This window comes from Cynocephalus volans, chromosome 6, assembly GCF_027409185.1.
Source record: "Cynocephalus volans isolate mCynVol1 chromosome 6, mCynVol1.pri, whole genome shotgun sequence".
Classification (NCBI taxonomy): domain Eukaryota; kingdom Metazoa; phylum Chordata; class Mammalia; order Dermoptera; family Cynocephalidae; genus Cynocephalus; species Cynocephalus volans.
This window is the reverse complement of record NC_084465.1, coordinates 127242223-127530580: the sequence shown is the minus strand read 5'-3', so window position 1 is coordinate 127530580 and position 288358 is coordinate 127242223. Positions and strand designations below refer to the sequence as shown.

The 288358-nt window shown below is 41.4% G+C and overlaps 1 protein-coding gene, 3 long non-coding RNA genes and 1 pseudogene across 9 annotated transcripts; 2 read left to right on the top strand and 3 right to left on the bottom strand.

Annotated features, from left to right (window-relative positions):
- Positions 1–45579: 45579 nt before the first annotated feature.
- Positions 45580–49391, bottom strand: LOC134379704 (uncharacterized). Its single transcript, XR_010023819.1, has 3 exons — positions 49316–49391; positions 47734–47793; positions 45580–45678 (listed from the first exon to the last, which is right to left on the bottom strand). It is a non-coding gene; the product is annotated as an uncharacterized LOC134379704 (long non-coding RNA).
- A 34079-nt stretch (positions 49392–83470) lies between these two features.
- Positions 83471–87405, bottom strand: LOC134380808 (uncharacterized). Of its 2 annotated transcripts, none has more exons than XR_010023913.1 (2): positions 87189–87405; positions 83471–85091 (listed from the first exon to the last, which is right to left on the bottom strand). It is a non-coding gene; the product is annotated as an uncharacterized LOC134380808 (long non-coding RNA). The 2 variants fall into 2 exon arrangements; XR_010023914.1 differs by having other exon boundaries at positions 83471–84648.
- On the top strand, positions 87389–211027 carry PRKCQ (protein kinase C theta). 5 transcript variants are annotated; one of them, XM_063100965.1, is made up of 18 exons: positions 87389–87412; positions 136641–136758; positions 139801–140000; positions 143299–143359; positions 150754–150916; positions 152474–152505; positions 152600–152685; positions 156157–156286; positions 161029–161138; positions 161869–161986; positions 162814–162974; positions 166758–166931; positions 183132–183223; positions 184874–184936; positions 192109–192247; positions 200309–200497; positions 207782–207910; positions 209926–211027. In XM_063100965.1, exons 2-18 carry the CDS (start codon positions 136650–136652, stop codon positions 210079–210081), a joined length of 2112 nt encoding a protein of 703 aa, XP_062957035.1. In that variant the 5' UTR covers positions 87389–87412; positions 136641–136649; the 3' UTR covers positions 210082–211027. The 5 variants fall into 5 exon arrangements, with proteins under 5 accessions (XP_062957035.1, XP_062957032.1, XP_062957033.1 ...); XM_063100962.1 differs by lacking the exon at positions 87389–87412 and adding an exon at positions 87613–87679; XM_063100963.1 differs by lacking the exon at positions 87389–87412 and adding an exon at positions 127709–127856.
- A 1537-nt stretch (positions 211028–212564) lies between these two features.
- On the bottom strand, positions 212565–225768 carry LOC134379571 (uncharacterized). Its single transcript, XR_010023804.1, has 3 exons — positions 225577–225768; positions 224990–225104; positions 212565–212633 (listed from the first exon to the last, which is right to left on the bottom strand). It is a non-coding gene; the product is annotated as an uncharacterized LOC134379571 (long non-coding RNA).
- Positions 225769–241851: 16083 nt separating this feature from the next.
- Positions 241852–243721, top strand: LOC134381051 (T-complex protein 1 subunit zeta-like; annotated as a pseudogene).
- Positions 243722–288358: the final 44637 nt, after the last annotated feature.

Genomic DNA, 288358 nt, shown 5'->3' with positions numbered 1-288358 from the left:
AATAGCAAGAGCGCTTTTCTGGCGTGCTCACTTGCTCTCCCTACAAAGCCACCAGAACCACTCCCTGATAACCTATTAAACCATTAACCTATTAATCCATGAATGAATTAATCCATTAATGAAGGCACAGTCATCATGATCCAATCACCTCTTAAAGGCCCCACCTTTCAGATACTGTATTAGAGATTATGTTCCATCATGAGCTTGGGCGAAAATTGAAACCACAGCGATATTAATGTTCCTTTTCAGCTCTAATATTTCCTGGTTCTAAGGAATAGCAAAGTATAGATCTATCTATAAGGAAATTTAAGATAAAAGTTCCTAGACCCAAATAGAGTCTTTTTTGCTACAATATGTTTCTGTAATTCAATTTATCTTATCCATGACTGATGATTTGGGGAATATCCAAATGGCAGAAAAGACATGTTAATGCAGTTTTCCCCAGCATGTTATGTTTTGTACATCCAAGTAAACAGCAACTTCATGCCACCCACCTAGCCAAACACAGACAACCGTGGAGGAGTCAATACAACACCGCATATTCTGGCTACTCAAGTGCTCTCTGAAGACCAATAGCAGGGCCATCTCCTGGAGCTTGTCAGGAGTGCAGAATTCCAGGTCCCTTCCTAGACCTACTGAATCAGAATCTGCATTTGAACAACATCCCTGTATTATCCATGCGCACATTACAGTTTGGGAAGCCTTCGTGTCCTCAACCTCCATTCACGTCTCTTTTTGCCACTCAACTCAGTTTTACCATCTGTTCTTTCTTAGACCTGCTTATTAAGTGGTTCTCCCTCTTCTGTTAAGCTAACTACAGTTTTTCTTTTGTTTTGTTTTGTTTTTAAAGGATTTATTTATTTATTTATTTATTTTCTAGAGCTACATTATTTGACTTGGAACATTTTTATTATTTATGTTGCAAGTTACAGAAAGGTTTATGTAGTAAGTCCCCCCCTTTTTTTTTTTTCCTGTCAAGGATTATTTTCTTTTTTTATTTTATTTTATTTTGTTTTATTTTATTTTTTATTTTTATTTTTTTTTATTTTGTCGATATACATTGTGGCTGATTATTGCTCCCCATCACCAAAACCTCCCTCCCTTCTCCCTCCCCTCCTTCCCCCCAACAATGTCCTTTCTGTTTGCTTGTCGTATGAACTTCAAATAATTGTGGTTGTTATATCTTCTTCCCCCCCCCCCCGGTTTTTGTGTGTGTGTGTGTGTGTGTGTGTGTGTGTGTGAATTTATATATTAATTTTTAGCTCCCACCAATAAGTGAGAACATGTGGTATTTCTCTTTCTGTGCCTGACTTGTTTCACTTAATATAATTCTCTCAAGGTCCATCCATGTTGTTGCAAATGGCAGTATTTCATTCGTTTTTATAGCTGAGTAGTATTCCATTGTGTAGATGTACCACATTTTCCGTATCCACTCATCTGATGATGGGCATTTGGGCTGGTTCCAACTCTTGGCTATTGTAAAGAGTGCTGCGATGAACATTGGGGAACAGGTATACCTTCGACTTGATGATTTCCATTCCTCTGGGTATATTCCCAACAGTGGGATAGCTGGGTCGTATGGTAGATCTATCTGCAATTGTTTGAGGAACCTCCATACCATTTTCCATAGAGGCGGCACCATTTTGCAGTCCCACCAACAATGTATGAGAGTTCCTTTTTCTCCATAACCTCGCCAGCATTTATCGTTCAGAGTCTTTTGGATTTTAGCCATCCTAACTGGGGTTAGATGGTATCTCAATGTGGTTTTGATTTGCATTTCCCGGATGCTGAGTGATGTTGAGCATTTTTTCATATGTCTGTTGGCCATTTGGATATCTTCCTTAGAGAAATGCCTACTTAGCTCTTTTGCCCATTTTTTAATTGGGTTGCTTGTTTTCTTCTTGTAAAGTTGTTTGAGTTCCTTATATATTCTGGATATTAATCCTTTGTCAGATGTATATTTTGCAAATATTTTCTCCCACTCTGTTGGTTGTCTTTTAACTCTTTTAATTGTTTCTTTTGCTGTGCAGAAGCTTTTTAGTTTGATATAATCCCATTTGTTTATTTTTCCTTTGGTTGCCCGTGCTTTTGGGGTCGTATTCATGAAGTCTGTGCCCAGTCCTATTTCCTGAAGTGTTTCTCCTATGTTTTCTTCAAGAAGTTTTATTGTTTCAGGGTGTATATTTAAATCCTTAATCCATTTTGAGTTGATTTTAGTATACGGTGAGAGGTATGGATCTAGTTTCATTCTCCTGCATATGGATATCCAGTTATCCCAGCACCATTTGCTGAAGAGGCAGTCCCTTCCCCAGTGAATAGGCTTGGTGCCTTTGTCAAAGATCAGCTGGCAGTAAGTGTGTGGGTTGATTTCTGGATTCTCTATTCTAATCCATTGATCAGTGTGTCTGTTTTTATGCCAGTACCATACTGTTTTGGTTATTATAGCTTTGTAGTATAGCTTAAAGTCAGGTAGTGTTATGCCTCCAGCTTTATTTTTTTTGCTCAGCATTGCTTTGGCTATGCGTGGTCTTTTATTGTTCCATATAAATGTCTGAATAGTTTTTTCCATTTCTGAGAAAAATGTCTTTGGAATTTTGATGGGGATTGCATTGAATTTGTATATCACTTTGGGTAGTATGGACATTTTCACTATGTTGATTCTTCCAATCCAAGAGCATGGGATATCTTTCCATCTTCTTGTATCCTCTCTAATTTCTCTCAGCAGTGGTTTGTAGTTCTCATTATAGAGATTTTTCACCTCCTTGATTAACTCGATTCCGAAGTATTTTATTTTTTCAGTGGCTATTGTAAATGGGCAGGCTTTCTTGATTTCTCGTTCTGCATGTTCAGTATTGGAGAAAAGAAATGCTACTGATTTTTGTGTGTTGATTTTGTATCCTGCTACTGTGCTGAAATCATTTATCAATTCCAACAGTTTTTTTGTAGAGGTTTTAGGCTGTTCGATATACAGGATCATGTCATCTGCAAACAGGGACAGTTTGACTTCATCTTTTCCAATCTGGATGCCCTTTATTTCCTTCTCTTCTCTGATTGCTCTGGTTAGTACTTCCAACACTATGTTGAATAGGAGTCGTGAGAGTGGCATCCTTGTCTAGTTCCTGTTCTTAAAGGAAAAGCTTTCAGCTTTTGCCCATTCAGGATGATATTGGCACTGGGTTTGGCATATATGGCTTTAATTATGTTGAGATACTTTCCCTCTATACCTAACTTATAGAGGGTCTTTTTCATGAATGAGTGCTGAACTGTATCAAATGCTTTTTCAGCATCTATAGAGATGATCATATGGTCCTTGTGTTTGAGTTTATTAATATGGTGTATCACATTTATTGATTTGCGTATGTTGAACCAACCTTGCATCCCTGGGATGAATCCCACTTGATCATGATGGATAATTTTACGTATGTGTTGCTGTATTCTGTTTGCTAGTATTTTAGTGAGGATTTTTGCATCTATATTCATCAAGGATATTGGCCTGTAGTTTTCTTTTTTGGTTATATCTTTACCTGGTTTTGGTATCAGGATGATCTTTGCTTCATAGAATGAGTTTGGGAGATTTGCGTCCATTTCAATCTTTTGGAATAGTTTGTAAAGAATCGGTGTCAATTCCTGTTTGAATGTTTGGTAAAATTCTGCTGTGAATCCATCTGGTCCTGGGCTTTTCTTTGTTGGGAGCCTTCTGATAACAGCTTCAATCTCCTTTATTGTTATTGGTCTGTTCAAATTTTCTACGTCTTCACAGTTCAGTTTTGGGAGCTTGTGTGTGTCCAGAAATTTATCCATTTCCTCCAGATTTTCAAATTTGTTGGCGTATAGTTGTTTATAGAAGTCTCGAATGATTCCTTGTATTTCAGATGAATCAGTTGTAATATCGCCTTTTTCATTTCTAATTTTTGTTATTTGAGTCTTCTCTCTTCTTTTTTTTGTTAGCCATGCTAATGGTTTGTCAATTTTATTTATCTTTTCAAAAAACCAACTTTTTGATTCGTTGATCTTTTGAATTGTTTTTTGGTTTTCAATTTTATTCAGTTCTGCTCTGATCTTAATGATATCTTTCCATCTGCTAACTTTAGGTTTGGATTGTTCTTGTTTTTCTAGTTCTTTAAGGTGAAGTGTTAGGTTGTTCACTTGCCATCTTTCTATTCTTCTGAAGTGAGCATTTAACGCAATAAATTTTCCCCTCAATACTGTTTTTGCAGTATCCCACAGGTTTTGGTATGATGTATCATTATTTTCATTAGTTTCAAGAAATTTTTTGATTTCCTGCTTGATTTCTTCTTGGACCCATACGTCCTTAAGTAGAATGCTGTTTAATTTCCATGTGTTTGTATAGTTTCCAGAGTTTCGTTTGTTATTAATTTCTAGTGTTAATCCATTGTGGTCTGAGAAGATACATGGGATAATTCCAATTTTTTTGAATTTATTGAGACTTGATTTGTGACCTAATATGTGATCTATCCTGGAGAATGATCCATGTGCTGATGAGAAGAATGAATATTCTGAGGTTGTTGGGTGGAATATTCTGTAGATATCTGCCAATTCCAATTGGTCTAGAGTCTTGTTTAGATCTTGTGTTTCTCTACTGATTCTTTGCCTAGGTGATCTGTCTAATATTGACAGTGGGGTGTTCAGGTCCCCTGCTATTATGGTATTAGTGTCTATTTCCTTCTTTAGGTCTAATAGAGTTTGTTTTATAAATCTGGCTGCTCCAACATTGGGTGCGTACATATTTATGATTGTTATGTCTTCTTGATGGATCAGTCCTTTTATCATTAAGTAGTGTCCCTCATTGTCTCTTTTTATGGTTTTTAGTTTAATGTCTATTTTGTCAGATATAAGAATAGCTACTCCAGCTCGTTTTTCTTTTCTGTTTGCATGGTAAATCTTTTTCCATCCTTTCACTCTTAGGCTGTGTGAATCTTTATGGGTGAGGTGGGTCTCTTGTAGGCAGCATATAGTTGGGTCCTGCTTTTTGATCCAGTCAGCCAGTCTGTGTCTTTTAATTGGGGAATTTAAGCCTTTTACATTAAGAGTTGTTATTGAAAGGTGTTGATTTATTCCTAGCATTTTATTGGTTGTTTGGTTGTCTTAGGTGTCTTTGGTTCCTTGCTTTCTGATTTACTGTTTGGTTTCTTTGTTTGTTGGTTCCTTAGGTTATAGATAGCGTTTTTGTTTGCTTCTTTTCTCTTCATGAATGCCATTTTTATTATACTAGTGGGTATTGATTTTTCTTGGGTTTTTATGGCAGTGGTAGTTATTTTTCAGGAACCAAACCCAGTACTCCCTTGAGGATTTCTTGTAAGGGTGGTTGTGTGGTAGTGAACTCCCACAGTTTTTGTTTGTCTGAGAAATATACTATTTGCCCCTCATTTCGGAAGGATAGCCTTGCAGGGTAGAGTATTCTTGGCTGGCAATCTTTGTCTTTTAGTATTTTGAAAATATCATCCCATTCCTTTCTAGCTTTTAGGGTTTGTGATGAGAAGTCTGATTTTAGCCTGATTGGGGCTCCCTTATAGGTGATTTGACGCTTCTCTCTTGCAGCTTTTAAGATTCTCTCTTTGTCTCTGAGTTTTGCTAATTTGACTATGACATGTCTTGGAGAAGGTCTTTTTGGGTTGAATACATTTGGAGATCGTTGAGCTTCCTGGATCTGAAGATCTGTGACTTTTCCTATACCTGGGAAGTTTTCTGCCACTATTTTGTTGAATATGTTTTCAATGCAATCTCCATTTTCCTCCCCTTCTGGAATAAACATGACTCGGATATTTGAGCGCTTAAGGTTGTCTGATATCTCTCTCAGATTTTCTTCAATGTCCTTGATTCTTTTTTCTTTCTTTTTGTCTGCTTGTGTTATTTCAAACAGCCCATCTTCAAGTTCTGAGGTTTTCTCTTCAACTTCGACAAGCCTGCTGGTTAAATTCTCTGTTGTGTTTTTTATTTCGCTGAATAACTTCTACAGTTCAGCAAGTTCTGCTACATTTTTTTTCAGGACATTGATTTCCTTGTACATTTCCTCTTTCAGATCCTGTATAGTTTTCCTCATTTCATCATGATGTCTAGCTGAGTTTTCTTGTATCTCATTCAGTTTCCTTAGAATTATCACTCGAAATTTCTTGTCAGTCATTTCAAGGGCTTCTTGTTCTATAGGATCTAGAGTTTGAGATTTATTAACTTTTGGTGGTGAACTTTCTTGATTTTTTGTATTTCTGGTATCTTTTTTTATGGTGTTTATTCATTGTGGCAGGGGGTTTCACAGTCCACCGGTTTGAGACTAATGACTAACTAGGATGTTGCTGTGGTTGCCAATTTCGTATGGCTCCCTCCGTGACTGCTCAGTTGGCCTCTAGTGCCTTGTGTGTGTGGTTGCCTCGGGTCTTGGGCTTCTCCGGGGATCCACGTTTCTGGTCAGCTTGGACTCTGCTGGGCTGGTGGATCACATACCACAGGGTGTGTGATCTCTGCTGAGCTTTCACTTCCTGTGCAGGACTTCTCCCTGTTCCGTGTGCTCTGGCCCAGGCTGTTAGATTGTGCAGTGGCGACCCCACCGGGTGTGTGGTTTCTGTCGAGTCACCGCCTCCCTGGCCGCACGTCTCCCCACTCTGTGCGCACTGTGCTGGGCTGGGGCGTGTCTTCTGCACCCCTCGTCTATCAGCTGGGCCTTCAAGACCCTGTTCAGCACCGCCTTGCCCAGGAAGTCTACCCAGGTTTCTGCTAGGCACAGATGACTGGTCTCTCTGGGTGCCTTTGTAGCACTATGTAGATCTTTCTCGGGTCTTGTTCACCTTTGTATCCCCCCGGTATAAACCGAGTCTAGTGCCCGCCTGCAGCCTCCTCTCCGGCAGGTTCAAGCGGACCTGGGAACTCTCCTACCACACTATTCCTAACCAGAAATTCGTTAGGCTTTTTTCCAAACTGGTGGCCACAGAGATGGTATCTGCCTCCCAGTAACAGGAAGTTTACCAGGGGCCGGAGTCCAGGGTGTGGTGGAGTGACAGTCGGCCCGCCCGTACTTTCTTGCCCTCCTGACACTGGCCGGGAACGCCCCCCGCCACCAGCCCCGCCAGAGAACCGCGGAGGGAGTGGGAGGGGAGGCCAGCCCGCAGGCTCTGGAAAGCCCCGTGCGGGGCCTAGCAAGTGGGAAGGCTCAGTGATGGCTGAGCTGGGCGGGGTTGCCCGGACCTGGGAAAATGGAGGCAGCCCCGGGGCGGTGAGTGGCCTGGTGGTGCAGGCGGGAGCCGGGTGGGCATCCACCCCCCGAACACAGCTGGACCAGGGTGTCACTCACAGGGTTGTGCCAGGTCGGGTGCTCGCTCTCTGTCTCTGGTTTGCGCTTTCCCCGTTCTCGGTCGCTGCCGCCTCGGGCTGTTCAGTCACGGCGCAGCTTGGGCACTCCCAGGAATCTTCTTTAATGCCAGCCTGAAACCTCGAATCCTGAATAGGGCAGCTGGCCGCCTTCAGCGCGGCCCCGGCCTCTGGGATCCTGTCTGCATCCACAGCAGCCCTGGCGCCGTGTTCCCTGTTTCAAGATTCGCTTTTGCAGCTAAGAAACAGTTCTTTTCCTGCTCCACACTTCAAAGCTGTTGCCTGTAAGTGAGGCAGCCTCTCCTGCCGGGGGCAAAGTGGCGGTCACCCCCCACGACCGGCCAGCAGCAGCGGTCCTCCCTTAAGAGATGGCAAGAGGAAGGTCCACAAGTTTCCCGGCTGCCTGAGGCCCAGTGGCCGCCTTTTCCACCTCAGCTACACCGCGCCAACCGCCGCAGCCACCGCCATCTTGCTGTCAAGCCTTTTTTAAAGGATTTAGACTGTTATTTTAACTGTGCTAGTATTCTTACTAGGATTGCTAATGTTTTTGTCAGTACTCAGGCTAAAAATTTGCACAGGTCTTAAGTCATCCACCTGCCTCAACAGTATTTTCATAAGCCTGGTTACATTTTAGTACATGATTCTGCAGAATGCAAGGTTTTTCATGAACTTATATGTCATGTTAAGAAATGCCAATATACTGCTTCAGTTCTACATTTAGTAAGTTATTGAAAACTAAATTTGTCCCTTTTTTTTAAGTGAGTTTGGACTACTCAGTAAAAGAAAAAAAAATGAAAAGTGATTTTCTCTTCTCCTTCAGCAGCACAACCCCAGGAGGCTGGCTTTCCCTTCCCCTCGTCCCCAAACCCACGCACCCCTCAGGAACTGATGTCTGTGGGCAGAGGAGAGTCCTCTGCTCTTGATACGGGATCTTCAGATGAAAATACTTTGGTCTAATATGAAAAATCCATTGCTTTCTCATCCTCGTAAACCTCTTGTAGGCTGAAAAAAGCACATTCTCTTACCTGGGGGTTTTCTCTTTAAGTTGTTTAGGGAAGTAGAAATGTGGGTGTAGTTCTCACCTCTACCGCTAGGGGCCCCTCTGCTATCCGCAAAGAGCTTGGGTATCCCTTACACCTGGACCCATGTGTTCCCTCCCAGGGCCTGGAGCTCAACCACTAGAGAGCCCCCGGGAAGGGGATACACTTCACTTTGGTGTTCAGAGAGTGCAGATGAGCCACATCGCTGCCTACAGAGCCGGGAGACTGGAGCTGACCCAGTCTCCCACCAGGCCAGTCCAGCCTGCACGTCGGTGAGGCCAGTGAGCAAGACGGTGCCGAGCCAGCTGGGCTCCAGTTCTGGCTCGCTGAGACCTCCGTGTTAGCTTCTTCCAAACCATCCTCTCTCGGAGCAGCTCCCCAGCCCACTGTTTACATCTGAGTTAACTAAAATTGAGACTTCCTATTTGAAAAGTTTTCATCTTGAAAGGAAGAGGGGGGAAAAAGGAAGGAAGGAAGGAAGGGCCCAAGGAAGGAGCTTGATTTTGTCTTTATTTATTTGATTGTACTGTTTGTCTTTTACTCCCTCATCTCTCTTTTCATTCCCCTCCATCTTCAGGCATTTTATTATTCCAGGGCTAGGACTGGCCACACCATTAAAAAGATGACAGTGAAGTCTGTAAGTGCACAACCAGGATGGCTGCCTCCTATGGTGGCAGGTAGATGCTCATGCACGTCAGCCCTGGTCTTTCTCCAGATACTCGCCGGCAGCTTTGCAGGGCTCTAGGGTTTTCTGACCTGGGGCACACTCACCCTGCCCCAAGTGCTGACCTCTGAATATTAGCTGTACCTCCGTGAGGAACTGGGGAGGCTGCGAAGCTACAGCTACTCACAGCATTCTCGTTGTAGGGGTGTGTGTGTGTGTGTGTGTGTGTGTGTGTGTGTGTGTGTGTGTGTGTGTGTGTGTGTGTGTACATGTGTCATGTGCACACTTGCTTGCAATTTACCATTAAAGTAACTTAAGCCAAATCTGAGTCATTATTCCTACCAACACTGTGTGCAGACCATCCACCTGCAGTCTGTCCTGTGCTTCTCTCATATCCTCACCACGTACATAACATTAGGCTATACATCTTTCCATCTTGCATTACATGATGTACAAATGAGTATTACGTTTTTAAAACATATATAGATATGTATAGAATTATTTCATTTTACCACTGTAAGGTATTCCATATTTTGCATATACCTTACTTTTATTCACTCCTTACCTTATGATAGCTATTTGAGTTTATTGTAACTATTTCCTATTACAGGCAATTCTATGGCAAGCATCCCTGTTTGTCTCTGGGTTACTCATTGTGATGGTTAATTTTATGTGTCAACTTGGCTAGGCTGTAGTGCCCAGATATTTGGTCAAACATCAGTCTACATGTTGCTGTGAAGATATCTTTGAGGCGTGATTAACATTTAAATCAGTAGACTTTGAGTTGAATAGATTATCCTCCATAGTGTGGGTGAGCCTCATCCAATCAGCTGAAGATCTTAAGGGCTTGAGTCTTAATCCTTTAGACTTGCTTGAATGCTAGAGTAAAACCTCAAATCCAGACTCAAGCCAAGACTCATGGTACAAAGCATGAGACACAGATCTAGTGTTGGATGGTGTGAAACAGAATGATGAAGTTACCAGAAGCTTTAAGACTGGAGAAGTACAGTTGGGTTGGAGTATTTGAGAAAAAAAATTACATATGCAGTATCAGAAATCAGAAAGTTTTGAGACTTCTCAACACCAGTAGATGCTGAATGTAATGGAGAGATGTCTTCAACAACAGAGAAACACAATTGCGTGCTTCAAAAATATACCATGCCAATTCAGAATAGAACATAAGCTTTTCGCAAGGATAGATGAACCACCTTCTCAAATTGGTCACATAATAGGTCTCAAGAAAATCTTTAAGCATCTCAAGGAACTGATATCATACCTTCATTTACTCACACCAGAACGTAATAATAATAATAATAATATAAAGAGAAAAAGAGAGAGAGAGTAACCAATGGCAAACAGGATAACTAAAAAAAAGTCCCATGAACTTCCATTTCTGGCCATGAAGGAAAAACAGAGAACTGATCAGGAAGTTGATTAAAAAGTTCAATTAACATAAGATAAAACAGCAGAAAAACAAAACAAAGCAATAAATCTTGAAAAAGAATTCATCCTAAGGGAAGAGACAGGGAAGAAACAGGTCTGGTTCAAAGACAATGATCCAGGCCTGAGGGGCTACCAGGGGTGGGGGTGGCAGTGGTCATTTCTGAACCAGCCTCTGTCCATTCTCAACTTGGAGATAGGTCGTGGTTTGGGCTGTAATAAAAATCAAAATCAAGAGTGTGGGGTGTTTGCATTTTGCCTGTGATTTCAGGAGCTGTCAGTCACCTTGCATGGATGGGCGTCAGCATCAAAAGTTGCCTCTGGGTGGCATCGGCACAACGGAAACATTAGTAATTGACATTCATTCATTCACTCATTCATTTGCTCAGCAGACACTCACTGGGCGCCTGAGATGGACCCAGCGCAAGGTTAGGTTTGTACAAACACAAAATTAAATAGAACACAGTTTTTGACTTCGAGGAACTCATAACCTAGAGGAAGGTTCCCACAGCCAGACAGAAAAAATAAAAAGAGGAAAAAGATAAATATCATTTGGTGGCAAGAAATGTAGCTCGCAGAGCACATGTGACATATCTCCTGGAAAGCACCAGAACAATTTGGGGGAATCTGAGCTGAGGTGGAATATTTGTAAAGAAAAGTTCAAGACTCATACCTTGTGGAGTTGTCTGAAAATACAGGGTTCATGTATTTTGTAAATTATTACATATGTCTGTTTCCTTTATATTAATATGTGCCCCTCACAAGAAGAGCCCTGGTTTACGTTTGTGCTTATTTCCCCGTTCATAGTTTAAAATGTACAGTAACACTTAGGAAATACTTATGAGCTTTAATTCATTCAACAAATATTCAACAAATACTTATTGAGCACCTACTATGTGCATTATCCTAGGCCCTGGAAGCCACAGTGGTGAATTAGACAAAAGGCTCCTGCTTTTCTATAGTGTAGATACTGGTGGAGTGTGACAGGTTAAAAATAATGCACATAAATATGAAAAATAATTCCAGCTGGTGATAAGTACTGTGAAGAAGATAAAAGAGAAAGTCATAATCGAGAGGGATTTGGGTTACTGAGCTGAGATCTCCACGTCAGCAGCTACAGGATCTGGGGCCAGAGCATCCAGGCAAAGTGGACAGCAGGTGCAAAGGCCCTGGGCAGGCCAGCATGGTGTGGTGGGAGGTGAGAGAATTAGAAGTAGGCGTCAGATCATTGGAGCTCTCTCAGTCATGGTAAGGGAAGACATTAGTTGGTTTTAACAGGGAAGTAACATGATCAGATTCATACTTTGGATGGCAGTTCTGGCTATTGCGTGAAGAAAGTTCTGTTGAGAAGGACAAGTGGGTACAAGGAGAACAGGTAAATGACTATTTCTGCAGGCCGGGAAAAAGAGGGTAATGGCTTAGACTATAGTGGTAATAACAGAACACAGAGAAGTGAATTGATTAAGGATATGTTTTGGATGTGGGTGGGCAGGATTAGCTGATAGACTTGATGTGGGGAATGGAGCAAGGACAGGTAATTCAAGACCAAATACTGTCACTTTCCCTATTACTCTCTAGTCATAATTAATCGTGGTCGAGAATGCCATACATTGCATTTAAATGTCTGTCTGTAAGTTGTTCCAGGTGGTTTAGCAACAGATGGAGGAAAGGCCAACACTAAACAAAATCAGGCAGATTCTAAAAATACATGCTAAGCACAATTTTTCTTCAGGAAAAGTTAATTGATAATATATAAAAAACCTGAAATTCCTCATGACTACCTTATTTCAAACTGGAAATGATCCCTACAAAATGAAAAAATAATAGCAACTGAGACGCCCACTTAGGTGAGGCCAAACTCTCACCCACAGGAGCCCTGACAATAAATCTAGAGATAAGAGTTCTCACTGTCCCGATCTCTGAGCCCCGGCGGAGCTAACTCTCCCTGCCTTGGTAAACATCAGTTCAACTCCTTAAAAGAGAAAGAAAGAAAAGAAAAGAAAAGAAAAGAAAAGAAAGAAAGAAAGAAAGAAAGAAAGAAAGAAAGAAAGAAAGAAAGAAAGAAAGAAAGAAAGAAAGAAAGAAAGAAAGAAAGAAAGAAAGAAAGAAAGAAAGGAAGGAAGGAAGGAAGGAAGGAAGGGGAGGAATAAAAGGAAGGAAAGGAGAAAAGAAAGAAAAGAAATGACACTAGGTGGCAGTGGCTTCATGACTTAAAAGATATCAAATTGCAAAGACTGACAGCTTCATTACTAAGAAGATCTAAACTGAAATGAAGAACTATGAATCTCAGAGAGATGTTTCCCCACATCTGCCTCCAACACTGCTGTGCATACGAACATTGGATTCACGTCCCCCGACTTTGGAACTATTAGATTTCACAGTTCCTCTATATATCACCTCTTTAACAACAGCTATATCCTTCCAAGACTATTGTTAAGTCTCTGAGATTAATAGATACCATTAAAAGTGGTTTTATACAGGACACATTAGTCTTTTCATCAACCACTAAAGCTCAGAGCCTTGGAGACCCTAGGAGGTTGTTCTCAGCCCTGGGCGCACATTGGAATCACCTGAAAAGTTTGTAAAAGGTACTGATGCTTCAGCAGCATCAAAAACAATTATATCAGAATTCCTCTGTGTAGACCACGCATAGGGATTTTTTTGAAGCTCCCCAAGTGACTCTGATATGCAGCCAGAGTTGAAACACACTGTCCTGAAGGACCAGAAATGGGCTCCCCACCGACTTTTTATCCCTCACCTACTGTGCTGCAGGTATCCTTCTGAGGAACCCGTGGTAAATTGGATAACACAGATTTATCACTCAGAAGGGCTCTCTGGAGGGGCTGGAGGTCCTTTTAGCTCACTTTCTAGGAGTCTGACATTTGAGCCCCCACCAGCGTTGGCCACAATACCAGCAGTGTGGCAGAATGGCCCAGACCAGAGGCCAAGGCCAGAAGGATGACAGCCTGACTTATCAGCAGTGACACTGGACAGTGAGCCTTGGTTTTCTTCTCTGTAAAGCGGGAGTTATGGTCAGTATGTCACAGTGTCATTTGTAATATTAATCTAATATGTGTGAAACATCTACCGCCATAGCTGTCACAATAAATTACAGTTACTGATAACAAAGAGCTCAGCAGTGGAGAGTCAGAAGGTGCTCCTGAGATCCAGTGATTTGGAATGGAATGATGATAAACTGCAATTTTGTTGCAAGTAAAAAGCAAACAAATAAGACTTGAGTAGAAAGCACTGGTGCTTACTTTCTATCATAGCCGAGGCAGCAGCCCTCAGACTTGTGTCCCGTCATTTTTTATGTGCTTGTCATCATCCTTTCCTACCATCCCCACAACTGCTGCATTTCGAACCAGCATGAGGATGATGGTGATATTCTCCAGTCCTGCCTACCACAGCATTACTGCTAATGATGAAGACCTAGAATAACAGGTATCATCGATGACAAGGGAGAGGTGAACAAGTCATGCCTTTGCCTTTCAGTGGAATAGCGTACACCCATTAGAGTGGGAGTTTTTGAAGAATTTCAAAAGAATTACAAGGTGTTCAGAATATAATATTAGATAACCAAAAACACAAGATTAAACTAATTATGTAGGTCAATTCTAATCATGCATGTGGGTTATACGTATAGAAAAATAATCACTGTTACTGGGCACCTCCAATTAGAAGCATATATCTTGGACTACACCTCATGTGCTCACCTGAAACCAGCCAAGTATTCCTGGAGACCACTTTGTCTTAAATAATCAATTACCCTTTCAGTATATCTAATAAATCATGTCTACCTAGTCACCTTGAGTTCTTTAGGAATTAGGGGCAAGGGTTTAATTGATAGAAATAAATAACATAGATAAATAAATGGGTTTTTTTCCCCTAAAGATGTTAACACTCAGATTTTCCTGGCTTCTCTCAAGATTCCTCCAAGGTTAAATTTTGTCTACTTTCTGTGTCCTGGATTAGGGCTTTCCACTATTGGGAACACATGTAGTAGTTGATATTCACAGATTGGACACATCACTGTGGATATTATCTGACTTATGCACAATTACCCTAAGTGATAGTTTTAACACTAGCCATTTCTCTCCCTACAGGAAAATATCTCAAAATACTGGGATAGTAATGTTGTTATTAGAATGATCATAAATTCACCTTAATCTTTTAAATAAAAATAACACTAAACCATTACCAAATACCAAGAATTTAATTATCAATCACAAATTACTCGCAACGCACCACACAGCCAATCCTGAAACACCAGGAAGAACCAAGACTACACTTTAGTCCTATCTTCAGGGTCAAGGGAGGGCTTCAGGAAGTTCTCAGCGTCAAACCCCAGCCGTAGTCTGGAAGTTTGCGTGGTGTGTCACAGCACCCAAAAGCAGGAGGAGGTCTGAACCAGCTAACAGTCAACATGCAGAGAATGGACAGAGCTCCCTGCGTACTTCAGAAGATGCTGCAGCAGTAATTTATCCAGAATTTGCACCAGAAGCGTCAGTGTTGGGTCAGTTGGACAACAGAGAACAGGAACCAGCCATGCAGACCAGGATTCAAAAGTCTCCAATCATTAGGAGAATTGGCTAATATAGAGTGGAGCATTAATCTTAAAAGACATGCATCACCAAGTGAAGTTCTCCAGAGAGACAGAGCCAGTAGGGGAGAGGGGGAGAGACTCATTATGGAAATTGGCTCACATGATAATGGAGGCCAAGGAGTCCCACGAGCTGCTGTCTGTATTCTAAGCTGAAGGCCCAGCTCAAGCAGAGAGTGAATTTGCCCCTCCTCTGCCTATTTGTTCTATCCAGGACCTCAGCAGATGAGATGATGCCCACTCACATCAGCCTACTGATTCAAATGCCAATCTCTTCTGCAAACACCATCACAGACACACCCAGAGAGAATATTTTACCAGCTCTCTCGAGCATCTCTTAGCCCAGTCAAGTTGGCACATAAAACTAACCATTGCAAGTGCCATGCCTGGACTCATGTCTGGGGAGCATGAAAGAGACCCAGTTACTGACAGACATACAACATGGGGATTATTCACAAATAACTAGGCCAGATTTGTAGAATCAAAGAGTAAGATCAACTGGCGACCAAGAATTGCAGCTGAATCTCTGAGCCAGGGGCTCATCAAATTCCCCCTGACCTTAGCCAGACTAACTCCAAAGTCTAAGGCAAAGATTATTCCATGAGTGATGATTAAATGGATCTAGGCTGGGAAGAGAGGGGGAAAGGAGAGTGCCCAACAAGACCAACACAGTGACATCAGTTAGGACATTTACCAGGGACTCTCCCTCAGGTCAAATAGATTGGCCCATTTATATAGGTCAAATAGATATAATACTTGCTCCTCCCAGAGAATAGTTACAGCACAATAAAAATAAATATTTGCAAGCTTTGATATATTCTGAAAAATAAAGTGTTGTTATTATCATTTTGGGTGCAAACATAAGCATATAGCTATAATAATGACTTACCTAAGAGGGTTGATATGAGAAATAAATTCAACAGCTATAAAAACATTCCCAGGTATACGCTTATGTCTTAACATTACTACATAAATTAATCAGTTATTTCACTGAAATCTCAAAAATACATATTTTTTATATATATATTATTGCAATCCATTATTTATTCATTCATTAACTGACTTAGTCCGTTCAGGCTGCTATAACAAAATATAGACTGTGTGGCTTAGAAAAAATAGACATTTATTTCTCACAGTTCTGGAGGCTGGGAAGTCCAAGATTAAGGTGCCAGAAGATCAAGGCACTGGCAGCAGGTGCACTATGAATTCTGTGTAATTTCACGAGTCTGCTTACTTCTTGAGCCCCCCTCCCCCTTTGTGTAGGTATGTGGGTAATCATTTATTTATTGAGTTAGCTATTTAGTTATTGTTGTTATTATTTTAGTATTGGATTGGGCGAAGGCCCACTTCCTCATGGACAGCAGTCTTCTCACTCTAAACTCATATGGTGGAAGGAGTGAGGGTGCTCTCTGGGGCCTCTTTTATAAGGACATTAATTCCATTTGCAAGAGTCCACTCTCATGCCCTAATCACCTCCCAAAGGCCTCACCTTCAAATGCCACCACCTTGGGTGTCAGAATTTCAACACATGACTTGGGGGGGGGGGATATACATTCAGACCATTATAGCACTATGCATCCAGCATCCTTTCTCCCTTAGGTTGTGAAAAGATTTTCAAGTTGAGTTCCTTTGAAATAAGAGGACCATTTTTCCATTCTGTTACATCACCATAGAACAATAAGTGCAAATGTCACCGCTCTGACGCATCATAGGCAGTGAGCTCCAGCTGCCCGGGCATCAGATCCTATAACCGTGGAATGAATGCCTTTTTCCTCTGCTGCCCAGACAGCCAATGAGAAGAGCCCCTCGCCTCCACACACCTTCCCTTCCCCTGATTGTATTCAAGGAAATATAAGGGCAACGTGTTCTCTGGTTGTCAGGGTTGACCCAAACCACGGTGTGATTTGTTTCAGGGACTCATCATCAAGAAAAGATAAGGTCCTAAGACCTCAACAAGCAGGATCTGGAGGTTGACCTTCTACACAAAAATGCTAAGAAAAAAGGAGGAGTCCTTTAAGGATGGAGACCATGAGAAGAAGACATCTGTCACAGGCACGGGCTGCGTGTCACGGAAAACACATTTCCAAACAGCGCTGCTTCATACTTATCTTCTCCCTGTTTATATTTCTAAAGGTCTCTAGATGGAAAACTGTTCTCAGGCAGTTTTAGAAGAGCTTGTTAAGCTTAATTACTAGTCCTCGCTGTTTAGTGTGATCCATGTCTGAAGATTGACCTTCCAGCCAAGGTAGCTATTGTATACTGAATTATGTTCCTCCAAAATTCATTTGAAGCCCTAACCCCCAATGTCGCTGTATTTGAAGTAAGAAGTAGCTAAGTTTAAATGAGATCATAAGAGTTGGGCCCTGATCCAATAGGATTAATGCCTTTATAAGAAGAGACACCAGAGAGCTCACGCTTTCATTTCTCTACCATGTGAGGGTGCAGTGAGAAGGCAGCTGTCTGCAAACCAGGAAGAGAAACCTCACCAGAATCCAAACCCTGCCAGAAATTTGATCTTGGATGTCCAGCCTCTAGAACTGTGAGCAAATAAGTTTCTATTGTTTAAGCCATCTAGTCAATGGTATTTTGTTACAGTAGTCCACAAGTTGACTAAGTCAGTGGCCACACCTTGCCTAGGTACTAGCTCATTTCTGAGTCCAAACACATCTATTAACCCACCCTCCCCCACAGTAAGCATGGAAGTTAGCAGTGGGGATATGTTCAGTTAACTGGGATCACTTATTAGCTGCTTGGGCTCTCCGAGCAGCCACCTTCCTTTCCTTCAGGCTTCTCTAGAGTGTGGTTCAAGTCCAATCTTTTTAGTGACTCTAGGGTGGATTTTTCTCTCTTGACAGAGGAGGGTGGGATTTGAGGTTGAAGGATCACACAACTCGTAAGTCAGCAGGAGAGACATCGCCTCACGCTATGGCTTCTGTGTGCAAAGCTCTCCACACTCTGGGCATTTCTGGACCCTCCTTCGTGACCCCTCCCCCCCATTAGAAGTAAGAAGGCCACTAGGAACTCTTCCAAGATTTACTATTTGTAACACTTCTTTGGCATTGGTCCTTTTCTTTCTCTGAACCTTTGCTACTCCATGTGTGGTACGAAGATATAGAGAACATCAGCATCAGCATCACCTGGGAGCTAGTCAGAGACCTAGAGTCCCAGTCCCCACCCCAGACTTACTAATCAGAATCTGCATTTTAACAGATCCCAGGTGTATTGTTCCATTTCTGTTGCCTGAAACTGGGTGATTTATAAAGAAAAATGAAATTTATTGCTTACAGTTTCTGATGCTGGGAAGTCCAAAATCCATTTCCTGGTGATGACAGTGACCCAGGGGTCTCACATTGCAAGATGGTAGAAGCAGAGAAAGCAGAGAGAGAGAGAGAAAACAGACTCTCCTATTCTCTTAAAGCCCTCAGAAACATGCCTCTGACCACCATTATTAATCCATTCACTATGGCATGGTCCTATAATCCAATCACCTCTTCAAGGCTCCACCTTTCAATTATCATAATAGGATTTCCCACCCTCTTAACAGTCATAGTGGAGGCTTAGTTTCTAGTACATAAAACTTGGGAATACAATTCAAGCTACAATGAGTTTGGGGGGGTATATGATTTAATCCACTACACCAGGTAATTCATATGCACATGAAAGTTTGAGAAGCACTACTCAGAATGAATGAGAGACAATATGTTATGATAAGAAGAACACTGCATTGGGAGACAATTCCACATCACAGTAGCTTCTTGGTATCTTGGGGTGGAGGGTTGGTTTAAGGATCCCTCTCCTCTCCCCACATACCAAACATGCATAGATACTTGGATACTCAAGCCCCACAGTTGGCCCTGAGGAACCTGTATATGAAAAGACGGCCCTCAGGATATGCAGGTCCCGCATCCTTTGAACACTGTATTTTTGATCCGCAGTTAATTGAAAAAAATCCACATACAAGAGGACCTGTGCAGTTCAAACCTGTGTTGTTCGAGTCATCTGTAATAGGATGTGTGGCTTGGGAAAATCACTTTTTCTCTGAGCTTGAATTTTTCCACATCTTCAAATTGGGAGATTGACCCAGAAGGGATCCAATGTGCTGTCCAGCCTGACACTTTCGTATATTATTCCATAAATAAGGTCCTCAAAGACACAATCCTGTCTTTTACCTTAACACTAGAATCTGGCGGAAAGCCCAAAACAATACTTTCTCAATAATTATTTGTTAATTGATTGACTTACCATTAGCTTACACTATGTTCCCTTTGTGACTGAGATATAGCTAATCTAGTCTGAGGGACAGAAGGTCACTGATGTGTCCAATAGTCTCTAGGCTTGAGCAGTGATCCAGAAAAGCCTGTATACAATTTACAGAAGAAGCCTTAGGTGGGCGTTGGGGGCGAAAGAGTTTGACCACTTTGGCTCCTGTGGGAATTGCCTTAACAGCTATTTAGAGGCCCCTCATACATCCTGAGCCAAACTGCTTGAAAGGTCTGGCAGCCTCCATTGTCTAGAAACAGCTGCAGCAGATGGTGAATGTTAACTGAGATGATGGGTTCACGAGTTAGAACCTGAATGTGGTGGTGTGTAAGAGTGACCCAGTAACACTGGCTCATGTATGATGGACTGTGGTCTGAGTGTTTGAAATCTAATCCCAAGCTGACAGTAGGAGGAGGTGGGGCTCTGGGGAGGTGGTTAGGTCCTGAGGGCAGGGCTTTATGAATGGGATTAGTGCCCTTAAGGGGCTAAAAAGACCAGAGTTCTTCCCTTTCAACACTTGAGGACACAGCGAGAAGTCACTATGTATGAACCAAGAAGTGGGTGGGCCTCACCAGACACAGAATCTGCCACGCCTTGATCTTGGACTTCCAGCTTCCACACCTGTGAGAAACCCAGGTCTGTTTAGAAGCCATCCAGTCTATGGTACTTTGTTACAGAAGCTCCAATGGACTCAAAACATACACGTTTATTTCTCTTTCTTGCAAAATTCTGGCTAGTATAGTGGTTCTGCTCGTGGAGGCCCGCAAATCCCTGACCCTCCCCACCACATTGCTCCATCGTCCTGGTCCTCCCCACCCCCACCTCTAACCTCCAGAGCTGCATTGAAGTCCCCAGGGAAGAAGAGAGGAGAAAGTAGTGGGAAGCATGGACTTCCCTCATGAACACAGACATTCCATGGATCACTTCCACTGGCCAGAGCTTGATGCCTTGGCCACACTAGCGGAAAGGAAGGCTGGAAAATACAGATTATGCTGGGAGCCTTGTGCCCATCTAAATGTCCTAATGTCAAGAAAGATGAGGAAAAGGCCACTGAAGTGCATCTAGCAGGCTCTCCCACCTTGAGCATACATTTAAAAAAAACCCAAGGGCTCTCAGGAAGAGCTTTTGGGAAATTTGAAGGTGCATTCATATTCAGAAAAGATTGTTTTGTGACCCTTGTTTCTCACCCAGACTAAATCTGATTTACAGGTAGTTCAAAACAAGTACAAAGTGGGCTAGTGGTATTGCTAGGTTGGCTTATTTTCTGGAAATATAAGATCTTTCCAGAACTTCTTTATTAACTGATATGAGTAAAATTTTCCCCCTTTCCTGTCCATCAGACAGAAACAGTCACACCTCAGAATGACTAAGTGTTTTTGTAGTAAACCTCAGAAAATGATAGCTTCAAGGAAATAACTGGGGCCCTTCTGGCTGCACCACAAATGTCTTAAGTGGATTTGGATGCTTTAAATATCAGGTTCGGTGTTTATTTTCAGTCGCTGTAAGTTTCTCAGAGGTAAAAAAAAAAAAAAGCAATAATCAAATTGTCAATCAGTTGGAAGTTTGGAAATGGAATTTGTACTGAGCATTCTACTAGTCTGTTCTCCAAAACACCCATCATCAGATTGTGAAGCTAACTGCCAAAGAGTCACCTGGAAAGGTTAATAGCATAGATTCCTGGCCCACTTTCTCAAAGAGTCAGACACTGTGAGTCTGCGCTAGGCTCCAAGAAACTGTATTTTTCAAAAGCTTTACAATGATTTTAATACATGTAAGATTTGAAGTCCACAAGCTCGTCAGGAAGATGTTATCCCATGTCGTAAATAATTATATTGATAAATCAACATATATAGGCTGACCACTATGAATTAAAAACTACAATATTTGGAAATATTTTTTATCAATGTTATTAAAAGCATTTTGCTACATGTACAATAAATGTTAGTAACCCTTAATACTTCATTTATTAAATTACTAATACGTTGCTCTTATTATTCATAAAAATGAATCTATGGAGTTGCATTTCATTTTATGTAAGAACGAAAAGAAAACCTTGCATTTTTTTTATTGGTCACTCTCCCACTATTGAGAATCATGATTATAGATCATTGATACTATTTGTGTTATAGACAATCAGAGAATAAGGCAGTTTGGAAAAGATTGCCTCTGATAGCATTTAACCAGGAAAAATAAAAACTCTTCAAGCATTTGCAACAAAGGGAATTCATTGCAGGGAAGTGGTTATGTGGCTGGTAGAGGTGCTGAGAAGCTACATCGAGGCAGCAGATAACCCAGGGACTAGCAACTGCAGGAAACCACTGCTGCCCTAGGCTGGGGGCAGAAAAAAGAAGCGATGCCACCTGCCACCTGGGACCAGCTCCACCTCATGGAAACTGGAACCATCTCAGTGTGTCTGGTAGGAGGCAGAGTCACAAGGAGGCACAGCTGCATCCAGACATGCCACCTAAGACTGTGAGGGGACAAAGCAGTATCCCGCCGTCTGCCTTCCAAACCCTCCAATCTCTCCTCTATCAGCTGAACCCTGTAGAAAGCTGATGGAGTTTGGGTGTGTTGTCCCCTCCAAAACTCGTGTGGAAATTTGATCCCCAATGTAGCAGTGTTGGAAACTGATTGAGTCATGGGGGCGGATCCCTCATGAATGGATTAATGCTCTCCCTCGGGGGTGGGGGGAGTAATGAGTGAGTTCTTGTTCTATTAGTTCCTGCGAGAGCTTATTGTTTAAAGGACCCTGGCAACCTCCTTTCTCTCTCTCTCTTGCTTCCTCTTGTCATGTGATCTGCTTATACCCACTGGCTGTCTGCCACTTTCCACCATGAGTAGAAGCAGCCTGAGGCGTATGCCAGACGCAGATGTCCCAGAATCATAAGCCAAATAAAACTCTCTTCTTTATAAATGACCCAGTGTCAGGTAATTCTGTTATAGCAACACAAAGTGGACTAATACAGAAAATTGGTACCAAGGAGTGGGGCGTTGCTATACAGATACCTGAAAATGTGGATGCATCTTGGGAGCTGGGTAATGGGCAAAGGTTGGAGGACTTTGGAGGACTTAGAAGAAGACAGAAAGATGAGAGAAAGTTTGAAATATCTTAGAGACTTATGTGGTGGTGAGCAGAATGCTGATAGAAATGTGGACAGTAAAGGCCATGCGGATAATAAGGTCTCAGATAGGAATGAGGAACTTATCGGGAATTGGACAAAAGATCACTCTTGCTACACCATAGCAAGGAATTTGGCTGCATTGTGTCCATGCCCTTGGACTTTGTGGAAGGTGGAACTTAAGAGTTGTGAACCAGAGCACTTGGCCAAAGAAATTTCTAAGCAGCAAAGCATTAAGAAAGTTGCATGGTTGCTTTTAAAGGCCTACTCTGAGTTATGGTGGCAAAATCATGATGTAAAGCCAGAAATTAAAAGGGATGCAGAGAGTAAAGTTTTGGAATATCTGCAGCCCGGCCATGCAGTAGAGAAGCAGAGAACAGGAGAAAAACACAAGGGTGAAGCAGATAAACTGGTTGTTAAAGACATTATCTTGGCGGTGAGACAGCCTGATGCTAAGAACCAGGACAGTAGAAAAAATGCCCTAAAGGCCTTTGAGAAGTCTGGAAAGGTGCTCAACCCATCACAGGTCCTGAGGCCTAGAAGGACTGCGTTATCCTAGAGGACAGACCTGGGGTGCGGCTGCCCTCAGGATCCTGCTCCCTGCATCCCAGCTGCTCCAGCTGGAGCAGCCCCAAGTGTGGTTCGTGCAGCATTCCTTGAGAGTAGAGGCCTGAAACCTCGGTGGCATCCATGTTGTGTTAAGTCTGCAGGCCAGCAGGACGTGAGAGCAGTGGAAGTGTGGCAGCCTCCACCGAAATTCCGGATGATGTATGAAAAAGCTTGGGGGCCCAGGCAGAGACCTGCCGCTGGGGCGGAGCCACCACTGAGGCCATCTACTAGAGCAATGCTGAGCAGGAAAGTGGGGTTGGAGCCCCCAAAGGGAGCCCCCACCAGGGAAATGTCTAGTAGAGCCAACGCAGCAGGACCACCATGGAGATCCCAGACTTATGGAGCTACCAGAGTTGAACACCAGCCTGGAAAAGCCACAGGCATCAGCACAGCCCAATGGGCTGTGCCTGGCAGAGATGTGGGAGCAAGGCTGCCTGAGGCTCTGGGGGCCCAGATGCCCAATTTTGCCCAGGATGCAGGACTTGTAGTCAAAGAACATTATTTTAGAGCTTTAAGACATAATGTCTGCCCTGCTGGGTTTCAGACTTGTTTGGGGCCTGTTTCTTCTTTTTTCTGGTCTATCCCTCCCTTTTGGAATGGGAACGTGTACCCAACATCTGTTCCACCATTGTATCTTGACAGTAGAAAAATTTGGTTTTGTTTTTCAGGTTCACAGCTGGAAGGACTTTTGCTTTTGGTCTCAGATGAGACTTTGGACTTTTAAGTTGGTGCTGGAGCCAGCTAAGACTTTGGGGACTGTTGGGATAGAATGATCGTATTTTGTATGTGAGAGTGACGTAAGTTTTGGGGGACCAGGGGTGGAATGACGGAGTTTGGATGTGCTGTCCCTTCCAAAACTCATGTGGAAATTTGATCTCCAATGTGACAGTGTTGGAAACTGATTGAGTCATGGGGGTGGATCCCTCATGAATGGATTAATGCTCTCCCTGGGGAAGGGGGGATTAATGAGTGACTTTTCCCTCTATTAGTTCCCATGAGAGCTCATTGCTTAAAAAGACCCTAGCACCTCTCTCTCTCTCTCTTGCTTCCTCTCTCTTGCTTCCTCTAGCCATGTGATCTGCTTTTACCCACCAGCTGCCTGCCACTTTTCTGCCATGAATAGAAACAGCCTGAGGCCCTTGCCAGATGCAGCTGTCCAAGAATCATAAGCCAAATAAATCTCTTTCCTTTATAAATTACCCAGTCTCAGGTATTTCTGTTATAGCAACACAAAATGGACTAAAACAGAGACTGACACAGAGCAGAGCAGGGGCGGGATGAGGAATGGATCTGTGGGCAACAGACAGAGAAGGGACCAGCACAGAGACTTAGAGATGCCACAAAGACAAGCACAATGGGGATTAGGAGTATAAAGCAAGAGGAAAGGTGATCAAAAACAAGAAGGTTGCCAAAGTTTAATTACAGGTCAAAAAAGAATGCTTGATTATGAAGTTCAAAATGGAATAACAGATAGAGATCAGGCTTTCTGCATCTGCTATAAATTAGACTCCCAAGTTAAAAAAAAAATACTAGAAAAATACAATACACTATAAAAGCATATAGCATTATGTCAAAAGTCATGATATCATCTTTATTGAAAACGCTTCATGATGGTAAGTTTTCAGAAATATGAATTAATCTAAAGTATATTATATGAGGGTACTTCAAAAAGTTTATGGAAAAATTTGTATCATCTTTCCATTCTATTTATGCATGAACCTTTTTTTTTTATTTTTGGCTTTTATTTTTTTCACAAGCTTTTTATTTTTTATTTATTTATTTATTTTTTAATTTTATTTTGTCGATATACATTGCGATTGATTATTGTTGCCCCTTACCAAAACCTTCCTCCCTCCTCTCTCTCCTCCCTCCCCCCCAACAATGTCCTTTCTGTTTGCTTGTCATATCAACTTCAAGTAATTGTGGTTGTTATATCTTCTTCCCCCCCCCCGGTTTTTTTTTTGTGTGTGTGTGTGTGTGTGTGTGTGTGTGAATTTATATATTAATTTTTAGCTCCCACCAATAAGTGAGAACATGTGGTATTTCTCCTTCTGTGCCTGATTCGTTTCACTTAATATAATTCTCTCAAGGTCCATCCATGTTGTTGCAAATGGCAGTATTTCATTCATTTTTATAGCTGAGTAGTATTCCATTGTGTAGATGTACCACATTTTCCGTATCCACTCATTTGATGATGGACATTTGGGCTGGTTCCAACTCTTGGCTATTGTAAAGAGTGCTGCGATGAACATTGGGGAACAGGTATACCTTCGACTTGATGATTTCCATTCCTCTGGGTATATTCCCAACAGTGGGATAGCTGGGTCGTATGGTAGACCTATCTGCAATTGTTTGAGGAACCTCCATACAATTTTCCATAGAGGCTGCACCATTTTGCAGTCCCACCAACAATGTATGAGAGTTCCTTTTTCTCCGCAATCTCGCCAGCATTTATCGTTCAGAGTCTTTTGGATTTTAGCCATCCTAACTGGGGTTAGATGGTATCTCAGTGTGGTTTTGATTTGCATTTCCCGGATGCTGAGTGATGTTGAGCATTTTTTCATATGTCTGTTGGCCATTTGTATATCTTCCTTAGAGTAATGCCTACTTAGCTCTTTTGCCCATTTTTTAATTGGGTTGCTTGTTTTTTTCTTGTAAAGTTGTTTGAGTTCCTTATATATTCTAGATATTAATCCTTTGTCAGATATATTTTTTGCAAATATTTTCTTCCACTCTGTTGGTTGTCTTTTAACTCTGTTAATTGTTTCTTTTGCTGTGCAGAAGCTTTTTAGTTTGATATAATCCCATTTGTTTATTTTTCCTTTGGTTGCCCGTGCTTTTGGGGTCGTATTCATGAAGTCTGTGTCCAGTCCTATTTCCTGAAGTGTTTCTCCTATGTTTTCTTTAAGAAGTTTTATTGTTTCAGAGTGTATATTTAAATCCTTAATCCATTTTGAGTTGATTTTAGTATATGGTGAAAGGTATGGGTCTAGTTTCATTCTCCTGCATATGGATATCCAGTTATCGCAGCACCATTTACTGAAGAGGCAGTCCCTTCCCCAGTGAATAGGCTTAGTGCCTTTGTCAAAGATCAGATGGCAGTAAGTGTGTGGGTTGATTTCTGGATTTTCTCTCTATTCTATTCCATTGATCAGTGTGTCTGTTTTTATGCCAGTCCATTGATCAGTGTGTCTGTTTTTATGCCAGTACCATACTGTTTTGGTCATTATAGCTTTGTAGTATAGCTTAAAGTCAGGTAGTTTTATGCCTCCAGCTTTATTTTTTTTGTTGCTCAGCATTGCTTTGGCTATGCGTGGTCATCTATGATTCCATATAAATGTCTGGATAGTTCTTTCCATTTCTGAGAAAAATGACTTTGGAATTTTGATGGGGATTGCATTGAATTTGTATATCACTTTGGGTAGTATGGACATTTTCACTATGTTGATTCTTCCAATCCAAGAGCATGGGCTATCTTTCCATCTTCTTGTATCCTCTCTAATTTCTCTCAGCAGTGGTTTGTAGTTCTCATTATAGAGATTTTTCACCTCCTTGGTTAACTCAATTCCTAAGTATTTTATTTTTTTGGTGGCTATTGTAAATGGGCAGGCTTTCTTGATTTCTCCTTCTGCATGTTCACTATTGGAGAAAAGAAATGCTACTGATTTTTGTGTGTTGATTTTGTATCCTGCTACTGTGCTGAAATCATTTATCAATTCCAACAGTTTTTTTGTAGAGGTTTTAGGCTGTTCGATATATAGGATCATGTCATCTGCAAACAGGGACAGTTTGACTTCATCTTTTCCAATCTGGATGCCCTTTATTTCCTTCTCTTCTCTGATTGCTCTGGCTAGTACTTCCAACACTATGTTGAATAGGAGTGGTGAGAGTGGGCATCCTTGTCTAGCTCCTGTTCTTAAAGGAAAAGCTTTCAGCTTTTCCCCATTCAGGATGATATTGGCACTGGATTTGGCATATATGGCTTTAATTATGTTGAGATACTTTCCCTCTATACCTAACTTATAGAGGGTCTTTGTCATCAAAGAGTGCTGAATTTTATCAAATGCTTTTTCAGCATCTATAGAGATGATCATATGGTCCTTGTGTTTGACTTTATTAATATGGTGTATCACATTTATTGATTTGCGTATGTTGAACCAACCTTGCATTCCTGGGATGAATCCCACTTGATCGTGGTGAATAATTTTACATATGTGTTGCTGTATTCTGTTTGCTAGTATTTTAGTGAGGATTTTTGCATCTATATTCATCAAGGATATTGGCCTGTAGTTTTCTTTTTTGGTTATATCTTTACCTGGTTTTGGTATCAGGATGATCTTTGCTTCATAGAATGAGTTTGGGAGATTTGCGTCCGTTTCAATCTTTTGGAATAGTTTGTAAAGAATCGGTGTCAATTCCTGTTTGAATGTTTGGTAAAATTCTGCTGTGAATCCATCTGGTCCTGGGCTTTTCTTTGTTGGGAGCCTTCTGATAACAGCTTCAATCTCCTTTATTGTTATTGGTCTGTTCAAATTTTCTATGTCTTCCTGGTTCAGTTATGGGAGCTTGTGTGTGTCCAGAAATTTATCCATTTCCTCCAGATTTTCAAATTTGTTGGCGTATAGTTGTTTATAGTAGTCTCGAATGATTCCTTGTATTTCGGATGAATCAGTTGTAATATCGTCTTTTTCATTTCTAATTTTTGTTATTTGAATCTTCTCTCTTCTTTTTTTTTGTTAGCCATGCTAATGGTTTGTCAATTTTATTTATCTTTTCAAAAAACCAACTTTTTGATTCATTGATCTTTTGTATTGTTTTTTGGGTCTCAATTTCATTCAGTTCTGCTCTGATCTTAATGATTTCTTTCCATCTTCTAACTTTAGGTTTGGATTGTTCTTGTTTTCCTAGTTCTTTAAGGTGAAGTGTTAGGTTGTTCACTTGCCATCTTTCCACTCTTCTGAGGTGAGCATTTAATGCAATAAATTTCCCCCTTAATACTGCTTTTGCAGTATCCCACCGGTTTTGGTATGATGTATCATTGTTTTCATTAGTTTCAATAAATTTTTTGATTTCCTGCTTGATTTCTTCTTGGACCCATACGTCCTTAAGTAGAATGCTGTTTAATTTCCATGTGTTTGTATAGTTTCCAGAGTTTTGTTTGTTATTAATTTCTAGTGTTAATCCATTGTGGTCTGAGAAGATACATGGGATAATTGCAATTTTTTTGAATTTATTGAGACCTGATTTGTGACCTAATATGTGATCTATCCTGGAGAATGATCCACGTGCTGATGAGAAGAATGAATATTCTGAGGTTGTTGGATGGAATTTTCTGTAGATATCTGCCAATTCCAATTGGTCTAGAGTATTGTTTAGATCTTGTGTTTCTCTACTGATTCTTTGCCTAGATGATCTGTCTAATATTGACAGTGGGGTGTTCAGGTCCCCTGCTATTATGGTATTAGTGTCTATTTCCTTCTTTAGGTCTAATAGAGTTTGTTTTATAAATCTGGCTGCTCCAACATTGGGTGCTTACATATTTATGATTGTTATGTCTTCTTGATGCATCAGTCCTTTTATCATTAAGTAGTGTCCCTCATTGTCTCTTTTTATGGTTTTTAGTTTAAACTCTATTTTGTCAGATATAAGAATAGCTACTTCAGCTCGTTTTTCTTTTCTGTTTGCATGGTAAATCTTTTCCCATCCTTTCACTCTTAGTCTATGTGAATCTTTATGGGTGAGGTGGGTCTCTTGTAGGCAGCATATAGTTGGGTCCTCATTTTTAATCCAGTCAGCCAGTCTGTGTCTTTTGATTGGGGAATTTAAGCCTTTTACATTAAGAGTTGTTATTGAAAGGTGTTGATTTATTCCTAGCATTTTATTGGTTGTTTGGTTGTCTTAGGTGTCTTTTGTTCCTTGCTTTCTGATTTACTGTTTGGTTTCTTTGTTTGTTGGTTCCTTAGGTTGTAGATAGCATTTTTGTTTGTTTGTTTTCTCTTCATGAATGCCATTTTTATTATACTAGTGGGTTTTGATTTTTCTTGGGTTTTTATGGCAGTGGTAGCTATTTTTCAGGAACCAAACCCAGTACTCCCTTGAGAATTTCATGTAAGGGTGGTCGTGTGGTAGTGAACTCCCGCAGTTTTTGTTTGTCTGAGAAATATACTATTTGCCCTTCATTTCGGAAGGATAGCCTTGCAGGGTAGAGTATTCTTGGCTGGCAATCTTTGTCTTTTAGTATTTTGAAAATATCATCCCATTCATTTCTAGCTTTTAGGGTTTGTGATGAAAAGTCTGATGTTAGCCTGATTGGGGCTCCCTTATAGGTGATTTGATGCTTCTCTCTTGCAGCTTTTAAGATTCTCTCTTTGTCTCTGAGTTTTGCCAATTTGACTATAACATGTCTTGAAGAAGGCCTTTTTGGGCTGAATACGTTTGGAGATCATTGAGCTTCCTGGACCTGAAGATCTGTGATTTTTCCTATACCTGGGAAGTTTTCTGCCACTATTTTGTTGAATATGTTTTCAATGCAATTTCCGTTTTCCTCCCCTTCTGGAATACCCATGACTCAGATATTTGAGCGCTTAAGGTTGTCTGATATCTCTCTCAGATTTTCTTCAATGTCTTTGATTCTTTTTTCTTTCTTTTTGTCTGCTTGTGTTATTTCAAACAGCCCATCTTCAAGTTCAGAGGTTCTCTCTTCAGCTCCGACAAGCCTGCTGGTTAAACTCTCCGTTGTGTTTTTTATTTTGCTGAATAACTTCTTCAGTTCGGCAAGTTCTGCTACATTTTTTTTCAGGACATTGATTTCCTTGTACATTTCCTCTTTCAGATCCTGTATACTTTTCCTCATTTCGTCATGATGTCTAGCTGAGTTTTCTTGTATCTCACTCAGTTTCCTTAGAAACTGTTGGATCACGCAGTGGCGACCCCACTGGGTGTGTGGTTTCTGTCAAGTCTCTGCCTCCCTAGCTGGATGTCTCCCCACTCTGTGCACACTGGTCTGGGCTGGGACGTGTCTTCTGCAGCCCTCGTCTATCAGCTGGGCCTTCAAGACCCTGCTCGGCACCGCCTCGCCCAGGAAGTCTACAAGGTTTCTGCGAGGCGCAGACGACCGGTCGCTCTGGGTGCCTTTGTAGCACTGTGTCGATCTTTCTCGGGACTTATCACCTTCCTCCTGGTATTGCAGTTATTTGTGTACTTGTCTTATCTCCCACACCAGAGCGTGAGCTCCTCGGGGGAGGAGCCTGCAGCACATGGTTCACCTTTGGATCCCCCCATTGCAGACCGAGTCTGGTGCCCACCTGCAGTCAGCTCTCCAGCAGGTTCAGGCGAACTCGGGAACTCTCCGACCACACTATTCCTAACCAGAAATCGGTTAGGCGTTTTTCTGAACTGGTGGCCGCAGAGATGGTATCTGCTTCCCGGTAACAGGAAGTTTACCGGGGGCCAGAGCCCAGGGTGCGGTGGAGTGACAGTCGGCCCAGCCCATACTTCCTTGCCCTCCCGACGCTGGCCGGGGACGCCCTATGCCACCAGCCCCACCAGAGAACCACGGAGCGCTTCTGGTGGAGCTGGGAGTGGGAGGGGAGGCCAGCGCGCAGGCCCCAGGAAGCCCTTCACTGGGGCAAGCAAGTGGGAAGGCTCAGTGAGGAGCTGAGATGGGCAAGGAGGACAGGCTTGGCCGAGCCGGGCCGGAGCCACCACCACCTGAGAAAATGGAGGCAGCCCCGGGGCCGGTGAGTGTCCCGGTGGGGCAGGCGGAAGCCAGGTGGGTGTCCGCCCCCTGAGCAGGGCCGGGCTGGGGTCACTCACAGGGCTGTGCCGGGCCGGGCGGTTCCCTCTCTGCCTCTGCTTAGTCGCCATCCCCGTTCTTGGCCGCCACCGCCTCGGGCTGCTCACTCGGTCCCGCGGCGCGGCTAGGGCACTCTCAGGAATCTTCTTTTATGCCGGCCTGAAACCTTGAATCCTGAATAGGGCAGCTGGCCACCTTCAGCGCGGCCCCGGCCTCCAGGATCCTGGCAGCATCAACAGCAGCCCTGGCACCGCGTTCCCTGTTTAGAGACTCGCTTTTGCAGCTAAGAAACAGTTCTTTTCCTGCTCCACACTTCAAAACTGTTGCCTGTAAATGAGGCAGCCTCTCCTGCCAAGGGCAAAGTGGCGGTCACCCCCCATGACCGGCCACCCACAGTGGTCCTCCCTTAAGAGATGGCAAGAGGAAGGTCCACAAGTTTCCCAGCTGCCTAAGGCCCAGTGGCCGCCTTTTCCACCTCAGCTACTCCGCGCCAACCGCCGCAGCCACCGCCATCTTAGGATCCGCTGAGCCTGCTCCAAACTTGTCTTTTAGATCTAAATTCTCCATGCTGAACCTTCTTTGACCTTAACATATGCATTCTGCTTCTGTACAAGTCACTTGCTAAAAATAAATGGGGGAATAAACAGAGTAGCATGGCCAATGCCATTTTAGGAGGCTCTGCCATTTTAGCCTGAAAAGTCCTTATCTCATGAACCTTTTGAAGTACCTTTATACATACCAGAGAAAAGGAAGATGAAAGAAGACATGTGAAATTTTTATAATCACTTATGAATGAGAACTCAGTTGAGTGCGAATAATTTTTCTTATACATGGCAAACTTTTCTGTTGTTGATATCAGTATTTTTAATATCTTATCAAGGTGAGTCTAAATGGACAATACCTCTGATTTATAACCAGTTTTATTTTTGTACTTTTTGAGTTTTTTTAATATCCAAAACATTACTTTAATAAATTTTGTATGTTATGAAACTCAATCTGGAGTTAGTATGTATTAGCTTTAATACCCAAGCTTTATTTAAAGATTCAGTCCTAGAACTTTCATTTTTATTCTAGTTTCAAGATCAATACCTATGGTATATTAGAAATGCTAGGTTCTGGATGGTCTGTAGATAAGAAAAAGAAAGGAAGAAAAAAGGGAAGGGAAGGAAGGAGAGAAGGAGGGGAGGGGGAAGGAAAAAGAGAAAAACTGTCAATGCAAGGTTCTGAATAATTTCACAATCCACTGAGTGAAATGCTTGTAAATAATAGCTACACTAAAAATAAAATTATAACCAATTCAAAGAAAGTACTTTTACTTCATTGGCTTACCCTTTCCATGTCAATGTAGTTTTTACCTTATAAAGTATACTTTACATAAGATAGATGAATTCTATTTTTTCCCTAATCTCCCTACTTGCAGTAATATCTTAGTACTATATCATTCTGTTCATAGATTTACTTCGAAATCTTTTTCCCCTACAAACATCTTTGAATATGTTTTTTAAAAAAACATTTCAATATTAGTTACTGTGATGCTGTCAATTTGGTAAAAAACATAATCTTACGGATTCTAAAAGCTCAGTGATCTCTAGCAGAATAAAAACAAAACAAATTTGGCTCTAAGCATATCACAGGCATACTGCTAAAAACCAAAGACAAAGAGAAAATCTTAAAAGCAGACAAAGAGAAATGATACACTACATAAGAGGTCAAGAATTATGCCTAACTTAGAGGTCAAAAGATGATAGAATGTCATATTTAAAGTGCTGGAAGAAAAAAATAGCTGTCAAACCAGAATGTTATATCCAGAAATAGTATCTTTCAAAATAAAGGTAAAATAGACATTTTCAGATAAAAGAAATCTGAGAGCATTTGTCACTGGCACACCTGAACTACAGCAAACGGTAAATAAAGTTAGTCAGGCTGAAGGGAGCTGGCACCAGGTAGAATCACAGATCTATAAGAAGGAAATAAGGACACCATAAACGTTAAATATGTGAGTAATGTAAATAACTTTTTTTAAAAGACATGTGACCATTCAAAGGAAAATGGTAACTGTATATTGTGCAATTTGTAACACGTGTGCATGTAATATATCAGGTAACAACAGCACAAAGTCTAAGTGAAACTATCCTGAAGAAAGTCTCTTACACTTCACAAGAGATGCTACAACATAACTTCTAAGTATACCGTGATAAATGAAGGATACATATTATAATCCCTAGAGTAACTAAGAATATGATGCAAAAAGGTTTAGCTGAAAAGGAATAAAAAAATTAAAGTAGAATAAATAAAAATTTTCGTTTAACCCCCGAAATTGAAAAGAGGATCAAGAAAATTTTTAAAAGATAGGGAAAAAATAGAAACAAATAGCAAAATGGTAGATGGAAATCTAATGATGCCAATAAGTATATTAAATATAAAAGGACTTTATTTTACACTTCAATTAAAAGGCAAAAAATGTCAGACTTGATTTAAAAAAAAAAATCATAACTTAACTACATGTGCCTAAAGGTATAATCTTAAAAAATAAAGAGGGAGAAAAGATACATTCATTTAGTAGATGCAAAAATAATGCATTTGACAAAACTCAACACCCATTAATGATAAAACCCTAAACAAACTAGGAACTGAGGGTAACTTCCCCAACATAAAATATTTCTATGAAAATTCTATAGCTATTTGTATTTGGTAATGAGTTATTGAACACCTCCCTCCTAAAATCAGAAAAAGCAAGGATGTCAACTTCCACCACTTTTATTCAGCAAGGCACAGGCATTCCTAGGCCATGCCAGAAGGAGAGCAAAAGAAGCAAAAGCCATAAAGATCGAAATGATATAACTTTATTTATAAACAAAGTTATTGTTTGGGTTGAAAATCCTAAGGAACCTTCAAAGCAACTACAAGAACTAATAAGTGAGTTTAGCAAGGTTATGGAACACAGGTCAATAAATAAAACTTAGTTGTGTTTCTTTATACCATCAGAAATAAAATTTTAAAAACAATTCTTAAATTAGTGTCAAGAATATAAAATATTTAGAAATAAATTTAACAAAAGATGTGTAAGTACTGTGTAAAAAGTGTGTAGTATAGTAAAATCTACGAAGCATTGCTGAGAAAAGTTAAAGAAAGCCTAAATAAAGGGAGAAATAAATAGTTTCATGGATTGAAAGACTTAATGTTATTAAGGTGTTAATTTTCCCCTACTGATTTATAGATTCCATGCAATTACTATCAAAATTGCAGCATTTTTTGTAGACATTGACAGATTCTAAGATGTACGTGGAAATTGAAAGGACTTATAATAGCCAAAACAATCTTGAAAAAGAACAAGAACATTAAAGAACTTATGTACCTTACTTTAATATTTTCTGTGAAGCCACAACAGAAAAGATAGCATAGTATTGGCATAAATATAGACAAATAAATCAGTGGAACAGAACAGAGTCCAGAGTAGACCTAAACGTATTTGGTCAATTGATTTTCAATTGAGATATAAAAGCAATTCAATGGGAAAATGTAAGTCTTTTAGTAAATGGCAGTGAAACATTGGATATTCATATGAAATAAAATGTATCTTAATGCGTATCTCACACTGCAAGTAAATATTAATTGAGGTGGATTGTAGGCTTATCTGTAATAATTCAAACTATAGAACTTCTAGAAAAAGGATAGGAGAATATCTTCATGACCTAGTGGACGAATATTTATTAGATGGGACCCCAAAATTACTAACTATAAAAGAAAATATTGGTTAATTATACTTTATTAAAATAAAAAACTTCTCCAAAAAAACCACTGTTAAGAAAATGAAGCAGTAAGCCACAGACCGAGCAAAACCATTTGCAACACCTACATCTAAAAAAAAGCCTATATGCAGAATATGTAAAGAATCTCTCCAATTAAATAATAAAAAGACTACGCATTAAAAACATGGGCAAAACACTCAAACACCTCACAAGAAATTTTTATTAAGTCAATAAGCACATGAAAGATACCCAATATATTGTCATCAGAGAAATGCAAATTAAAATCAGGAAGAGAAATCACTATGTACCTACGAAAATGGCTAAAATTTAAAATACCAAACAATTGGAAATTACATGCATTGCTAGTAGGAGTGTAAAATGCTACATCCACTTTGGAAAATGTTTAACAGTTTCTTATAAATTTTTTCCCTATTACCAGCAATTCCACTCCTAAGTATTTACTAAGAGAAATGAAAACAGATGCACACATCAAGCCTTGTAATCAAGTGTCTATAGAAGTTTTATTCACTAGCTCAAAACTGGAAACAAACCAAATGTCCATCAGCTGATGAATGAATAAACCTCAGAAAGATTAAAAAGTCAGCGCATTCAGTTATACAAAGGACCCTTTTAAAAAAGTAAAGACATGCTTCAATCAAACCATAGGGCTTCTAGAAAGCTTTAGGGTGTCCTTCAGCCATCTCAGCATGAGCCAAAAATAGTAAAATGATTATCTTAAAAAGATTTGTGGGTATGACTTTTATCAAACGGAGTGACATCCAATGAAATTCACTAGAGACCCACAAACTTTTTAAGAAAATTGTTTCAGCAGAAACCTGCCAGTTTGGACTGAAAAGGACACAGTAGGAAATGAAAAGAGGCTGTTGGACTCCCAAAATTCTCTGACAGGAAGGGATAAAACTACTCATCTGCAAACAAAAGCTACCTTCCATGAAAAGGAAGGATGACCCAGAAGATGGAATCTAGAGCCCAGGGGGTGGACCCGAGAGCTGGGGAGAACTATCCTCCAGTCTTAAAATCTAATCAAGAAATTCCATTGGCTCAACTGCATTTCATAATTGCCTTTAACAGATTGGTCTTACCTTCCATTTCTCTATTGTTTGAACACAATGTCTGCAACTGTTATTCTACACCTGTCCCAACATTAGGTCTTGGAAGCCAATAGTTTGTGTTTTTGGTTTCACATATTCACAGATGAAGACAAGTTGTGCCCCAGCAGCTGTATTCAAGGGGTTATGTCTAGCAGCCTCATTCCTACCTGGCGCTGAGTTAAATTTTGGGTTTGAGCCGATAAAATATAGATGAGATTTTGGATTTTGAATTGACGCTGCAGTGGGATGAGACTCTCAGGAACTTTTGGAGAACTCGATGTATTTTGCATTTAAGAGCCAGAGGGTGGACTGTGGAAGGAAGAATTCTAACATGGTCCCCAAGATTCCCAACCTTTGGGGTCCACACCTTGTACAATCTCCTTCCCCGGAGCGTGGGTATAGATTGTGAATACTAGCAGATACACTGCCATGACTGGTTTGCAAATCAGTTGACTTCGAGTTCATCATAAGGTAGGTCATCCTGGGTGGGTCTGATCTAATTGAGTAGAGAAAAGACCCAACAGTAAACATGTTTCTGCTGGTCTGGAAGGAAAAACACAAACATGATAGTGTGAACTATCTGTGAGGCCACCTGACGAGGTGAGACCTCCAGGAGCTGAGACCAGTCCCTGCTAACTGCTGACAGGAAAATGGGATTTCATTTATACAACTGCAAGGAAATGAAGTTTTCCAACAACCCATGAGCTTGGAAGAGAACCATGTACCTCAGATGAGTGTAGCAGCCCTGGCCAACACCTAATTTCAGCCAGGTGAGACCCTAAGCAGAGACCCCAGTCGAGCCAGGCACTGTCTCCTGACCCACGGACACTGTTTTAAGCTGATACATTTGTAGTAATTTGTTATGCAGCATAGGAAACTAATGTATTTTACTTAAAGAGATGATCTTGTGAAAATAAAATATGGATCTGTTTCCTTCCTCTTCTTCAAAATCATGCAAAATGTGCAACTGAGACAGGGATGAATGAAGTTATTCCCCCAGCATCTACTCATCACTGAGAACGGTGAACATGCAGAGGTGGTACACATGGTAACCTTTTAATTAATTTTGAAAGTCTAATATTTTCAGGTAGATGGATGGATGAATGGACAGATGAGGGAGACATTTAAAAACAATTACTGGAAACTACTAGCAGAGAATTTGACTCAAAACAACCGAGGTCTTTAGTTTCATTTTAGCTATACTCCAGAAAGCTACATAGGTGTGTGTGTGTGTGTGTGTGTGTGTGTGTGTGTGTGTGTGTGTGTGTGTGTGTGTGTGTGTGTGTGTGTGTGTGTGTGTGTGTGTGTGTGTGTGTGTGTGTGTGTGTGTGTGTGTGTGTGTGTGTGTTCTTCAATATGTCTCTATATAAATATTCTGAATAAAAAAGGAAACTGCAAGTTGAGCTGACCTGATAATACAGCTTTGAATATTTTTGTATTAGTTAAGTTGTGTCTAATAGGGTGGCTTTCTGGTGCATCTGGACACAAAGACCCAGCTCAGGGATGGTGTCAGTCAAAATATTCCATTGCCCTAGAGTGAAAACCTTAGCATAAGACTTAATATCGCTTTATGACTCAAAATATGATCATTAAAAAGACAAATGAACCCAAGGAGATAACTTGTATTTCAATACGATCTTTAAAAGTAACAATTAAAATCTTTGTCAATTTCATTGTGTTCTTTGAATTATAGCACGATTAAAGTCAAGTTTTGGTGAATGGCAGTAGGAAGGTAATATATTTTCAGGACCCAGAGTGAAGTTATAAATCTACTCTTTGTGGCGATATAGAGGGAAAGAAGTGTGTGTAGAGTTTTACTATACCAAAATCCTGTTAGCCATTCATTAACCTTCAAGGAACTACCGTTTGTTACATTCAAAGACAAAGAAAATCAAAACATAATCCATCTCAGGGGTGGCCAAGGTAATGAAGACGGGTCAATAATATTTTCCTGATTCCAAACATGAAATTTTAGCTCTTTGATAGAGGTAGAGTAAATGCAGCACAGAGTACACTTTGTATCTTAGTCATAACTCTTCCCTGGCTTTCTGGCTTGCACTCAGATGAGACCTTTTTGAATAAGTAACTGACAAGTCTGTTTAATTTAGAAAGAGTCATGACCAGAAATTTTCAGAGCAAATTTCAAAACTCATGCTGGGAAACTAGCCCTAAGCTTGTAAGATGTTTATCAGCAAGTTTTTTTTTTTTTTCATTTCATCCAAATCTGCAAGCACCTACCAAGCACCAGTTATAGTAATAATAATATCTGCCAATTTGACTATTAATTCTGCACTAAGAATTGTGCTTAACGTACATGATTTTGTGTAATTTTCAACCCACCCCAACAAGACAATAATACATTTTCTATTATAATACAAAAATACATATTGTGTATAATGATACATTTTGTATACAAAATAAGTGGTAAAAGAGTTGGCTTATAACAAGGCTTAAAGTACATACACATGCTGTGCAATAGCTGTATTATCTTCACATTGAAAACAATTCGATTTGAATGAAACACATTTTACTCTGTTGTGTTACATTAACACTGCTAATGTTATGTTTTATACTTTTGCTTACTTTTAATTTCTAAGTGTTATGGTTAAAAACTGTAAACATACCCCATTTATATTTACATAGGTTTAAATAATACAAACTAATTTAAATCAACAACAAAGCTCATTTACATGGTACATTGTGTTGCCTTTCAAGGGATCTGCATTTTAACCAAGTTCGTGAAGCACTGGAGTACATGTTTGCTGTGGTTTGAATGTGTATCCCCTCAAAAACTCATGTTGACATTTCACTGCCATTGGAAAACATGGGAGCTTTCAGAGGTAATCAGGCCTCGAGAGCTCCACCCTCATGGGTGGGTTGATGTCCTTATCAAAGGGCTAGTCCAGCCCCCTCTTGCTCTCACGAGTGCATGCTCTCTCTCTCTTTCCTTGCCCTCTCACCCTCTTTCCTTCTACCATGTGATGATGAACAAGAAGCCCCTCTCCAGAAGACAGCACCTTGGTCTTGAACTTCCCAGCCTCCAGAACTGTGAGCTGGCAAGCTTCTGTTCATTATAAATTACCCAGTCCATGGAATTCTGTGATAGCAGCACAAAATGAACTCAGACAATGTTGACAGCTATAAGAAGATAAAAGTAAGAACTGAATTGACCCAAATGCTACAATTACAATTAATGGGTGGAAGCCACACACACACACACACACACACACACACACACACACACATGCACGCACGCACACACGCACACACCACACATCAGAATTGTGGCAACATGGACTGAGCTGCCTCAGATGGAGATGGATTTCCTTTCACTGGAGGCATTTTGACATGGAATTCCATGGCCAGTTTGGATCTTGGGTGTAGACAGGAAGGGTGGACCAGAAGACCATTAAGGTCTCTTCCCATGCTGAGAGTCTCTGACCCTTAAGGGAAGAGTATTGAAGTCAAAAAGACAGAACGTGAACTCCACCTACATCACTATTTCATGAAGATGAGGTCTTTATGTGTTGATACCTTAAAAATAGTATCTTGAAGACACAGAGGCCCCAACCGGCAGAAAGAAAGCAAGTAGTTATCGTCCCAAGAAAGTTTCTCAACAATTGAGATAAGGGAGGGGAAGAAAAGAATTAAGCTGATGACCTGTCAAGGAACAACAACAGCTTCTCCTCTGGACTGGAGGAAGATGGTCCCCAGTCACCTCATTTCTTTGTTATACGCTCTGATTGAGAATCTAGCTCCCAGACTTCCCTTCCGTGACCTTCCACACTCAAACCTAAATAATAAAATCGACTCATTCCTCACCCCAGAGAAGGCCTGATAGGGGAAAAAGAAATGTTATTGGCAAGATGGAGCCACCAGATAGATAAGAGATGAACTGAAAGGAAACAGCACTCCAATATTTTAAGAGAACTGGCAGCAGATGCAAAAATAAGCATCTCTGAGAAGTGGAAGAGCCCAGGGCACTAAAGCTGATAGAGACCTGGACAGGTTTGGTGACGGTGGAAATGTTCGCATTCATTCATAGTGACTGAAAAAAACAAGTCAGCTGAAGTGACAGTAAATAAATATGGACCAATTGCATCTCTTTCTCCTTTTCTGCAGTACAAAAACACAGTAACCACAGTTTCAAAACTTTGTAAAATGTTGATAAATGAGAAAACATACTCAAAATTATTTTCCATTTCCATAAAGAATGTAGGTAATATTTCCATAAAGCTAATAGACATAATCTAAACTTGACTTCTAGTATGAAATAAGTAAAACAATGCAGACCTTGTTTTTCACTGGTTCATAAATCATCAAAACAAATGGATAAAATATTCCCAAATTATTCCCGAATGGGCATATAGTTCCTTCATCCTATAGTTCCATATACTTTTATCATAGCTTACCCTTTCTGCCACCCAATTTGATGCAGGCATACCACTCGGAAATATTGCAGATTCCATTCCAGACCACAGCAATAAAATGAATATTGCAATAAAGAGTCACATGAGATTTTTGGTTTCCTAGTGCACATAAAAGTTATGTTTATACTATCCTTTAGTTTATTAAGTGTGCAGTAGCATTGCATCTGAAAAAACAATGTACCTACCTTAATTTAAAATTACTTTCCTGCTAAAAATGCTAATGATCATTTGAGCCTTCAGCAAGTCGTTATCTGTTTGCTGGTGGAGGGTCTTGCCTCAATGTTGGTGGCTGCTGAAGGGTGGGCCGGCTGTGGCAATTTCTTAAAATAAGACAATGATAAAGTTTACTGCATCAATTGAATCTTCCTTTCATGAAAGATTTCTCTGTAGCATGAGATGCTCTTTGACAGCATTTTACCCACAGTAGAACTTCTTTCAATATTGGAATCAATTCTCTCAAACCCTGCTGCAGCTTTATCAACTAAGTTGATGAAATATTTTAAATCCTTTGTTGTCATTTCAGCAATGTTCATAGCATCTTCAGCAGGAGTAGATTCTGTCTCAAGAAGCCACTTTCTTTGCTCATCCATAAGAAGCAACTCCCCATGTGTTCAAGTGTTATCATGAGATGGCAGCAATTCAGTCCCATCTTCAGGCTCTGCCTCTAATTCTAGTCCTCTTGCTGTTTCCACCACATCTGCAGTCACTTCCTCCACTGAAGTCTTGAACCCCTCAAAGGCTTTCATGAGGGTTGAAATTAAGTTTTTTCAAACTCTTGTCAATGTTGATATTTTGATCTCCTCCAGTGAATTACAAATGTTCATAACAGCATCTAGAATGGCTAGTCCTTTCCAGAAGGTTTTCAGTTTGCTTTTCCCAGATCCATTAGAGGAGTAATTATCTATGGTAGCCATAGTCTTACAAAATGTATTTCTTAAATAATGAGATTTGAAAGTCAAAATTACCCTTTGATCCATGGGCTACAAAATGAATCTTGTGTTAGCAGGCATACAAACAATGTTAATCTTGAACATCTCCATCAGAGCTCTTGGGTTACAAGTGAATTGTCAATGAACAGTAATATATTGAAAAGAATCTTTTTTTTTTCTGAGCAGTGGGTTTAAAATATTCAGTAAACCATGCTGTAAACAGATGTGCTGTCATCCAGGCCTTGTTGTCCCATGTATAGAGCACGAGCAGAGTAGATTTAGCAAAATTCTTATGAGCCCTAGGGTTTTCAGAATGGCAAATGAGCACTGGCTAGAACTAAAAGTCATGAGATGCATTAGCCCCTAACAAGAGAGTCAGCCTGTCCTTTGAAGCTTTGAAGCCAGGCACTGACTTCTCCTCTCTAGCTATGAAAGTCCTAGATGGCATTTTCTTCCAATAGAAGGTTGTTCATCTATATTGAAAATCTGCTGTTTAGTGTCACCACCATCATCAGTTTTCTCACCTAGATCTCCCTGGGTAACCTGCTGTAGCTTCTACATCAGGACTTGCAACCTCACGGTGCACTTGTATGTCATGGCGACGCTTCTCTCCTTAAACCTCACGAACCAACCTCTGCTGTCTTCAGACTTTTCTCCTGCATCTTCCTCACCTCCCTCAGCCTCCACAGAAGTGAACAGAGTCAGGGCCTTGCTCTGGGTCAGGCTTTGGCTTAAGGGAATGTTGTGGCTGGTTTGATCTTCTATCCAGACCACTAGCACTCTCTCTATATCAACATATCAGCATGTTTTGCCTTATCACTTGTGTGTTCCCTGGGATAGCACTTTCAATTTCCTTCAAGAACTTTTCCTTTGCAGTTACAACTTGGCAAACTGCTTGGTGCAAGAGGCCCAGCTTTCAGCCTATCTTGACTTTCAACATGCCTTCCTCACTAAGCTTAACCATTCCTAGCTTCTGGTGTAAAGTGAGAAATGTGCGACTCTTCCTTTTCCTTGAGCACTAAGTGGCCATTGTGGGATTATTAAATAGCACATTTTCAATATTGTTCTGTCTCGGAGAATAGGGAGGCCTGAGGACAGGGATAGAGAAAGGGAATAGCTAGTCAGTGGAGCAGTCAGAACACACAATATTTATCTATTAAAGTTTGCCGTCTCATATCAGCATGGTCTGTGGCACCCCAAAGCAATTACAATAATAACAACAAAGATCACTGATCACAGACCACCAGAACAGATGTAACGGTAAAGTTTGAAATACTGCAAGAATTACCGAAGTGTGACACAGAGACACCAAGTGAGCACATGCTGTTGGAAAAATGGCACCAATAGACCTGCTTGATGCAGTTGCCACAAACCTTCCATCTGTAGGCAACGTGGTATCTGCGAAGCTCAGGAAACCGAGGTGTGCCTGCACGGCAGCACACCACTCCCTCTTACGGGTCTCATCCCTCTGGTTCTGTCTACATTTTCTTTTTTCTATAATTTCCTCCAAACACAATTGATAATTTGCTCCTTTATTTTGTTTATTACTTATTGTTTGTCTCTTTCTGCTGGAATGAGAACTCCATGAGGGCAGAAAATCTCCAGCTGTGTTTTAATTAATATATTTCAAGTCCAAAACAGAGCCTGACCCATAGAGGCGCTCAGTCCATGTTTGCAGACTGAATAAATGCATTTGTCTGTTTCTCATCTGTGTTTCCACTAAATTGTGTATTCCTTAAAGACAGAAACCATTTCTGAAGTGTGAAAGTATCCCAGCACACAGAGAGCACTGAACGATGTCCAATAAACCAGGAAAGGGGAAAAGGGCCACTTCTGACACTCAGAACTCGCAGCCAGACCATGTTGTTCTCTTTCTAGACATAAACCATCATTCAGAATACCAACCTCGACGAAGGCCACTCTGAGACCTTTGTCAGATGAGATGAAGCCAGCCCACTTCATAATGGTTCCTAAGCACAGACAAAAGTAAGGTCATTTTGCCACCCACAGATGTCAAACACCCACACTCTCTACCAAAATCAGTGACTGCTACTTCTTTAGAAATTGTACGTTCATCCTCGTTTTAGTCTCTGCTTCCTATAGGTAGGATTTATGGAGATTATAGACATCATCCAATCTAGAGGAGACCTCTGCTTTCTTAGACCCTCTCCCAGCTCACCCAATCAAAGCCCGAATCCTATAATTGGTTCTTTTTAACATCCTCTCACTGGGCCACCCCATTTTCCCTCATGGTGTGTGCTCTTCCTTACTGCAATAAGTAATAAACCCAATTTACTTAACTATAAGGGTGTTTTGGTGGCTTTTAGCTGAAGGTCATTGCCAGAATAAATGAATTTCTTAATTGATGCAAGTGTTTCATGAATTATCAGCCTAGGGATTCTCTGTTTTGGAGAGTTACAACTCTCCAAAGCCATTATAAGGAAAAGTTTCACCTTTCCACTTCTCCAGCAGAAGAAACAGCTCCTCTCATCTCCAGGAAGACCCTAGGAGACTTTTCTTAATCGGATTTAGTCATATAAAAGTAAACGCATAATCAGGGAGGAGGGATGTAAAAGTCTTATGGATAATTTCTAAATTATAAGATCAGCTACCATACACGTATGTGTGTGTGTTTACTCCCAGTTGCAGGTATCACTTATAAAAACAAGATTCAATTACACTTCTGATCCACAGCCAGATACTTTTTCAAGGTATTGATATATAGTAGATTTCAGCAGTTCTTCTAGGCACAAAGAAATAAGTATTATTTTAGAATCTGTGTTATACAAACCCAGACAAGGGACAATAAAGGGAGGGCAGGGATGGAGTAGGGATTTGGAAGTCATTCTTAAAGAACATGCTGCTGTTGGGGCCTTGAAAGCGATACCCCAAAATGAAGGGCCCAGAAGCAAAGTTTCCCTCTGACTTTCTCCTGCCCTGCTGTCTCTCAGCCTCATTCTCCCATGAGGCAAGCCACAGAAACTAGAATCCTTCTTCCCAAGGTGTATCATAGATATACGCTAATCTTAACCCCTGCCTCTCTGTCTTGGAAAAGAAATTCTCTGACCTACCTTGTCTGATGGCAGGTCATAAGACCCCCATTCCAGAAAGGGTCCTGCCCCATACCCTGGAGGAATGAATGCTACACAGAGAGGCCAAGAAGAACCTGAGCAGACCTTGCTGGGTTTCCCCCACTCAGTCTGTTAGCATTAGAGCATGCTTTCTTGTCCAATCACATCTCTACACACCTGTGCCCACTTCATAGAACCTAAGCATAAATATGGACAATTTTCCCTATATCTTTGGGTCTTCATTCCAAAGGCTCCCATCTTACTATAATATAATAGAATTTGTGATGCCTTTTCTTCTTATTAATCTGTGTTTATCAGATGATTTTTTTTTTTTAGAGACGATGCAGGGAGTTGAAAGGAATGTCTTCCCTTGGCCCCTGCCCTGTCAAAGGTAAACTATGCCAGACACTGGTTAAAGGCAATGAAAACAGCTTTTATTCAGTCTATTGAAATAAGGAAGAGGTGACCGGACATTTTAAAGGGAGAATAGGGAGTAGGAAGGGATAGAGCAGGGGCTCAGTAGAGTTAGGAAACCGGAAATTTATAAAAAGCAGGAAGAGGTGCTGGTCAATGTGACTTGGCCATCAGGATTTGCTAACTGGGGCTTATTCACCCCACAGAGGCTCCTACCATCCCTCAGGGACTGGGAGACAGGGGCCCTGTGTTCAGGTGCTGGCTGGAACAGATGGCAAATTCTTCTGGCAGCTTTGAGCTTTCCCAGGCAGGAACTTTTGGGGGCTGGAGGACATGGACTTGAGATGTTAGAAACAGTGCTAGTATGTGTTCAAGTCTCTTAGTGTGAGCGTGGGCAGATGAAATCGGCTGTACTGAGAGTCTGCAGTCCTTGCAGGCAAGGTAGAGGCCTAGCCAGGAAGACAGCTCAGAGTTTGGTCCAGAAGAGAGTCTTTGTCAAAAGTAAGGTTGACCGAGCAGCTCTGGAGCTAGTTAGTGTCCATACACCTATCTCATGTGGCTTCTAGGTGGCTAGGTTACTGGTGTGGACTAAGGTAGACATCAAAGTTGTCCCTGCAGCTTCTACTCTGCGCTCCCTCTACGTGTAGCGTCCAGACAGTTTGAGCAGGTCGGAGAAGGGCAGAGTGGAGAGAAACAGCTGAGACGGAACCAGGGCTCTGATCGAACCGTTAAGCCCGCTCTGCCTCTAGCCGCTGAATCTCCCTTTTTGTTGAAGACAGTCTGAGTTTGCTTTTCTGTTACTTGCAACTGAAAGTGTCTAAACTGAAATGTAAATTTTAATACAGTTTTTTTTGGGGGGAAAGCAGTACAAACAGAATCAGAAGACAAATTCGTCATTTATTTTCAAGGGAAAGGCAGCTAGAAATGAAAAATACAGAACTGTTTTGCAATTCAATGGTTTGGTGTTTCACACATAAGAAGGGATAAATTTCCAAACCTATGACTCCAGATGGAGAGATGGTGGGTAAGTGGGGGCTCAGGAGGGATCAGACATCATCCTTTGAACTCAATGTGTTTGTTCATCTGGGCACCTTTTATTGTCCCTCGCAGTAATTGGTTGCTCCTAAGTGTATGTTAAAATAAAATTAGTTAGTGAATAATGACCCTTTTTAAGTTTATGTATCATAATGATGTCCATTTATTTGAATAGTTGGCTTAAAAAGCCATTGTACTGAACTAGGCATAAGCACGTTGACATCCAAGTGCCTTTTATAACCTGCACCCTCTACACCTCATCCATTATCTCCTAATGAAACAACAAAGGTTGCTTGGAAATGCGCCAGTTAGACATCACTGCCTAGCATCTTGCCATCATTTGCTAGATTAATGTGACTGATTACACAACCTGCAGCAATGAGTCAAGACCTTGGTAAAACAGTAGAAATGAGGTGTACAAATTCCTTTGTAAATTGGTTTAAATCAAAGCAAGTTCATCTCTATTGATAGACTGGATTACTTTGAGTGTTATGTCTCTCTTTCCCACTTGTCCTTGCATGCAATAAAAGGATAAATAGATGACCAGTAACTCTTGGGAATTAAATCTTTGATATAGTATTAGATTCATTTTCAGATTTGAAGCAGCAAGCATTTGAGCTGGGGCAGGACACTAGATATTATAGTCGGTCTTCTCCTGTTATAATTAGAGGAGGGGATAAGAAGAAAAGTCTGCAAAAGGTACTGTACCTGGTTGAAAACTATTCATGTCTAAAAGGATTGGAAGGAAGATTAACTCAGTGTCAAAAGGTGGACTCTGAGGATAAATCACCAGGGTTCAGATCCTAGCCCTTTCCCTTCCTACTTGTGCAAACTTACAGAAATTATTTGATCTTTTGAAGCCTCATTTTCCCATTCTTTAAAATGGGAATAATAATAGTACCTCTCACATAATGTCTGGAGAACTCAGTGCTGATACAGTACTCAACCCCAACACTAACTAATGCTTAAGAAATGATACCATGTGGTTTTGCAAAGAAGATAATGACAATCTGTGGTATATAAAAAAAGAACACTAATGTGAATAAGTTTACACTTCCTTTTATTCTCACTGCAGTCTTAGTAGAGTCAAAGACAAAATTACAACAAGTGTAGTTAAAGATATAATTGGTTTTAATTTGCTGTTCATGAATCAGGGCAGCCTCCATTCTATAAAACAGATTGACAGCTGCCACTGGGCAGTGGCAGAACAGTGGGTTTGTAAAGTGGAAACAAAGAAATAGAACAATAGAAAAAAAAGTGGACTGGTCACTATCAGGTTACTTCAGAGGGGACTTCCTTGTGACACTCACTCAGGTAGACTGGAACCTCCTGTTTTCAGGAAAAACTGATCTGTTTGGGGATCTACCTGGTTCCTTAAAGTTTCAGTTTGATTATACAGCATCTAGCTTGAGTGACTCCATTCTGGTTTGGTCTGGTCTGTTGGGGCCGAGTGCAGGGACTCAGTTAAAAACAATGGCCTCCATCATTTTTAACAGTGGTGTCTCAGAGATGGGACTTGAGATACTTCTAAAATTTTAAAGTCTAATTTAAAGTAGGTCTTTCAATGTAGGGGCTTGACTAGGATTGGATAAAGAACAAGATAGAATAGTTTAGGATTGGTGGATGAGGCAATTCAAAGATTTCCAGGCAATGGGTTCAAAGAATCTTAGGACATAAACTGTTTGATGTCTTTTAATGAAGAATCAATGTGTCTTTCAAAAAGTTCTTGAAATGAGCAATGAGGTTATTTGCAGGTTTATTTTCCTGGGCAAGAGTTTCCTGTCATAGCAAAATTATGTCGATAAACACAGCAGAAAAATAAAGTCATATTAATGTGGACAATAAGCTGTGTAAATCTCCATTTTTCAAGGTAAAACAGTGGTTAATATGAAATACATTTCTATGGAAAAGTTTCTGTGATTAATTTTTGCAATAAATGTCTATTTTGAATTTTATTTTGCAAAATGTGCTGCTAAATATCTTTGTATTTATTTAGTACTTCCCACCTATGCACAGAAGAAAAGGAACCATGAAGAAAAAAACGTTGGCCTTAGACTAAAATTTCTCTTCAGAGAAGCCATATTTGCAAAATCAAAAAGCAAGTTACCATAGTGAATAATAAAGTATTTCATCAACCACTTACCTGGCAATGCCATCTGCTGATGCACCCTGCTTATCAGCCAGGAGTCCTGCCCTCCCACACCTGACCATGGAAAACACTAGGTTATTTTTGATAGGTAACAGTAGTACGGAAAAACTTGAAATGGCTGAAGATTAGTAACTCCCTCACAAAGCTGCCACCTGATTTTAATAAAATCAAATCACAGACCAAACATCATCACACAAATAGACATTTTGTATGTAATCATTTAGTAGCAAGCAGGTGACGAAGGCTCTTTATGTCCAGTGGAGTCTTGGCTCTCCAACCTTCTAGAGATGTGTCCACATCTTTCATGAGACCATCTGGAGGCTGACACAAACAGGATTCTGTTACCCTAACACTTGTTGTCAGGCAACCCAGAAACCTCTGACCCATGTCTGGACACAGGCCCATTTAAGAATGTACTTTGCTCCTGTAAGCGTAAGTAAAGTCTCCAAAATATTTAAGGCCCCCCTTGTATCTTGAATACCACTGATTTCCCCTCTAAAAGCTCATTTTCAACAATTATGTTAATGAATGAAGCTCTAATTTCACAAATAAAAATGCATTCTTAACATTGATTATGTTAATTAGAAAAAAAGTCTGGTGTGGATCAGGGATGAGAGCAACTAAATTTCTTGTGGTAAATGCCTGTGGAGGGTGGACTTTCTGACACCCTGGAAGGCTGAATTTCTAAGACAGCAATTGAAAGCTCCCAAAAGCAGACTTTCTCAATCTTTTTAATCTGGAGCCACTCTTTAAATGATTTTCAGGATACAAAAGGCTAAAGATGTATAATATATGTGGCATATGGTGAATGCAAGTGGGAATTTTTTTCCCTTGTTTAAAGCTAATAATGACTTTTTAAGCAATCTTTCCTGGATAAAAGGAAAAATAGATAGTTAAGCTTAGTACACCTTTCTCAAGTTAAGCTCTTCCTTAACTTTTCAAAAATTTTAAAAACTCATAAGGCAAAAATAACGAATTTCTGTTAAATAACTGGCTTAAGCCAAAATGGAATTTAATTTTTCTAAGTTTGGCTCAACTTATTTAATTCAAAGAAAGAGTGTAAAATCACTCTAACATTATTTACAGCATGAAAATTTATTGACAAATAACAAATAGCAAAAGTTCTAAAATCCTGAGCAATATGCATAAAAATATAGCTTAAGAGATGATTTTATATTACACTTGGGAAAAAAAGACTTTCTTACTAAGGAATGTAACCAGGCTCAAATACAAAATAAATAAAAATAAAATAAAAACAGGCCCAGCAATGACAAAATTATATATAATGATTTCTTCATCTCTTTGATAGACCTATGTATGCATTTAAAAAGTGTTATTTTTGAAACTGAAAATAAAGAATAAAATTTACCTCTTTAATGTGAAACCTGTGTTTGGTGTTGCCTAAAAATTTAATTCTGAGTCCAACTTGAGGTCAGCACACACGGATTTCATTTGCAACTGAAATGAAACGATTCGGTCTAATGATATAACAGAAAGCTTGGTCATACATGTGAGAAGCTGAAACTGCAAGAAGATGGTCATCGCTTGCCCGTGGCTGGCAGAACACTCTCCTTACCAGAAACCCAGAACTCCACAGAAATCGCGAGTCCCTTCTAGAAAGCAAGATCGGGCTGCAGCTCCAGAGTTCTTCCTCTTCCCTCTAAACTGTCTTCTCCGGCTGAGTCACAGATTCAGAAAGGCTCCCTCTCCTGGCCATGCACTTGTGTACAGAGAGGGAAAATGAGGTTCAATTTTATTCTACTATTCTTCCAGGTGCTTTTCCATAAGAATAGACTGACTGTTAGCCTCAGGTCCAAGCAGCAATGGAAACATCTCAAGGTTTTCTTTTGCAACATGATTTTTCCAGAAATTCGGTTTCCTTTTAAATCCTCCAAATCTTGACATTTGGAGTGAAAATATTTTCTCCAGAGGCTTATTAAACCGATTCCTGTCATGAAAAACACCTGCCAACATGGCTAGTTTCGGAAACAATCCTTCGTCTTCAAAGCACTCTGAAAAATCTGGTCTTGTACATTCTTGAAAGTACCCCTCCAGCATGGTAGTGACATTTCTGTTTAAAGGGGAACATTACGTCTCTCTATTTAAGGTTTTACACAACTTTTTTGTTTTTAATTCTCAGCTGGGCTGATCTCTGTTTAATAAAGTTAACCATATTTGCAGTATCATTCAAAACTCTCTTAATTTCCTCTCCAATGGTTTTTGGCCCCAGTCTCTGGTTATGAACAAATCAGTGTGTTATCACGACGTCAGGATTTCCTTGTTCTACAAAAGAGGTGAAGCGCCTTATGGAGCCAGCCACGGATGACGTGTTATCGGTAAAGATACCAACATAATTCCTCCCAAACAAATGCTTTGTTTCCAGATACAGTGACAAAGTATAGCATACATCAAGGTCTTTGTTTTAAGCAGCTTTTTGTAGCTAAAAATATTTCTTGAATTTTATCATTATTTACCAACCTTACAAATGAAACAATCGGTGTCGAGCTAGATAAGGAAGCTGCTTCTATCAGTTTACTGTATAAAACATTTTCAGCATCAAGTGGCTTGCCACCAATATGCCAACTTATGACACTGTTTGAGAGTGGAAGCTTTTCAATTTCTTACAGTGAAATTTGCCTCATGTTTTGCTCAGTATAATTTTACATACTGGGGATTATTAAATTCTCACTAATGGTGTGACTTTTCCGTTTTTGGGCAATAAGTTCTGCTACGAAATAAATTACTTCCTAAGCCATTTCTCTGAAAGTGACTCTTTTTTTTTTTTTTTTTTTATTTTGTCGATATACATTGTGGTTGATTATTGTTGCCCCTTACCAAAACCTCCCTCCCTCTCCCCTCTCCTCCCTCCCCCCCATGAAAGTGACTCTTTTTAAAAAATACTTTTCACGGTTTGTTTTGAGATTCCAGTGGCTATGTCAAATAATCAGCACCTTTACTTGTCAGATTTGAAGTAAAGCATCTTTTCCATTTTGCTGGAGCCTTGACTGTGTTCATAAGTTGTTTGCTGTGGAGGACACAAAATGGGGTGAGACCCCCCGGGTAACCCTAAAATCCACTGATAAGCAGTTTCCACTGTAAAATGAACGCACATTTTCTATACGCCCTTTTTTGCATGAGTACGATGAAATGACTCAGAAGATGGTGATACTTTATTGCTTCATCAGAATTGTGTGTAGGTCTTGACCCAGAACCTCCGCTTTCTTCTAACATCTCATTCTCCAAAATCACCACACGGGCCCTCAGACGTATCTGAAAATATACATGCTGATCAATCACATAATGAAAGAACATAATGAATAACTAAACAAGAAATATGAAAATGTCACAATAAAATTCTCTTCTAATCTATATAAACATTGTTTCACAATGTTTCCTGCCGCAAAATAGCAGCTGGGGGAAGCTGAGACGCAACATGTAAAAATTCCTTCTTTAGAATGAACATGTCCCTTCAAATCTCTACTGCATTGGGTACAACTTGTGTGCTGCCTTATGTCCTCCAGGAGCATGGGAAGGGTAGTTGGTAACTCCAGGCAGGAGAGGGTGTTCTTTTCAACCTAAAGTCCTCCCCGGCCTGCAATACTGCACTCACCAGCTGTGAATAGCCTTCCCGAGCTGCACAGAAAACCGAGACTGGACTCGTGCATGAGCATAGTCCTACTGCTCACTGCCACACAATGGGGCTAAAGGATCACGAACAACATTCCTGCAGGGCTGCCAGGTCTTCAGCAGCACCAGCATCGTGTGGTTTGCAAAGCTCAAAACATGGTATTCCCTTTTTCACGATCTCTGGCAGTCACTAGCAACAATCATAGACCCCTTTTGAGAAACCCTCTCCTAGAGCGTAGCTTAAATGAACTTGCACTTTTATATCTTATTGTTTACGTCAAAGAGTTTGTAAAGTAATGAATAGATATCAGCCTGTTCATCACCCAACTTTTCTTTGTCTGCCATATCCAGACAAAGGATAGGAAAATCTGAGTGTTTCTGAAGAAATTCACATGACCAGGCTGTGGCAGGGACTCGTCTGATGATGTATAACTTTGAGTAAACCCTAAGGTAAGGCAAGAAATAAAACATGGGAGAACTTGGTTAGGAAACTGGGGTCCAGAAAGGAATTGTGCACTCAGAACCCAGATGCCATGTCCCAGTGACATGGGCTGCCTTCACTTTGCCCCAGCCCCCACCCCCACCCAAGCCCCCAAAAAGGAAAGAGACTTTTCTTACCTGGAAGAGTCTTTATAATAAAGTATCCTGAGGGCTGGGCAGTTAGCTCAGGTGGTTAGAGCGTGGTGTTGGTAACACTATGGTCAAGGGTTTGGATCCTCCTGTACTGGCCAGCTGCCAGGAAAAAAAAAAAAAAAAAAAAAAAAGGATGCTGAAACCTAAGTACCACTGAATCTTGGATTCAGCTTTATGAGAAATGGGTAAGGGATCAGAGAGCCATGATCACTTGCTCCATTACAAAATGTTTACTTTTAAAAAATCTTTTCTCTACTTTTTTGCTGAGGAAATAATAAAACCTAGTGACAGTGACTTTAAGCAAGTTCAAGTCATCATTTTTGCCAACTTTTTGAACAAGACCATCACTTGAGGCTGGCCTAGTTTGCAGATGTTTCTCACTTTGAGCTCTGAATCATCATCCCCAATAAACGCTCATCGTGGTCTGGGAACTCTGAGAGGCTTCTCTGGCAAGTTTGCTGCACCAGCCTCTCCACGGGAGTTCCCCACTTTTCCTCTGTCCTCCAGCCCAGCGCTGAGCACCCTGCATGCCTTCTCCCTGACTCTGTCACTTCAGATGACTTCCTCCATTCCCCATTCTGGAGAATGCCCTCATATCACAATCTGTAAGCCTGTCATGGTTATGCTCAGCTCTCCTTTTCTCCCGTCTGTTGTGACAGGGGCATCCTGCTCTTGCCAATGGCAGGCTCTTTGCTGGTGGTCTGTATCCCATCAAGTCTTATCCTCCTAGAGATGTTGATCTTTGCGGTATCCCATCTCTCTGGCATCACAAATCTTTCTCTCAACCAAGTCATTTCCATCTCCATGAAAACATACTCTAGTATCTTTTATATTAAAAACAAAATGAAAAATAAACTTTCCACCTTATACTTCCTTCCAAACAGTGCCCCATTTCTTTGACCCCTTCCACAGCAAGACCACTTGAACTAGGTTCCTCCACAAACGATGCCACTTCTTCACTCTTCAGTCCTTCATCAAACCTGCTGTTGTCAAAGTGATCAGTGTCTTCCATGTCACCAAATATGGTGAGTAGCTTCTATCCTAATTCTACGCCACCTCTTAGCAGTGTTTTGTACATTTCACCATCCCATCTTTTATTCATGTTTTGCTACAATAATATTTATTTATTTATTTATTGTAACAGCTTTATGGAGATATGTTATATACCATGCAACTAATTTATTTAAAACGCACAATTCAATGGTTTTTAAGATATTTGCAGAGTTGTGTAATTATCACCATAACCGGTTTTAGAACATTCTAATCACCCCTGAAAGAAACCTTGCACCCGTTAACTATCACACCCTTATCTCCCCAGCCCTCCTTCCAGCCCGAGGCAACCGATAATCTATTTAGTCTTTACATATTTATCTATTCTAGAATATTTCATATAAATGGAATTTTACAATATGTGATCTTTTGTGACTGGCTTCTTTCACATAGCCTCTTCTCAAAGTTCATCCAGGTTGTGGAATGTATCGATATTTCATCCTTTTTATTGACAAACAATATTCCATTGTAAGGATCTATCACATCTTATTTATCCATTCATCAGTTGATGGACATTTGGGTTTTTCCATTTTTCAGCTATTATGAATAATGCTGCTATGGACATTCATATACAACCTTTTGTCCAGACTCATGTTCTTATTTCTCTTGGGAGTACACTGAAGAGTGGAAATGCTAGGTCATATGTTAACTCTGTGTTTAAACTTTTGGGGAACTGCCAGACTGTTTTCCAAAGAAGTTACACCATTTTACCTTCCCATCAACAATGAATAAAGGCTCCGATTTCTCCACATCCTCACCAGCAGTTGTTATGTCTGATTTTGTTATTATAGCTGTCTTAGTGGGTGTGAAATAGTTTGTAGTTTTGATGATCATTTTCCCGATGAATAACAAGTTTCAGCATCTTTTCATGTGCTTATAGGTAATTTTTATTATCTACTTTGGAGAAATGTCTGTTTAGATCTTTCTCCCATTTTTAAATGATTTACTTATCTTTCCATTACTGAGTTTTTTATTTATATATTCTAGACACAAGTCCCTTATCAAATATATGATTTGCAAATATTTTTTCCAATTCTGTATGTTGGTTTTTTACTTTCTTGATGGTGTACTTTAAAGCACAAAAGTTTTTGATTTTGATAAAGCTCAATTTATTTTTTCTTTTGTTGCTTGTGCTTGTGGTGTCATGTTTAAGAAACCATGCCTAATCCAAAGTCACAAAGATTTACCTCTAGGTTTTCTTCCAATAGTTTTATACTTTTAGCTCTTGCATGCAGATCTTTAATCCATTCTGAGTTCATTATTGTATATGGTGTGAGGTAGGGTTCCAACTCCATTCTTTTGCATGTAGGTATCCAGTTATCACAGCACCATTTGTTGAAAAAAACTATTCTTTCTTATTGAGTTATTTTGGCAAGCTAGTTAAAAAACAATTGGCCATAAAGGTAAGGGTTAATTTATGAGTTTTAAATTCTATTCTACTGTGATCTATATGTCCATTTTTATGTAAGTACCACACCTCTTCTTCTTGAAACACTTTCTACTCTTGGCATCTAGACCATAAAATACTTCTGATTTTTGTCCAGTCTTTCTGTCTTATAAGTAGGTTCATCTGCTTCAACCAGCCATACCTCTGAGATCTAAATTTGTCTGTCCTACTGCTTATGTGACATATCCACTTAGACGTCTGTTAGCCATTTCACACTTTACATGTCAAAAGCTGAACTTTTGCTTTTTGCCCATACCAAAGTTTTCTTATCCAAGTTTTTCCATCAAAATAAATGGAATTTTCATCCTCCCAAGTTAAGCTAGAAATCTGAAAATTATTCTAGCCTCCTTTCACTAACTTCATCTGTATCTATTAAGGCCTAGTCAAAAGACAAAAATCACACTGGTTATTTAAACAGAAAGAATGTAATATAAAGGATTTTAAACAAATGTTAGAGAATGTGAAAAGGCAAAAGGGAAGCACTGAGATATCACAAAGGTAATAAGTGCAGGAAACAGCTACAAGCTAGGGGAATGCAGAGATAAGGTTGGAATTAACAGCTTGGGATTATAAAATGATTGGAAGAAATAGCCCATGGAGCAGGGACTCAGATCTCTAAGGAGGGGTCATTGGCCAGCTGTTGCTGGTGTCTCAGGGTGGAAGAAGGGTAGAAATAAAGGTAAATCTGAGACTATTAGGAAAACTGCAAACTAAAATCTACTGTCACAGCCAAGATATAGAATCTTAGATGAAACATTGTTGACAGGAACAAGAAGCAAAAAGGAAGGAGTGGGTCCCTTCTTATGCCCCCACCCTTCCAGGATCCCTTTAGAATCTCCTTTTGACAGAGCCTAACAGGTTGGGAGCTAACAATGCAGAAGTGTAGTTTCGTAGAGTCTCTGTCTCAGCATCAGAAAAATGAGTGTAGAAGGGTGAAGCTGAGAAACAATAGTTTAATAGCTATTGCAGTCTATTCTTTTGATTAATCAGCACCCACACATCCTGTTGTTTCTACCTATATACTCTGGACCCCACCTGCCTCTCTAATGTCAATCCTTAATTCACAATTATTTTCCTGTTCTAAATTCTTTCAGATCCTCAAATCCCCCAAATTATTTCTTTCCTTAGGATCACTACACTTCACCTGGCTACGTGTTTGCTCCCTACAACACCCCTATGCCAGTTCTTCATCTGGCTAGTTTCTCTTTGTCTTTAAGTCTCAGCTAAATTATGTTTTCTGCAGAGCAGGCTTCCTTAACCATGCAGTCAAGGAAGCAACAGACTCTGTTGGTAACACTTTGTCCTTTTCCATCATTGCACTTATTGTATATTTTCATTATATGTTTGCTCATGTGACTATTTGTCTTATGTCTCTCTCCATTGATAGAATGTAAGCTCCTTACCTACTCTGTTCATCACTTCATAGATAACACTGGGCATAGCTTCTGACATTTAATAATGCTGAATAAATATGTGTTGAATATATGCTCTATGGAACCAACTCATGGTGTTGGCAGGGGTACCATCTTCATTCACAAAAGAGATCCATTTGGGGTTCGGTAAGTGTTGGGTCAGTAAATAGGAGTGAAGTTGTGATGAGCCTCTTAGGAAGGATAATTTTTTTTGCCCTAGTGGCAACCAAGATCCTGGTTGCATAAGGAAAAGATTTAATAAAATAAATAAATAAATAAAAATTTAAAAAACAGGATCATAATCACCTGGAAAAAAAAAAACAGAAAATGAATATTTGGAAAAACTGGAAAATAGGTAAAGTAGGTTCAGATTATGGACACTTTGAAAGCCAATCACAGGATACATCACTGTCTGATTTCCCTGAGAACAAGGCAAAAAGAATGAGCTTCTGCTGCAGTAGCAGTCATCTAGTTTCACTATTAGGAAGAAATTCTGATAAAAGCTATGTGTCACTGGAATGGATTAACAAGACAGGGGTAACATATGTACTCAGTAGTGGGAAGGGGAAGTTTGGAACAGAAAATGGAAGAGAGGAATAAGGAAAGGGTCTTCCAAATTGAGTTAGTTTGCTCTTTTTCTTTGTGTTTTTCACTGAGAATTCCCAGGTGCTGCTGAACAAATCTTTTTTCACTGCAAGCACTAGTCTCCACCAACACCTTTCCCCAGATTACATGGAAGATTTCTAACTTATAGTTGGGGCCAGCTTCATGGGTGTTCAACTCACGGGCAACACACTTGTTCTGATGTTCTGCTGTTGTTATCTTAAAATTCACAGTGATTTATAATCAGGGAGCCTGCGTTTTTATTTTGCACTAGTCCCTGCAAATGAGGAAGACAGTCTCAGTCATAGTATAAGTTATGGGCCATATTATGCTAAAAGAATATCCACATACATGTCCTTCTCAATCCTGGGTTTTATTTTTAAAATTTATTTCATTAATATGAATTTAGAAGACACTATGTCTAATCACCTGTTGTAATTCTTGAAATTTCTAACCCTGCTGTCAACTACCTGCATCATTTCTGCTACATAATAAGCATGGTGGGAATTCATTACAGCTCGAATTCCCCAAGATAAAGCTCACAAACTAAAAGACCCTTTAAAGATGATCCTGTGCATAAGTAAATGAGGGCAGGGGTAGCCTCTCCTTTGGGGACATTAAAAAGTATATCCTTTCAATGTAAACTGCTTCTATCCTTTCTCCACTACCTCAGATACCTGGCCTCACACCAGCTAGAAATACAGTGGGAATTATTGGTGCATTATTACTGATTCTAGTTTTCTTCTTAAAAGTTTATATTATAAAAACAACACTTTTTAAATGTAAGGCATTTTCTAGTTCTCCAAGTGTTTCCACATACTTTCTATCATTTGATCCTTACAACAACTATGCAGTAGGTAAGAATGATCGTATAATCTCCTGTGGCAACAGTGTAAAGACAGATAATAGGAGGCAGGCAAATCGAGGTCGCATCTTGTCTAGACCACTTTCTTGGCTATAAAATGGAGTTTACAGAGATCATAATGTGACTATATGTGTAAAACTCCAAGTACAACTACCAGCATGTAGTAGGTATTCAATACATAGGAGCTTTTGTTGCAGTGGGCATGCTATCCCAGGGAAATTGAGGATAAGCACAGTCCTGATTAGAATCCCATTGCTATGGGTTAAATGTGTCCCCCTAAAGTTTCATGTATTGGAAACTCGACCTTCATTGCAGCAGTGTTAGGAGGATGAGAAATCTCAATATGGTAAGTGAAAGATGGGGTCTTTAAGAGATGAATAGATTGTGAGGACTTTGCCCTTTGAATGGACTAGTCCATCTATGGAGTAATGGGTGTGTTTCTGATGGCTTTATAAGAAGACTAAATGAGGAGGTGAGCTCTCTTGCTCAACCAATTCACCACATGATACCCAACATCGCTGTAGAATGACCACCAAGAACAAGGCCCATACTAAGTACATTCCCTGGACTGTGGACTTTCTAGCCTCCTCACTGTAAGAAGTTCTATTTCTTTATAAGCCACCCAGTTTTAGGCATTCTGTTATAAGCAACAGAAATGGACTAATACACCCATCCATTCACCATCACTCCAAGACACCTGTCTCCAGCATTTCCCAGAACACATCATGCTCTCTCATGGTCCTTTGACTTTCCACCTGTGCTGTTCTTCCAAAATTGCTGCTGCCCATTTTCCATCTGGTTAACTCCCACTTATCCTTTAAGATTTGTCTCATGTGGCCCTTTTTCTGAAACTATCCCAAATGACCCTTCTCTCATTCTGTTAGGTGATGCTGTTTTGGGCTCCCATCTCCTCTCTCCTTATCACTGTGGTTGCACAATGTTGTGCTCCTGCTGTCTGTTACCTGTTTTGTCCCCTGTGCTGTCTACACTTACTATTAGGGTAGGACATGTGTCATTTGTCTCTGTTTCTGCTGTCCCCATGTAGACGCTCAATAAATATTTGCTCCTTAAATGAATGAATACACAAATGAATCAAAGAAGGTAAGAGGGAATTAATTAACTTGCTTTTTTGTGTGTGTGCTCCTGGTAACAGAATTGAGATGCAAATCAGCTTTTCTAATATCCTGGAGATAAGCCAGCACTCTTGTTTGAAGCTGAAAGCAGCAGGACATTATTTCTCTAAAGAAAAGGGTTTCTTGAGTTTCTAAGCATCTGGCCTGTGGATAGGTACAGAAATGATAGACTGCTGAATCTGGGTTGGGGGAAGGAGTGTCACTTGGTCACAAAGATCATTTTTCTTGGCAGTAGTCAAAGAAGAGGACAGAGACATCTGCATGTCCCAATGACCTCACTTGGCCCTGCCTTGCACAGTAGTGGAAAAAAACTGTCAGGGAAAATTTCCATTTGGTCCAAGGCCAAGGTTTTCAAACCCTCTGCCCACTCTTACCAGTCCCAGCACCAAAACTGGCTCTCAAAGCATTGAATAAAACTGCCTGCAAAGAGCCAAACTCTTAATCAGATTTGCAGCTGTAAATTCAAGATATCATCGTCACATCCCCCTCGTTCCTTTGTGCTTTCACTCCCCACCCCCAACTTCCACCCAAGGCAGCCACTCCCTCAATTTGAGGGTTAACATCCCTATGCATGAAACTATATATACACATATATTCTCTAAACTGTATAACATTGTTTCACATAGTGTAAACTGTCCATGTGTCTTCTCAACATTATATTGTGAAATTTATCCACACGGGTGTTTGTAGCTCTGCTTCATTCGTGGTGCTTAGCATCATTCCCTTGGATGAGTATCGAGTCCCTTGGGTGAGTACCAAATCTCTTGGGTGGGTATCAAATATAACAGGTGCTGATTGGAGATATGTTCCATGTGTCATGGGTGACTGGTAGGAGGGGAAACAGGGGCACGTTACACACAGCTCTTAGCCTCTTCTCATCTTGGGGTAAATGTGTATCCGGGGAGCATCTGTGGTCTGTTTTATCACATGGAGACTAGGTTGATCTCATTTCCTGAGCCTTGTTCACCTCTTGAGTGAGTATATAATCAGACTATAGAGTCAGCAAAAGAACACTAGGCTGGATGTCAGAAACCCAGATTCTTGTCCCAGTTCTGTAATCAGAACTCGTGTCACCTCTGGTAAGTTATTTCATCTTGACAAGCCTCAGTTTCCACACAGTGTAACTTGGTTTCCATAAGCCATGCAGGTCTCAGAGGAAACCGTGAGACACATTTCTGGGGTGGCCTGGGGCAAAGTTGTCATACTTTGTACAGAAGGACCTACTGATGCTCTCTGTGTCCCCATGTCGCACCTGAGGATAATCAGGCAGATTACTTAATTTTCCTAAACCTCACTTACCTTTTCCCCACAAATTGAGAAAACAATGATCAAATTATAAAATGTATGTAAAGTACTTAGCACGAGGCTGGCACATAAAAAGAGATCAATTTTAGTTAACAGTATTAACATTTCTCTGGTGGTAACTTTTTCCCATTCTTTTGCATAATCTCCATCCTCCTAAAAATCTCCTTTGTACCTATCTTATAAGTCTTTACAGGGTGTTTTGTCTTCTCTTGGGACTGCTAAGAAACAAGTCCAGCAGAAATTTGCCTCCCACCTCCCAACAACAAAGTATCTTCAGGTCATATTTAACACCTTACTCTCATCTCTTCAGATGAGCTCTTGCCCAGGAAGCTTCTAGGCTCCGCGGAAACTCCCAGTAGCCACACCCACCTTAGCCAGGACCAGGAAGAGCTATCTCCATCCACTTCCACTCAGGAAACCTGCGGGCCCTTGTCAGCAGTGTCCCCCCCTGTAGCCCCAGCCTAAACTGACTTGCCCTTTCAGCACTTCTTGAAGACCCTCTCCTTCCCCTCATTAACAGATTTCTCCCAGGAAACATAATTAGAGGCTGTGGTAGACAGCATAATTGCCCCCCCAGAGATGCCCTCATCATAATCCCTGGAACCTGTGAATACTTACTTTACATGGCAAAAGGGACTTTGCAGTGCAATTAAGTTAGAGATCATGAAATGAGGAGATTACCCTGGATCGCTGGGGTGGGCCCAATATAAACAGGAGGATCAGGGTTAGAGATGCGATGATATGAGCAGAGGTGGGAGAGAGAAGAGCACGTCTGACGATATTTTGCTGCTGGCTTTGAAGATGAAGGGAGGGGTCACAAGCCCAAGAATGCAGGTGGCCTCAAGAAGATGGAAAAGGAAACAGATTCTCCCCCAGAGCACCCAGAAGGAAGGGAGTCCTGCCAACATCTTGATTTGAGGACTTCTGACCTCCAGAACCATAGCATAGTATATCTGTGTTGCTTTAAGCCAGTACATATGTGGTGATTTGTTACAGCAGCAAAAGGAACCTAATATGATGGCCAGGGCAAGTGAGCAGGTTGGAAATGATAAATCCATGCCAGCATTTCTACCTCCTAATGTCTGTCAATCGCTTCTTCTGCCTTAAGTCAAGGTGCTTCCTGTATCTCAAAGTCCATTTGTGTAAACTGCTCCCTCCAGAGTCCATGTTCTAGTCCGCCCTCTGAGCAGATGTGCAGAACCATTCTCTGTAATTCCAGCAGCACACTGAATCCAGAGTCTCTGGTACGTGCCCATATTTTGATAAAATCAGCGTAATCTAAAACTATTCCTTGCTTCCTGATCTACGACCTTCAGAGTCTATCCCCCCATCCTTCCATCCTTGCCACGGGTATTCATTAGCAAAATCTTGTAATTCATTGAGCATGTAGGACTTCCCCTCCCAGGTAAGACTTTATGTTTATCCCAGGATCCTTGCTGGACTATGACTCTGGAGTTATCAGGAGTAGAGAAATCAGGAATCTGGGGGCAGTGAGAGAACGGTCCTATGAGGAGAACTATCATCCCTGCTTGTAGTCACTCCAGGTGCGATCTCTACATTGAGCCACAGAGAGGAAGTCCTGTTTCCACTGGAGAGGAAGCTTCATTGGAGTTTAAATCTGCCTAGACATCCTCCTCCTTTCAATCCTCTCTATTCCAGAATTATCTTCTTTTCACACACACAAAAAAAGAGTGTGAGGCTGGAAATGCACAATCTACGCTGTATCAGCAACCCAGGAGGGCGGATCACATCTTTTAGTTGCATCAGCCCATTGGCTACAAGACACATGATGTATTTTAGGGCATCCACAGAAGTGCCTTGGTACTGTTTCTTAAAAACAAAATGTAAACCCTTTACTTAACATATTTTTTTCATTAAGTTTTCTGGCACAGTTAAAAACGGGTAACCCATATTCTGAAGGTAGGTTATCCTTATTGCTTTCAAACCCGATAAGAAAAGATTACTGAATTAGTTCATTTATGTTATATATTCTGTTGCTTATAACAGAATACCTGAAACTGGGTAATTTAGACTGGGAAGTCCAAGGTCCAGGGAACCCATCTGGCGAGATCCTTTTTCTTGGTGGTGACTCTCTACAGCAACGAAGGATATCACATGGTGAGAATGGGCTGAACAAGAGAGAGCTAACCTTCTCACTCACTCTGCTTATAAAGCCATCAGAACCATGCCCATTACTCTATGAATAGATCTATTCATTCATAAGTCCTCACAATCTAATCACCTCTCAAAGGCCGCATCTTTCAGATACCGTAACTGAATTTCCAACCCTCTTAACACTCTTACTACAGGGGTCAAGTTTCAACACAAAATTTTGGGGGATCACATTTAATCCATAGCAGTTGCCATCCACACTCCTCATTTTCTTGAATACTCATACTAATTACTTTTAGGGTAAAAGTTCAATTGCAGAGAACAGACTCCATTCTAGCTAGCGTAAGTAAGAAAAGATTCTTATCAGAGGCTATTAAACACTTTCAGGAATCATTGGGAAGGCTACAGAAACAAACTCTGGGCTGTGCTTCTAAGAACAACCTGCAAGTTACGCCGCTGTACCTGGCAGCCAGGAGAGCCATTGCTCCTGCCACAATCAGACATCAGGAAGCCACTGACCAAGAGCAGCCTCTACACTTGCTGTTTCCAGAACCACACTGGCTCTACTAGGATCCATTTGAACAGAAAGGGGGCTCATTACCCACCTCGAATTCATATCTCAAGCAAATGTTTCTGCTCAGCAGAACTTAAATCATATCCAAAACCCTAACTGCAAGGAAGTTTAGGAGATGTCATTTTTAGCATTCTAGCTTCTGTTCTAGGAAGGCGAGTGAAGGAACCGATCCACAGTGCTGGCTCACCTCCCTTGATTTCTAAATGAAGTACCATCAAGGAACCAGCTGGAAAACCATGCAGCTAGAACCATCAGAGCCAAACAGCTGCATGGGTGAGCTCGGGACATGCCAGAGAACTCCTCTTGGCAAATGAGCTAGGAGTCAGAGCACTGAGAAGAATGTAGGGCCAGTTGCCTTGCAAGTGAGGGAAGCTATTCAGCCTCAGTGTAGATATTATTTGGATCAGAAATTTGAACTCCAAATTGTGTTCCATTGTTATCTTGTTGTGTTTGGGATTTCTCTCCCCAGTTACTTTTATCTTATTGTTAAAAGTTCTCCAATTTTATTTCAGAAAGACGGGGAAAAAGATTTTCATACTGTATTCAAGATACTTAGGGGAAACACTTTTAGAGAGGAATGGCTCCTACCACAGAGGAATTCCCTCTAATGAGCGTTTTGATTTCAGAATTCTCAGCTTATGTTGAATTTGGCCAATGGCAGCCATATATGCATTGTTTTTATTTTGGAATTTGGATCTACACAATTAACTAAGTGAAAGCTAGCATGCTATATGAATGCTAAATAATTGCTCCTCATTTAAATAACAACAATTAAGACATTGTTCAAGCTGTATGGGTTTGCATATGCAAATTGTGTTTGTCTCAGCTATTCAAAAGTCGCTGATCACAGCTGCATGGAAAATGTCTGGCTTATGAAATTTTCATCAATCTTCACATGATAATGCTTAGTACTACAAAGTTAATTAGCATTTGCAAGGTGAGAGATCTGACTTTCATTTAAGTCTACCTTTAACTCCTAGAGTTGTACAATTAATCCCTATGAGAACTTGTGAGGAATCATCATTTAGTATTAAATCAATAGATAAAACGTTAGAACTGGGATGCACACATGTGCATGAGTTTGGGAATGAGTGTGCTCTGACAGATCGAGCACACACAGAGCCTGGTGATTTACACAAGAGCAATGATCTCTGAGATCACCAAGCGGTTCTTGTTGGCACAGCTCTCCAATGACTGAGACTCTTCTTGTTTTCTCTACACATTTTCCCGCTTTCCAATAGCATTTTTAAACTGTGTACTCTTTTTCTACACTGAAAGTATCAAATCATCAGAATTTAAAAATAAAGCAGGGAAAGGCCATTCTTTAATCATAACAGTAACAGGATGCATAAACTGTTCTAACATCTGCTACACCCCATGCACCCAGAAACCATTGGTTCCCTCTGTACGTGCACAAGTTTTTTTCTCAACTCACATCAAAAATGATTGATTTGGGCTCATTTATGTGGATGTATATTGGAGTTTTGAATGCCTTAAAAGAGAAGCTATCTCCAAGCCCCTAAACTCAAACTATAGTTAAAAAAAACAATCACCCCCTTTTTCAAATTACTTGGTCTGGAAGCCAAATATGCTGTAGAAGTAAAGCTAGGCATTGGTACAAATCCAATGTGAATAATTCCTTAAAATATATATATATCGAATTTTTATCTTAATTATGCAGATCTGGCCACAAGTCACATCACTCCTCTTTGTCTTAAACATTGGGTAATTTCCACGAGACTCTTCCTCGAGTTATAAGATCAGCACATGTGGCTAAGGATGTCACTCTGTCTCCAATTCCTTTTTCCGTGCTGTGCTACAAGGATACTTCAAAAAGATCGCGGTAAAACAGAATTAAAACATAATACAAATCTTTCCTTGAACTTTTTGATGTACCCTAGTATTGATTAATTTGTAATCTCCAAGCACATGTTCCTATGTTTCTTACCAAAAAACACAGTTCTAGAGAACAATTCGTTGTCCTCTCATCAATGATCATTTAAAGTAGAATCGCGCATCTTAACTTTTTTTGAAAACATGTCATTCTGGATAATCAATTTTGTTATTCACTGGCTTCTCTTTTAATATCTCCCACAGATAATTTTTATCAATTGGATAATTTCTCTGAATCATCATGGAATTAGTAGCCTATGCTTGTGGTGTAAATTAACTGAGAAAAAAATTTCCCAAGAATTTCAAGGAGAGTTGATATAAATTGTACCTGACTAGGTAAACAAAATATTAAATATTTTATCAGTTCTCACTAACTATTCAAACTCATTCAGATGTTTTACATTCTCAGGTGGTTACCATTCAATGCCTGCTTGAAAATGTAGCAGGCAGCTCCCAAGGCACGAGCAGCTTCAGCAGCAATTGGCATCCATCCTGCTAGCAAGAACACCTTCCTTGTCCTGGCTTTATTACCTGGTCCTATAAAGAGAGCAATGTTTCTCTACATTCCCAGAATAAGTGCTGACTCCCATGAGAACCCAAATAGGAAATCCACAAGTTTTTAGGTGTCAGATGATTCAACCTTATTTGGTAACTTTCTAAAGGCACAAGCAAGAACTTGCTCTAACACTGTTTTTAACAATCTCCTCTGGAAATGGCAAAGTGGTTTATTTCGTATACCAAAACTAGTCATAGCTTTCCAGAACACTGCATTGGGAAGGGTTCTGAGGTCATATTTGAGCTTAATGGGAAAGAACATTGTGTCAGACATTACCTCTGCAGTGTTTCTCATCTTTTGCTCTGGCAATTACCACAGCCACCACCTGTGCACAGGTGAGACTGAGAGTGACTCACTTGAGCTGCATAGTGTATCTTTTGCCCTCTGTGCAGGGGCATCTTTGTCCCTGTTGTGAGGCGTGTCTGCAGGAGCCAGCTCAGCCATCCTGCCAGCAGGCAAATTGCTGGGGCAACCCTTGACCAATGGCCGGCAGCAATGGACAAATACTCCATTTCTGTACCTGACACAAGCAACTGTGAGGAACACTCTAGCTACTCATCAGGATGATCTTCACTGGGATTGAGCCTCAGTTATCCACAGTGGTAACCACCTCAGTGATGCATCTGTGCACTGGCTTCCCCGCCTACTCTCCTCTCCTCCCCATACCTGCTCTCTGAGGATACTTCTCAAAGTAATTCCATAAGAGTTCCTATCTCAAGCTCTGCTTGTGGGGGGAAACCTAAGCCAAGGAGAATGCCATGCTAAATTGTTGGGGTTAGCCATAAGTGAAGGCTTCATGGGGAGTGATACCTCTTGAACCACGTGGTTGCCACTCCTAGTCTCTTCTGTCTCCTACAATGATTGTATTAGTCCATTTCTGTTACCTGGAACTGGCTCTTTACACTGTCACAGTGGAGACTAAGTTTTGGGAGACATCAATCCACAGCAATGATTTAAACCTCAATCAGTAATAGAGCAACAGATTTCAGATTTCACTGAGATGGTTTGCTTAGCTGAAAGCTGTTATCATTAGGTCAAGTTTAGAATCTACAATGTGTTTGTTTTAACTCCAAGTTCAATCTTTGGTTCATGATCCTTAAAAATTAAGCCAAATTTCTCATCTTGATCAAGATCAAGAAATGAAATTTATTTCTTACGGTTTTGGAAACTTTGGATGTCCATAGTCCAGGCGTTACATCTATTTAGGGCCTTCTTCTGGGTGGGAGTCTCAACAGGGTCCTGTGACAACCAGAGTGTCACATGGTGAGAATGGGCTGAGCAAGAGAGAGTTGACCTTCCCACTTGCTTTCCGTATAAAGCCATCAGAGCTACACCCATCATTCCATGAATGGGTCACTCCATTGATGAGGGCACAGTCCTCACAATCTAATCACCTTTGAAGGCCCCACCTTTCAAATATCATAATTGAATCTCCCACCCTCTTAACACTAGTGCAGTGGGGGTCAAGTTTCCAGTACATGAATTTTGGGGGACACATTTGACCCACAGCAGGGAGGATGGATTCAGATAGCTGCCTCATCAGTCTTTTATATTTTAAATTTTAATTCTCTATAAAAAAAATCATTCACTCAGCAAATATTCTTTGAATTCTGTGTGTCATGAGAAGGTTATGAGAAGCACAGGCTTGAAATCAAAGCTGAGTTCAAATCCACATGTGCCATTTACTGGCATGTGGTTTTGGCAAATTGTGTATATGTCCTTTCTGGCTCTCAATTTCCTTTCCTGTAAAATGAGAGAAATAATACCCACCTTATAGTCTATTGTAAGAATCATGCCTATAAAATTCCTATTAGAAGCAACCGATTAATGGAAGCTTAAAAATTAAAAAATTTCATACTATTGAAAAATATTAAAAGATTAATTACTATATGATAGGGCATTAGCTAATTCCCTAGCAATGATTTCAGCAATTGTGATAGGCTCTGCCTATAGAAATAATTTTGGTTATAATTTAAATGTCTTCATTAAATCCTTAAATTTGTATGGGAAACATAGATTCTGACTTATTTGTCATTGAGAAATAGCCTATCTAATTTCCATGGATTTGATTTTGCTGCTTCCTCTCTGACTTAAAAAGAAAATGGCAAATGGATATTTGTTTCATATGATTTCTACTGAAATCACTGGGGATATTTGCTTTCCTGCTTCTCAGTCATTTAAAAATTCTCTCCAGCAATCTTTTACCTTGATTTTCCTGTTTGCTTGAAGTTTAATTCTTCAAGATTCAGTGATTTAAGATTTTAGTAAATGATTGTTGTGATTTGATTACATCACCAACTCCAGAATCATGGTACTGAGAGGGGAAAAAAATAATAAACTCACAAGGCTATAAATGTTCTACAACTAATCATTGAAAAAAAGCATTTTAATATTAAATTAGATTTCACTGGGCAGAGATAATACAAATGATTTTTAAAATTCAGAAATTAGGAAAATCTCTAATACTCATTAATAAGCTTGTTGTTTTTTATAGTATTATGGTGATGTTTCTATTGAATAAAAAGTTTTGTGTGATTTGGAAAAATACTTATGAGTGACATTATCTGAGGTCTTTTTTATGTCTAGAAAAATAACAAAAACCACATCAGAAACATTAATAGCCTTAGTTTTCAAGAGCTGTTTTGGGGTGAAGATGGAAGAAAATCTACCATATGTATCCATAGCTGACATGTCTCCATTGGTTATTAAGGAGGGCAAAGGTATGTGGTGAAAGGCTATTACAATCAGAAGCTTGAGGTATCCAGTGAAAATATTTTGACCTTACAGTGTCTCCTTCAAAGGATGCTGTGCAAGCAAGTATTTTCTTCACAAGAGGCAAAACCAGCCACTGTTTAAAACCAACATGGCTAAGTTGAAAAACTCAGCAACATCTGTGAGTTTCTCTGCAAACCCATCAGCAGGAACAGGAGGTAATTTAACAACCAAATAAGCAAAGTAAATGACTCTACAGAGAACTTCTTTGTATAGGATAGGCTATGGGGGTTGATGCAATTAAATTATTCAGGCTATCCCACTGAGTTTGCAGTTTTCTTCTCCAAGCATGATGCCAACCATGTGGCTGCACTGTACCCACCTAGGACTCCTACCACCCACTTGCTGCTGCACTCAGAGAGGAGGTCTCCACGTTTTCCAAACATGTTATGAGCTTTCGCAGATCCCTACCTTTGCTCATGCTGTTACCTCTTCCTGGGATAACTTGTGCCTATTTCTTCTCTTGCAGAAAGCTGCTTGTTCTCCCAGATGCTGTTTGCAACATTATCTCCCTTCTGAAGGCTCCCCCCTGTCTCCCAGGCACTTAATAGAACGATTGGTTGTTTTCCTTTCATTATGGGCTGAATTCACATGTTGAAATCCTAACATCCAGTACCTCAGAATGTGATTGTATTTGGAGTCAGGTCTTTACGTAGATAATCAGGGTTCCATTAGGTTATTGGGAAGATCCTGATCCAAAATGGCTATTATCTTTATAAGAGATTGAGACACAGACATGTGCAGAGGGAAGACCATGTGAAGATACAGGGAAAAGACGGCCACTACGAGCCACAGAGAAAGATGCTCAGAAGAAACCATCCCTGACAACATTTCGATCTTGGATGTCTAACCTCCAGAATGGTGAGAAAATTAATTCCTGCTGTTTAAGCCACTCAATCTGTGGTACCTAGTTATGACAGCCCTAGCAAACAAATACACTATTCTAGCTCCCCCACTGGAACATGAGCTCCCCAAGATTAGGGACCATGCGTCATGACACATACTCACTCTCTGCTTATTGAATGAATGAAGCTGAAGTTGAAGGGAGAACAGGGAAATGGATTAAAGAAAGTAGTGAAAGGGAAGTTTAGAAATGGTCACCTTACTTTTTGTTTTTGCCAATCTGATTTTTAAAATGCAAGTATTTCAGAACGAGAAGAGAGATAGCTACTGAACATGGTTGTTCTTTTTCTGCTGCCCAATATTCAGCACAGAACCAAGGAAGAGACCCACAAATACCCAAATAACTGATCTCAGCAAGCAGACTTGTCAACCTGAAAGGAGAATTATAGTTAACATTGTATGTATCTGTACACATTCCTATCTCACGCTCTAAAAATATCAGCCCTCTAGTTGGATTAGGAAAACTCTGAAATAAATGCCTAGCTCCTCTACAGTAGAACCTGTGCTCTTTATTCTCTAGGGGGATTCTTCTGGCCTCATGAAATCTTGACTTACGTGCAAAATTTATTTGCCAATTACTGACAACTGATTATGACCATGGCAGAAAACTAGGTGTCATAGGGTCCAGCGAGAGACCATGTTCTCCAGGACAGATCCACTTGAAATGTTAAAGTACAATACAAACAACATAAGAGATGTCTCGATCCAGTAAGTGATTATATGCCAGTTGAAATAAAATAAGATTTGTATAACGACCTCTATTAATCCCCCAATGAGTGCAGCGACAACTGAGATATATTAGAAAGAGCACTGAATTTGGGGCATGCTGATCTGCAGTCAAGCCCGGTGATACCTGCTTGTGAGTTGAGCAACCTTAGGCAAGTCATGTCACCTCTCTAAGATTCAATATCTTCAGGGTGACATTACATGGTCCTCTTAATACTTAGATTACAGCTTGGCTATAAGGACCAAACAAGGTAATATTTGTGAAGGCAGCTCATATAATACAAGGTATTTTTATCACTAATTTTACCAGTGACTAAACCCTTTGATACGCCAGACTGATAACTGTGCTCCAAACTCACTGGAGGCTCCTACTAGAGATGAATCATGTCCTTTCTTGCATTTCGTATGTGGTATGCCAAGGCTTTGAGTTATGAAGGGTAACTCTAAATATCATGCCATTCAAGATTCAGAAGGGACGAAATCTACCTTCTTCATTTTCCCCAAGATTCTCCCTTTCATCTGAGTTAATACCAATTTTTAAAAAAATTCCCCACCCCCCAAGTGGTAAACTCACTGCACTGTTACCAACAATGCAGGTTTCTTATCCAAATAGAAATCAATCTTGATAAATATCATTATAGAATCATCAAAAACGTGAGATGTAAAATGTTCACTTGTATAATGATTTCCACTTACTCTCACATATTTGTAATTTATTTGATTGAGCACATTATAAAACAGCAAAATTAACCAAAATAGAAGTGTTAAATACACTTGAGCTAATCATTGTAAAACTCTTGTAATGGTCAGGATAAATTCAGTAAAGATGCAGTGACAATCCCCAAATCTTAGTGGTTTCGAGCAGCCAAAGGTTTGTGTCCCACTTGACTCACATGTCCAGCCAGGTCAGCAGGTCCTCATCACTGTCACTCAGGGAACTAGAGCTACTGCTGCCACCGCCATCGTGAGCATGGCCTCCGTTGTTCTGCCAAAGGGACACAAGTCACTTTTCTTAATTCACTGGCCAGAGCTAGTCACATGGCCCCACCCAACCACAAGGGCCTGAAGTGCAATCCTCCAAGTACCTATAAGGAGAAATAGCCAGAAATATTTGGGGAAAAGCACTAATGACTACCTCAGCACTCAGAACACAACCGGCATGTGGTGAAAACTTTTACGTAACACTTAAATGAAATGGTTTGGGTAAATGAAATGATTTTGTCTTTATATAACAGGTGCATATTTTTTGGACTATTAAACCAGCATATTTGTTTGCCAAGTCTGTGGTGGTCCCATGGCTTCCCCATCCCCCGATGAATAACTCAGTACCTCAGGAGGAGAGCAGATACTGCCTGGACTGGGAGGTAATTGGTCATCTTTGAGCCTTAAGCCGATTCCTTCATGTAGGTAGTAAGGGAGTCATTTTGAAAGCTGGCTTTGTTGAAAGAGGCTTTTCTACACTCTAAAAGCCAGCAATGGTGGGTCTGGATCACAGTCTTCCACTATCATGTAGAGGTGATAACACAAGATTTCTTATGTAACAGGAAAGACAGGGATGTAAATAATAAAACTTGTCATACTGTAGCAATAGCTTAAGTAAAAATTGCTGCAGAATGCAGAAGAAAGAGCAACCAATTCTGTCTCAAGGAGGATGGTAGGCTCATTTGGATAAAGTTTCATAGAGAAGATAACATTTGAGCCAGGTTTAAAAGATACTATTTTTACTCTCTAGAATGTTCCTTCCCTGCCTGGACATTGAAGGATGAAGGGTGCTGTGGAAGAGCAGATGGAAAGGACTTGTCAGAAACAGCATTCCAGACTGAAGAAAAAGTACAAACCAAGCTAAGTCATATCAATGCAGGTGACATTTTGTTAAGTATTGGTAACTTTAGTCAAGAGTGCGTTATAGAGGGAAGTGACAGGTGACATAGCTGGAAGGGAAGTCAGGGGTGCATTGTGAAGGAATTAACTGCTGAAGGACTCACAAGAGGCTTTATATGAGATGCAATCAGATTTTTATTTCAGGCCAATAAGTCACTTAAGTACAAAGGTAAGTGTGGAGACAAACAGTAAGGAGGCTTTTGCAATCACATGACGGCAAAAAATGAAGAGGCCTTGAACTGGAGTCTATAACAGGAGTGGAAAAGAAGAAGGGTGTTTGAAAGACATAGAACTTTCCCCATTGGACAGGAGAGAAGAGAAGGAAAAGGAACTAAAAAGTACCCTGAGGTTTCCATCCTGGCAGCCTGGGCAGGTGGTGACCTGAATAGTTAAGGCAGATGCATGGGAGAAGAATTGGTTGGAAGACGCCGACTTCTGTGCAGGTGTGTTCCACTGAAGGTGACTACAGGTGCTCAGATGGATCCGTCTAGTAAGAGGCAGACACATAGAAGCCAGTCAAGTGCTTTTCCAAACTCCGTAGCATCTAGGATGCTATGTATATGACCAAGAAGCTATTGATCAGACACTCCTGCAAGATACTTAAGAGTTTCAAAAAAGTAAAAAGAAGAAAGCTCATAGATTCTGCTCTGACACCAGCAGTGGCACCAGCTCCGTGACACATGTAACTGTGGGGGAGCACTTACTTCCACCCCTCAGGTTTCCTTCCTAATGTGATTGACATCACACTTCTGGCTCCTCTCTGCCCTTTCCCACCTCCACCCCAGGTAGGCAGAATGTCTGCCCTGACTAAGGTGTTTGTGAAGGATCAAGTAGGCACCATGGCTGAGTTCCTCACTTCCTCTTAAGAGTGAGTCTGCCCTCGGACACTGTGAGTTCTCTAGACATCTCCTCGGGCAGGCTCTGCTGTCACAGGGGGAGGCCTACCCTGCACACTGACATGGTTACCAGGTGGGGAAATCTCTCTAACTCTGGGGATTAATTTGCAAGCTCATTTGGCTTTTATGCTAAGCTTAGCATCCCAAGTTAGCTGTTATCAGGTATAAAGATATTTGTTTTCTAATTGCCGTTTCTTTGTCTTACCTGTTCAGAATTCAGATGAGAAAAAAAGATAATATTTATGGGGCCCCTTGAGACTCCATCAGCAGAATCCTGTGCACAGAGTGAGCTGTGGGCTTTTGTACCAGCAGCAGAAGTGTGTCTAGTTCTGAGGGATGATGTATGTATTGATGCATAATTCCACAGCCTTCCTGGAAATTCTGTGAGCTCAAAGATAGTCTTCCATAAATGTCTCCTGCTTAAATTGGCCATAATTAGTTTTATAATTAAGATCCTCACCAATACACTCTGACTTAGATGATATGATAATATAGAGTTCCAAAAATACAGTCACTGTAGATAGAAGAGATGAATGATGAGTTGTGTTGGTTCTAGAAAAAGACATGGAGGATTTTAGGGGCAGAAGACAGAGCTAAAGAGTAATGAAGTGTTGTCTTAGGGAGAGAGCCTTTGGTCTCAAGAAAAGTCTTGCTCTTTCCAAGATTATTTATAAACTCCCCACTCCACGGTTGGTCTTATTTTGTCCACCGAGTCAATCATCGAGAATTCCCCTCCCTGTTCCACCCCTTCCTAGATCTCTTCTGAGCACCCGCCTCCCAGGCAGCTCCCAGGCAGAGGCTGTGTCCTCTCTAGGCCTCTCGTACCACGGGGTCTGGAGGCTGGGGCGATGCTCTTCTTACACTCATTGCAGCTTCCAAACCATCCTCTGTAAAACTCCCTAGGTTTGGATATGTCATCAGATAACAGCCTGCCCTACCCTCTCCTACTCACTGCAGTGGTTCATTATCCCCTGGACACTGCCCTCAATTCCGTGGACTTTCAGCTCCTCTCTTACTGTCCCTTTCTGTAATGCTATTCCTGTCATAATTCAACATACACAGAAATGATCCTTCCAATATGTCCTCAGTTCCTTCATCTTCTTCTCCTACAATTCCCTTGTCCTTTACCCTAACTCACTCCCATGGTCCTTGGAATGCAAGAGAAAGAGGAGAATCTAGAGTGATTCCAAGATCGAAGGCTGAGGATTGGAAGAATGGAGTTGGAAGTTTCGATAATGGGGAAATCTGGGAGAAAAGAACACATGAGCGAGAGAACCAGAAACCCAGTTTTGAACAGATACATTTGGGGTAAGTATTTGACATCTCCGTGGACATGTAGACTATTTGATTATTTACCTCTGAAGTTTTCAGGTAGAGAACTTAGATGAAGAAATGAATTTGGGACTCCTCAGCACCTGGATGGTATTAAAAACCAAAAGTCCAGCTGAAATCACTCAGAATGAATAGAATAGGAAAGAGAAGGGAATGGATAGAGAAGGAGAGTGTCCAAAGGGATCTCAGGAGCAAGTCTTGGGCACCGCCCCATTCGAGAGCTGCTGGAGTCAGCAGAAGAGACTGAAAAGCAGCAGCCAGATGAAAGGACAGGAAATCCAGCATGTTTGTTTTCCTGACAGCCAAGTGACAAGGTATTTCAAAAATAAGAGAGTACTGATGATCCAAACTCTCGTTAGGTTATTCCACGATAACAAGCAATTCCCAAATCTCAGTGGCTCACATCAACAGAAGCTGATTTCTCTTGCATGTGACTTATTGTAGGTCAGCTGTAGCTCCGTTCTACTTGCTGTGTTGGCTTAATTCCAGGATCCAGGATAAAGGAACAGCCCCCATCTGCACCATGCCATTCTCATGCCCAAGGGCAAAATAACCCACATGCTGTGCTCAGACTCGTGCTTTGAACTGAATTCCTTGTGCTGCTCCCTTCTGTGCACTTGGTCAGGTGGCTGAACCTAACCTGAAAGGAGCTTGGGAAAGGTAGTCGAGCCAAATTCCTAGAGGAGAGGAAGATTTTGATTAATAACCGTCACCTCTCCTATCTACCTTATCAGTTATTTTTAATGATAACTTTATAGCTACAACTTTTTTCTTGCTGTTATATTAAATCCATTCATTTTTGTATGTTCATTTTGTGAATAAGTTTCCTAAACTCTCAACTTTACAATTTATTCATAGATTCTTTTTAGTCTTCTACATTCACAATTATTTCGTTTATAAATATAGATATTTTTCTATCCAGTCCATATACATTTATTTCTTTCCTTGTCTCACTCCACTGGCTAGGACTTCAGTATAACGTTGAAATCTAAAAGCAAGTATTTTTGTCTTGTTACTGATATCAAGGGAAAAGTTTTCAATGTCTCACCATTAAGAATGATGTCGCCTCTTGGTTCCTTTTTAGCTACTCTTTATCAGATTAAAGTACTCTTCTATAATTAAGCTAAGAGTTTATCAGAAACAGATGTCAACTTATATTGATGTTTTTTGCATCTCTTGAAATGAAGGTAATTTGTCTCTTCTAATCGGTTATTGTGGTGACTTACATTGATCAATTTTCTAATGTTAAACTAATTTTGCAACTGAATAGGTTATGATGTATTATAGTTTTAAAATATTACTGGAATTGTTTTGCTCATAATATTCATCTATACTTATGAGTGGGCTTGGACTGCAATTTTCTGTATGTCCTCTTCAAATTGGACAGATGATTAGATCGAAAATTTGTGGTATATGCATGCAATGGAATATTATCCAGCCTTGAGAAAGAAAAATACTGGCATGTGCCACAACATGGATGAACCTGAAGAACCTAACACTAAGAGAAATGAGCCAGTCATGGAAAGACAAATCCTGAATGATTCCACTTATATGAGGTATCTAAAATAGTCAAACGCATAGAAACAGAGTAAAATGCTGGGAAAATTGGGGAGATGCCGGTGAAAGGATACAAAATTTCAGTTAGACAGGAGGAATTCTGTGACTTTAGGTAATAATAGTGTATTGTATACTTGAAAATTGCTGAGACAGAAGATTTCAAGTGTCCTCACCCCAAATAAATGATATGTGAAGTAAAGTAACATGTATGTTAATTAGTTTGATTTAGCCAACGCACAATGTGCACATATTTCAAAACATCACATTGTACAGCATAAATAATACAATTTTTACTTGTCAATTAAAATAAATAAATAATATTTTTAAAACATATAGGAACTAGTGTGTATGTGTGTGCAGAGGATGCTTAGAGGTTGCGATTTTAAATAGAGCGATCAGGAAAATCATCTCCGAGAACGTGGTGCTCAGGCTGAGACCTGAGGGAGGTCTTGTGCAAATGTCCTGAGCCGAAGCTTGACAGACAGGCCACGAGCAGGAAGGAGGCCAGTGTGGCTGGAGCTGAGTGAGGACGACTCTATGAGGCCATCTGGGGAGGTGGAGCTGGCAGGTCGTGCTTCAACAGGATCCTTTTGGCTGCTGTGCTGAGGATGGGCTGTAGTGGAACAGGGACAGAGGGAGGGGCACAAGTGAGCAGTCCTCCCAGGGGCCATCCTGTATTGATACAAATGTGTGTTTTACCATACACCTCTGTGTTTGTGCCTAACACATCCACACTGATAAGATCTTGCTCGCTGGCAGATAAGAGCTTGAGAGAGAGAACAGCTCACTCCAGCTTTCTTGCTGTCTTTGCTTCTTTTCTTCTAAAACTCAACCCACATGTGAAAATCACTTGCATCTGCTCCTCTTCATACACTATAAAGAGTCTTACTCACTGTATTCTTATTTGATTGCCATCAGTAAGGCAACTGGAAGAAAAACAACATTGAGCTGCTGTGTATTTATCACTCCACGGACACATTCGTCTCTCACAGATTGAGAATCTGGCTTCTTGAATCAAGGCGTGAGATTTAACCAAGACTTTCTCCCCAACTACTAGGTCATCCAACTATCGAGAAGAGTATTTCCAAAGTTAGAATAACAGTATCTTGTGAAAATAGAAGTTACATAAATCTTTCACCTTATCTCTAGTAGTTTTGGATGGTTACATTTTAGAAAATTGAAAGGATTTTTTCGTTTGTGTTTTTCAACACAAATTTTCAGAATCAGTTCCTTCTGTTTCTGAAATTCAGACGTGTGCTCACCTCATAAACTTGGTGCTCTTTAAATATTTATCGAGGAATTCATTCATTTCAGGTATAAACTCAGCTGATCACGGTGGAAGGCAGAACCAGTTTTTGAAAATAGCTATGGAGATAACATGCTACAGCGAAGGGTTATTTTAAACAGGCCAATTTGCTACAAAAGACAGGATCTGATAAGGTATATTTAGAGTTACTGGGACATGGGAAGCGTCACCTGCAAAGACACTTTCCTTAGGTTTCCCAGAATTTGAATTAGAAATAAAAAGAGAGGCTGCTTGAAGACATGGTGGAGGATTGAGAATATCCACGGCACAGAAGTCTTCACGGTTGTTTAACCACAGTGCTGTTCTAGCTGTGGCAACATATGCTGTTGGGCCCCATTTTCCAACAACTTTTGAAAATTGCAACAGTGTCGTTCTCAAAAGAAAACTCTTCTAACATGGGTTTTCACATTCACAGCAGAAAGGAACTCCCCACAAACACTCTTTCTGGCTACACTTTTTTCTATTTTCTAGTGGAAATTATAACCACAGGTTACCATGTTTTCTTTCCTGTGTTTGAAAACCACATGTGTTTTAGTGAAAACATTTAGGTGAATAATGAAATGAAAGACTTTAAAATATGAGGTACCTGTCACTGGAAATGGAAATGTCTTACTGCTGCTTCTACGGCCATAAATTCTAGTAAGTTGAAGATATCATTTTTAGTCGATCTTAGATGAATACCAATCATGAGTTATTTATTATCCAGAGTAAAAAAGAAAAGTACAAATATTTGTCATTGTTAGGTTATTTTGTACCTTGTGGATTTTTCAAGTGGAAAGAAACATTATCTAGTTCACTTCATTTTACCGCTGAGGAAACTGAGGCCTGGAGAGATGATATGACGCTCCTAGTCCACACAGCTTGTCAGTGGTAGAGCCCAGACATGACAGTGATCGTCAGTTTGGAATTCTCAGACTCTGAAGTTCACCGCACGACTCCCCCTCTGTTCTCCATGCAGCAGGTAACACCAGAAAGTTGTGTGTGGTGGGGAGGGGTTCTACCGAGTGTGTACTTAGACACTTCTACAGGTTTTATTTAAACTAATTCTCACCTGGGAGGTAGGCATGTCGAAGTAGAGGAGTGTTGTACAAGGTCATGAGAACCTACTACATGAGCAGGCACTTTAAATGTCAGTGAGAGACATTTATTATAAGGATTTGTTGCTGTTGACGGTGAGGAAGAAGGTGATGGTGTTTCTTTAAGGTTGAGACTGAAAAACTGAATAAGTTAACATTTACACTTTTCTTAAAGCATAGCTTGAAAATTCCCTTCATTTCTCTGATTTTCTCAGCAACAGCTGACATATCCCCAGGACCATAACGTAAGCAGAGGGCTGACACATTGTCACACTCACAGATGTCCGCTAGTGAGAGGCTGGAGGTGCGGCAAGGTGGAGAAATCAGTAGGAGCTGGAAGCCCACGCCCACTTAGCCAGGTGAGCCTTCCTCCATCCAGCTCACGGCCCCACACTGTGTCCTGCTCTGCACCCAGCACGGCTGGCTGTTGGGGGCTGAGCCCCTCAGGTGGCTCCCCCTTGAAAGATTCCTGTTCTAGCTCCTGACCCTGGATTTGGCAGTTTCAAAACTCACTTTAGTCTGGGTAATCAGTGCATGATGAAAACCATGTGAGAGACTAGTCTGTTTTCCATTACAGGGGGTCTGCCTGGCAAGTTGACTAGTCATATTCCAGTCACCCGGGAGACCAGAACACAGATTGAAATGGTCTTTGAGGAGCAAATAAAAAATGTGCAAAACAGTAATAAAGCAAAGTGGGTGTTTTCAAAAGGACATTCATATCCAGCTAATAGAGGCTTATCCTTCTGCAGTTAAGCAACATTTTCAGCTCATCAAGAAATACCATTAAGTACAATTGAACTATTCAGAAGACAAGCTGACAAATTCTTGTCCCTCAACCCTCCTTTTAAATATTCTGGATCAATCCCCAGATTGACCCAGAGTATTTAAATATTCTTTGATCAATCATCAAAACCTTATCTTTAATTACCACAAATTAAAATTTTCCAGATGATTCTTTCCTTTATTTATATTTTATGGCAGTTGCTTGGTGACAGTTTAGTCCCATATGCATGCTACCCCCAAACAGCCACATTGCTGGAGCGCCACTACTCCCACTAGTTTCTTGCATGTTTTTGTTATTGGATTCCATTTAGAAATGGGCATGAACTGCCTTGTGCCCAAGTTCAGATAAGTTCTGTTATTAAAATCTTTGTGGCATTTACCCACTGACTGTAATGTGAAACTCAAACTTTTTTTAACTGAACTTTTGCGTTTATAGAACACATTTATTATTATTATTATTATTATTATTATTTGCCCTGTACAAGACATGATGCTAGAAAATTAGGGGAGACACAGAAGCAGACAGAGAAGAATAACACAAGCACAAATTTGAGGGACAGAGAGAAAGAGATTACCATGAACACAAGATGTCAGGGAAACCTCACAGACGATATGGAGCCTAGAATCATAGTAGTAAGGGTCAGAAAAGACTGGAGACACCATTTTATCTACCTTCTTCACTCATAAATAAGAAAAAAATTCAGAAGGTATCAATGATTTGTTTGAGGTCACAGTGTCATTAAGCTGAACTTGTTGCAGGGCCGAGCCTGTGGCACACTCGGGAGAGTACGGCGCTGGGAGAGCGGCGACAATCCCGCCGCGGGTTCGGATCTTATATAGGAATGGCCGGTGCACTCACTGGCTGAGTGCCGGTCATGAAAAAGACAAAAAAAAAAGCTGAACTTGTTGGCATACTGAATAGCAGAAAGAGAATTAACACACTTGACATATAACCTCCAATCACTGACCTCCATTACTTGGGAAACCAACCCTGTTTCTGGTTACACAGAAAGGGCTTTATAAAGATAATACTGTATTCCATTTTCAGATAATCTTTTTACCAGAGTTGACACAAACAGAGAAGTTCACAAATCACACACCTGGGAAGCTAGATGGACTTTTACAAGGTTGACACGGATAAACACCCCTACATCAGATGATAACACATCACCATGAGCCAGCCTCCACCTCCCCAAATGCCATAACTGCTATCCTGACTCCTCATAGCATGAGTTCATCTTACCTGTTTTGGAACTTTGTGTGAATGAAATCACACAGCATGTCCTGCTTTGGACCTGGCTTCTCTCAATCATTATGTTTGTAAGCTTTGCTCATGCTATGGCATGTGGCAGCAGTTCATTCATGTTCATTGCTACATTGTTCCCACTGATTCAGGTGTTGCAAATTAATTATGCAGTCTACAGTGGATGGGCACTTGGGTTGTTTGGGATGGCTATGATCCATGCTGCACTGGATGTGTTGTGTCTTTTGGTGCATATGCAAACAGTTCTGTGGTTTATGTACCCATAGCAAGCCTGGGTCATTGGTTATGTGTGTGTTCATCTTTAGTATATACTGCCAATCAGTTTTCCAAAGTTGTACTAATTTGCATGAGAATTCCACTTTCTCCATATCCTCCCCACAATGTACATAATGGACTCACTGTGTCCAGCAAGTTACAAAGTAGAACATGGAATTTTTGGAATTTTCCTTTATAGCTAAAAAATAAAAGGAAGAATTTAAGTTTAGAAACATGGATGAGGTCTTCACTCTATCCAACTGCAATTCCAAGGAAAAGAGAAAGTGTATCTGTGAAAATTAAGTAAATGAGGAGAGGTTGGGGAAAACACATACTTGTACAAGAGTTTTTGGAAAAATTCTTTGTAGTGCTTTGACACATTATGGAGTCTGCAATAACCATAACCTTAAGAATCTAGTTTTAAAGACTTTCAGTTCATTTATTGTTTGGTTTTTTTAGTTCAGCTTCTTCCTGTGTTGCCAGGAGAAGTGGAAGCTTGGTAGCAAAGCTGCAATAGCTACAATGTGCTGCACCTTGCTGAGTTTTACCCAGGAGCCTTTTTAAGTTCTTAAATTTCTAAGTCTTTTTAAGTTCCCTTGGCAGGTCAAGTGACATGATAGAGAGGTTTTAAAGGAACAACTTTCATGTCTTTTGCTTGGAAAGAAACTTTCTTAGTGTGATTAAAATTTAATCCACATTTCTGCAGCCCTTCCAAATTTATGTAACACCCAAACTTACTTAATCTGGCAGTTCAGTATCAATTCCTTTAGTCTTGACCAAAAGCCTTTTCCTCCAGTTAAAAACACATGATTCAATTACTAAGCAAGGAGTTGGTGGTTTTATTTCACTGTACAGTGGAAACTGCTTAAAACAAATTACATTTGAAGAAAAGAAAATTTAAGCCTTTCAGCAGAGTTATAAACATAAATTTAAACAGTATCATTGTTTATCCTTTGAGGTGTTTTTGTGTATGGGGAAGTAAATTTTGCTCTTAAGTAAAAAGCAAAGTAGCTAGTCCTATTCAGAGCAACTAGAGTATTATAATCATCTGCCTAAAGATCATGTGTATAATTCTCCCCAAAATAAAACATCAGTAAATCAAGAAAAAAGCAAATTTTTTAAATGGTGCTTTGAACTAAACTGTAAACTGATTGATGTAGATAATTTCAGTTTCAGTCTCAAGATATGTGCTCTCAGCCATGACCAGGATAAAATGCCACTATCTTTATATTTTGAGATTGTTTGGTGATTTTAAATTTCTTTTATATACATTTTTATATTTTTCACAATAGCTATGATGAATATTCATTGCTTTATAATCAGGCAACAAGTTAAATTTGTTTTTTAAATAAAATAATTCCAAAAATTATACACAGATAAATTAATATAAGGAAATATACCAAAATTCTAACTATCTTTGGGTTGCAGAATTATGGCTAATCTTTTTTCTCTTTTTACTTTTGTCTAATTTTGTGTGTATGTGTGAATACATAACTTACCACAGGAAAAATAATAACAATTATTTTTCAAAATCTGCATGTGGAATATGACCCCTATTTTTAGCCTCTCATTGGCGGCTATAATTCTCTAGACACAGTTCAGCATAGGTTGCTTTGTGATCTTGGGTAAGTTACTTACCCTCTCTGAGCCTCAATGTTCTCATCTGTAAGTGGGAATAGGGTTGCTACAAGGGTTAAATAGTATCATATATCATCTGATACAAAGGCTCGATAAAAGGTAGTTATTAATTCAAAGTACAACATTCTCTTCTTGAGGTTTATAGAGATCAAAGTACTTTAAAGGTTTTATCTACTCAATCTTCCCTATGAAATTGCCAAGACATAATACAAATATCCCCCACTTTTATTAATTTTAAAACGAACACTTGGAGGAAAGGGTTTGTGAAATAATGCATAACATTTGTAACTTATTGAGAAAAACAAACCTATCTTCTGATTTCAGATACCACGTATTTTTGATCTTCCAGCATTGTATCTCCATCAGGATCTTATATGAGGTGTTTGGGTTTTGTTATTTTTAATGTTGCATAGATATACAAATAAAAGCTATTGATATGATTACTTAAATATTACATATTATTTTGAATCATCACAGTACACTTTATTTGAGTACTGGGCAATGCAGGTGTTTTGTTTTGCTTTTTAATGAGTAAAATGGAGGTGAAACATGTTCTGCCTGAATGATATGCTGCTGAATCCCAAATATGTATCTTTCCCTCTTTTGTTTCCTGCCTCTGCCTAGACAAAGACGGGGGGTTGGGGGAAGGAAAGAAAGGAGGGGGAAAATGTTAGCTTGGATCTACTTATAACATATGAGCCAATACAAGTTGAAAGAAATAGCCAGTCTTGAAGTTTGCCATTTGGGGCCAAAAATAAACATCTTGAGGGTGAGACACTTGAGTTGGGAATAAACTGTGATGATAAAACATAGCACATCTAATTTACTCACACAACAGTTAAATATGGTCAATTTAGCCTCCTCAGGCCACTCTTCTAGCCACTGAGAAAAAAAAATCCTTACATTTTTGTTCCACAAAATTTATTTTCTAAAGGGAATGGTTGAAGCCATGGTATAGTCAAGAAAGCTGCACTTTACAAAGAAGGGAGTAATGACTGCCAGTGTTTTCCTGGTGCTATCAGCATATAACTTCTGTATTAAATGAGTGGTGAGTACCACTAGAAGCAAATTACAGTATATTCCCCACCACCAGCAATTAGTACTTTCTCTAATTTGACATTTATTCTCAGAATTTTATAGCTGGAAGAAACCTGATAGAATATCCTATGTAGTCCATAGGATACTTTTTGTAAAATGAAAAAACTTCTTCCCCCAGTTGTTGTGTGTGTGCATGTGTGTGTGTGTGTCAGGATAAAAATATACACAGTATGTATTTGAGGGGTATGGCCAGAAAAGAAGGGAGTGATAAGAGGCAGGTATGGTATTTGCCTTTTGAAAAAAGAGGTAGAGAGATAGATAAAGTGATTTACTCCAAAGTAACATGCCTTCACTGAGAGATTTCCAAATCCCAGGGCAACTCCAGTATGCCAAATTATAAAATTGCAGTAATCAAGTTGATAAATATGATAGGAGGTTTCATCTCAATGTCTTCCTCCTAGATTCACAGATTAATACTCAGACTTATTAATCCTTCTTGGGGAGGATTGCTTATCAAAATGTATGGTCTTTCAGGCTTTTAGGTCGCTATTGTTTTTCCCCTGGTGGAAGAGAATCAGTGAAAAGTGGTCTCTGTAGATTAGCTAATCAATATATCTTTAATTTCAAACAAAATTTTATAAACATGTGGGTCATGCTCATTATGCTAACAACCCTGGGCTTCCCAAGTCCAGGAGAACTATATCTGTGGATCCTTGGAAATACTGGACTATCTGCTTTCATGCTGATTCTATCCCTAGGATTTAGAAACACACCAGAAATTTATTATGTTTACTTGTATCTGTGTTAAAGCAAAATTGAACATGTAATTATTCATTGTAAGATTCAGATACTTACATTATAATTAGAGTCTTTTTATTGGCAGTGATAACAACAACAAAAAAATTCAGCGCCTATGGGATTTCTGAACTACAACTAAAACAGGATGGCAATGTTGTGTTTTTATTAACTCTGCCTTAAAAAAAGAAAAAAAGAAAAACTTTCATGCTCAATTTCATTCTTTCATAATGTAGTAATAATTGATGCTCAGGAAAATATCATGTACTCTCAATGTACCAAATCATTAGAGACATAAGGACTAAATTCTATTTTATTTCTTTGGTTTTATTATTAAGTGAGCATTTGGATACAGTTTAATCTATACATTGGCCATCTATCAATGTGTTAACTATCATTAATTAGAAGATGCATAAACATACACAACTTTTTTCCTACTTCAAGAGTCAGGCTATAATTTCAGTTGTCTTTTTTCTGTGAGTATGATGGCAAAAATCATGGATTTAGTTGTTAATCATACCTGTGTCAAGACATACATCATCACTTATTGGCTACATGAGCTTCGGAAGTGATTTGTTCAATTCTAAGGTTCAACTTTCACCTGTGAAATGAAGAGGCTATTATTATCTATCTCAAGGGATTTGTTGTAAGAATCCAATGAAGTAATTGAAATAAAATGTGCAATCCCATGTCCTGACACATGTAGCACATACACAATAAATATCAGCTATTACATTCACGCATTATCTCTTTCTTAAATGACGAGTTAATACCCACCCCCCCACCTTGTCTAAGATTTTAGAAGTAGCTTAATTCTTGTTTGTATAGTGGTGAATAGGAGAAAAAAATCAAAGCAGCTCAACTTTACTAACCATGTCTAATAAATATTTCAAATAATGCGACTTTCAAAAATATATCATGAACAGGTTTGCTTTTGCTCCTCAGGGTAAGGTGTACATTCACCCTTCCCTGCCCACCCTCACCACTTGGGAGGATTGATATCAGTATTCTTATCCACAGCAGCTGAGGTTTATTTACTCCTCAAGGGGAGGGCCAGTTTCTGCTTCAGCATTTACAGCTCTTTTCTGGCAATAACAATTTCTAACTCCTAATTATCCTTTTTCCCACGTGAAACTCTAAAGTTGGATTGAACAGGAAAAAACAACAACATCTCCCTTCCCCTTGTCTAAGCTGTGAACTTAAAATACCTGTTTTTTTGTTTGCGTCTCTGTCACACTGACCTATAGCTCCTAGAATAATCTGGACATTTTCTGAATACATTTATGCTAGACTTCACATGTCACTCGAGTCTTTGGTTAGGGTAGATCATTGTCCTCTAATTCCGTGCTGATTCTCCTGAGGATTTAGACGGGCCACTTTAACCACCATCTCTGCCAGGCCTTTGGGAAAGTGGACAGCTGGGTGGCCAGACTCCTCACAGAATAGTCAGAACTGGTTTCCTTCGAGCGGTGACTTTCTGTGGAGATAGAAATGTCCTTGTTAAATAACACCGTACTCAAATTGTCTGTGCTCGTCATATCTTACTTCTACCCAATATCATCGTTCTCCAGCTCAAGGCTCAAAAGAACATTTTCTTTTCAATTTCTGTCCTAAATCCCCTTGCAGAAGGTCAATGCCACAGAAGAACACAAAAGGTGGTCTCCGCAGGTGACAGCGCATCATCGCCAAGAAGGTCCAAAAAGAAAGCACACTGATGGCTCAGGCTCACTTTTCCAAATCCCAATGGTAGGAAGATGGTTCAGTAGGGAGGGGACGCAGGGGAATCGCTCATTCCTTGGCTCTCCGTGAGCCACTGGGCCCAAAGCAGGAATCAGGTCTCTCCCAGCCGAAGGGAACTGAACGAAGCAGCTGCCGCACGTGCCGTACTCAGCACAATTCCAGGAAAGTTTAGGGCAGAAACTGAGGCAGAAAAGAAGTACACAACTGAATCTGGGCTGTGTTTAACGTAACGAGTGGAACCTCAGCACCCACACGTCATCCCCTGCAGGAAATGCCGTTTCCTCTTCCAGGAAACAAAGATGTGGAGAAGTTCTGAGCAGCAGCATGTTTATAAGACAATGAGAGAGGGTCTGGTAGAAAACAGAAAACTCTGTAGGTTGGGGAAGGAGAAGGCTGATCCTACAGGTTACCAGGGTCAAAAAAAAGAAAAAATCTAGAAATGCATATACTAAGAACAGATTTGGATTTTTTGCTTTAGATAAAATTTTAAAGCCAACCCTCTCCCCCTTTTCTTTAGACATATGATGAATATATTGTTTTAAAAGATCCAGTCTTCAATTAATAGGTTTCCAGTTGTAGGACTATGTGGTTATAGAATATTCGAATAACATGAGTCTTCAGAGGCCAGTTGTCCAAAAGGGAGAGAGGCAGGGCATGATTGTAAGAATGGGACATTATTCAGCAGCACTTGAGAGAGTGCTTCAGACGGGCCTGACTTTAAATCCTGGTTCTGGCACTTGGTTAATTGTGGGATCTTGGGCAAGATACATAATATTTCTAAATTTCATTATTCTCATGTGTTAGAGATGTTAATGATGGTATTAACTATAGTATCTACCTCACAAGATTGATATGAAGAGTCAATGAGGAGTTCTTCAGAAGTGCTCATCATAGGGCCTGGGTGTGGGGACTCAGTACGTGGTCATCACCATCATCACCATTTGAAACTTTCCTTAAAGCCACTGGCTACTGATTAAATTAAGAGGTTGTAGGAACTTCTCTTGAGCCCCTATGTGTATTTAACCTCCTTCTCAAATTGTCAATGCAAAAACCCAGAAATGGAAAATGAGGGGTTTACTCTCTCCTAGGCCCAGCAGTCATGGTCAGCTTGCCATTTTCCTCACAATGTGATAGGCTCTGTTGAAAGTTGGTTGAAAAAAGTGCCAGGTAGAAGGCATTTTGAACTAGAGAGTTTTTTCTCTTTTGCAGTCTGCAGACAGAAGCTGCGGTGAGGATCAGTGCTCCAGCTCTCCCACCTTGTCCCCAGCCATAGGTACAACTTCCTGCCACATTTCAATAGCAAATATATAATGGGCATCTCCTATGTACCAGGCTCTGGTGATGTCACGGTGAGCACTCCTGAGGGACTCTCCACCCTCACACTTCCTGGCCAGAATCTCCCAAGAGGTTCAGCCTCTGTGTTGTATGATCCATTTGTTAGATATCAGCAAATGGGGGTGGGGGCTAATTTCAAAGAAGTACATTTTTATCCATAAAAAATATGGATATTTGGGGTTCATATAGATTAGGGGGAGGAATCACCACATCTGGCTTCCCATTGCAGGCCTGAGTGATTTAATCAAGTCATCAAACACTCCCAAGCCTCAGATTTTCGTCTGTACATGAAAAGTTTGGAGCCGGCCATACTCTGAGGTCTTTTTCAGCTGACATGCTATACTTCCATGATCGGAAGCCTGTTAATCCACGGTTTGGCTCTTTTATGCCTTTTTAATTCTCTCTCTCAAAAAGAAAATGAAAAGGAAAAAGAATTACTGTTTTATTTCTCTGACCAATCTGGTCTTAGCATGATAGAGCAACAGAAGTCTTATCCAAGTACATTTTAGTTATTTAGTTTTATCATTGAAAGGAAACCATTCTTTAATTGTATATGTAACAAAACACATAATTTTCTAACCCGAACGAAAAATTGGTTCTGTGGAAAATAGGACAAACCACCCCAGGGATATTCAGCATGACCATCATTAGTAGGACCAAGGAGGCATAAAAAGTCCTAAAATGATAATTGCACTGTAATGAAATAACGTTGCAGCTTCAAGAACTGTAAAGATTAAAGTAGTTCAACTTTGGAAAATGTATATAAAAGGACAGCGCGCAGACACCGAAAATCAAAATCACAGGTAAGAAGCAACCTAGAAATGATCATCCCCGGGACAAAATTGCGCCCAAACCTCCTCCAGTAGGTAATTTTTAAAAGAACGTTGTTTACAAGTCCTTTGCCGTGTAAAAACAGATAAAAGCAGGTACAGTTCTTTCTACCCAGTGACTTGAACCGTCCCCCCGGAGCGTCATTTTCGGCTTTCGGTTTGGTGAACCGGCGAGCGCGTGTGGTCTGTCGCCCCTTTTCCTGGCACTCAGAATGTGGCTGCGGCGGAGGCGCCCCTGCTCAGCGCTGCCGGCAGCATCACCACCGGCGGGGGGTGGTCCCACCCTCGTCCACCGCAGCCTCCCGGTCCAGGTCGCAGCGGAGCGGCAAGTGACCAGTAAGGAGTGAGGATGGAGCGGGTGGACGGGGCGACCGCGGGGAGGACGGCAGGCGCGGGGCGGGCGCGGCGGGTGCACAGCTGAGCGCGCGTGCCCGGGCGGGGGTCGCGGGTCCCCTCGGGCGGCCAGGCCGCGGCGGGGAGGGTGCGAGCGCCCCCTGGCCGGCGCCGCCCGCGGGGCGCACCCGCTGCGCGCCGGGCCCGCGCCAGTCCCCGCGCCACCGGAGCAGCAGCGGCGCCGCGCTCGGCCCGCGGCCGCAGCACCAGGTAGGGCCCCCGCGCCACCGGCCCGGGAGCGGGGTCGCTGCGAGGCGCCGGGACCCGGCGCGGAGAGGGACCCCCGGGCTCCCTTGGCTGTTCCAGGAAGGGCTGAGGGCTGCTGCGGGAAGCAGGGGCGAGACCGAAATCGAAAAGGGCGCGATCGGGAGCGAACTTTGGGGGACATTTCCCCGCCTTGGTTCCTGAGTGCCGGTCGCGCAGGACGCTGGCGACCTTGGCCGGGGGTCGCCACCTCCTTGCTTCTCCTTGTCTCCTCTCACCTGAACTCATGGGGCGGGGGTGGGAGGGGAGAAAGTGGAAAAGGTTTGTGTTCTTGGCAAAAATGTCTAAGGAGAGGTGTTTTCTGCAGACGGCAACCTGTCCACAGAGGAGAATACCCCGTTTTCGGGAATTTGCTAGAGTGGCAGACGGTGCTGCCGACACACACTTGTAAACAACGCAACGACTTCTGCCCCTGGGCCTGGGGTAGGGCCAGGCGGGTCTTTGATAGATTCCAAAAAAAAAAAAAAAAAAAACACAAAAGTCTGAGTGCTCGATCCTGTAGCTGTAGTGAGGTCGTTTTCCAGCCTTGGGGTCACATGGTAACGAAACATAGTTTGTTAAATAAAATCTTAATTTTATTAGATTTTTAAGAGCCACAATGATAAGTGTGAGAGTGATCGATGGGAAAGGCTTGGGCATTCCCTATGGGCGTGAGGGAAGGCCCACAGGCGGCTCAGCAGGGAGGTTCTGGTCATTTCTGCAAGGAGAGTGCCACAGAGCCCCTTGTCCCCTGGGCTGTCCTGCCACTCCACAGGCGGGATGCTGGACGTGGTGCTAGTAAAAGGTTATTCAGCGATGGCACAAGCTGGCAAGGGGCGGTGGAGGTGGAGGGAAGAACTAGACTCGCTGCTCTCTCCCCGTCGGCGGGAACTTGGGCCGTCTGTGGCTGGTGTGCAGGCCTTCAAGTCCCAGGTATCCTCTCAGGGCACACACGAAGCCTGCTGAATTGTTTCTTAAACTGCCTACAGGATCTGAGGAGTCTGCCCGTGTGCTCTGTCAGCTCCTCTTTCTCTGTCCCTTTCTTTCGGCAAAGAGAATTCTACAGCATTGGGGTTCGGGAGGATCCTTGAAAGAAACAAGAAGCCCAGAGGCTCCACTCAGGTGTTCATTTCCCCAGCATTCCTACCTAGAAGTCATGGCCACCAGCTGGTCCTTTCCTGGCTGGGGATATTTAATCGACAGCCTCTAAAGTTCTGGACCCCAACACCTCCCTGACCTTGTGAATCACCATCTTTATTTTTCCACTCACTTATCTTTGGTAACTGTTATAAAATGGCAGGCTTACTGCGGATGCTTCGTCTCTTTTAAAAATGCTGTGTCTAGTGGGAAGAAGGGTGACATTTGCTAATTTGGTTGCACATTACTTTTGAAGTTTATGCACAGCTGTTTAAAATCCCTCAGAGATCGGTGCCATTGTTTGATGCAGGTGTCTACTCCAGAAAGATCTTTGTTAGTCTCTTCTGCTGATTGAATGTACATATATTTAAAGACGCAGTGTAGGAAGATCTAAAACCTGCAAAGCCTCAGCTGCAAAACTCCTCCCAGTTAGCGACTCAAGCTAAATTAGTTTTTGTTTTTTGTTTTCTCTCATAAACTTTTATTTCTGATTTCAAGAGTAACCTGTTTGGCATCAGCAGCTTTTGTTTCGGTGTCCTGTGATCGTCTTCTATGCTTTTACAATGTAAACTTCCAGAGAAGACTCTGGTTGCCATCCGCTTTGACATGTTCATTTCCAACACAGTTGTGTGCCATGGTGGCTTATGATGGGAAGTAACTCTTGGGCAAGCTGCTACCTCTGTTCAACCAGCTCCAAGTCCTACAACAGACTCCCTCACTGAGTCTGTGCCTAGCATATGCAGTGCACCTGCTGGAACTTTGATATCTTCTGCTGACTTGCTTCTCTTTTGAGTATTACAGGGACATTGCTCAATTATTCACACTTAGGCTCTTCTTAAAGATCCTTTCAACACTAATATTCTATTTCTCTTGTTCACACCAGGCATTGGAGAGCCCTGAAATAGTCTGTCTTTGATCATTTCTATAAAGTTTCCTCATTTCACTATAACACATTCTCTCTTTTCTGTGGAAAAGATTAAATTCTTCTCTATAATGAGTTAAACACTTTATCTAAAATTTCCTGTACTCTGAATCCAGGATTTTCTTTTGAGAGTGTGAGCTTAGGGTATAAGTCTGTTACTTCAGGGGTTCAGGAGTAAACCTCCACAGACAAATCTTCTTATAATGCAGCATTTTATTATAGTATGTTTGCCTTTCTTTAAATTAGGAATTAGAATTAATACTTCCTGTTTTTAATGTAATTAATGTTTTAGAATTACTGATTATGTTGTTTGCCCCTGAAAATGTTGCTGATATATTACTCTAATATGACAGTTCGTTAACAAGAGTATATTTGATTTCAGGTGATTTCTGTTTTTGTAGGGTTCAATCTTTAATTTCTTTTTTTAAGTCATTTGCCCCAAATCATTAAAAATGCTAATATGTTATATGGTGAAAAATCCCTTATGTGTGTGTGTGTGTGTGTGTGTGTGTGTGTGTGTATTTACCCAAGTCAAACCTGCAATTAAAATTAGGGAAATTCATCCTGTAGTGACAAACATAGCATTATACTCATTCTTTCTCTCTCTCCATTATTTTAAAACTTTAAACATCTCATTTCTAAGCAGCAATGCATCTAGTTTAGCTTTTCCATACCCATTTTAGCTGCTAAGGCAGAAATCATGTGAAACTCATAAAAAAAAAACATGGTGTTGAGCCAGAGATGTGAACTAAAATGTATTTCCCTGCCATGATGGAAACATCTTTCATTATTTTAACCTGCCAAGCATTTACACTCTGTCAAATTTCTATTGCTCTGTGATTGTAACATATTCTTGGGGCAAGATGAGAATCAGAGATTTCAGAAGTTAGGATTAGATCACCCAAGCCCAGAATCATAGATTTCTAGCCTGGGTTTAAATGAGCAGATATTTAAAGCACTTCACTTTAGCAGCACATCCTTCTACAGGTTGTAGTGGGTCTATGTTAGCTTTTGAATTAAGCTAATCATATTAATGATAATAATAACCAGAGCTAATAAAAGCAATAAAGAATGGTTTTACTGAGTCATTATTATTTACAATTTATATGCTGAATATTATACTCAGAATTTTATTTATATTTGACAAACATTACTACCTCACTTAATTCTCACAAAGTCTTTATAAATTAGATGTTATTATTATTCTCATTTTTCAGATAAGGAAACTGAGACACAGGAGGATTAAGTCACTTGCTTAGATCTTGTAACTCGGAAGTGCCAGAGTCAGGTTCTCCTGACCATCACATATGTCTGACCATCAAGCACTTGCTATAAACTGCGGTGCCAGATGACCTACCAATTAACTTTTTTTATTGTGATAAAATATGCATGACATAAAATGTACCATCTTAACCATTTTGAGTGTACAATTCAGTGGCATAAAGTACGTTCACGTTATTGTGCAGCCATCACCACTATCCATCCACAGAACTCCTTTTATCTTGTAAAACTGAAACTCTGTACCCATTAAGCATTGGCTCCACTTGACACCCCTTCCCCCGCTGCGGGCAACCCCCATTCTGTCTAAATCTGACTACACTAGCTGCCTCATGTAAGTGGAGTCATCCAGTATCTGTCCTTTTGTGACTGGCTTATTTCACTTAGCAGAATGTCCTCAAGCTTCAACCATGTTGTAGCAGGTGACAGGATTTCCTCGTTTTTAAAGCTGAGTAGTATTTTGTTGTGTGTATGCGTCACATGTTGCATACTCATCCATCTGCCAGTGGTCACAGGGGCTGCTTCCATCATTTGACTACTGGAGACAGTGCCGCTATGAAGAGGGGTGTGCAGATATCTCTTCAAAACCCTGCTTTCAGTTCTTTTAGATATACACCCAGAAATGGGAATGCTGGGTTATATGATAGTTCTGTGTTTATTTATTTTGCTTTTTTGAGGAACCTCCTTAGTGTTTTCCACAGTGGCCACACCACTTTACAGTTCTCACCATCAGTGCACGAGGGTTCCAGTTACCCAACGTTCTCACCAATACTTGTTACTTCCTGTCTGTTTGATAGTAGTCATCCTAGTAGGTGTGAGGTGTTAATCAATTAACTTCTTATAGATCGTCTGATGCCCCATGTCAGGGATCTATGGGCTGATGCTACTCCTGAATTCATTGTTTTCATTCCTGTCTCACCTTATGCTTATACAGTCATCATCCTTTGATGTCTGTGGGGATTTGTTCCAAAAACCCCCTCAGTTATCAGACTCCAAGGACACTCAATTCCCTTATATAAAATGATGTGGTATTTGCATATATCCCATGCACATCCTCCCATATACTTTAAATTATCTCTGAATTACTCATTAATACCTAAAACCATGTAAATGCTATGTAAACAGTTGTTACACTGTATTGTTTTTGTTAATTGTATTGTTTTTATTGTTGTATCATTATTTTTTCTTTTTAAAATATTTTCAGTCTGCCATTGGTTGATGTAGAACCCGTGGATACAGAGGGCCAACTCTGTAACTTTTTCTAATAACAAAATTATTGGAGGAACTACTACTTACACAGCCCCTGAATGACTAAGAAAACCATGCCCAGGAGAGTCCCGATAGGTAGAGTTGTTCCTACCTCCACGGAGTACGCTATGATGCAGAAACGAAGAGTTTCTGAGAATAGAGTGAACATGGCATTGGTGTTAGTCACTTTAAATGAGTGAGACAGATGCTTCACAGAGATTAGTTGCAGGTTTATCTTTTGCAGGTGATCAGAATAGGACAGATTCCCAGGACAATGGAGAGAATGAAGGGTGGCTGCTATTGAATTCACCTGGCTTTGGTTGTGAGCCTCAGACCCAGACACTGTGCTATACAGCCCACGGGGAGATGCCGCCAAGTAAACAGGAGATTGTAACGAAGTGTGAGGCTTTCACGGGGCATTTATATTATTATGTATCAATTTATAGTGTTATGCAACTCTATGATATATTTGTTTCCTTCCTGTCTCTTTCCTCCCCTGGTGTTCAAACTCCATGAGGGCTGGCATTGCATTCCTAGCCATGTCCCCATCTGCTACAACAGGGCTGGGCACATACCAGCTCTAAATGAATATGTGCAGAGTGATTGTGTAAATGTTTCAAAAGGTGGCATACATGGTGCCATGGGAACATTGGACTTAGAGTATCTGAGAAGATGTCTCAGAGCCAGCAGGGAGGGCTCAGCTGTGACCTGAAGCATCTCAGGATGTTTTCCAGGAGGTGGGAACAGAATTTGTAGAACAGTCTGATGGTACCTGAACATGACCTCCTAGAACAGTGTGGTCTGAGCCCAGCAGGTGAGTGGAAGTGAGCAGTGTAAACCTAGAAGCTTCAGTTTAAATCTCTGCTCTGCTCACTAACTTGCCACATGATCTAATTAATCAATTAACTTCTCAAAGCCTCATTCTCCCCATTTGTAAAATGAAGAAAATAATGGTCTTCAATAGCAGTGATGTTGCGAGAAACGGTGCATGTTTCAGTGTGGGTGTGTTATTTGGGGGTAAGGCTGGAAGCCAGATCACTGGGGCCTGATAAGCAGGTTAATCATACAGTTTACCCTTCAGATTGGGACATTTTGAGAGTAGAAGGGGACATTCTTAATAACTGGGATAACAGGTATAAACTCAGATTGTCCTGGGCAAACTGCTCTGTAGGGTCACCTTACTTTTAAGTCATATAAGGGAGTTTGATTCTTTTCCGAGAACAGGAGAAACTCTTCGATAGTTTCTGTACCAATGGAACAAGCTCTATTCAAGCATCTCCAGCATGTTAGAGAGTCTTGGCATTCTGTACACTCTTTGCAGCTGATGATAGAAAAGAAAGTTACTTTTCACATTTCTAAGAAGGATGCTGTAATTCTGACTATAGAATATCTCAGTGCAAGGAACATAATTTTACATACACGGACATTTTTAATGTGCCCATACAACTAGTAACTGTTTTCCACTGATTTCCTTTCACTTCATGTCACCAAGGTGTGCTGGCACCAGATCAAGCAAGTGGGTTTAGCCTAAGAGGGCAGAATCCACATTCTCTCTTATTCTTCATTGCATTTCTGGCATCTAGCACTGTACCTGACACACAGGGCGTGCTCGATAAGTATTAGTGGAGTAAATAAATATGCCATAAATTGTAGAACATGTGAGACCTAAGGGACTGTGTGCTGAGTCTTAGAAGGAAAGAATCCCAGTCTATTGATTTAAATGTCTACAAAAGCAGAATCGTTATCATCCTGGAAGCTTTTGCCTGTGGGCCTCTGGAATTATCTAGATAAATTCTACTAAAAATCAGACCTGGAGGAGATGGGAAATATTTAAAAATTCTGAAAGGCAATTTTCAAGAAGAAGACTCCATACCCCCAATCTGTGATGTGATTTTCTTTCTCTGTCACCCCATGGCATCTCACTTTCCTGACCATTATAATGTCAACAATAAAAAGGGAAAAAAAAAAAAGATTGAGCTAAGAATGATCATAAAATAAAAGGTAATATAATATTCTACAATACCCTATATAAGCAAAAGGAGGAATCCATAGGTAAACATAAAATGTAGATATACTGCCAACCCAGAAGTTATTTTAATAAAGAGAAAATATTAAAGGGTAAAAGAGGTAATTTTTTTTTTTTTTTTTTTTTTTTTTTTTTTTTTGCAGCTGGCTGGAATGGGGACCTGAACCCTTGACCTTGTTGTTACAAGGCTATGCTCCAACCAACTGATCTAACTGGCCAGTCCCCAAAGATTTAATTTAATTTAATTTAGTTTTTAAATTAAATTTTAAGACATCTTAAGGATTCTTCAGAGAAAAATCATAGTTATTTTAAAATTCATTAAAGCAGGTGAGAGTAATAGAGATAAAAAGTAAAAGACCAAATTCAAGAATTAGGATCATAGAAGCAGACCAATGATAAGATAAGTAAAAGCATTCACACAAAAAAGTTTTCTTTTTAAGTAAAGAGTAGAAAACTAGTTAGGGGACTCACTTAAAGGTAGAATAACCAAAAAGAGAGAGAGAGAGAATGAAACCAAAGGAAGAAAGTAATCTTTTAAAGAAGATTTAAAATAAATCCCAGCAATAATAAAATGGACACTAGTATAAGTTCCTAACAACAATTAACCCACAGCTAAAATAATGTCAAAACCAGTGTTTAGGTTTCTGGCTTGTACCACAAAAGGCCATGGTCTCCTCTATGAGATATCAGAGTTTTCAGCTGGAAAACGCACTGGGACTCCTTTATGACGTTTCCCTCCTGGGTCACATAAGGGCAAGCAAAAGATTCCTACTCGTTTTTGCCTACAGAATAAGGGGGACCCTTCTTACTGTGTAAGACTCAGTGTCTTCTGCATCCCAGCCCTAATGGCATAAAGTGAATGAATCAAATTAGGGGGTCTTTAGAATTCCTGATCCTAAATTTTGCAGCTGTTTGGGGGGGGATCCTTTTGGTAGCTAAGCATTCCATCCAGAACAGGGTTTCACCTGGGCAGAGAAATGGGTAAATTTCAAGGACCCTGGGCTGTAGTTAATCTGTCCCATCATATTCATTGGTGAGTAGCCTGTATAGATTAGAGAACGTAACCCTTAGTGGTACATGTCACCCTTACCCAATAAACTGAAGTACAGTCACCCAAACACGAAAATCATTCAACTACAATTAGTGTTGATTTTGGAAATTAAAATTTAATACCACCACCGTCCCAACAACAGAATATTGTTCCTTCTACTGTTGGTAGTGATGGTAACACGAGGAATGTTATAATAACCAAGTTTCTTCAGAAAAGGCAACCTGATTTCCTCAATGGGCTTTGCTTCTGGAAGATAAGTTAATGGTAAATAATAGACAAATGAGATCTTCTTTCCTCTAAGAATGTGAACTGCTTTAATTCTTCAGCATTAGTCATTCAAAAAGAAAAATAAAAGGCATACATTTATTTAGGACATATTCAGGCTGTACAGAGAGGTAATATTAACAGTAGCCATAAATAAACTCTTTCATAAGAAGAACTTGAGTTATTCTACCCCTTAAATACAACGGAGCCGCTCCTAGATAATTTTATGAAAAAACCTTTTAATGTTGATGAAAATAATTCAGTGATAAATAACTTGCATAATTCCAAGTTCTGAAGCAGAGACAGCTTAAGTATTTGCCACAGGCACAGCAAAAGGTCCTTTAGCCTTTCTCCCTTAATTTCAATAAAAAGAAGGATTTTACCACTGGGATTTTTTCCTAGTTCCTGGGCGTTGAGATTTGTTAATATTTATAGTACACTTGAGATCTGTGACTAAAAGCCCTTTAGGAGAGTAAAGCATCTGAGCAGGAGGAAAAGGCTTTTTGTTACTTATTAAAATAAATGCAACTCATTTCACGAAAAAAAGCTAATATTGCTAAGCATAAATTAGCACATCATCTTAGAAGTTAACGAACATCCATTAGCAATTTCCCATAGTTGGAGCTGGCAGAGAGAAATGTCAACATATAAAATTATATTTGAATTTTATTATTTCAACAGAAAGGAAAGGAGGAAAGCAAACCCCTCTTCTTTATAGAACAGACTTGAAGTGTTCAAAACAGCAAGAATATACGTTTACTGAAATATATAAAACCAATTTTCTCCTGGAAAAATATTGTAGATAATTTGCTCATGGAAAACTATGAGTAGTCTAGACCTCTGGGTCTAAACATCTTGACCTAGAGAGAGATCACGCTACTTATTCAAGTACTGGTTAATCTCAAGACACTCAGCAGTCCAGCTAAGAAGGCAGATTATAAAGAATCATCATTCTGCAGGTTCAAAAAGTGAAACACACATTTGTTTGGATGTTTGTCTTAAAACTACCCATAGGAAAATTCAAACTGAATTCCAGGGAATTTTAATCCATGCGCCACATTTTCTTAGTCTTTTGCAAGATAGAATCAGAGGATTACATTTTCTAAGAACCCCTTTTTAAAAAGCTTAAGCCTTAATCAGTTAAGTGTGACATGGGCCTGAAATGGGATTTGGTAACAAGTGATTAAGGGAAGTTCAAGTTGATATATATTGGCAGTGGACCGATGTCATTGCCCTGAAATTGTCAGGGGTGCGTTTTATTGTTTGACAAGTATTTATTTGATGCAGGGTATTGCTTTGGGTATCAATCTCTGTGAAGCAAAATGCCTCCAAACTCAGTGGCTCAAAAAAACCTCTTTTAGTTTGTGCATGATTCTGTGGGTCAGGAATTTGGGCTATTTCTTGTTTGGTGGTTCTGTTCCTTATAGTGTTCCCTGGGTCTCTCATGAGGTTGCAGCCAGATCTGATATGGCCCATTGGTGGGCAGGGCTAGAGGATTGGGACCGCCCCAGCGCTCCCTCTTTTTCTCTCCATGGAGCTACCTTGGACTTCTTTTCATGGTGGTTCTATCCTACGGGTGAGGCTTAGGAACACACAAAAGCAAAAGCTCAAATCTCTACAGCTTCGCTTGTCCCACAGGCCAGGCAAGATCAAAGAGAGGTGCAGCAGAGGGTATCCCTAGACTGGGCGTGGCCGAGTGGCTTTGCAGAAGTGTGGGTCGGAAGGGATGGGCTAGTGCATTCATCTTTGGAAACACTATCTAGCACGAATATTGAGGCTATTGGTAAGATCACATTTTAGAAAGATGACCTCATTTATTTTCTGATATCAAGCCTCTGGTCTCACACTTCATGCAGTTGACAGAAGGATTGTAATAAAACAAAAGTCTGATCACCACTTTCCACTTTAAAACTCTTTGGTTACTGTGCACCACCTACAAAATAGAATCCAGGTGCTTTACAAGGCTTGCTGAATCCTTTCCAATCTGTCCCCTGACTGCCGGACTCATACATCCCAAGCCCCCTGGTTCTTGAGCACCTGATACTTCCCCAAATGCCCCTTGTGTTAGCACAGCTCCACAGCAGATCACAGAGTAGGAATGAAATTCTTCCCATTTGGACTGTCACTTTGCTAACCCCTGAGACGTCGCCTCCTCTGTGAAGGCTTCCTCCAGGCTGTCAGGCTTCCCTCCTCTGTGTGCCATGGCTCCCTGTACACGTAGACATCTCAGCTACAATAACTCCCCTGTGCTCCCTCCTGACTACACCGTGGGCTCCCTGAGCGCAGGCTCTGCATCTGTCTCTCCAGTGTAGACCTGGCCTTTAGCAGAGAGTCCCACGCACAAGTGCTCAGTAAACATTTATTGAATGTCAGTTTAGTGTAAGCAAATGACAGAGTGATGGAGTGCCTGGGGGAAAGACCAGGAAACCCCAAACAGGAAGAAAGAGGGTGCAATGACCTGAGTCATAGCTGTGGAGAGTCAGCACTCGGGCGGAGCTGCAGCAGTGGGCCCCAGGCTGCAGAAGTGGAGAGTGCAAATGCTCTAGATAAATGAAAGATGTGAAACCGGGATGCAGAGTAAAACAGAAAATCCCATTCAGTGTAGAAGAAACCAAGGCATGTGTCACGGTTAAGGGTTTAGAGAGAAGCACCGAGTAGATAGGATACCTAACATCAGAACGGCCACAGAGACGTCAGGCAGCACCCTAGCAACAGGGCCTCCTGACCTGGAATCCAAAGGATCCAAATGAGCGAAGCTCACACCTTCTCCAGACACCAGGTGGTGCTCTGCAGGTGACCTCACTGTCACCTGGAGAGGAGAGAAGTTGGACAAAGCAAAGTCACTGCTTCTGGGAAGAACTGTGGGGCTCTCACTCCGAGATCTGAGGTGTCACTGATTCCACCTGACTGGATATCTTTACTCTTGAGCCAAACTGATTGCATAACTACTTTTTTTATTTTTTAATTAAATTTTATTTTATTTTATTTATTTTTTTGAACTGTAGTTGATTATACATATTTGTGGGGTACAGTACATTGTACAATACCTGTGTACAATGTGTGCTGATCAAATCAGGATAATTAGCATATTCATCATTACCAAAATAATCATTCCTTTGTGTTGAGAACATTCGATCTCCTCTCTTCTAGCCATTTGATAACATGCAGTAAATTGTTATTGATGATGAGATAACTTTAAAGTGAAGCTATATGTGTGCATGTGCTTGACCCTAGCTGGCAGGATACCTGGGGATATTGTGTTACTGGAGAACCAGAAAGCAGGAAGTAAGGTGGCTTCCAGCCAACCAAGGAAGACCCACCTTGAAAAAATGCATATCCTTCTTTTGACAGGAAGTAATCATTATGAGAAAATATTTTTCTGCTAAATATTGGAAGGAAACATGATTGTTGTCCTTTTGACACTGAGTATGTAATGCTTATAACTAACATATATTAAGCTTTTTCTGTCTGCGGTACTGTCCTAATCATTTTAGATCCATTAACCCATTTAATCTTTATAGCAACCTGTGAGATAGGTCCTATTATTATCCTCATTTTCCAGACGAGAAAACTGAGGTTAAATAGGTTGTTCAAAGTCACAGAGCTGCTACATGTCAGAGCTGGAATTTGAGCACAGGCAGTCTGACGTCCTGCCTATGTTCTTACACTCTACTTCACTAAACCTGAATTCAGCAATATGCTGTATCCACTGACTCATTTGCAAAACTACCTGACATTCTTATTAATTCTGAGAAGTGAATTTTGAGACTTCCTTCTCTCTTTATATCTCAATCACTATTTGGGGCGTATTTCCTTGTTTTGCTGCCCAATCTTTTACTCATTTTGGAAACAAAAACTCTCGCTCTGGTTCAGCTTCCTCATCAGGCTCTGCTTAGATCAAGGCTGGTTTTCTGGATCCTTCTCCAGGCATTCTCCTCTGCATCCTGGAGGGCTGGTTTCTTTGCTCAAGCATCTGAAAATCCCTGCAGGTGGGTAGATGTACTTAGAATAGGCTGAAAAACTGTACAGAACTCCCCAAGTGTTTGCATTTTCAGGGAAGACTTGTGAGGGAGAGAGAAGGCTCCCATGGTGGTTTGGTTTGGGTCCCACTAGTCACAGGATCATTTACAATGTTCTCCAGCAGCGCAGTCGCACGGGTGAGGCCCACAGACAAGGTTCCTTCTTTCTTTCTTTCTTTTTTTTTTTTTTTTTTTGTCCTTTTTTGTGACCGCGCTCAGCCAGTGAGCGAACTGGCCATCCCTATATAGGATCCGAACCTGCGGCGGGAGCGCTGCTGCGCTCCCAGCGCCGCACTCTCCCGAGTGCGCCACGGGCTCGGCCCCCTTCTTTCTTTTTTAACCTTGAGTATCCGCCTGGATCCCTACTACTTTCCTGCCCTGCTTTTTTCCTTTCCAATATATGCAGATACCAGATTCATTGCTGTATGTATCCTCTTTCCACCAGCTATATTTTAAACCTAGAATACTGTAGGTAAAAATATGTATTTTAAGTAAACCTAGAAAATATATTATAGAATTCCAATCCATTCTTCTGGACTTTTATTCATCTCAATTCTTAAACTCTCCTTAACCCTTCCTTGAACTTTCTCTTTTTCTTTCTTCTTCTTTCCTCATCTCTTTCATGTCTTTAATGCTGTATTTAATAATGCACTGAACAGATTAAAAGCGGCAGATTCTGTCATATCCGCACACACATGCGTGTATACTGACTGCTGTAACTTGCAAAGAGCTGTTAAGAAGAAAGTTCGCTTAATTAAAAATGAGTGAGAAATGTGGCCAGATTAACATTCTTAAGTAATAACTTTGACGTTGGAACTTCATCTATATGGGGCTGTTCCGGAAATTTAAAAAATAATACATTCTTCTATACTGTGAGATATACTTAAATTATTTTTCAGCATATGCCTGATATAACTTTTTAATCTGCTTTTTAGCCAGTGTGTCTTCATATATCTATGAATCAATAATAAATTCACATCAAGCGTCCCATCCTTTCTATACCTATTGTTTATTATTATTTGACAGGTTTCTGAGGCACAGATTCCAAAAAGTTCAGAAAAATACCCTTGTTCCAGAAGACATTTCTTTTTGTCATTAATTTCAAAAGAATGGTTTTTAAAAGCTCAAGAAATTTGTACTCTACTGTTTTTTGGTTGCTTTCCAAAGTAAAATTAAGAATACAATGGATTCTTCATATTTGGGCTAATAGACAATGTACAAAAGCTGAGCAATTCAGTGAATATAAAGATTAGCCCTGAAAATGAATAAATAGAAAAATTAGAATAACCAGCAAGGTACAGGATGCCTGTGATACCCTGTCTCAGAGGCAGAAACACGGTATTCACACTTTGTATGGCTTCCACATTAACCTCATTCCATAATGTGCAGCCTCTCTGCTGCCAACGTTTTTTACAGGGTTAATAGATTCAGTCATAGAGGAAGAAAAAACACTGTGGAAAACCAGAACACGACAGAGGAATTTTTTTCTTGGAGTAGACCTCCCAACAAACAAATCAGGGGTGTCTTTAGAATGCCACTGTCCACCTGATCTCAAAATATGCCACGAAGTTCTCACTTTATTCTAGTACCTGACATTCTGCCAGCTAGGAATTTAAGGAACACAGATCCTCTTAAAAGTGCAAGTACTGTTGAGATTTCCTTCACATGTTAGAGTGGCTTAATCAGTAACAAAGAGAAAATGGGAATGTTTATGGAGGGGGGAAGGCTGGGTTTTATTTGGTCAGCAAGTGTTTATTGATCCAGTGCCTATAATATGGCAGGCATTGTTCTCGGTGTTGGGAACACAGAAGAGGGACAAGATACCGGCCACATAAAGCTGGTATCTTTTGAAGGAGAAAGACAGTAACAGAGTAAACAGTAGACAACGAACATAACATTAGGTAATGGCAAGTGCTAGGAAGTAAAAAAAAAAAAAAAAACAGGGTGAAGAACTAAAGAAAATTTCTGGAATTTGGCCCGCTTTTCGATTACTAAACCCTCTCTTTTTATGGAGAGTGAGGGAGAGAAAAATATCTTGTTATGGGGTGAGTGGGCACTCAGCTCCTGACAGAGGCTTGCCAGATCTTGTTACCAAACTCAAGTCTGGCTGCCTGCCCCCTTTCAAAAGCAAGCCACTCAAAAGTCGAATTGTTGGTGAAATGGAAGTCAGCTTTTATTCAGGAATACTGGTGACCTCAGGAGAGATGTTGGGCTAGCCCATCTCTCTCGTAAATCTGCAGGAGAATGGCCAGGCTAAAGCCACCTCAGAGATTGGGGTGAGGGAGTGGAATGTGGGAAATGAAAAGCAGGAGGGAGGGGGATGTGAGCTGTGGGGCCTCCGTGCAAGGCGCCAGGTGCAAGTTCTCACCAAGGCTCTGTCTGGTTTCTGCTCCCGTCCTTGCTGTTATCTCAGGGTCCTGCTGGAGTGCTGGAATCAGCACAGCTTTACTGATGTCTTCCTTGGTTTTTCAGCATCTGGATAGGACGTGTCTTGTGGCAAGTTTGAAGCTTCGGGTTGGCTGGAAAACAACTTTATGTTTATGTAAATAATGTCACCTTGCCCTGTAACCAAGGTTCAAAGAATAAAAAAAAAAAAAACTGGGTCCTTTTAAAATCTTTTAGAGCCCATGTGGTTTTAAGTCCCAACATGTCTTTAGTCTTGCTCATTCCAACAATATGATATGTGCTCATTGCCAAAAAATCATGGTTAAAAAAATAAAGTAAGGGGAGGTTGCAGACGAGCAGTCAGGTGATACAGAAAAGGCCTGTTCTTCTTTGACTGGACCCAAACGATGTATAACTCTTGTTTTCTTCATGGGGCATTTTCTACCACTGTGCTCCTTTGCGAGTACATGGCTGGCACTTATGTAGTTAATGGATATTTGTTCCTAAGTGAATATATATATAAGGAATCTGACTGTTATAATTCTTATTCACAATGAGAATCTATAGCTTTCATTTGTAATCTTCAACTTTGTATTGCCTGTTATTGCTGAAATGTTAGCAGGGAGGCAGATGAGTAGAAGGAAGCCAAGATCAGATGAATTCATTCCCGCTCATGTGATTCGGGCCAAAAATCCATTGCTTCCTGTCCTCCTTTTAACCACTACACATGTCACCTCGGTAGGGACGTGCCTCCCTGTGCATGAGTGTGCAGTTGGTACTTTCTAAATGGCTCACTGGAAGAGGAATAGCCTTAGATAATTTGTAAATGATTTTTTATTCCCTTTCTCTTACACACTAATAATAAAAATCGTCTCCGAGAATTTCTCCCCAATCTTCATAACACAGAGATTGAAAACAGTAAGATATGGAATTAGACCTCTCAACATCAACCTTAAAATTTTGTTTCTCTTCCTGCATCAAGGTGACCACATCATCACGAGTTGCAAGGGGTATAGTTCAATAGATGACAATATTCCAGCAAGTGGTGATTCCCCTAAAAACCTGATGCCCCAAGAGCTCTATGTAGTAACTCTGCCAGCTTCTACAACCAAAGCGATTCCTCAGATCATCGTATGACACCCATGATGTTTGCTTGCTAAACTGTCAGCTTAAGTTATTTACCCTGTATCTTTGATCTCAGTTTTCTGGTTGTATTTTATCTAAGTCATCTTTACTTTAGTTGAGCTAAAGCTGTGGTTTTGCGAATTAAATCTGTTGTGGGTTTCTGCATATATCTCCTCCGTGTATTTGCTAAGCTTTTTTTTTTTTTAGTTAGTATCGTGAGTCTGTTTTCATCTTTACTTTTGTGTGACAGAGGATATGTTTTGCTTAAAGTTCTTTTAAACAAACTGATGGCTATTTAGAAGAACAAGCTTTAAGAAACCAAAACATTTTTTTTAAATGCCTTGTTTAATACTTGTCTTTGGCTACCCTTGAATCCCCTTAATGTTTTGACATTTGCACCTAATGAAGAGATCATGTGGCTCACAAATCTGGATTTTGTCCTCGAAGCAAAGAGAATCTGCCTCATGTTTTTAAACAAGGAAGAGGTTTTTAGAAAGAGCTTATATGGCTAATGTGGAGGGGGAATAGGCAGCAGGAAAAAGCGAGGGGTGGATACCTATTAAAAATCTATTGCAATAGTCTGCAATGATCTAGAGAAAATATCTGAAGTTCTCAAACTAAGAGACTGACAAGTAGTGATCAAAGACAACAGAAATAGCCAGATAAAACCCATGGGACTTGTAGCACAGATGGATGAAGGCAATGAAAACAAAGGAAGACTCACAGTTGATTCCAATATTCCTAGCTTGGAGGACTCGGTAGATGATCATTGCATTGATCAAGACAGGAGAGAGAAGAGAGATAGGTATCAAGGAGAAGGTAGAACTCCTGTTCACTCTGATGAGTTTGAGGCGCTGATGGAACACCACCTGGAGAGGTTCAATACATCACTGAAAATATGAGACTGAAGGAAGTGTGTATATAGTTCAAGAAAAATGTACTTTTGGGGGTGACCACAAACAAATCATTGAAGCCATCAAAATGGATGAGATTGGCCAGAAAGGTGGTGGGAAAGAAGAGTAACATCAAAACCTAGATGTATTTTTTAATATTTAGATAAAGAAAGTGGAACCAACAGAGTAAATTGCAGAGTGGCCAAAGAGATGGAAGGACAGCAGGAGAGGAGAAGGGAGTCGGCAGTGCTGTGTGTAATATCCAGGAGGAAGACCAAGAGTGAGCTGGCAGGTCTGGAAATGAGTGAGTCACCATGCCCTTTAGAGAGCAAGCTCAGCAGGGTGGCGGGCCATGGAGCCCAGTGCAGGGGACCAAGGAGTGAGTGGAGGTGAGGAAGTGAAGGCACTCGGGGAGCTTGCTAGGGAAGCAAAAGAGGGAGGCTGTGTCTGCAGGAGACGCAACGTCAGGACCTGTGGAGGGCTGGAAAGCAGGAATGTGTTTGGCGGTAGACATGGGAGAGAGGCTGGGACCACAAGACTGACTCAGGGTGAAAGAAAAGATTAGCCCCAGGAGTATTGGCGGAGGTAGTATCATATGCAAGGGATGTTTGGGGAAGAATGGATGGAGACTGAGATCAGCTGAACCCGAGAGAAGGATGTGGAGCAAATTCATGTCTTGTGGCTTCCATGTGCTCTTTAAAAACAACAAGTTCATCTTCCTAGGCTGGATAAGCAGAGCGATGGTTTTGGAGACTTAAGGAGAACACATGTGGAACAGCCTGCTTAGGGAACAGGAATGAGCTGAAAAATAAAATTAAGATTGTTGGCAAACTCAGTAATAAGTCAGATGCTTATGTTATTTTTTGCTTTATTTATTGTGTTAAAAACATACATAACAAAAAGTTTACCGTTTTAACCATTTTTGAGTGTACAAGTCAGTGTCATTAATTAGATCCACGATGTTGTGCAATCACCACCACTATTTCCAGAACTCTCTCATCACCCCGAACAGAAGCTCTATACCCATTAAGCAGTACCTCCCTGTTCCCTCCTCCCCTGGCCCCTGGTAATCCTATCCTACTTTCTGTGTCTATGAATGTGCCTCTTCTAGGTAGCTCATGTTATTTGTTGCTTTTAAAGTATAATTCGTAAAATAAGAAAAGGAAAGGATAACCGGAAGGTAATTATTCTTACTGTAATATTCTATAGATGAAGAAGTCATTCTTAAATCGTATCCTCTTTTTTTAATCCCCCATATGGTACTGATTTATGAAACATTGCTACAATGTTATAAAATTGGTATGATGCATTACCTTAAAGTTATTCATATTAGCTGCAGCTTTTGAACCCCCCTATATTCTACTTTGAGTTTAGTATTTTATTTGTCATATACATACACAAGAATGACTGTCTTTTTTCCCTGTCCAGATGATAGCACAGAATTGTAGTTTTGTAAACATTTTTCTGTTTAACTAAATTGTAGTTTAGGTAAAGGCTTGCTTCATTCATCTGAATGTATGTTGCCCGAAATACAAGTTCCTAAAAAATAGCTTGTGTATGCATCATTTAGAAAGACGGAGGGTTTTACTATTAATATGCAAACAAACAACTACTCTGCTTTATGTCAGTTATCGGTGACATGAACCGATCCTTACTTCTGAAGAGTAGATTCAAATGAGTCACTATAGCAATAGGCTCAGTTATTTTTAATGGAAATGTTTTTTACTTTCTAATGAAAGTAAATTTCTAATAAGAGGCTAATTGGAAGAAATGTCTGATATTGGGATCATCTACCTAACATAATTTCCATTTTCATTTTCTGTGGAACCCCAGCAAGAGGTGACAAAATTCCTGCAGTGGGGTGAATGAGACATGACTCCTCCTATGGCAGTGTATAGTGGATGTAGATTGCCAGATGCCTTCGGAAGTCAGAGCTGTAGATAGAAATGTCAAAGCCACAGCATTTACCCACACCCTGAAGCTAGCCACCACCCTCTAAATATTGCTGAACAAAGTTATTTTAAAAAGGAACTATTTTCATATTGTCTCACTTCCCCAAATGTATCTCCTCTCATGTTATTCCTACTGCCCTTGAGTTTCCACCTTTGGCCACATTTCTCTCCTGAAACTACTGCCATGGAGTTCTTGGTCTTTGGAATGACAGTTCCTTCAGTGACCTGTGCAGACTTTGGTACCAACGCACCTCTGTTGCTTTGTGTGAGTCATGTATCCTTAGGAAACTACAATCTTCTTGAAGATAGTATGTTTTAATTCATAGAATCATGAAACAGTACCATTTAACAGATAAGGCAATTGGACCCAGAGAGGTAAAATAACTTGCCTAAGGTCACACAGCTGAATTCAGCAAATAGTTGAATGAGTCTCTCTTCCCTAGCATTATTACTTGAATGGGCTCTTGAAGAGTTTGTCTCCATGGCTTTCTGCTTTTTGCTATTTTCATTGCTAACTAGCAACTTTTTGTTCCAGAGGCCTTTCTCCATACCAGATAAAATTCCTTATGGGTTAGTGATATTTTAAATTTTAAAATTATAATCACATTTCAGGTCCTGCTTCCTAGAGATAAATTTGATTGAAGTTTTAGGTGCTTGGAAACAATTTAGTGAGACATTTACAGATTTTAAATTTTAGAGAGCAATTTGGCAGTAACTACTACAGTCTTTGACATTGGCTCGTATTAGACATTCTGCCCTTCCAGAATATTATCTACACCTGCCCAAATTTTACCCAAAGGAAGTCTGATGAATCCTGTTGTAAGACACTGTAAGATGCCCAGCCACGTGCTGCTTTCTCCAAGATACAGTCAAGACCCAACCTGGGCTACCTGGATTCCCCCTTCTTTGAGGACCAAGTCTGCTTATTTTGTGTACGACCTATTGTCCATTACTCATATAGTAATGCCTCAGAGGTATTTGATCATGCCCTTAGAACTTAAGCCACTGGAAGGCAGGGCCATAATAGTATCTGTTGCTTATACATGACTGTTTCAGAGCTTTGCGTGCAGCTGGCTCACAGTAAGATGGATGGGTCTGCACATCTTTCAGGGGCAGCTGAGCTGAATGCATTAAGAACTAGGTATAAGGTCTTCCCTGCACCACTCCCATGTCCAGCATCTCCTGTGCTGTGCTCACCCTCCTTGCACCATGCTCGAGCTTCGCTCCTCCAGCAGCCTCATCTCCCTGTCTCCCAGGGTCACTTCTACCCCAAGCCAGGATGGAGTGTGGGGTGAGGCGGTCCTTACTCCCTCCCCTGCTCCCACTGCCACCCATTTCACTGCCTTTGTTGTCTACTATTAACTGATACACAAAAAAGCCAGCAGGCAACAGAAATGAAAAGCATCAGCGCCCGTACAGCATCATGAGCAGCACCTGGCAATTGACGTGAGACACCTCTGAGCTCAGTTCCTCCCACTTCACTTACTGGCCCTGAGTCATCACACGATGTACTTTAACCATTTCTGTTGTTATGGTGAAGCATACATCACATAAAACTTACCGTGTAAACCATTTGTAAGTGTACGGTTCAGTGGCATCAAGGACCTTCATGTTGTCGTGCAGCCATCGTCACCATCCACCTCCAGCACTTTTTCACCTTCCCAAACAGAAGCTATGTGTTTTACTCCCCCATCCCCCCGTCCCCAGGTACCTGGTAACCAACATTCTGCTCTCTGTCCCTATCAATCTGACTACTCTAGGGACCTCATTTAAGCGCAGTCATACCATATTTGTCCCTTTGTGCCTGGCTTATTTCACTTAACAGAATGTCCTCAGAGTTCATCCATGTTGTAACATGAGTCAGAATTTCCTTCCTTTCTAGGCCTGAATAATATTCTGCTTTAACTGTGTCAAGCCTCAGGTGCCTTCTCTGTAAATGGGATCAGTAGCCCATTTTTCAGGGGCTGCTGTGAGGATTTAATGTTGCCAGCACAGCACTTTGAGCTGGGAGGAATGTGAATTTAGTTTCCATCTCTTCCCTTTCCAAATTACAGATTTCATGAGGACCAGTGGCAAGCAATGTGCCTTTCTCATTTCCGCAGTTCCTGAGGTCACACATTAGTGAGTGCTCAGTAATTGTTATTACATCTTACTGCCCTGGAGAATCTCCTTATTTAGGAAACTAGAGATCAGCTCCAGAGTTTCAGCATTAGAAGAGTGACCATCTGTTTCACGCTTCCCCACTGCCCCTTCCCCTATAGATCAATAACAGAAGGGAGACAACAGCAGGCCCCCGTTGCTCAGGAAAAGTTGACACAATACATTGTGGGGCCAGCTCTCGAACAGCTTAGGTGAGAGTGCAGGTCAGTCACCGGATAAATTCAGTAACAAGGGAGGCCTAATGCACCAAACCAGTAAGTGCAGACCTAGTTTTCAGTTACCTTAATTTGTTACCATCCTTGGCCTAAGTCAATTAGAGTTCATCGCTGTGCTGCTAATTATAGCATTGCTTTTTGCTGTTAACAAAATGTTCTATGGTCATAGTATTATTAGAATGGGCACATTTGCGCTTCAGTTCACAGTGTCACTGGGTCATTAAAAAGGCAAGTCTGTCTGATGAAGAATCTCAAGTGATGTTGACTTTGGTGGAAATGTGGAGCCATCTGTGAACTCTCTAGGTTGAACGTCAAGTGACAGGAATTAAACTCAAAACAGTGACTCTGTGACAAATAGTTTGACTTCTTTCAGGTTGATTTTCCCCGTGGATAAAATTCCCATGAAAAAATTTACTTCTCATAATCTTTTGATTCTTCAAACATTGTTTTTCCCAAACCCCTCGCCAGAGAGCAACCCAGAAGATGGCAATTTTACCGTAGTTAGATCAGTGATGTAATCAATTCTACATCACCTCAGGGAAATGGCAGCAGCAACCTGCTTTGAAGCTGAATGTAAACGATCTGAAAAGGTACGACCATCGTAGCATTATGGGGTAGAGAACACTTCTCTCCTGCCCAGGACAGTGAGGGTTGGCTCAGTCTGCTGTTTTGAGTCCGGTCGGTTTCCTGCGCAGAGTGTATGTAAACCAAGGCCCCTGCCATCTCAACCAGGAGAGATGCCCTTTAAGAATGAGTGACAGCACATTGTGGAAAGAGTGCAGCGGAGTCCCAGATTTCCTCAGTTTTCCGTTCCTATGCTGGCGTCCCCTCCAGCCCAGTCAGATCAGCCATGCTCAGTGCATTTCTCTGGAGAAACAGCTCCCCAACTTTGCAAACTGGCCCTGTTAGGAGGGAGTGTATTTGATCATCGATGACAGTGTTTTTAGTGTCTGGAGGTGTGTGTTTGCTTTTCTTATGTAACCACAAAATAGCGGTTAGTTTCTCTCTAATAGATAAGAGTGACAGAAGTTGGTGTTGGCTCAAAAATGATGTTTGAACTCTGATTCTGAGAATGAACTTGGTGAATTTAGTCATGACAGACATATTTCTGACTTCTTCCTCTCTCATCTTTTTGCCACCACCTCCTTTCCCCATTCGGTTGTTTTGGGTTTTGTTTTTTTCCTGTGTTTGGAGATGCAAAGGGACCAGATCAGGCTCAGCAGAAAGTGACAGGAAGCACGTGCCATGCTGCCAGGGCTGGGTATTTGCAGATGCCTGGGCTCCACCTGTGTGACTTTTTCTTCTTTTCTTTTTAAAAGTAAACACAGCAGGATGTGCGCTCACCAATTACTGAGCACACAGAAATACAGGAACTGCTGGGCTAACGTACCTGACTTCAAAGGACAGTGGAGAGAAGCCACTGCCTCCTGCTACACACTAAGGGCCCTGCTCTCCCTGGGAGGCCAGCGATGGTGAGGCTGGCGAGGCTGGCGAGGCTCTCCCAAAATAGTGACTCCCAGCCCATGACTTTTCTTCAAGCCCCACAGAAGGAGTTCTGCATAGGGAGAGAACACACGGACGAAGGGGTTTCCTCTAGCTTTGAGGGGCCTTATGAACCCAAGCAGAAAAGAAACCATATTATTTTATATTACATTACATTACATTACATTATATTATATTATATTATATTATATTATATCTTATCATATCATTTTATATTATGTCAAGTTTACATGACAGAAATAATGAGAAAAGTGTGACCATGACTTTCCAACTTCTTACACCTCATGGACTATATGTTTTCCCAGCATATTCCTGGGACTACCTAAGCTATGATGTAGGTGGCCTTTATTGCCGCCATTGTTTTTAGATAAGGAATTTGAAGCACAAAGCAGACAAGTGACTTTGTGACATCAAATTCAAGGCTAAGAAGGTCTTCTGAAGTCCTAGCTTGTGTCCCTGTGTGCTGGCATCTCACATCTCAAAATGCTTGGTGACAAGCACCAGGAAGTCCAGCCTCTGAATGACACTCAAATTCTGCTCTTGTCTCAGAGTGAGAACTGTTAGCTCTAAAATTATAGATGCTATATTTCAGGTATTCAAATCTCCATGGTTTCTATCAGTGCTGTTTGTTGTATTCATGCTTTATTACTTCCATGAAAATGCAAGTATTTTGAGGAAGAAATTCACATTCCCTCCCAGCCCTTGCCTGTAATCCGTGCTCAATGAGTATTCATTGTATGAATGTTATTATTAAACGGATCACTTATACATTGTTCCTGTAACAGCAGGATTTGAGGACATTTCTCCACGATGGCAGGTTTCTGTCTGCAAATGCATTAGCCTCAGCACAAGGCTGAGCCCAGCTACCAGCCTGGCAAGTCACCACACATCACACACTTAATGTTGGGACTAAAATAGATGAGAGAAATTAATCTCTACTCCTTCATTTTCTAGGCAAAGCAGCTGAGACCCACACAGGTTAAGTCACTTCCCCAAGTTTACCCAGTTCCTCATTATTTTGGTGTGGAAAAAACACAGAGCGTAGTGATTTTCCCTGTGTGCTCTTACTCAATGAAAATCATCACAGAAGACTGACTTCTGACTTCTGTGACAAAATGCGTGGGGATTTCTCTCCCCTGCAGTTCTCCAGAGGACGTCAGCTGGGTGTCCTCCAATTCAATTCCAACACTGTCTACCCAGAGATAGTGTCAGATCCCACAGGTGGAGGGGGCAGTCTTGGGGAAGCCCAGCTCCAGGAACTTTTGACCGACCAGCTACAAATCAGGATTCCCACAACTCTCTCCTTGGGTTTGATTACTTTGAGCAGTTAACAGAACTCAGGGAAGCATGCACTTATGTTTACCGATTTATTACAAAGGATATTTGAAAGTATACAAAGAAACAACCAGATGAAGAGATACATAGGACAAGGTCTGGAAGGGTCCCGAGTGCAGGCGCTTCTGTTCCGGTGGAGCTGGGGTTGCACCGCCCTCCTGGCATGCGGACGAGTTCAGCTGTCCAGAAGCTCCCAAACCCAGGCCTCTTGGGGTTTTACGGAGGCTTCATTACATAGGTATGATTGATTAAATCATTGGACACTGGTGATCAACTTAACCTTCATCCCCTCTCCTCTCCCTGGATGTTGGTCTTTCCTGTGACTAGCCCCATCCTGAAGCTACCGAGGGGCCACCAGCCACACCCATGAGGGTGGTGATTACCAAGAAAATGGAAAATAAGTGTTGGTGAGGTTGTGGAGAAATTGGAACCCTCATCACTGCGGAAAACAGTACGGTGGCTCCTCAAAAAGATAAACATAGAATTATCATTTTATCCAGCAATTCCACTCCTGGGTAAATACCCACATGAATTGAAAACAAGGACTCAGATATGTGTACAACAATGTTCATGATACGTGTACAACAAGGTTCATGACAGCATTATTCACAACAGCCAGAAAGGAGAAACAGCCCACATCAGCAACAGATGAACAAAGAAAATGTGGCATATCCATCCAATGGACTATTACTCATCCTTAAAAAAGATTGGAATTTTGATACGTGCTACAATGTGGACCAACTCTGAAGACACTGTGCTAAATGTCCAGACACAAAAAGACAAACATTGCATGATTGCATTTGCATGAGGTATCTAGAGTAGTCAAATTCGTTGAATAGTAGTAGAATAGCAGTCACCAGGGGCTGGGGGAAGGAGGGAATGAGGAGTGTTTAATGGGCATAGAGTTTTAGTTTGTGGAGATGAAAAAGTTCTGGAGATGGATGATGGTGACAGCCGCACCACAATGTGAGTGTTCTTACGTCACAGAGCGGTGCACCTAAGAAAGATCACAGTGATACATTTTACGTTATCTGTACTTTACAATAATAAAATGTTATTTAATATGGATTAATTCTCCTGGCAACAACAACTGTTACAAAAAGCATTTTGACCCTGTGTGTGTCCATGAAAGGTGATCAAGACCAGGGATCTAGGAACTCTGACAAAGAAAACTAAAGGAACTGCGGGTATTTACTGTCGAGAACAGCAGGCCAAGAGCAGGCCCACATCCTCAGCCAGCTGGAAGGGTCTCCCTGCAGAGGGACTGCACTGATTCAACTTCCTCAGAGAAACCTCTGGGCTAGGACCAATGGGAGAAGTGACATCTGGGGAGGTAAATTTTAATACAGAAAAGAACCTTTAACCAAACATAACCATATTAAAAAAAAAAAAAAAGAGGAGGGGAATGCCATAGCTAAATGTGCAACTGGGAATTCACAGTACTCTCAAGAGAGAACCTTTCTTTATGCAATCTGTGACACACAATGCTGCACTGAAGGGTTATTCAGAGGGTCAGTATTTGTAAATTTAGAAAAATCAACATCCCCAGAGGTGTAGAAAAATCAGCATCCCCAGATGTGTAGGAAACAATCAATATCCTCAGAGTTTTACAATGTATTACTCTCCAATTACATTTTGTAATGTTGAATACGCTAATTATCCTGATTTGAGCATCACGTATTGCACACAGGTATTGATATTCAACTCTGTACCCCATAGATATGTACCATCACCTATGTTAGAATAAATAAATTAAATATGTAAATAAAATAAAATAAATAAATAAATATAATTTCAGAACTGATGTGTCCTGAAATTATAGTGAAACAAAATGTTAGGATCAACAGAAAGGTAAGTAGAGTGATTAAATTCACTAACAATTCTTCCCTCCTACTAGAGAACCATCCCTCAATAATTATGACACTTTCAGTATTAAAAATAAACTGAAAATACTTCCCTTCTAGGTAGTTTGGAAGTAGGTAAAAGTCGACAGCCTAGACTCTGAATTAGGAGGTTTGATATTATTCCAACTCTGACTTTCCACCGAGTACATGACTAGATGGCCAGAGTGTTCGGTCAGCCCTGCATCACCTTGGTGACATTGACATGTCATCACAGTTAAGCAAGAAGGTCACCATTGTTTTAGTGCTGACCAGACGTTCTGAAGGAAGAAGGCAGCCTGGCAGGTGTCTTTCTCTTAGAGAGCTGTTCCCCATGCCCTTCAAACCTACTCATGCCTGTGATAGATTTGAAACACAGATTTCGGCTTAACATTCCTCAGTGGAACAGCTGCTATAAAAGTCTCGTATCTTTCTGCTAAAAGGTCATTCCTGTTTAGGATGCCTCCAATCCAAAACCAGCCTGGCTTCCTTAGTTTACCGGAGGCTCCACAAGGAAATAGCTGGAATTGGGAATAGACAGGTCTCGTGTCCATTTCCTTCAGATGATGCTGCCACCAAAATCCTCCACCTCCCAGCCCTAGTCCTGGCGACCCCAGTGGCTAGACAACCAGAACACAGCACAGAGCACAGCTCTGCACCCTAGAGTCACTGTCCCACTCCTGAGCCCAAGCAGCCAGGCAGGATGAGGGGAGATTCAGCAGGTGGATTCTTGGGGAGCCTCAGTCCCATTCTCACCGCTCCTGGAGGCAGAGAATGAATTCTTCCCTTCATGCACATCCCTTCCCTTCCTCTTTTCCTTCCTGTTCAGCCTGAAGGCCAGATGTTCTATTTTTGTCACTTGCCTCTTATCCCCACTACTGGGGAGAAGATCTGAACTGCAGCAGCCTTGGAGGAGGAAGTGCAAGGAAGTGTGGCTGGTGGAAGAGGAACCAGAAAGAGCAGTATTCATCCTGCCCTCCCTAGACCTGAGTTTGCAAATATCAAAAGACAAGAGGTGTGGCTTCCTTACTGGGAGCAACTGAGGTGAAAATGTCTTTTGAGAGCCCTGTAGAGCATGAGATGAATAATAACTTTTAATCATCGTGTCTCTGCTGTAAGGACCAGCTGCAGAGAGCTCAGTGGGAAACCAAAGGTCTCTTGACAAAGACCTCAACATAACTCACTCAGTCAGATGTAATTAAAAATAATTACTTACAGAGCAGCACCCCGCACACAAGAGATCAAAGACCTGTGCGTGCTTTCAGAATAGACCCTGAGAAAGGAGGAGAAATTTGCAGCACGACACCCTCAGGGTAGCTCCTATGGCACTTGGATTCCAGTTTCCACTGGGTGGTGACTAGCTGTGCTGCCCTGGGCAAATGTCCTCACCTCTCTGAGCCTGTCTCCCCATCTGTAAAACAGGGACAAGAATATCAACTTGGATATGTCACAAGATTGTGGCATTAAAATGGAGAAATGCATGTGAAAGCAGTTTGAATAAAAGTCCGATTTTGTGAGTCCTCATTCTCATTTGTTTTGCTAGAGGATAAACCTAGGTACAGATGAACAAATTCACTTACTGGCTTCAATTCTTTTAAGATGAAATTTTATTTTTAAAAACAAAAGTAAGGAAGAAAAAGGATCTCCAACCTCCCTACAGGCATTCAACAAATAACCAAGGAGAAGTGTGGAGGAGTAGTCAAAGCCTCTCTTTTCCACGTCTCCTGCCAGTCACCACCCAATGCCGCCTGAACTTCAGCCACCTGCGCACCTTTCTGTCCCTGACACAGGCCCACCCTGTTCCAGGCCATCTTGATCAGAGCTCACTCCACAGAGTCCATGGGTTGGGAGACTTTGAGAATGGGGCCGGGGAAGAGTTTTTCTAAGACATTGTAGGTTTGGCTTTGTTTCCAGTAGGAAAAGGTGGTACCTCCAGGGTTTAGCCTTTTTCTTTTGCAGCCCGAGGGCACGCACAGAGAGAGGAAATGCTCTATGCGTTTCCTTCTGCCTTCTCTCCCAGGAGAAAACAAATTTGTATTTCACATTTTTAAACCTCAGGAAAACATTTGTGCCCAAAAGGTGGTTTAGGCTTGTTTGTTACCCCATTTGGTTACCACTATTTATTTTTCCCCCTGTCCTCTCCACCCCGGGAAAAGAAATGGGAGGCTTGGTAGAGGAGCAGGAGGAGTGGGAGGAGGAGGGGAGGAGCGGGAGGGGAAGGGGAAGGAGGGAGAAGAGGACTTTTTAGAGCATAACAGTGAAATCGTATTTTGCTATTAGGATAATTCTGTATCTTCCACAAATCTCTTTCAGTCTTATCTGTTTCTTACCTAAGTCTTACGAGGTGTGGTATTCATTAGTCTATAGTTTTGGCTGCTGTCACAGGGCTCCAAAGTAATAGTGGCCTAAACAAGATAGCCGACTTCCCTTCCATGTCAGAGTCCAGGCTCAAGCAGTTGAGGGTACCACCAAGGTCATCATCAAGGCCGTTGTCAAGGACATAGCCAAGGCAATTCAACACCACCACTTCTACCTTCCAGCCAGTGGTAAGGAGCTGGGCCCAGCCCGAAGGCGGCACCCCTCAGCAGGGCTGGCATTCACTGGCCACCTGCAGCTGCAGGGAATTTGAACCAGATCTGGGGATGGCTCAGTGCAGCGCAGGTGGGAGCTTGGGCCCTCAGCTGCCCAGACCTTCAGACACCTTTGTTGTGACCCACCCGTTGCCCATACTACTTCTCTTTATCTTCCTTGTGCCCACCTTCCTGGCCTCACTCCCTCACACCTGGTCCTTATTCCCACCCCTACCTGGACAGCCTGTGTTCACTGTCCATCATCGTCCCCTGCTTATCCTCTGCTGTCCACATTCCAAGTGGGCAAGAGGAGGCAGGCAGGAAGGCAGGGTCTGCAGGCTCATCTTCCTGCATGTGCTCAGCTCCCCAACTCTTACCTGCTTCCCCAGGGGCTTGCCCCCTTCATTTTCATTACCCTTGGGCTATGGGAGCCCCAACAGGTGACCGACAGCCCCACTACTCAGGAGGATGGAAGAGGGAGCTTTCATCAGCTGCCACAGCTGCCCTCGGGCCATGTTCCTAACACCCCAAAGGGGAGATTGGGAGGCATTTCCTAGTAAATCTACTGTCAATCCATTGTAGTTCGTTTCATAGTATCAGTTAGTACTTCGAGTAATGTACATATGTGTATTCAACATGATGGGTAACATTTCTATGACAAAATGTATCCCCTGATCTAAACAGACTACTTATTCAAGAAGTTGTGAGGTGTTGCTAAATTTGGAATCCCCCGTTATGAGGATTGGAGCAGTCTTAGAATCAGGAACTATGGTTTAGATGTTTAAGTACTGCCCACAGTACTTTCCACACACAAAACTCCTGATAAATTGGTAAGATAAATGGAAGATTGACTTGTTAAATTACCAAATATTATCAAAGCTGAGAATCTGAGTGGGTGCCAGGCAATACCTAAGACCAGGTATACAGAGGTCTTCCAGGGAAAAGGGACTAGATTCAAAATCAGAGGACTAGGGCCATGTCATTTACACATTCTGTAGCCTTGAAGAAGTCTCTCCTTCTGCAGGCATCCATTTCTCCCTCTGTTATCATGGGAACAATCCATCCTACTTCACCAAATCCTTAGGACTGAAAAATGAGTCAATATATGAAAAGTAGTGTTCCCTTTTTGTTATAATGAATTACTTTTTAAAAAATTGGAATAGTACATCACTCCCAAATAACCACTTAAAATCACCTAAAATCCAATCCACCCAGAGATAATATCTTGATCTTTTTCCCACTAAAATTTTTTCATGTAAATTGGTATCTTTTTAAATGAGCACCTATTATATATATGAGAGAACTTCAAAAAGTTTGTAAAGAAGCATAGAATTAAGAGAAAAATAAAAATATAAACTTTGTTTCTCAACATAAGCTCCATCAAGTTCAAGACACTTTTGTTAAGTGGTGATACCAACCATTTAGTTCATCCCTAAAGAACTGAGGTTCCTTGGAATTTAACTATGTCAATGTAGTCTTTCTTTACATTATGAACTGAAGAAAAATGGGTGCCCTTTGAAGATTTCTAAGATTAGAAGACAAAAAGAAGTCAGAAGGAGCCAAATCAGGACTTTAAGGTGGATGCCTAATGATTTTCCAGTGAAACTCTCATGAAACTGCCCTTGTTTGATGAGAGAAATGAGCAGGAGCATTGTTGTGGTGGAGAAGGACTCTCTGGTGAAGCTTTCCTGGGTATTTTTCTGCTGTAGCTTTGGTGAACTTTTTCAAAACACTCTCTCATTAAGCATATGTTATTATACTTTGAACCTCCAGAAAGTTAACAAGCAAAATGCCCTGAGCATCCCAAAGTACTGTTGCCATGACCTTTGCTCTTGACTAGTCCAATTTTGTTTTGACTGGACCACTTCCACCTCTTGGTAGCCATGGATTTGATTGTGTTTTGTCTTCAGGACCATACTGGTAAAGCCATACTTCATCTCCTGTTACAATTCTTTGAAGAAATGATTCAGGATCTTGATCTCACTTGTTTGAAATTTCCATGTAAATCTCTGATCTTGTCTGCAGCTGATCTGGACACAACCATTTTGGTTATCCATCGAGCAGAAAGTTTGATCAACTGTAATTTTTCAATCAGAATTATGTAAACTGAACCAACTGAGATGTCTATGATGTTGACTGTTGTTTCTGCTGTTAATTGTTGGTCCTCTCCAATTAGGGCATGGACAAGATTAATTTTTTTCCTCACAAATTGATGTGGATGGTCTGCTGCTGCAGGCTTCATCATCAACATCATCACGTCCCTTCTTAAAACAAGTTATCCATTTGTAAACTGCTGATTTCTTTGTGACATTGTCCCTATAAACTTTTCATAAAGCATCAGTGATTTCACCATTCTTCCACCCAAGCTTCACCATAAATTTGATGTTTGTTCTTGCTTCAATTTTAGCAGAATTCATGTCACTCTGATGGGGGCTTTTTTCACACTGATGTGTTATCCTTCTTGGTGCCTTAACCAAGATCCTGTTCAAATATGTTTTAACAAGTTAGTACGAGTTCATTTTGAAGCAAAAAAAAAAAAAACCAAAACTTTGAAATCCATGCAGTTTTTCCATAACACACATTTTCCCTGAAATTTTTGAAGACCCCTTGTACTACAGTTAGTACTCATATGTCTCTATTGACAACTATATTCTATAAATATCTATTTCAGTAAATATAATCTGCTGGATACAAAGTATTTCATTGTAGTTATAGGCCATAATATACTTTAACAAATTCTTATTTGGGGACATTGAGACTGTTTCCAGTTTTACTATTATTAAACAATGTTGCAGTGGACATCCTGGTATGTATATCTTCATACACTTGTCTTATTATTTTAAAGTCATTTAATATATACATCCTTCCATAAAAATTGTACAGGTCTCTAATCCAACTTCTTATGGCCAGATCTGTTTTACAATTCATAGTTTATAAAAGTAATGAAGTTATAATACTGTATATTATAAAATATTCCCAATAAGTTATGTCTTGGGGAAGATTATTAATAGATATATTGTGTGGAATAAACAGACTATAAATAGCCTCACATCAGATTTTGCTACAAAGTTAGTCTGCAACACCAAATACATTCTTCCCCCTGTTTTTAGAGCTTTTGGGGGTTTGGAATTGCAGAGAAGGGATTATGGACCTGGCTAATTTACATATCTTTTATTCTAGTGAAATTGACCTTTTTTCATGTTTTATTGGCCTTTTATAATTTTTCTTTTGTAAATTGCCAGCTTTTAGCCTTTGCCCATTTTTCAATGAGGGTATTTGTTCTTTTATTGATGTTCATGAGCTTTTCACATATTTTTCAAATATTTTGCCACATATTTTATAAATATATCTCCCAGGGTTTTTTTTTATATAATTTGTTAACATTTAATACACCCAAGTTTTTATGTAAAATAGTATAGAAATGTTTTCCTTTATGGGGTTTGTCTGTGGGATCATATTTGAGAAGTCCTTCCTAATTCCAAAAGGATATAATCATTAATCTACATTATCTAGTACTTTTAGTGGCTTAGTGGTTGTATTTCTGCATTACTGTCTTCAATCCGTTTGAATTTTATTTTGATGTTCACTTGAATGAATATTTTAGCCAGTGGGCATAGTCCCATCTATTAAGCAACCTGTCCCCTTCCCATTCACTTTAAATGTCATGTTTATTATGCACAAAACTTTGATGCCTATTTGGATCTGTTTCAGGACATTCTGTTTTGTTCTGGTGGTGTGTCCATCTCTTCTGTTGCAGGCAGCACACTACTTCCATTATGACATCTTTATTTTAATACCTATTAGGGCTGGGTGGGAGGGAGAGATGAATAGACACAGCATTTCTAGGGCAGTGAAACTACTCTGTATGATACTGTAAGGATAGATACATGTCATTATGCATTTGTTCAAACCCACAGAATGTCCAGTATCAAGAGTGCACCCTAATGTCAACTAGGGACTTGGCGTGATCATGATGTGTCAGTGTAGGTTCATTGACTGTAACAAATGTCCCACTGTGGTGGGGGATGTTGACCGTGGGGAGACTGTGCATGTGGGGGCGCAGCGGGTATACAGGAACTCTCAGTACTTTCTGCTCAATTTTGCTCTGAACCTAAAACTGCTCTAAAAAATCAAAAGAACAAAACAAAAACTAGACATTGCTTCTGAAATCATAGAGCTGACATGCAAGGAGGGGGGTATAAAAAGGTAAATAGAAAATTAGAATACATTGCAATTTAGCAAGTATTGTGACACAAAGACTATAGGGTACAAGAAAACAGTGCTTTGCAAATTTGTGCTACTTGTGCTTCCTAATAAGAAGGGAATATGGGAAAGATAAAGAAACAGACTCCCCCAATCCTTTGTATTCCCTTCTCATGGGACTAGAATTCATTAAATTTGAAGAAGTGACAAGAGATCGTGAGGAAGGTATTGAGGAGACATTCTTGGGATTCACAACCTCAGCACTACTGGCGTGTTTGTTGTGGGGTGCTGGCCTGCGTCTTGTAGGTTGTTTAGCAGTATTTCCGGCCTCAACTTACTAGGACCAGTAGCACCTCCTGCCCCCATTTGTGACAACCAAAAATGTCTCTAGACATTGCCAAATATCCCTGGGGGCATCTCTCCCTGGCTGAGACCAACCAATTTAGAGCCACCTGAGCGCCAGGCGCTGTGCCAGATGCTGAGCAAAGGCAGGTGAGGATGACACAGGCCTAGCCTTGGACAGTTTACGCTGGGGGAGCTTCTCGAACTCAGTGCAAGTCAGAGGTACTTGGAGCCTTGTCCCAGAGCATGGGCCTGGAGGTCAGCATTTCCAGATAGTTCTTAGTGATGCCATAGTGCTGATCCCCCAGGACCACACTTTGGGATCTGCTGAGCTAGCAGATTCCATCCTGCGGAGAGGAGGGGTACAGAAGTTCTCTTCTCACAGAGGAAAACTCATTCATAGTATTTACATTCAGAAATTCAGCCCTAAACAAGCTACTCAACCCACAGTAAATCTGAAATGCCACAGAAGGAAAAGCAAGTAGACAACCTCAAAAGCTTGGACAGTGACAACAGGTGGTCAGTTTTATCAATTAACTTTGGCTTCCTTCTGAATTAGCAGACCAATGGTTAGTGAATGGGCTAGCATAGGAACCTAATGATTTTTACAGTTTCCATGGATTCTAAGCTCCAAACATTTGCAAACAAGCTTCTGCAACCTACTCATTTGTAAGTTGGGGACATTTTCTTTGTGAAACAACACAATGTGGGCAATTCACATAGACCTAAATGCACAACTCTGCCCAGACTGATCCCTGATCAATTTCTTTCCGTTCTCCTGGTCCCCTACCCTGCCCCTTTATTTTCAGCATCTTTCATGTGGTGGCAGTAACTCAGACCTCCACTGCCTGTCGTAGCTAGCAGAGGGAGGATTCTGCATGCTGTATTATTCGGCACAAAACTGCTAGCTTGTCTAGGCACTGAACACTGCTATTTCCGCTGGGATGGTGATACTACCAAATACTGTATTTTCTTTGAAAAGCATCACACACCCTCAGGAGGAAGTGGGGGGTGGTGTTAGAGCAGCCTGTGAGGACATGCTTCTGCTACTGGAGTGACAGCTTACTCTGCCATTTCTTGTTCTGTCTCTGACACAAAGTCCACATTCACTGGCCACGTCACTCTGTTCACAGGATTAAAGAGCTGGAAAGTGGAGCCCAGGCTCTCAAAGCCTCCTTTCTTGATCCCCATCCTGAGGTCCCACGGCTTATTTAGAAAAGAGACCTCGTCCCATCCACCTATCCTGCACGGTGCTTTCCATCATGGTAGGCAGATCTAGCAAATGCTTTTTGAGTAATGGCAAAAAATAAATATGTGTGTCACTTCACACAGTCGTTTGGGGGTATGGTGGCCATGTCAGATGATCCATGGAGCAAGTAACCTTTATATTTTCATTAGGGAGAATTTCCAAGGGTATTTTAGAAAAGTCCTATGTGCTCATAATAGCTACCTTTTCCACTAGACACTGTTACAAGCATTTTTCATGGATTAATTCATTTAGTTCTCACAACATAGACATAGCCCCAGTCCTCCATAGACCCCTGTGAAGGAGTTCTATTCTATTCTTCATTTTGGAGATATGGAAATGTAGTCTCAGAGAGATGAAGTCACTGTCTGAGACTACCCAGGTGGTAAGTGATAGAGCTGGCTTTTAAACCGTGGCAGTCTCATTTACAAACCTGTGAGCTCCTCTGTGTGTTGGCTCATTCCTGGGTCTCTCTGCCTCTTCGTATGCTGCCATGCGAGGGTTAGGGGATACAGAGCCCAGTGCCAGGAGCTTCAGATCCTCCTCCTCAGCAAGGAGCCCTTTGACTAGAGTGCCCTGGGCCCAACTTCAGGAGGTGCTTTTCCTCACTGGGCACCTAACTAGCAGAAGGACAGCTACCCTCGTGCTTCAGGGAAATTACAAAGCACCCAGCATCTCAGGTAGAGCTACTGGGTTGATAAGATGGTAGAGTGAGAAGATGGTCTTTATAGAGTAAATTTCGACACAAGAAACAGAACCATAAATTAAATTTGCTTTTTATATGAAGCAGTACCTTTATGCCCAGTAATTTCCCTAATTATGGTCAGAAAATGATGCCAAGCAGGCTGAGATCCTCCCAACTTTGCATGGCAAAGTTAGCTTTGTTCTAGTCTTTGGCCATAGAAATCTTTGCTATGTCCCAATTGGCCATCTCTGGAGGATGAATGGAGAGAGCTCGGAGCTGGAATAGCCTCCACTGATGAGAAACTCAGAAAATTACCCAGATAAGCAGTGGGAGCCTCACATCCAAATGAGAACTTACGTTATTCCAAGAAACTTCAACTTCGTTGCTATTACTCACTTTTTATCCCTTCAAATTAGAGCCATGGCGTAGAAGGATAGATCAGGAAACCACATATACTGACAAAAAGGAACATCACATTAGTACTTAAGATAATCAAGCAGAGGCTGTGCAAAAGCCTGTGCCTACAGTTATAATGTGTCCTTTGTTCGTAAGGACAGGTAGAGCGGACAGAAGCAGTCTAGAGGGAAATCTCCATGATTTTAGTTCCTCCCTGACCTAACCTTCCTAACAAGAAAGAATTGATTAGTTTGGGTGGAGACACTCAGCAACCAAGACTGGAATCCAGGTTCTGTCACTTACTGGCTGTGTAAAGCTCTTTGCAAAGTTTTGTGAATTGCAGGGGATGCAGTAAATAACGCCTCTGGCCTGTGCTTGTGCTTGGAACAAATGGAGAGATAGATCGGGAGTCAGGGAGATGGAGAGAAAATGTCATCTTGGTTAGTAATAGAGGCTGGGGCGGTGGACATGGCTGAAGTGTTGAAGCAAATTAGCTGGTCATCTCTGGTCACAGTGTCATTGGTGAAGCTCAGCAATGGTGGGTTCCTGGGATCAGAGAGGCTCTGCCCCCACTATGGCATGGCAGGGAAGAGTGGAGAAATGGTTCTGAAAGCCGGCAGCTCCCCCAAAAGAGGCGAGGGAGCTGGTATGGGCAGGAACGTTTTATTCACCTAAAACTCACCCATCAGATCAATCACTCCTCTTCCCATCAGGGGAGTGAGCATGGGTCGGAGAGAGAAGCCAGGACCCAGGGAAGTTCCTCTATTTGAAAACACAAGGGGGGGGAAATAGGAGCTTCCCACGAATATCCATCATCAGTAACTGCTCAGTAAGTGATGGATATTGTCATCATCGTCGTCATCATTTGGATTTTTATCTCTTTTCTACCAGTCCCTTTCTAGATATGGAAGTTATACATCCCAGACTTCTCAAGTGTCTCATCCCATGATTCCCCAAAACTTCCCAAATGTCCAAGAAACTTCAGTGCTCAGCTGCTAAAAATACAACTTTTACATCCATAAGGCACAAAAATAAGGAATTCTTAGCCCATGTGTTCTACGTCTTGATTCAGGAAAGACATCACCTCCATTCTCCCTGTCTCAGAGTTAACATGTCCAAAATCAGGCTTCCTCTTTTCCTTCTCTTCTACCCTAGACCTGCTCTCCCCACAGGCCTTCTCATCTCAGTCAATGGGATGGTCTCCGTCCGTGGGCTCGGGCCCCAAATCTTGCAGCCACCCGCTGCCCTCTAGCTCCCTTCACGTTCAGTCCATCAGCACATCCTGTTGGCTTGACCATCAGAATACGTCCAGAACCCCACCACTATGCCAGGTTTCCACAGCTTGTGCCTTGGTCCCACCATCATCTGCTGTCCCCCAGAACAGTGAAGTAGCCCCAGATCGCCTCCTCATAATCTTTTCTCAGCACGGTGGCCAGAATGATCCCCTGGAAACGTAAATAACACCATGCTCAAAGTTCTCCACCCCGTGAGCAAGCTGACGTCAGCCTTCTCTCTACCCATTGTTCACTCCACCAGTCCCGCTGCTCTTCCTAGAACATGCCAGGCAAGCTCCAACCTCCACCTTTGCTTTTGCTGTTTCCTCAACCTGGAGTTCTCACCCTTCAGATGTCTGCGTGGCTCACTCCTCTCCTCCTGCAGATCTTTGTTCAACACCAATTCAGAGACCCTTCTGGACCAGTGAGACACTCCCCGCCCTCCCCTGCCCAGCATTCCTGTCTCCCGCCTCTGCTTTGCTTTTCTTCCCGCAACTTAGCATATGGCCGTTTAGCCTATCTTTGCTTTCTTGTCTGTATCCTGCACTAAGACCCTGCCTGAGGGGTGGGTGTTTGTCTTTTGGCTTACTGCAGTGTCCTCAGAACCTAGATGACACCTGGTGCCTAAACCCCTAATAAGTGTTTGTTGAATGAATGAATGAATGAATGAATGCATAGTTACTATAAGAGTAATTGTCGTGACGTAAGCACAGAAAATTAGGTTGTACACATTACTTGAAGTTGATACGACAAGCAAACAGAAAGGACATTGTTGGGGGGGAGGGGGGAGGGAGAAGGGAGGGAGGTTTTGGTGATGGGGAGCAATAATCAGCCACAATGTATATCGACAAAATAAAATTTAAAAAAAAAAAAACAAATACAAAACAAAACAATAAAATTTTTAAAAATCCTAAAAAAAAAAAAAAAAAAAGAAAAGAAAATTAGGTTGTAGATAAATTCCAAGCAGCCTGAGGAGGAAGGAGAAAGGGTGTCTGCAATGAAGATAACCATTTTTTCAATTGTGGAACATTGTTTATGAGTTCAAATAATCAAAATAAACACTGACAGAATGCGTGCTATGTGCTAGGCATTGTTCTAAATGTTTTATGTATATTAAGTCATTTAATCTGTGTAATACACCTAGGAGGAGTTTTTAAAACCATTTTAACTATAGAGAAAGTAATAGTGCTGAGTTTGTGTACTAGTATTTGTTTTCATTTTCAAAATATGTTTTTAAGGTTAAGACTTGGTTAATTAGAACTTTGGCATAAAGAAGCAGAAGTGACTCATGCTGAGGCCAAGCCAAGTAGTTCTGCAGGATTGGAAAGACAGGTAGTGTCTGGGTGGCTGTCTCATGAGCCACCTGCCATCAGAAGGTGATATGGTTGCTTTAACATAAACCAGAAAAAGAGTCAAAGTGCATATTCTTCATGGAGCTCCTATCAAAATTGGAAGAGAGCTCGGAGACCTTGTCACCCAACTCCTTTCTTTCTGTCAACATAGGGCCCCAGACCTAGACCCAGAGCCGTAACAGAAACGAAACGATCCCAGCCCAGTGCCTGTTTCATGCAGCAGATCCTGCCTCTACTGATGTTTCTGAATCCATAGCTTCATTGGCCCAATAAAATGACAGCTCAGCTGTGACGCCAATGTAACTGTTTCTTCATTTCTCTGTTTTCCTACCTATTTCTCAATTTTTTTCCTTTAATCCCTATTAAAAATACAGAAAAATTCTCTTAACCCCTGTGCATTTTTCATGATCGTTAGAAAAATCACTATTAAGTTACATCCAGAAACAGTTCAGTGTTATGGTCTGTTGCTAATTTAGTTGCTTTATAGTTACGTTTATTTCTTGAATCAGGCATTAATTTTCCTATATTTATTCTACAATCATTAGCAAGTTAGCATTAGTAACTAGATTTTTCACTTCATTGTTAAATGACCCTGTAATCGAAACTGTAAGAAATTTGTGTGTGTGTGTCTTAAAACTAAAAACAAAAAAAAAGCAGTTATTCTTTCTTACGTTTTCAAGTCTAGGAAGTCACTCACATGAATCAAGAAATAATACTTAAAAAATGGGAAGGTTTTAAAAAGAACTGCCTGGGGCAAGATATATTTTCTTATCTAAAATTTTAATGTAGTTTCTTTGTTTCAAGTTTTTAAAGAATGATCATAGCTTTTCTGGGGAAAAGAAATAACTTCAAGATGCCAATTTTGGATTCAGATCTGCTGTGTTCTTGACTCTCATTGTAATTAGGGAATTTGCCACCCTGTCCCTTCGTCGGAATGGGAATGCCTTATAACTTCAACTGTCTATACAATTGCTTAGAACCACAATTCCATGGACTGTAGAAATCCCAACCTTCCCTGAGACTTCTCAGAATTCGAAGGGTGTTTTTATTCCCTTAAGAACCCTCTCTGAACCTCCCACTTACACCAGGACTCCAACACTGAATGAGCCTAGATGTGAAACTCAACTGGCCTCCGTTTCCACAATAAAAACCCACTCATTCAGTTGATTTACCTAAATAAGTCTAAAATAACTCTTTTAATAAGTATAAAATAAAAATTCTAACTGCTGGGAAAGTATTGGGTTACAGTTTTATTGACAGGATTTTATTTTCTTTTTCTGTAAAATAATAATGTATCTTAAAGTCAGAGGAGACTTAGTTCAGAAAAACTGTCCTGAAAAAGTGAGAAGGAGAGCTTACTAATAATTGTGGAAACATTTACAATATATTGTGCAGATTTTTCTAGTTTACAGAGTTTTCTCATACCATACCTCATTTAGTTCTCAAAATGCCAGTAGGTAAACATTATTATCCTCATATTACAGGTTGGTACATTTAAGATCAGTGATCTCAAGTGACATGCCCAAAGTGTTAGGAAGCAGATTTGTGGGTAGTTTCAAAATTCACAAGGATTCTTCCCAGGGCAGCTGCTTGTGGGAGAGCTGAGGTGTTGAGGGGAGGAGTTAGGAGCAGGAGAAGGGCCACGACTATCCCCCCAGCATTTGGTTTATGGAGCCGTGGGAGCAGAGTTTCTCCAAAATGACACTTCACACCATCCGGTTACAGCTCCCTCAAGGAAACCAAACTGAGAAATGATCTTCTGCCTGGAAATCGAGGAGAAAAAAAGACAATGAACCTTTTTTCCTGATCATGACCTTATGCAAGAGTAGGACATCTGGGTTATACTTTTTCCATTTTTACTTTTATCAAATGATCAAGACACCTCCCTGCTGGGTGATTTGTTTAGAAATGGAAATGTAGTTGCCTTGACCACTAGGAGTGTAATTACCTCAAACCCCACAGAGAGCACCAGGGCAACATAAAATATACATGGGAGAACAGTTATGTTTGACTAGAATTTTTAATATAATAATTATTATTGTTACTATTTTTACCACAATTGGCCATCATTTCCTACCCTCTCTCTCTCAAAAAAAAAAAAAAAAACCAAAAAACCCCCACAGCCATCTCAAAAGTTAAAGAATCATTTTAAAGTCAACAGTTGGGACTCTAGAAATATAAAATATTGTTATAAGTGATGGGTTTCCGAGGCAGGCAACAATCATCTGGCACATGCATGGTAGTTCAGCTATAACATGGGTTAAAGGTTAACAGAAGGCTTCACCCCCTTTTAACACCATTTCTATAAATATACACACTCTGTGATGTACAATGAGACTGTGTCGTGTACGCATTGGGAGCCTGCCCGCTGTGCAGAGGAGGCGGCAACAGGGACCAGAAATGCAGACTGAGGAAAGGACAGGAGGGTAGGTGAGATCCGAGGTCACAAAGGGTCTGGTCTCTCGCTGAGGCTCCTCCACCTTGAAAACCCCTCCTCCTGCCCCTCACCCACTTTTCCTCCTCCTTCATGGCAGGTGCAGTGGTAGTATCCCAAGGTAAAGAAGAAAAAGATAATAACCCAAGATCAGAGGACATTGTATTCGTGTATCGCTTTGGTGAGAGTTCTGCACCGTAAGAGATGACCCTTCACAGGTAGAGGAGGTACACCTGTACCTGCCCTCAGGTGAGCTAATTGCCACTATGAATTGCAGAAGGAGACAAGTCAAAGTGAAAAGTAGCTAAGAACAAAGCACAGCAGACACGCACTTAGAATAAATACTCTTAAGGGTCCTAAATCCAAACAGCAGACAGCAGGATGCAATGGAAAATGATTTGGAATCTGAAGACCCATGTCTGAATTCTGGCATTCCAAAAGCTTTGTGACCAGAGACAAGTCACTTGAACTTGCTAAGCCCCATCTATAAAATGATGAATTGGAGATAATGATCACAGTTGTCCTGTCCACATGACAATTACTGGGAGGGTCTAAAGAGATAATGTATGTCAGTGTCTACAGGGTTAATTAAAATGATTAATGTTAATGATTACTTTTAATATTATTAGGCAAGTATCCAGAAATACTTTCCTTCCTCATAGAATATATTTTTAAGAATAGCATGAAATAAAGTACAATTGTGTCCTTTGTAACAATAACTGTACATACCTTGCAATAATGGTGTCAATTTTCATTGCTGCTCTGGGATATGTATAAATCAGAGTTTCACCAAGTAGGTCCCAAGGACCATCTGCAGCAGAGTCAACTGGGTGGCCTAAAATGCAGACCCCTGAGTCTCACCTCCCTACCTACTGAATCGGTCTCCCTGGAAGAGGAGCCCTGGAATCTGCTTTTTAACAAGTTCCCTAAGTGAATCTCATGCACACTGAAGTTTGAGAACCAGTAGTCTAGAAATATCACTCTTGAATATAACACTAAATTTTGATTTTTTTTCCCTGAAAAGATGTCCAGTTGACTCTTCGAAGTTCAATAAATACTTCTTAATCATCTATTATAACCAATACTCAGTACTAAGTATTTTGGAGGATAGGCATGTTGGTATATCGAAAATGGCCACAAATTCTCTACAAATCTTCTAATGAATAGAGTTTATCTCCCCACCTCTTGAATCAGAGCTGGACTTGATATCTGCTTTGACCAAAAGAATGTGGCAGAAATGTGTTGACCAAGTTCCCCCCACCCCCTGGCCTTCAAAAGGCCTTGCAGTTTGCCTTGTACCCTCTTGGGATGGAGCTGCCATGAGAACCAGCCCAGGATACTTCCTTGAGGATGAGAGACCCCCTGCAGAGAGAGGCTTAGCTGTCCTGGCAGTCCCTGCTGGGGTCTCAGACCCAAGCAATCCCAGCTGACACCCTGTGTAACACAGAGCAGCCATATAACTGAACACAGCTCAGATTGTTGGCACAGAATTGTGAATGAATAAGTGATTGGTGTTTAAATTTGGGGGTCGTTTGTTATACTGCAAAAGATAACCAACACAGAACAAAGACGAGTCAGACAGTTATTCTCTTCATAGAACCCAGAGTAGGAATGTAAGTTCACAGATCCCTGTTTGGCTAAATGTGACATTTTATAAGAAAGGAACCAATAATACCTTTTGAAAATTTTTTACTATGGGAAAGAGCAGGGGGAGTGATTAAATCCAGTTGGGGCGCAGAAAACAATTTCTGAATTAGGCAATACATAAGTGGGGTCCTTGAAGGATTGGAGGTTTGAAAGATGTCTGTTGTGCATGGATGAAGATGGATGGAGCATTCGAAACCAAAAGAATAGCGTAAGCAGAGCCGTAGAGATGGATAGTCAGGGTGTATTCAGCGAGCAGAGAGAAGTCCAGATAGGCTGGGACTCCTTCTAGAGTTGTGCTGTGTGGCGAGGGCAAGTTGAAACCAATACACGTCGGCTTTTAAACAACCAGGTGAAGAACGGTGAGTTTTCTGGAGTGTTCATGTAATGTGTTTAGAGCAATGTTTTACATAGGACTGCCTAGTCGTGTCGTGCATTAAAATTAGTATCAGAATATGGATAATGTCATCTCAGGTGCCTTATTTTCTATATTTCAAGATTTGTTTTGCTTCAGCACCGTTGTGTTTATTTTGGGGGGAGGGAGTCATTAATGTTTGCAGGTGGGAGGGCATTACCAGCTCTGTCAACAAATTCCCATTTGTTACTACTTCTAACAGATGGTTGAAGGTTAGCCTGGGTTTCTTTAGTCATTGTGTATTATAGGTATTACTTTAAAACATTATCTGCAGTTCATGCTTATTATTTTTTAATTCACTATTGAGACCATGTTTGTGGGTGAGAGGCTTTTATTATACTAATTTATAGCAGTCTTAGCAACAGGATAAAACACTATGGGATTTTTCACTACTTACCATCTTCTGTGCACATGGAGAGGAAAGTTATTTTTCATTATGTTACTTTTGACAGCAGTAGGTCATTTTACACAGCAGTCACTTTTACCTAAGAAATGTTTCTATGTCATAAAGAAATGTAAAAGCTATAGGTGTAGCTTAATTTGCCAAAATTTTTCTGAACCAATGTTTATCAAATTTGGCTGAGCAGATACCATTGGAAAACATTGAATGCTTTTTTTCCCCATTCCCCTATTTACTATTGATGAATTTGTGTTCTCTCTTCTAAACATCAGAGATCTTGATTAAAAAGTGATGATGATTGTTACTTTATTTCTCTGAGACTCTCCCTTGTCCCCGAGACATCTCCAACTAAATTATAGCAACACAAATGCTGTCCAATTTTTTTTAAATAAAGAAGTATGTTAATTCTTATTTGCTGCTAAGGAAGAGAATTCTTGATATTTTTTCAGCTGAAGAGAGTTTATAGCTCTCCTATTGCTTTCTGTTTCTATGGAATTTGTCCCCATCAGGTTCGGTTATGTGAGTATCCTTAAAATCACAGGAAAGTGTCTGTGGGGACTGAACTGTGGAGGGTGAGTCATCCTGGGTAAGTAGGTGGCCAGTGAGTCAGGAGACCAGAATTCTTGCTTCAGTACTTAATGGCGTGTGACCTAAAGCACAGAGCTGAGCAATTATATCTGATCATGTACCTGTGTCAAAGCTACATGCCAAAGACAAATGAGATCACACTTCAAAGAGTAAAGATTATTTATAGATTGAAAGTATGTATTATGGTGATAGTTTGCCACTGGGACAGCAGAAACAGGGAAGATTGGGTGGACAGGCCCGTTATCCATCATGATAAGTGCCGGCATCGAGATGGCTCTATTAGAGGGCAGGAAGCACTGCACCTAGATGTATGTAGGGCTTTATGGGAGCTTGGCGGCAGAGCGCAGAGGCAGGTCACTTATTTCAGCCCTGATATGCTCCTAAAACACTATTCCTATTCTCCTCTTGCCCTTTTTGGCACATACCAATAAAGTCAAGAAAGCCCATTAGAAAATACATCAGAGGTGTAATAATCATAACATCTGACATTTATTGAGTTTATTGTGTGCCAGCTCTGTTCTAAGCACCTTATGTGTATTTACCCATTTTATCCTCATAGCCCTTTGAGACAAGCAGTAGCATTACCAGCATTCTCCAAATGAGGAAACAGACTTAGAGAGATTAAATAACTCCAGCAGCTGAGCTCGTGAGGTTATTGATCTTCTGCCTGTAACAAGAGCTGGGACGTTTCCTTTGCTGTTGACTTCATCTGTGTCTGCTTAATTTGACCACTGTATACCCTTGCAGGTAAAACAAATGCACGAGATTAAGAGATTATGTAAAATTAACTCCCTTAGCAGAAATGCTTGAGCATCTACAACCCGTCAGCCGGGGGATGAGCTCTGGAGGCACACAGATGATTCACATGTGGTGCCTACTCTCAGAATCCAGTTTTGGCAGGGAAGACAAACATGAACCAATAAACCTAATAAAGCATTCTAGGGAACTCCTTGATTGTGGCAAGGGACTGGGGAAGAAAGGGACCCGCATGCACTCACTCGGAGGGGTTTTTACTAAACACGTTGTAGATGAGACCAGAGAGACTTCTGTAGTTGGAGTCGAACCCCTCTTCCGAGTATATGGGACATCTTAAGGATTCAGTAGGAGACATCCTTGTGGGGTCCTACTGAGTCCCCCACATTTGAGGGCTGAGAGCGGGAGTCACAGGATCTACCCCACTCAGCCTTTAGAAACGGCAGCGGCGAGGCAGATACACGGGACAGGTGCTGTCTAGCAGTGAAGGCAGGAGCCCTGGGAGCCCAAAGGGCCGAGGGAAGCCCACCGAGATGTGGGAGGGAGGGCGATGGGGGAGGAAGGAAGAACAGCTTCAAAGAGGAGCTAGGGATGAGCAGGAACTTGAAAGACGAGGAAGTGAGGGAGGGGACGGAGGGGAGATGGAGGACATAGGAAGGCTTTCCAGGGACAGGGTGAGGTTTTCCTAACAGCCCCGAGCTGTGAATCAGCGAGACAAGGTGGAGAAACAGCGGCAGTTCTGTGAGATCCTGAGACAGATCATTCGGCTGCAGCGTGGAGATGTGACGGGGAGCGAGAGGTGACCAGGACTGGATGGAGGGGACAGGGTAGGCGGCTGCAGAGCGTCACCATGAGAGACAATGCAGAACTGAGCTCAGGCACACGTGCAGGAGGCAGGAGGTGGGGCAGGAGGTAGAGCAGGTTGGCGCAGGGTTTGGGGGGGCTTGAGGGGAGGGTGAAGTTGGAACCGGAGAGTCACAGCGCCAGCCACTGAGCTGCCAAAATACCTGCAAACGAGAGCACAGGTTTGAAAGGGAAGACGGTGAGTTTGTGCAGGGCCTGGTGAGCGGAGGGTCCCCTGGAGATGTCCAGGAGAGAGTTGGATGTGTGATTTTGTGGCTCAGACAAGAGGTCTATGGAGGGCCCAGGGCCCTGCCCTGTGAGGGACAGGCTGGCTGGTCAGTCTTCTAGTGCACACGCTGTGTGTTATAACGCGTGAGACTACCATGCATGGGGCGTGAAAATGAGATGGATGGAAGGCACAGTGCAGAGAGGACAGAGTCGCAGGCTTAGTCCTGACTTGTGCTATTCCAGCACAAGTATGTCTGTATCCAAGGAACTCTCCTATTTTAACACCCGGGGAAATCCCCTCTCTCCTTACCAACAGCTCTGCTGAGCATGAAAAAGGTGGCTCATAAAAATCTTTTCTGTTGAATTCATCCTCGTGTACTCATTACCCATCTTTTTGGCTCTTCATATATCTGTCTTTAGATAGATGCATACATATACACATACACACATACATATATATATACACACATATACTTACATATATACTCATATATACACACATATCTGTGTGTGTTCAAACGGATAGTGGTAATTTACACTCCCAACAGCATTGTATAGAAGTATATGACTTGGATTGTTCTTGCCAGCATTAGGTAAGAGCATTTCAAAAATATTTGCTAATTGCACAGGTAAAAACACATTATTGTATTTTATTTTATATTTTAAATATTTTAACTGTTTACATTATTATAGTTTAAATTAGGGGCTGAGTATTAATTCTCAAAGAAAATGCATTATTAATTTCTAGTGTTATCTTTTTCTCAGCTGTCTTTGCCTAAATGCAAATACACGAAAAACTTAAATACTACAGAATAAAAGCTGGTATTTTTTTAAAGCTGAGATCTGACTATTTCCCTTTAGTAATTTGAGGCTAATCTTAATTACTTAAAATTTTTAATTTAGTATTTTATTATTTGAATGTCCAATTTTCAAATACATATTCTTTGTATTTTATCTCTATAACCTCGGTATTTATAAGCCATGCCTTGAAATGCCAATTGCATATATTTTTTTTTATTTTGGTTTTTAAATTGTCACACAGTACAATTGATTTTTGTTTTTGGTATACGTTTCTGTGAATTTGATTCTAGACTTCTGTCACCGCTACAACAATCAAGTTATAGAAGGGTCTATTTTACCCCAAAACTTGCTTGTGCTATCCCTCCCTCCCTACCCAGCTCTTGGTAACCACTGATTTTTTTTGCTGTATGTAGTTTTGTCTTTTAAAGAATGTCTTGTAAATGCAATTATGTAATATCTTGTTTTATTTTGCATTTCCTAAGTTGCTCAGAGAGCTGAACATTTTTCTACATAACTAGTTGCAACTATGTTTTTCGTAACATGTATAGTTTGTGCCTTTGCAACTTATTTACTTGGGTCATAAATAGTGTTTTTGTTACAAATTTGCATATGCTCATAACATGAGAATGACGTTAACTTACTGTCTGTTGCACTGACGGTAGATATTTTCCCTGTTAAGTCTTCACCTTTAAGTTTGATTACTTTCTTTAAGTGTGTAAGACCTTACAAATAGTAATATCACTTGATCTGAAAATATTGTAGTACTCTGCTGATCTAATCTAATGAAGTATCCCTAAATATAAAAATATTGTAAAAAAATGCTTTTACAGCATTATTTCTCATATGGAAAAATTGGAAACAATCTAAATGTGTAACTATAGGTTTAGTAAAACAGACCCTGAAGGTGCCCCTCAATAGAATATCATGCAAGGAGTAAAGGAATGCTTACGAAGATGACATAGTAACTTGGAAAATTTTTATGGTAAAATTGTAAATTAAAAAACCAAGTATAATCCCATACCTACAGTATGATCACAGCAGGTAAAAAAAAAAACATAAGATGTGCTAATTTAAAAAGACTGGAGAAAATACATCAAAATAGTAACCAATTTTCTTTTATTGGTGGAACTGTGAGGAGACTTTTCATTAATTTTGTGTGTTTTCTTCATTCTCGTAGTGGTCACCTATTCCTGTTACAAAAGGGAAAAAAATTCTGGGTCGTTCAGGAGTAAAACCTTCTGCCTTTAAAATCTACCCCTGAGCGTGAATCTCTATTGAATCATGTGTGCAGTTAACCACACAAATGCCAGTTGCTCTCAAGAAGTCAGAATAGATGTCAGATCATGTCACTGCGACCTGACCTTTAGAAACGGGGACGCTGACCTGGCTGTCATGCAGGTCCATGCATTGGGTAAATTATCAAAATACCGTGAGTGAGAGAACAGTGCACAGGGACCTGGTAAGATGGCAAGTGACTCTGCATTGCTTGTGAAACAGGAAATCACGATGTCCAAGCAAGGCCTTCAGGAGGGGAGAACCTTTCACTACATCTCGCTTCTGTACAGTATAGAAACCCTTGTACCCTAGAGTTTCCATCTGTTCCTGAAGCAGAATTTCCCAGAGCCCACCCTGGAGATAGCAGAGCAACAAATCACAAAAGGTCATAATGGTTGTAACTCAGACTTTATCCTTCAGACTCAAAACAGAGTTAATTACTTACCTTTACTTCTATTAAGGAAATCTTCAAAAAAGTCCACACATGGCAAATACTGTCATACATGAGCGGAGTTCTCGGTGATCTTTCCTGATTAGTGGAGAAATAAAGATTTGTCTGAAAGACCCACATGGCCCAGGAAAGAAGGGCCTCTTGAAGAAGTTCTCTCTGCTGAACTTTGAGCTGACAGCCCAGCTCCTGCCTGAGAAGACTAAACTCAGAAGGTAAAAGGGGGTCCCCTAAAAATAAATCTGGAAGTCATCTAGCTACCAATTCAACAATGTGACATATCATAATGTGTTTCGGAAACAGAGAACATCCGACAAATCATGATGTTTACACAACCACCTCCTTTAGGTAAACCTTCCAAACTCTGCGGGAAATTAGGGCTTTATTAATATCCATGAAATTAATAGCACCTGTCAGGAGCCCCTAATCTGTCTCTCTATAGATTCAAAAAATACCCACAGAATATTGGCGTTCCGGAGTCGTGGAGATCTCATATGGTTTTGCTAGATTAGGTATTACAGGTTCAAAATTTCCAGTTATGTTACTGATTCTCACTTCCAGGTTCCTATTATTCCAAATAGTTTTCTTCCTTTATACAAAGTCAGAAAAGGGAGCCAGTGCTTTTTTCATGTTATCTTTGGCTTACTTGAGGAAGTTTGGGAAAATTCATGAGGATAAAATAGTTCAAGAAAAGAGAGAAAGCAAAGAAATAACTTATTCACTGAATACCACATGATAGTTTCAGTTTAATGGAACCTCATGAAAAAGTAGATAAAAAAAGAAAAGGGTGTTTAATTAAGGTAAGTGGCCGGAGCAGAGAAAGATGGAACCACAGGTGAAGGATCAGACTAGAGGTAGCCAACATTATGAGAATTTTCATGTAAATTTCTAGGAAAACATAATTATTAGGTCTTGTTAGGCATTTAGGAAGTACTTTGTCTGTCCTTAGACCATAAAACACTATTTTACAATGGTCAATGATTTAGGGGTTTTTGTGGTTCGTATTGTTTGAAGGCTTATTTTGTGTGTGTGTGTGTGTGTGTGTGTGTGTGTGTGTGTGTGTGTGTGTGTGTGTGTGTGTGTGTCTACCTATGACTGTGAAGAAAGCAGACCTTTTGAAAATGTCTGAAGTAAATAAGATCAGCTGCTAAATGCCTAGAGGTAATTCCATTACATGCAGAAATAGACCACGTAAGAATTCTGCGGTGTCATATTTAACTAGTGTGACAAAAATAGACTCACTCTTTATAAACTCATTTCTGATTACAGTGTGTTGTTTCCTGGTCACCTACTTGAATCACAGAAGAAATAAAATGTTGAAAAACGTTTGCCTCACTCTGCCACAATTATATATAACTCCATAAGGTTGAGTGGAATTAATTCTTTAGTTAGTTCTCATTAACGGGGTTCAATGCAGGCTTCCAGAAGGACTCTTCTCTCCGCAAGTCAGTCTGTGGTTTGGGGTGAGTCCAGCAATGTGCTTGGCAGAGAGGAAATAAAAGCATTTGTTCCAATGGATAGTTGACCCATTTGAGGCTCTGGCCTTTGGCGATAAAGCACGAGTTACGTGGAGATGGGACACCAAAAATAATATATTATGGAGCCCCCAAACAGTGTTTGTCTTTTGTCATTTTCCAGGGAGCAACCATGTCACCCTTTCTCCGGATTGGATTGTCCAACTTTGACTGTGGGTCCTGCCAGGGGGAGGCCGTTAACCCTTACTGTGCTGTGCTTGTCAAAGAGTATGTTGAATCAGGTAAGCTTGAGTGGGCATTCCAGGTGGGGGAGGAGGAGGAGGATATTGCTATGAACTAGGTATGAAGGAAGGCCTTCCAGGATCTTCAAGGTCATCTGGTCCAACCGAATTTTACGATTCAGGACACTGATGCCTGGAGAAGCCAAGTACTTCTTCAAGGACACACACTTAGTGATGGCCTCTGAGCCACATGCCTGTGACCCACTGATGCTCTATTTCACTGTTCCACTTTTCCCATATAAACAAAGGAAAGGAGAAAATTGGATTGAAGAAATTATGTGTAAAATTAATGGGAAAGAAATCCAGTGAGATAAAACAGAATATGGACCTATATTGATGAGCCTGGTTGCCTTAAATGATTATGGATGGATTAAGTCTTAGGATCCACTCTACAGACAGCTTGCAGTTTCTTGGACTGAGCCTAGATGAAGATTACAAAGAATCTATAATTAGCCATTAGAATCCAATTCAGAAAACTTACTTTTGCACTTACTACGACCGTAGGTGAATAAAAGAATAGGCATGTTTTGTCAAGTTTAAATATTTATAGGCAGTTCATGATGAGAGGAAGAGTGTGACAGCCACCCAAGATTTCTTTGGTGGGTTTAGAACATTCTATTAAAACAATCCTATCATGGAGGGGATCTCTCCACATTGCTCTGACCGGCTCCCACTCTACTTGACCCCTACCTCTGCATTTTACGATTCTTATGGACTCTCCAAAGAAAAGGTAGGAGGAAGTTTATATCCCAAGACTTTCCCAATCTCAGTACCTTTTTCTGTTCCCATACATACATTTCGTATTTTAACAGACGCTTTGTAGAAAAGCCTACAATGAGGCCGCTGGGGCTAGAACAGAGAGGAAAATAAACAAAAAACAGAAAAAGTGCCTTCTCTTTAGAGCTTCTATTCTCGCAGAGGAAGAAAGGCAGTAAGCAAAAATATTCTATGGTAAGTAATGAGTGCTGTAAGGAAAATCAAAGCAGGGTGAGAGGAGAAAGAAGGATTAGGGATGTCTGTAAGGGGGTGACATTAGCAGGTACACGGAGAAACTCACTCAGATGTTACAAACTTCCAGGTTTCTGGGGTTCCAAGCCCTACTATGTTGCACCTTCTTGCCCCTAACAAAAGACTTTTGGCTTCATGGTTGACTTCCTTTTTCCAGCTGCTCTGAATACTTCAAAGCCTGGGAGACTGAATCATCTTAATTTCCCTTCTGTCCAGAGTTCTCCCCTGTTTAGTAAAAAGAGAGAATGCCACTTGCTCCCGACCTAAAACCTTTCAAATGTCACAGGCATCTTTAAAGTATAAAATGTCTGAGTTTTTCAAAGCTGCTTTTGACTTATGGGGTCTCCCAGATCCGGTTCTCTTTGCAACCTCAGGACTGCCTGACATTTGCCTGCTGGGAGCCTGCTATTTTCTCCTTCTTCTTTTGGCCTTGCCTTTGAACGTGATCTAATTAGCCATGTCAAGAGAAGTTGGCAGAAAAGAGGAAAACTGTTTTTCCAAAAGATTGGCTTGTGGATTTGGGGGGCGTTTAGAGGCTTTTGTTTTTGATTTTGTTTTGGTTTTGTTCTAGAGAGAAATCGCTCTGAACGTTGTCACACAAGTGTTACTGCTATATAATTTAAATATGTTTTGGTCTTTGGGGTGTGAGGCTGCCTCTTCCATGAGGAGTTGACAGCACTGGTGGTGCGCCAGTCATTGAAAATGGTGACACTCACTGCAGATAGATGCTCTGGTCCTCTTTTTAGTTGATGACAAGCATCATGAATGCATGGGGAATGGCGGCTACAGTTGTAAGGAATTATTCTGTGGAAGTAAAATGTTATAGTGATCACAAATATTCACATTGGTTTCTAAAAAGCCCAATCTCCAGTTAATTTTTTTTAATCAAACCGTAAGAATTGTACCCTTCCTATTCCACCCTTAACAGTGTCAAAGTTGATACCTCCACTAGCCAAGTTTGCCTAAAATTTGGAGTTTCAGCTTATGTGATTCCTGTATGCCACCAAAATAAATATTCAGTGCTCAACGCCTGTTCTCTTTAGCCTGTGCGTTGGGAAGAAGGGGCCATCGCGAGTTAGAACTGCTTTATTTCCCAGCTTTAAGCGGATTTTTCCCTTTTGCTTTAATTAACATCTCGGCTGAGTCTGCCACTTAATGTGCTGACGACAAGAAACAAACACTCAAATTCAGCTGCAGTTTCTGATTCTGAAATGATTAAAGAATAAATACCAGGGAAAATTTGATATGGATGGCTTGTGACAAAACCACTTAATCCATTATCGAACTCTTTCCCAATCACCTGTGGCTTCTGGTTTCCTTTAAACCAATCGTCCTGTCTGTGTTTCTTGCTGCTAACAGTCTCCAGGCTCCTCCGTGCCCGCTCTTCCTTGCTTGCAGCTCTGTAGTCCGCTTTCCTGGCTCTGTGGGGTATGGCCACCCTCTCCCTGGGTGTGTGGTGTATGTATCTTCATTCAAAAATTAGAGAAAGAAATGATGGCTATGGCCTCAGTGTCTTTATGTCAAATGGAAAACGGTGAGATATCTTTTTAAAGGAACACTTATTATAAGCTTAGATTTTGCCACCACGCCTTTCAGGTGAGCACACAGTAGTTTTGTATTGACGTGTATTTTGCATTTTGTATTGACGAGTATTTTGCATTTTGTATTGACATGATCAACTCTTTATAGGTTAACAAGGGAGAATACCAAACTGCACAAACATGCTTTAAAAAGTTTATTCACTCGGGTGTTCACACCCAAAGTGAAGCAACGAACCGTTGAGTAGGAAAGCAATATTTCCAGTCTAAGACATTATCAGATGGCTGTCTAAATTTTCTACACCTTGCATGTAGACCTTGGAACTGTCTCATTCTGTCCTATACTGTGTCTGATCGTTAAGGTGTTACTTTTGTCTTCCCAACAGAATTGCATATCCCAGAGAGCAGAGGGACTGAGTGCCACTGTTAAGTTGAATTGAATTATTTTCCAGAACTGGCCGGAGGAGTAATGAGAACGTTCTCTCTCTGTTCCTAGAGAACGGGCAGATGTATATCCAGAAAAAGCCAACCATGTACCCGCCCTGGGACAGCACATTTGACGCCCACATCAACAAGGGGAGAGTGATGCAGATCATTGTGAAGGGCAAGAACGTGGACCTCATATCTGAGACTACCGTGGAGCTCTACTCCCTGGCCGAGAGGTGCAGAAAGAACAACGGGAAGACGGAAATATGGGTAAGTGTCCGCACCGTGCACTTTATTTAAAGTGTATGCACCGTTAAGTGATGAGCACGAGGTTAGTGGTGACCAGCTCAAAATTTCCACAACGCCCTAAAGGTCTGATTACACTGGCTGTGGGTGAACAACAGATCCCCACTACTAATTCATGGGTGATTTGATGGTGACAATGATTATTCATGGTGCACTATAGAACACACTAACGTGTTCAAATCTGTTTGATTCCTATGTGAGATGGAGAAGGTCTCTTAGGCTAAGGGAAACTGTTATTGATTTATAACTGTTAAGAGTAAGCTTGGAAATATCACAAGGTCCCCTTAATTTGGGAACCTAATGGTTGCCTATTTATCAAGGTGTCAGAATGGGAAAGCATAGAACAGAGACCCATTTAATATTTGGTCCTCTTTCTCTCCATGCTTTGCCATGTCCTATAAATGTTTTTCAGCCGTATGAAGTCACTTAACTTACTTTGTACTAAGAAGTACTTTATATACAATTCATGGTAGCACAGCAAGTTTATGAAAACCTAGATTATAACCGTTTGCATAGCAAATGTTTATAAGTGTTAATGAGAAGAGTACGATATGAAAGCATAAAAATTCCAATGCAAATCTCTAGGGTACAAAATGAACGAAAATGTACTAGTAAAAACCACTTTTACATGATCTAAAATGCAGAAAATGTTTTCAAATGTTTGTATCACTTACACCAAAGGAAAGAATCTTGCCCTTCTGCTCCTTACTTTCTGTAACTCAGATTTTAAGAAATCCACCCAAGAGATTTTCAACTCACAGGTTTCATATGGGAACATTATAAACCTAAAAACTAGTTTTTTGTGTGTTTTATATTTTTGACCTGAAGAAAAACAAAACCCTGTACCTTACGAAACTGTATAAATTCTTGCTTGTGTCACTAAAGTAATATTTAAAGATGAATGTATGTCAAGATCTTTTAAAAAGTTCCCCATGCGAGCCGAGCCCGTGGCACACTTGGGAGAGTGCGGCGCTGGGAGCGCGGCGACGTGGCGACGCTCTGCCGCTCGTTCGGATCCTATATGGTAATGGCCGGTGCACTCACTGGCTGAGTGCCGGTCACGAAAAAGACAAAAAAAAAAGTTCCCCATGCTCAGATATGTCTAGGTAATTTAGGTCAGCGGTATCTATTGAGCATTTCTGTGTTCAGTTTGAGGAAAGGGATCATGAAGACAAAACTCCTCTAGAGTAGCTGCTCAGGCAAGTAGGAAAAGGTGAAACGACTGGATAATGTACAGATGTTTAACTTAGTGTTAAAGAGTTTACACAGAACAGGTAAGCGAGCGGGAGGCCCTAGCAGGGCCGGAAGCACGGGAGCATTTGGCTCAGTGAAGAGAACGAGCAGATAAACTAGAGAGTCTTCTCCAGCTCTCCACCCATCCCCATTTATTTTCTGCTTCTGCCTAATTTTTTAAAAAAGAGAAAAATCATCAGCTCTCTAATTTTTAAAATGGCATTCTATTCATATTTCCTTCTCAAATTAATGAAAGGATAACTTGGGTTTTTTTATCCTTTTGTTAAATAGGCTTCACTGATATGTAGGTTGCTTTTCTATTTATATCTCTTAAAGTGGTGTTTGATTTCTTGCTTAGACTTTTGCTGATTTTATTCTTATCAGACTCTTCACTTTCTCTGCAGTCCTGGATCATGGAGAGACCCAGGCACATGGTGGCATTTAGACCCTTGCTTAACCACACTTTTTACATCTTTAAGATTTTTTTTTCCTAAGTTTATTTCTTAGTTTACGTTTATTTTATTTTAAGGGCCAACAGGTTGTTTTGGACTTCTATTTCCCCTGCTTCTGTTGAAATCTGCTTTCTTAAAATGAGTTTCTTTTTAAAAAAATGATTTTTTCAAATTCACCTTTTACCTCCATAGACACCGTCCTGTTTCTAAACAGCCCAGTGAGACTTGCTTTCTGCTTTGCCAAGATTTTAACTGTCAGCATGGTTGTCTCCCATTATCTCCCCAAAACATGCAACTCCCGAAAACATGGTGGAATAAGACTTCCTATGAGTATTGCTTTCCTGGTAGCTAGCTGGTTTAATTTCCCCCATCACTATTAATTCCTGAATATTGATAACACTGTGCTCATCTGGTCCCATTTTCTCCACTTCCTTTGGGAATAAACCCCATTTCCCTTGCTTTTCTTGTTCCACTTGTGCCTCTGTCTTTACTACTTATTCTATGAACCAAAAAACAACATTGTACATACTTGATGTCAAAAGCACTTCTCTTGACATTAATCTGTTGTATGAGAATTTATAGTTGTCCACACAGTGCAAGCTTATTTTATGATAAAGTTCTATCAGTAGTGATGCTGGGACGTAGGTATTTCTATTATGTCAGCTTTCTGGAGATTTTCCAAAGCTTGGTGACTTACGCAAAGTCATACAGCCAGGAAATTATTTAACTACAATTCAAATTCAATCCCGGGTTCAACAGGATATTCCTATTTCTCACTTATTCTAGTTAACCCGTGGATGGAACGGTCAATAATGACCTTCAATTCATCATCTTTCTTATTCTTCGTAGTCTCTTAATGGTATAGTGCGATGATTTAATAGATTAGTGATAGTTCTCAGGTTGTCTTGGGTTTGTCCTTTTCTCTCCTGAGGTCACATTACGTGAGATCATGCATCAACCCTTAAATGGCACTTTCTTCTGGTCCCTTCTACAGAATCATACCAAAATATATAGATTTTTCTATCCCTTCCCAGACCAATCTTTGGTAGATCACCCAGCACTTTCCCAAAGAGACAGGCTCTCCTTTGAAAGAAGGCCACTCCCCTTGAACACCCCAATTAACCTAGACGCACGTCCCACCTGGAAGGGAAGAGAGCGGGCTCTGTAGGGACCCTCAAAACAGCATTTACTTTCCTTCCATAAGACCTACTTTTTGCCCAAGGGAGCTAGTCCCAGTATCTGTTGATTCTCTGTCATGATTAAGATCTGGATCTGCCTTATCCCAGCTCTTCAGATAAACAATATCGCAGGGCAAGAAAACCAAACAGAACGTTTTAGAATTTTGTGTCTTCCTTATGTAAGTTTTGATCTCCAAGTACAATTAATGACTTGCTGGGGGTGTATTAATAGAAGAAAGGCGACCATCACGGATGCTGCATATTCCGATGATGACAAGTAGAAGCGAACAATGACTGTGTTCTGGACTGGAAATCTCCTGCCGTCACCAAAGTTATTATGTCATGATCTCGGAGCTTGTCTCACATTCCGACTGACATTTCTCTTCTTCTCCCAACCAGTTAGAGCTGAAACCTCAAGGCCGAATGCTGATGAATGCAAGATACTTTCTGGAAATGAGTGGCAAGTGACATTTCTTCTTCCTGTTTGGGGGTGAGGGGGGCATGGAGTTCTCTTCAGGTGCACTTTCTTTTATTTTTGCAATTATCGTAGCAAAGAACTGGGGGGGAAGTGGAAGCACAAGAAATTTTCTTAAAATTCCCAGTGGTGCTCAGGCATGAATTGAAAATACACTGTCTAGGCCAGATAATCATAGAAACATAAAACATTTACAGCATTCATGTTTAAATGGTGTGAATTCATATGCCCAGTGCTTGTATAGGCTGCCTTTATTTTAATCTGGGAATTCAATGTGAATACAAAAGACTCTGTTTATATGTCACCGTGTGTGTGCAGATTGTCTGTGTATAAATGATGTGCTATATAACAAGCTATCACACTATTGTAGAATATGAAACAAATAAAAAACAATAAATATTTTTCATAAAACTGGCAAAATGCTAATGCTTACAGTTCATCTCCTCAAATCCTTTTAGGAGTAAGGAAGGGTAAGAAAACGCATGGCTAAAGAGTTTCAGTTCCATGTGACAGGCAGATTTTGGTCACAGAAGTTAATTTACAAGCACGTTGTGCTCGGTGCCTGCAACAGCCTGTCAGTGCTGCTTAAATGAAACAAATTCTACTGCTCAGAAAATCCTAAGCCTCAGAATGGACATGTGAACTTACCAATGGTAAACTATTCCTTTTTTTTTTTTAAGTGAGTTTTAGTTTAGAGATTTACGGTGCTATCTGGGTTTTTGCTTAACACATATGATTCCTTTGGGTCCAGATTCAAGCAAATACATTGGAGAAAACAATATTATGAGATAACCAGGGAAAACTTGAACACTCGCCAGATATTTGATAATATTGAGGCACAGTTATTTATTTTTTAGGTGTGATGATATTGTGGTTATGCTTTTTAAAAAGGGGTCCTAATCTTTTATAGCTATATGCTGAAATATTTATAGATGAAATAATATGGTACCATGAATTTGCTTCAGAATAATCCATTGGCACAGGATTGGGGAGTGGACGGAGGCATATTAGAAGAGAGTGGCCATGAATTGATAATTGTCAAAGCTGGATAATTGGCACTTGGAAATTGATTACAGTATTTGCTCAACTTCTGGTGTACATTCAAAACTTTTTATAATAAAATTTTTTTAAAAGACAAAAAAGAACTGAGAAGGGAGAAATGTACTCTGAACTTTTTTTTTTTGTCTTGGAGGCTGTAGATACATACATGTAATTATACCATTTTAGAGTTGTCTAAATAAGGGAGTGATTGTAGGATATCTAAATAACCAGATTTGCATGAAAAGTAAAAGTACTGGCCTAAATTATATTACCAATAATGTTTAACTCCTTGAATAAGAGAGTGTACTCTTCCCATTAGTTTAGAATATGACCCAGTGTAAAGTGAAAAAGGTCCTCCATCAGAGTGCAAGTATTTTTGGTAAATAGTTTGAAGACCCCTGCTTTGCAAACAATTCCATAGATATTTCTCCCATTACTACAGAACTTAAATTTTCCATAAGAATGAGAGAGCAAATTCAGGTGGGGCAAAAGCAGTGATACTTCACAAACAATAATTATACAATCCCAGGAATTTTTTTAAAGAATAAAACTTTGCAATATTTAAAACTTTTTATATCTAGACTCAAATTGAGACTCCACCTCTAAATTTTTGTATATCAAAAAATTTTAATTTTTAACAACCAATATTATGAAGGAACCTAACTAGAAAATTCCTTGTTGGTAACAAGGAGAGAGGTACAGGGTATCATTTAATTTTAGGAATGTTTATTTTTCTGTATAAGTACTAGACTTCTGAAGGATTCAGAAAAGCAAAACATGGACTTTTACATTCAGGAAACAAAAACCCAGATTGGAGAGGTGGTACAAATTAGACACTTAGAGAAGAGTTATATCCTAAGCCACGTAAATACTGATTAACCAAGAGATCAGCGTGGGTTGCTTTCATCCTAGAAGATTTCATAGTGTGGGCACTGAAGGATAACTGGAGTTGAGGTTTGCAAAGAAGAGGAATAGCATTGTAGGAGGAAAAATCAGGCTTGAGCAAAAATATCACATGGATGGGCACTTTGAGGAAACCAGCCTAGGTAGACTCGTAAGCCTAGCTAATATCAGAATGAGAGCTTGGAGCCAGCTTTGGGTCAGGCTTTGAGCTGATGGGAAGAGTATACTTTCTCTTATTCTAGTAATGAAACATTATTGGCCTATGAAATTTTATTTAGGCTATGGAGAGGTGACGAGAATCTGGTCTAGGGGTGTGGTTGGAGGAATAACGTAATAAGCAGAGCCTGAGAGAAAATAAGGTAGCAGCAAGATCTCATGGCATTGCAGATGAAAGGGTATGCCTATTATAAATACATAGGTGCAGTGCTTTATAATTTTTTAAAAATGAAAGTTGAATGAAGGGTGAAATGTTGCAGATATCCCATAAAATAGCTAGACTGGGCTAGACTGGGAAAATGATGATAGGAGTAGCAGAGATGGGGGATATGGAAGAGAAGGCAAATGAGGGGAGATAAGGAATTCAAGCTTGGATAACATGTAAGATGACATTATGCCTCCTGCTTCCCTTTTCAGTGGACTCTTCTCTGTCCCGCTGGGAAGTAAATGGCTTCACTCTCCATAGACAGATCCCTTTGCTCTTTGTCTTTGAAAACCTTCATTCACTGATTTCTGTGCTGGAATCACTTTTTCTCTTCTTCCTCTGTTCTCCTAACATCACTCTTGTGGCTGCATAATTCACCTTTGCCATTGCATACCCCACCCTGCTGTTTCACACCTTCCTGTACTTTATCTCTAGCAACTCGGTAACCAACCTTCACCCACATGTCAGCACTGGGAATCCTGCACCTGCCGGGACTCAGACCCAGACCTGGCTCTCTCAGAGCTCCTCCCCTCCTCTGTCAATTCCGCCCTCCTCTCACTCATAGGTGAGAGACTTTACCCTAATCTAGTTTCTCTTTCACCCCACTTATTAACCCACTTCTGGTACTAACTCCTTACCTAGCCTGGCCCCGTGATAAGGCCCTGCCAGCACCCTGCTCACATTAGTTCCCTCCTCGCCATAGATACTCTGATCTCCAAATCATGCATTCTCCCCTCTCACTCTCCTGCCCTGCTAGGAAAAGTCATTTGCTGAGTCCATTACACATAGATGCTTCCAGATGATGCTCCTGTTTCAGACAATAGTTAACCTCTTGGTAGGCCTCTCCAGCTAGGTTCACTATCATTACTTTTATTTTTATTTATTTATTTATTTATTTATTTATTTTGTCTTTTTCGTGACCGGCACTCAGCCAGTGAGTGCACCAGCCATTCCTACATAGGATCCGAACCCGCGCCGGGAGCGTCGCTGCGCCCCCAGCGCCGCTGCGCCATGGGCTCGACCCTCATTACTTTTAATTCTATGGAATTTAAATTACAAAATTTCAAGTGTCCAAATTAAATTGTGTCCAAAATTACGCTTACCATTTTCACCAGCAGTCTATTCCTTTTGTACTCAGTAACACAGTTAATTGTTACTCTCGGCAAAACCTGGAAGTAATTTTTATAGCTTCCTTTGCCTTCACCTCCTGCATCAATCAGTCAGTCGTGTCTGTCCATGTTGCCTGGTCAGTATTTTTCAGTGTTATCCCCTGCTTACATCTTTGTTACCTCCTGCTGTATCCCACTCATTCTCCTATGCGGCTGCTAGCGTGGACCACGTCAAGCTCCAGTCTGACCAAGCCATGCCTCTGCTTCTCCCCATGCCCCTGCTACAGACTTCCAGTGTTTGCAGATTATCTACAGGACAATGTTCAAACTGATCTGATACCTACACATCTTCTGGATGTGACCACAGATCTTTTCTGCTTTACTCTCTCTACTCTGTCAATACCCAACTACTCCAGAACCAAGTCTCTTCCACCTAGAGAGACTTGGAAATATGTATACCCATAGATGTCTATCACCTAGAGAGAACACCTTCTGTTTTTCCCCTCCATACCTTTACCCACGCATAAGTAGGAGTTATTTATCCTTCAGAGCTCTGTTCAGAAATCATCTCTGCCGGAACCTTTCTTGTCCAACCTTCCTCTCTTTCTCACCTCCACCTACCTGTACCTGCCTCAGCTTGTAAAGTTTTCTCACCTCTGTCATCCCATAGCATCCTGTGAATACTTCTGTTCAGACATTTACCACATTGATTATCTGATTTCTGGACTCTCGACTCCTTGCAGGACAGCAACAATCAAACCGCATCACTTATCTCCTTATTCCAGGGCCAGGTTGCAGGTTAGGCAGGTAGGAAGTACCCGGTGAATGTTGAACTGTTCAGTTGGACTCGCTTGACGTTGAGAAATGCCTTTCATTTCCTTTTGATTCCCATGCAATGGCTATTGCTAATATGTCATCCTCCTTGGTTTCTGAGGGTGTCTTCTCCTCTCCCTCTTGGAGGCTGACCTTGCCTCCCAGAGTAGCTGGTAGAGACTCCACTTTCTGTCTGTCTCTGCACGTCAGAACGCGGCTGCTTCCTCATGCCTTGGCTTCCTGCTCCTGCGCCTCAGAGAGCCCCTGCCTTTCTTGGTCTCACACCTGTCATCTCCAGCAGCCCTGGTCATTGATACCTTCCTCTCTAACAACTTCAACTTCTCCTTCTCTTTGTGGTTTTCTCCTCATTGCCAAGATCTATTGTATTAAGCTATCCCACCCAATCTTGAAAAAACTCTTTCTTTTAACCATTTTACCTCCATGAGTTTTTCTTTTCTTTCCTTCCCTGACACATTTCTTGAAAAAGTAGTTTCTATCTATTAGCTCCTGTTTTTTCACTACTCCCTCAATTCTTAAACCCTAAGAGCCTGGCTTATATTTCAGCCATTCTGCAGAAATGGGTTTCTCCAAGATTACGAATCCTCAAAACACATTCTTATTTCTTAGCCTTTAATTTCCTTGACATCTATCAGTCAATGTTGAAAATCCCATTCTTTTCTGTTTTGCCTAATGGGATATTGTCCAGGATTTCCTCTTAATTTTTCAGTTTCCTCTTTTTGGTCTTTTTTGTGATCTATTTTCTTACCTTCTAAAAAAATATGGGTATACGTCTCTCCAAGTCTATTCCACACCATCATGTACTGCCTCTTAACAGTTAGCTGTTCTCGTGTGTGTACCATGTCCCCATGACTTAACTGTTTACCGCTCAAGGGTTAGGAATTCCATCTCATATTTCTTTAGAACACTCAGCATAGCAATTTACTTACAGCTGCTCAGGAAATGTTTGTGATTTGGTTGACTACAAACAAGCAATAGATTAGACTAAATAAATGTATTAGGAGCCATTAGTATAAAAGAAAAAAGCAAACATGTAAAAACCCATGAGTTTAATCAAGCCAATAAATAAATAGAGGAGCAAATTGCTTCAGAAATAAATATAGTCAGTACCAAAAGAATTAAAGAAGTTCTGTGTTCTTACATTTACTCTCTTATAATGACTGAAATGGGTAGAGGATAAAGGAAATCACAGGAAGGAAACTCATTTCCAACACTTCCTGATTTTTTAAAAATTTACAGTATTATAGTTTATGCACACACTATACACACACATACATTTTTACAGTAATACCATTAAGATTCCCAGAATAATTAAATTTTATTCCATGAATTTAAAAGCTTTTTTTTTTTTTTTACTTTATTTTATTTCATTTACTAGCATCTGGACCAAAATAGACATGAGTCAAATGTTACTAGCAAATGACCTAATACCAGTCACAAGTTGTAAACAGATCTCAACACTTCTACCAGAACTTGTGGAAGAAGATATCAACCCAATGGCCCTTAATTTAACCCCTAGTTCACCAAGCCTAATTTATTTCCAGCCTAGTCCCAAGTAAAAAGACCTAAATTACCTAGCCTTCAAGTATTAGGCAAAGTAGTGTGCCCGTCTATGGAACTGTTTGTTTATGTTTATTATTATTATTTGTTTATGTTTATTATGGAACCGGCTATTGGGAAAGGTCTTAATCTGGGAGCTTGGGGTTAAGCGGATCTGTGGACCACTACACAGAAGACTTGAGTCCTAAAATATGTCATGGGACTTGGCTGGATTCCTGGGGAGCGATCTCCACCTGCACAGCCCCTCCTTTGTCTCCTGGCGTGTTTCTAGCCTAGCCTCTGGTAGGGGCTGGAAGATCAGGTACCTTGGCAGGGGCCTCTGTTTCAGGGTAATGCCACTGCTTAGCTAGAATTGAAGTAATTTAGTTTAAGTATTGTTAGCTCTTTAATATTTGTGAAATCGAATGAGTCCTTTACTCTTGCCTAAACTTCAATGTTTTGTATTTGTAAAAACAAAAGAATATGTAACCCAAGAATCTTCAAGCTATTACAAAATTACAATTCTAGGAGTTATAATCATTAAATTTTTATTCTCATTTTTGTGATGATTATTATTTTTTATGTTTTTTGTTTACTATTTACCATGTTATTCTGTCTCACCTGCTGGGGTGTTCATCGTGCAGTTTAGCCATGACTGCCTTACCATTTCATGGTTTTTGAGGACCTGGGTTACAGCCAGGACATCTCGAGCATTCTCAGAATTCTACCATCTTACAGTCCTTCAGCATTTGGGGAAGAAATCCTCTGAGAATAGGGAACTGTGAACAATGACTACCCAAAACACCCACATCAACAACCAAGAGCCCAGGGTGAACTGAAGAGCTGTGCATTTGATGGTTTGATGCAGAGGACTAGGCAATGCACAGGCTTACCTAGTCATTCAGAAATTGCATTGATCTATCAACTTTTTGGCCTTTTCCACATTGACCAGTATAGTCCATAGCTGGAGTATACTATCCCTGCGAACTTCAGGAACTGGAACGTAAACAACTTCCCAAAGTTCTGCCCACACACAAAAGTTTGACCAGCTCCTTTCAGGCCACTGTAGCCTGTCTGCAAACAACCAGATATAAAGCATCCTGGCACCTCAGAAATGACGTTCCCAAGCTGCTGTCAGTAACCACATTATTCTCTAGAATTACACACAGAAGAGCATTTGCCACTTCCTGCCTATTCTGGCTGATTCATCACTGGCAGTGAAGAGGGAGGTTGATAAATACTCTAAAATTTCTGATGTCTGGTTTTAAAGACTAAAAGAGGATAGCTTGGCCCAGGCCAAGAGGAATGGAGGAACGTCATTGTGTCGGTCCTCTAGGAGCACACCCTGGGAGAGTCTGCATTACAGAATTAATTACGAAGCTTGGTGCTGTAGCTGCCTTAGTGAGCACCTGGAATTGCACAGGCTGAGGCGTTGATGCCCGCCCACCTCTGTTCCTTGCCCATCTCCCTCCCTCCCCACCTAGCCACCATGGTCATAGGCAGAGCTTCACTTGTCCCCTGTCCTCTTCCTACAGACACGAAGGACATGAATGAATTCGAGACCGAAGGCTTCTTTGCTTTGCATCACCGCCGAGGAGCCATCAAACAGGCCAAAGTCCACCATGTCAAGTGCCACGAGTTCAGCGCCACCTTTTTCCCACAACCCACCTTTTGCTCTGTCTGCCACGAGTTTGTCTGGTATGGTGACGCACATTCCTCTCCGGGACTCAGGGTGTGCAACCTGTTCTGCTCCCCACGGCCTGCCTGCATCCAGGGCTATGCAGAGTGTGATCAATGAAAGGTTTTCATATGTGGCTCCTCTAGAGCAAGGAAGTCCGTCCAGGCAAAAACAGACCCAAGGGACTCTAGTTTCTGGTGAAACAGGAGGCTGCTTGGGCAGGAGCAGGGAAGAGAAGCAGGGGTGTCTTTATAACAAGCCCAGTTTTCCATTTGTCCACAAAACATGCACAGCCTCAGCAGCCCAGCTGCATTGGTTCTGCTGTCTGCAACAGCCAGCACCTTCCCATCATAATGGGTGGTTCAGATGTTTACCAGGCTCTTGGGTTCCTTAACAGCCCTCAAGCAGAGATCAGTTTAAGCCTCGGGAACCACAGAGCAAAGGCTGTGACGCTGGAGACACAAAATGCCTCTTAGTTCTGGTTCTCAGCACCCTCGCCTAGCAAGGGATGCCCCTTGCTTTGGGCTGCTGCGGAATCCATGAATGCACAGGTCTTGCCTACCCAGGGTGTCCAGCGGTCACACAGACTTCTGCTGGATTTTCATCAACCTCTTTTCATCTAGTTATTTGAACCTCCTTCCTAACAGTGGGTGTTACCCAGGTATCGGTCCTAAGCTTACAACTTTGCTGGTTGCAAATATTCTCAGACACTCAGAGGAAATAAAATGTTATATCTTTGTTCTATAAATGTGTTATAAATGTCTTATATAGAGTAAACTTAGTGAGACGATGAAATGTTTTTTCCCTTCTGGAATGGATTTTTTACTTATTTTAAAATAAGCTTTTAAAATTAAATTTGAGGATAGGTTTAGACTTTTTCCCTTATTTTTATAGCAGTTTTAGTTTTACAGAGAAATTAAGCACGAGGTACATATAGTTCCCATACCCACCCTACACCCACATACAGTTTCTCCTGTTATTGACATATTGCATTAGTGGGGTACATTTGTTACAATTATGAATCAATATTGATATATTATTATTCACTTAATTTTACATTAGGGTTCCCTCTTTGTGTTGTACAGTTCTGTGGGTTTTGCCAAATGCGTAATGTCGTGGATTCACCATTATAGTATCATGCAGAAAAAATCACCATTATAGTATCATGCCCTAAAAATCCTCTGTGCTCTACCTATTCATCCTTCCTCCCTCATCCCCTGAAACAAGAGCTTCAGAGACAATGAATTTTTAACTGTGGCCCATGGAAATTCACTGCTTCGAGCCCATGATACATTTTGGTCACACATTTTCAATCTCTACATGTTTGTTTGGAAAACACGAAAAGGAAAAGAAAATCAACAGCTCCTCATTTATTTAATTATCAAACTTTTTTTAAACAAAGCAGCTTAACATAAAAAAACACTATGTTAGCACTCTTGGCAAATGATACACCAGGACTGCTGATCAGAAACACTCTATGATTTGGGAAGCTTTGCAATCTCGTTCACCTCTTAAGTGCTTGGGGGGCTGATATTGCCATGAACATCCAAATAAACCTGCCATGTGCTTTATTACAGGGGTCTGAACAAGCAGGGCTACCAGTGCCGACGTAAGTGAGAAGGATTTCTGTCGAACTGTCGTCATTTTTTTTTCAGTTGTTCCGTAACTTCTGGAAATCTTAAGCTGCAATCATTTCTTTTCAGAATGTAATGCAGCAATTCACAAGAAGTGTATCGATAAAGTCATAGCTAAGTGCACAGGATCAGCTATCAATAGCCGAGAAACCATGGTATGTAATTAGATTCCTCTTGTCATCTGACGTATGATGATTTTTATCCTGACATTAAATTTTACAGCCCACTAATTCTCTTGAATAATGCCTGAACTTGAATCCTTAAACTTATCAATGAACATCAATCTTTCTACACCTCTTTCCTCTTCAATAATGATTATTACTGCTACCAAAACAAAGGGATGATTAAGAAGGGCACAATAAGAATGTAAATCACTCTACCTCTTCCAGAGAAATGTAATAGAATGTAGTGGCCAGAAAGCATAGTTTTCATTAATTATATAAGAAAAAGCAGGTGGCATCTACAGCTAGAAGTGGCAGCTAAAGACTAAATAAAGGTGAACGATTATAAAATACAGAGACATAAGCATTCACAGTGTAGTAAGAGATGGTGGCAGAAGTATAATTCTTATGTCGAGAGGCAAATATTTCTTGCCGAGTGAACTTTGAGTATAGTCTGAAGACAGGTTAGATTTTACCTCACGGAGAAGGGAACCTGAATTAGAAGGTTGGGCAGCCTGTCATTATAAAACATTTTGACTTCCCTCTCCCACCTTTTTCTTCATTCAACAACAATTTACTGAGCATCTGGTGTGTGAAAGATACTATACTGTGTACGATGTGTGGCACAGCACAGAGCAGGTGTGGTCCTGCCCTTATGGACTCTCCCGCAAAGTTGGGGAAACAGATAATAAACAAACAGCCATGTATGGTTTTGATTTATATTAAGTTCTGTGAAGACAGCAATCAAGGCACAAGGATGGAGAATGATAGGGTGGTCTACCTGGACTGAATGGCCAGGGACTCTCCCCAAGGGCCAGAATGTTTCAACTAGGAGCTGAAGGGTTAGAAGGAGCCAGTTATATGGACAGCAGAAGGAATAAGGCTCCAGACAGACTGGAGAGTCCAGCATTTTCTAGAATCTGAAATGAGACCAGTATGGCCAGAGCAGCAAGGACCAAAGAGAGAATGGAACACAAAGCTCGGGAACTTGGCAAGACCTAGGTCATGCAGGGCTTCTTTGTACCCTGGAAAAATGATTGACTTTATGTGGCTTGTCATAGGGAGCCCACTTTGCGATGCTGGGGGGGGGAAACAGTGTGTTGAGATATGAAAGTAAAACCAGAGATCAAAGAGAGACACTAAGGGGGCAGGTTGATGGTTTGAGCCCAGTGAGCAGATTTTCAGGTGATTTTGATTAGAAATGACTGGATTTTTGAAAGCATCAAATGTGAAGAATGAAAGACAGATATAAGGATGGTGTGCAAGGTTCTGGCTTCTTCCCGAAGTTCTGCAGATGTTGAGCAAAATTCATGACACTGTGGTTGAGACTAGAAGGAGAGATCTGGGAGGAGGAGTAGATGTTTCCATTTTGGACACGTTCAGTCTGAGATGCCTGTGGACTCCAGGTGGAGGTTATCAGTGAGGCAATTTCGTACGAGCGTGAGAGTGACTGTCATACAGGTGCAATTTAAAGCTGCTGAAGAGGTTACCTAGTGAAGGAAGAGAGAGAGAAGAGGGCTCAAGACTGGGGCAAAAGAATCTAAAATTAGATGTTAGGTAGAAGAGAAGTGGCAGAGACAGAGAGTGAGAACACGGGTTCACACACTGAGTGTGTGAAGTTACAGACGCCGGGAAGAGAAGGGCTCAGCTGTGTTCCTGCAGGTAAGACACTGAGAAAAATGACGGCCATGTGGACATCTCTGGAGCCCTTGGTCAGAGAAATTTTAGGGGAATCATGGAGGTATTAGCCTGCATTGAGGGTGACTGAAAGTGATGATGTGGAAACAACCTGTATTAAGATTATCAAGAAGGTCAACCATGAAGGAGATGTTGAGCAGAGTGGTGGCTAGAGGGACATAAGACAGCCACGGCCAAGCCAAGCCATCAAATCTGTTGGCGAGAAGGAAAGAGGCCAGCGCAGGTGCAGGTGGGGCGCTGCAGACAGAGGGCGCCTCACAGTTTTAACAGGAAGAGAGCAGGCCAGGTGGCTCCTGCTGAGGCAGGTCTGTGATTTGGAGGTGAGAAGACAGGCGCCCGAATAGACAGCCTGTATCCTCAACAGAGTCTGAGGTTGGGGCAAGGAAGAAGAGAAGGCAGCAAGTGACTTTGACGGATAAGGAAGATCTGTGAAATAATTATCCTAGAGATGAGAAAGCACGGAGACGGGTGGGAAGCAGTGGGACTGTGGAGCCGAGCTGGAAGGCCACTTGAGTTTGACGGGATCGACCCGCCCAGGTGTGTTGTTTTGTCCATCACAGGGGCAGGTACAGGGAAGGCAAATTGGCTGAGTTTTTCCAGAGTAGAATTTTTTCTAAAATTTAGAGCCAGAAGAGGATAATCTCATATTAACAATGATCCTGCTAAGGCTCAAAGAGGTTAAAGTAGTTTGTTCAAGGTCGATCACCTTTAAGTGGCAGACCTGGGACTGAAATTCAGATCTCAGTCTCCTAGATCATGTTTTTGTTTGTTTAGATCAAATTGCCCCCTCCTAGCTTTCTCCCTTTACTGGATGCCTTCAGCTTTTCTAGAAAAATCCAGAATCATCAGCATTACTGTTAACCTCAATGGCTAAGAAAATCCCTGCCACAAAGTATTCAGAAACTGTTAGTTAAATGAATGAATGAATGTGTGGTGAATGTTATGTTCTCTAGGGATATTTTTTCTTTTTTTTTCCTTTTTTTTTTTTTTTTTTTGTCCTTTTTTGTGACCGCGCTCAGCCAGTGAGCGAACCGGCCATCCCTATATAGGATCCGAACCCGCGGCGGGAGCGCTGCTGTGCTCCCAGCGCCGCACTCTCCCAAGTGAGCCACGGGGTCGGCCCTATTTTTTATTTTTTGCTCATTCAAGGGGACACCATCCTTCTGTGCTCCTGTGCCTGGAACGGTATTATCAATAGAAACAGGAGAGCCACATGTGTGATTTAAAACTTTCAAGTAGCTTCATTTAATGAGGAAAGAAGCAACGAGTGAAATTAATTTTAATAATATATTTTGTTTAACCTAATTTATCCAAATATTATCATTTCAACATGTAATCAATATTAAAAAATTAATGAAACATTTTACATTTTGGGGGGTACAAAAAGCACTGGTTCTGGATGGAAGGAGAAAAGGAAATACTGATCTTAAAACAGGAAGAGGAGTTTCATTTATTTAAATGGGAGCAGCGTTTCCTTAGCTCCCATTTTGATAAGTCACTGGAGGCCCCTCTCTCCTGAAACATCAGCCTGGCGGTGCGGATGCTTTGGGCACCGCTGTCTGCAGAGGGCGAGCTTGCCTTCCCCAGGGGAGCTGAGGGCTGCCTGCCCCCTTCAGCCCTGACCATAAGGCTGGACAAGCAAAAATGACCATCAAAATACAGCCGTGCCAATATTCTTGTTATTGGTCACTGTTAGTTATGTCGGGAACCTCGAAAGCCAGGACCCCAGGGACATTCCCAGGGTCTGACCTCCTGCCTTTCTTCCAGTTCCACAAGGAGAGGTTCAAAATCGACATGCCGCACAGGTTCAAAGTCTACAATTACAGGAGCCCGACCTTCTGTGAGCACTGTGGGACCCTGCTGTGGGGGCTGGCAAGGCAAGGACTCAAGTGCGACGGTGAGTCGGGTGAGAGGTGAGCCAACCACACAGGGATGCCCGCGTGAGCCGTGCATGCACTGAGGCCTTCTGGAGAGCGGGAGGGGGCTGTGCAGAGACGATGTCCCCTCCCCCAGCCTGAGGAGTGTGATGTGAGTTTGAACATGATCTCCCCAGGATGGTACAACCCTGCCCTTCTTTTCCTTCCACTACAACATGCTCACATCCCATAAAAGGGAACGCAGTCCAGGTTCAAGGTCAAGGCTCCTGGCCCTTTGCCACTTGCTGTTCCACAACCCAGGAGAGAAATGGAGGCAGCGTTTCTCCTCTGACTGTCCTCACCTGCTGTTTCTTCAGTGCGTTCTGGGCTGCCCCTTCTTAATTCTGGCAGGTCTTGCAGTGACATGCCCCTGCCCTTCCTTGCACCAGCTGGTAAGATTCTTCTAGAGTCTCATCACAATCCCATGAAGGAGCAGCCCAGCATGGCCATTTGGTTGGTGCTTGCTCCACACAGAGGGGTTCTGTGACTTTGGCTTGGGAGTCTATCCCTGAAGCGCTGCTGTGAATGCAGATCACCCAGTAAGAGGCCAGGTCCAGGCCCGACCACTGTTTCCCCTTCTCTGGGTTTCCTCAAAGGCTCAGATTGCAGGAGAGCCTACGCCTGCCATTCTCTTCTGAGGAGCTACTCAGACTTACCCCGGAAAAAGGAAACACAAAAAGGCTTTCTTGCTCTAGAACTCCCAGTTGCTAAGGCATAGCCTTTGGAAACTGGGATGCTGCCACACCAGGATTAGGGAGTAGGGAGAAGAAAAAAAAATCCCAGCAAGAACTGACAAGGCACTCTGCCTTCTGGGTGGGGGTCAGGGTGGGGACAGGCCCAGATAATACAGTCACACAAAGAGGGCCTCCTGCCACAGCACTGACCTTTTGTGTGATGAACTATTTAATACATAAGCCACTTTTTTCTTTCCTGGCAGCTCTGTTTTAATGCACACCACCGTCTAGTGTCTGCATTGTACGCGCTAGAGTGGGCTGACCGAAGGTGGATGACCATCCCCCGCAGTCTCCCCTTCCCTGTCCCAAAGTGTTCAGGCCTGTGGAGCCCAGCGTGACATGTTAGTGGAGGCAGGAGGAGTTAGATGACCAAATCAGTACCTAAGGTAGTCACGGGTAGTCAACATTAATCTTGAGAATCCCTTCTTGGCCCTAAAATACCACCTTTTCTCTATATACCTGTTCAAGAATACCTGGATAGACAAAAAATAAAGTCCCAGTATTCTCATCATATGAACAGAAACGTGAATAATGGAAAGTAATGGAACTCCCACCGTGGGCCGGTGTTCCTGTGGCGGGCTCACGGTCAGGTTTCCCTCTGGGAGCCCAGTGTCCACTAGCCGAGGCCGGGCTGCTCCCGACAGCGTAACTACAAAGCCTGGAACTTCCCTGAGGATTCCCAGGCATTATTTCACCTGCTTGGTTCTATTCTTTTTCTCTAACATCTTTCCTCTCCATCCCACTCCCTCTACCCGCTCTCTCCTACCACCTTCATTTCCAGTAGCGCCTCCCTCTTTTCTTTCATCCCTCTCCCCCTTCCTTCTCTTCCCTCCCTTCCCCATTTCACCTTCCATTGTTGCTCCAGATACCCCCAAGCGTCCGTGTCCTCAGCTCCACATGCCCTCACCTCCTTCTCTTGACTCTTCTTGCTCTAGGCTTCTGTCTCACTCTTTCATCTTGCTTCCTTACAAGCCATCTTCCTGAGTAAGCCTCCTTTAGCCTGCACCCTGTCGTCTCTCCCTCTCTCCCTAATAATTCTCGTGAAAATAGTCATCAAAAGGAACTATTCGCACTCACAGAGATTGAGTTACCACCTGATAGGTTAATAACAAGCACCTACGACCTTATCATGGAGATGGTCACCTTTCTCCACCACAGCGTCAGAGACAAGCACAGACCTGGCTACAATGTTAAGGCACAAAGTAAAATCCCAATTCCATTGTGCTAAAAATCCTCGCTCACTGCGCCATTTATGTTGAAGGGATGAGTAACAAAATACTCAGGACCTCCCAAGTTAAAACCTAAAACCTCCTAAACTAGTGCAAAGTCAATTATGCTGACCATACAGCATTCAGAGCACCGTCATAGAAAACATCCTTACTCTACTAAAGACTTCAGAAATCCATAGATTTCACTTCAAATGGATTTTTGTGGCTATGCATATATACTGGGACTAGTAATAGTTTACAGTTATTTACATAGAAAATGTTGTTTTATTTTGTTTTATTATAAACTGTCTGAAGAAGAGTGGACTAGTTAAAACTAAAGGTGAGAGCTGCCAAAATTCACCTTAATGTTTTACTATGTATGTGCATGTGATAAATAAGAAGAGACATTGTATTCCTCGAGCACCTACTTGACAGCAATCACTGCGCTGAGCTCTGCCTGATTTCATAGCTCCTACTGCCTAATTCTGTTCTAGCAACCCCTACTTATATACTTTTGTAGACACAAGTAGTCCTTAAGATTAGAGTTCTATCAGCTGGAGTTTGGGAATTTTTATGTTAGATTTTTTTTATCTTTGTAATGGTGATGTTTCATAAGTGGAACTTGGATTTTCTAAAACTAAAGACATGGTATTGTAGTTGTCTTTACACACACTCACAGGCACACACACCCCAATCCAGGAAGGAGCCCACAGCCACAGGAAGTGGAGGTTAGTCCTGTTTTCAGAACTCATAAGTCAAAATGCTTGGCCAGAATCCTGGCTTCTCAGAGCTAGATGCCTGTGTAGATCCCTAGTCCAGGATGATGGGTCCCTAATCTGAGGTCGTGGAGGACACGTGACTGGCCCAAGGTCACGCAGGTCTGTGCAGCTGCTGCCAGTGCATGGCTCTCCCCCCCACCCAGTGCATGAGTGTTTCCCACTCCTCTTTCTTCAGCAAAATCTAGAATAATGCCTCCTATGACTTACCAAGATGAAAGAAAATTTTGGCTCCTTTTCTTGGAGCCCCTTTCTGAAACTGTGTTGTAGATGTGAATTGAAGCTGTTAATGACACGTGCAAGAAATATCACTTTCTTTATGGGATGCTAATCTAATAATTATAGGGGTCCTCTACCCTTCTTGTGATCATAAAAGATTTTGGAAAGCGTGTCTACAGGGGCCTGAAAAACAGGTAGTGGCTTTGCCACCTAGTTGCTGTTGGTGTCCCCATCCAGACCACCATGGTGAAGCCTGTGGCTTTCTGTTTCTGTACCACTTGTAGAGTTTTGTGATTTTTGTCAAAGCTGGGGTCTCCATACGTGCACTTTGCTGTGACATCTCCCCTGGCATTGCAAGCCAGCAAAGATTTCCGCCTTGCTCCTGGACTCACAAATGGTTGCTCTTCCCTTCCCAAGTCCAAGAGAGGTGAGGGGGCTCTCCCCTGCCTTAGTCCCCATCCTTCCTGCTCTCAGACACTTGCTCAGTCTCCTGCTCCTCAGGGACACCTAGCCAGAGGCCTTCAGTTCCTACCCACTCAAATCCTGAGACAAGGAACAACGCAGCCTGGCTTTCAGCAAGAGATGGCCTGGCCAGGAGGAGAGGGGGGGCCGGGGAGGGAAAAACAATTAAGGAGGAGAAGAAACCCCAAATAGTATTTCAACAAACTTGCCTACTGCAAGTAGAAATGCAGTAACAGTTCTGGAGAGGTCTTTTGGTTTGTTTGCTTTTCACCAGGTCTTGATAGCTTCTGACGTCCTCCTACCACCATGAAGGTGTCTGTAAAACAATAGCCCGGGTGGGAGCCTTTCTTCACCGTGGCTGTTGCTGTGGCCATGAGAAGTTTGGTGTAGCACTTTCTGAACAGCTCTTAGAAGGGCATCTGTTGATCAAAGTAGAGATGTTCGTGGCCTTAGGAAAATTACATCCTAAGGACAAGAGGAGGACACTGTGTGGAGGTGGGGGTGGGGTGGCAGAAGTGGACCCAGCGACAGAACAGGAGGAGAAGAGAGGCCCTTGTGCCTTCTCAGGTCCCACCGCCTTGCTCTGGGGAGGCCAAATAAGGGTGGCTGCTTAAGGGCCCCACAGTGTCCTAGAGGAGTAGATGGAGAGTAGAAGGGTCTCAGCACTGAAATGTCCCCACCTTTTCTGTTATTCCTTGTTCCAAAGAAAGGATTTCACTTTGGCATCCTCAAAATAGATTTTAGAAATAAAATTAATAAATAAAATGTCTAGATTTTCTGAGAGTGACCAGAAGTCCACTGGGTCCCCACTCGCTCACCCTCTCAGGTCTGTTTGCAAGAGACCCAGCTAACCTGGCTGTCCCCCATCACCCACGACACGCACACGCACGCACCTTTTACGGCCAAGTCTCAAGTGGAACTCCAGCTCTCCCCAGTGGGAGCCTGTGTCTCTGGGCCCCTTTCCCTCCTCCCTGTCCCACCCCAGCACCTGCACACGCCCCTCCACCATCGCACTTCTTCTCTGCAGGTGGAATCAGCCACCTGGCTCCAGCCTGGAGGGTGGAGGAGCTTCCCGCAGCCCGGGTGGGAGAGGGATGCTTGGGCTCCAGACAGGCGTGGGAGGGAGCATCCTTCCATTCCAGCATTTTGCATGACCACCAGGGAAGTCCTCCCCTCCCAGCTGAGGTTCAGGCCACATGCATACCTGCACTCCAACGTGAGGCTTTCCTCCCTGTGGACAAGGCTCGGCTCTACCCAAGAGGACTCATTCCAAGCACCACTGGTCCTTTTTCTCCTGTTCACCATCCTGCCGTCTTCCTTTCAGCATGTGGCATGAACGTACATCACAGATGCCAGACGAAAGTGGCCAACCTTTGTGGCATAAACCAGAAACTAATGGCTGAAGCACTGGCGATGATTGAGAGCACCCAGCAGGTAGGGAGAGCATGACACAGACACGTCCCTGTCATTGTGGCTGGACAGGGACCGCCTGAGCCCTCTGCTCTGTGATCTGTAGCAACCCTGCAGGACAAGGGAAATGTGCTCCTGAGCACTCACCTCGCCCCTGACTTTTATCCTCATGCCCATATCCTCCCCTTTTATCCTCATGCCCATATCCTCCCCAAGATCTTAAACTCTTCATGGAAGGAGCAGGGACAGAAACAAATTCATTAAAATTATTGAAGGTTCACTGCCATCTTCATACAGATGCATTAGGGATACAGTCACCTGGGGGAAAACATTTATTTGCTAGAATCATCCCCAGAGCCCCCTCAGAACACTGAGTCCAGGGTAACTTTTGCCTTACTATTTATACCTTGACATGGGCTGAATTTCTGTATCCAAGAGCAGCCCCTCTTGACTTAGCATTGCCTATGTAAGCTATTTTTCCATGCATTGACCTTCCATCTTTGTTTGTGATGGAATGACATGGGTAGCGTGTGAGAATCTGTTTAGCCCCAGAAAAGCATGAAGGAAGCAAGTACGTTCTGCTGGTGCATTAGATACTACGGACTCTCACAGGGTAGGGGAGCCGCAGAGTGCTGAGGGAAAGAAGAGCTTTAGCCATCCTATGCATTTTGGAATCTTGAATGGTTTCTGTCCCCATGGACAGCAGGACAAGCTGTCCCATCCGTGGGGGTCTGACTCTCTGTTTGTAATCTAGGCTCGCTCCCTGAAAGATACTGAACAGATCTTCAGAGAAGGTCCTGTTGAAATCGGTCTCCCGTGCTCCACCAGAAGTGAAACAAGACCTTCATCCGTACCGACACCAGGGAAAAAAGGTAGCTGTCCTGGTCCACTGTCAAATCTAAATCAGTAATTAATCTTAATGAACCTTAACCCAAGTCCTCTAGATTTAAGTTCTCAGTTTACCTGGTCTGTGGGCGATCCTTTTCTATTTCAAGATTACAGACCTACCCACCATGAAAGATAAACTTGGAGATCAAGAAATAAACGTAATGTTACAGAGGAGAGAGAGATTCTCAAAAAAGTTTTCTATGACTCCTCTGGCAGCAGGCCAGGACTAAACCCACTTAAAAGTTTTTGAAAGAAATATTTGGGTTAGACTTAGGAAGGGTGCCCAGGCAGTGAGGTGGACCATGCCTCAGTGTCTTGACTTGAGACTGATGAATGATGTAGTTCGGATCCTCAGCAATCTGCTGGGTTTCATTTCCACTTCTCTCACATATGATCCATAGAAATTGACTCCACCATGCCTGTGAGCCACACAAACAGTTGAGAGTCATTGTCCCTCGAATTTGGTTAAAATCCATATTTGTCCATGTTTTGACGTTATTAAAAGTGCTTGTTTGCTTTGCATATATCATCTTTCACTGATTGGAATATGTCTCTTAAGTTGAACTATTTCCCAGTCTATTGGATAGATAAAGAGACACAGTCCACACCCCAAATGCCAGGCTCACAGACAGGAGGTGCCACCCTCAGACAGATGGAAAGATATTAATGCTGCCTGAACTACAGGAACACCCCTTCCCAATAATTGTCAGTGGAGCCTCAGAACAGCAGGTGGAAAATAAATTGTGTTCTCTAAGTAATGAAAATGACCCTTCATCATGTTTATTTTTAACCACTGACTTGACATTTTCAGAGCCTCAGGGAATCTCCTGGGAGTCTCCGTTGGATGAGACGGATAAAATGTGTCATCATCCAGAACCTGAACTGACCATAGAAAGGCCATCTCTACATATGAAACTAAAAATCGACGATTTTACCTTGCACAAAATGTTGGGGAAAGGAAGTTTTGGCAAGGTATGCTGCTGTGCTATAGAATCCTTCGGGCCAGATTCCAGGAATTAAAGAGCAAAGCTTTTGGTCGGTGCAACGAAGCTCGTGGGACCAGAACTGTGTGTGGGTGTGTGGAGAGAACTTTCCTGAGTATTTTGTGAGAGGGTGGAGAGATCTCCAAATAAGCAGGGACCTGGGGGACTCTAGGGCAGCCTCTGCTTCCTGGGAATCTGTCCCCAAAGCCTCTTTGCTTTGGGGGTGGAAGCCCCACACACTAGTGAGTTGGATGTCTTTGGGCACCAAAGAAGCAGGAAGATGCCTTGGCCACTTCCTGTCTCTTGTGGGTGTTTTTGTTAGTTTTGTTTTTCCTCTTCTGCCTCTTTCTCAAGCCTGGAGTATTGTTTTATTTTGGATGTGACTATTTTCTCTATCAAATATCTCTAAGCCCGTACTCCCATCAGTTTGCTTGGGCTGCCATAACAGAATACCAGGGAGTGGGCGGCTTGAACAACAGACATTTTTTTTCTCACAGTCCTGGATGCTGGAAGATCTAGGTCAAGATGTGGACAGGGTTGTTTCTTCCGAGGCCTCTGTCCTTGGCTTGTAGATGGCTGTCTTTTCCCTGTGTCCTCACATGGTCTTACCTCTGTGCAAGTCTGTATCCAAATGTCCTCTTCTTACAAGGAGACCAATTATATTGGATCAAGGTCCACCTTAATGACCTCATTTAACCTTAATTACCTCTTTAAAGGTCCTGTCTCCAAATATGGCCACATTCCAAGGTACTAGGACACAGCACTTCAGCATAAGAGTTCAGCCATAGTAAGGCTGTAGCTGGAGAGTCCTGGAAAGAGTTTTATGAATAAAGCCCCTCCTCTAAGTTCTTCCTGCCACACCCTCAGGTAATGGGCTGTCTCTGTCCCTCACAAAGGACAGGTGGAGGAGGAGAAGGGAAGAAGTATGAGGAGGAAAAGCAGGAGGAGAGAGGCAGAAAGAAGACATCATTGAAGAAGTCTCAGCCCTCAGTGACGGCAGAAACTTTTCGAGCTAGTGATTGTGAGGAGGGATGATATGGAATACTGGCTTTTAGGTGATTTTACATATTGATATCTAATGTATTAATGGGGCTCCTAGTTGTTTTATATTCTTGGATGCGTCTCCTAGGAAAATTTTAATCTGAGGCTACTGTTCCATGAATTTGTGCGTCCAAAGCTAGCCTTATGCTCAGCACCTGCTCACCAGGCTTTGGCAGGAAAACTTACCCAGTTTATTTAATAATAAACAAACTAAAATTGAACTGAGCTTCCTCCACAGCTGAATAAGACTGCACTCCAGCTGGGGTTTAGATTTAAACATCAATGCACCACCTTTCAGCAAATTCTGCTCTGCAAACTGTAGCTGATACCCATCAATTCTTTTAGCTCATTTCCACAGTGATAGGAACCACAGCAGGCTCATTTGGAGTTCATCTGAGTGTAACAGGCAATTTTACAGCTAATCTTCATTATAAGTTGGCATCAATTAACGTGCAATTATAACCTGTTACCAAAAATTGAAAGCGCATTGTATAGATGGAAGTTGCCTTTTCAGTGTTAGTTTATAGCTGGTTTTAAGATGTTTTACTGAAAGAAGCAATCACCAAAAGAGTACTATTCATTGTTAATGAAATGTTTATCTTTCTTTCTTCTCTTGTGGATTTCTGCATTTGAACAAGGTCATAAGAAAGACATTAAGTTAAACCTACAAGCTTTAGTAAATGTCCCAAGGGACAGCCGGGAGCTCCAGGTATCCTCGGCTCCAGGAGTATTTCCATCAGGACCCTGGGTCCCTGCACACTGAGAGGAGAGGAGGATGAGGCACCGAAGGAAAATGGGACAGCTGTGTTTTGCTGTCTCACAACTCTGAGAACCCTCCAAAACCTGCTTTTCCTCTTTCTTTTGGCTCTATGTGGGAAGTATCATTCCTCACCAAAATGTCAGCCACTATGCTCTTGTTCCCAATCTACTCTGAAGCCCAGGAGAACAAATTGCATGTTTCTAGGGATGTGAACATCATTCATGTGCATGAATTCTCACCTAAGCTCCATCTCCTCCATCAGGTCAGCTACCACAAAGCTGTGGATCTGCACTACATTGTTTTAAGCCTAGACACTCACAATTTCGATACTGGTTTAGTGTCATTAATTTCAGCATCCCTAAAATTCAACGAAAGAAGCAAATGGCAAGTGTTCTTATTAACTGTCATTTAGAGAGCATTTTGTAGTTCACACATCACTTTCCCATGTGGTATCTCATTTGATTGCCACAAGAGTCCTGTAAGTTAGAGAATACGGTAATAATTATCACTTTTACAGATTAGAAAACTGAAGCCCAGAGAGGTTCATTGGTTTGCCCACATATCCACAACTAGTAAATATCTGTGAAGTGCAGCCAGGGCTGGAGTTTTCTGTATCCAAGTGTCATATCCTTGCAACAGTCTGCTCCTGAGTAATTTGCAAGAGCTAACATTGTAGAAACTCTCCACTCTGTACCATCTGGTGTCCTTTGATGCAAGATTCATGAAATCCAGTAGAAAAAGTAAACTTTGGAGTTAGATCTTCCACTGAGTAGCTCCTTGAATTTCAGCAAGTTATTCTTTGAATCCAGTGTTTTTATTATTAATATCTATCCATATTAGTATGTTTCTGTTGTTTATAACAAAATACTTGAAACTTTGTCATTTATAAAGAATACAAAATGTATTGCTTACAGTTTCTGAGGCTAGGAAGTCCAAAGTCCATCTGGTGGTGGCAACAGTGACCCAGAGGTCTCACGTTGCAAGATGGTGGAAGCAGAGAGAGGAGAGAGAAAGAGACAGACAGAGAGAGAGAGAGAGAGAAAGAGAGAGAGAGAAAGAGAGAGAGAGAAAGAGAGAGAGAGAAAGAGAGAGAGAGAAAGAGAGAGAGAGAAAGAGAGAGAGATTCTCCTCTCTCTTCTTTTAAAGCCCTCAGAACCAAGCCCCTGACCACCATTTTTAATCCATTCCCTATGGCACAGTCCTACAATCCAATCACCTCTTCAAGGCCCCACCTTTCAATTACCATAATAGGATTTTCCACCGTCTTAACAGTCACAGTGGGGGCCAAGTTTCTAATACATAAAACATGGGGGACACAATTCAAGCTTGAGTTTTGGGGGGACATAATTCAATCCACTACAGTCAGTACCTATGTTGCCGAGTGTTACGAGCTAAGAATTAGGTTAGGTAATAAAATTAGTATACATAAAGTACATAGCAGAATGTCTGATGCATAGTAGGTCCTGAAAATGTTAATCGTCTCTGTGTCATCACATGAAGTGGTGTTCGTCTTTTAAGCATAGAAGGAGAACTGTATCTCTCAAGTGTTCTTTTTTGCCTTGAAGAACTGAGTAAAACTTTGAGCTAAATTTTGTGTGCACTGCAGTGATCAAGTGACTTCAAGGGTGACAAAGTTCTCGTCTCCACTATTTTACTCTTCCTCCTTTGTTGAGCACTTTGTCTCTCTAAGTTTTCCTTATTCATCTACTCAGGTCCCTGGCCAGGCCAGGCATACTTATTTAAAAAGAATTTTTCAGGTACTTGGCATACCCCTTTATAATTTTGTGAAACCCTTCGAAACCAGTTAAGGGCTCCATTGTGTCTCAGTAACTTCCCATCCAGGATGGAGGGGGATTGGAGAAGGAATCCTCTTTTCCCACCTAACCCAGGTCTCTCTTAGGACTGTATTTCTTCTTTAATGAATGGGAATTCAAATTTTCAAAGAAAGTTACTTCTTCCCCTTCCTTCCAGGTCTTCCTAGCAGAATTCAAGAAAACCAATCAATTTTTTGCAATAAAAGCCTTAAAGAAAGATGTGGTTTTGATGGACGATGATGTTGAATGTACGATGGTGGAGAAGAGAGTCCTGTCCTTGGCCTGGGAGCACCCGTTTCTAACGCACATGTTCTGTACATTCCAGACCAAGGTACGGCTTCCGCCCAGACCACCCTCCCTGCCCTGTAACCTGTCCCAAGGGTGGCGCAGCTGACGGCACCCTCATCTGGAGACCTGGGGTATTATCTCCATGTTTATCTTCTAACCTTTCACTCCACCTTCCATTCATCCATCCACGCTAACAAGTTTATCTCTTCTAAACACCATGGAAATATTACTCAGAATTGTTTTGTGTAGTCGGTTGGGAAAGATCTTTATTTCTAGATCTGTTTGCCTGTTTTCTTGTTTCTTTTTTAGAAATGGTTTAAGTTAGCATAACCACCAGGCTTCGAAGGAGTTGATGACTTGGGGGAAAAATGTGACACGTTTGTTCATCTGCCGTGCCTGTATTTGCAGAGACAAAACATTGGAAAATAGATCAAAACGCATATGGACTGTTATTCTCCTTTCGAAGGCAGGCAGAAAGAGCAGCGCTTAGCGTGGGCTTGGTCAGTGAGTGAGCCCCTGAGAGTGACGTAGGGTGTACAAAGTGGATGTGCCAGCTTTGCCAGTCACCCTCAGGTCCTTTCCTATGCTAATCTTGTCAGAAGGCTCCACCTATCTAGGAGGACTTTCATCCTGGTCTCCTCTTTTCTTAAAAAAAATAATAATAATCTACTCCTTATTTTTTTCGGACTCAAAAGTTATTTAGGATCATCGCAGAAAATTTGGAAAATGCTTATAAGCTCAAAGAAGAAAATTGTTTTTAATCCCACCACTTGGCTATACTCACTGTTAATAACTTTGAAGTTTGTATTCACAGCTTGCTTGTCTAATTAAATACCACAAGTGAATGTAAAAAGCAACAATGTATAAGCGATAATTTGGGAACATTTTGGGAATGGCCTTTCTTGAGGAGACGGTCACCTTTGCACACCAGTGAAGGACATTAGATAAATCAATGATTTACTTCTCTGGGGAATCGTTATTGTTCAAAGACAGTTATTCATTTGCTTTCTGCTTCCAAAGAGCCCACCTGTTGAATACTAGATTATTCAGGAGGTTCTGAGGGCAGTTAGTCCCTTGCTATTTACCCAGAGGCAAGTGCATTAAATTACGAAAGGTTTTTAAAGTTCATAGATGAGGGTGAAAATCTGGTAAAGTCACTTAAGAAGCTAAGAAGAGTGAAAATTGCTGTGGATTTGGATTCTGAAGCTCACTCTCAGATGTGCCATTTATCATCAGGGCTTCCCCCCCTTCCCCAAACAGAAAATAAGAATTACCCTGCATTTGCTACTTTTCATCTTTTTGATAACAGCGATTCTAACTGAGGTGAGATATCTCATTGTGGTTTTGACTTGCATTTCCCTGATGATTAGTGATGTTGAACATTTTTTCACATACCTGTTGGCCATTTGTATGTCTTCTTGAGAGATATCTACCCAGGTTGTTTGCCCATTTTTAAATGGGATTTTTTTTTTTTTTTTTTTTTTTTTTTTTGCTACTGAGTTGTTTCAGTCTATTCTGAATGTTAATCTCTTGTCAAATGAATAGCTTGCAAACCTACTACTCAGCCATAAAAAAGAAAATTCTGTCATTTGCAGAAACATGCATGAAATAAATCAGAAACAGAAAGATAAATACCGAATGTTCTTACTCATATGTGGAAGTTAATAAAGTTGAGCTCACAGAAGTAGAGTGCAGAATTGTGGTTACTAGAGGCTGGGCGGGGAAAGGGGAGAAGTTAGGGAGAGATTGGTGAACAGATACCAACTTACAGCTAGATGGGAAGAATACGTCCTAGTATTCTATAGTAGTGCTAAGGTGTCCATAATTAACAATAATTTACAGAATAATTTCAAGCATTTAGAAGAGAGGAGTTCAGATGTTCTCAGCACAAAGAAATGATAAATGTTTGTGATGATGGATTTGCTCATTAGCCCGATTTGAACATCCCACGTTTTATACGTGTACCAAAATATCACTTTCTACCCCATAAATATGTACGATAAAATATAAAAGTTTTTTTAAAAGAATTATCATGCAAAGAGACTATGAGGTGTCAACCAGATATCTGTCAAACCAGATACAAAACAATCATGGAATCTGAACCTAAACCTGAATGAAGCTCAAAAGAAAAAAAATCAAAGAATCTTTGAAAGTGATTTTCTCTGTGCTAGATCAAGATGATTTTGCGCATCATTCAAGCTGCGATGTGAACTATTGGCATCAGAGTCTAATGCAGATCAGCGTTATGAGGGGTTGTGTGGTCTTAACAGGAGGAAAGAATAGTTTTTTATTCTTTACTAATATTTCTTTATTATTTTTTAATATTTATCTTTTCTGTGCCTCACATGCAAGTCCACAAGGCTTGAGATTGTGTGGCCCCTTCTCAGTACCCACTTTAGTGCAAATACTAGCCAACTTTTGCGCTATTAGGATTTTAAACCTATAGGTTCAGTAACTATTTTCCATTATTTACATTTAAAAAGTAAAAAGCAGGAAAAATCCACAATAAAATTTATCTACAGGAAAAATTGTCATAAATCTTTTAACTGTATTCACTTAAAAGTAGGTTAAAAACAATTGGAAAATTAATTAACCATACAATTTTGACACGGCATTTCACAAATTGCTTTCAAAGGTCACTGTTAAATTAATTCAACAAATTTTTCTTGAGGATATACTCTTGTTAAGTTCTATATTTTCCCCCAAAAGATGTAAGACTCTAAAACTATATGGGGGTTAAATTACAAAGCTATTTAATCTTCCCATATAATTAATTCTAATTAGCAAATAGGAAAAAATAAGTTCTACCTATCTTGGAAAAATAATATTGTATTTTATTGATTTTAAGTTATTAATAATTAGATGCAGTCTTCATTTTCTTGATAACAAAACAAAATTGATTTTAAAACTACATATACTAGAAGCTGTCTCCCATTTTCAGAATTGTGAAAAAGTGAAATAACGTGTGTGTCGGTAAGAAATTGCATTTGATTTCCAGTAACAGGAACAAAAAATAACAATGGCTTAAATAAGATGATCTCTCACACACACACACACACATAAAAGGAGTGAGATGTGTGTTTTCACAGCTCCACAGTGTCATCTGAAACCTGGGTACCATCTGTCTCCCTGTTTCTTCATGCACAGCACTGGGCTTTTATCCTCGGGGGTACTTCTTGGTCCAGTGTGGCTGCTGGAGCCCAGACTCAAGCCACATTGTAGTGAGCAAGTGGGCAAAGAGGGAGAGAGAGAGCAAGGCCTTGCCCGCTGTCTCCTCCCTACTCAAGTGCTCTTCCATAGGCCCACAGAAATTCTGCTTCGCCTTTCTGACCTCTCTATAGCTGCAAGAAAAGCTGGAAAATGAAATCTTTTGGATGGGCACATTACCACACAGAATAAATTTTTTTATTAAGAAAGGAAGGTAGGCAACCAGCCTTCTCTGTTCTAATATATATTTTAAAATAAAGAAAATGTTATTTAAAAAAAAAAAAAAGCCACCTTTACTGGGGGCCTATTCTGTGCCAGATAGTTTCCGGGAAACTTTGAATACATTTTCCCATTTAATTCTGATAACCCAGTGAGTTAGTGTTCCCATTTTATCCATGAAAAACAAAGGCTCAGAAAGATGAATTTGTGTAAGATCGCTGAGCTGGTAACTAGAAACAAGGATCAATATAACCATTTGTCTCTGTGTCCGGATATTGGCCTGTGTATTCATACCATGTGAGCATCTTAGTGACATGTCACCTCTATAGTAACTAAATGTTCACCTATAGGGAAGAAAAACACCAAGAAAAATAATTTCCCCCTCTTTCTAATTATGCTAGGATAAAAAAAAGATCGATAATTCAAGTATCCAAAGTTTCTCTCATCTATCTCTGATAGGAAAATGAGAAAGTTTAGTTCCGACTGTTAGTTGGGAAAGGAAAGATACGTCTAATACTGCAAATACTGTTTTGTTTTTTTATTCTAAGAAAATAATTTTTCCTTAGAAATTTCAAGTGAACTAAGGTCTACCTTTATGTGTGTCTCGTTTGAATTCTGAAAGACCCATCTGTATCCAAGTCTAAAACTGTAATTTAGGAAGTGTTGCAATTTCACACCTAAAAGAAGCTTTGGACCGCACGGGAATATCTCTGGAGTGAAGTGGCTGAGGTTTTGCAGGTGTCCGAGCGGCCCCCATGGGTGCCACGCAGTCAGAATGCTGGTGCTCACAGGCTCACCCCACTGCCCTCAGCTTCCACACTCCCGATCTGAACCAGCTGAACGTTCTTTGTCAGTCCTACTTTGAAATTTCTCTTTTATGAAGAAAACTGAGTTTCACTTTCTATTTACAGAACACACAAAGCTTCACTTCCTGTTACGGCTTCAGGGCATGAGTTTATGCCCTGACGTTTGTGTGACTTTGTACAAGTCACATAACATTTCTTTGTGACATTGCTTCTCCTTTTTTTTTTGCCTTATAAGGATAATGTAAAAAAAAAAAAGCACTTGCAGAGAAGTTTGAATCTGTTGTGAAGAAAAGTACTATATCCTAACTACAAGATACTATTATTATGATCAGAAATAAAAGAAAAACTTCTTTGACTTGATAGTTTTTAAAAAGAATGGTATTCTGGTATTTCCATGGTTTGAAGGCAAAATCCATCTAAAAGTGCCAGAAGGTTTTTAATTTCAAGCATTTTATTCAGAAACTGCCTCATCTGAAGCTCTCAGAAATCCTTCAATCCATAAACCCTTTAGTTGAGTTAGAAGCCCCGGCAATGATCACAATTGTAACACGGAAAAGAGAAACCACATAAACCACATCCTTGAAAAGACTTATCCCTGCAATAAGACCAGAATTAACTTTATATGCCTTCCCCCATTTGTAGCAACTGATAAGCCTCTTTTCTTTAAAGTGTTCTGGCAGTATTCTGATCTTAAGAATGCCTTCAAATTGTTATTTCAGAAATTGCAGATCACTTAGACGTTCTTCAGATGCCCTTTCTGTGCAAAGAGACTGATTCGGCAGATGTTATATTTACAGTAAATTTACAAAAATTAGTAGATTTACAGTAGAATTATGGTAAATTAACATTGCATTCGCAAAATTTGCTTAAGGTCTTCCATCCAAAGAAACAGAAGATCATGCACAATTTATAAAAAATATATTCAGGAATTCTTTGAGTATAAGAAAAAGATGCTGTGTCTGAGATGCGATACCCTTTCTGCACATCTACTTTAAACTCACAGATATTTTCTCCCCTTTGTGTGACTCTAATGTTTCTTCAGGGATCCTGGGCCACTATTGCCAATCCATTCCATTGTCAGCTGTTTTTAAAGTCCCAGAAGTATTGTCACCAGCTTCCCACAAGACAGGAGCATTTTGTATCTCCTTCAAGAGGTTATTGAAGGAAACTGCATCTCTTCTGTGAATCTACTCTCCTTCCTTTGAAAGCTTGCTCAGAAACTACCTTTCCATAAATCGCTTTCAGATGCACTAAATTCTACTCAATTACCATGATCTCTTACTGAATCAGGCTTCTCAGCTTACCTGACCCAGAAAGGGGGCTTAGTCCTGCATTGCTGGGTCTTTTCTGTGACTTCTTTCACATGCATTTTTTCCATTTCTCCATTTAAATGCCGACAGTCCAGACTTAAGATGGCTCGACTTACACGTTTTGACTTTACATGGCACGAAGGCTGTGCGCGTTCTGCAGAGACGCACTTCGAGTATGGACGTAGCCATTCTGCTCTTCCCTTTCTTTCAGTATAGCTTCCGTAAGTTACATGAGGTGGTCAGTGCTTTGTTATAGACTAGGCTTCGTGTTCGATGATTTCGCCCAACTGCAGGCTGATGTCAGTGTTCTGAGCACATTTAAGGCAGGCGAGGCTAGGCTATGGCATTCGGTAGGTTACGTGTGTTCAATGCATTTTTGACTTAACGGTATTTTCATCTTACAAAGGATTAACCCCATCGTGAGTCGAGGAGCATCTATAATACATTTATTGATATCAAAAAGTATGTTTTGCTCTTTTTATTTTTTTCATTTTCCTATAGGATGCTACATAATGTTCTTAGGGGAGGGAAAGGGTGATAAATGATCTTACAGTAAACTACGCTGCTGACTATAATGTCTCTGCCGGAATCCTCAGGTGCCACAAAGGCTGGTCCTGAACCAGACTAGGGGTGGAGGACGTCCATCCCTGGCATGCCCTCTGTGCCCACCCCCATGCACACTTCAGCCCCATTATTTTCTCCTTCACAGCAGGGTCCACACGATCTGGAACCCACTCCAGCTTTCTGCTTGTGCCTTGATCCCCAAATCATCTTACCCATCTCCTTGATGTCTCTCCATTAAAACTTTTGTCACTTCAATGTCGTTTCCTCCACTTCCAGTCTTGGAGAAAGTACATGATAAATAGCGTAGAGCTGTTTTATATGTGCTGTTGTAACAGCAGTAACTTCTTAAAATGTGGCACTTAGCGATGCGGTTCCTTATTAAACCAAAGGCCACATTGGTTTGAGGTGAATACACGTGGAACTCTTTAGTTGAAACTGTGGGAATAAATGAGAATTGGAATAAACCTCACTGGAGAGGTTCAAGTGCCAAACCAAAGAAAAGCCCTGTTCAAGAGACAGGAGGGAGAAGGGGGACAGGGGTGACAGAGAGGATCCCTCAGGGAGATAAGAGGAAGACCAGAGGAGTTAGGATTGTCAGAAACCCGGAAAGGAAAGAATTTCAAGGAAGAGGGAACAATGTATTCAGAGTGGTGAAGAGGTGGACAGTCAATAGCAGAGTGTTGAACAGGTCACTTAGGAGTGACAGAGTATGTCAGCTGACACCTGTTAAGCCGTGAAGTGGTGGCAGGCAGAATCAGTGGTTATACAGATAGCTTCTAGAAAGTGTGTTTTAGAGGATGGAAGCTTGTTATGACTGCAGGGTTTAAGGGATGCAACTCATGGGGAATGCTTGAGACAGAGAGGAAGGAACCGGGCACAAGGCAGGCCGGGCAGGATGGAGGCTTCCAGATTGGCGTCATGTGCTTAGGAATGTGCATGAACGCTTCCTCCCTGTCTTTTCATGCCTTGACTGCTCCTTCCTTTCTGTTGCTGAATAATACTCCGTCGTGTGGATGTACCACAGTGTGTTTCTTCAATCACCTATCGAGGTGCATCTTGGTTGCTATAACAACTAATTTGATTTGTTATACTCATTAGTTTACAATACACGTAAGAAAGGTTAATACGTAAGGTGTTCTTGCTATATGCCAGGCAGAGGGCTAAATATTTTATGTGAATTCTTTCATTTAATTTTAGATGTAAACCATAGCTCACCTTTGTTCTTCAGGGTGGAGTTCCCAGCCCTTTCCACTGGCTGGAATAGGATATACCCCAACGTGGAGCTGAATTCTATTCTCCAGTTTCCATATTGTTACACTCTAATCTTGGATATTACAGCATTTGTTACATATGCTTAACATATGATACTCTGAAAGGGGCAATGGTATGCTTAGATATTTTATGGCAAATATTTTGATTCTAATTTTATTTCTTCTTCAGAGATTGCAAATCTTCTCTTGTATAAAATTCATTGCATTAGTTTACTAGCCTTTGAAGAAAAAAAAAGCTACCTAGAAAAAATAACTACAATTCTTCTTTTTCTCATCTTATTTTTCTGGAGAGAGTCTATATTCCTGGCCTCATTTGCATGATATTTACAGCGTTCTCCATGCATTTTCAAAATTAATTGTTATTGGTTTGATAAAATCGTTAGCTAATTTCTTTAATGCTGTAAAATTCTCATTTATCCTATAATATATGCACATTTGTCAACCGTTCCCTTATTTTCTCAATGTTTGACTCGCTGCATTGAATATTCATCATGTCTAATTAACTTTCCATGCTCCTTATTCTCATTCTCTCATTTGAAAGATGTAATCATTGCAAAGAGAAAGCAGTGTAGAAGCTAAATCATATTAACATACAAGTCCACTTTTACAATTCCTCCTGTACTAATCCTAGAATATTCCCCAAATGCCCTGTGCCTCCCTCTGAAGAATTGTCTTATGCTTTAAATATTGATATATTTTGGCAGCGCTACGACCTTTAACTTCTCTAAGTGCTATCTGTGAACACAGGCACAGTCCGGGGACGATGAAACAACTGATTTTGTTAAATCTGTCACTTAACTTTTGTATTTAATCATCTTCCCTTCATATTGTGAGTATAGATTTTTATTTTGATGATACTTCCTTTTTAGATCTTTCTGTTATTTTGGTTCTTTGGGGGAGAATTATTCTATTTCTATTATTTTGACTAAAAGCAATTTAAAAAGTATTTTAAATCTGTTTTTTTTTTTTTTTAAATCAGATTTTAAATCACATTAGATGTTTCCGCTACTCTGTGCCTGGTCCGACTTTCTTTACAGTGCTTAAACCTGATAAGTTTCCACTTAGGTGAACTAAAAGGGACGGGACAGCCTCTTACTTTCCATGAAACACTGGATCCAAATCTCTTCCTCAGTGCTACGAATGACAACACTCATTTAAATCAGTGAGTGAATCGAAGCCTCACTCTGAGCCCTCTTTGAAATTGACATGCTGACTACAGCATAAATCTCTTCCTTATACTTTTGGGAATTTGCTCTCCAGTAGCTTAAATCTGAACAAGAATAACAAACCCCTCTGGCAAATATTGAAAATCTAATACCATATAAATATAAGGGAGTAGACAACCTCACTAGGAGAAAAAAAAAAATCACTTGCTCATTATTTTTAAGAAGTAAAATTCATTAAATTTTTTCTCTAATTATAAAAATTATAACAACCAGTATACTTTAAACACTGGAAAATACACATAGTATTCTGAAATGAAGAGAGTCTATAGTAGATATATTATTTAAAGGTACCTAAAGGTAGGAGTATTTTCTTTCATCTTTTTTTTTTTTTGCAATTTTATAAGTGACAATTTAGTAACTTTAAAATCTTCAGCAGAGTGGGTCATTTTTGCATCAAACCCATATTCCTTAAAACTTGCCTTTTATGTTAAAACTGAATGTATTCCTAAGACTCTTCTGTGCTGTTGAATATATATTTCTCAACATGTATATGCATGTACATTGTATATAATAACTATAGTCATAAGTACAATAACAACAACAGCAGACATTTATAGAGCACTCACAATGTTCCAGGCCATGTTCTAGGCACATTATATGTTTAAGCCCATTTTATCTTCATAGGAACCCTATGAAGTAAACACTATTATTATCCCCATTTCACAGATAAGAAAATTAAGGTGACCCTAAGGGGCCAAGCAACGCACTGAAGGTCAAACAGCTGTGAAGTTGGGAGCAAGGTTTTTGCTCTACCGCCTCTGCCGAGCGACCTAACCACAGAAAGAGAAACAATCTTAAAATTCATGAAATGGAGTCCTGTTTGCACTTCTGTTATGAAGGAAAATCACTTATTAGTTAATATAAGAAGGCCCTAGGGGACAATTAAGCCAGTAAATACCAACTGAGCCTGAGTCCCTGTTGCAAGGTACAGACCTCTAGAAATTCATACACATTATTTCTGACACATACTAATGAATCTATTGAAGGTAGAGAATTTTACTAATTAGTGTTTATGGTAGAAATATAAACAGGTCCTAATGAATGCATATGCTGGTCTTCAGAGAGCCATTGCAGAGAGCCATTTCTCTCTCTCTCTCTCCCTCCCTCTCTCTCTCTCTCTCTCTCTCTCCCCCTCTCTCCCACTCGCTCGCGCACGCACGCACACACAGTACATATGCATATTAAAAAAACACGTGATGGGCTGAGCCGTGGCGCACTTGGGAGAGTGCGGCACTGGGAGCGCGGTGACGCTCCGGCGCGGGTTCGGATCCTATATAGGAATGGCCGGTGCACTCACTGGCTGAGTACTGGTCACGAAAAAGACAAAAAAAAAAAAAAAAAAAATACACGTGATTATCTATTGGGCTTTTTTGATGGTGTATCTTTATGAAAAGGAAATAACCCTGTTTTTGTAAGATGTTTTGATTGACAGCTCAATGTAAAAGAAAAGAAAAGATAAAGCACTCCAGATTCAGAATTGCTCCAGCCTTCTACACTACAAACATGCCTAAGAAGTTGCCTATTGGTATGACCACACCACGTAGGGTGTGTGAGTGCACCAGGGGGGTGCTGTGCCAGCTGCTCTGGACGCTGTCCAGTGTGCCCACCAGGTGTGTTAACCTGGGACTGCAAGCTCCGCCCCACCTGAGGCACCCATCTCCCATCAAGTTTGTGCTGAGGCAGCCGCGATCCCAGCTCTGTGGTCTTCATCGAGGCACAAAGACCCTCCCTTTTTTCATAACCACAGAGCTGCGGATGTCAAAAAGGCATCTCTCGCACCTTTTAATTCTCAACTAAAACCTTGCTTTGCAGGGACAGCCTTACAGGATGACTTGTGCATCTTTTCTCTTTAATAAATGAAAGTAAGAATGCAAACCTTCACAGCGCTAGTCCCCACCTCGACATCTGACTCGAATTAACACTCAGTATATCAACAATGTCAGTAAAAAGAATGAAACTCACATAGACAGAGATTCAAAGACAGTGTCTTGGTCAAAATTAGACCAGAATGATTTAAAGGATTTGGCCCTGAAAACTACTGAAATTACTACATAACATCTGTTATTTGAATAATGATTTTTTTCCAGTTCTTGGATTACCAAACTATTTAAACATTTTTATTCCTGTATACAGCTTTTACTTCCTTTTCTGATTTTTACCAGAATAAATCACTTTTACAGCTGAATTTTATAGATATTTAACAAAGAAAATGGATACAAAAGAATTTAGATTTTAGAGTCCCAAAGTGATCTCATTTTCATAAGTACATAGGAAAACAAAATATACAGTTTCATCAACCAGATAATGAAAGATATTTGTAGAAGCCCTGGAAAATGCAATACTTTGTACACAATTACATAGAATTATCTGCAAAAACACTAGACTTTTTGAATTTTTGACACTACGTAGTGTACATATTTAAATGATTTTTCAAGAATATAATAAATACCATTTAGCAAAGTAATAAATAATTGTAACTCAATCTTGTGCTGTGGTTGAATTTGTAAACTGGAGAGCTGGTAAATAAGTAAGGGTTAGAGAATGGTGAACCAGTTGCTTTCTGGTTAGCCAAGGCACTTCAGCATCATTCAAAGAATGCCTCTTTCCAGTAGCCCTGAGGTCATTGAACTGTCAAACCCCAGCTGAAACTTCATTGGCAGAATGGAAATACACTTGGTGTTTTACTGTTTCTTTAATGAAAAGAGTGGATGATGGAAGGACATTCAGAGAACTCAGTAAGGACCAGGAGGGTCCTAGGAGGAAGACGCATAGCCATGCTCACCTTACAGAACGGTGGTTTGACTTGACAACAACAGAGGTTCCAGGAACCTTAGCATGTTTCCTCCTGCAGGGAGCTGGTTGAGGAAGGCAGCCTTCCAATTCTGAAACTCATTTTTCCAAGGAACTACTTGACAAAATGCTATGTTTTTGCCACTTAAATAGGCAAAGTGAAAAAATTCTTCCAATACTTGGACTGAGGGGAGAACCATAGAAATCACCAGGTTCTACTCTTTGTTTTGGTTCTTTTCCAAAATCAGAGATCACGCTCTTCTTCAGGCAAACCTGCTCGCATTCAAAGAGCATGTGATGCACGTTTCAGAAACAAATGCAAAGACCCATCAAAAAGTTATTCTCCTGGTATTTTTGTCATCTACTCAAAACAGCTTAAGTCACATTCCGTGCTTATCCATTCTGCTTTTCAGCTCTTGGCCCACAGTGGGATTAATTTAAATATTAAAGCAGTCCAAGACCCTTGTGACCTTAAACACTTGTGCAGACACAAAGGTGTTTGCCCCAAGCAATAGCCAAGCTCTATGAGCATAAGCAGGGCACTACTTCAATGGGAGGAAGCCTCTGACCTTTGCTGTAAGACCTCCTAAGGGTGGTTATGGTGGGCCATAATGAACCCAGCCCCAATTCCTACCTCCTTTGAGGATGGTTCAAGGGGAAGGCTCATCTTTAATTTTAACCTTTAATTATACTTCAAATATGCATTATTTCTGGACAATGATCACTCTTAGAATTTTGCAAACATAGCATCCTCTTGCCAATATTTATTTTATCACCTGGGAAGCACTACTTGGGTCTTGATGTAAAGTGCTTAATAGTGACAGTTTATTCATTTCATCTTTTCCCCAAGAAAAAAGATTAAAAAAACATAAAATGTATGGTGAAAATCAGGGGGTCTTGAGGCTAACACAGGGGAATTTAGTCAAAGTTCTCATGGATTCATTTCATTTTCCAGAGGATGGAACTGAGGCCGTTGGATGGTGTGATTTACCTGATCCCACAGCTAGTTAGTGACCAGGGCCAGTCTAGCACAGAGACTGGAATTTCCATTCAACAAATGCTGTGCCAAGAGTTGTGGACAAACTCCAAAGCTAGGACACGTTTGGCATGTCCCATCCCCCAACACCATCATAACTTCAGTTCTCTCTCACCTAGAGGAATCATTTGCATCAGTTAATGTATTACCCAGCATAAAGAAGTGAGCTCCAGACTAGTAAGTGGTCATATAAAATTAACCCAATGCAAGCCCCAGCCTGCTTGCCCTTTGTCTCAGCTGGTGACCAGAATGGAAAGGACAGCATGGGAAGAAGTTTAATTCTCTGTTTCCTTTTTGTTTCGAGAGCCATGGGACTGTTCACTTCTTTCTTCAAGGAAGTGTTTGCTGTTTGCTTTTTTCCTTTTCTTTTTTTTTTTTTTTTTCTCCTGGCTTTTAAATTGTTTCTTCTAAGGACAACAGCCACCAGTTATCAGGTGCATACTGAGCTTGCTTTCTACATGTATTATCTCATTTCATGCTCACAGCAGCCCTACGAGATAAGAGTATTATTACTCCCATTTTATAAATGACATGAGGCTCAGGAGAGCTGTGTAACTTCTCCAGAGTTACAAATAGATGGGCTTTGAACTCAAGGCTGAGTAAAGACAAAACCCATTCTCTTAACAACAGCTCTGAGTCTCGTTCTTCTTGGTTTGGCTCCACCTATGCTGGTCCGGAGTTTTTCCAGTGGGCAGACATTCCATTTGACAATGATTCTGCAGGGGTCCAGGTCAACTGCAGTCACCTTCAACTCAAAGCACTCCTTCTCCAGCCTTCTGTGACAGTTTGAACGTATTATATTTGTGTTTACTTTATATGAATTTGGGAATTTGGATTCAACTTTTTAAAAAGTTATCCACCCCTCAAAATGTGACCCTCAAAATCCAAACCTCAGGCCTGTACGGTTCCATACACACATACATTTGTGTTAATTTCTTCACAGAGCCATCTCACTGGGCCCAGAGTGGACCCAAGAGTTCTTGGATGAGTGGATTCCCAAGCTTTCAAACCCAGCAGCCTGCTCTAGAGAGATGGCAGGTCTCCCCGTCCTGCTCACTCACACTGGAGCTCCTGGCATGGATTGTCTCCATCCCCCTCAAGAAGCCCAAGTTTTACCTGGTATTCACCCAAACCAAAGGGTTAAACTAATGCAAAATGCCATTATAAATGACAAAAGACCACCAGTGGAATTTTTCGGTGCCCCTGGCTTAATGTAAAGATGAGAACTGGAACAGGCATTTTGGAAAGATTTATTGTGGAGCCATCAAATCACTTAGTAGGATTAAACGTGACATCCAACATACTATACGTCTCCATCACTGCTTAATCAAGAATCACCACAGCAGTGCAGTCTTTTTGTCATTCCCGTGGTAGTTAGTAAATACTACTGAGCCCCCTAATTTCTTAGACTCTTTTTAAATTTTTTTTAATTAATTTATTTTAATTGACGCATTGTAATTGTACATATTTATGGGGTACAATCTGATGTTTTGATACACATATATGTCATATAATGATCGGATTGGGGTAGTTTATGTATCAATTACCTCATGCATTTATCGTGTTTTTGTGGTGAAAACATTCAAAAGCCTCTCTTCTAGCTATTAGGTAATATACAAAACTTAAATGCTAACCATAGTCACCCTACTGTGTAATAGAACACCAGAAATTGTTCCTTCTCTCTGATTGAATTTTGTACCTGTTGGCCAGCCTCTCCCGTTTTCCCTTCTCCCTTCCCCTCCACAGTCTCTGGTAACTACTGTTCTACTCCCTGTTCCTATAATACCAACTTTTTTTTTTACATTTCACATAAGAGTGAGATTATGTGTTGTTATCGTTCTGTGTCTGGCTTACTTCACTTAACAGAATGACCTCCAAGTCCATCCATGTTGCCATAAATTACAGGATTTCATTCCTTTTTTATGGCTGAATAGTATTCTATTTTGTGTATATACCACTTTTTTTAAAATCCAGTAATCCATTGTTGGACACTTGATTTCATACCTTGACTAGTATAAATTGTGCTGCAGTGAACATGGGAATGCAAATATCTCTTTGACATATTTACTTCATTTCCTTTGGGTATGTACCCAGTAGTAGGATTGCTGAATCACGTGGAAGTCCTATTTTTAATTTTTTGAGGAATCTCCATACTGTTTTTCATAATGGCTGTTCTAGTTTACACTCGCAGATTCAATCCCCCAATGCTTGTTACAGATGCAGAGTCCAACTGAAACATGAAAATGAATGAGAATGGTGTGTAGAATGTATGGGATGGACTGAACTTCTGCCTCCAGTTCCTTCCCCTGTGTCCTCCAAGTCCAAAGTGACAGTATGTCAATTCTGAAATGTCATCCTTTATAGGAGCACACAGGCATCCTAACACTTGAAAGAAACCATTCCTCTGAGCACTGTCATCAATGGTCTTACCATTGCTTTCATACTTTTTTTTCTCCTGAGTACTTAACAAGAAATTTCCACCATGGTGACTTGTACAAGGCCATTATGGTTTTGAGAAAAAAGGAAGTTTAGAAGCTCTTTAGGCATTCGTGAGAGCAAGAACGAGAGAGGATATGTGCCGATGAGAAGCAGATGTGTGCAGATGAAGCAGGCAATCACTCTAAAACTGTGTCTGAAATATGAATGTTATACTTATATCAGCAAGAGATATGAAACCAACAAATTAGATATGAGATCGACTTTGGAAAAAGCAAGTGGACACTTCCCTTTACCTGAATTACGGAGATGCTTGCCACAATACTTGGTGTTCCCTGTTCTGTGGAGACCTAGCAGTGAATACCACTATCAGGACAGAATCCTGTTTCTATTGTAACCTCTTATGCCCCAGGGCCTCGGTTAGTCTCACATCGAAATTGAAATGTTAATCCTGCTAAAAAATCACTCAAGTGAGGTTTTTGTGTGCAAATTTATGCACAGACGTGCCAAATGTCTGTACACTTTATGGATTACTATTTCTGTGATTTCATTAAGAACCCTTTGAAAATCAGGGTGCTCAAAGTGTTACAAATATATTTATTGACGAAACATTTTCTCAGAGTCAGAAAAGCTTCACCTGGTTGGAATCATGGCTACCTGTGATGCTCGGACCACAATCTGCAGACCACCCAGCCTTGCTTTTGACTGCTGCCACTAGAGGGCTCTGGCATTAGCAACATGCATGGTGTCCTCTGTGAGGAGCAACACACTCATAAACTGCAGCTGCCTCTGCAACAGGACTGAAAAGAAAGAAGACAAAACTTGACTGCAAGCTCCCCGAAGGCAGAAGCTGTTTTTCCTCCATTTCTGATGGATGAGGCAGGAATGTGCATCTGATGCTCACTCTCCCGAAGCCCCATCCCCATAGAACGTGCTCATGACTGTTTGCCAAGAGTTGAATGAACGGATGTTTCCCAGCCCTGCTCCTGGAGTTAGACACCCAGATTTCAAAGTGTGTTCTCTTTACCATCCTGCACATCGTCAGTTTCAGGAAATCTATGATCAGTGCCCACCAGGTTCCAACACCATCATCCCATTGTCTGGCAGGCAAGTCTGATTGGACTCCTGCTTGCGCGAAGCCCCATCTGCTGGATTGAGGCACATGAGCCTCCAGAAAATGTCACACAGCCTCCCACCCAGATGCCCCAGGCTTCCTAGCATTCAAAAATATAGACCAGCTGAATTATTTTGACAGTCTTTTTATGAGTGATTTCAAGATATAACTGGTTCCTCTGAAATTATCTAATCCATTACAAAAGTAACCCTTGTTTGTCTTTTTAAGAAGCTAAAAGTTGGGATTGTTTTGCTTTTTCCCTAGGAAAACCTCTTTTTCGTGATGGAGTATCTCAACGGGGGAGACTTAATGTACCACATCCAAAGTTGCCACAAGTTTGATCTTTCCCGAGCAACGTAAGTGCCCTTGGAAGGGTTGGAGGGAAGTTTCCCTGTTCTCATCAGTTCCTGTGTGCCCTGTTGCCCACAGAACAATTATCCTATGTGGTGTTTTTGTCTGTTTGTTTCCTCACTTGGTATGCCTAAATCCTAGGGCGAGGTAAACCCTTGGGAACACATCGAACAAGGCAAGAGATTTCACTGGGTTTTGAAACCAACTACATAGTTTCTTAAGGAATCATCCCAATTCATCAGGCTCCTATAATCTGAGCACAGAAGCATGTATTTGCCCTTTGGAGAGAAAGCAGGAAAATGGAACACAAGTCTTAAAGGTGGCCCCCGAGGAAGAAGCTCTTAGCAGAGGCCTTTCCCATGTGCAGGTATAAGGCATTTGGCTCCTGGGGCAGGCAGATTAGGAAACTGGAAGAGGCACTTATTCTGTCTGAGATAAATCTTCACCTTCTTTGACATCACGCAGCCTTAGACACAAGTGATATGGAGCAGGCTGCATTTACTTGGTGGGACTGTGGCTGAGTCCCAAGGTACTGACTGCTCCTCCTACCTGCGCTGGTCCCCCGTGGGTCCTACTGCCTGCCTAGTAAAACCACTGCAAGCAAAAGAAAACCGTGCCCCCAGGCTCTATTTAAAATGATGAGTACATGTGAGCTTTCTTGGTTTGATGCCTAGTAACCTTTCACTCACCTCTGCATGAACACTTTGAGTGGTCTAGGTTGAACTGGGTTGAAAGGTAGACTAGGTCCACCAGCTTCTGTAAAACTCTGGCTGAAATAAATGGCTGTTTTGTCAAATCTAGTGCATAGCACTCTGCTGATCTTGTTACCTCCAGAAACCCTCAGCAAAGTGCCCAGAGATAATGTTATCGGATTTCTGCAGCACAGAAATCACTGGACATTTTTTGTGCTAGGAAAGATTTCCTCAGTTCACCATCTTCTCCTGCCCTGTAATACCTTAAAGCCCCAGCTTAGACACATACTATCTGTTGTGTTCTAAATGCCTTTTAGGAAGGAGATTTTTGCATTCTTCCAGGAGACCCAGCAAACCTCACCTCCAGGAAGCTCCCCCTTATATCTGACCTTAATCCCAACAGTGATAGTATAAACTCATTTCCTTTAAGCCTGCCACTCTTGAAGATGAAGAGTAACTTATCACTTTCCATCTACTAATATCCTTTTTCCCACTTCTCGGGCTGTATTTCTTGCCCAGGTTAAACGTGGTCAGTACAAAAATAAACCAGCCAGCTCTATTTGGAATGGCTCTGTAGACAAGTTTATGAGCTCCAAGCAGAGTTTTAAATAAAAGAGAAAATTATTTTTCTACTAAACTGTACTATTACACTTAATGTTTTTGTATGTTTTATTAGCAAAAAATGACAGCGTAATATTGCAATTGAAAACAACAACAAGCACTAGACACAGGCAAGACTACTAAGATACCAGCTCTGTTCCACTGTCAGCGCCGGGGCAGGACTTGTGAGCCTCTGTTTTCTTATGTGTAGAATGGACACCATTGTCCTTCTCAGGATTAAACACAGTTACGTGTGACGCCTTTGGCCGAGCGCTGCATGCACATGAAGTATCAGACCGGGTCTGGGCTTCTGCTCTGTTCCATTAAGGCACTCACGATGACCCTTGGCTCTCCTTCCCTCAGGTTTTATGCTGCTGAAATCATTCTTGGGCTCCAGTTCCTTCACTCCAAAGGAATTGTCTACAGGTAAATTCTGCTCTTTGGAAACAAACACTAAGGTATTGAATTTCCTGATCTAATCATTGATGTGACCTGGCCAGCGTGCTTCTGTAGCAGGAAGTCCCCCACCCAGGCCTCCCGCCGCCCCCTGCAGCAACAAGGCGGATGGATTCATAACAACCAAGTGAGAAATTCCAGCCTCAGAAGTAGGAAGGCTCTAATCTTGTTTCATCCTTTATCCTGATCCTGACTTCTCCTTTCCCCTTCCTTGCACCACTCTCCTTCTCTTTGGTGTCTCATCTTTGCTTTCTCTCTCCTGCGTCCCCTCGCTAGCTCTTGTTTTTGCTTGTATTTGTTTGGACTCCCTGGAAATTCCTATGAAACTGCCTCTTTGGGGTGGGGGAGGGGCCTCTTCCACACCCATCTGTGCACACCTGAGACTCTACACCTTGTGGAAGTGTACACAACACCCTGTGCATCCTCCTTCGTGAATCCAGACTCTCTCTCCTGTACGGCAGCATTTCACTTCTTTCTGTCAAAGCCCTTACATTAAAGCTATTGTGCTCCAATCTCTTTACTGCTTTTTTTGGAGCGTAGCTGGCACTTATTTAACATACACATCTTCAGAAGTTTAGCTGTTGGGTTTCCAACTCACTACAGATTAAGGGACAAAGAAAAAGAAAAGAAAGAAGCTAGTGAGGATAAAGGTTCAGTCATGTTCCACGCCGATTGCTGAAGGCAGGAGGCTGTGTATGGAGATGGTTAACACTGAAGCCTTGGTGCTTACAGAGAACGCTGTGATTATCTGGAAAGTTCACGCACGGAGGAAGGACCTCTGCATTTCCAGAGGGTGCAGCCAGGTGAGGATGGGCGTGTTTAAAGTCACGGAACTAAGACTTAAAGGAGGTTTGGGACGTCAGTGTTCTTAAGCACGCTCTTTGAATATAGATTTTTTTGGTCTATCTACAAAATAATAGATTAAGAAGCTATTTTATATTATTTTTTAATCTTTAGTAAATTGAGAAATACTCACCAGAACATTATTTGAAAACCCTGATCAGGATCCATGTGTGTGTGTGTATGTGTGTGTGTGTTTTCAATTTTTCTCTATATCTGTAATGCCTGAAATATATCTAAAATGTACCTGTACCTAGGCACTGAGTAGACTGTGTGGGATGGATCAATGATAGGATGAATGGATGGATGGATGATGGATGGATTGATAAAGGAATGGATGGATGGACTATGGATGGATGGTGAATGTTGGATGGATGATGGATGGATAAATAAATGGAATGATGGATGAGGGATGGATGGATGGATAAATGAATGGATGACTGGGATAGACAGATGAATGGGAGAGATGGAGGGGGGAAATTAGGAAGGTTATACAGAGAGACAGAGATTTCAGAGCTGGAAGAGACCTCATGAAACCAACCCACATGCCTATGTGCAGTCAATTTCTCCATATCACAATGGTTCTTTCTATCATGTCATCTTATAAAATTTTGACAGAACAAAAAGACCAATAAAGGTCCATAAGTAGCTTTAATATCAGAAACAAATTGTACCCACATTAGAGCTCTTTCTTGGTTTGCACACAGAAGTCATGTTCTCTAAGGCTTCTTATGCACCCAGAAGAAAGAACACTGGTGCTCCTCTTTAGTGTGCTCAAGAGGTTGTAACGATCCTTGAAAGGCATCCAATAATTAAAATGAGGACAGGTCATCAGACAAGTAGCTTGATGCTGAGATTGGCCCGCTTTAAGAAATTCTTTCACTGCCCATGTATAATTTGGCTGATCTAAACTTTTAACCCAGCAACTGAATTAACAAAGGGACTCTATTAATTTTCTTCTTTTGGCCATTTATGATTATGATTTTCTTGCTCTGATCACAAAAGCCATGTGTTAGTTTCAAAGGACTGCCATAAGAAATTACCACAAGTTTGGTGGCATAAAAAAAATCAGATATTTACTCTCTCACAATTCTGGAGGCCAGAAGCCTGAAATCAGGGTGTCGGCAGGGCCCTGCTCCCACCAAAGCCTCAGGAAGAAAAGAATCCTCCTTCTTCTTCCTGCCTCTGGTGGCTGCAGGCATTACTTGGCCTCAGTCCAGTCTCTGCCTCCATCTTCACATAACCTTGTCCTCTCCTTGTGTGTCCCTTCTGTGTTTATCTTATAAGAACATTTGATAGATTCAGGTCCCACCTGGATAATCCAGAATGATCTCATGTTGAGATCCTTAATTTAATTACATCTTACATCTGCAAAGACCCTTTCTCCAAATAAGGTCACATTCACAGGGCTCGGGGGTTAGGACATGGACATATCTTTTGGGGGCCACCATTCAACCCACTATAATTGGCATCATAGACTGAAAGTTCACTGAATGTGCAGCCCTCCGTGAAGCCTGGGGTGGGCACAAAATATGTAGAAGTGGTGTTTTGTGGGGGTTTTTTTGAGGTAGAATATAAATACATAAAAAGACACAAGCAGTGCATTCAAAAAAGTCCAGTGAATATGATTTCAATTAAAAGCATAAGTACTGAAGGGAAGAAAAATTCCTATTAGAAGGTGAATTTTTCAAAAGGGGAGAAGCTCTGCAGATGGATAAGTGACTCCAGAAAATGCAAAGAAATAGTAAGGAGGGCAAGTGTAGGAACGTTAAACATGTGTCCAGCTTCACTGGAAAGGCTGCTGGTGGGCAGTCACAAGACCTGAGGCCGAGAGATGTGGAGAAGCAGGTGGCAACGTCACCATTCAGCACGTGCTAGAGGAACTGTAGAAAAGTGGCACCTTAAAAGATGTCATAAGGCCTGGTTTGAGTTAAATGTGAAATCAAGAAGATGGAAAAATATGCAGACATGTAAAGAGAAGAATCTAGAACTTCAGATTTTAGAATATTAGAACTGAAAGAGACCTTAAGGTTATATTTTGTTGATAAAACTGGGCCCAACCCATATATCTGAAAGAAATATCTCATTAGCTGTCACAAGGAGCCCATGAGACGAGCAAGGCAGGCAGCACAGTCCCTGTGTTATGGATGAGTAATCAGAGCCTCAGAGAGGGAATATGGCCACAAAGCTGGGATTCAGAAGCCGGTTTTGACTCCCACTCTGCCTCTTCCAAATGCAAAGGCTTTGCTTACATGGACCACACAGCTGAATGAAAGGTGTCCACTTAATCTGTTATACTTGATGCATGGATGGGAACGGGCTGCACCTTGAGCAGACAGATGCTTACAGAGTCAAACCAGGGGCCTCAGACACTGATGTTCTTCTGGGTCCTGATGTCCCATGGGGTGTACATGAGGGGTAAGTAGCACGATAGCATGATTTGCCTCAGAATTCTGGGCCTTTGGGTTCTGGGGCATCTCCAGTTGACTCCAGGGAATCTCGCAGTCTTCCTCTGCCTTCATTTCTTACCCCATCGAGGTCTGGCTTTCCATGGAAGGTTTTCAGGAGCTTTCCCATTCTGACTTAGAGCTCTTCGAGCTTCAATGACCTTCTGTCTCACTGCCCCGAACCCATCTGGCCCTCTCTAGGGGATGGATTAAAAATCTGACAGGAAGTTTATTATTCTTAGCCTGTGGCCCAGAGAATATTTATTATTAGAATCAGTTGAAGTGCACCCTTGTATATCTTAGCAAGATCAGTTTGATGAGAAAGAGCAGGTGCGCTTGGTATAAAGGGATGTAAGAGAGGATAAAGACTGGGTTTGCATCCTAGCCCAGTGAGTGGCCGTGGGCTGGAATAAATCACATCACTGCTAAGAGCCCTTGCTTTTCCATCAGCAAAAAACAGGAATAAAAATAATAATTATTTCAGATCAAAGAAAACCCAATGCAAATATTAGCTATTACGTTCATTATTTTCAGGATCTGTGTATATCAGAACAGCGGATATCTGGCTCCCATGAGACGACCCCCAAACCATCCTTCAGCCAAATTGCTACAAATATTTGTACATGGCTGTAAATGATGCAAATACGTTTCATATAGCAGAAACCCAAAGTGATATCAATATAGCATAGTGTGTGGAATAGATAATGAACCTGAAACTTAAGCATAAGGAGTTCAATACAACCTATAATTGGCTTTACTGGGATATATTTTATAAATTCCAGTGAAACTGTGTATTTAATTCCAATGAAAGATCAGGGAGACAGAAAACTAGCATTCTCTAATGAGAAGATGTAGTGGACACCTTCAGTCTTGATGGTGAATGTGTGACAGCGTTTGAGTCAGCATGAGACAGAAATAGAACTGACATGAATGTGAGATCACTCCAGGTCTCCCAGTCAGACAGACGCTGTCAGTGACACGCTGGTAACGAAGGTTACCGTGTCGGCCCCGATGGAAGACTTCTACTCTGGGGACATCTGTGAGTAGTCTCAACTCCACCAAAACAGCTGTACTCTACTCTCGAGTTCTCTGGCTCACTTACTCTCACAGAAGGTGGAGAAAGCAGTAAAAGGGAATTGTTACTCAGGAATTAATCGCAGCGGATAATCCCTGGTTGGTGACGAATTCATTTCACGAGTATTTATCAAAAGCTCAGTACATGCTGTGCTGTTATCAGAGCAGTCACAATACATCAAATTAACAAGCAGTATATATTTCTACCCTGCTGTGGGTCAGATGTGTCCCCAAAAATTCGTGTATTGGAAACTTGATCTCCATTGTCATAGTGTTAAGGTGGGAAATCCAATTTTGATCATTGAAATGTGGGGCCTTTGAGAGGTGATTAGATTGTGAGGACTGCACCCTCGTGAATGGATGGATCCATTCCTGCAGTAATGGGCGTGGTTCTGATGCCTTTGTAAAGAGAGTGAGTGAGAATGTCAGCTCTCTTGCTCAGCCCATTCTTACCGTGTGACCACTGGTCACCACAGGTCCCTGTAGAGAGTTCCCACTCAGAGGAAGCCCTCCCCAGATGTGTTCCCTGGACCTTGGACTTCCCAGCCTCCAACCTGTACAAAATAAACCTTATTTCCTTATAAATTACCCAGTTTCGGGTATTCTGTTGTAAGCAACAGAACCAGACTAATACACGCCCTCATGAAGCTTCCAGTTTAACCAGAGAGATAGACAAAACAAATAGTGATGGGAACTTTAGAAGAACATGAATATTGATGACAAGGAACATAGAATCACTCAAAGTTTTACTTAAGCAGAAGCCAGACCTCACCGAGAAACGGGAACCAAGAAGGCAGGCCCACCCGAGGTAGTTTCCTTCTTATAGTCCCTGCTTCTCCCGGGGGTTCCCGTGGCTTCCACTTCTGCTCCTAGCTAGCCACTGCATTCTTCTCTCTTTTGCAGACTAGTCTTCTCTTTCTCCAAGGGCATGTGAGGGCACATGCCACCATAGCCCTAGGTGTCTTTACAGTTCAGGCACCTAACTGGGACACACTGGTGCCCCCACATCACGATTCAGCACCCCAAAGAGAAACAATGAGTGGTCCAGCTGAGTCAGGCACCCATCTCTGGTCCATCAACTGGCCGAGGGGACAGGGTTACCCACCAGGTCCGTTGGGAGCAGAATCTTGGAGAAGGGAGCCTGAGCAGATTCTCTAAAAAAAAAATAACGTGCAGTAAGGGATAGGAACAACGGCTGTTTCTACTCCCTCCCAAGTCATCTTAGCTGACTAAGGAAGGCAGTGGTAGCCGTCACCACCCACTCGTCCTAGACATAAAGAAAGGCGATGTCAGAAAGTTCAGAAATTGATGGGCCGATAACATAAAGGGGAAGAAAAGCTGGATGTTATTTGACAAACCAGAATTCATAAAATTTCATTGGCTAAAATCGATAAAATAAAGAGATCGATGTCAAGTGAAGCACCCGAATTATCTTTTAAAAATCAATTTCACAGATGCAAGATGAGAAGAATCTAAGATAGCGGCAGATTGTACAGAAAAAAATACCTGGGGGGTTTTGTTTACAATTAACTCAATATTAACCTTTATTGGGTAAAACTACTAAAACGACTGGTGCGATATCTTAGGCCACGGTGGCAGAAGGCAAGAGGCTGGTAACAGAAGCTCATAGTACCACCAGAACCCTTGCCAATGCATGACCCATCTGGAGGATACTGGTTCCATTCTGAGTGCCACCTTTCAAGAAGAAAGTGGACAAATTTGAGATATTTGAAGAGTAGGGGCCAGAATGTGGAAGGGTCTGAAAACCACATGATAGGAGGAATTGTCCCTGACCTTGGTGAAAAAAAGAGGAGAAAACTTGATGCCACTTTCAGATATTTAGAGTATCATGTGTATTCATGATAGAAAGCATCCTTGGGTAAACAGGTGAAATAATACGTCTACACCAGTAGACATAATTTGACTCATTTATTTAAAAAAAAAAATACTATCCATAACATTTACCTAAATATTGTAAGGGTATGCTGCTTCTCTAAGGAAAGAGGAATGTGTTGACCTGCTGTTCTGGTGTCGCATGGATTCTGGTTCTGGAGCAGTTCTTTATCAGTTAGGAATAGGCTTCGTCATCCGGACTTGGAATTAGGTGCTGTGTAAATACACTCACAAAGAAACAAACAGAAATATATAGAAAATGGCAGAAAGAACATTCTTTAGACCTTTCCTCACTCACCATGAGCCCTGGGAAAGTCCTGGGTAAAGCGCCTCAGGTCCGTGCTCTGTCTCCTTATACTGAGCTCTGCTCCTTGGACCACCAGAAAGAGGAATCAGCAGCAGCCATTCCCTTGAAGAATCAGCTTTGTCTACACCCCACTTGGTACCAAGTGGATATGTGTTGTGTGCTATTAGACACCACCCTGCACCAAACACATCATCAGCCACCAGCCCGAGGTGGTCTTTCATTGTGAGCTGTCTCTTCTCATCCAGACACAGTTTCTTGAAGACCCCTTTTAAAATTAAGGGTGCTGCCCTGAGGAGAGAACACAGTGCGTAAGCCGTGTCTCACCACCTGCCGTGCCAGCCATCCCAGGAATTTGGATTGAGCTCTGGAGATGTGCTGAACCGGGCATAGAAGATACACAAGTCTGTGAGGGAGAGAGGCCTGGGTGGGCTGACCTGGTGCAACAGGGCCACGGGCAAAGTCCTGAGCGTGGGCTGCGGTGACCAGGACAGCAGGCAGTGGGCACTGAGCCTCCATGGCGGTACTAGTTTAACAAGATCGTGTGTGTTAAAGTGAGATTGTGCTTTGCTCCTATTTTTCAGGGACCTGAAGCTAGATAACATCCTTTTAGATAAAGATGGACATATCAAAATAGCGGATTTTGGAATGTGCAAGGAGAACATGGTAGGAGACGCGAAGACAAATACCTTCTGTGGGACTCCTGACTACATCGCCCCGGAGGTAGGAGGCCTGCCCACCTGGGAGCCCCGCCACTGCCCCTCCCAGCTCAGCATCAGCAGGTTTTAAGTGTTTCGGTTCGGTTCCAGATTTGTGCTTGTTTTTCTTAGTGTTTCATAAATGCAGCCGTACGTATGGCTTGCTGTTATTATTTTATGTGGGATGCTACTCATACTAATTACACCTTTCCAAGGCTCGACTGCTCCATTCTCTTTCTGTCATGGCTCTGACCCACCCCCAGCCTTGAACTAGACTCAGACAAACCAGAAGGAGGAACTGGGGGAAAGCCAGATGGGAACAAATCCCACCTAAGTCAAGTGGCCTCACTGTGGGGTCGAAGACCCGAACTGGGGTTTCCAAGCTGTCCCTGTGTGCCGTGGAGAGATGGCCAAGGTCTCACCGATTTTCATTTCTTCTTCTGTAAAATGGGTCTAATACTTACATCACCCTGGTGTTGCACACGTTAAATGAGAAAGCATGTGACAGTTAAACCTCAGCCCCACTCCTGCCAAAATAACAATAATAATAATTAATAATAATAATAATGCATTGCTACTATATTCTCAGCATCCAGAGGGAATGGCATGTGCTCAGAAGGCATCCATCAATCCAACTAAACCCACCTCTCCCCTTATTATATAATCCTCCCAGCTGCCCAGCCCAGAGAGGTTAGAGACCCCCTCAGCCCTTGGTCCTTCCCACAGCACAGCACAGCACTTGTCCTAGTTGCTTTTTTATCTTTGAATCTCCCTGCATGACTGGATATTTGCTCTAAAGCCAAGGACTGGTTTTTTCATTCACTTTTTTGAAGATTTTTATTTCTAAATAATTATAGATTCACAGGAAGTTGCAAAAATAGTGCAGAAACATCTGCCATCTGTACCCTTTGCCCAGGTTCCCCCAGTGGTTACATCTTCCCTGGCTGGGGAACAGTATCAAAACTGGGAAACTGACATTGGTCCAAGGCATATGTGGTTCTGTGCCATCTTCTTACATGGGCAGATTTGTGTGATCTTATTCACATTTATATCCAAGGACCTAGCGCAGGTCTTGGACATGAAGATGCTAATAAACACCTTCTGGAAGAATGAATGAATAACTGAATTAATAAATGTGTGAATGGGTGATGATTGTTTAATAAAGACAGTGACCAACCTCAGATTTCCTGGGTAGAATAACTTTAGCAGCAAATTCCTGTCATCGCCAAAATAATTGTGGTAGCCTCAGTCTAAGAACTAAGTGAGTTTACCCTGTGATTGTGTGGTATTTGATTTTATGTAACCTTGTTTAAATGCAAGGTTGGACTCTGTTCCACAAGAAATTATGGTTTCTAACTTTCTAGGAATTGTCAAGCTCCCAGAGCTTGGTTCATTGATTTAATAACTTTTTGATATTAGAAATCTGTGCTTCATTCAGGTTAGCACAAATATAGATGTCGATGCACTAAACCATTTCCAGTTTGAAGAGAAGCCAAAGCTAATCAAGACCTCAGAGAAGAGACTCAATTCAGCGGCTGAACTACCCTTAACAATAGTTCAATAATCCATCCCCCTTCGCGGTCACTGCCAGCAGAGGTCTCCTTTGTCCTTTTCTCCACCTCACGTGAGATTCCTCGGTTTCTTTCCTCTGCACCTGAGGACATCTTAACGTGTTTGCTTTGCTCTTTTCATTCCTGTCTACAAATGCTTCACGCCGTGGCCTTGGCAACCTTCTTCCTGATTCTGTTTCCCTCTGCAAGTTCCAGAATTTAACTTCAGTGACCTGCTTCTCCCTTTGCAACTACCTTTCCACCTCTCATCTTCAAACACACCTCTCTCCATTGCACTTCAGGCTGGGTCCTCTTCCCTTCTTCCTGGACATTTTCCATGGGCACTGCATCGGTGACTATGGGTTTAGATCCAGAATTAATATGGCCAGCCCAAACTTGTTCTTGCTCCAAACCCACAAGTCCTTTTTCCTGCTTGAGATCTCCACCTGAAAGTCGCAGGCCCTGCAAAATAACTGCTCCAAAACTCACTTTCTCTGGTGAACTTCCACCCAACACACCTTTTTTTTTTTTTCATTCTTTCTTTCTTGGTGAATTACTTGTTATCCACCTAGTTGTCTACATAGAAAACTAGGAATTATCCAAGTTTTCTCCTTTTTTCTTAGCCCCCAAATCCAACCAAACAGCAAGACGGTCTAAAATTGGACCTCTCATGTCTGTTTCCATCCCTAAGCTTGTGCCTTAGCTGAGTCTCCCTTCACTAATACTAATTAGGAATGTAATTAGTATTCCTTCTCTATCGTCAGTGTGAATGCCCTTGATTTAGTCCGCAAAGACTCTCCAGGCCCTCCCATCCCTGCTGCTGCCGCCCTGGTCAGGAGCATCGGCATCTCTTGCTGTGGGTCCTGGTGGTGCCCTTGCACCTGACTTTCCTCTGTCCCCCTCTGTGCATTCGAACTTCTTGATCATGCTCTTGTTGAGACGAAGGTTTAGCCACCTTCTCATCAGCTAAAACGTAACTAACGAGGTCGTCACTGTTTTCAGCTTCAACATATGTGGCTGACAAAGAGCTTGAACTACAAGTAAGAGAGACGCCAACACCGCCATGTTCTCACGTTTTGCTTATGTTGGTGTTACTTATCGCATTTTATCTTTAATCTGCATATTGCATTCGCATTATCACTGCAGTACTACCTTTAGTCCAAGCCTCTTTGCAGATAACTTCTTAAGGACTTGTCACTTTGTGAAAATTAGTTAGTTAAAACAGAACCCCAAATCATGTGCTACCTTGCAATTCACGGAAAATAAATGAACAGGCCAAGCCGCCCCTGAGTTCCTTCTGAGATAAGACTTCCCGAGGGATACCCCATGGACTGTTCAAGTTTCTAAACGAGAGGTACCTGTGTCACTCTGTACAGCAAATATTTATAAAGCCTAACTTCTTTCTTATTTCAGATTTTTTAAAAAGGAATATAAATAAAAGTTCTAAATTTCCTCCCACATCCCGTTAGATCATCTGGGTCATTCTTTGGTTTATGGACCCTATGAAGGCCACTGGTCTGCCAAGTTACCAGACTTGCCTTTGTAATGTGCAAACCTGTCACTCCAGTGCCTTAAAATCTTTAAGAAGTCCCCAACTATCAGCTGGGTATGAGCCAAAATCCTGAGCATAAGTCCTCAACAATGTGTCCAGGCATAGGAAAGTGCTGGCTTCCCCTGACGGGGCCACACCGTGCCTGCTCTGCCTTGCACATCCTTGGTCTGTGGCCATCCCACCTCCACAGCCATCCTCTCCCTAAGGACGCTTCTGACCTCTCAGACTAGTCTCTTCTCTGTGCTACCACAGCACATGTGTGTGCAGTTTACCAGTAAGCTGATTTCTCCCCATCGGGACCGTGAGTTGCCCACCCTGTGGCACTTCTCTTCCCCACAGCTCCTGAATAAACCCCACAGGTTTCCTGAATAAACGCCCGCACCAGGGCGTGCACCTGAAACACCCACTCTGCACGGGCACTGCACCCCCCACCTCTGGGCCTCTTTTATACCAACCCTCAGCAGCCTCCTCCTTCTCTCTCCCGCAACATCCCACCCGCTTTTCAAGGCCCCACACTCATGCCATCTACCGTGTGAGGTTTTTCTTTATCTCATTCACATGCCCATTGCCCTTTCCACCCTGAAAAACAGAACGAAAGTGGAGCAGTGCTCTCTTCCCTCTGTGCCTAGTAATCACTTAACCTTCCCTGAAGGGGCTCGAAGCCTGCGCTGCCTTGTGTCGTCTTTATGACTATGCAGTTGTCACCTTTTCTGTTAAAGTACATGCTCCTTTGGGGAAGGGATTCCGTGGCTAATGGAAAGCACAAGGTAAGGCAAGGAGTTAGAAAGACACAGGCGCACAAAATGGCTGGGGACTAAGGCCATGAGCCCATGTAGCGGACACTGATCTCTCCTATCAGGAGAACTCAAATCCCAGCAGTAAATGCATTTCAAAGTAGCAGCAGGAATGATGCATGAAAAGCAGTCACAGGCGGCGCTCCCCTCAGCCGGGAGATAGTCTCCCCAGTCTGTGTCTCCCGAGACCCGAAGCTTCTCTCCAAGGCCCTGCTGGTCCCTCTGTCTTCCCATTTTAGGAGCAAGAAGGGTCTGGTGTAAAATCAGAGGTCCAAGTTCATTTAGACAAATAATAGGGAAACAGGTAAATAGGAAAACCTTCTGCTTTCTAATGCACACTAGCTACCCAGCAAATCCACATGGGGTTTCAATAGGAGGAAGCAGCTCCCTGGAGAAAGTAGGAATCACCTGAAACCAAAAGCACAGAGGTCCCAGGGGGTGCTCAGTACTGGAGCAGCGCTTACCCCGGTGCACATCCACGCAGAGGCCTGTGCAGCTCAGCTCACCAGCTCCCAAAGGCTGCAGGAGGTGCAAGTCTCACCACTGTCAGGGAGGAAGAGGGACTGTGGCATGGAGTGGTAAAACTGGGGAAGGAAAGGAACTAGACAAAAGAAGAATGAATAGCCCATAATGAGGGGAGGCACTGGGGCTGAGACAGAAAGGACCTGCTCTACCAGTGTTTCTCCACCACTGTCTCGTGAAATATATACAGTGTGGGCTGGCTGGTTGGCTTAGTTTGTTAGAGCTTGGTGCTGATAACACCAAGGTCAAGAGTTTGGATCCCCACATTGGCCAGCTGCCCCCCTTCCAAAAAATACACACACACATGCACACACAATGGTGCGAGCATGACCTTGTTAGGTTAATGTTTAAAACCAGGAGACAGCTTTATGTAGGCACATGATGTTATAAAATGCCCCAAGACTGGAAGTCTCGGAACATGGCCTTCCACTCACTAACTAGGAGACTTCAAATAAGGCATGTGACATCCCTAAGTCCAATCATTATCCTCTTTAAAATATGAATGGCAGAACTTAGCTCAAGGGGTTCTTATAAATAAAAGACATAATAAAGGAAAATTCCTAACATCTTTTAGTGTTCTTTAAGGGAATATTTTGTTCTGTGTGTAAATCTTCATTTTGCTTCTTCCTACCTTAGGATTGAAATTTTTTACTGACATCATCTAGCCTAGATGGCTTAATCTGCACTCCAGCTGTCTCCTGTCCTCTAAATTTCTCTTCATTTGTCCTGCCAAATGTTGTTTATTTACAAAGATGTGTTGCTCACAGCAGTTTGTGTTCTCTTTGGCACCCCCTGGTGGCATGTCTCAGAAATTGCGTGTGTACCTGGCCCCACTTAACAGCAAACTTGACTGAACTAAGACTGTATGTTAATTGGGTACATCTCTACTTTTCTTATCATTCTCCCAGGTCTACTTTTAGGTTATTTCTTAAGGAAAACTTTATTTTTTTAAAAATTTTAAAATAAACTTTGTAAAGTTTAGTAAACTTTAACATTTAAATATTGAGTTAAGGCCAGTGGACAGCATTTTTATACTGGAAATTGGTGGCAGGTTGCAAAATTCTATTTTCAACTTTGTGTGTGTAGGGGTGTGTGTGTGTGTGTGTGTGTGTGTGTGTGTGTGACCGGTAAGGGGATCACAACCCTCGGCACAGTGTCGTCCGCACCACGCTCAGCCAGTGAGCGCACCAGCCATCCCAATATAGGATCCGAACCCACAGCCTCGGCGCTACCAGCACCGCACTCACCCGAGTGAGCCACGGGGCCGGCCCTCTATTTGCATCTTGATCTATATTTTCACATATGGGGACAAGTTTATCAAAATAGATATTTATCATAGCACTTATAGGAATGTTGATATGACAAATCACCTTGACGTTCCTAGTTTTCATTAGATCCTTAATAAGGCCCCATAATAAGCTGGCCAGATGTGATTGCCACTTCTTACAAATGAGGTTGAGAGGTAGGTTAAGGAGTCTTTCCAAAACTATGCAATAAGAGATTAAGCCAGAAGTAGAAGCTGTGACATTTTATATAGCCATCAAACCTGTTTTGCTGTTGTTTTGTTAGAGACACATCACGGTAGCCCTGAGCCTCCCTTGGTACTGATCCCAAGTCCCAGGGACAGGCACAGGGGTGAGGCAGGATCCAGGATGACTGCTGAGAACATCATTCTACTCCATCAGAAAAGTTCACCAGCATCAAAACATGCAGCTTTTAGAAAATACTGGAATGTCTAGAAGTCTAGTGTCATTTTTCTTTCCTAAGGCCATTGGTGCTACAATTCTACAATTTATTCCAAAGCCCCATTTAAGAAGGAAGGAAAAACCTCATTTCAAATGAGTAGCACCAATAGCAATAGTGTGTGTGTGTGTTTATGGGTACGTGGGACGCCCAGGATAGATTGCAGAGTGGAGAGGATGGCCACCCCCAGGACGGTCCCAGTCCCCCTTTAGTGATTCGGTACTCTTATCCATTCCCCATTTTGTTTTGGGTGATAAAACAGCCTGCCCCCAACCCGTCCTGGGAGCAGCAGTCATGAATTAACAAAGATTTCTTCCTCTTCTCCATTTAGCAAATTGTTATTGTGCTCCTACTATGTACTAGGATTTTTTTTTTAATTGTGGTAAAATATACATAAAATTTACCATTTTAACCATTTTTAAGTGTACAGTTCAGTAATGTTAAGTATATTTCTATAGCTGTGCAACTGGTCTCCAAGATGTTTTCATGCTGAAAAACGGAAGCTCTATACCCATTAAACAATAACTACCTGTTCCTCCTCCCCGCAGCCCCTGGCAACCACCAACTTCCTGTTTCTAGAATTTGACTACTCTAGGGTACCTCATATAAGTAGAATTATACAGTATTTATCTTCTTGTGACTGGCTGGATAATATTCCATTATGTGGATACAGCACATTTTTTTTCAACATCTCCCCAATTCCCCCAAGTCTTTCACCCCCCCCAGTCCCTGGGTGACCACCATTCTACTCTCTCTTTCTGTGAGTTTGACTTTTCAATATTCCATGGATAAGTTGGATCACATGGTATTTGTCTTCCTGTGACTGGCTTATTTCACTTAGCATAATTAAACAGGATTTCCTTCTTTTTAAAGGCCGAATAGTATTCCATGTGTATATATACCACATTTTCTTTGTCCACCCACCTGCTTATGGACGCTTGGTTAATTGTGAATAATGCTGCAATGAACATGGGTGTGCAGACGTCTCTTCGACCTCCTGACTTTGGCTATATACCCACCACCACATTTCTTTGTCCATCCATTGATGGATCCTACTAGGTACAGTCTTAGAGAAGGTCACAGCACAGTTTTTTTGGATGACAAGTGTTGCGATCTCTACCTTCCAACACTAAACAAGGAAGTTGCTGAAAGGTCAGCATACAAAACCTTTTTTGACAGGAAAATGAATTGGTGAAAGGACAGAAATCTTTTAAGAAGTTAGGTGGGATTCCAGGCTTTACATCCACCCTCCTAACAGGTAGACCAGACCAGTTCTACGCAAAACTCACCATCCAGCTATGCACAGCTCTTAGAGGTCTCTGATTTCTGAATTTGAACAGTTTGTTATCCTGTGCTCTCCATCCCACGGAGTCACACAATTTGAATCTGCATTACAGTGACTCCAAATGTGACTCCTGCATGTCACAGCCATGACTAGCTAGGCTTTAAGGAAGGGACTTGGTCAGATGGCCTCTTTGGATGCTTCATGACGGCAGAGATTTTAAGCAAAGACTCAGGACAGTGGGAGTCTGTAAAGCACATGGGCTTGGTTTGTTTAGACGTTCATGTCAGAGGCACTGAGCTACACACCAGCTTTGGTAGCTCTGATATCTGCCATACAGGTCCTCATGGCACCGATGGGAAAAGGAAGGCAAACAGCACAGTTGAGTTGTTTAGTTGTTTCACTGAAAGCCAGAGGAAAAGTAGAAATGGAAATTCAAAACTGTTTCCTCGAACTCAAACTCAAAAATGCTGGCATTTCTGTCCATTCATCAGCTTGTCAAAAGATACAATTTTCAGTGTGACCTTTGTTGAAGGCACGTACTGTCACCCTATCGAGTATTTACTGAGTGGCTTTGAGAAGCTCAGAAAGAAATCATCAACCTCATTTCTGCTAATTGCAACTCTGCCTTTTGGTCACACAGATCTTGCTGGGTCAGAAATACAATCACTCTGTTGACTGGTGGTCCTTTGGCGTTCTCCTTTACGAGATGCTCATTGGCCAGTCGCCTTTCCACGGCCAGGATGAAGAAGAGCTCTTCCACTCCATCCGCATGGACAATCCCTTTTACCCCCGATGGCTTGAGAAGGAAGCTAAGGACCTTCTGGTGAAGGTAAGAAATGAAGTCAAGAAGGTTTTCATAAGATTAGTATTAGGTTTTCTGATCAATATTTCCATTTATTTCTAGATTCTGATTTATACCTGGTAAACAATGACTGTATTGGATTTAAATGGGATACCCGCTGTCTCTGTTTTAACTGACACACCAAAACTGTGAACATTTATATCAAAGTGAGTATAGGATAGACCCTCCTGTGCATCATGTAGGAAAGAAATGCCCGGGAACCAGTTCCATGACCCTTGAACGCCTTTATGTGGAGATGTAATTGATCCTTTGAACAAGCACGATTTTGGGCTTAAAACTCAGTCTGTTGTCACTCTTATGTCATAAAACATTGTCTCAGTTGAGAAATTAAAACTGCGCAGCTCAAGATATTAGTCATCACGTCAATTTTAACTTTAAAGCTGAGACTCGTGCTCTTTGCTCTGGGCAGAGTTCACGGCTGGCCGCTGTTCACCTGTGGAGAGTGAGTGTAGTCATGTTGGGCTTGACTGTGTCCTTGTTCTTTTCCTCTCCATCTCTCGAGTTTCTGCTTCAGACCATACCAGGTGGGAGCACAGAAAGGATGAAGGGATAAGGAGAAAGAACTGTTCTTAGTCAGCTGGATGGCTTCACACTCTGAACTTGGCATGATTACAGCTGAGACTTTTGCAAGGCACTCTTGTAGGTTCTTTGGAAATACTTATCCCTGGGGACATTTTTGGCTGAAACCCTTGAGATGGAGGCCATTGAACTCATTCCCTAGCCCATGTACTGTACCAATACTAATTCAGGAACACCCTTTCCCACCATTGGTTGACCTCCAGCAGATTGTCTTAGGCAGTACTTAAAATACAGGCAGACCAGCTCTCACCCGCATGCCCTACCTGGTGTCCACTGGAAATATTGATGCATAGTTTACCCTAACAAACTCTTAGAGTACAGGCCATTGCCATCTTAGCAGGATTCTCCAGAATTCATCATCAAAGCAGATGTCAGACCCTTGTCCATGATAGCCCAGGATGCATTAAGATCAGCTTACAGTGCTATAGATGGAAACTGGGCCCTGAGAATCATGTGCCATGAACCAGGAGCTCCCAAAGCAAACCAGTGCAGAGACAGAGGAACATCTGAGAGACATCATTAAAAATTCGGACTTTAGGCAGAGTCCAGTCTACCTTTTTTTGAGGATGTGATTCTAGTGTATGAATGTAACAAGCTGTAAAATGAAAATGAATCATGCCAATACGACATGCCCAATACATATAGGAATAATAAGCACTACATTTACTGAGCTGTCCCAGCAAATATTTGGATCAAAGAGACCCACCAGTGTGATTAAGAGGCTGGCAAATCTAAGAGAAGTGGACCAAGAATAGAGAATGCTTTAGAAGAAACATTGTTTTGATTTCTAGGATCTCTTATGTCAGCTGGTTAAAAAAAAAAAAAAAAAAAAACCATCATTTAGAGAAATAATTTTTAGCCTTGCTCTTTCTATATTCAAAATGGGAATAGGATAAGGTTCTTCAACATTAGAAGCTATCAGTGAGTTTTAAATCGAAATTTAAAAGGCCCATCTTTTTTCACTAGCCTCCTCTTTTCTCTTGAAGAACTACTTGGCATTAAATTTAAAAGGTATACACCTCCACCTCTCTAATACAAATGACAACTCATCTAGGGCACTAAAAATTTTGAGACAACTCCAGAGCTCTCTATGGGGCATCAAGATGTTGACTGTGAGAGGTGCTGACAAGGCTCTCACAGGACACCCAGTCCAAGGCTAGTGGAACCAGGCATTTAAAAACCTGAGCCAGTTCCATTCAGCTTCTGCTTTCTGACTGCGATCCAAACAAGCAATAAACTTAGAAAACTCCCCAAACGACCAATTAAATTCACTTTTAATGACTGAACAAAACACATATTAAATGAAAGTTCATTTCAAAATAAACCAAGAACAACAAAAAGATGACAACAGTGAAAATAAGTTAGTGGGATTAGAATATGAACAGTTTTACTTTACATACATTTAACTTACGCTTGGTTGTAGGAAGGACTCAACGTGAAGTATCTTAGTCTGCTCAGGCTGCCATAACAAGATACCACAGCCTGGGCAGCTTGAACAACAGACATTTGTTTCTCACAGTTCTAGGGGCTTGAAGTCCAAGATCAAGGTGCCAACAGGGTCAGTTCTGGTGAGGACTCTCTTCCTGGATTGCAGACAGCCTCCTTCTTGCTGTGTCCTCACATGGTGGAGAGAGAGAGAGAGTGCTCTGTGCCTCTTCTCATAAGAACGTTAATCCTATCGGATCATAATCTTATAGGTATCTTCTTATAAGGACACTAATCCTATTGGATCCTTATGATCTTATTTAACCTTAATTACCTCCATAAAGGCCCTCCCTATCCATGGTCATATTGGGAGTTAGGGCTTCAACCTATTAATTTTGGGGGGACACACTTCAGTCCATAGCTTGAGGGGCTGCACTGAGAAGCCTGGGCCAACAAAACCCACTGGAAAAAAAGGAATGAGGAGAGGCTTGGTGTGTACCATCAGGGAGGTGAGGTCATCTTCAGACATAGGGGCTGGCTTCAGGTGATCACAGCATGGGGGCCCTGGAGATACAGACACAATCCCTCAACACCGGTGCCCATAAGAACCAACCCTCCCATGGTGCTTCCCACACTCAGCTCGATCTCAGGATCTGGGACAGCTTCAGGCAAGGGCTGAGGGTGAAGGCAGGGCTAACCAAGTCACTCTGTGGAAAGAAGTTGGGGGTGATGATTTCAAAGGAGAGAAAGATTGGGTAGGAGGAAAGGATTACTTCCAGTTGGAGGGAAAATGCAAAAAGTCGTGTGCATGGAAACCTACTCAGCAGAGAAAGGAACGCTATTGACACACAAAACAACTTGCGTACATCTCCAGAGCGTCATGTTGAATGCGAAAAGTCAGTCACTTGCTCTGAGTGCATTTATGTAACGTCACTGAAACGACAACATCACAGAGATGGAAATGAGATTAGTGGTAGCCGGGATGAGGGGTGGCAGGGGCAGGGGAGTGGGTATGACTATAAAGGGAGATGGTGATGGAGGAGTTTGTATCCTGCTTGTCATGGGGCTTGCCCTGATCTGCACATGTGATAAAATGGCTTGATCTAGACACACACATTCCTGGTTTTGACCTTGTGCTGTCATTACATGAGATGTGACCAGGTGGGGAGACTGGGTGAAGGGCATACAGGACATCTCTGCTATATTTTCAATGTCCTGTGAATATATGCTTATTTCAAAATAAAAAAAAAAATTTATAAGCAAAACTAAATCTAATGCTAAATGTCATGCAAATAGCAAAAAAAGAAGAAAAAAGTCATCTTCAGAGTTTCAATGACAGGAGAAAGATTTGCCACAGGGTAGAAAATAGATTTGGTTGAATAAACTAGAAACCAAGACAATTAAGGATAAAGAAGATTTTAAAAAGGACTGGTTGGTGAAAAAAGTTTTAAGTTCACGTAGAGAGTTTGGGCTTACTATTTCCCATGTAAGCTAGTAAAAGTTCCATGTCTTTTCTCCTGCACATATTCTTGCAGTTGGTGTACAAAAATTAGTTTCCATTAAGCAACTTGCTGACTATAAGCCTGGCTTCTAGCTTCATCTGTACTCCTCATTTGCTTTATAAATTTGATCTAACAGCCCCCAAATCCTTGAGCCCCCTTTTCTGCAAAAATCAAAGGTAGTACCTTTTCTCAGAAATTTCGTCTAGGGAATTTTACATAATGTTGTAAAGCCCAGAAGTCATGGGTCCTCTGGAAAAGCTGAACAAATCAGCGTTTAGTGGCATCTGTTATAGCAGCGGCATCAGTACCAGACTCTGTCCCCTTTCGCCCTCACAGGGCATGGATGCAGGTTGTGCACTGAACAATTACACATCAGGAGAGGTTGCACACGTCAAGAGTTGCTGCCGGGATGGCAGTAACATCCTTTTCTACTCACCCAGGATGTCCTGTTCATTTGTTTGAAAACAACAGAAAACTAATGATCTCGAACAGAAATACCACTCCTTTTTATAGAAAGTATCTGAGGAGTGACTGAAGAAGGAAGGTAGATTCCAGTACAATCTGTCACCTGTCACGGGTGGCCATCCTCAGCAGCCCAGAACTGCTTTCCTGCCCAGACTGTCAAATAAATTTCAACAAACTCCAACAACATCCTGGCCATGTATGTAAGAGATGTGCTATTTCCTATAAATGTAAACCACCATTCTGACAGCTTTTTATGGACAAAAGCAAGTCTTTCTTCATGAATTTTATTTCTCGATGCAGCTTTCCTCCCACAGAGTTGCTAACCTGGACCCCCTGTGAGGTCACCAGTCATCCTCAAGACATCAGGCAGGTTGATTTGCTGAAGGGCAGAGATTATAATATTTTACTGTCCTGTGCAAAACTAGAAAGAATACTGAACTTCAGAGTTGGAGATTATATTATATTCTCATTACTCATTTTATTTTTAAAATACATTTTTTACAATTTCATGGTATATATACCAAGCTCAGAAGCCTCTTTGCCATGATGATCTCAGTACAAATGCCACATGTTCATTGAAGAACATCTAATGGAAAGCCTAGATGGTGCATGCTTGGCCCAAGAAAGTTACTTCTAACTTAATTCCCTGATGCATTTATTCTAAAAACATGAGCTAGTTCTTGACCTATTCTTGAGACACTTACACCTTCTATCTAATCTTGTTTTATCAAAATGTCCTGAAGAAGTGAAGGTCAATCACTTATTATGATCATTTCCAGGGAAGAGGCACGAGGCAAGTCACTCATTCCCTCTGCCTCTAAAAAAAAATCAATCTGCTTTCTATCTGTTGACTGGTACTGGTTCTTGAGTTTACAGAAGTGAATTTTCCATATGCTGAAAACAAGTGGCTGAGAGAAGATGAAAACAGAAGGCACATGATCTGCAGATAAACAAAGTGCAAAGGCAGCTTATTCACTAATTCTGCAAACATTCACTGAGCATCTACTTTGTGCATGGAACTGTGCTACATTCTGAAAGAAATAGAAATGGAAATGGTGTCTGCCCTCCAGAGCTTACAGTCTAGAAGCAAAGACAGACTTGGAAAAAAGATACAACGTGCTAATTTCTGTAATGCAGGGAAGAGGTTCTGCTGAGCTAGAGGAGAGACTATCCAACAGAAAAGTGGGAGGGAAGCTGCTCATTGTTTAGGCTCCACCAATGGCTGGATTTATGATCTCGTGCAAGTTACATAGTTACTGTGAGCCTCAGTTTCTCACCTGACAATTGGGATAAAGAACCTGCCTCTAGAACTTGTTTTTAAAATCAGGATGGTCTACATGAAGCATCTAGCTCAGTACCTGACTCTCAAAGAACGCTGGTCGGCATGGATGATTTAACCAAACACATGAGCGTGAATAGGGCTAGGAGAGGAGGGGACGCTCCCTGTCAGTTCAGATAATCAAAGAAAGCTTCACAAAGAAAAGGAGGTGTAAGCTGAGCCCTGAAAGGTGGAGCAGGATTTAAAGATGAAGAGAAGGAAATAGGATGGAATATGAGGAAAGGTGTCTCCTTGCAAGATGGAAATGTCATTACTGAAGGACAGAGGTAGGAAAGGTTGGAGGTCCCTTGGTGAGTTGATATGTCTGGACAGGAGCTGGTTCCAATGGGAATGGAAGCACCTATGCGTAAGCACCAGGCTGCAGAAAGCCTTGAGCAGCAGCCAAGGACTCGGAGGATGCTAGAAATCACCAAGCCTCAGCGATCCCTAGTGTAACCCTTTGTTTTACAGATAAGTAAATCAAGACACAGAAAAGTTACCAAAGGCCATGTGGGTAGTGAATCTCTTGGATGACAGTCTTGTGTTTTTTACACTGTGAAGTGATTTTCTAGTTAGGTGCTTGGGAACCCCAAATTGCCATAAAAGTCCTCAATGGCCACCGTATGGTAAGGCAGAGAGAGGAACTGAGGATTTACCAGTTGAAAATACTAGGTAGTTGCATGAGCATCTCACTTGGAATTTTAAGAGATTTTCCTACTTTTAAAAAGAGGGTAAAAAATCTTTGCTACAGCATGTTGTTTGGTCATTATTTTTTTGGTAGAGTCTCTGAAGACTTCAAGCAGTAAGGTAATATAAGATAAGCAGTGTTTTAGAATATGTAAACTGGCTGTTTTTACAAGCGGTAAGAGCAAGAGATCCCTGCAATTAGGTGGCAACGGAGGTCACACCCTTGCCAGAGCCCACTGGGAAATCACTGCATTTCACCGAGTTCTCTGTTTTAAAGATCCACAGCCTCCTTAGGATGCCCTATAACTAGTGGTTACTTCATAAATAAACATCTAGCTGATGTAAGAATAAAGGAAAACTACTCCAGACACCCAGAGGACCTGTTAGTTTTCTAAGTTAATGTTTAGACTCTCCTGTTCCTTAATGTCCTAGGAAGGTTGTATTTAAGTTTGAAAAGTTTCCAAGTTTTCTTTCCTGTCTTGCCAGTGTTCATTTTAACCCTATAGGGGAAAATAGCAGGAGAGGGGCCAGTGCAAAGAGGAAAAAAATACATGTACCAGCTCAGAGATCATGAGATGAACTTGGAATTAAATATTACTCATCCAGCAGGTTTGTAGGAGTCAAGAGGGATTCCTGGTACTCAGATGGCTTGTGAAGTCCAAAGCTGACCATCTGAGACTAGTTTATGTTATACCTGAATCCCCACAATGTGGTCCTAAGGAGGCAGTTTTGTATGAAATCATACTCAATTGATGGGCAATCACTCAGACAACAAATAAATTGATCACTTGCTCTACACTGTAGGGTTTCACAGACTAGGAGTTATAGTGCACAAATGTGTGTGCATGTGTGCGTGTGTGTGCATGCATGTGCACTTGTGCTTTGTGCATGTAAGTATGTTGCTATTTCATTTAATCCTCAGATCAGCCCCGTGAGGAGGGCACTTAGCTCACTTACAGTTGAGGAGACTGGCTAAGGGTTCTGTCACTTGCCAGAGGTCCCATAAATAACACATGGCAAAGCTGATTTCAAGCCTGGTCTGTGGAACTCAAAAGATAGCATGTCAAGGGAGCAAAAGCCCAGACTCTAGAATATTCCAAAAGGCTCATGCAAGAGAGTGTCAGGACCAGCTTGACTTTAGTCAATCTTTATAAAGGTAAGTAGAAAAATAAGGTTAGACAAGCGAGTGGCTCGTACACTAAGAAACACAACATCCACTGCTGCAAGGTTGATCGTCCCTTGAGAAGTAAGCGGTTCCCATATGCTGCCTTTCAGCTCTTTGTGCGAGAACCTGAAAAGAGACTGGGAGTGAGGGGAGACATCCGCCAGCACCCTTTGTTTCGGGAAATCAACTGGGAAGAACTTGAAAGAAAGGAGATTGACCCTCCGTTCAGGCCTAAAGTGGTAAGTACTCTCCCGTGGGCCATTTGGTTCAGCAGTTCTCTCCCCTGCAGCTCCTTGCACTGCCCCACCCTTGGGGAGAAGGTGCTTCCTGAATACAGGCTATCTGGCTGATGGGGGGCGCAGGACATGTTACTCTTTTTCCCACAATTTAACCTTGCGGTTAAAATGCACCTGCATGAAGAATGAATTGCTGAGCACCTGCCTTAGGTTGGACATGTATTGGTGAGGGGTGACTATCAGATGAGATAAAGTTTTTGCATGTGATACACACATACTTAATGGTCACAGTCTGGGTCGCCCACACTTGCATCCTATGTCAGGAATTGTGGGGCCATTTTTTCTATGATATTTATTAAAGTTGACCTATGATCTGTAAGGTGTTCATGTAACTATATTCCCTAAAGGCAATTGTTAGGTGTTCTGCAGTTTAAGAAAGAAAAAGTAAATTGGTGCTTAGAAAAAGATAGATCTCTAAATTCCCATGTGTATACTCACAAGCAAAAGTCACTCATCTACATCAGAAAAGGCAGAATGACCTGACTCACATGCAAGGTGGCCACCATAAGTGAAGACAAAGTGGAGTGAGTCTAAGGTGAGAAGTTCTGGAGATGGATGGTGGCAAAGACTGCACAGCAATGTGAATGTGTTCAGTGCCACCAAACAGTACACTTAAAAGTGGTTAAGATGGTAAATTTTATGTCATGTATATTTTACCATAATTTTTAAAAATAAATAATAACTTTTAAAAGAGTAAAGTGGTGGATTTGCCCGATTTAACCATTCCTGGTGATTGCTGGGAACAGGTGGTAATCACCTGTGCAGACAGGGACCCTCTCTGCCATGTCATTCCATTGAGATTGCACAGGCTCGTGGGCGTCACAGCAAAGTGTCCACCTTAGGAAACAGCCATGGTTGGTAGTCGTGATGGCGAATGACTGGGAGAAGCAGTGGACCTTCTTCCCAGGGTTAGATAGTGGTTCTCAACATTTGTCCCAAGTGCAGGGATGTCCCATGGGTTCGGCAGACTGGCCCCCAGTGCCTCTTTGTAACAGTACCACATCTGATGTATGAGCTAATCATTTGCTTGTGATCAATCATTTACCTTGTTTTAGCTATCAGAACAATTTAAGTCATGTCTCACCTTCCACAGCAGATCAAGACTCACCTGGTATTTTCTACATAGAAATTGAAACTTTGATCTAAGCTTCCCCGCAGGACAATTTCCAGTTTTGCCAGGAGGGAGGAATTCCTGTGACCTATAGTCTGAGCAGCTATTTGTAGACAGAGGCCACAGGCCACTAACCTCATGCGTGGATAGAAGGGGCTGACTCTCAGTTATGCTAATGTAGGCTCATAGGACTTTCTTTGATAATGGTTGTTCTCAATCTTAGAAAGCCAAAATGTACACCATACTGAACAGTAGTTATTAACAGGTGTTTGCTTTTACTTTCTCTCTCTCTCTTTTTTTTTTTTTTTTTTTTTTTTTTTGGCTGTGAGAATCAATGGACCAAGTGGTTTACATGGAGCTTGTTCTGGTCTGTGTTATCTATGGAAGACAGTCCAAGATGATCAGTAATAAATTAACACGGGTAGGGGAACCAGCGATAGCAAAGGATATTGATAAAAGAATGGGGCTATGTAATCTGCAAAATTCCTTCCCTTTGCCCTTTCCTCCTTCCCCTTACCCCCCCCCACCTGCTATTCCAAGTAGACTAAAAGGACAGAGGTCAAATTTGGGTTCACCACTTTCTCAAGGTTGCCAATCCTGCTTCATGTAAACTACAAACTAGACACATTAGGTCCTATTTGATATGAATTTAATTATATTACTGATAAACTGATTACCTGAGATCAATAAAAGCCATACACGATCATCTGTAAGTATCACTTTAGTTTATTTTATCTGCAAACACCAATTTTGTTGTATGCGATTACAGCCTAGATAATGAAAGGTAAGATAATGAATTCAGTTGCTGATTTTCTTCCCATTTTTTTCCCCTCATGCTCTGACCAAGAAATCACCGTATGACTGCAGCAATTTCGACAAAGAATTCTTAAATGAGAAACCCCGGCTGTCATTCGCTGACAGAGCACTGATCAACAGTATGGACCAGAACATGTTCAGGAATTTCTCCTTCATCAACCCAGGGATGGAGCAGCTCATCTCCTGAATCCTGCCTCTCCCAAGACACACGAAGCAATGTGCCTGCTCTCTGGGAACTGGCTCAAGTGACACTTCCTGGGTTCCTTTTTCAACCTGGAAAAGAACAGAAACACTCGACAATAAAGGCTGAAACCCGTGAGTGCCCCATGTGACTTTTTATCTGTAGCAGGAACCAACTCTACTTCACTACTGACGACACCCTCTGTTTTATCTCCCGGCCTCTTTCACAGATGCTCTTAAAGTTAGGTCATTGCTAACCCTTGTTATTTACTTGAAAGGTGGTTCTCTGCACTGTGAAAGATTTAAAAGTGTCATACTGCTCTAAATTATGGCTCTTCTCTTGGGCACCCACTGCTGATCCAGAAAATGCTTAATGAATCAAACTTCTCAAGACTGACACAGCCCGTGGCCTGGTGTCGTCATGGAATTCTTCACAATAAACATAGCTTAGAACTCAAGTTTTACAAATCCATTTGTTCTGATTAGCCATGAAATTCATGGGAAAAAGAAAAATGGAAAGTGGGAGGAGCTCGTGTCCCTGATAGGGAAGGATTACTAAAACACCTTGCCAACCCAGAAATCAGAGTCCAACAGAGACAGCCTCACTCCACTCTCACCAGTACAACCTCTCCGTCTCTCCGTTCTCAGCTGGTTTCAGTGTCAGAGCAGTCAATCATGACCACCCTCACGTTATAACAAGAAAAGGAATAAAGTGTGTGATTCTTCCGAGAGAGAAGAAAACAATCCCTTCTCTACCGTTACTGAAGGTTTAATGACTCATGTCTCTCTTAGGCATGACCCACGCATGCTGTTGGCAGTAGTCCATCTCGTTTAGTTCAAATTCTAACTATACATTTTTAAAGTATCTGTGCTGTTTGTATATTTTGATAAAATGTGTGACTTTGTGACAAAGGGGTAAATGTATAAAAATGGAATAAAAATTGAGAAATAAAGATGCCTCAATAGTTTAATTCCCCCCCCCCAACCCCTCTCCCACCGCCCAGAACTTGGCTGTAGTGTGCTGATCATCAAAACGCAGCTAGCATGGAGTTGATGTTTTAAAATTTGGGAACCAAAAAAAAAAAAATCCCAAAAGGGGTGAGAAATTCAGATGACCCTTAATTACTGTCATGGTATTCCCCTTTCTCCTCCCCACAAGATCTCTGGAAGCAGCGATCTCGAGGCTCTGCACTCAGACCTCAGCCAACACCACTCCCTCCAAGGCTGACCTCCTGCCAGCCTTGTGGAATGTTCTCGAGCCTCATCCACCTTTCAGCAGCTTTTTATGCAAGGAACCACGCTGTCTCGACCTGGCCGCCTTGGGTCCTGACAAAGCATTCTCCTGTTCCATCCTCTCCACCTTCAACTGCCAGGTCCTTTTCCTCCTTCTGCCCAAATCCCTTCCAAAGCCCCTCTCCCCTCCTCCCCTCACTTCCTCTGGGTGCTGTCCTTCCCGGGCTGATCGTCCCCAGTCCCCATCTCCAGTGCTAGTCCCGCTGCCAGGCTTCTGGCAGGCTCTAGGAACTCAGCATGTCCCTGAAGAGTTCATCCTATTTTCTTATGATCTGTTTTCTATTTCTGTTAATGGCCCCACCAGGGCCCCAGCCATGCAGGCTCAGAACCTGAGTCACTTTCAACTATTCGTTCTCCCCCTCTAACCTCCCTAAGTTTTTTTTAACCAAATCCTTATGATTCTGCCTCTACAATACATACACATCTCTGCTGTCTCTCCTGCTGATCATGCCTGAATTATTTCATAACCTCTGAACCAGCCTTCTCATCTCATGTTTCTCCCACTTTAATTCATATATGCAACATACAGATCATAAGTATCTTCCAAACCAAAGTTCTTATCACACATGTATGTTCAAAACCCCAGATCATCCTCACCAGCCAAAACTCACTCAGGGCCACTGATTCTGTCCCCAGACACCCTCTCTGCCTTTACCTCTCATTTCTACCTTTCCTATGTGCTGCGCTTCAGTCCATCTGAATTTCTTAGCACAGCCTATAAACACCTATCCTTTCCTGTCTCCTCCCTGATGCTTATTTTTCTGTTTGGAGCGCCCCATCCCCACCCTCTAAAGCTTACCTGTCCCTTCAGATGATGGTTACCAGAGGCTGGGGGGTTGTTGACCAAAGGGCAAAGATTCAGATAGACAGGAGGTATAAGTTTTGAGATTTACAACACAGCAGATGACTATACTCAATAATAATAAATTATATATTTCCAAATAACTAAGAGAGTAAATTTCAAGTGTCTCACCACGAGAAGTGATAGGAAAGCAAGGTGATGGATATGTTAATTAGCTTAATTTAATCATGCCACATTGTATACATCTATCAAAACATCACCTTGTACCCCATAAATGTATACAATGATTTGTCAATCAAAAATATGAATAATAAAATTTTAATTTTTAGTTAATTAACTAAAATTAATAAATAAATAAAGTCTACCTGTCTCTCAGGATCCAGTTCCAGTGAGGTCTGCCATGAAGTACCCTCCTCCTGGCTGGTCCCCACCTGAGCTGGTGCGAGCCGGGCCTTTGCAAGCTGCTGTAGTGCAGAATTGTGTTTCCAGTTACTTCAGTCATGGTATTCGCCGTTTTCTAATGAGGTGTGAAGCTCTTGAGGGCTAAATCCCTATCCAACTTGTTTTTACCTTTCCTACATTTTCTTTGTACCTTAGTGCTCGAAAAAAGCTGTCTGGTGAATGAGAAAATAAATGAATGTCTGGTGTAGCGGGTTGAATGGTGGCCCTGAAAAAGATACCTCCACCTGGAACCTGTGAACATGACTTTGTTTGGAAAAAGGGTCTTTGAAGATGTAATTAAGGATCTCAAGATAAGATTATCCTAGATTTAGGGTGGGCCCTAAATCCAATGACAGGTGTCCTTGTAAGAGAATGGCAGAGGGAGATTTGACATAGACACACAGTCGAGAAGGCCATGTGACCACGGAGGCAGAGATAGGAGTGATGCGGCCCCAAATCTAGGGACACCTGGAGCCACCAGAAGCTGGAAGAGGCAAGGAAGGATCTTCCAAGGTAGCGTGGCCCCACCAACACTTTGATTTTAGACTTCTAGCCCCCAGAACTGTGAGAAAATAAATTTCTGCTGTTTTAAATCAGTCCTACATGACATTTTCTCACCTATAAAATGCAGCTCATAGTCCATGCCATGGAGCTCATACTCCATACCATGGAGCTCATATGCCATACCTTGGAGCACATAGTTCATACCATGAAGCCCACTAGTCCATACTGTGGAGCCCACTTGTCCATACCAGGGAACCCATTGCCCATATCACGTTGACTTGTTGTGAGGATAAGAAATGCTATATGGAAAATGCCCAGCACAGTGGGGAACTTAATGCTGCTTCCTAAATTAGAGTTACTGTGATATTTTTATGTTGGTCATGAGCCTCCTGGAAGATAGACAGATAGATAAATTTAAGATATGTCTGGTATGTCTTACAGTCAAATCAGCAACAAGAGAAGTAATTCCTGAAAGTCTCTGCTAGATAACTCAAAAACAGCCTCTATGACATTAACTGAGGGTGCTGTGGCCAGCCACCTTGGACTTGATAGTGTGAAGTGGCTGGACACAAGAGGACCTAGCATCGTTTTGTTTTGTTTTGTTTTTTTGACCGGTTAGGGGAACGCAACCCTCGGCACGGTGTCATCTGCACCGCGCTCAGCCAGTGAGCGCACCGGCCATCCCTATATAGGATCCGAACCCACGGCCTCGGCGCTACCAGCACCACACTCTCCCGAGTGAGCCACCGGGCAGCCCGAGGGAATTGTTTTGTAAATGCCCATCTCCTAGTTAATAGACAGCCTTCAAGCTCAGAATGGCTCGTAAGTGGATCTCTTTGTTTAGTTTACCATCCCACTAACTGCCAAGAGAAGATTTTTGGTAACTGGGACTACATCTGATCCAGAATCATTCCAGCCCAGCCAGTGGACAGGCAAACATAAATTAACATAAGAGCCTTAACCCTCCTCATGCTGTTGAAAATAAGGGAGGAGACTTTTCTCCTCCTCTCCCTTTTCTTTCAGAATGTCTTTCCCTGTCCTTTTCAAATGTGTGTAAATCTGTGTAATGGCTAAATAAGCCTCTGGCCAGTCTTAAAACCTAGGACTGTTTCCTTAAAGACCTGGGAGCCATTTTTGCAAAATTCAGTGTGCTCGTGTTACAAGGCGAGTTCTCCCTGTGGAAGGAGAAACATGCAAATGTGGTCTGTGGAGAGGCAAGAAAGAACCTTCAGGGATAAATTGGGATTGGAAGAACTGGCGTGGGCCTTGTGATTTCTAAAATATGCATATGTTTGGGTATAAACGTGTCTCTGTGCTGGTGTATGTATGTGCATGTACGTATTTGCTGATATGTATTTGCTTTGTGTATGCATATATTCCCAGCTCTTTCTCCTGAAAAGACCAGGAGACAAAGACACCCAGGAGCCATAAGCACTTCCAGCACCCAGGTCTTTGTCTCTAATACCATTCCTCATTGAAGGAGGCAGAGCTCCTTGGAGAAGAGGCTGATTCCAAGGCTGGAGCAGGGCAGGTGAGACATGAGGCTGGCACATCTCGTTATGCCACAAAGTAATGGTGCATCAGAAAAATGATGGTCACGTGTCACCAGGAACCAAACGGTAGGGGCTCTCACTGACCAAAGCAGGGACAGTTGGGCACCGAAATTATTAAGTACAGTAATAAATTATAAACCACTGGAAAATAAGATGTGTGAGTCCATGCCAATGCTAAATAGATGAATAAGTGAGGGAGAAGGCAGGCTGTGCTTGAGGTAGAAGGCAGGGGGCAGGGAGTGCTGGAATTGGAAAACCATCCTTTTTGAACCTTCAGAAGGAAAGAGCAGAACTGTGGTCACTAGAGGCAGAAAAGGGGAGGGTAAGAGGAATAGTGAGAAGCTGGTTAATGAACACAAAAGAACTAGTAAAAATAAGTTCTATGGTATATAGTCGAGCTAGGCATCTATAATTAACAATAATCTACTGCATGTTATCAGATGGCTAGAAGAGAGGAGATCAAATATCCTCATCACACAGAGATGATTAAGTATTATAATGAAGAATATGCTAATTACCTTGATTTGATCATCACACATTGTATATATACATATATTGAAATACAACTCTGTACCCTGAAAATATGTATAATCAATATATTTCAGTAAAAAAAAAGAAAAGAAAAAGCATCATTTAAATCAGGCAAGAATCCTATATGGATGCTGAATCCAGGGGGAAATTTTGATGAAGAATAGAATGTTTGCGCGGTCTTCAAGTGTCTCTCCACAAACTGCATTAATTGCAAAGGGAGCAGGGGAAGTGATTAAACAGTACAGAAATTGGGAATACCTTGACCAGGTAACCAAAGTTAACATCACCAAGTAAGGGCAGAAGGATATTGTGACCCTCCAGAGGCTCTACTCTGAGAAGGACACAACACCTCCTCTGTGAAATTCCAGCCATGCTATGGTCTGAATGTTTGTTCTGTCCTAAGCTCACATGAAAGCTTGATCCCCATGTGACAGTGTTGAAAGCTGGGGTCTTTGGGAGGTGATTGGATCATCTGGACTATGCCCTCACGAACGGATTAATCCATTCATGGGTTAATGGATAAGTGGCACTGGTGGTTTTAGAAGGAGAGGAAGAAGCATGTTGGCGCTCTTGCTCAGCCCTTGCCATGTGATGCCCCATGCCTCCATGGAATTCCATAGAGAGTTCCCACCAGGAAGAAGGCCCTCGCCAGCTGCGCCCTTGACCCTGGACTTCCCAGCCTCCAAAACTATAAGAAATGAACCTCTTTTCTTTATAAAGTATCCAGCTTCAGGTATTCTGTTATTAGCAATAGAAAGTGGGCTAATACAAGCCACTAACATCCAACCCCAATATAAACATCAGGAAACATCAGATGAGCACAAGAGGTGGAATGTTCTTTTAAAAAATGTTGAAGAGAGAGAAGAGTATTCTTCAAAAAGATCTATGTCATAAAAGACAAAGAAAGTCTGTGGAAATATTCCAGATTAAAGGAGGCTGAAGAGTCATAACAACAAAATGCAATGTCTGCCCCTAGACTGCCGTTAGGTCAGGTGACAAAATGGGACTATGGAAGGTTCATTAAATAAAATATTGCACGATGTAGGTTTATGACATTTACAACTGAACTGTACTTCTGTGAGAGTTCATCCCCGTTCTTAGGAAATATACACTGCGATATTCAGGCATAAAGAACCATGATGAATGCTACTTACTCAAATGATTTGGAAAAAATACGGAGAGAACAAATGAGAAAGCACATGGGGTAGCGTGTCAATAGGTGGATCCAGACACAGGTATTAGTGCTCTTTGTACTATCTTATTTTTGAAATTTTTGTAAATTTGAAATTATTTCTATATAAGAATTTTTTAATAAAAAGCATTCTGCTAATCACACAGATCATTAGTAATAGTATCAATTGGTCCTTTTATTTTTTTTCCAAATGCTTCCTGGGCTTTTCTTCCTTCAGACTTTGAAGTGGCCGTGGTGTGGTGCAAAGACCCCAGACTAGCATCAGAAAACATGGTGTTGATGCTTGGAAAAGTCATTGAAGATTTTCATATCATGGTTTATACATCGGCAAAGCACAGAGAACAGGGCACACTTCTGAAGCAAGGATTAAAACTAAAGAGATAGAAAGATTGTGTAAACTCTAAAGTATCAAACAAAACGAATCTCAGGAAGGATCACCACCGTCCATCCACCCTATAGTTCAAGGCAGAAACCTTTGGGGTCATTGTGGATGCTTCCCCGTCCCTCCACACCCCGATATATCAGTCCACAGGTCTTGTCCAGGTAACCTCATAAATGTCTCTCACATCCATGCTCTTCCCTTCATCTCCACACCATAGTCTTGGCTTCCCTTCTCATTTCCCCTGCCTGGATCAGTACAAGAGCCTCCTACCAGGTCCCTCACTACAGTACCAACCTCCGATTCATCCACGTGGCCACCCAAGATCTTTCAGACAGGCAAGCCTGATTATGCTATCCCTGCTTCTCCTTAAGTTCCTTTAAGCGAGGATTCTGAACTTTTGTGAATCAAAGGGACCGTGGACTCCTTGAAGTCTCTCCATCGAGCCTAGATTAATAACCCTAGGATTGATTGTTCCTCATTTCCCTCAGGACAAAGTCCCAACTCAAAAGCAAACAGTGGCCTTCACATCTGGGTCCTGCCTCCTTGACCAGCCTCTTCTCCACCCCTCCTTTGCTCACTTCCTAATTTTCAGCCCTGGCAATTCACAGCACTGTGCCCTTGCTCACCTCTTCATTTTTAAACATGCAACTCAACCCGCCTGGAATAGTCTTGCCACTTCTTGGCTTGACCAATTCCTAACCATCCTGCAGCTCTCCATCCAAAACCACCTTGTCTTGGGAGCATTTTCTGACTCAGTCTGGCCAAATTAGGGCCCTTCCTTCAGGCTTCCCAGCACCCTCTGCACAGCAACCCTGGCACTTCTTACACTGGACTGTCTTGCTAGACTGGGAACTCCTTGAGGACAGGGACAGTGTCTTTCCTATAGCCTCATCCCTTGGCACAGGTGCTCAATAAATATGTGGTGAATGCATAAACAAAATGCTAAGTAGAAGCACCATTATTAAGGTACCATTCTTATTCCTTTTCTCAAAAAAAGCCAACCGTGAACAGTACGTGATGACATAAAGACAGGAAGAGTAATGTAACTAGAAGGCTGATATGATCCAAAAATTCAGTCATAGCCATTTGCTTCCATCTTTTTTGCTCATCAATCATTTTTTTCCCAGAGTTTAGGGCAAGTATCATCCAGACTGAGACTCATGATCCTTTTCACATAGTCTGACAGAGCTAATCCCTAGAAGAAAAGACAAGTAGTGAATTCAGGAATTAGGAAAGATTATTATTTGCTGGCTTAAGACCCACTGACTTGATTAAAGTGATCAACATAGCAAAATACTAACTGAGTCAGAATCTCTGCTCTGAAATTTGTAGGATACTAGAAATTTCAATAGATTCCTTAAATGCAAAGACATGTTCACTCACGGGAGCAATTAGCTTTCTTGAATGCAATGCAGCATCTTTGCAATTTGCTCATGACTCATTGCTAGGGGAAAAAAATGATCTTAACAGCAATAAACAGTCAGGTGGCCCAAGAAAAGACAACAATAAGAAAACTAGAAAGAAGCAAAGGACAACAATTATTTGGCTAACTTTATAGATATTCAGAGCTAGAAAATGAATCACGTTTAAATGTATTCTTTTCATGTAAGGTTAACTGGTAGAAGATCAGAAATAGGCTATTTCACTTCTAAACAATTAGAAGAGAAAAACAGAACAAAGAAAACTTAAGAAAATAATTATGAAGAGGCATAGTAAATGGAAACATAATAAAAGGGAGGAATAAATTCAAGCATGGCACTAAACACAATGTAAGCCAATGAGTTAAATCTGTCTAATAAAAGAGAAAGTTTCAGTTTGATTAAAAAAACAAAAAGTCTGGCTCTATGCTACTTAAGAGGGTAGATCCAGTGGAGGTGGGGAAAGAAGACACAACAATTACAACAACTCCTTGATTTTGTTAAGACATGAACAGATATGATATTGATGGAGGAGAAGAGAGGAGAAGGAGAAAGGAAAAGGAAGAATTGATAAAGAGACACGAAAACCAACTATATTGTATGTTGATAAATTAAAATAAAGTAAGAAATGAAAAAAAAGAGGGGTAGTCCCAAAACAAAATGACAAGAAATTTTGACAATAAGTGGATAAGAAGAAATACTAGATGGATGTACAAGAAAAGAAAAGGAAAGGAAGGAAGAAGGAGAGGGTAGAGGAAAAAGAGAAAGGGTTAGAAAGAGTGTCGAAGGAAAACCAGAGCCTGACAGTAGTCAAAGTGGTAAAAACAGATTTTATTCACAAACTACTGTAATAGGGGAATGAGACCTCAGTGTGGAACTGGGCTCAATTTCAAATAAAACACGTGCAAGTGGGGACTTATAGCCAAGGAGCCAGGCGGGAGTCCATGGATGTAAAATGACTGAGAGGAAACTTCAGGGGTGAGAGGCGAACCTGTAAGACTCTTGCTGAAGGCAGTCCAGGGTGATCAGAAGTCACCCGGGGGACAGCAGGGGATGAAGAATTTAATCAGATATTGAAACTGATCAGATATCAAGGGTGGCAGTTTCTTTATAAACCAACCCAACAGGATCCTTGCTAAAACTGGGTAATACAAAGATGGACAGGGAAGTCCAAAAGTCGAGGCCAACTCGGGAAGAGAATTCAAATGAGCCTGACTAATGTTTGACCAAGCAGAGACTATGTCAAGAGGGAGGGAAGAAAAGAAAAGAAAACTTCAGGTATAGTAATGTTAATGCCAGATAAAATACAATTGAAACAAAAAAAAGACATTCCAATCTGAAGAAAAACATATAAAATACGTGCAAATATAGAAATTTAAAAAGAGCACGGAAAACAAAACTGATAGAAATGCAAGAAGACATTGCCATAATGGGAGGCATTAAAGTACTCCTTCCAAAAACCAAAACATTAGGGAAAAAAATAAGTAAGGATTTAGGAGATTTGAATAACAAATAACAGGCTTGAGCTAATAAACAAATAGAGAATTTTAAAGTCAGTAAACATTAAATATACACTCTTCCCAAGGAAAAATGTACCCTACCTCACAGCATTTAATGAGAATTAAATGAGTTAACATATGGAAAACACTCAGTATGTGAAACATAGTAAACATTCAGTAGGTGTGCACCATTATTATTCTCAAAACCTGGCCAACGAAAATACCAACACATTCTATAAACCACAGGTTACAAAGCTGCAGTTATTGATAACAATTAGAAAGTACTAGCAGAAGGTCAGCAACAAAATTCTATGTGGGAAGTTTAAAGCAGACTTGCAAATACCTCTAGATTACTCACAAAGAGGAAACCAAAATGGAATTTACAAACTATTTAAAAACGAATGGCAGTAAGAATAGTACATATTAGTATTTGTGAGATGTGGTCATAAAAGTACTCGAAGAGAATGTATAACCTAAGTTTATATATTATAAAACAGTAGAGATTTAAAATATTTAAATGTATGGCTATACTAAACACACCACCAAAAAGTCCTAAGCTGGTAGAGATATGAACTAAAGCTAGAGGGAAGAAAATGTGAGTCTGGGGTTTGTTAAGACTGGGAATTTATAAACCCCCACACTTTGAGTTGGGACCCTAAAAAGCACACCTTCAGAATTAGAGTGAAGAGAAGACCAGCCCTCGCAGGGACCAAAACTCAACTTTACATCATTGACATTGGATAAAGATAATCCCAGATGGTAGGTACCACGACATGACTTCCAGAAACAAACTTAAATCCTCTCTAGAAGAAGACAGCATAATCGTAGGCCTCAAATTATTTCTGAAGTTTGCCATCTACGATACCCTGTACTCAGTCAAAAATAATGGGCAAATGGGGATATAAAAAAACAAAAACAGAAACCAAAATAAATAAAAGAAAACAGAAATAGACCTACAGGACACCCTGATAAAGAGTGTTATCAGACACAGACTTTATAATAATTATGCCTGATATTTTCAAAAATACAAAAGATAAAAATAAATTTTGGGAGAGAACTGTTAACTATAAAAGTATGGAAATTATAGAAAAAATGAATCAAAATAATACCCCAGTGGGTGATTTTAATAGCACATTAGACACATCATGATAAAACATGAGAAAAAGGGAATTAGTGAGCTAGAAGATAGGTCAGAAGAAACTGTCTAGATTGAAGTATGAACAGACAAGAGAACAGAAAATATAGGAGAAAAAGTAAAACCAGCATAGGCAATTAGAAAATAAGGTATGAAATTAGAGTTGAGAAAATGAGAAAGAATGACAGAAGCAATATTCAAAAAGACAATAAATGACAATTTTTTTTAAGTAATGATATACTTCAAGCTATAAATTCAAGATTTTTTTAACTCCAAAGAGTAAAAAAGAAAAACACTTGTGCATATCTTATAATCAAAGAAAACCTTAAAAGCAGAAAAAATAAAGACGGCCTATCTTAAAAGGACCAACAAGAAGACTGACATCTGACAGTATTATTGACATAAAAGCAAGAAAACAGTAGAATGATATTCTCAAGGCACTACAAGAAAAACTTCCCCAATTTAAAATTTCATTTCCAGCAAAAATTTCCTTTAAGAATAAAAATGAAATAGAAACATTTTAGATAACCGAAAATGAAGATAATTTATCACCAGCAGACCTACACTAAAAGAAATAGTAAAAGGTGATTGTTAGACAAAAGGAAAACAATTCAAGAGAGAAATTTCAGAAATGTAATAGGAAAAGAACCATGAAAATGGCAAATACTGATTGATAAAACAATAACCATAATATATTATGGGGTCTTATGTATATACTTTTAAAATACAAAATGACAGTAGCATGTTGAGAGATAACTAAAAGGAAATTAAATGCACTAAAGTCCTTGTGTTGTCTGGGAAGCTGGATAAAGTACCAATAATATTAGATTTTGATAAGGCAAAATATATGACATAATTGCTAAGGAAATCACTTAAAAATAATAGAAAATGCATAACTACCAGATAACAGAAGGAAAAGATAATTAAAAACAACAACAACAAAAATATTTCAGTTAATTAAAGAAGGCAAGAATGGAGAAGAAAAAGGAACATAACTTTGGATGAAACAAAGAGAAAGCAAATAGTACAATACAAATTTAAACCCAAATATGTCAGATATTACATTAAATATAAATGCCCTAAATGCTTCAATTAAAAGATTTAAAACTTTAAGACTGGATTAAAAATAGTTAAATGCTATTTGTAAGAGAAATATTTGAAATATTTGCATGCAAAAAGATTGAAAGTTAAAAATTAGAAAATAAGTCTACCATGCAGACACTAAAATAGCAATTTTAAAAGTTGGTATGGCTGTAGTCCTACAAGAAAAAGTAAATTTTAATACTAAGAAAAGCATTGCTAGAAATAAAAAGAAATAATTCATAATGACTAGAGTTTTAATTCAATAGAACAGTATAAAAATTCTTAGCAGATGATAAATGATAAAAGTGAATCATGATAAAACATGAGCATTTCAATAAATGGCTCTCCATTTGAGGAAAAAAATAGTTAGATTTTTATCTCAGGCTATATACAAAAGTATATGTCAAATGAGATGCAAAGTTAATATAAATATAAAATAAAACCATCATTTAAAATATATTAATAAAATATAGGACTATTTGTGACCTTGGGACAGTAATCCTTCCAAAAAATAAAGAAAAAGTGCAGAATGCAGACTGGAAAAGAAAAATTTGACTACATAAAAGGTAATAAGTTGGCTGGCCAGTTAGCCCAGTTTGTTACAGCATGGTGCTGACAACAAGATCCTGGGTTCAACCCCTGTACTGGCCAGCCACAAAAAAAAAAAAAAAAAAAAAAAATTAATAATTCTACTTAACAAAGTACGTACACCAAAACAAACTGAAAGATAAGAGAAAGGATGGAAGACAGACAAGGACACAACAAAAAAGAAAACTACAGGTCAATATCCCTGATAAACATAAATGCAAAAATCCTCAACAAAATACTAGCAAAACAAATCCAACAGCACATCAAAAAGATTATTCACCAAGATCAAGTGGAATTTATCTCAAAGATGCAAAGATGGTTCGACATATGCAAATCAATAAATGTGATACAACACTTGTACAGAACGAAGGACAAAAATCATGTAACCATTCCAATTGATGAAGAATAGATTTTTTTTTAAGAATAGATATTTGATAAAATTCAACATCCCTTAATAATAAACACTCTCAACGAATTAGGTGTAGAAGAAATGTACCTCAAAAAAATAAAAGCCATATATGACAAACCCACAGCTAATAGCATACTGAATGGGGAAAAATTGAAAGCCTTTCCTCTAAGATCTGGAACAAGACAAGGATGCCCCCTTTCACCACTTTTAGTCAACATAGTACTGGAAGTCCTAGCCAGACCAATTAGTCAAGAGAAAGAAATAAAGGGCACCGAAATTGAAAAGGAAGAAGTCAAATTGTCCTTGTTTGTAGACAATATGATCTTATGTTTAGAAAAACCCAAAGACTCCATCAAAAAAAAAAACCTGTTAGAACTGATGGACAAATTTAGTAAAGTTGCAGGATACAAAATCAACATACAAAAATCAGCACCATTTCTATATGCCAACAGTGAACAATATGAAAAAGAATCAAGAAAGCAATCCCATTTATAATAGCTACAAAAATAGTAAAATACTCAGGAATAAATTTTTAAAAGATGTAAAAGATTTCTATAATGAAAACTATAAAACACTAATGGAAGAAATTGAAGAGGACAAAAAAAATTGGAAAGATAGCTCATGTTTCTGGATTGGAAAAATCAATATTGTCAAAATGTTCATACTACCCAAAGAGATCTACAAATTCAACACAGACTCTATCAAAATACCCGTAATGTTCATCACAGAAATAGACAAAAAAAAATCAAGAAACTCATATGGAGCCAAAAAAGAGCCCGAATAGCCAAAGAAATTCTGAGCAAAAAGAACAAAGCTGGAGGCATCACACAACCTGACTTCAAAATAAACTACAAATGGCCAACAAGCACATGAAAAGTGCTCAATATCACTAATCATCAGGGGATTGCAAATCAAAACCACATTGATATATCATTTCACCCCAGTTGCACTACTGACTATTATCAAAAAGACAGAAAATAACAAATGCTGATGAGGATGCAGAGAAAGGGAAACTCTTATATACTGTTGGTGGGAATGTAAAGTAGTACAGCCATTATGGAAAAGTTTATGATGCTTTCTCAAAAACCTAGAAATAGAACTACCATACGATCCAGCAATCCCACCACTGGATATATATCCAAAAGAAAGGAAATCAATATGTTGACGAGATCTCTGCACCCCCATGCTTACTACAGCACTGTTTACGATTGCTTCCATTTTTATTATCCAGTAGCAGAGTTGAAAGGGGAACAAGTCAGGACTGGTCACTCTCCCATTAACCCAGCCGTCAAAGACTGGCTTAGCTGTTCCTTTTAGGCTTAAAGAGAAAGACACCTGTCTCAAGGCCATCTTATTTCTTTTGAGCCCAAGTCTGACATGAGTTTGGAGGCTTATTCATCTTAAAGCTTTTATACTTTTATCAGAATTCAACTCCTTGAGCTATCTTAGCTAATCCCTTTAAACGTTTTCAAAATTAAAAGAGACACAGAGAAACACTTTACTTATGGACACTTGCTCCAAAGACTCAACAAGACAGCTGCCCCGGTACGTTTGCTCCTGCAATAATTAGAAGCAAGAAAAGAAGTCCCAGGTGACTAAAACTATCATCAGGGGAATGTGTTGGCTGTGGGTCTTATAGGAAATAAGGCACAGAGAAGACAACATACTGTCTTCCTAGAGGTCAAACGGGCCTGGGATTTGCTGGCAGGTGCAGCCTGGGCTGTTTGAGTACCTCAGTCTGTGCTTCAGTAAATGGGTTTAGTCTCTCAGCCCTCATTGCAGACAGCACGAAGGGAAACTGTGAGCACAAGGACGAGGTGCTGCCGTGTCCCCGGCTCTGGGGAAATCCGCTGTTACCCTATAAGATTAATGGGAACTTGGCCCTGGGCTCCAAACATGCTCCAGGCTACTTCTCTGAAAATGTTTAAGAACAGGACAGGAGGGTAACCCCATCTTCTCTCACTAAAACAAGAAACTCAATGACGCAATGAGCTGTTGGAGCAAAATTCTCCAGGGGCAAGACTGATCAATAATACTCTTAACACATCCTTTGAAGCTAGTTTTGCTGTTGTTGTTTACTTTTACCTGGTTGCCTCTCTGAAGAGGGCTCTGAAAACACCTGCTCCTGCCTGCCTTAGATTCCATGGCCCCCTGCTCGGCCAGGAAGGTGGAGCGAGCCGGATGCTGTGGCGGTCAAAGCCTGGAAATGTGATAGGCACAGAAGAACCATCAGGTAAAGCTGGTGTCTCAAACTCAAATTAAACACAGCTGTAAAGCTAGCCCGTGGTGCAGCTGCTCCTTTCACTTGCTTTCCTCCCTTTTTTGGCACCACAATGACCGACATTAAGAGCAATCTACCAATGCCTGGGGAACTGAATTGTCCCAGAACTGAAAACCCTCCAGAGGAAAATAAAATAGTACAGCAGGCCAAAGGGCTAGGGACTTACAGGACCTTAAGCCAATAACAAAAGCAATTTGACAGTTTGACAAGTGTGCTATGAAATCATCATGACTATATCAAGGCTATGCCATATTTTATAAAGAGACATTGCACTGAACCGAACACCATGAACCTCGCCGGACGTGGCGGGGAAGGTGATTCTTCAGAAGCACCATTGAGAGGCTTGGGCCCTCTGTCCTGAAGATGGCGCTAAGACCCGATCTCTACTTACGGGAAAGGCAACGCTGGTCCTTCTCTTGCTCCACAGGGGAGATGCTCACAGATGTGCCCCCAATTCACCCACTTGAAGGAGGAAGAGAATCACTGACGAGCCCGGAGGGGACAGCCGGAGGGACAGGAGGCCCTTTGTTCTGCACGTTGCTCTGCTTCCAATTCTCTGTGAAACCTTCAACAAGTCGTTTCATCTTTGGGGGCCTCAAAGTAAGGGGACAGTGAAGATGATATCTGAAGTCCCTCCCAGCTCAAACGTTTTCTGGTTCTAATCTGAGTCAAAGTCCTGAGCCGCTGAAAGGTCGGTGAGCAAGACTTTCCACACACACAGCCGCTCACTCATTCCACTCTTTGCAGACCAAGGGCCGCCTCAGCCTCCGCTTTAATGTCCAGCCACCTCTTCCTCATCCTGGGTCCCCACATACCCCTGCCCAGGCACCCAGTGTCCTCCTGCTGCCCAGAGACTCCACAGGGCCACCAGGAGACACACAAGTCAATGGGAACTGATGGCTCTTAGCCATAATAACCCACCCAACTTTTCAACCCCTCCGCTGTACCCAAAAGAACATCTAATTGGTTTTAACAACTGTCATTTACGTGAATTTGTTGGATGACTAACAATGTTGGTATTTGCGTCATATGCAAAGTCTGTACCACTCCATTTTCACAGGAGCCCTCTGAAACTGCTTATTAATGTAACTAACAGGCAAGGAAACTGAGGCTCCGGGACATGTAACTCACCCCAGGTCACCCTAGAAAGTTGTGAAGTAGAGACTTGAACTGAGACCTCTTAACATCAGATCCTGCTTATTTCAGAGTGTAGGATTCCAGTGGCATCTGTCTATGACTGTCAGGTGACTCTCGTTTGCTAGAAAGAGTTTTAAATAGACCCCCCAGTGCAGCAGGCTCACGGCTGACTTACCTGTCCCACTTCTAGGGAAACTAGTGCAGGAAGACAGTCTCATGGATGCGGGTCCTCTCAACAGCACCCCTAATTCCCTCCCACACCGTTCTTCTGCCTGGACTCAATCTTGCCGATGGAAACAGGAACTTTTCCTTGGGGCCCAGTCTGAAGTATTGGAAAAAGAAAGATCATTGTTTCTCTTTGGAATATAGGGACTGAGAGTGTGGCTGTTCTGTGAATCTGTTACTGCATCTACACATGCAGACAGATGAGCCTGAGTGCTTCCTGGGCTCAAGATGCGGGGCCACTGAGACAGCTTGACCCAGGGTTTTCTCAGATCCCATCTAGCAAGACCATGCTTGGAGCAGAGGAAGAAGTTGTAAACCACCAGCCAGAGCAGAAGAGATGCCTCTGCCCATATCAAAAACCTACAGGTGGAGATATCAGCCTTCGGACCACCTGTCTCTGAGGGACACTTCAGGAACCCCCATGAGAGAAAGTGTCAGCTTACTCCCCTGCCAGACCCAGAAAATGCCAGAACCCACCCACACCAGTCCAAACCACGGAAGACTTCTTCGGCCACCCCTTACACATTTACCTCTCCTCTCCCAACTTGCAAGACAGGACAAAGGTGCAGAAACCATGTTACTATGTCAAGCTACAAATGGAGAAGAAGCTATTTTTCATTGCAAGCAGCCAACCTGCAACCCACCTACAATAAACAAGGGGAGAAGACTGACTTCGGACTTTGGATTATTTCACAGCATTGAGGTAGGAACTGAAGGACATTTTTAATGTCATGGGACCTGTGCAATTTCAGCCAGAGGTTGAAAGAATTAGCCCCACAGAGCAGGTCTGAATGGACAGTAGGCAAAAATAATAAAGGTTTATTGGTTTGTTTTGCTTTACCCTAAAAGTTCTGCTTGTTTACACACAAACATGTACTGGAGCTGAGATTATGTTGCTCTCAGCATCACATCATTCATGAGAGAGTTCTTATGTGTAGGGGGCCATTCCCTTTATCACGGAGCCTACCACCATGGCAGGATGTTAAGTGAGTGAGCGAGTTGGACCATGGCTGAGCACCTCTCTGTCCCCATCTGTCTATGTATGGTACTGGAACATGACAGAGCCTATGCTGAGTGCTTTGTCCAACAGCCACTACAATGATTAACTGAACTCTGGTATCAGATTCTCTGTCCTGGGGAATTTAGGCAGAGGCAAAAACCAGTTGACCAAGAGAGAAGGCATCAATCAAGCAGCAGACACACAGCAGTGAAATGGCTGAATAGCAGAAGCCAGGAGGTAGGGAGCAATCTTAGAAGCAGTGACAGAGACCGGTCCTGTCGCCATAGTGGAAACCACTCAAGTAGGGCCAAGAACTGGCTGCTTCTGGGGACCTAGAGCTACTCTAACATCCTAAAGGCTGCTGGGGAGTTTTGCAGATAACCCTTGAATTAGTCCTGTGTGGGTTCTGTTCTTCCCCTAACTTGCTGTGACTCCCTCAAGGAGCCATGCTGACAGGGTGGGAATAGCCCCCAACCAGAGGGCAGGCAGGGGGACCAAAGCCACTGATGCATTCATTCCTCACTGACACCACTTCAAGCTCATGAGGGTTACAGTGAGGTGGGGAGTCCCAGCTTCTGTGTCTCTCTGTGTATCCTAAGTGAGCCCTGAGCCCAAAGAGACCTTAGCAGGCCTAAGTGCCTGTGTGTTGGGGGGGCAGGGGAGGCGGGGAGAAATTAACTAAACCATCACACACTCACCACGCAACTATTGCAACCAGGCTGGTTGACTCACTGTTCCCAACACACCTGACGTGCATTCCTGTCCCAGAACTTTTACTCACTCTCTCCTACCAGCAAGAAAGGGCCTCCACATCTTGTAAACAACCCCAAAGCCAATCCACTCCCCACGGCCAAGCTAGGCTCCCGCTGCCTGCAGGAGGCCTGTGCCATCTATACCAGTCGTGGCAGGTCAGGGATGCTTCCCTCCTCATCTGTCCTTTAAAATGACAGCAGGTAAGAGCAGGGCCAAAGTCCGAGCCCAAAGACCCTTGGCAATGGAGTAGGCGTGCCCCAAGGTTTTCGTGTGGTGCTCAACTCCCTGCCAGGGAAGCAGCAGGGGGTCCATCTGAGAGGTGCGGTGATGTCTCACCAGGGAGACAGGGAAGGAAAGCCCCGGGCAGGGAGCCCGCTTCCTGCCTCCCTGCCCTCTGCCTTCTGCCTTGTTTCTTCATTCCGTTGCTGGTGAAACTTCAGCAGTAAAATGCACCACTGGAATGCATCCACTTCATAGCAGAAGTGGGCTGAACAGTCAGTCTCCTTACAGAAAATCCTTGCAAGGACAGGCATCGTGCTAGGTGCTTTATGTGTATTATTGCATCTAATTCTCACGACCGCCCTGTGAGGATAGCATGGACATGAGGTCTGGAGAGCTTATGTGCCTTGCTTGGAGGTTGGAACTCAAGTCTGTTGGATTGCAAGACCCGTGCCCTGTTGCCATAAGGGGAAGGAGGACAGTGCCATGGCTGAACTGGCAGGTTCCACAATCACATCCCAGCTTCGTGACATGTAACCCTAGACAAGTCACTTAAATTCTCTGTGCCTCAGTCTCCTCATTTCCACGGTGAGGACAACATAGGGGCGTTAGGAGAAGTGAATGACATAATATGTGCAAAGCACTTAGAAAACTGTACCATAAGTACCTACTATTAAATCAGAGCCATTTAGAGAGTTCTCCAGTCTGAGATTCTAGTTATAATGGAGTCAGTCCCCAAGCCTCCCTTTAACATCCAGGATTCTGCAGAAGTTTGGACGGACAGGAGCTGAGGATTCCTGAACTGAATATCGGGAGTTTGGTGAGGGGCGGGAGAGCCCCAGAAGGAGTAGAGGACAAGTTTTCCTTCCCCCTCTTTCCTTCCCAAGAGGGCTGAGGAAAGTGGAGGAAGGGGTGGAAGACTTCTCTTCTCTCCCTGCCTTCTTGGGGAAGTCAGAGACAGACCAGACCGACCTGTGATGCAAAGGAGTGCAGAGGCCCCCCAGTGTCCTCAGCCTTCCTGCCAGCTCTTCGTAGTTCATCTGCATCCTCTGTCATGAGACAAATATCAAGAAATTTTAGTGGTCAAGAATTTTTTTAAATCTCAGAGGTTTTAGAGATGGCATCTTTTCCTTTCTTTTTAATAAACCCAATGTTTCTCTGTCAATGCAAATAGCAATATGTAATTAATTTAAAAACAAGGATATTATTATTTGGAAAAAGTCTGTTTAAAACTCTTGCTGCCAGATATGCTTTCAGAAGAAATGAGTTTTGGAGGAGCAGGGGGAAGCTCTTTAGACAAGAAAATGAATGAGGAAGGTGGAGGAAATTTGCTGGGAAGCAACAGCGCTGAGAAGCCAGAGACACAGGGATGACACTAAAGATCTAAAGTTACTTCAGCCACTCGAGAGCTAAGAGCCGAGGGCCGAGAGCAAGAACTCCAGCTAACAGACTGTGCCTTTCTTTTCCCAACACCTGCCCTGGCCACTCACCTGGCTGCTCACCTGGCCTCTCACCTGGTCACTCACCTGGCCCCTCTGTGACCCAGCAGAAGCGACACCAAAAGTTCAGGGTCTTAGCCACACACCAGGGAAGAGGCCAGGACAAGTATGGATGGATCAACACACTCGGGAAGTCTACACTGGAATCATGTTAAATTGCATGCATTCGAAATATCAATCAGCACCGTCACTCAATTACCACAACTAGAATTCGAGGTTATCAAAATAAAATCCAAAAGGAAAGAGAGTTCTCTGTAGGTACATGTGGTCACCTCCACACAGTTATTGCCGTGGTGGTGTTTTTGTTTTGTTTTGTTTTGTTTTGTTCGCCAGTGCCACAGGCTTTAAGGAGCTTTGAATGTTCACCCAAAGATAGAAGTCTGAAAAACAAATGGAAAATGTAAGCCTGGCAAAGCCTACTCAAATTTCAGTCAGTATTTCAAAACACCAACAGATGCCATCTCCCAACAAAAACTAGAAACTGCCTGCTTTGAACTGCCCCCACAGACACAGTTTTCCTCCCGAACCCCCGTCCTTCCTACCTGTCCTTGCCACAGAACTTGTGCTTTTCTGAGATGTCATTTGTTATACGGTAAGGTGGAGACCTCTAGCGTCCCAAAATTGTGTTTCCTCCAAGAGTAAATGACAGGGTTGGTGTTTAATGATGGTGAATTTATCCAGCAGAAAGTTAATCCTACTAGCCAGGTCTGGTTCTAAAATGGTCAAGCCCCAGAGTGATATGAAAATAAGAACGCTTTGTGTTTTGTGCTCACTGTATGTCTGGTCAACCAAATCAAGAATCTAAATTGTTGTATCATGGAGAATATTTGACACCCCCAGAAGGCTTACTTGCCAAGGAGCCTATAAACTGGCCCGATCTTTTTTTAGAAGAGAAAAACATTAGAATCAACTGTCAGCAACAGAGCTCTGTCCGAAGCTTGACCCCACCAAACCCAGAATAGCACATGGAAACATGCGGCCCCAGGATTCTCACCATAAAGGGAATTCTGTGGATGGCAGTAACTGAATTTTAACCACTGGTATACAGTATGATGTCACCTCTCCCTCACCACGGCATGACCTTGTCCTCGTGATTTCACCGTCTTGATCTGAATTAGCACTTACATATGAGCTGAAATTTCCTGTAAATTGTGAGTGGGTGTGTATATATGTATTTTCTTAGGTTTCAGATTCTCTTTTCATCATTGGGTTTAAGGAATTTTATTATGATATGCCCTGGTGCAGTTTTCTTCATGTTTCTTGTGTTTAGGGTACTTTGAGCTGATTGAATCTGTGGGTTTAAAGTTTTCATCATACTTGGAAAATTGGGAGCCATTATTTCTTTAAATATATTTTCTGTCTCTCCCCCACCCACCTTCCTTTGGATTTCCTTGCATATATATATTTGGTCACTTGAAGTTATCCCATAGTTCACTCATGTTCTGGGTCTTTCCTTCCTTCCTTCCTTCCTTCGTCATTTTTTGTCTAAGGGTTTTGTCTTAGATAGTTTCTATCATTAAGTCTTCAGGTGTAAAAATCTTTTCTACTATGATATCTAATCTGCCATTAATCCCAACCACGTTTCCCCTCTGGAAGTTCAATTTTTAAAATATTTTTCATGTCAACACTCAACATGTTCCACCTTTCTTCTAACTTTTGAACTGATGGAATGCAGTTATAATACATTCAATGTCCTTGTCTATTCATCTTATTATCTGTATCATTTTGGGGTCAGTTTGATTTATTGATTTTTTTTTTCTCCTTATTATGGATTTACTTTTCTTATTTTTTGTATGCCTGGTAATTTTTTAAGGGATGTCAAACATCATAAAATTTTTGTTGCTGTGTACTGGACATTTTTGTATCTTTGAGCTTTGTTCTGTGATGTGGTAATGTACTTGGAAGCTGTTTGATTCCTTAGATCTTGCTTTAAGCTTCATTAAACAAGACCAGAAAAACCTTTAGTCTAAGTGTTTCCCCACTAGTTAGGACCCCCTACAGATCTCAGGAGTTCTCTCTCTCTGCTTCCTTCTCATGTCTGGTATCTGCTGTTCTGTAAACTCTAGCTGCCTCGAATTCTCTGGACTCCCAGTTCCATCTACTCAACTCAGTGAAGCTTCCAGAGTCCACCCACCATGACCTTGAAACCTCCTCCAGGCAGTAAAGCAGCACAGTCTTATGACTCACCCAGTTTGCTCTCCTCCTCTCAGTGGTCACTGAGATCCTTTCTGACTCAATGTCCAACGTCTTAGCAGTGGAAAGCTCAAATATTTTTAATATATTTTCACCTAGATATTTAATCCCCCTAGTGCTTCCTAACCTGCATGTGAGCACATATTGGGAGGGGGGCATAACTTTTTATCTTCCCATCTTCATATCTACCTGAGGATTAAAAATACTTATGTTGAAGAGTAGACTGTTGCAGACGGGCCCAAGGAATGTAAGGGAGGTAGTTTTTTATTCATGATGCTGATTTAAGAATTATATTTTACTTGCTTTTGTTTTTTTTAAGTAAGCCTAATCTTTTTAGAGTAGTCAAAATATATAGAAAATTATAATCTTTGTACAGAAAACTGGGGTGCATGAGCAATTGTGTTTTGAATTATTGTGGAAAACAACTACCAGCCTAAGAATTCTGAAAATACCAGGTTGGCCTAGCTTCCCTGTTGAGGGATCAATAACTGAAGTCATTTGTAACCTATTTACACCATACAAGTATGCTGCAGCACACTGGTCAGGAAGCTCTGATCTAGTCAATCAGGAATTTCTTTAATATATGGTGTGAGGTAGGCATCTAACCTAATTCATGCTTCAGATGGATAACCAAGTAACTCAGTACTGTTGGTTGAATACTTTATTCTTTCCCCACTGCTTTAAAATTCTTTGTTGTGTATTATTTTAGCATACATACCTTTAAATATTATCTATTATGATCTATTAGGCTACTTATCTATACCTCCATCAAGAACCAACTGTGTTGTTTACTATCACTTTGTAATATGCCTGACATTTTGCAAGGCAATTCTTTTTCAAAAATTTCTTGCCTATTTTTACACAAATAAACTTTAGAATCAGCTTAAATGTTACTTTTAAAACTCCCATTTGATATTTTTATTGGGAAACTGCATTGAATCTATAAACTGATTTGAGGATAATAAATTTCTTTTACATTTTAAAGCAAATTCCAAGATAACTAAACTCTCCTTTGCCCAAAATGGCTTCCTAGATTCTTCTCACCATAAATTTATCACATTTAAAAATTTCTCCTCAGCATCCAGCTACTGTCTGGATTCATAGGCAGATTTCACCAGTGACTAACCAAATAAATTTAAAGAAGTACTGAGATGCTCGGCATTGTAGTAGGTGTTTATTAAAAAGAATTAACACAGGCCACCACCAGAAGCACCCTGGGCTCCCGATCAGGGGCAAGGGGTGCCAACGGCCTCAGCCACACACCCCTGATGTCCACATCTAGCTCAGCAACAATCAGCAGGCCACTGCCAGAAGCAGCCCAGGCTCCTGAGCTTGGGGGAGGTGCCAAGGGCCTCAGCCACATACCCCTGATTTCTGCACCCAGCCCAGTGACGACCACCAAGCTGCCACTGGAAGCACCCTGGGGTCCTGGGGAGGGGACCAAGGGTCTTGGCCATGCCCCCGGAAGTCCACATCTAGCCCAGTCATAACCGAGTAGCCACCAGAAGCCCCCTGGGCTCCCCTGCCAGAATGAGAGGAGTGTCATGGGCATTGACCATGCCTCCCCTTCCTCCTTCTCCTATCACCCTCCTGTCCTATCACCCTCCCCTTTGCCTTCTCCCCCTCCCCACCAACTGTTCTGCAACATCTTAGAATGTGAAAGAAAATAATGACAATAAATAAATTAATTTTTTTTAAAAAGAGCTAATAGGGCTGGCCAGTCAGCTCAGTTATAACACCAAGGTCAAAGGTTTGTATCCACTTACCAGCCAGCAGCCAAAAAAAAAAGGGGGGAGTTACTACCTATAAAGTACTTAGAAGCATGTCTGGCCATAGTAAGCAAATCAATGTTATCTATTATCACCAGTGCATCAACACTTCATCCTAAACCCTTTTTTTTCATCTTTCTGAGCCATGATAAGGCCACCAGGTGCAATGATGAGTAGCCATACCCTAAGGTAAATTATGCACTTGACCAGGAGTCAAGCAAACTTTTTCTGTAAAGGACTATTTAGCAAATATTTTAGGCCTTGCAGGCTGTGCAGCTTCTGTTGTCACTACTCAGCCCTGCTGTACAAAAGCATTCATAAGCAATACAGAAACAAATGAGTGTTCCAAGAAAACTTTACTTACAAAACAGGATCTGGTCTAAGTACTGAAATTTGCCCATTCTCTAGACAAAATCAGGATGGTGTTTATAATTGTTTATGATGTCCTTCTATTGTCTTATTATGATCCCTTTTGTCTTTTTCCAGTGACTTGGCAGCGTAGGAATTTGTCTCACCCTAGGGGAAATATTGCTGGACCCTTTTGGAGATTTCCCAGGCCAGAGTAACATTTTTGCAATAACTGCCAAGCAATGCCAAGTTTTCCCAAGAGGCATGAGGGAAAAAAATAATCATAGCTGATATTCTTTACATTACATAGATATTACAGTACATATTATGTGCCAGGGAATTTCCTAAGTGCTTTCAATGCATTAACTCATTTAATCTTCATAATGACTATATACGGCAGGTATTATGATTATCTTCACTTAACTGATGACAAACTTAAAGTGCAGACAGAAAGGCTAAGTACTGAGTCAAGCCTACACTATTAATTGAGTTGGGCTATGAACTATAGACTCCTCTCTCATTATAAGCTAGAGGCTAAAAAAATATATTTATTGCCTAAGAACCTTTGGAGCTTCTATAAAACCCAAAGATCAAAATGCTAACTCCTTCTAAGTAAGTCTGCAAAGTTTTTCAACAGAGGTTATTGGCATCTGGGAAAGAAATGCCATTCCACCCCCTTCTTTTCTGGGTAGGACTGCTCAACATCTTGTAAGACATTTTGCCTCCCTGACCCCAAGGACTAAATGCCCATAAGACCCACTCTCCCCTCTCACCCCGAAGGCCATTTGAAAACCAAAATGCCTCTATGCATTTCTAAACCACTGCTGCTTAAAGCCCTGGATTGTGAAATTGCTTGAGGTCAAATTTGGCAGATGTTGACCTACAAATAAAGCTCTACCCTCTGCCCTAAATTTCCTCCCAAGAAAGCAGCAGGCCTTGAAGGAAAAGGTGTTTTCTCATCAGCCTCACTCAGCCAGCAGGACCGAGAGTTCCAAACAGAAAAGCAGCTGGGATCTCTGGCACTTGCAGCTCCAACTTAGGAGCTTTGTTCATTTGATTTAAGGATTTACATCACTTTAAAAGCACACATCTTGCCAAAGAAGTAACACTTGAAATGATCCCATAAATGTCCCTTAAAAAGAGCAAATTGCAGACCATCTCAAGATCAACCAAGAGGTAATTAGAGCAAAACGTAAAATAAGAAAGGTCTGAGAATAGCTGGTTAACAGCAATTCAGCCTATCCAATGAAGCCAAATATTTCTTGTCAGTGATAAGTAATGGTTCTGGAATGCAAGAGCTAGTGCTTGAAGACATTTATTGAGCAGGGAGGACCCAGAAAGCGTTAAAGGGCTAACTGGCACTCTGTCCCCACAGCCTTTCCCACACAGTTATGAGCTTCTGCCAGACTTCGTCTGATGGAGGGCAGCCCAAAGTTAAACAAGTCCTCTTCAATTTTATGTTTGTCCTGGCATCAGCCAGGCTTTTAACACCTTTTGCCAAAGGCACAATGAACTAATCTTTCTATGGTACAAGACTGGTAATTTTCCCATTGGAGTCATTGCATAAACAGGGAGACTTTACTTTGGTTTGCTACCTTAATTCTGGCTATTTTCCCCTTCTTTGAAAATAATAGCTTTCTAGAATAGCAACGTTTATGCTATAATATCTCCTCCATGCTATAAAATACCCTTCTGTAGGGTGACTCACATTTAACCCAAATAGAGGAGAATATATTACTGTTAAAACGGTGGTGTTTGAAATTTCTTTCAGGAATAGCTGCAATGAATTCCAATTAGAAATTCCAGAAAGCATATATAAAATGAAAAAGAAATAAATACTTCAACTTCTGGGAAGAGGGTGGGGGGAGACACAAGTATTAACTTCTGTTTTATGAGGTTACAAGAAGCAATGCACATCTGGATTTTGTTCTTGCTTCCACAGTTCTCTTTCAGCCAGCTGATACTGGAGCATGAGCCATGTCCTCGGTCACTCAAAACCCTTATGGAAAACTTCCTTTTACCTACCCCTCTCCATTACTGTGAAAATGGAAACCACCCTGAAATGCCATTACACGCCCATCAGATTGGCAAAATGGGAAAAGTTAGACACGGAAGTGACGCTGCCCGAACTTCATGAATCCTCTGCTGATAGAAGTATAACTTGGGACAATCACTTTGGAGAATAGTTTGACATTGACTAGCAAGGTTAAACCTGAACAGACCCTCCAACTCTGCCATTCCACTTCCAGAGAAGTTCTTGTTCAGGTTGTTACCAGGAAGCAGTGTAAAAAATATGTACAGCAACATTGTTCGTAGTAGCAAAAATCTGCAAACAGCCCAAATGCCCATAAACATTTCAATGGGATAGTATTATCTAATGAGTGAACAGACAATAGCTACTAACATCTACAAAAGAGAGACAACCGGATTTTATTTGTCTCATGATAGAACAGAACAGTGTCTATAAGGTAGTCTTGCCAAAAAAAATTAAATCAATCAATCAAACCTGAGTTTGATAAAACTTCTATGTCTAAATACTAATTTATAAGAAATATAGGACACAGAATAATATGTCAAAGTACACCCAAGATGTATAATTAGCAAAATTAAGATAGGGCAATTCTATAAGACAAATGTTTTCTTCAATAAATAAGTTGCAAGGAAAAATGGAGAAAGATAAAACTATAGATTTAAGACAACTTAAAAGACATTTCAATTAATCAGTGTATGGACCTTATCAGGATTCTGATTTCTTTTTTTTAATTACATGACACCATTAGAAATTGGAACGGTGACTGAAGATTTATGGTATTATGAATTAATGTTAATTTTCTTGATGTTATAATGGTATTATAGTTATATTTTAAAAACCTTTTCTAGAGAAGTTTAGAGATACATGTATCATTTTATAGTTATTTAGAAATACATATAAGATTTTTACAGATGAAATGATATTATGTATGGGATTTGCTTTAAAATGATACTGGGGAGAGTGGAACAGGTGGGGGTATGGATGAAATAAAATTGGCCATGAATTGGTAGTCATAGAACCTGGATAATGGGCACCTGGAAATTCATTATACTATTCTGTCTTTTTTTTGTTAATGTTCAAATTCTCCAAAATAAAAAGTTGTTTACATAGACAATTATGTATGGTATATTCAATTAATGAACTATAAACACAACAGTTAAAATAAATGATGGACAGTTCGTGCATTAATACGTTTGAATCTCAAAGACATAAAATTGAGTAAAAACATGTTATGGGTGAGTATATACATTTTGCTTCCATATATGTAAAGTTCATAAGCAAAAGTATAAAGAAGCAAAAAAACTATTTAAAGAAAAATAAAGTAAAAGAAATACGTTAAAACAAAATTCATATAGTGGTCACCTCTGTGCAGGGGTTGAGTTTGGGGAGGAGCACATAGAGGATTCCTGAGGTGTGATTCTATCCCATTTATTGACTTTTTGAGAGGATACATGGATTTTTTTTTTTTTGTTATTGATATTTAAACTACACATTTGCCTTTCCCTACTCTCTCTAAAAAAAATCCTTAAGAAACCAAAATATATCATCACCACCAAGACAACACCAAGCCTAAGAACTTTACAACACCAGGTATTTCCTGGGAACTAGATGTATGGCTTGCTTAATTTAAATAAGCCCTCCTAAGACTAGCATCTTTAGATTTTTTTTTTAACATTTTACAATTCATATCTCATGAAGAACATTTATTAAGTGAGTCATTCCAGAAAAGAGTCCTGTTGACTCCTGAAAGTTAGCTGAATTATTCAGGTACCCAGAAGGCATTATAATTGTTTTTGACAGAACTATCTGTAAGTTGCTCTGCATAGTTCCCTGATGGAAAGTTCAGTTTGTCTTACTGATTCAGGGTACGCAACAATTAGAGTGAAGATGTTTGCATCTACAGAGAGTAGGCATAACTTGTGATTCCTTTGAAAGACTGGAATCTTTCATCATGGACTGAAAGATTCCATTACTACCTCCAACAGCAGTTCTCAAATTTATTATTTTAAAAAAGAAGAGAAAAGCAATCCCTTGCTTATGTGTGAAATTTTGAATACACATTTATTCAACAAAAATGTACCGAGAGCCATGGCAGAGACTGGGTATCTGTTCTCCAATATCCTTTTCTCTCCTATTCCTGAACATATGGCTAGGCTTTATTTCACAGCTTCCCTTGCCATTAAATGAATCCGTGTGCCTAAGGTCCGGCCACCAAAATGTGGGAGAAAATAATGTAAGCTATTCCTGACCCGTACAGACCTCCCATGCAATCCTTCGCTGTCTCTCTTCTCTGTCTACCAATGGGATATTTACACCCATGGGTGCTGTGGAAACTACACATAGAATAGGCAGTGCCTCTATCAGCCTGGTTCCTTGGAGACCACATGGAGCAGAGCCCTTCCCCATTCAACTACCAATAAAAGCATCATTTTGGACTTAAAGTGAGCAAAAAAAAATGAATGTGTCAGAGTTCTTCCCTTATGCAGCTAGTGTTGACCTGCCTAGTGCAAGGACCCACATGGAGGCCCTCTGCTAGAAACATACCTGAAACAAAGCAAACACTGGACTCTGTTCCCATGAGCTTACAGTCTGGCACAAGCAGACGAATCAATATACAGTTAGTGATCGTGTTGCATGATTTGCAGAGGAGGAGGAGGAAGAACAACAACAAAGAAGGATTCATGAGAATGAAAAACAAGAGGAACAGCAATTAGCGATTAGGGAACATTTCCCCAAGGAACCCACGTTTGAGCTGAGACTTGGTGAGTAAGTGGGCATTCACCTGTACAAAGAAAGGCGAAGGACTTGTCTAACAGAAGAAATAGTGAATTTGAAGGTACTGACATAGAAAAGAGGTTGATATTTTCTTGAATCTGGAAGAAAGCCAATGTGGCTGGAGCCTGAGCTAGATGGATAGGCAGGGCGCATCACGTAGGAGTGTGTCGACGATACAAAGCTATTTTTACTCTGCACTGGGAAGCTCCTGAAGGTTTTAAACATGGGAGTAACATGATCAGATTTATACATGAGTGTACAAAAGGTCACTCCATGTGATGTACTGGAGGATAGTTTAGAGTGGAGAGGAGGAAATTGGGGAAGCCAGGCAGGAGGGCAGGCAGCTGTAGAGGTAGAGAAAAAGAAGCAAATTTAGATTATATTTTGGAGATAAAATCTGTAGGATTTGCTTATAGATTACATGCAAAGGTGGAAAAGAGGTGTCAGGAAGAACTCCCAAGTTTATGGCACGAGCACTGGTTTGAGTGGTCTTTGCTTACTTAGAGATGAAGGAGACCCAGGAAAAACAGCACAATTTCCATTTGGACATGTGGTAATTAGGTTGTCCCTGAGACAGCCAGGCAATGATGGTAATAGGGAGTTAGCATCTGATCCTGGAAACTGGAAAAGAGGTTTAGATTGCAAATTTAAAAAATGGGAGCCTTAGCATGTGGATTATGCTGAAAGTCATCAGAAAGTTCGTATTGCCTAAAGAGGAAGAGTTGGAGAGTTGGAATCCAAGACTAAGCACAGGATTATTGAATTTAAAGGTATTAAGAAACAATCATAGCAGCCCATTGTTTCGAACAAAGCTAACTAGGTCCCAATAGACCAGACTAAAAAACCAAGATGAAGTCACTCATGCTAAAGTTTCACATCACCACACCCAAACTAAGCTGTTGTCTGACCTTCTGAGAAATGAGGAGAGAGATAATAGCTAATTTACGAGACAGGCCGATTTAAAACCTCAACAGGCAGGATAATGAAGTTCCCTCTCTTTAATCCTTACACAAAAAAAGATAGCCTGAAGTAACCTGATGTTACATAATCAATTATTTTTTATTGTTCTGTCCCCCTGTTCCCACCTTACGAAGAAAGTAGCTTTGAAATGACCAGTCTGCTTTTTGTTCTCTATTTCTGCTTTCTTCTGCCTTTTTTTCTGTCTATAAAGTCAGCCTCTTTTGCTCAGCTCATTGAAACACTTACTCTATTTTATGAAGTTTTGCCTGATTCTAGAATTGTAATAAAGCTGATTGAGATCTTTGGAGACACAGCAGTGACTCCATTGTGTTAAACCTTTGAATTTAAAAACTTGTTCTCTCCTGTAACCCAAACCACAGAGCTTTCAGCTGATGGCCAGAACACAATCATATTGTACAGAAATAATTAGAGAAAAATTATTAATGCAGATGGCCATTCTTTAATAGCTTACTAAGCTGATCTTATTTGAGAATAACAGGAACTGAATCCACAGAGAATGAAGTGTGACGCTGGTCACCTCCCACCCAGGAATTTCCTTGAGGATTATCTGAAACACTCCAGCATGTCTGCACGACCCTGCTTGGTCACCATGAATCAACTTTCCACCACAGACCCCTGTAAAACCCTTTGGCAAACCTGGGAGAGGCGGAGATGATCTTTGAGACATAAGTCCACCACTTCCCCAGGCTGCCTGCTTCCTGATTGAAGGTTACCTTTCCCTGCACCAGCTCTTGTCTCTCGATTATTGAACGGTGAGCAAATGGACCTTTCAGGCCTCGGTAACACAAGCTGACAGTTATACTTGGCAACTTTGAGATTATTGGCGACTGGCTGAGAACAGTTTTTATGGAGTGATGGAGACAGAAAACAGACTGAACTAGGTAGATAAGTGAATAGGGACACAGGAGAATAAAACTTGTATGGACAGAAGCTTCAAGATGCTTGGGGTTTTTCTCTTTGTTATATAAAAATAAGGTCATTATACACACTTTAATGCACGTATGCCTCACTCAACAGTTCCTCATGGAAATCCCTCCAAGTCATCTCTAAATGTCTCATTCATTCATTTTCATGGCTGCATATTATCTCATGGTAAATTTTCATAATTTTTTCAACCATTACTTTATTAATGGGCATTTGGTTTGTCTCCAGTTCTTGGCTGCTACCAAGTAACAAATAGCCTTGTATATTTGCTTTCATTTCTGAGGCAGACATTCAGGAGAGGAAGTCCTGGGTTGAATGTCTGTTGCCACATTGCTTGCCAAAAAGGCACTTTGCAATTCCAGCCACCATGATTGAGAAAACATGTTCCCTCGCGTTCCCACAAGCAACATAGTTCTTCTTAATTGTTGCCAGTCTCATGGGTACAACATGATATCTCATTACTGGTACTGTCCGCATTTCCCTAATTGTTTGCAAGCTGCAACATCTTTATATGTTTGATCTTCTATGGGGTTTTTTATGCATGTTATTTGTCCATTTTCTATCAGGTAATATTATTTGTTCCGTTTTGTTTTAGTCTATTTATAAAAAGCTTTTTGTTTATGTGATCTTTTGCTGAAGAAAAAAAGGTTTAGTTTATGCATTAAATATGTCTCTTCTTCTTTTATAAGTTCTAGGTTTCCAGTCTTGGAAACTATACTATACTATAATATTCCTATACTCATTATATGTCTGTTTAGGATTACATGAGTATGGAGAAAATATGAGACTACAAATTAAATTGTTAACACAGATGATGGCTGTAAAGACCCTGAACTCCAAGGCCAAGGTGGCCCAAGCCCAGGTGGTGCTGGTGGTCAGAATCAGCAGGGTATAGGAGCTGCAGGATGTGCTGAGGACCCACCTGGACCCCAAGGGCACCTCAAAGATGCTTGTTTCTGGCACTGGAGACATCAGGCTAAGGACACCAATGTGCTGCTGCACGAAATGCAGATTCAACACACAATGGCCTCCTTAAGAAGACATAACTGTTGATGGTACTACTTCCAATGTCCTCATCATTGGAGAGCTGCTGAAACAGGCAGATGTCTGCATTTCTAAAGGTCTTCATCCCCGAATAATCACTGAAGGATCTGAAGCTGCAAAAAAAGGCCCTTTAATTTTTGGAACATGTCAAAGTAAGCAGAGAGATGGACAGGGAAGCACTTGTAGATGTGGCCAGAACAACTCTTTGTACTAAAGTTCACACTGAACTTGCAGATGTCTTAACAGGGGCTGTAGTGGACTCCACTTTGGCCACTGAAAAAACAACATGAACCTATTGGCCTCTTCGTGAGAGATCATGGAGATGAAACATAAACCTGAAATGGACACAAGCTTACTCAGAGGACTATGGGGCACAAGGTATCCTGATATGAAGAAAAGAGTAGAAGATGCTCACGTCCTTATGTGCAATGTGTCGTTAGAATATGGAAAAACAGAAGTAAATTCGGCTTTCTTAATGAGTGCAGAAGAGAGAGAAAAACTAGTAAAAGCTGAAAATTCATTGAAGATAGTACTTATAAAATAAAAGAACTGAAAAACAAAGTCTATGGTGATTCGGATAAAAGATTGGTTGTTATTAATCAAAAGAGAATTAACCCCTTTTCCTTAGATGCTCTTGCAAAAGAAGGTATAGTAGTTCTGCACAGAGCTAAAAGGAGAGATATGGAGAGGCTGACTCTTGCTCGTGATGGGGTAGCTCTAAATTCTTTTGATGACCTAAGTCCTGATTGTTTGGGACATGCAAGACTTGTCTATGAGTACACATTAGGAGAACAGGCGTTCACCTTTATTGGGAAATGTAACAATCCTCGCTCTGTCACATTATTGGTCAAAGGACAAAATAAGCACTCACTCACTCAAATCAAAGATGCAATAAGAGATGGCTTGAGGGCTGTCAAAAATGCTGCTGACGGTGGCTGGCTGTGTGGTTCCAGGTGCTGGGGCGGTGGAAGCAGCACTGGCAGAAGCCCTGATTAAATGCAGGCCCAGTGAAAATGGGAGGGCCCAACTCGGAAGCCAAGCGTTTGCTGATGCGTTGCTCATCGTTCCCCAGGTTCTTGCTCAGAACTCTGGTTCCGACCTTCAGGAAACATTAGTTAAAATTCAAGCAGTTTGGCAATATGTTTCAGGAGCTAAAATACAGTCCTGCCCTTTGACCCCTAGTTTCACTGTTAATAACAATCACTCCCCAGGAAGTAAGCCAAAGTCTAGACAAAATGCATGCAAAGAGATGCTCATTTATAATAACCAAATTGCCAATCGACCTAAATGTCCAACAACGGGGATGTGGGTCAATAAATTATTGTATAATCTTAAAACAGAATATTATGCAGCTATTAAAAATTGTGCCTATGACGACTATTAAAAAAATTAAAAATTAAAAATTTTTTAAAAAATAAATGAATTCAAGCAGAACACTCAGAATCAGGTGAACTTGTGGGTGTGAACTTGAACACAGGAGTGCCGGTGGCAGCAGCAGAAGTGGGCATGTAGGAGAACTATTGTGTGACAAAACAGCTCTTCATGCCTGCACTGTGACGGCCACCAGCATGCTCCTGGAGGATGAGGTCATGCGAGCCAGAATGTCTTCTCTGAAAGTGGAATGGAAGCCTCTCTAGTATCATATGAGTCCCGAAGACTCTACAAAGCAATCCCGAGGATCACAGCTGTGGATTTTTTGTCTGAGTTTCCAGTGATTTTCAAAGGAATTTTCTTTTCCCATATGAAAAAAGAGAACACTGGCACCTATTCAAATTCTGAAGTTCTGAAATTATAATTACAGCATTTTTTAAATTGCACTGAAATGTATACACAAAAAGCAGGTCCTTTTTGCCAGTGAACAGCATGTTTTGCTCTAGCTGCAATGCCATAAAATTACATGTTAGATAAGCATATGTCATCTACCTCTGCCTCTGCAAATTTCCGCGATTGCTTTTCTAGTTCTCACCCCATTTTCTTCTTTTCTTCTTTCTCTCTCGTAGGCTCATCATCTTTCTTGCAGGAAGATTGGCCTTTCCGATCACCAGCCATCATCAGCTCACTTTCCTCCTGAACAATGAGCCAACTCATCCCAGCATATCGGGTATAATTTTTCAGATATTGACTATTTTTCCAATATATTATTGTTTTCTAGATCCTTAGAGACATCCTCCGTATTGCAAACAGACAGGGGAGTCATTTTGGGTTGGTTTTTGTTGTTTCTCTCTTTTTTTATCTTTGTTTATCTTGAGGGAAAAGATGCAGAATGCTTGGAGCTGGAAGGGACATGGAGAAGCAAGGATAGCAGCCTTAATTAAGTGAGTTCATTTAAAACACTGGAAGGATCCAGAAGGGTGGTTTTTGGAAAACTAAAATTTAACTATAAGTTTATTGTTTGTTAAATTTGTTAAAGTTAAATACTTGTTCATTTTATTCATTGACTTGAACAAAGTTATCTTACATATTAAAGAAAGACTGATTTACTGACAAGGAAGTGGATACCGCTGGGTTTTCCAAATTTACAGTTCTTCGCAAATCCCTCCAGAGAGACTAAATAACTTCTTTACCTTGGCTAGTTACTTGGTAGCTCCAATCTGATTTTAGAACCGAATCATGGGGATGCCAGAAGGTGTTCTTGGGCATTTATAACGAAAACAATTTCTTTTACACACTGAAACTAAGTCCTGGATCAAAATATCAAAGGGGTGAAATTGGCCCTGTTTTCACCATTCTAATCTATCCGTGCTTCTGAGCATCTCCAAACTCCTTTCCTTGTTTCTTTTGCTGCCTATCTGAATCACATACGTACACACACATACACCTCCACACTGATACACACAGAGGCACAGATGCCTTCCTGTCGACCTGGGCTTTGAAGTGTTCCTAGCACTAGGAAACCCACATATGTGGGTCAGAGCTGGGTTTGACCTAGAGATTAGTTGAACTGCCTTTACTGAACAGTCCTCATACCTGCAGATCCCTGAGTCTGTAGGTAATCTGGAGAACTGCCATGACGACCATCATTTGAGTAGTTAAAGAGAAGCCTACTAACTGCAAAATGCAGGGATTAAGGAAGAATAAAGAGGGGTAGCTAGTATTACAATTAGAAAGACACCAGGCTGGCCGGTTAGCCCAAGTGGTTACAGCATGATACTGGTAGCACCAGCGTCGAGGGTTTGATCCCTGTACCATCCAGCCACACACACACAAAAAAGAATCTAGCAAGAGACCATCTAGAAATGTCCTATGAAGAGGCATCCAGCAGCCCAAGTTACATGCCACAGGGTCAGGCAAACCTATAGGGTCTAGTCTTCAGTAGATTTCAGAACAAAGAATATGACCAGGGTTAAAGAGGTCATTCATAATGATAAAGGGGTTGTATTCATCCATTTCTGTTGCTTATAAAAGAAATACCTGAAACTGGATAATTTATAAAGAAACAATATTTATTGCTTACAGTTTTCAGAGGCTGGGAAGTCCAAAGTCCAGGGATCACATCCACTGAGGTGACTCTGCAGTAATGAAGGGTGTCACAGGGCGAGAATGGCAGAGCAGAGAAAGACTAACCTCTCACGTGCTCTCCTTTTAAAGCCCTCAGAACCATGCCCCTGACCACCATTATTAATCCATTCACTATTGCACGGTCCTACAATCTAATCACCTCTTCAAGGCTCCACATTTCAATTACCATAATAGGATTTCCCACCCTCAGTAGTTACAATGGGGATTAAGTTCTGGGGGGGACATTCAACTCAATGCAGGGGTCAATTCATTAAGAGGATTTAATAGTCCTAAACATGTATATACATGAGTTTCAAAATATACAAAGCAAAAAACTGATACATCTGCTAGGAGAAAGACAAATCCACAGTTTTCATCAAAGATGAGTGGAAAGATGGGAAGTGGGAGTTTCCAGTGATTCCATGCCCTGGACTTGATACTCAGTAGGAAAGAATGAGCCCAAAACACAAAGCAGAGGTGAGAAAATAAGCCCTAAAAACATCATGCAGCTCCCTGGATTAGGTCGCGCCTAACCTTTCAAGTTAGGAAAATCAATAAATTTCCCTTTTGCTTAAGTTAGTTTGTGTTGGGTTTGGGGCACTTGTAAATGGAAGAGTCATGATTAGTATAACATTCAAAGTTCGTCACTATCTCCCCTCCCCTCTACCATCTATCCACCTCCCACCACCAGTCCATATCACACCACACACACATAAGCACACATACAGGCATGCAAGAGTACTTCGAAATGTTCATGGAAAAATGGAATTAAAAGATAACACAAATCTTTTCATGAACTTTTTGAAGCCCCCCATGTATACATACAAATACATACACAAACACATGTACACCCACATACATTCATGCACACACATGCATGCATGCATACACACATACACATGTACATATGCATACACATGTACATACAAATACACATACATGCATGTACACACACACATACACACACACACACACACACACACACACACACACACACTTCACTTGTGTGGCTCTCCAGCACACCACATGCATTTTCACTTCTGGGCCCAGACACAACCTGCACCTGGGAAGCTTTGCCCCTCCCTCCAATGGCCAGACCTCCTGCTCGTTTCTGCTCAGATCAAGACAAATTCATGTGAATTTCTGACCTTATGTATGTGATCCGTTTTGTTTTTGTTTTTGCTTTGCTGAAGGTTTTAGGATCTTCTCCTTGCCTCTAGGGTAGTAAAATTTCGCCATGTTGTGCCTCTGCTGGAGCACTTCTATCACTTCCCAGAGCTCATGTGAGAGCTTTCCTTCTGTGCACTTCACCCTTAAAGCTGTGTGATTTCATCGTCAGTTTCTGCTCATGTGTTTTCTCTCTTCACTCCTACTGGTCTGAGCAAAGACTTGTCAGATGAGTTTCTCACATCTTCTCTTCCATTTTCCATGTCTTTCTCATTATGTTTTATACTCTGGGACATTCTCTCGACTTATCTTTCTACGTTTATGTTGATTGTTTTAACCTGTTTTACGTATTTGTGTTTACAAGATCTCTTTACTTTTTGCTAATTGCTCCTCTTTTGTGATCTCCTGTTCTTGTCTATGTAGGCAATACCTGCTCTTTTTGTTCTGTGGGTACTGATTACATATCAATTTAAATTTTCTTCTACTGTCTGCATTGTCTATATTATATCCAGGCTTGTTTTCTCTACAGGTATGTTTTAGTCTCCCTACTATTGGAGATGTTCCTCAAATATCTGGTTTCTCTGGCTATCCATTTAACTTTACAGAGGAACTGAAATGTTGCTTCCGTCCTTAAATACAAGCTCTGCAGGCATGGGTAGGGTTTAGTTTGGTTGTTTTTGTTTTGGACAACTGGTAGACTTTACTGCAGCATGTCCAGCCAGACACTGGAGAGATTCTTCAAGTAATATTTGTAAGTCTTTTCAGTGGCCATCCAGTTTTTTTTAAAGAAGAATCCCCCAATCTCTTGCTTTGGTTCAGGGATCAATGTTATTTAACTGACAGCTCCTTTTCTAGAAGGAGGACAGGAAAAATGGACTAGGGGGATCATATTTCACTCTAAAATTTCAACTAATTCTTCTGTTTTCAATCCTATCAGTACCTCTTCCTTTCACTGTGCCTGCCCATGAATTCAGCGATGCTTGCGTTCAATTTATCCAGACATAAATCTCTTGTAACTGTGTGTGGTGAATGGGCTTACTTGCCTAGGTGCATGTGGTAGGGCAGAGGACCTGACCTGTACGTAGGCTTTCAACCAGTCCACACCTGTTTTCAGAACTGCACTCCCCCCTTCTTCCTGCATTACCTGGTATCTCGGAGAGCTGGGCCTCTCTGGACTCTGCAGGGTGGATTGGCTTTGGGCAGTCACATCATTGCTCGACTAGAGTTGGCTGCCAGTGCCTGTCTGCTCTTCCTCTTTCAAAAGGTAGTTGAAACCTCTCCTCTGCTATTGAATTTTCTCCTATGTTTTGTTCTTATAATTTTCAATTATAATTTTTAAATTACTTTCTAGATTTATTTCAATTCTATTTTTCAATGGAGCTTTAAAAAGGGGGAAAGAGATCTCTTTCTAGTCGATTTGTCATCTTGAAACAGAAGGCTTTTATAATCAATCAAGTGTGAGGGTAGAATGAATATATTTCCAGTCATGAAAAGATTTTGAAGAATTATCTCTCTTTTAAAGGATTTGTTTCGTCATAATGAGGATGCAAACCGAAATGAGGAAGATACGGGATTCAAGATGCCCACATAGGAGAGTGATACGGAAAAGTTCCAGACGAAGTCTGCACCAGTGCTACGTAGCAACTGATCCAGATTAGATCAGGGAATGGGTGATGAGAGAGGTCTCTAGTCACAGAGAAAGAGAGAAAGCAGGAACAAACATACAATCAGAGAGAGAGAGAAATTAAGACAAATGCTTTACTCAATGTGTCAGAGAACTTGGAAAAGTTATTCATTAATATTTGATCAATCATTTTAAACATGTGGGAAAAATAGCAATATAGACATAGAATACTAAGCAAATAAAACAAGAAGCAGTTATGAACTTGAGGAAAACCCAAAACAAATTTTTTCAATTACTTGGCTAAACTATAAATGATATTTGCATAGTCAGAATAACGTAAACACTGATTACTGATTTTGCAAATTTTCAGTGTAACTTCATGGAGAGGAAAAGGAAGGAGGAAGTGGTAGGGTGGGAGGCCTGGTGACATAAAATGCAAAACTTCTGTAGGACAAAAGATGTCATTATTAAAAGGGAAAATACAAGCCATACACTGAAAGAAAGTATACAACCACTGAAAATTCATTATGTACACGTAAAGAACTCTTACACATAAATTAGAAGGACTCTCAGATCAGTGGGAAAATGGAACCAGGACACAAACAGGCTATTCACAGAAAGGAAAATCAAATGGCAAAGAAGAAGATGAAAACATGCTTAACTTTGTTACCAAGTAAGGGCTCACTGCCTGATGCGCACAAATGCCAATACCACAGCACCAGTGTCTGAGAAAAGAAAATGCTTTTTCTCGAGGTCCTCCAGCAAGGAGACAGGAAGCGATGCTCTCAAATCTGCCTCCTTAAACGAAGGGCTGGATGGGTTTTTATTTTTTTATTTCTTATTATTTTTTAATGAAGAAAACAAAATTTATTGTTTTCTGAGGCTGGGAAGTCCAAAGTCCATCTGGTGGTGGTGACAGTGACCCAGGAGTCTCACACTGCAAGATGGTGGAAGTAGAGAGAGCAAGACAGACTGTCCTCTTCATTTAAAGCCCTCAGAACCACATCCCTGACCGTCATTTTTAATCCATTCAGTAGTGCACAGTCCTACAATCCAAACACCCCTTCAAGGCCCCACCTTTAGATTACCGTAATACGATTTCCCACCATCTTAACAGTCGCAGTGGGGGCCAAGTTTTTAATACATAAAACTTGGGGGACACAATTCAAGTTCCAGTGAGTTTTGGGGGGACATAATTCAATCCACTGCATTCTGCCCCAGGCCCCCCAAAGCTCATGTCCTTTTCACATGCAAATACATTCATTTCATCCGCAAAGCTTTAACTTGTTTCAACTAAAAACTCCAAAGTTCAATGTCCCATCTGTGAAATCAATATAAGTTATCTACTTCCAAGGCACAATGGTAAGACAAGCATAGGGAACATATTCCCATTCCAAAAGGGAGAAATAGGCCAAAAGAAAGGTGTAACAGGTCCTAAGCAATTCCGAAACCCAGCAGGGCAAACATTAAATCTGAAAGCTGGCAAATCATGTACCTTGACTCCATGTACCAACTCCTCTGCACACTGGTGTGGGGGCTAGGTCCCCAAGTCCTTGGGCAGCTCTGCTCCTATGGCTTTCCTGGCCTTAGGCCACACTTCAGCTCTCCCAAACTGGTATTCCCCTCTGGTAGCTCCACAGGTCTGGGGTCTTCGTGGCAGTTCCTCTCTCATTGTTCCACTAGGCATGGCACTGTTGGGGGTTTTCTGCTGCAGCTCTGACCCCACGTTTCTGCTCAGCGTTGCTCTAGTGAAGACTCTATGCAGTGAATCTGCCGCTGCGGCAGATCTCTTCCTGGGCCTGCAGCTTTTCCATACATTCTCTGAAATCATCATGGAGGATCCCAAGCCTTCACAGCTCTGGCATTCTGCAAGCCTACAGACCTAACACGACATGGATGCTGCTAAGCCCTCCAGCTTGTATTTTCCAAAGCTTCATGTCCAGCCAATTTACCCACAGCTGGAATAGCCAAAGCAGCTGGGGGTGCTGGTGCTGGAAGTAGCTTCCCAAGGTGGTCCTGGGCAGTGAGCCCCTGGAGGGGTCCTCAAGCCTGTTCCCCAAGACCATTCTGTCTCCCTAGGTCTTTGGGCCTGAAATGGAAGGGTTGGCCCCAGAGGCTTCTGCAATGTCTTAAGGGCCTTTTTCTCCTTCTCTTGATAATCCCTTTCCTTTGTACTAATTTTCTTAGCTAATGGTCTCTGGGCTGCACCATTGCATGCTCTCTGCTTCTCTATCACATGGCCAGGCTGCAAATTTTCCAAATCTTGATGCTCTGCTTCCCCTTTAAATTCTGGCTTTATGTCATGCCTTTGCCGCCATAACTCAGCGTAGGCTGTTACAAGTAGCCATGCAGCTTCCTCAATGCTTTGCTGCTTAGAAATTTCTTCCACCAAATACTTTGGTTCACAACTCCTAAATTCCAACTTCCACAGAGTCCTAGGGCCTGGACACAATGCAGCCAAATTCCTTGCCAGTTCACAGCAAGGGTGATCTTTGCCCCAGTTTCTGATAAACTCCTTATTTCTATCTGAGACTTCCTTAGAATGGTCTTTACAGTCCAGATTTCTATCAGCATTCTGCTTGCCACCATGTAACCAGTCTCTAAGACATTCCAACCTCACACTTGTCTCTTTGTCTTCGGCTGCTGGTCCACATTTTCAAGTATTTGTTATAAGCAACACCCCACTTTTCTGGTACCAATTTTCTGTATTAGTTCATTTTTGTTGCTTATAACAAAGTACACTGAACTGGGTGATTTATGAAGAAAATGAAATTTATTGCTTACAGTTTCTGAGGCTGAGAAGTCCAAAGCCCATCTGGTGGTAGCAACAGTGACCCAGTGGTCTCACATTGCAAGATGATAGAAGCAGAGAGAGCAGAGATCTGGATGGGTTTTTAAAGGATCGGTAAAGATCAGGAACTGGGGGTTGGCTGGTTCCTGGTCAGATGACATGACTAGGCAAAAGGTGATTGGCTGGGCCTTAGTCAGGTCATATGACTCAGAAAAGGGCTGATTGACTGATGAGTCAAAGAGTTGACTGGTTAGGACTGAGTCAGGTCACATGATGCAGACAAGGACTGATTGGTTGAGCCTGAATCCAGTACTCAGGTGGAGGATTTTCAAGTTCCTGTGGTGCCCGAGGTCATCTGGAGGGCAAGGTCCTTCTCTCTGCACATGCCTAGCTTACTTTCTGAAAGACAACTTGGAAAACTACTTAAAATAGACAAATAGAGCCATTTTCAACTAATTTAACTAGTTTTCAACTAGTTTTATATGGTTCAACCTCTCTAATAATGATGAGAAAACTTAAGAAATAAAATAAACTTTCACATCAGATTGGCAAACAATTTAAAGTCAGACAATTACAAGTACATATTGGGGAGTATAAACTATTAAGGACAGTAACTTGCACTAAAGATGCATGTAAACTATGACTTGCAATTCTGCTCCTAGGTTACATGCAGCTGTAACCTAGGATACATGGAGCTGTAGATAGCTAGCTTCCACTATTGCATGGTATTTCATTGCGTGAACATGCTACTATTCTCCTGATAGACATTTGGCTGTTTCTGATTTTTTGCTTTTACAATATCATAGTCAACACACTTGTCAAGGTTTCTTTTTACTTATGTGAAAAGTTCCTTGGAGTATTATAAGAACCAGCTGTACAGGGAAACACCCCTAGCACTGACCGAGGGCTTGTGTGCCAATCATTGTACATGAATTATTTCATTTAAAAATGTAATCATTGTGTTTTTGTAGGAGATAGCTTTCTTATTGCAACCAGAAATCCTGCATTGTTATAATCAACAATTATAATTTTAGCCACTGGGAGACCACTTAAACTAACATTATTTTACAGCCAAATTCTGGAACCATAGGTCAGAGCTCCAAAGAACATGGGGCCCCACTGTGCAAACTTATTCTTTTAGAGATGCCCCAAAAAGTAGCCTGGTTAGTTGGTGGCAGAAACTGGTCTAGAACACAGTTCTAAATTTTAAAAGACTAATCTTAGGATCATGCTAGATATAGGAGCTCTAAGGTATCTTTAGCTCTAATATAAATTAATTCTAAATCAAGGATTTTTCTAAAATGTTGTACTGTTTAAATCCATTCAGTCCTTTACTTTTCTCTCTTTTACAAACTAATCTCAATTTCAAAGGGCATCATTATCATAATGTTTTTTCTCCACTTTGGTAAAGTATGGAAAGTGTTGGTTGCTACAAAGGCCCAAAACACATGGCAACACTGCCCTCTCAGATGGGCACTCTGCATGTAACTCTGCATGCAGTGTGTGGCCTGACTTGAAACTACATCAATACAAAATCACCATTGCCACCAGGGAGTCTCCCAACTGCAGGAAGATGGAGCATCATTGGTCACAGATGTCAATCTGTTAGGTTTTGTTGTTGTCACTGTTCCCCACAGGCACATGGATCATACGGGCAGCCTCGTAAAGTAGCCAACTCCTGCACTTGTAGTCCAAAGCCTGACACTTCCAGTTGTAGGGATCAGCCACCCCTATACCCTCAGCCATGTAACTGTCCACTTGGAAAGAGCAAGACAAAGAATTGAGCCATCTCCTTGGGGTAATCTGGAAGACACCAAGCAATTCCCTCTTCCTCGGTTGTAGCATGGCGCAGACAACTTCAAGGTCCAAGGTTCAATCCTTGTCCCAGCCAGCAACCCCCCCAAAAAAATTTCCCCTTCCAAAATGTCTGCCTTCCCACCCCCATTAGCATTTTACTATTAAAAAAGTCTTATTCTTGAGATCAGAAAGACTTTCAGGGCTTTGGAGTCCCCTAGTGAAAATGCCAATAGCACTGGGTAATGAACATTTAAGTTATTATCATATGTGATTCGAAGACTGGCAAGCATAGATGCCAAGCACAGAGTGGCTAATGCACAGATTTGCCTGAAGGAAACCACTGCTCCAAAAAAGCAAATCTGTTCCTTATTAAGCTATCAATATGAAAAACAGAATCCATTGTCAGAATCTGGAGCTGAAGAGGATTTTTATCTAAGAATGTATTTGTATCAGTCCTGTAGCTGCAGTTTCCTCTCTGTCTCTCTTCCTTCTCTCTGTCTCTCTATCTCTCCATCTACTTCTCTGTCTTTGATGCCATTAAAGGATTTTGCCTTTAACTCTCATTAAGGAAGGGGTAGAATTCTGTATTTTTTATTTTTACTGCTAAAAACTGTGACCATAATTCTGGAAACTGTCTCTCAGTTCTCAGAACCTGTAGGCAGATGGTTGCCCCTTCTCCTTTTTCCTTTGACCTTTGTAGCCCGGTATCTTCTGTCTTTTTCTCATACGTATCCTTAGGTCTTACTTCTCACCATGGAGATTATAAAATCACTTTAACCAAAAGTCTTCCTATTGTATATATCTGTTGGGCTAGCAACTGTACTTAGGAAAAAATAAATATTTATGAGAGTTTGAGAACAAATCATTGCTGAGGCTAATCATTACCCATTCATTCATTCTTTTATTTATTCATTCCTGAAGCAAGCAATTATTGAGCACCAACCTTGTCCCAAGACTGGGAATACAAAAATCAATCAGCATCATCCAGGCGCTATAGCTGTTTTCATTCTGGTAGGAGAGGCAAACACTTGATTACAACAAATTGCACTGAGGTGTAATAGTAAGAGGTACCCAGATAAAATCTGTCTGATACAGTGTGTGCAAGATTCGTATAAGACCTTTCCCAAGTTCACTGAAACCATCGCATGCTGAGAAGCATCTTTTCTCTGGTTACCAGAGGTCTCATCTGATCCCACCAAAGTCAGCAGTCACTTGGAAGTGAGCCAGAAACTCATGCTCCAGAGAGGCTGGGTATGTCCAAGAGGCAGCTGAGTGGTGCTGAAGACCTGGGTGCTGAGCCAGACTCTGTAGGTGTTGGATAGTCAAATCAAGCCACCTGGATCCTTACATAAAGAAAGCATGCAGAGTCCTTCCCCCATTCCCAGTTTCCACACAGACGGGACTACCTAGACTGTGGCCTTGGCTTGCTGTGACTAAGACACTGGCCACAAATTCCTGAGTGTTTGTTGGGTGACAGGGTCATGGAGAAGTCTGATTCCTGTCCCACCCCGCCTCTGGGTGCTTACCATCTGCAAATTGTTGGAAACTAGATGTCCTAGCACAGGGATGAACGAACTTGTCAGGTCTGAGAGAGACCAGCTGGCTGAGCAGTGCCCAGGACTGTGCCCAGCTTCCCTACCCCACATCTTGATTGGCAGATAAAATAAGAGCACACCAGTGAGGGTGTAGAAGAGGGGATGAGAGAGAGAAAGAGAGACGGGAAAGAGGGAAGAGAAGAAGGACTAAAGTGGCCAGGATATGGGTGAAAATGCTGAATTAAAAGTGGTCTTGTTCCCTTAGTGGGAGTCTCAAGGGTCACACAGTCCCTCGCCTTGCACAAGAAAGATTGGAAACACAAAGAATACTCTCTTTTTTGAAATTTTAAATCCTCTTTGTTTCTTTTGGTATAAGGAGGGGTTGCCAGGCATCCTACGAGGGGAAGTGCGGGGTCAGGCTTTTATCTTTGTGTCCTTGGTATTCAGCACAATGTTTCACACATCAGTTGTGAGGGAGGAAAGGAAGGAAGGAAGATGTCGGTAAGGCTCAGCGTTTTTGTAGCTTCTGTGTTCTTGCAGTGATTCCCATACTTACATAAAAAACAGCAATTTTGGACCTGAGTCGCTAGGGGGAGGCAGAGGAACATGGGAAAGCTGCAGTGAGCGCCCCCGCCAGGCAGGACTGCCTCAGACTGCACCTGAGAGCAAATGAACTTCATTGACCCGGCAAGATTAGGAATCAGAAGAATTAGAGTCTTCAGCCTTCCCTTAATTCAAAATGTGTATCTTGCCTTTAATCAGAGTGTCATGTATATATTTGTAGAAAATAAGAAACAAGCTGCTTGTCATAATGCAATGCAGAATTATTGAGTCAAATCAGAGAAGAGGACTTGGGCCATCTGGTCAACACTCAGCAGGCAAAGTGACTCAGCAGGAAAACATAGGAAGCAGAGCCTTGGGACCAGAACTCTCTGACTATGCAAACTTCACCGAGTTATTTGTCCTCTTGGAACCCCTGTTTCTTCATCACTAAATAGGTGACAGTAATCACCTTCACCTCATTGGGTTACTTGAGAAGCATATAAACCGATCAATGAGAAACCTCTCATAAAACAGCAAAGAACCATAAAACATATGGATGCAAATCTAACCATTATTAATCACCATGTGTTCAAGTCAAAAGGTTGTCTACTTAATTATGTTCTTGAAGTTGTCCAGTGAGCAAATCTATAGACTGTAAGCTATGGAAGGAAGGAATTATAGTCATTGCTCGTAGCATCAAACATGGTACTTGGTAAGTAGGAGAAAATTTTTTGTTGTTGTTTCTTAAATGAATAAGTAAAACACTTACATGTAGGAAAACGATTTAATTTACCAACTAAAATCAGCATTTTTTTTTTTTTTTTACTGAAAGAAAGCATTATTAGTAATTACTCCAGGAAACAGGTTAAAAGTAAGACTTTCCTTGGCCAACTGAGACATGGAACACAGGGTCACTCTACTGACAGAGCAGTTACTATGTGCTGGAATATAGTTCAGGGCATACTGTTCAGGGCTAGGCACTGCCCTAAACATATCACAGTATTAAGTCATTTAATCTTCACAGCATCCCAAGGTTGGTATTATTATTAACCATATTCAACAAATTATTGACTACCTGCTATGTGTCCCATGTCTTCTAGAACCTTGGAATTACATCAGAAAACAACCTCAACAACAAAGACTTTTGTTCTTTAAGAGTACAGGATGAGGAAGAGAGATAGTAAATAATAAGCATAATAAATAAGTGAAGTACCTAGTATGCTGGAAGGTGCTGCAGATAAAGGGAGGACAGAGCACGGGGGATTCGGAGTGCTGAATGAGAAAACTAGGTAGAGAAATATCACATAAGCTGCCAGCATGCCCAGCTAGTTAGTCATAGAGCCCCAGTTCTCACTCAGGTGATCCAGCCCCATTCCTGCTGTAACTTTGACACTGTTTTCTCTTTCAGTTCTGATGTGCACACAACCTTGCTGCAAGTTCAAACACGTTTCCTCCATCAGTGGCAGAGAAGAGCACACAAAACATGGCAATACATCCCTGAGCTAAACTCAGCACCCCCCACCTATGCCGGACATTGGCCACACCTGATGCCTTGATTTGAGTTACAGCTGAGTCCCCACTGGACACGGGGCCCCTGTAATTGCTTGCCTACCCAGCAGGAATGGAGGCCACATCCCTGCTCCTCCTAGAGAAATTTTTGTTCATGAGTTTGGGGAAATGGCCCACCAAGCCCACCAAACAGGACTAAATAAATGACTCAAGAGGAAGAGCTAGGCTTTCCGAAAATCTACGTTGCTTGAACTCCTGCTGGCATTTCAACATGTTCTCAGCTATTGAAACACATGATGTCAAACTTCCTCTGCCCCCCACCCCTCACCCCTCACCCTGTTCTCTTTCTCGTTTCTTGCTCTTCTTCATCTTGTGACGCTGGCAAAACTCCAGGGTGGTTATTCAACCTATCTCAAGACACCCTGTGCCAAAAAAAGAAAAAAGAAAGAAAAGGCCAGTGTAGGCCCCAGGGCAAGGCTGCTGGGTTCAGGGAGGCTGAGCTGCCAAGAGCACCCTCAGTAGCCTGAGGCTAGGCAGGGAACACAAAGGAAACTTTGCATTTGAAATCCAGTCTGCAGAAGAGTGTGAGCACATTCTCAACATCCCGAGCCGGTATGTCCGTCAGTAAATGTCCCAGCACCAGCCTTTACACCATCTAGTAGGCAAATCACAGCAAACACTTACTGAGGACCCACAATCTGCAAAGCACTGTGCTCACAGTTATTACTTCTGTGCACACCATACCTTTTACACAGATCTCTGTCTTTCTCTAGGCCCCCTTTCCATATCTACAAAGCAAAGGAGTTTAAGTTGACAATCTCCAGGAACTCAGCTCTAAAATTCTGACTAGTATTTGCTAGACTGTGAGCATCCTGAAAAGAGAGATTAAGTCTCATTTATCTTTCTCTCCCCAGCGTCAAACAGAGGCTATGCCATGGAGACAGTGATGGTTAAGGGTCCATCAAACAAATCAAACTTCTGAAATAAGGCTCTTCAAGAATATTTCAACAACCAGCCAAAGGCTGACTCATCCACCCATCACAAATGTATGAGAAAATATGTTATACACTTTTCCTCTTGTTTAACAAGCTGGGCTTGTAAAGCTTTTGACCTGCACAAAATAATTTTTTTTCAATTTTATTTATATGTATTTTTGTGGGGTACAATGTGTTATTTCAATACAAGCATACACTGCACAATGACTCACTTAGGGTAGATAGCATGGTTTTGTACCCATTAGTCCACCCCTTCTCCCCAGCCTCACCACCCCTTCCCTCCTGGCCTCTGGTAACCATTATTCTACTATCTACTTCTATGAGAACCACTTTTTTTTTTTAGATTCCACGTATATGTGAGACCATGTGGTATTTGTCTTCCTGTGCCTGACTTACTTCACTTAACATGATGGTTTCTGGTTCCATCTATACCGCTGCAAGTGATAGAATGTCGTTCTTTGTCGTAGCCAAATGCTATTTCATTGTGCATACATACGACAGGTTTTTTTACCCACTTACCTGTTTGTTGATGGGCATTCAGGTTGATTTATCTCTCAGCTACTGTGAATAGTGCTGCAATGAACACAGGAGTGCAGGTGTCTTTTTGGTATATTGATTTCATTTCCTTTGGGTATATACACAGTAGTGGGGTAGCTGGGTCATAGGGTAGATCTATGTTCAGTTCTCTGAGGAATCTCCACAGTGTTTTCTATAGTGGCTGTCCCAACTCACAGTCCCTCCAACAGTATAGGAGGGTTCCCTTTTCTCCACATCCTCTCCGGCATTTATCATTTTCTGTCTTGTAGATAATAGCAATTCTAACCAGGGTGAGATGATATCTCATTGCTGTTTTTTTGTTTGTTTGTTTTTGTTTGTTTGTTTTGGGGTTTTTTTTTTTTTTCATTTTCCTGATGATTAGTGCTTTTGAGCGTTTTTTCATGTGCTTGTTGGCCATTTGTATGTCTTCTTTTGAGAAATGTCTATTCAAACCCTTTGCCCACTTTTTATTTGGGTTATTTGAGGGTATTTTTTTTTTTTTTTTTTTTGGCTGTTGAATTGTTTGAGTTCCTTGTATATTCCAGATATTAGCCCTTTGTCTGATGTGTAGTTTGCAAACACTTTCTGCCATTCTGTAGGCTGTCTCTTCACTTTGTTATTGTGTCCTTTGTTGTCCAAAAGCTTTTTAATTTGATGTAGTCCCATTTGTGTATTTTGGCTTTAGTTTCCTGTCTTCGTGATCTCATTCAAAAAAGTACTGCCCACTTCTATTTCGTGTAGCATTTCTCCTGTGTTTTCTTCTAGTAGTTTAATAGTTTCAGGTCCTAAATGTTGGTCTTTATTTTGAGTTGATTTTTGTGTATGGTGAGAGATAGACATTAAGTTTCAATCTTCTGCATGTGGATATCCAGTTTTCCCAAAACCATTTATTGAAGAGGGTGCCCTTTCCCCACTGTATATTCTTGGCACCTTTATTGAAAATCAGCTGGCTATGAATACATGGATTTAATTTGGGGCTCTTTATTCTGTTTCATGGGTCTGTTTGTCTGTTTTCATACCAGCACCATGCTGTTTTGGTTACTGTAGCTTTATAGTATATTTTGAAGTCAGGAAGTGATGCCTCCAACTTAGTTATTTTTATTCAAGTTTGCTTTAGCTATATGGAGTCTTTTGTGGTTCCGTACAAATTTTAAGATCTTTTTTTTATTTATGTGAAGAATGTCATTGTATTTTGATAGGGATTACATTGTAAGTTGCTTTGAGTGATATGGAAATTTTGATGATGTTGACTCTTCCAACCCATGAACATGGGAAATCTTTTTATTTATTTCAGTCTTCTTCAATTATTTTCAACAATGTTTTATAGTTTTCACTGTAGAGGTCTTTCACCTCCTTGGTTAAATTTACTCCTAGGTATTTCATTTTTCTGGTAGCCATTGTGAATGGGATTACTTTCTTGATTTCTTCTTCAGCTATTTCATTTTTGGCATATAGGAAGACTATTTATTTATGTGTATTGATTTTGTATCCTGCCACTATACTGAATTCATTTATTAGTTCTACTAATTTTGGGGTAGAGTCTTTAGGGTTTTCTATGTATAGAATCATGTTATCTGCAAATGGGGATAGTTTGACTTCCTCTTTTCTGATTTGGATGTCCTTTATTGCTTTCTCTTGCCTTATTGCACTGGCTAGAACTTCCAGTGCTATGTTGAATAAGAGTGGGAAAAGAGGGCATCCTTGTCTTGTTCCAGATTTTAGAGGAGAAGTGTCCAATTTTTGTCCATTCAGTATGATATTAGCTTTGGGTTTGTCCTATACAGCCTTTATTGTATTGAGGTACACCCATACTATACATAGTTTGTTGAGAGTGTTTTTATTTTGAAGGTGTGTTGAATTTTACTAAATGCTTTCTCTGCATCTATTGAAGGGATCATATGGGTTTTTTTCCTTCATTCTGCTGATCTGATGCATCACATTTATTGATTTGTGTATGTTGAACCATCCCTGCATCTTTGGGATAAATCCCACTTGATCATGGTACATGATCTTTTTAACATGTTGTTGGATTCTGTTTAGTAGTATTTTGTTAAGGATCTTCATGTCTGTGTTCATTAGGGATATTGCTCTGTAGTTTTCTTTTGTTGTATCTTTTTCCACTTTTGACATAAGGTTAGTGTTGGCCTCATAGAATGAGTTTGGAAGTATTCACTCCTCTTCAATTTTTTTGGACGAGTTTGAAAAGAATTGGTATTCGTTCTTCTTCAAATGTTTGGTAGAATTCAGCAGTAAGGCCATCCAGTCCTCGGGTTTTCTTTGTTGGGAAACTTTCTATTATAGATTCAATCTCATTACTCATTATTGGTGCATTTAAGTTTTCTAGCTCTTCATGATTCAACCTTGGTAAGTTGTATATGTCCAGGAATTTATCCATTTCTTCTAGGTTTTCCAGTTTGTTTGCATGCGGTTGTTTGTAGTAGTCCCTTATGATCTTTTATATTTCTGTGGCATCAGTTGCAATGTCTCCTTTTTCATTTCTGATTTCAGATGCTTGAGTCTTTTCTCTTTTTTTCTTCATTAGTCTAGCTAAAGATTTATTGATTTTATTTATCTCTTTGAAAAACCAACTCTTTATTTCATCAATCATTTATTTTGTTTCTTTAATCTCGAATTCATTTATTTCTTCTCTGATCTTTGTTATTTCTCTCCTTCTACTGATTTTGGGGTTTGATTTGTTCTTATTTTCCTAATTCCTTGAGGTGTTTATTTGAAATTTTTCTTCTTCTTGCTATAAACTTCCCTCTTAGAACTGCTTTTGCTGTATCCCATAGGTTCTGGTATGTTGTGTTTTTCATTTTCATTTTCATTTGTCTCCAGAATGTTTTAATTTCCTTTTTGATTTCTTGTTTTTTCAACCCATTTGTTGTTTAGGAGCATGCTGTTTAATTTCCATGTATTTGTACAGTTTCTAGTGTACCTTTTTGTTGTTGATTTCCAAGTTTTATTCTATTGTGGTCAGACAAGGTAGTTGATATGATTTCAATGTTTTAAAATTTGTTGCAGATTGTTTTGTGACCTAACATATATGGTCTGTTCCAGAGAATGTTCCATGTGCTTTTGAGAAGAATGTGCATTCTGCAGCTGTTTGGTGAAATGTTCTATATATATATACATTAGGTCCAATCAGCTTAAAGTAGAGATTAATTCTGATGTTTCCTGGTTAATTTTCTGTCTGGATGATCTGTCTTTTGCTGAAAGTGGGGTGTTAAAGTCCCCGACTATTATTGTGTTAGAGTCTATTTTTCCTGTTATGTCTAATAATAATTGCTCTGGAATTGGATGCATATATATTTAGAATTGTTATATCCTCTTGTTGAATTGATTTCTTCATCATTATATAATAACCTTCCTTATCTTTTTTCACTTCCCTTGACTTGAACTCTATTTTAACTGATAGAAGTATAGCTACCCCTGCTCTTTTTGGGGTTCCATTTGCATGAAATATCTTTTTCTATCCCTTTGCTTTCAGCCAGTGTGTGTCTTTATGGATGAAGTGAGTTTCTTGTAGGCAGCATATTGTTGGTTCTTGTTTTATAATCCATTCAAACACTCTGTATCTTTTAATTGGGGCATTTAATCTATTTATATTTAGAGTTATTGATATATAGGGACTTTCCACTGCTATTTTGTTACTTTTTTCTGGTTGTTTTGTTGATCTTCTTTTTCTTTTTTCTGATCTTACTGTCTTCCTTTGTGATTAAGTGGTTATTTTCTAGCAGTGTATTTTGCTTTCTTGCTATTTATTTTTGGTATGTCTCATAAGTTTTTGTGTAATGGTTACCATGAGGCTTACATAAAAACATGTTACAGTTATAACAGATTATTTTAGACTAACAACAATTTAATTTTGATATATAAGAAAAAAAAGAATGCTATGCTTTGGCATCAGCCCCTCACCCCCCACTTTTTGACATTTTGTTGTTTCAAGTTACATCTTTTAATATTATATATCTTATACAGTTGTTTTATTTGTTGTTGTCTTGTTAGGTTTGTCATTTAGCCTCCATACAAAGGATGTAAGTGGTTTACTCACCCCTTCCCCTTACAATATTAGAGTATTCTGGGGTTGTCTGTGAACTTACTTTGCTAATAAGTTATGTACCTTCCAATGTTTACTTGCTCTTCCTTAGGTAATCTTTCAGATTGAAGAAATCCCTTTAGCATTTCTCGTAAGGCTGGTGAATTCCCTTAGCTTTTGTTTGTCTGGGAAAGACTTTATTTCTCCTCTATATTTGAAGGTTAGTTTTGCTGGATACAGAATTCTTGGCTGACAGTCTTTTTCCTTCAACACTGTGAATATATCCTCCCATTCTCTTCTGGCCTATAGGGTTTCTACTGAGAAATCTGCTGAGATCCGTACTGGGGTTCCTTTGAATGTCATGTGTTTCTTTTCTCTTGCTGCTTTCAATATCCTTTCCTTGTCTTTGGTTTTTGATAATTTGATTTGATATGCTTTGGGGTGTTCCTCCTTGGATTGAATTTGATTGGCAACCTCTGAGCTCCCTGTACCTGGATGCTGTCATCTTTCTCCATACCTGGGAAATTTTCAGCCATTATTTTCTTGAATAAACTTTCTATATCTCTTCCTTTTTCTTCTCCTTTGGGTATGCCAGTTATGCAGAGCTTGTTTTGCTTGAGGCAGTCCCATATTTGCTGTAATTCTGTTCCATTTTTCTTATTCTTTTTTTCTTCTCTGATTTCATAATTTCATGTGTTTTATATTTGAGTTCACTGATTCTTTCTTTGGTTTGATTAAGACTGCTGATGGAACTTTCTATCAAGTTTGCAAAAGAATATTGACTGACTTCTGCAAACCTTTCAAAATCTATAAGTATCTTTAAATACACAGTCAGATTATATGACTAACAACACTTTAAAGAACACATTCAGACCCCAGCCTCACACCAAACAAAAAATTAACTCAAAATGGATTGTGGACCTAAATGTAGGAAATAATACTATAAAACTCTTAGAAGAAAATATAGAAGTAAATCTTTTGACCTTGGGCTAGGTGAGGATTTCTCAGACATGATACCAAAAATACAGATGATAAAAGAAAAAGCTGATAAACTGAACTTCATCAAAATATTAAAATGTTTGTGCTTCAAACAACACCATCAAGAAAGTGAAGAGACAATCAACAGAGTTGGAGAAAATATTTGCAAATCATATGTCTTATAAGGGCCTAGTATCCAGAATACATAAAAAAAAAACTCTTACAACTCAATGATAAAATGACAAAAGCCCGATTTAAAGATAGCAAAGGATTTGATTAGACATTCTCTAAAGAAGATATACAAATGACCACTAAGCATATGAAAAGATGCTCATCATTATATAAATGAATAAATATAAATAAGTTATTAGAGAAATGCAAATGAAACCACAATAAGATATCACTTCACACCCACTTGAATGACTGTAATAAAAAAGATGAACAACCACATGTGTTGACAAGAATGAAGAGAAATTAGAACCATCATCATACATTGCTGGTAGGGATATAAAATGGTGCAATGACTTTGAAAAATAGTTTGGTGGTTAAATGTTAAACCTATAGAACCACATGACCTCTCATTATCTATGCAAGAGAAATGGAAATATATGTCTACACAAAGACTTGTACACAAAGTATCATTGTAACATTATTTATAATAGCCAGAAATGTAAACAGCCCAAATGTTCTTCAGCTGATGAGTGAATTACAACTGTGGCACACCCATAGGACAGAATAGTATTCAGCAGTAAAAAAGAATGAAGCACTCTAACATGGTACAATGCAAATAAGCCTCAAAAACATTAGGCCAAGTGGACGAGCAAGTCACAAAAGACCATATCCTGTGTTACGTGTCTCCACTCATATGAAATCTATTGAGCAAATCTATTGAGACAGACAGTAGACTAGTGGTTGCCTGTGGCTGGCAGTGGAGGGAATAAGGAGTGACTATTAATGGGTACGGAGATTGGGGAGTAACAAAAATGCTCTAATATTAGATTATGGTGGTAGTTACACAACCCTGTAAATATATGAAAATCATTGAATTGTATATGTTAAAAGAGAAAATTTTATGATATGCAAATTACATCTTAGTAAAATTTGTTTTTAAAAATATATCAACTTTAAGGGCAAAAAAGGACATTTTTAGCTAAGGTGTTAAAATCTAGAAAAGGATAAGGGTAAATAATTGTTGGACTCTAATACTTAGAGGTGATTTATAGAATTTATTATGCGTTTAAGTATGATACTATTTGCATTTAAGCTCCCAGAACAGAGATGACATCATTAACAATAGCTACTTGCTATTGGACAGTTTTAGTATCTGCTAATTTTATTTTATTTTATTTTTTGTCCCTTGAGTCAGGAGGTCTTACTGCTTGAAGGTTCCAGTAATTCTGCCTTCGTCTTACTGATAGAGAAAATTGAGGAATCACTGCAGTGCTTCATTCAGACCTGTCAGGGTAGCTAAAAAAAAGTGGGAGCAGGGAAAACCAACAGGTCTCAGGGATGTTGATAATAGCAGGAGTAGCACTGTCCTGGCACATGCAAGACCTTTAGGAACTGCTCATGATAAGAGGGAGGGAAAGATGCATGTCTGGAAAAAATTCCCAACCTTTTCCTCTCCACCATTCTCATTCTGACACAGTCATTATTTGATTTGGAGAAAATAGACTATAAACTTGTCTTGCTCCTTGGGAGCAACATGGATTTTCTTTCTCCTCCTGGGTTTTCAGTTGTGACTTGTTCTTTTCTCAATCTGTGGTCAGGCTAAGTTCATTTAATTCAACAGATTGCCCAGTGCATGCTGCAACAATTTGGAGCATGCATTTACAACGCATACCTGAGGAAGCAGGTGCCCTGGCACACAACACTACCAGTTCCCAAGTTGTGCTTATAGAAAGAGGAACGGTGCTGTTCATTGAAACCGACTGTCAGGAAGCTCATTATTTTTGGTGTCTCCTGCATTTTGAGATATTTTGTGTTATAATTCTTCTCCCTTCTACTCCAGGAGACAAGTGGCAGATTAGAAAAAATGGCTGATCTCATTCAAGGACCCACGCCTTCTACGGTATGTTGTTTGCGCTATGAATCAGCAAGCAGACTGCAGAGACACAACACATCTTGTCTCTGGAGCCCAGACCTTCACACTTAAGACAAGGAAGGGACGTGGGGGAGGGACTAAAGTGTGTTGAAACCCTGCCCATCACCACAGATAAGGAATAGACAGAAAGGCTCCTCTACAGATAAACTAATCAAAATGCATTAACCACACGTAAACAGCAGCAGCAGCTTCCTTTTCACATGCATTCTAAAAAATCGTTTCTCCCCTTGTCTTCATTTGTTCATTTAACGAATGTGTACGACTGTCTACCCCACGCCAGACACTGTGCTAAGAAAGTCACAAGCACAAATAAAGCACAGACCCTCCCATAAGAGATGTTACAATCTAGAGGGGCCGGACCTGAACGCAAATAAACATGGTAAGAAGTGATGCATACTTCAATTAAAGTGTGTTGTGGGAAAACTTGTGGCAGAATAAGGCACTCTCCAAAAAAATTTTCAGGCGTCGGATTCTGTGAAATGTCCCTGAGATGATTGATTCGAGACCCACACTTCCTCCTGCACTTTCAGATTAATGGGTTGTTTTTCTATGAAGAATCCCCCAAATCAGGGGTCAGCAAACCACAGCTCATGTACACCAATCCGGCCTGCTGCTCATTTTTATAAATAAATTTTTGTTGAAACACAGCCATGTTCATTCACTTAGGTATTGTCTATGGTTTTTTTTGCATTGCAATAGCAAAGCTGAGTAATTACAAAAGAGACCTTATGTCCACAAAGTGGAAAATAGTTTTTTGTTTTGTTTTGTTATTATTGGAACATAGTTGATTGCACATATCTGTGGGGTACGGCATTGAATATCAATACCTGTGAACAATATGTGATGTTCAAATCAGGATAATTCGTATATTCAGCATTACACAAGGTAATCATTTTTTGTGGTCTTTTACCAATTTCTCGCTAACACCCCCCCCATCCCTTCTTCCTTTCTCACCTCTGGTAACCTCAGTTTTGTTCTCTCCTTTTGAAAGTTCAACTTATTATTGTGATTATTGTATCTTTCTTTCTTTTTCATTTATTTGTTTTTTTTTTTTTTTAACACCCACTTATGAGTTGAGGACATGTGGTATTTCTCTTTCTGTGCCTGGCTTATTTCACTTAACGTAATTTTCTCCAAATTCATCCATGTTGCTTCAAGTGGCAGAATTTCCATTCTTTTTCTTATGGCTGAGTGGTATTCTATTGTGTATATATAACACATTTTCCTTATCTAGTCACATGCCAATGGACATTTACGTTGGTTCCAACTCTTGGCTATTTCAAATAGAGATGTGATAAACATGGGAGTGCAGGTGTCGCTTTGATATGATGATTTCAATTCCTTTGAGGGTACATGCAGCAGTGGGATTGCTGGATCATATGGTAGTTCTACCTGTAGTTGTTTGAGAACCTCCGTACTGTTTTCCATAATGGCTGCACTAATTTACAGTCCCACCAAAAGTGTAGGAGGGGTTCACCTTTCTCTGCATCCTCACCAGCATTTGTTATTCTCTGTCAAAATGGAAAATAGTTACTATCTGGCCCTTCACAGAAAAAGTTTGCCAAACCTTATGCTGACTCAATAGATTTAACAAAAGAGGCTTCATATAAAAAAAAATTATGAAATCTAATTAAAGCACCTAAAACAGTTTCTATGTAAACAAAAGTATATTATATGATGAAGAGACAATATTGTAAATATATATCAATTCTCCCAAAAATTAACAGACAATTTTAGTGACTTTCTAATTAGCATCTCATTGCGATATAGGTTTTTGGCTGATTTTTTTGTTTTGAGTTTTTGTTGTTTTGCTTAAAATAGATAATATTATCTTAACATTTATATGGGAAATAAATGCCCAAGAATAATTTTGGGGGAAAAGATAAAAATAAAAAAGAAAGACTTGCTTTAGGAGTTACCAAATAATACTTTAAAGGTGCTGTAATAAAATTAACATAATATGGACGAAGTAAACTAGTAGACAAAAAATTCAAAACAAGATACCAGTGTAAGAACATGATATCTAAAAAAGATGGTATTTCAAACTTGTGGGGAAAGTATGGATTATTTAATACGCTTAGCAAAACTTTAGGTAAAGACAGTGGATTTAACACATGCATCTCTTTTCACTCATTCCCGAATAAAACCCCACTAAAAAAAATGTCAAAATGAATTTATTTAGCATTAACCCTCAAGAACAGGGAAGACAGGAGAATTTGCATCTGTAACAACATTTTAGAAGATAGAGACCAGATAAAGGAATAGGTAGAAGACCAAGCTAGAAGTGAAGAGAGCCTAGAACCGAACTGATATTTATTGCAGACTCTCCCAGAGGCTCAGTCCAAACATAAACGTGAGAGTGAAAGAAGGGCCAAACCAAAAGCGGCCCGTTGAAAGTCTGTCAAGAAAACAGGCCCACATATTGTCTTCCCCATCCCAGTAGCTAGGCTGCCAAGTTCTTCCTACTTGTGCGAAAGACAGTAAGTTTATATTCAGAAGAGGGTAAAACAGAGAGTGTCTCCAGTGTGATACCAGAGGCATGGATGAGAGGGATTAACTCATAACTCAGAGTCTGGCCTTTGCCCCCAGGCAAGAGATCAGTTGAGTTTTCTGGGGGGCATGATCAGGCCAAGAGGAAGGGCAGCAGCACAGCCAAAGAAGTTGCGAAACTCAGCAACTTAGCAAGATGGCCCTTCCCTAAAGCTCACAGGTAGCACACTGTGTCCATGTGCACACATTGCTAGACACCTTATAGTCTCCCTCTCTGAAACATTAGGGAACAATCATGGATAACCAGACAACTAAAGAAAAAAAATCTCTAATAAGAAAGACAAAGACCCAAGCAAATAAATGGAGTGGGAAAAGGATAATTTAGAGAAATCATACATAGGTATGAAAGGGGGAAAAAAATTACAAAAGAGTAGCTATAACTAATAGCGTTAGAGAAATAAAAGGAGAGATAAGAAGAGGTACTATGTAAAAGTAACTCACAAAAACAAAAAAAAAATTTGCAAGTTAAAAATATGATTGCAGAAATAAAAAACAATAGAAGAATTAGAACATAAGATTAAGGAAATAGGGTGTAAAGTAGAACAAATAAAATAAAGAGATGAATAATAGGAAAGAAAACATAAGAAAAATAAAAGATCAGCCCAGTGGGTTTAATATCTGTATAACAGGAGTACAAAAAAGCAACAGCAGAGAAAATGGAAAAGAGGGAATCATCAGTAAAATAATTTCAAGAAATTTATTAGAATTAAAGGATGTGAATTTGAAGATGAAAAGTTACCACCGAATATCCCTTAAGATAGAAGAACATAGGTCCAGACCAAGGAATATTATCACAAAATTTTAGTACACCATGAACAAAAAAGAGATGCAACAGACTTCCAAGTGGAATGAGGAACAGGTTATTTTCAGAGGATCAGGAATCAGAATAACATCAGATCTCTCAATAACATCATGGGAAGCCAGAAGGCAATAGAGCGATGTCTTCAAGATCCTGATGGAAATGGATTCTCAGCCTAGACTAGTGTATCCAGATAGAACATCAGCCAAGTGTCAGGATAGAATAAAGACATCTTTGGACATGCAAAGTAACAACAACAACAAAAACGTATCTCTTACGCATCGTTCTTAAAGGAAACTACACCAAATGAGAGAATAAGTGACAAAGAAGAAAACAGGAAAAATAAGAAACAGGTGATTCTACATAAGAGAGAGAAAAGGAATCTCCAAGATGACGGTGGGGAGAATTCCCCAGGTGGCAGTGGTACACTGGCTGTATAGTTCAGCTGGTCCAGGCGGGGACAGGTCAGGGCTCCAGGGGTACCTATTGAGGAAGATGGAATTGATAGAACACCTGAAGTCACTAAATGTCTTAAGAGGAGATTGGGATGAAAGAATTTGGAGTTATGTTAGTGACAGGTACATAGAAAACCAAGAAAATGAACTATCGAGCTTGGTTTCACTCCAGCAAAAACAAAAAGTTGTATCACAAAGGAAAAGTATGTTAAGATTTAACAGTAAGGGAAGGGTATATATGAGCTCTCCATGCTTTTTGCCACTTTTCTGTATGTCTAAAATAATTTCCGAAGACAAGGTAATCATAGTGAATGTGTAGACAGTTTCTAAAATGGCCCCAATTATCCCCACCTGCTGAAATTCACACCCTGATGTTACCCGTCTCCTTGAGTGTGGGTGGGAACTGTGAGTTGCATTTAACCCACTGAATATGAAAAAGATGGCAGAATGCATGTAATTACATTGCATGAGCTTGTGGCGCTCCTTGCTGGCGTCTCTCTCCTTTGCTGACTTTGAGGAAGCAAGTGGACATGTTGGGAAGCCCCACATGACAGGGAGCTGTGGGTGTCCCCCAGAGCTAAGGATGGCCTCCACTGGGGAGCTTGCAAGAAACAGAAGCCCTCAGTTGTATGACCACAGGTATCTGAATTCTGCTGACAACCTGAGAGAGTGTGGAAATGGGCCTGATGGAATTTGGATGTGTTGTCCCCTCCAAAACTCATGTGGAATTTTGATCTCCAATGTGGCAGTGTTGGAAACTGATTGAGTCATGGGGGCATATCCCTCATGAATGGATTAATGCTCTCCCTGTGGGAGGGGGGAGAAATGAGTTCTCTCTGTTAGTTCCTGCAAGAGCTGGTTGTTTAAAAGACCCCGGCACATTCTCTCTCTCTCTCTCTCTCTCTCTCTCTCTTGCTTCCTCTCGCCATGTGATCTGCTTGTACCTGCCAGCTGCCTGCCACTTTCTGCCATAATTAGAAGCAGCCTGAGGCCCATGCCTGATGCAGCTGTCCCAGAATCATAAGCCAAATAAATCTCTTTCATTTATAAATTACCCAGTCTCAGATATTTTTGTTATAGCAACACAAAATGGACTAAAACAGGGCCCTTCCCCAGGCAAGCCTCTGATGAAACCATAGCTCTGGCCACACCTTCCCTGCAGTTTTGTGAAACCCAGAACAGAAGGCACAGCCCAGCAATGGCCAGACTCCTCGACTGAGATAATAAATGTGCTGTTTTTAAGCTGCAAAATATGTGGTAGTGTTGTTATGCAGCAATAGGTAACTAATACAAATCCCTGCCCTTAAGCCCGGGGTTGGACCTGGTGACTTGTTCCTAGTGAAGAAAACACAGCAAAAGTGAAGGATGTCACGTCTGAGGTGAGGTGACGGAAAGACTGGCCTCCGTCTTGCTGTCTCTCACCCTGTCCTCCCTCACTCTCAGGGAAGCTGCTGCCATGTTGTGGAAAGGCCCTGGTGGCAAGGAGCTCATCACTTGGGCCCACCACCAGCCAGGCCCTGAGGCCTGCCCACAGCCATGAGAGTGAGCTTGGAAATGTGGCCTCCTCCTGTTGACCCCAAGGAAACCGCAGCCCCGGCCAGCAGCCTTCACGGTAGCTCTGGAGAGATCCCAGCTGAGCCTCCCCTGCACCTCGAGCACAGAAACGGTGAGATAATGTGTGTTTATGGTCTTAAGCTGCTAAATTGGGGGGTAACTGGTCACACAGAAATCAATAACTAATACAGTAGACTACATGACTCATTTTGAAGAGCTGAGTCTACAGCCACTAAAGTAAATGCTGAAAATTAATCTGACAAAAGCCCAGGCGGCCAAGGGATGGGGACACTGTGAACACGCAGTGGGAAGGTGACGGGAAGAGCCCAGGGCTTCGCTTCCACAGGAGAAAGTTGAATAACGGTGTCAAAAGCTAGAAAAAAGGAAGTGGTGTCAAGCAGTAAGAGCAGGGACAGTGATTGTCTCTTCCAGCAGGGTAGGAGAAGAGCAATGCGGAATCAAATTGTTTGTCATGAAACTTTGTAACTCGACAACTCTTTAAATTTCATGCCTGTGTACCTTTGATGGAATTTAATCTTGCACAGACTTTCTCACCACACAATCCAGATGTAATTCTTTGCTAATCCAAGCTTCTTTTTCTGTCTCTCACAAAGTTGAAAGACTTGAGCAGTTTCCCTTGAGTGATCTTTCCTTTCTATTATGTTTTGTCCCGAGTTCCCACTTAATCTCCAGTTTCTAGAGTCGCACACTTTTTCACTATGTATCCAAGCTTCGGTTTCCCTAAATCCCCAACCCTTTCATCTTTTTTTCTTTCCTTGGTGGCATGTGTGTGTCTGCACCGCTCTGCATCCTTTCCACTTTTTCCTTATTCCAGCCAAATAGGGAGCCCCACCCTGCAGCTGAGAGTCTCTACATCCAGCCAGCGCCTGGCACACAGAAGGCCCTCGATGCATGCTGTGTACATGAAGGAGCCTCCAAACGGAGCACACTTTCCAGCACAGAGCCTGGAATGCACAGCAGCAGAAGAGGCTGAAAGAGAAGGGGATGGGTGGCCTTGGCTAAGCAGCCCTCTCTAGCCCTGGGAGGGACTGTGCCTGCGTGGCCCAGCACCAGGCCCTGCAAGGCAAGCACGAGGCAGCACCCAGCGGCACCAGGCAGCACCATGTAGCACCTGGCTGATGCCGAAAAGGGTAGAGAAGAGGCCAGGACTGGAATGAAGGAGAGACTATGCTAAACGCAGCCCAGTAATAAGCCCAGTGGAAACATGGTAGAAGATGAAGTTCTAGTCACTGAATATTGAATCCCCCTCCACTCACAAACAAACCAGGTGAGGCAGGAGACCAGTGAAGAAAAGGAAGTAAGAAAGGGGCCGCAGAGTGGCTTTGCTCAGGGTGGTCCTGTGGACCAAAGCCAGGTCAGGAAAACCCTCCCAGCAAGGCAGGCAAATTCCTGCAAAAGCAGGACCCTGGATACCAGGAATTGATGACTCTCTTCTTGGTGAGTTATGAGGTTCAGAGACAGAAGAGAACTGTTTAATTTTAGAGAGCTGCAAGGGACCTTAGAGATCATCTATCTCAGCCCAGAGGCTTTCACATGGTTTGATTAACGTGCACTGGTCGCATCAGCTGCCCGCCGTGGGGTGCACGGGCCGTCTGGTTTCACTCCGCATTCACTCCCAGCATCACACTCAGTGTCTGGAACACAGCAGGTGCCCAATAAGTACCGGGCGAGTTGATGAGGGAGTGATGGAAAGCCCTGAGAGCTGACCTGTGTTCCTTGGTGGGGATCCTGGCTGGATATTTTCAGAGTTCAAGAAGATTGTCTTTTGCACAATGGGAAGAGAGTGACATTTCAGGTCTTTCACTTCCTCTCCACCTCCACAGGGACAGATGTTGGGCAGGAGATGGCACAGACTGGAGGTGTGACTTCCCCACACCCTGACTGCCTCCTGTTGAAGCCCCTGCATGTCCTCAGGAGTGGCCTGGTAACACCTCTGTGTGTCCTTGGAAGATGCTCCTCCACTCAACATCAAGACAAGGAAACCTGTGTGTCACCCATTTAGGTGACAACCACACTAGTAAGAAGAGGGAATCTGTCTGCTCTGTTGGTGAAATCGCCTTCCATTTGTCATGAGATCAGTTATGCTTGTCACCAGCTGTTGTGGATTGGATGTTCCCCCAAACTCATTGAAACTTAACCCCCACAGTGACAGTGTTAAGAGTGTGGGAAATCCTATTATGGTCATTAGAAGGTGGGGCCTTGAAGGAGTGATTAGATTGTGAGGACCACGCCCTTGTGAATGGATTGTTACACTGATGGTTTAATAGAGGTCACTGGCCTGGTTCTGATGGCTTTGTAAGGAGAGCAAGTGAGGGGTTAGGTCTCTCTTGCTCAGACCATCTGCCATGTGACACCCTGTGTCACTATAGAGTCACCACCCACCAACCTGGCTCACACCAGATGTGTTCCCCGGACTATGGACTTCCCAGCCTCCAAAACTGTAAGAAACAAATTCTATTTCTTATAAATTATCCAGTTTGGAGTATTTTATTGTAAGCAACAGAAATAGACTAATTCACCAGAAAGCTAATCCAATTCAACACAGTACCCCACAGATATGTGCAATCAATTACATCTCAATAAGAAAAAAAGAGAGGGAGGGAGGGAGGGGGGAGGGAGGGAGGGAGAAAGGAAGGAAAGAAGGAAGGAAGGAAGGAAGGAAGGAAGGAAGGAAGGAAGGAAGGAAGGAAGGAAGGAAGGAAGGAAGGAAGGAAGGAAGGAAGGAAGGAAGGAAGGAAAGAAAGAGCTGATGCAATTCCTGTGATTCCAGACCCCAAGAGAGGGTTTTTCAGAAGAGGAAAAATTCTGCCAACAAATGTCCAGGTGCTCTGTGAAGCAGCCCAGCAGGTGCACACACAGGACACACAAGCTTAAGGGAAGTCGAGGGGCCCCTCCACTCAACATTGTCACAAGGGACCTTGAGTGTCACCAACTTAGGTGACAACCACAGTAATGAGGCCTCCCAACTAGTCGGGGGTCCAAAAAAATGGGAGATTTTAATGCAACAATTCAGTCTGATAGGAAGCTGTAAATAGAACAATGGTCACTACAGTAATAGCCGCTGAGCACACCCTGAGTAGTAGGTACTGTGTAGGGGCATTCATCGTATAAAACTATTTCTAGATCTCGCTGCAAGAAAGTGTTGTCCTCCTTGGAAGAAGGATGGAGTTGAGTGTGTGACTCCCTCAGTTGAGTGAGGCAGAACCAGAATTCAAATGGGGGAGACAGGGGTCAGTGTAGGGGAGGGACTGACCCCCAGAGATAGAGCACCTGGGCTTGACTCTGGGATCGGCCACACACTGGTGACGGGACTGAGCGAGTTACTTAACCTGTCCGACTTCTATCTCACATTGGTAAGTTGTTCCCTGGTGGAGGTGACATGAGACAGTCAAAGCACCTAGGAGGATGTCTCGGGTACCACAAATTCTCCATGAATGTTAATCATTATTAAAGCACAGTGCTGCCCCCCTTTAACACACACACACACACTCAGAGCTAACACCATTCATAACCTATCCACACAGTGCAGTCTGACCACACACACAGCTAACACACCGTTCAGAGCCTATGTGCACAATGCAGTCTGACCTTCGCTAACACTATAACACTGTGATAATTGTCCATGGCCCATTCTAGCAGCTAAAAAAACGAGTGCTTTTTACTTCGCTACACAATTAAGATGACCGCTCTTAATAATAACACTGAGAATAACAAAACCAACCATGTACTAGAGAGACAAGCTTCTTTTCACACATCCTTCCCTGATGTCTAGAGGGGACTAAGGCATGTCCCAATGTCCCTGACTCAGGACACTTTCTGCTTCCCCTTAGCAATACTCAAAACTCGACTGTTTGCTTAGGATCTAGCTTTCTTTCCAGACCAGTGTTGTTACAGAAATACGGTGCACCTAGAAAGATAATGAGAACCCCATTTTTAAAAAGTAGAAAGGACAGGTGAAGTTAATGATAATGATACATTTTATGTAACTCATTCTGTTCAAAACAGCACTGGTTCAACATGCGATCAATATTAAAAATTATTAATGAGGTATTTTACCTACTAAGTCTTTGAAATCCACTGCCTTTCATCCTCTCAGTACATCTCAATAAGGACTAGCCACAGATCAAGTGCTCAATGGTCAGAAATGGCTCGTGGCCACCAGGCAACAGCTCTGGGGTCACTGGGGTAGGGACCTTGTCTATCCACTGCTATACCTCAGGGCCTCACTCAGTACAGAACAAGGTACACAGAAGGAGTGCAGTAAGAATACGTTGGACGACAGGATGGGTTAGATTAATGAATGGATTTCTAAATGCGCCGTTGACATAAAACTTTAAACCTCCAGTTGTGCTTATGAAACTGATCTGTGCAGATCTGCCACCATTGCTTGACAATCCAGCAATCAGGCAGTGTCGTGATGTTTTCACTATGTCTTGTGCTTCTAAGACACAGGCTTCAGCACAGAAAATACAACTGTTAGCCAAAAACTTGTTCTATTGTGACCTTGGAGTTCATTTCCACACACAACCAATTTTCCTGTCTTGGAAAGTTTGAGTGGGGGCTGGAAGAAGCACGTCAGAAATGTCGTGATCCTGGATTCTTGGCTCATCTCTGCCTCTGGTCAGCAGGGGGCAGTGGTCCCCTCAGTTGTCCCCCCTGCATCTCGGTTTTCTCATTTGTGGGCACTTTCTTCAAGTGAACTCTTAAGAGGAAGCTAATATCTACAACAGAGACAAGTAGGTTGCGGGGACAGCTCAGCCACTCCTGGGATCTGGACTCTGGAAGCCTCCAAAGCACAGTGGACCACACTTAGAAACCTCAGGATTAGGGCTTGCAGTTAGCTCAGTTAGAGCACAGCCTTGTTACACCAAGGTCATGAATTCAGATCCCCATCCAGCCAGCTGCCAAAAAAATAGTAAATAAATAAAAGAAACCTCAGGATTAAATCTTCTTCTTTTTGGCAAGTTCCTGCCTATCTGCCTGCTGCAGAGCTCCGTTCCTTGCTGGCCTAGATCTCTGCTTCCTTTCCACTGTTGGGTGGTAGCTCCTTTAAGCAGGATCACAGGCCACACGAGCCCTCTTCTTGGAGGGGGCTGCAGCGTAGAGGTGGAGGGGCTGGTCTGAACCCCCCTGCCTGAGTTTGGCTCCTAACCCTGCCACCCTCCAGCTGTGGGACCCTAGGCAAATGACTTCACCTTTTTATATCTATTTCTTCATCTGTAAAACCTCATTAGTTTGTACCAGCCAGCTGCCAAAAAAAAAAAAAAGCCTCGTTAGGGTGTTGAGGTGGTTAAAGGCAATGATGCAAATAGAGCCCTGAGAACACGGTCCCCCAGAGGGCGAGCACTTGGTAAGTGGGAGCAGCTTTCTCATTCTTCTTCCCCATCCCCCAAGGCCCTACCTCCACCCTCCCCTTCCTGCCGCTGCAGAAGAGAACGTGGGGCTCAGGTGGCTCTTGGGGCATCTGACCTAAACAGTGCCCCTGGCCCTCGCTCGCCTCTTTTCTTCATCTTCCCTCATGTTCAACCTGTCCACGTTCATTCTGGTCTACTTTGTCTCTTCTGTTTTGTTTCCTAGTTCTGAAACAGCTGCTCATTGCTAGCCATGTTACTCCCCAAATCTACCTGCCTATCACCACTTCCTTAAAACATCCTGGTTCATTCTCCAGTGAGTGGAAGCTACTCTTGATTTGCTATCCCACTCTTGAGGAATAGAGCAGATGGAGTTCCCACTTGTGTTTTAATTCTCCTCTACACCCCAGCACTCCTTAGCTATCACTTAGTGGGTAACTGATCACTGCCCAAAAGCCCAGATGACCCCTGGGATTGAAGGCTGAATTACACACAGGACAAGAGCTGAGAGGGAACTCATGTGACAGGCCCAAGTAGCTAAGGACAAACACTGCTGCCCATGAAAGATGTCCAGATAGCCAGTCTACAATGGCTGAAAACCCACCTCCTTTGTTTTGTTGGAATCTTTACCGAGCATGCCACACCACCCAGTCTCTCCTTCTAGCATACCCTACCCCCGGCAGACTCTAACTTAAGGAGGTAGGGTCACCTGTTCCTGTGCCTCAAAGAGTTACGACTCCAAGGATCACCTCCCTGGAAACTGGCCAGCAACACATGAACTCACCTTATGTAGCACAAAATATTTGCCCAGTAAGTGTGATAGTCTTTGGTTAAGACAATAAGTAGAGCCTCTTATGAGATTTGGTGTAATAACATGGAAATAATTGGACCCCAGAATCTGCACCTCACAGTGTGGCACCTTGTCTGAGTCTGGGTGTGGTGGGAGTAGACAGGACCACCAGGAGACCACCAGGCTGGGGGCAGGGGTTAGACCCAGAGCTACTGCAGTCCTCACTGCTCAGGGCGCAGGGTGCAGGCAAGTGGACCCAAGGAAAGTGGGAGGGTGCCTGCATACACGCGGCCTAACACACACCTTTTTAGTAAAGTGATCTGAGTTTTACGTTTTTACAGTAAAAAGCCTGACTCAGAACTGGCTGTCATCCTCACCCTTATTTTGCCTGCTCACCTTCCAGCACCAGCTATAATCACCTCCAAATCCAGCTCAAGTTGAAACATCACTGCTTTACACATTCCAAATTCAAGTTGTCTTATTATAGCACCCCGCATAAGCCCTCAAAACATCCCTTAATCCAAAGACCATATAGTCCACACAGAGGCAAAGCATTCTCAGACTATGTGCCCTGAAAAATTCATTTGGAAAATACAACCATATAACGCTTTGGTATGCCAAAGACAGGTATTCCCCAGCCCTGTTGTCAAAGCTTCTACATTCTTGGGGGTAGAGGGTTGTTTACAAAAACTTTACAACGCTTTCTTCCTTGGAATATTTCAAAGTACACAGCCTGGCAACGACATGTAACGTTCACTGTGCTTTATTGCATAATTTGCATGAAGATTTAATATCAGGGAGGCCATGTGTGTTGCAAGAAAATTTAGACTTGAAGTCAGGATAATCAGCTTCTAGTGTCTGCTCAGGCACTAACAGCCTGTGTGATACCGAGTGTATGAGCCAACCTCTAAGAGTTCTTGGCTTCCTCCCCATAAAACAAGAGCATTAGATCAGATCCCCGCAGCGCTCACATCTTATGATTCTATAGTAACCAGGACTAAGCAAAAGAAAGCTCTTTACTTTCGAAGGTTATTACTCCAACCTTCAAAAATCCAAAGTTCCTCGAGTTAAAAATGGGGAGGCACAGTGCTTACCACTGCTGTTCTTTCTGACAGAGGATAGAGCATTCCAACAAGGCCACAGATCACGTGGCTGTCGTAATGGTCTACTGATGTTCCTGGGGTTCTCATGGCTCATGCAGCCGTGTAATTGGAGCTTGGAACCCTGGCTACCTGCACTGACTTCTCCTACAGTGCCATGGGAAGACTCCCTTCTGGGTATTGGGACATCTGTCTGTAAAGCAGGCAGAATGCCACCTGCTGGAACCCTGAGTGAGAACACTGATGCTTGCTGAGGCTACCCCTCAAAAGTGTACACTCTGAGAGTTCATCATAAAACACCCGGGCTTCTGCTAGTTCTGCCCATCAGGTCATCGTAAAAAAAAAAGAGATGAAATACTGGACTGCAATTTTGTGCACCACGTGGGAGCAATATGACTTGATGTGCTCTACACAAAGAACATGACAATAAAGCTCACCCCACCTCTGAGACCCAGGAGTTGCCGGGGAGGGCCAGAATGCTGAATCTGGGAGATGCAGGCCCCTTCACGTCCTTCTGAAATCCCATTTGGTGGGTTGTTCACTGCAGTGTGGTTCACTTCCATGTCAGGTTATGCCAACTTCAGCAAGTACTAAATAAATGAATGACTCACTCAACCTTGAAGAAAAGAGACACCGAACTTGGACATAGCTTAGATTTTCTTACAGGCAAGTAGGGAGTGTTTATCACTGTTCTGTGCAGCTCTTCAAATCGAAAGAACACTCCTCAGTCTCTATAGATAACACAAAACTTAGGAATCTGTGTTATAAACTAATAGGAGTCTGGCAAGGCTTGGGATCTCACTAGAAAATGTTAGCTTCTCAACAATGAATAGATATGCCAAAGGCGTGTGAGAGAGCGAGCGTGTGCATGTGCGTGTGCGTGTGTGCGACTACACAGAAAGTAGCTTCCATGGGCTTATACTTTCCTTAACTGTAGCGCGTTTGTTCTGTCGTGAGCCTCTTACAGTGGACAGATGATTACAACTGAATTCATATTTTAAGCACTTCCTTATATTTTATTTATAATGGATGGGATTCTAGGATGAGGAATATTTTCTAAGTCCTTCACTCATAAGCTTGTAATTATTTGTGTGAGCAAAGAGAGAAACAAGAGCTAAAGACTACAGATTCTGGGTGACTTTTGGGCCAGAAATTATGTGTGGATTGGCCAGGGATTAGACCATATGACCTTTTCACTCCCTTCCAGCTCTGAAATTCTATTCTCTAGAACTACTTGGCCTCCCCTGGGCATAAACTGACATCCCTTCAAATAGCCAAAAGCCACATTTAGGAAAAATTAGTCAGGGGGTCTCAGGTAACCTTATGGACGATGTACTTTCTAAACTAAATATGCACAGACTCAGGTAACGCATTCATTGATAGGCTTTGTAAATATTATATTCCAAACTCTTTTTGTAGTTGAACAATGTCCCCAAAATCAGCATGCATGTCTCAGTGGAAAATGAGTTATACCTGTGAGTATATCAGGGAGAGGCCACAGTTCAGATGAGAAGGCCTTTCCATGTGACTTCACAATGGCCAGCTTCTGGGGGACCCTATCTACATCTCATTTCCACCACTTGAGAGGGACGTGGAGAGTTTGGAGTCTGCAAGAAGGTGGCACACAGATGGCCACCATAGCAAAGGAGACCTGAGATGCAGGGCAAACTCAGGAGGAAAAGCTGGGGAGTGGCTGAGTAATGATCTCTGGGTAGATAAAGGGTCGGTCCCGCCAGACTCCTGTGTGCTGTCCTGCTGTCCACAGAGAGCAGCAGATTTGCTGCCATCCTTCCCCATCCCCCACGCGTATTGAGTCTCCTGGGGAGCTTCACGGTTCTGATGTGATGTCAACAGCCGCAGGGAAGAGCCACTAGCCATGGTTGGCAGCCCCGGGTGCTGGCCAGGGTTCCCCGTCATCACCCATGACACTGAGCCCCGTCTACACCATTCCTTTTTCCCTGAGACGAAGGCCGGTGTTGCAGGAGACAAGGGCTGCCTATGAGCCCTCTGCAGATCTCAAATGATCCGAGCATCTCAGAGGCTCTCAGGTGGCTCCCGGGGTGAAGAGGACACCTCATGCCATTGCTGAGCGGTTGAACACCCACGTTCTCTGAGGAGATTGTGGCAAGAGTTCTACCTCCTGATTTCCTTCTCTTTCCTTGGCTCTCTTCCTCAGTTGTCTGGTCGCAGACAGGCCTGTACTTCAGAGGGTTACCAGCCCCCCGGTAGACTGGAATCTCCTTGAACGACAAGCCTGCGTCTCCTCCTCCTCCTGCCGAGCATCCAGCACAGGCCTGGCCACCTGCCAACGGTGGAGAAGCGCAGCTCTGGGCAGGAGTGGGCCGCCGCTCTGTCACCCTCCCCAATCTGAGAGCCCTGTGTCTCTGTCCTCGTAGCCAGATGATCTGTCAGCACTGGGGATGGAAGGCAACTTCAACTTCTTTGCGTGCGGAAAGATAATTCCTACTTCGGCTTCAAATTCAAAGTGCATCTCCCCTCACCACGTTCCCATGATCCGAGGCCAGGGCATTGCTGTGTCGCATTAAACGTCCTGTGCATCCCCCACCCATAAACCTGGACGTTCCAGCAACCACTTCACACTCAGGATCTCCCAGCCTCAGTCAGCCCCAGCCCAGCCCCTAGTGCTCTCTGCCCTCCCCCCACAGTCCTGAGAAGCAGCAGCGATATGACAAGCTAGTTCCTTCAAGGCAGGAGTTCAGAGACAGCAAATAGGGTTTCTCTCAAATCTTAGAACAGTGAGAGGGCTTGAGAAAAGAGGAAGGAATTGCCCAAGCATACGACGGGCTCCTGCACATAAATCTCTCGGTAGAGAAGGCAGCTACCTGCTAGTAATTTGAGTGCCCTCAAATCAAAAGCCTCCACTGGCCCAAACTTCTCCATCCTCGGCCAGGCTCAGCAAGCCTGCACTGCTAGCAGAATGTGCCATTGCAGAAGTAGCCATGCACTGTTTTGAGTTAAGATGTTCTGTTATTTTTTTAAAAGATGCCCTCTTTGGTTAGCTGACACAATAACAAGGATCTATCTAATTGTTTAATTAATGACAACACTTTACAACCCAGAGCAGGGTCTGGAGGCCACAGGACAGATAAGTCAAGTGCTGATGAGGGAAAGCCACTTGGGGTCGTCTTCCCAGCAGGGTCTTGATGCCATAGATACAGTAGGATGGCACCGGGCATCTGAAAGAAAATAGGGAGGCCCTGGAAGCCGGCCTCGAGAGGCACAGGAACAAACTTTATAAACTTTCACACGGTGCCCAGGCATGCTCTGCCCTGTGGTTACATTTTGACTCCCCTACAATGAACGCGAAGCCCTGGGGAATGAATGGGTTTTGTTCGGCTTTTCTGAGATGCATCTTAATTCAAGTACTTTTGCCTGAGTGAGTCAGAGGCAGGAAAGGCTCCAGCTCCACACCAGCTGGTACTTTTCCATGCCTTCCCCTGGATTATATAACATGCACATTTTTAGAAACTTGGTTCTAGTTGCATAGACTTCTGAGCTAAAATTTTAGCTTCCCAGTCCTCACTTTCCAATTTTCAAGTGAGAAGATGCTAGTGATTTTGTGCTATATGGAGAGAAGTAGAATACTATATTCTTAGTATACATAAAAGGAACAAGGATTTTCACAGAGTTGTCTCAAAATATCTCTTTCCTTTACTTGTGCTTATATAGGGACAGTGTAAAAGAAAGTGAAAATGGCTGAGTTTTAGTGTGTGGCACCTGGGAAAGTTCTTCTGCTGGGATGTAAGTGTCATGTGTGGAGGTTGTATACTAGCTAAATTCATACTAACATGTGAATGGTTGATACAATATCCAGAGAAGGTTTCTACAGCAAGGAAGTTTAATGGGTACATCCTTGGAGAACTGGGTTCCTGAAATAAGGAGAGGCTGAAGCAAGAAGAGAGAAATGTGTTGACAAAAATGGAGGGAAAGTGGCTTGGGGTAAAAAGGAAACTGAGGCAAAGACTGCTTCAATGAACGTCAAGTTCATGTTGCAAGATGACGGATGACAAGGACCAGATTCCAGGTTCTCACTTCTCACTTCACTTCTTAGAACATCCAGTCTCACTCTCTTAGAACCATTTGTCCAAAGCAGCCCCTTGTCCAGAGACACCAGTTCTAACCAGTCTTCTTCAGTCTAAATACCCAGGAAGAAACAAAGTAACAGCCTGATGCCAATTTGTCTTTCTCAGTGGAGCTTTGGGCGAAGCCATCTGCACAGTGAGAAGTGTCTTCTTGTTTTGAAGTCTACTTCGCTGCCAAAGATTATAAAACCTAAGTCATGGCCCAAAACATTGAGCCAAAGCCAAACAGGAATCGAAAGCAGCTAAGGGAAAGGCAGCGCAAAATGAGCTGCAGCTGCTCAGCTGTCCTCCGCCGGACCCACGTCTGGTTTCCTTCCTTCTCATGGCACAGACGCTGATGCTGTGTGTACATACCATTCCCAAGGGCCTTCGAATTTTAAAAAAAAAAAAATTACTGTCAGCTGCACTTCAGGGAAATAATGGCACATAAACTATGCAGAGAGCTACAGCTCAATTCTAGCCAAATGTATTTTTAGGCACCTGATTTTTGCAGCAAGTGCCTGTTGTGTTCCGTTGTGGGAAATTTCCCTGTGCCCATGGGATACCTTGGGGCCACAGTTTCTATTGTAGCTGCATTTTAGGTGAATGTTCATCTTAGACCCTGAGAAGCAAACTAGTGGAGTTTTGGAAGGGTCTTCATATAGAAATCCTCAGATCCCTGCCCCTACTTCCAGAACAAAGACAGTCATGTGCATAATATTTGTCCTGCATCTAGGTGGGTAATTTGGCTTTCCTTAAGACACCCTCTCCACTTGTTGCAGGACAGTCACAGTTATCCACCTCCAAAGAATCACCCATCAAGCTGGTCCATGGAGAGACGGAAAACCCACCCAGTCATTCATATAATAAATACCTGCCAACAAACACACATTGAGTGCTTGCTACAGCCAAGCACAGGACCAGGCGCTAGACACCGTGAATAACACGCGTCTCCCTCTCCCAATGACCTGCACAGTCTGTGTAAACACTGCACCATGATGAGGCCGTCTATGAATTCCAGTGGTGCTCCAGAGCCGGCTTCCACCAACTCCTGAGGACTGACACTGCACATCTCTTCCCGACCCCGAGTTCAGAAATGTCACGTCGGTAGCTTTAACTCAGCCATGGTGGGAGCATTTACACTATAGAAATCGGCAAACACTATAAATCAGGGTTTTGTTGTTGTTTGTTTGTTTGGGTTGGGTTTTGTCGGCTTTTTCTTTTCTTTTTTTTTTTTATTTCTTTTTTTTTTTTTTTTTTTCCTGAGGTGGTTTACCAGCACAGCACTGTCTGCAGCAACAACAGAGTGACTGAAGTGCTATTGCAGAGAGCACATTTAGAAGATGGGGTATGGCTTTACATAAAAAGTGGCATATTGGTTGCACATTTCAAGTACAGGCTTTTACAAAGCAGTGAGAACAAAGAATTTCATAAAGGATAATATAAGTAAAGTCACAGAATTTTCAAAGTAAAAAGGAGCTCTAGGAAGTCAGAGAAGAAAGCCAGTATAAGCTGTTGTGCTGCCTGGGGAGGCTGACTGGGTTTTAAAGAACAGCTCAGTCTCTGGCAGATGGACAGGGGCAAGAGTGAGGGGAGAAGGCTGTGAGAGGGTCGGGCAGTCCTCACCAGCAGCAGGAACAGCGTGCGCAAGGCTGCTGGACTCGGCTGTAGCAGAGGAGAAAAATAGCAGCTTCCACGTTTCTGCAAACCGAAAGGAAGGAGGGAGAATCTGTCTTCAGTTCAGATTCTAAGTGGAGTTTCAGTTTCTCAGAGTTTTGCCACCAAGTATCAGTACCTCCCCCAGGTGAGGTGAGCCATTTCTTCCTGTAAAAGCACTTCTCTCCAATAACACAAACAGTGTGAGTGGAGGGAAATGTGTATTTTGATGGTTTAAAAATTAGCACAAAGACCACTACACACCTACTGCAATGGCTCAGATACAGAATACTGACAGCGCCAAGTGCTGACCAGGATGAGGAGCAACAGGAATTCTCGTCCATTGCTGGTGGGAATGCAGAATGGTACGGCCACTTCGGAAGACGGTTTGGTGGTTTCATACAAAACTAAAAACACTTTTACCGTAGGATCCAGGGATCATGCTGTTTGGTATTTACCCAAATGAGTTGAAAATTTTCCAAACAAAAGCCTGCACACAAATGTTTATAGCAGCTTCATTCATCATGGCCAAAACTTGGAAGCAAACAAGATGCCCTTCAGTAGGTGAAGGGATAAATAAACTGGAACATTCACACAATGGAATATCATTCAGCACTAAAAAGAACTGAGCTATGAAATTATGAAAAGACATGGAGGAACTATGCATCCTACTTTTAAATGCATACTACTAAGTGAAAGAAGTCATTCCAAAATAGCTACATACTCTATGATTCCAGCTATATGGCATTCCGGAAAAGGCAAAACTGTGGAGACAGTAAAAAGATCAGGGGTTGGGGGAAGGAGGGGATGATTAGGTGGAGCACAGAGGATTTTTAGGGCAGGGAAACTATTCTGTACGATACTGTAATGGTGAATACGGTTCTTTATACATTTGTTCAAACCCGCAGAATGTCCAACACCCAGAGTGAACCCTAATGTCAGCTATGGACTCTGGGTGATCATGACGTGTCAGTGCAGGGTCATCAGTCGTAACAAATGTCCCACTCTGGTGGGGGATGTGGATAACAGGGGAGGCTGTGCATGTGTGGGGGCAGGGGGTGTATGGGAACTCTCTCTGCCTTCTGCTCAATTTTGCTGAGAACCTATAACTGCTCTAAAAAATTAAGCATTTTCAGAAGGACATTTAAAAATTAGCAAGCCTGTGTTTTAGGAAGCCCTGCTTCTTCAGGCCATCAGCCTCTCGCCCCTGAGGGTCTGTCCCCATCATGCCTGGAAGCCACCAGGTGGCGCTGGTGTGGCCCTGCCAGCCTTCGAGGCTCATTTAGGAGCCTGACTTGGTTGGGTTCAGGCATCCCCACAAGCAAGGGCAGGCAGACGCCTTGGGAAGGCTGAGACCTGGAGCTGGAAGAAAGAAGAGAGTGGAGACAGAAGAAAGGAGAAGCCTGAAGATGGAAGAAAGTATCAACCACCTGGGACAGGTCCAGATTAGGTCAGAATGCATCAAGCTCCTTCCTCACTAAGTCTTCCCTGCAGACACCTGTACTTAAAAGGGTGGAAAGAACAGCAAATCAGAGGGATGCATTTCTGTCCATTCTGTGCACGGTTTTTGAGGATGGTCTTGGAATCCCCACCAGACCATAAGGGAGAGGCCAACACCCAGCTAGATGGAGCAAACAGTGCACATGCCCGGTCCCGTGGGGCCACCACCTCCAGGCTGCAAAGCAAGGTGTTGTGTCTAGCCTCTGCCACATGCTGATTGGGCGTCATTGTTGACTCATTTGTAAATTGAGGTCCCCAGCACGTGGTCTACTCTCCTGGACCACTCATTGTCCTCTTAACCAGCCTTTTCCTTTCTTGCTCAGGTTTTCTCTTCCTATTGTAAGTCCCTTCTTCCATCTATACAAATGGGTTCCATTTTTATCCCCACATTACCGAGCATATCTTGCAGTAATAAATGCTTAAGGAGCTGGTTGGGTTTATGGGCTTCCCTTGTCTACCCACCAAAGTATAAAGTTCTGCAGCAAAGAATGCTGGGCTGATTTCCTCTCTATGTTCACAGTATCCAGTGCAGTGCTTTGCACTGAATAAGAGCTCAATAAATATTTGCTTAATTGACTTGAAGAAGTGGAGTAGGGCCCAGGTATAGGGGGATAAGACTGGGGAAGATCTTATGGCTAATTGTTAGCCATACACTGAACTCAGTGTCAGGCTTACCACTTGTAAACAGCTCAGGGGACACTGTTTAGTTGTTTTTATTTTCCACCTGACAGTTACATTTCCTCTATGTCAATTACCAACATTGATTTTAACCTTACTATATTGTAATCTAAGTGTAATCAATGGAAATCAAAGTTCTCCATCTGGGGGTCTCAGTTTCTACCAGCTACTTCTGGAACCCCAAATGTTTTCAGGCCTTGATGAGATCATTTTTTCTACAGCAGTGGTTCTCAAATTATGATCCTTGGATCTGTAGCATAAGCATCTCCTGGAAACTTACTAGAAATGCAAATTATCAGACCCCACCCCAGACCTATAATTGGAAACTCATGGGGGTGGGAGGAGGGAAGAAATCTATTCTTAACAAGCTCTCCAGGTAGCTCTCATTACCTGGAAGCTTGTTAGAAAAGCAGAATCTCAAGCCTTACCCCAGATATACTGAATGAGATTCTACATTTTAACACGATGGCTGAGAGATTCCTTCACATATTAGCATTTGAGAAACATTATTCCAGAGTTATTCGAAAGATGCTTTCCATTAGGAAACTGTCCTCAAGAAGTGTGGCTCATTAAAAACGGCCACACAATTTTGCCACTTCTTCCACTGAGAGATGGAGTCTATTTCCCATCCCTTGAATCTGGGCTGGCAGAAGAATGTCCCAGCTGAATACAGCCAGCACACAGACTTGTGATACGTAATAAAGGGTTGTCGTTTTAAGCCACTAAGTTTTGGGGTGCTTTGTTATACAGCAATAGACAACTGAGATGGTAAGCTAATGAGTGAATTAATTATGTGTCTCCCGAAGGAGCCTCTCTGTCCAAAGTCATTTGCTAAATTATAAAATTATTAGTGTTGCGACTTTCATGAACTCCCCTGAAACTCTCAGAAGTAGATAGTTGTAGCTATTCACAAGACAAAGAAACCTGTGGGTTAAGGACTGCACCCAGAAAAACCATGAATGTGCAACACAGCACAGGGCAAAATTCACATCACTCACAGACCAGCATGGGTGGGCACAGCCAGAGGAGAGGGTTAGCTATTTGGCCACAGGCACCTATGCTACAACTAACAACTTTCTCTAGAGCATAAATTTTTCACTTGAAAATATTTTAAAGTGTTGGTACCTCTGGGCAAGAAAAAGAGTTTATGTTCTAGAAAAACAAATTCAGAAAGTACACTACTCATAATTTTGGACTTACTGAGTAAATTCAAGTTGATCAATTTGTGTGGAGCTCTGAGTATATTCAAAGCTCAGTCCAGGTAGTTAAAGGGATACCAAGTTAAGTAAACTATTCCTGGCCCTCAATCACTGTAAAAACTCTAGCATGCATATGGAACATAGTAAAATGTAGTGGAAAAAACATACACTGAGAGTCAAGAGAGCCAACTCATCCTGATTCTGTCATGTTCCTGTCAGCATCTGCTGGAAGCAAAAAATAGATGCCAAAATTATCTTTAATTTAAGAAGGTGGGTGGTTGGGTACAAACAGTCTTCAGCTGGAACTGGAACAGCCCCAGGAACCGCGGAAGCACTGGCTCACTCCTCTGTCTCTGCGTGGGCACGTGGTCGCTCCTTCAAGGATGATTTTCTCTCCAGTATACTCCATCCTCTCTTGTCTCCTCTTTCGTTGTTTATGCTCGCACCCAGCTCCAGGGGCTTGGTTTCATCGTAGCCCTTTGAATGCCTCTTGTTTTGTGACGTTAACAGTTTCAGCTCTCATTCCTGGGTACAAATTCCCAGCAAAGAGATCTGATTGGCCAAGCTTATGGGCCACAGGTAATGGACAAACCCATAGAGTAGCTGCACACAGGTCAGGTGACCATCCCAGATTACTGGACTATCACAGGGCTTTGGGGTCATACATTTCAAAAGACGACCAGCTAGGTGGCTAGAGCTGCAGGTGAGGCAGTTCTCTTCGAAGGAGATGGGAGTAGGACAGGCAGTGATTAGCATCCCTGCAGAGCCATGAACCATCTGAGGTACTCAGAGCAAATCACTTTACCTCCCAGATCCAGCTTCCTCAGCCGTAAAGGCAGGGGTTGAGCTACCTCTCTGAAGCCTCTTTCTTCCAGTACTAACGTCTGGTCGCCTATCATGCCATGCAGAAGATAATGGCAAAATAGAAAAAAACCAGGTACACCTACTGTGAATGAAGGGACGGCTGTGTACCCAAGGCTCCCCAACAGCAAAGACCTAGAGCACACGGCATTTTCAGAACCAGCTACAAAAATCAGGGTACAGGTAGCAGGACTGTGTTCTAGGGTATTTATATTTCTTGGACTACGTACCTCTTGGGCAAGATGGCTTTAGTTCAACAGGTTTGGTTATTAGCATAGCTGTGAAAATTATGATGGCACCGAGGACCCCAGCTTCTCAATTCTGCACACCCCTTCCCCTTACTTGCTGCCTGCCCTTCCGGGACCCCCACTGTGTGGGATGCTCAGCACCATGCCTGCATTTCATAAGAGCCCAGTGGTCAAAGTGCCACTGTTAACAAGTTACTTTTTTGAATCTTTGAGTGTCCTAACACCTCATTCTCCCATTTGTAGTATTGATCAAAACTGTAATCTGAAATATATCATTTATACTTTTGTGTGAATTTAAATCAGTGTATCACCT

Excerpts from the sequence above, each read along its gene's own strand:
- PRKCQ (XM_063100965.1), top strand. The coding sequence starts at position 136,650 with ATGTCACCCTTTCTCCGGATTGGATTGTCCAACTTTGACTGTGGGTCC. Across the intron at positions 152,506-152,599 it reads GCAGGGCTACCAGTGCCGAC|AATGTAATGCAGCAATTCAC; the intron begins GTAAGTGAGAAG and ends ATTTCTTTTCAG. Across the intron at positions 166,932-183,131 it reads TCTGTACATTCCAGACCAAG|GAAAACCTCTTTTTCGTGAT; the intron begins GTACGGCTTCCG and ends CTTTTTCCCTAG.